Here is a 270020-nt window from a genome sequence, read left to right as displayed (position 1 = left end):
AGGCATAGTCTCGCTTAGCTTGGACTGGTTTCTATCTAACCTGGCGACACTGGTTTCCCACGCCATCAGGGCATGGGCCCAAGCTACCGGGGGTCTCTCCGTGGCTTTGGAGGGGCTGTCCATGGAAAAAAGGAACGTTTCAAAGCCTGTTATTTCCGTCCCGCGCAAGGCGACCAGGAGGTGGCAGCACAGAGCCATGCTGGGACTCCCAATGGCCCGCCGGGATCGGCCCAGAGCCCTGGTTCCACCTGTCGGCGGGTCGCTGGCCGTGGGTGTCAGTCACCCTTGCCGGCAGCCTCAGAAGACAAGACAAGGGACGCATCAGCCGCCGGGATAGAACTGCCCTGAGTCTTGCCCAGCGTCCCCAGTGGTTCCTGCCAGGCTGATTCGTAGCCCAGCCGCGCGCCGGGTGCCGTTTCTGTGGCAGCATTTCCTTGCGTTGCAACATGTCGGTGCTGCCAGATCGTCCGAGGTATCTGTCGCTGGGCTAGTGCGAGCCAAGGGCACCCATGCTGCAGCCACCCCTGAGACTTCCATGTAACCACCCCCCAGCGGCCCAGGGGGAGGGGCACTCATTGCCCACCAGAGGCTGGGAAAAGCCCATTGCCTTGAATCCATCGATTGGTTTCTGGGGATCGCCCAGCCCCAGGGGGACGGTGCTGAGCCGCTGGAGAGGCTCAATGGCTTTGCACACCTGGCTGGCGACTGCCCCCACGGGAGGGGTTCCAACTCCAAACCGATGGCTCACAGAGCGGTAGCAATCCGGGGTGCACGCACCCAGAGAGTGACCCATCGCCCCCTTTCTCCCCTGGCAGAGCCTGGGGCCTCTGCGCTGCAGAGCTGGGGCGAGCTCGGCACCTGGCTCCAAGGACGCAGCCGTCTGCATCCCCAGGCTCTGGAGCCGCAGCTGCTCGTCCCAGGGTGGCATCACGATGGGATCCCGCCGCTTGGGGCTCAGAGTGGGGACCCAGACCTGCTGGTGTGAACGCCTGCAGCAGGTGGGCCAGAGCACTCGCTGTCCCCATGGGCCCCTCACCCTCGCAGCCCGGCTGCTGGCTTCCGCAAACACGGACGAATCCCTCGCCGGAGAGCCCCGCCGGTCCGTGCAGGAGCCCCGGGTCTGGGGGCGAGAAGGCCGCAGGTTATGGGGCGGAGCGGAGGGATTTGTGGGCATTTGACCCCAACCCCCCCACCCAGTTCCCTGAAAGGGGTGGTGCTGTCCCACAATACACTGCAACAGCGGCCCACAAGGCTGCGCAGGGGACACCTACCCACAATGCATATGGCTTTTGCCGATCCGGCTTGATGCTGGCAGGACACGCTGCAGGGGGGCCGAGCCGAACGGGCCAGTTCCCCAGTGCGGGCAAGGTCTGAGCGGGGCCGTGCAGAGGGAGGTGCTGTCTGCACGCCCCTGGCAACGCAGCTCCAGGGCTAGCCCCGGTGGGAAAGGGGCCCGGGCCCTCCTGGGCATGGCTGTGCCCCTCAGTCGGGCTGACCCAGCAGAGCATCCACCAGGCGCCACCCAGCTGCCGGGCCGAGGGACAGACAGACACCCTAATTCTGGGATCCCCGGCACGGTGACCTCGCCAGACACGGAGCTCCCTGTTCATCCCATGGGCCAGCACTGAGATCCCAGGGCCAGGACCCCCCTTGCCCCACTCCCCGCGGTAGATCAGGAGCCCCCGGGTGCGACACTGCTGTCAGCTCTCGGCGCCGGCCCTGTGCAACGTCCTCTCCCCTTCCCGCACTGCGACCCGCAGCGCCTGGGTACCCTGGGGGAGCCAGGCCCCCAGCCGGCCTGGGCTGAACATAGGGACGGCTCATTAACCCGCCTTCGCCCTCCGAGGGCAGTTCCGAGGCCGGGAAGGGGCAGGTGCAGCCACCTCTGGTGTGGAGCATGGAGGGTGCCGCTGCCCCTGGGCTCGGGGGACACTGCTGGGGCTGCAAGGAGGGTGGGAAGGGGGATGGGAGGGTCCCTGCCTGTCCCAGGCTCTCCTGGGAATCCTCCGATGCTCTGGCTTTTGTCCCGTCTGACAGATGCTGCCTTCAGCAGCCCAGCACCCCCTAGCGCCACGCTGGGGCCAGCGCTCATTGAGCGGGAAGAGCGCCCCCTGCTGAGCCGCCCGCGCCCTGCAGCCCAGCACCCCCTAGCGCCACGCTGGGGCCAGCGCTCATTGAGCGGGGAGAGCGCCCCCTGCTGAGCCCCCCACGCCCTGCAGCCCGGCGCCCCCTAGCGCCTCACTGGGGCCAGCGCTCATTGAGCAGGGAGAGCGCCCCCTGCTGAGCCCCCCGTGCCCTGCAGCCCGGTGCCCCCTAGCGCCACGCTGGGGCCAGCGCTCATTGAGCGGGGAGAGCGCCCCCTGCTGAGCCCCCCGTGCCCTGCAGCCCAGCGCCCCCTAGCGCCACGCTGGGGCCAGCGCTCATTGAGCAGGGAGAGCGCCCCCTGCTGAGCCGCCCGCGCCCTGCAGCCCGGCGCCCCCTAGCGCCTCACTGGGGCCAGCGCTCATTGAGCGGGGAGAGCGCCCCCTGCTGAGCCGCCCGCGCCCTGCAGCCCAGCACCCCCTAGCGCCACGCTGGGGCCAGCGCTCATTGAGCGGGGAGAGCGCCCCCTGCTGAGCCCCCCGTGCCCTGCAGCCCGGCGCCCCCTAGCGCCTCACTGGGGCCAGCGCTCATTGAGCAGGGAGAGCGCCCCCTGCTGAGCCCCCCGTGCCCTGCAGCCCAGCGCCCCCTAGCGCCACGCTGGGGCCAGCGCTCATTGAGCGGGGAGAGCGCCCCCTGCTGAGCCGCCCGCGCCCTGCAGCCCGGCGCCCCCTAGCGCCTCACTGGGGCCAGCGCTCATTGAGCGGGGAGAGCGCCCCCTGCTGAGCCCCCCACGCCCTGCAGCCCGGCGCCCCCTAGCGCCACGCTGGGGCCAGCGCTCATTGAGCAGGGAGAGCGCCCCCTGCTGAGCCCCCCACGCCCTGCAGCCCAGCGCCCCCTAGCCCCTCACTGGGGCCAGCGCTCATTGAGCGGGGAGAGCGCCCCCTGCTGAGCCCCCTGCAGCCCAGCGCCCCCTAGTGCCACACTGGGGCCAGCGCTCATTGAGCAGGGAGAGCGCCCCCTGCTGAGCCCCCCGCACCCTGCAGCCCGGTGCCCCCTAGCCCCTCACTGGGGCCAGCACTCATTGAGTGGGGAGAGCGCCCCCTGCTGAGCCCCCCGCGCCCTGCAGCCCGGCGCCCCCTAGCGCCACGCTGGGGCCAGCGCTCATTGAGCGGGGAGAGCGCCCCCTGCTGAGCCCCCCGCGCCCTGCAGCCCAGCGCCCCCTAGCGCCACGCTGGGGCCAACGCTCATTGAGCGGGGAGAGCGCCCCCTGCTGAGCCCCCCACACCCTGCAGCCCGGCGCCCCCTAGCGCCTCACTGGGGCCCGCGCTCATTGAGCGGGGAGAGCGCCCCCTGCTGAGCCCCCCACGCCCTGCAGCTCGGCGCCCCCTAGCGCCACACTGGGGCCAGCGCTCATTGAGCGGGGAGAGCGCCCCCTGCTGAGCCCCCCACGCCCTGCAGCTCGGCGCCCCCTAGCGCCACACTGGGGCCAGCGCTCATTGAGCGGGGAGAGCGCCCCCTGCTGAGCCCCCCGTGCCCTGCAGCCCGGTGCCCCCTAGCCCCTCACTGGGGCCAGCACTCATTGAGCGGGGAGAGCGCCCCCTGCTGAGCCCCCCGCGCCCTGCAGCCCGGCGCCCCCTAGCGCCGTTCCTCCTGTCACTCCTTTGGCTTCCCCGTGCCCCTGGCAGCAGCTTAGTGGGGGGACGGGAGGGGCTGTGGGAGGCATGGTCCCGCGTGGGCATGTCTGAGTGGGCACCTGTGTGACTGTGTGCGCTTCTGGGGGCTCCCGGGGGCTATGTGCACAGGCTCGTGTGTGTAGGAGCGTCTGTGCTCGTGTGACAGGGTGTGTAGGTGTGTGCGGGGTGCGTGTGGAGATGCGTGTTCGGAGGTGCGTGGAGATGCATGCGGGATGCGTGTGTAAATGCATGCGGGGTGCGTGTACATGCATGTGGAGTGCGTGTACATGCATGTGGAGTGCGTGTGGAAGTGTGCGGCCGTGTGCGCACACTCATGACCACTCCAGCAGGGGGTGAGGCAGGTTACCAGCTCTGTGGCAGCCTGTGCTGGGTGGGGCCGGGGCGCGGGGCCTGCTCCCGAGTCCCCGAGGAGCCGCTCGCTGGCTGGGCTCGGCCATGGGGGCAGGAGGCTGGCCCGGGCCGAGGCAGCCACCCGCTGGCGCCGGCTGGATACTCAGCCCCGCTCGGTGCTGCTAATTGACGGAGCTGCCGGGCCCAGCCCTGCTCTCAATCCGCAGCTGTTGCTGTGTAGCAGAGCCCAGACCTGGGCCCTTGGGGGGCTGACGCCCCCCCAGCCCCTTCTGCAGCCGGGGGCCACCTCCCAGCGGGCAGGCCAGCAGTGCCCAGCTGAGGGCGGGGGAAGGACACCTGGCTACCCCAGCTGGGGAGCAGGAGGGACCCAAGGTGTTCGCTGGCCACTGGGCTCGCTCATGATGGTGGCACCTCGCCCACAGCACCAGCTCCTTTCTCGAAAAGCTCACACACCAAATGGACCCAGGGAGGGGAAACTGAGGCTCATCTGGCCCCAGCCTGGCATATCTGAGCAGCTCCCTCCTTTACCGCATGCAGCCTCCCCGCACTAGGGACAGGGATGGGGCTGAGGCCCGGATCCCGGGGCCTCGCACCTGCCGCTGAAATCAATGGGCCCCAGGCCCCGCAGTGAGCCCGTGCAGCGTCTTGGCCCCCACGTTGACAGGCCAGCCAGGCTCACACTCCGGTGCCCCCAGCAGCTGTGTGGCCCTGGCGGCCTGGACTGGGGCTCTGAAGGTCAGAGTGGGGAACCCGGGTTCTGGGACTCGCCGCTCGCTGGGCAGATCCACCCAGAGTCCAAGCGACGCTTCCTTCTCCAGGCCCTGGCATCCTGAGATCTCCGTGGCGCCTCCCAGACGCTGGGGAGGGGAGCAGCAGCAGCCCAGCCTATGGCCTGTTGGTGTGTACAGCCCCTGGCACAACGAGCTGGACTAGGCCCCACAGCAGTGTAAATGCTTAATAACAACGTACATCTGGGGAAACTGAGGCATAGAGAGGGGCCAGGACTTGCCAAGGTCGCACTGAGCCGTGACTAGGACCCAGGAGTCCTAATGCCTTGTCCCTTAACCACGAGCCCCGTGATGCGCAGGGCTCCTTCCCCTGCCCATCCATCGGCCCCGCAACCGCTCCGCGGAGCTGGCGCTGTGGCTGGCCCGTCCTAGGCGCTGCCACGTGCCTGCCAAGGCAATGGGGCGCTGAGCTGAGCCAGCCCTTCCCACAGCGCTGAGCGGGCAGCGATTCGGGGAGGGTTAGTCCTGCTCGGCACCTGCCGCCCCCCCGTAAGGATCAGGCCTTTTCCTGTAGCCATATTGTGAGGCCTAAAGCCTACGGCCTTCGGCTGCAGCCAGATTCAAAGAGCAGCCAAGCAGCTGCCATTAGCCGAGACGCAGGACGTCAGATCCGCACGGCCCAGCTACATGACAGTAAAACAAGGTCAGATCCGGCTGGTGAGGAGGAGACCCCGTCCCGATGGCCCCCACGACCACCAGATAAAGACCCAGCTCTTAAGATGGTTAAAGAAAACTTAGTTTGATGGCGTCTGTCTGTCAAGAACTCACTTCTCGAGGGCTGTGGTTGTGAAACCCTCATTGCTTCATTGTTTTGTCTTTATGGTCCCCACTCCCCCATTGTTTCTCTGTCTGGTCTCTGGTTCTTGAATTATTTCTGTCTGATACATAATTAATTTTGCTAGGTGTGAATTAATTAAGGTGGTGGGGTAGGATTGGCTAGAGAATTTTGTTACACTGTGTTAGGATTGGTTAGTAAAATTTCAGTGTAATGACTGGTCAAGGTGCAGCTAAAAAGGACTCAAATTTCACTATATAAACTGGGGTCCAAAAGGAAGTTTTTGGGAACCAACTCCAGGACACAGCCCCAAAGATCAGAACTGCCAGACCTCAACACCCTGCCGATGACACCGGGCAGAAACTGGAGTCCCCCGGATGGACTGATCCTGCCTGGCCAGCAGGAAAAGTTATTGGGCGTGGTGAGCACTGTATGTGGGGCGTGTGCCGTCTGGTCTGGGTGATTGTTAATCAATAGAGGTGATGTAGGGCATTGCCGCGTAAGGCTCTTTCACTGGGAAAAGGCCCTGCACACCTGCAGAGGTAGTTACACCCGGAGCCCTACGCACTGGGAAGGGGTGTGGGTCCAGGTTAGTTACACCCGGAGCCCTACGCACTGGGAAGGGGTGATCCGGAGCCCTACGCACTGGGAAGGGGTGTGGGTCCAGGTTAGTTACACCCGGAGCCCTACGCACTGGGAAGGGGTGTGGGTCCAGGTTAGTTACACCCGGAGCCCTACGCACTGGGAAGGGGTGTGGGTCCAGGTTAGTTACACCCGGAGTCCTACGCAGTGGGAAGGGGTGATCCTGAGTCCTACACACTGGGAAGGGGTGTGGGTCCAGGTTAGTTACACCCGGAGCCCTACGCACTGGGAAGGGGTGATCCGGAGCCCTACGCACTGGGAAGGGGTGATCCGGAGCCCTACGCACTGGGAAGGGGTGTGGGTCCAGGTTAGTTACACCCGGAGCCCTACGCACTGGGAAGGGGTGATCCTGAGTCCTACGCACTGGGAAGGGGTGTGGGTCCAGGTTAGTTACACCCGGAGCCCTACGCACTGGGAAGGGGTGTGGGTCCAGGTTAGTTACACCCGGAGCCCTACGCACTGGGAAGGGGTGATCCTGAGTCCTGCGCACTGGGAAGGGGTGTGGGTCCAGGTTAGTTACACCCGGAGCCCTACGCACTGGGAAGGGGTGTGGGTCCAGGTTAGTTACACCCGGAGTCCTACGCAGTGGGAAGGGGTGATCCTGAGTCCTACGCAGTGGGAAGGGGTGTGGGTCCAGGTTAGTTACACCCGGAGCCCTACGCACTGGGAAGGGGTGATCCGGAGCCCTACGCACTGGGAAGGGGTGATCCGGAGCCCTACGCACTGGGAAGGGGTGTGGGTCCAGGTTAGTTACACCTGGAGCCCTACGCAGTGGGAAGGGGTGTGGGTCCAGGTTAGTTACACCCGGAGCCCTACGCACTGGGAAAGGGTGATCCGGAGCCCTATGCATTGGGTAAGGGCAGGTGCTTTTCGCCTGGAGCCCGATGGACTGGGAAACGGTGGGGTGCCCTAATGGGTGCAGGTAACACCCCAGCCACTGTCGCGGCCGCAGGAGCGTCAGCACCGCAGCTCCAGCCCCTGCCTGGGCCTGGCATCGCCTGCATGGAGCCTGTGCGGGGTGACTGGCGCTGCCCAGGAATTGGGGCACTGCTAGAAACACTCCCTGGGGTATAACGCAGGGGCTGCCCCTGCCCTATATCTGCTAATGTCTGTCAGTCCCGCCCCCAGCCCCTTCTGCTCCAGCCCCAGGGCCTCCCTGCTCTGCTGTGGGCCTCCCCTGGACTGAGGGGGGCTGACGACTAGCCTGAACCCAGCACCCGTAGCTCCCTTGTGACTTGATCTGGATTGAACCCACTTCGTCAGCCCCGGGGCGTCTCCGGCAGGGGACAAAGGCGCCCTTGATTCCCGGTGGCAGGGGACAAACCCCCCCTTTCTGTGCCTCCCCCCTTGCTCGGGAGAGATCTGGCCTCATCCCCCCAGCCGGACAGGCAGCTCTTTGGGGAGTGGTGGTGCCCCCCGGCCGCGGGCGCTGTCGGGCCGGCAGGAACCGAGCGCGTCAATCGGCCCATTGAGAGCCCCAGGCAGGATGCAGGAGCAGGCCCAGCAGAGCCCCCCGTCCTCCTGGCTGCATCTCCCTGTGCAGGGCCTGCCTGGGACTTGTGCCTTGTGCAGAGCACGTGTGTGCGTGGGATTTGCACGGCTTGTCTGTCTTGTAGAATCACAGAATCCTAGACTATCAGGGCTGGAAGGGACCTCAGGAGGTCACCTAGTCCAACCCCCTGCTCAAAGCAGGACCGATCCCCGACTAAATCAAAACCCCACAGGACACACGAGTTGTGTATAGTTGTGGGGGGAGGGGCTGTGTGTGTGCATGTGTGATAGGCATGTGCATGCACACGTGTGTGTCAGGTGCGTGTGGTGCGTGCAGGCGTGCGTGCAAGCGAAGGAGCTCGGGGCACACACAGAAGAAGCTGGTCCTAGCGAGGGGAACAAAGAGTCTTCTCTCCTGCAAATGCCGAGCGCGCCCCGGTGGGAGTAAATGCCGCAGCTCACGGGGCCCGGGCGGGATGGGACGCAAGCCGCCTGCCCGGGGGCCCATCCGCTACCTCGCTCTGTTCGCAGCCGCCGAGCCTGGTTTGCCCTTGAAAAGCCGGTGGAAACACGGTGAGCGGCTGCTCCCAGGGCTTTGATCGTCCTCTTAATGCACCGGCACAAACCCGCCTCGCTGGGGTTTCTGCTCGTGCGGCTCGCAGAGAACTGAATGGGCTGGGGACGCTGCTGCTTTGGGCACGTTCTCCCTGACGCCCCGATCCCACGGAGCACCCCTGAAATCCACCAGTGTGATCCTGGTGGCTGGGGGTGCCCCCTGCAGCCCCTGGAGGCCACAGGAAAGTGTCCCCAAAGCCATCAGGGCCCCAGGCAGGGAGGCCCGGTCTCGGCACTGCAGGCCCACGTCCTGCGGTCCCTTGGCATTCTCCCCTCTCCCCCGCGGCTGGCAGCCAGAGCTCGGGGCTGCCCTGGGCAGGAAGAGCTGGGGCTGGAGCCAAGCCGGGAGCCTTCTCTGAGGGAGCCTCCACTCCAGAGTTCACTCCAGAATTGCCCCTCCGGTGCCAGCCTGCCACGGAGCTCTGTGCCGGGGGGAGAGGGGGTGTAGCTGGCACTGGGGGCTCTGTGCTGGGGGGGATATAGCTGGCACTGGCTGGAGGGTGGGGCGTAGCTGGCACCGGTGGCTGGGGCTCTGTGCTGGATGGGGGGTTGTGACGTTCCCCTCTGGTGTTATCCAGACCGGTGATCTGCTAGGTCCCCCAGTCCTCGACTCTGGGAGCCAGCCTGACCCTGCTCTGCTGGGAGAACCCCACTCCTGGGCTGCTCACGCTCAGCCTCTGCCATGTCAGCGGCTCCCAGCAACTTGCGAGTGAATGACACTAGCCAATATCTCCGGTCCCAGACACAACCCTGGGAACCGCCGTCTTGCCGTGTCCAGTTGTGCCTGCCGGACGCTGCAAGCATTCATGAGCGCGTCAGTTTAACAAAGAAATTGATATGTACAGCCCCAGACTGACCAAAGGAAGGGGGGTGACTCACCCCAGAGTCCAACGGATCCCTTTGTTGCTGGCTAGGCCAGTGTCCTTTGTCCCCGTGAGGCTGGGCCGGGTCTGTCTCACACCTGCCCTGATGAGGTGTGAACTGCCCCTCTGTGAGCTGTAGCTCAGGAAAGCTTACGCTCCAACAAATGTGTTAGTCTCTAAGGTGCCACAAGTCCTCCTGTTCTTTTTGCTCTTGGAGCGTTTTTGCCTGGGCTTGTTTTAAGCCATGAGGACACATTTTCAGCCTCCTGACTATATCCATGAAATCACAGACTACCAGGGTGGGAAGGGACCTCAGGAGGTCATCTAGTCCACCCCCCTGCTCAAAGCAGGACCAATCGCCAATTTTTGCCCCAGATTCCCTAGATGGCCCCCTCAGGGATTGAACTCACCACCCTGGGTTTAGCAGGCCAATGCTCAAACCTTTACTATAACATTTCTGCAACAACAATCACTGTCACATCACTAGAACACCCATGCTTAGGGCAACATGAGCCTTCCGAAGACACCCGGCATGACAAACTTTGCATTGGATCCCACACAGTCATGTTACAAGGATGAACATGGGGGGGGGGAGGTGTTCCCCCGAGGTACCGAATGTCACAGGGGTGCGTAGCTGACGCTGACGGCTGGGGGTTCTGGCCGGAGCGCTGTGCGTAGCTGGCCTGGGGGCTGGGCTCTGTGCTGGAGGAGGGTGGGGAGCTGGCACTGGCTCTGTGGCACTGGCAGGTCTGTCTGACTGGGGGGTAGTTTCTGGGCAGGGTGCTGGGAGGGCGGCCGGAGGCTTTGCAGGAAGGACCCCGAGGGCTCGCTGGGCATGTCACGGAGCTAACCTGCGTCTGACATGTGCACTCACGCCAGCTCTGCCCCGCTCTGCCCAGGCCCCCTGGTCGTGCCAGCCAGCTGGGTTATCCCCCCCGTGCCCCATGTGGATGTGGGGGGGCTCAGGGGCAGAGGGTGAGGCCAGTGGGGATGACAGTGTGCGCAGGATCAGGGTCAGACGGCCAGGCAGGGGGCAGGAGCGCCAGGCAGTCACCCCTGGCTCCGTGTGGAAGGGCCCCAAGGGTTCTCGGGAGACTCCCAAGGGGATCTCGCATCTGGCCCTCGGTGTAGTTTCCCTGGGCTCCGAATCCCACAGAGAATTTCACCAGCCTGTTGGTGTTGACCCTGCCCCCCAGTATGGCGGCAGGGGTCGCTGTGCTTTGGGGACCCGGGGGCTCAGGCGCTCTCCTTTCACGCTGAGTGCTGGCTCTAAACCCCAGTGGAGCACTAGGGGGCGCTGTGCTGGAAGGAGCCGGGGGCTCACTAGGGGCCGCTCTCCTCTCACAAAAAGAAAAGGAGGACTTGTGGCACCTTAGAGACTAACCAATTCATTTGAGCATAAGCTTTCGTGAGCTACAGCTCACTTCATCGGATGCATTCAGTGGAAAATACAGTGGGGAGATTTATATACACAGAGAACATGAAACAATGGGTGTTACCATACACATTGTAACGAGAGTAATCAGGTAAGGTGAGCTATTACCAGCAGGAGAGTGGGGTGGGGGGACCTTTTGTAGTGATAATCAAGGTGGACCATTTCCAGCAGTTGACAAGAACGTCTGAGGAACAGTGGGGGGTGGGGGGGGGGGGGCCGGGGGGGGGGAAATAAACATGGGGAAATAGTTTTACTTTGTGTAATGACCCATCCACTCCCAGTCTCTATTCAAGCCTAAGTTAATTGTATCCAGTTTGCAAATTAATTCCAATTCAGCAGTCTCTCCTTGGAGTCTGTTTTTGCAGTTTTTTTGTTGAAGAATTGCCACTTTTAGGTCTGTAATCGAGTGACCAGAGAGACTGAAGTGTTCTCCGACTGGTTTTTGAATGTTATAATTCTTGACGTCTGATTTGTGTCCATTTATTCTTTTACTTAGAGACTGTGCAGTTTGCCCAATGTACATGGCAGAGGGGCATTGCTGGCACATGATGGCATCTATCACATGGGTAGATGTGCAGGTGAACGAGCCTCTGATCGTGTGGCTGATGTGATTAGGCCCTAGGACGGGGTCCCCTGAATAGATATGTGGACACAGTTGGCAACGGGCTTTGTTGCAAGGCCAGGTTCCTGGGTCAGTGGTTCTGTGGTGTGGTGTGTGGCTCTAAACGCCCGTGGAGCACGAGGGGGCGCTGTGCTCTGGGGAGCCGGGGGCTCACTAGGGGGCGCTCTCCTCTCACAGTGAGTGCTGGCCCTGCAGCCCCAGTGCGGCACCCGGGGCCCTGCAGCCGGGCTGCCCTGTCTTTCAGAAGTGAGCCAAGCCCCGTGGCTGGCGCACTGTGGCCGTTAGAGACGTCAGGGCGTCCTGCGGCCCTGGCCAAGGCTGCTGCAATCCCGCTCTGCCCTCGAGTGCCCCTTGCAGAGCCCGCTGAATACAGGAGTCAGTGCCTCCTCCCTGCCGGCGGAGCCCCACCCCAGAGGTGGCTGCAACACCCCCCTGGGGGCGGCTTTGCCAGTGAAATCCTGGAGTCAGCAGCATAAATGCCAGGCTCCTGCCCTCCCGGGTCGGTGTTAGCTGCTGTGTCCCTTGCTCCAGGCCTGCAGGGGGAGTCCCCGGCCCCGCACACGCTGTGGGGACAGCACAGGACCCTAGAGCTGTGGGGCTGGAGGCCCCCTTGACAGCCCGTCATGTCCAGCCCCCCTCTCCCCCAGCACAGGGGGCTCCTGTGCAGTGTCTGGGGGCGGTTGGTCAGGGCTGGGGGTGGGAATTGCAGGGGAGGGGGGAGGATTCCCAACATTCTACTCGCACAAAACCGAACACCCTTGCCCTGCCCTCTGCCCACACCCTCACTCACTCATTTTCACTAACGAGCTGGCAGGGGCTCCGTGTGCCCCCCAGTGTCCCCTTTTGGCTGATTTCTCCCCGATGCCTAGGACGTGGCATTCAACAGTTATCACCCAATGGCCAGAGAAATGCCATCAGAGCCGGGGGGAGCCCAGGGCTGGGCTAGCAAGGGCTGCGGGTCGGGAGTGAGGGGCACTGGGGCAGATGCTTGCCCAGCCCCTGGCCCCAGCTGGCTCCGATCAGCCCTGCCCATGTGCGTTTCTGGTGGTGAATCCCAGGATGAGCTGGGATGTGAATCTCCCTCTGTTAACTCCACTTCCAGCTCCGAGCCTGGCAGGGAAACCACAGAGCCCAGCCCCTGGTGCTGCCCGGCCCAGCCCAGCCCCCTTGCGCTGCCCGGGGGCCAGGAACCTGGCAGGGAGCAGAGTCACGCGTCAGTCCCAGGGGAGCGATGGGGGGGACGATGACATGGCCGAGTCCCAGGGTCCCTACTGGTCACGTGGCCGCCCCCTCGCTGGGCATGGACGCTCCTGTGCCCACAGCTCGGGGGCCTTGTCCCCAAGGCCCCCCATGACGGGGCGTCTTCCCTGGGCTGTGGCCTGGCTGCAGTCCCTGGACGGTGCCGGTTGGGCCCTTCCAGCCTCAGGCCTGCCCAGGAGTCTGGACTGGGAATGACTGGGAGGGGCTGGAGCCATGCGTGGCCCCACACAGGGACTGAACCAAAGGGAGGAAAGGGAACGTTAGCCCCTGGCCTCTCTCTGGAGTCTGCTGCCCGGCCCCAGGGATCCCACGTGCTGCCCGGCCCCAGGGATCCCACGTGCTGCCCGGGCCCCAGAATCCCACATGCTGCCCGGGCCCAGGGGTCCCACGAGCTGCCCGGGCCCAGGGGTCCCACATGGTGCCTGGTCCCAGGGATCCCGCGTGGTGGCCAGGCCCAGGGGCTGTGGCCGCCTGCTCTCCTTGCTGGTGCCAGCCGCGGGATTAGCCTGTGTGTCTGCCAGCCAGGTGCAGCTCCGCATCCCACGCAGGGATTAGGAGCGGGCGTGTTCCATTCACACTCCATTGTTGGAGTCCCGGAAGGCTCCTGCCCCCCCTGCCCAATGCAGATCCCCTGCCACCCCACGCCCTGGAGCAGGACCAGACCCGCCTACTTTCATTCGCCAGACGTGCCTGGAGCGTCTCACCCAGCCCTCCTCAGCAGCCTGTGCCGGGGCCCTTCCCACGGCCCAGTCCTGGCACAGGGCTCAGCCCATGGAGAGCGGGACCCGAGGCGAGGTCCCTGCAGGCCAGGGCACAGCGGGCTGGCGGCCGTGAAGAGCCGGCCCTGGCTTGTGGGGAAGCTGTGGACTGAGCGGCAGAGGTGCCAGCTGTTCAGAGTGCGCCCCAGTGCCCACGCCCGGGCAGAGCCTCCCGAGACCCGGCGGGCCTGGGACAGAGCCACGGCGGGACGTGTGGGGTCACTTGGCCACGTGGGCCGGGAGATGCCACCTCCCCAGGTGGCCAGCTGGCAAACGGAGCTGCTTCCTGCCCCCTGCCGCCTGCAAGAGCAGCTCACACGGGCACAGAGGGGTTCCCTTGGTGCCGCAGAGCTTGCAGCGGCCTGATCCTGATCCCCCGCCACCACGCGGGATCCCTGGGACCAGGCACCATGTGGGACCCCTGGGCCCGGGCAGCTCGTGGGACCCCTGGGCCCGGGCAGCATGTGGGATTCTGGGGCCCGGGCAGCACGTGGGATCCCTGGGGCCCTGCCAATGTCACTGGAGCCCATAAATCCAGCCCCACTTGCCATCAGTCAATCAATCAAGTGGATGAAATCCCGCATACAAGAAGCATGTACCCAATGGAACCCAGGCCCCCCGCCATGCCCCACACCGCCGACCTTACGCTGGCAACCAGATCATAAAACTCTCTTCTTCGGCACGGTGCCAGCAGGACCATTCCTCCGGTGCCGTTACCGCCGGGGGTCGAGACAGCCCCAAACCCCGGAGTGCCAGTTGGCTGCTCGCGCCGGGAGCAATAGCAAAGCCCAACCGCACTACACCCGAGGGGAGGGGCTGCTCTTGCTCGGAGAGCGGCGACCCCAGGCCTGAGCGTTGCAGTCGGAGGGACAACGGGGGGCTAGCCAGCACGGGCTGCTTGGCGTTTGTGAGCAAGCAACCGTGTCGTCAGCGTCTGGCAACAGCGGGCTGGAGCGGCCCGGGATCTGTGGCCAAGAAAAACGATCTTCCCGTGAAACGGCCTCATCATTCATCGAGAATTAAAGGAGGCGCTGGACAGCCCTGGCGTACGCCCCAGCACCAGGACAATGGCAGTGCCTTCTCCCCCGACCTCAGCTCTTCCCCTCCCTGGCTGCCTGGCGCAGAGCGACCCGAATGCCCACCGTCCTCAGTCAGTACCCCTCCTGCTTCAGGGCACCCGCAGCGAGTCTCAGCTCAGAGGATCAAATGCCGTCGTGAGAGTAACCGCAGCGTCGCTAGAACTCCCAGCGGAGAAAAGGAAACACTTCTCAGTGATGGCTCTCCCGGCCCTCCAGCCACTCACGCTGCCAAATCCCAGAGCCAAGTGCAGATCGTAAAAACCTAGAATCGTTTTCCCTGCCACATCGAGCAGACCAGGAGGTGCAGGTGATTCACACCAGTCAATAGTGCAGCCAGGTCTGGCCGCCACCAGGCAAAACTCTCCTGAAAAACTTCAGCGCGGGGAAAATCTTCTGGAGCTTTTCTCCATCGCTGGCCTTCGCTGTCTGTTCCTGGAGGCCCACGTGGTAAATCACAGAGAGGACCTGGCAGCGCATCCGCTAGGGGAGAATTAGAGAAAGAAACTGGTTGGGGGGATTCATTAACGGCCTGGCCAAAACGTGCCATCCAGGGTTCACCATGACTCCAGGTCCCTCCCCTGCGGGCGTCTGCCAGAGGCCCTGGCCACCAGCCCTCCAAACATGGAAGAATTTTTAGCTGCAGCTGCTGCTTGACAAGCCTTCCACAGGGATCTAAGATATCCTGGGGGCTGATGCTTTTGTATGGTGCTCAGGCAGCTCCAAATGAGGAGAGGGGCTGGCTCTGGCCCCGTTAGCTGGCCACGCTCGGGCCGAGGGTGCTTATCTTGGCGGTAATTAAAACCAAACTCACTTCATTCAGAGACACGAGGCTGTGAGGACCCCAGCCCCTCCTGGGTTCCCCGGTGTGAGAGGAATTCTCCCGCTGATAGGGACATCTCTGAGATCTAAGGTCCAGGCTCCCAGACAGTCTGTGCCCAGTGGCTGGGGTCCGTGCTCGTCTGCCACAGCCAGGTTGTTCCAAGGGGGCTCTCAGGCTCTTCCCCCAAGGGAACGAAACCGCTCTCCGAAAAGGGCACCTGACAGAGCTCGATGGGCACTACCGGGCATGGGGCCCTGCCTGTAGCCCAGTCACTCTCCTGGCAGCCCAGTGGGTGCTGCTGGCCCTGAGAGCCACTGGCCTGGCAACGCTACCATTCCCGACACGCCCTGGCGTGGACCCAACGCCCAACCTGGACGCCTTTATCAAGCTGTGGGTCAGTCCTGACGCCCCCTAACTGAACAGCGCCTGGAGAGAGAGAAGCGAGATCCCAACCCACTTCCATGTTCTCCTCACAGGGGCCCGAGCAGATCAGCCGGGTTAAACCTCGCCTCTCTGACACGGGGAAGGGCTGGTGTCCTGCTTCGGGCCTACGTCTGTGTTGTGGGGAATCCAGACCCTCCGCCGTGTCTCAGCCAGAAAGACTCCAGGCCCCAGCCCCACTAAGGGGGTCTGGGCTTAGCCTGTCCAGAACTTACACCCCCCCTTGTCTACCAGCACTGTGGCGATGGATGGACACCGTGCCTGCACCCTCGTGCCCCCTCTGGCTACAGCTCACTGTGGCAGAGAGCCGGGGCGCTCCTCAACTCAGAGGCCTCTGACAATTAGACTTAGATATGTCCAGGTTCACAACTTTCCAGCTCAGCGCTGGAGCATCCCAGAAGTGGGGGAGTCTATTGACAGCTCCCCTTCTCCTCCAGCCCAGTTACGCACCAAACAGTTCCCAGACTCCAGGGTCACCGGGAGGTTCCACAGTTTGATCCGATCCACGTCGTCATCCTCGGCATTCCCTGGTCGTCACCCACGACACTGGCACCACTGGGACACTTCGTGTGGAGACTCACTCACCAGTTTTGCACCCAAGCCCGTGTTCTGGGCCTGAAACCTCCCGTGATCTTTGCCAGCTGCCAGAGGATTCAGAGACTAAAGGAGGTTTGCCATAGGGGACCGCTGCCACCCTGCGATCCACTCTAGGGCTTCTGGAATTCCGTGTTTTCAGTACAAAGAGAGCGGATGCCCTGCCGCCCCATCCCAGTTACGATTGTCCAACTGACTCTCCACCCAAAGCCAAGATCCCCTTTACCCATCTATACTCCCTCTGGGAACCTGAACTCCAGACGCTCTGGGAGTACCGCTGTGAGGACCTGGAAAAGGGGTTCATTCACCCTTGCACCTCTCTGGTGGGGGCTCCAATCTTCTTTGTGACAGGGGATGGCTTCTTACGCCCCTGTATTGACTGTCAAACTCTGACCAAAGCGACTGTCCAAAACCACCTATTAACAAGGTGCCGCTTGGCCAAGATTGTGAGTAGGTTGGACCTTTGTTGGGCCTACAACCTGGTCCGACTCAGGGAAGGAGACAACTGGAAAACTGCATTTCACACCCAATAAGGACATGGCTAGTTATGCCTTTTGGGTTACATAACGCTCCGGCGATGTTCCAGCATTTCGCCAGGGAGAGCTTCCGGGACATATGGGATGTTTTGTGGTGATTTAGCTGGATGATATTCCTGTTTTTTCCAAAAATCAGGAGCTTCCCAAGCAACACGTGCGCCATGTTCCCAGCAGACTCCACCAAAACCATCTCCATGCCAAACTGCAGAAATGAGAGTTTGACAAAGACACAGTCGAGTTCCTCGGTAAATCAACTCCCCCGCCGGGCTAGCAATGGACCCACCGGAGGGTGGGTTTTTGCCATCTCCGGTGGAAAAGCCCTGAAGGACGTCAGCAGTTTCTTGTCTTTGGCAATTACTACAGATGTTTTTTCAAAGGATTCTCTCACCTAGTAGCCCCAATAACTTCATCTGGTCGCCAGGGTCCCAGCTCACGTGTGAGCAGCTAACGAGCTCTTTTACCTCAGCTCCTGTTCTTGTGCACCCGGATCCTGCCGCACCCTGGACCACAGAGGCAGATGCCATTGGAGTCGTTCTGTCGCAACCTACTGGCCCTGTGACCAACTCCATCCCTCTGCCTGTTTCAGGGAAATGCCCCCTCTCCCCCGAGAATTACGATATCTGTGACGGGGGGTTATTTGCGATGGAGGCGGCATTTGAAGACTGGAGACGCCTTCTAGAAGGAGCTTGTTTCCTGGTCCAGGTCCTTACTGACCACAAGTTTCTGGACTGTCTCTGAACTGCTTGTATCCTTAACCAGGGACAGATCCTCTGGTTGCTTTTCTTGGCCAGATTCGATTTCGTTGCCACCTACTGCCCTGGATCGTGAATGGGAAGGCAGAGGCCCTGTCCCACAAGGATGAATACACTGAGTCAGACATGGCTCCCTTGGCTACTGTTTTTCGCCCGTCAAATTTTACTTGAGGGACAGCAAACAGGGACCTGAAATCCTTCATGCGGTCCCTGCTGCCTCAAGACCACCCAGATCTGTCAGACCCAGCTGCTCCCAACTCTCTGCCCAGCTCGGGTTTCATTTGAAGGATGAGCTGCTTTATCGCAGAAGGCGTCTTTACAGCTCAGACTTGAGGTGTTAATGCTCTGCCATGATACACCAATGGCCGGCCGCTTCAGATGCTTCCAAACCCAAGACTTGGTGTAATGGAGTTTCTGGTGGCCAGGGCTGAGCACTGCCGTGAAGAGGTCATTAGATCATGTGATCTGTGCCAACCCGCGCAGTCTTCTCCAACCTTTTCCTACCCCATCTCGACCCTGGTCCTTGGTGTCCTTGGACTTCATTGTAAAGCTGCCCCGCTCCCGGGTTGCACCATCATCCTCGTCACCGTCAATCTCCTCACTCTGATGGCACGTTTTATTTCCCTTCGCTCCCCCAGCGCCCAGGAAAGCCTGGGCCTTTTCCTAGGTCGTGTTTTTCTGCTGCCAACCAGACTTGTCACAGATCAAGATTCCCAGTTCACGTCCTGTTTTTGGTGCAAATTCTTAGGAATGGAGCCGCTTCCCTCCGGGGCCCATCACCTGCAGGTCAACAGGCGAGCCAGGCCCTCAAGCCTTCCTCCTCTGCTTTCTCATTGTCCGGATGACGGGGCCACCCTCCTGCCACATGGGGTTTGCGTACAACAGCTGCAGCCGGGCAGCCACCTGGCAGAGCCCATGCTATGCAGACTGCCGTTCCACCCTCACCTTCTGCGGCCGCACCCACAGCCCCCGAGTCTCCGCTGCAGCAGGTCTCCTTGCCCAGCTTCACCGGGTCTACCAAGAGCTTACCGAGTACCTGGGCCTCCAAAGAGACCCACAAACATCACTCCGACTGAAAACGGCAAGCCACCGCCCCTATCGGCAGGAGATAATGTCTGGCTGCCCTCCAGTCGCCTCAGATCCACCCGACCCTCAGCCAGCCTGGAGCCGCAGTGCCTCGGCCCAGGTGAGAGCGCAGAACAAATTAACCCTGTAGCATTCAGCCTCCAGCTGCCAGAATCCTTGAAGGGCCAGTCCCTTCCTGACCTCTGACTCCCGGCTCCAACCCTCAGCTCCACCTCCTGACTGCGGCTCCCGTTAGCCCTTCGGCTTGGGCTGTGGTCTCTGACTCCCGGCTCCAACACTCGGCTTCACTTCTGGACGTGCCCCGTCTGGATTCAGCTCTAACTGGCAGGCTGGATGCTTCCTCCAACCACTAGGCCAGACCGTCTACAACTTGGACGCTGACAGGGGGTGAGAAAGTACAGCAAAATCCCTATGGAAGGACCAATTAATTATCGGGATTATATTGTAATCACTAATATCACCACCAGTCTATGAACTATAGGTAAAATGTCCTTCTCTAGCCTCCGCATTTCCTCCATTTACAGGTAGCAAATTGAACTTGTCTAATAATGCTTTTAATTTGCCTCTGGAGATTTTAACCACCTGGGCTCTAGAGTTTCAAGGGGGAAGTTAAAAAATCTCCTCCCTAGGTTCATAGAAGGACGCTCCCACAATGACTCAGAATAAAACGGGAGGATCGGGGCCTGGGAGGAGATAAACAGTTAATACTAAAATTTGGAGACCATGAAATTTTTTTAAAACTACATCCTGAATGTCCTGACACTTTGATTCCCACGGTAAAATCTGGGCTCTCGGGAGACAGGAAAGCAGGTTAGCCAGTCCCGCTGATCTATGGCCCCTTTTACACAATCATCTTCCTCCTTGAGGAGAGGATCCAAACCCAGGCCCAAGTAGGATTGCAGGCTCAGCTAATCATGTTTCTTGTAAAAAAAAACCAAAACAAATGGAAGGTTTCCAACAATGTAAAAAACTCCATCGCGTTCATCTTACTTTGCTACCCAGATACAGTTCAGGGTATAATACCTAAATCATCCCAGGAAAGCCCCTGGGGCGGAAGGGAAGAAGTCAGACAGGCTAGTCAGAGATAAGAAGTGGACCCAAAAGCCTGATTGTAAGTGTCTGGCTCATCTCCAGCTACCACATCATTTGATGAGTAACTTGCCTGGGCGACCGTACACATGGGGCCGGGGGGGGGATCCTCCTGGAACTCTGGCTCGGGGCTCCCACAGAGAGAGCACCACCCTGGGGAGGGGGCATGGTAACAGGGGTTGGCCTAGAAGACCGGGAGGTCAAACCTGGGGGACCCGGTTCGGCTCTCAGGGGAGTGTTTGCGCCCCTGGAGATGAGAATTTCCAACTCCTGGAACGTGTTCACTGATGAGCAAATTCCCCTCCTGCCTCAGGTCTAAAGGGGCCATCTCAACTTGACAGCGCTGGCTGGTGACTAGTAACGACCTGTGTCTGCCCGGCGTTGTCGGCCTGAATATCGTCCCTTCAGCAAACTAGAAATCACCCGCCGGGACCAAGTCCCAATGGGCCAAACGTGGCAGGGCGGGGGATAAGGGTGGGGGAGGAGTGGATGGGCTGGGGGGGAGGGGAGAGGTGGCAGGGCATGGGATATGGGGGGCTGACAGGGTAAGGGGAGGGCAAACACTGGGGGGCTGGATTGTTACCCACACAACTTCTCTGTTACACACACACACTAGGGCACCGGGTACCCACCCTTTCCCAATTCCCAGGGCCCAGGGTGTGATCTGGTTACGTTCCCACCCAGACCCAGTTCCTAGGGCTCAGGACACCCGCCCTGCAGGACCCCCGTGAAAGCGCCTCACACAGCAATACCCGCATCCTCTGGTGATGAGCAATTCCCCAGCAGAATACAGGCGCTGAGCACACATTGCTGGGCTCGCCAGTGCTCATCACCCAGACGGACTTTCCCTGCCGGCCAGGCAAGGTCGGTCTCGTCTGGGTTCTGGTTGCTGCACGTCATGGTCGTGCGGAGGATTCTTAGCAGCTCTGATCTTAGGCTGAGTCTTGGGGGTGAGTTCTTCTTCTTCTTCTTCTGCTTCTTCTTCTTTCTTCTGCTTCTTCTTCTGCTTCTGTTTCTGCTTCTTCTTCCAGGCCTTTCCTTCTTATTCGTCTGTTCCTTCTGCTGGTCTCCTTCTTGAACCCCAATTTATACAGTGAAACTTGAGTCCTGCTTAGCTATTAGCATCGCCAGGCGTCCGGTTTTGGACTGGAACGCCCGGTCGAAAAGGGACCGTGGTGGCTCCGGTAAGCACAGCCGACCGGTCCGTTAAAAGTCCAGTCGGTGGTACAGCGGGAGCCCGGGGCTAAGGCAGGCTCCCTGTCTGCCCTGGCTCCACGCGGCTCCCGGAAGCAGCTGCCAGGTCCCTGTGGCCCCTAGACACATGGGTGGCCAGGGAAGCTCCACACGCTGCCCTGCTCCATGGGCCGGCTCCACAGCTGCCATTGGCCAGAAACAGTGACCAATAGGAGCTGCAGGGGCAGTGCCTGCGGGTGCAAGGGCAGTGCTTGGAGCATCTCTGGGCACCCATGAGCCTAGAGGCTGCAGGGACCTGGCAGCCACTTCCTGGGAACTACGGTAAACGCCGCCGGGAGCCTGCACCCCAAACCCCCTCCCCTGCCCCAGCCCGGAGCCCCCCCTGCACCCCAAACCCATCATCCCTCGCCCCACCCCAGAGCCTGCACCCCCAGCTGGAGTCCTCACCCCACTGCACTCCAACCCCTTGCCCCAGGCCGGAGCCCTCTTCTGCACCCTGAACCCCTCATTTCTGGCCCCACCTGAAGCCCGCACCCCCAGCCCAGAACACATACCCCCCCCCACCCTAACCTCCTGCCCCAGAGCCTTCTCCAGCACCCCAAACCCCTCATTCCTGGCCCCACTCCAGAACCCGCCCCCCGGGGCAGAGCCCTCACCCACCCCCCCGCACCCCAACCCTCTGCCCCAGTCTGGTGAAAGTGAGGGAGGGAGGGGGAGAGTGAGTGACAGAGGGAGGGGGCCTGGAGTGAGCAGGGGCGGGGCCTCGGCGAAGAGGCGGGGCAGGGATGTTCGGTTTTGTGCGATTAGAAAGTTGACAACTCTATTAGCTATCCCTGAAGCAATCATTGTACTAAACGATTCTCTAAGCAATCCTGACACAGGGTAAACCAACCCTTTAACCAGCCCTACCCCGCCACCTGACTTGATTCACACCGAGCAAAAGTACTTATGTAACAGACAGAAACAGGCAAAGAACCAGACAGAGACACAACGAGAAGTGGGGACCATAAAGACAAAACAATAAGTGGGGATTTCACAACCACAACGGTAGAGAAGTGATTTCGTGCCGGACAGACGCCATCAAACAAAGTTTTCTGTCCCCATCTGACACCGTTTCTGTACCTGGTGACGCTGGGTGCTGTTCGGACGGGCTCTCCTCCGAAACAGCCCGAGCTTGCAGCGTTTTAATGTCGTTTAGATGGGATGTGACTTCCTGCTTCTCCGCTGATGGCTGCTGGTCTCTTTTTACGCCGGCACACAAAGGCCTTACCGGATCTGGGGCGAGGGCGTGGGAGTGGAGCGAGGCCAGACCATAGTGGGCCCGGTTAACACAACCCATCTGCTCTGGGTGGTGCCCATGTGTCCGTGAGTCCCATGCGGCCGCCTCCGTGTACCTGTGTATCCACGTGTGTGCGTCAGGGCTTCAGATGCCCGTGTGCAGCGTATGTGTGTCCCACAGGCCTGTGGGGTGAGGCTGTGTGCTCGGGAGGTGGCATGTGTGTCTTTGTGCATGCTGGTGGAGTTGTGTGAGCCTGCGGGTGTGTCTGTGTCTGGGGGCGTGTGCGTCCACATGGCCGGGTGTGTCCGCGGGTCCGTGGGGGCGTGTGTGTCCGTGGGGATGTGTGTGTCCTCAAGTCTGTGCGCGTCTGTGTCTCCGTTTCTGTCCGTGGGGACGTGTGCATCCTCAAGTCTGTGGGTGTCCGTGTGGGTCCATGTGTCCGTGTGGGTCCACGGGGACGTGTGTGTCCTTGTGTCTGTGGGTGTCCGTGTGGGTCTGTGTCCATGTGGGTCCGTGTCCATGCGTGTCCATGCGGGTCCCTGTGTGTCCATGTGTCCGTGGGTGTCTGTGTGGGTCTGTGTCTGTGTGGGTCCACGGGGACGTGTGTGTCCTCATGTCTGTGGGTGTCCGTGTAGGTCCGTGGGTCCATGGGTCCATGTGGCTCTTCCCATGGATGCATGAGGGGTTCCTGCTCCCCCGAGGCAGGTCTCTGCCATTCGCCCTCTAGCTCAGACATGGCCCTTTCCCCCGATCCTGGCCCTGGCCCCGGCCGCGGCTCTGGGTGTGGTGCGAACAGAGGCACATCCTGCTTTGCCTGTAGGGATGGGGAACGAGCTCCCCCCAGCCAGTTCTCAGCCCCACGGTGCAGGCGGGGAAGCCATGGCCCAGGGAGGGGCAGGGACTGGCCCAGACCCCAGCTCCCTAAGCCCCGGCTCTACCCACCAGCACCCTGCCCACCATCTCCGCGGGGCTCACAGCCCGGCCCCGCAGCACCCCCTGGGCAGGATCCGCCCCGGCCCACCCAGCCGGCGTGTCCTATAGGGCACCCCCTGCCCGACCCCGAGCACCCTGGTTTGCAATGGGGCTCTGCTGACAAGCTGGCTGTGGGGTACTGCATTCGCCCCAGGCCTGCAGGAGACAGGGGACCCCAAAAGGCAGCTGGAGGTGGGGCGCAGCCACAGATCTGCAGCTCCTTGGCTGCCTGGCAGTCGCCCACAGGGGGCCCTGGGGCCAACCTGTCCTAGCGCCACCACCTCGAGCCCAGGAGCTGCAGGTTCCGGCTGAGCCCCTCATGCCCGCAGGCAATGCAGCCAGGCCCGTGTGGCTGCTCTGAGCCCAGGGCCCCGTCTGCCGGGGCTAGATGTGCGAGATCATGGGACCAGAATTCCCCCCAGGCCAAGCATCTGTGCATGGGGTGGCTGGCCTCCTCCCCAGAGCGACCTGCACCTCCGTGGGGCTGGGCAGGTTTGGAGCCGGCAGGCCCCTCAGACACTCAATATAATCTGGGGTCCAACAAGCACCAAGTGGGGAGCGGTTCCCCGATTCCCCCATCTCCCTCCCTGCAGCACGGTGACCCTCTGGGGCTGGGGGCCCCATCCCTGCCAGCTGGCTGGGACCCCCAGAATGGAAGCAGGGCTCCTGTGGGCTGCCGAGAGCAGCTGCCATGTGGCCCATCGTCCCGGCCGCCCCAGCTGGCTTCCAGGTCCCGGAGAGGAAATGTGTGGTTGTGAAAGTCGGATGCATTAAATAAAGCAGTGGAAGGGCCCTCTTGCCATGCCAAGTGGGTCAGGCCTGGGGAAGGGGCCCCCCCCGCCCCGCTTCCTGCCGGAGCCGTGTGAGCTGCTGCGGGGCCTGCTTGGGTCACTCCTTTCCTTCCTAGTTCCTGACATTGTCTGCCGTGGCCCGCCCACGTGGCCACCCTGCCCACCCGCCCTGCCCCGACCCGCGCGAGAGTACAGGCAACGGGCAGGCGCAGGGAGCCAGGGCCCCGGCCGTCATCGGGTGACGGAGAAGGAGGGGGCCTGAGGGACATGGCAGCACAGAGCAATCCCATGCTCCGGACACCGGGGTTCCCGTTGCTGATCCTTAAGGGTCTGGTCCAGATCTGAGCTTCCCTGCAGGCTGTGGGGTGTTGGAGCCAGGAGCGGGGTCGGCTTGTCTCTGGTTCTAATCCTCATTGGGTCACATGTGGGTTGACTTCAGCGTGTCAGCCTGGTCCCGCGGGACAGTGGCTACAGCCTGCCCGGTCACGCCCAGGCCCCAGGTCAGGCCCCAGGCCTGTAGGGTAGGGTCGCCGTACATGTGCCAGGCCGCCGAAGGTGCCAGCTGCCCCTTCGTGAATGGCTCATTTCAGCACCCCGGAGGAGCCCAGCGCCACAGGGGTTAAATCCCTTTGGCAGTGTCTCCCCCCCTCACCCCCCCGCTGCATCTCCTCTGGGAGCCCCCGCTTGTCACAACAGCCCAGTCCCTCACTCCAGGCTTGAGCCATGCAGGCAGAGCCCAGCCCCCCAACGCCTGCCCCCCAGGGACGGGGCGTGCTCCCTGTACCGCCCCCCCCATCTCCGCCCTGAGTCCTGGCAGCACTTTGGCCCCACAGCGAGCGGTGCCCGGTGCAATCACCCTCTCGGCTCAGGGCAGCTTGGGCACACGGCTGCGCTCAGCCTTGCCCGTATCGAGTGGCCTTGGCTGGGCTGCCATGACCGGCCGGCTGGGGCAGTGTTTCGGCTGCACTCGTGTCTCCCCGGCTGCGAGCTGACCTTGGGCCAGCTGCAGCCGGGAGGCAGAGCCCCCGTCGTGGTGAATGTCCCCGGCTGGTGTCACCTGCCCCACTCAGATCTCCCCCACATGGCTGCGGCACAGCCCAGACCCTGGCACCCAGGCTGCATGGTGCCCGCCCGCCACCCCATCGCCAGTCAGCTCCTCTCTGCTCCAGCTGCCGGCTGGCGTGCGCTTGCTCCTGGACCTACAGCCGGGGATGTCTGTGCCCCAGGGGCACAGCGCCATTAGCAGGCTGGCCTCCCGGGGGGGGGGGGGCGACACCTCTGGGGTGAGGCTGGCCATGGGCGATGGTGAGGCGCTGCAGACAGGTACCCCCTAGTGTGGCCCTGGGGTGAGGCCTTCGGATGAGAGCCAGGCCAATGGGGGCAGTAAGGGGGGCAGGGAAGAGACACAGGCATACGGCCCATGTTGGCATGCCAGGACCACGATAATAGAGGGTTGCCAACCCTCTGGGATTGTCCTGGAGTCTCCAGGAGTTAAAGATAAATCTTTGATTAAAAATTACGTCACATGATGAAACCTCCAGGAATACGTCATAGAATCATAGACTATCAGGTTTGGAAGGGACCTCAGGAGGTCATCTAGTCCAACCCCCTGATCAAAGCAGGACTGATCCCCGACTAAATCATCCCGGCCAGGGCTTTGTCAAGCCTGACCTTAAAAACTTCTAGGGAAGGAGATTCCACCACCTCCCTAGGCAACCCATTCCAGTGCTTCACCACCCTCCTGGTGAAATAGTGTTTCCTAATATCCAACCTAGACCTCACCCACTGCAACTTGAGACCATTGCTCCTCATTCTGTCATCTGCTACCACTGAGAACAGTCTAGATCCATCCTCTTTGGAACCCCCTTTCAGGTAGTTGAAAGCAGCTATCAAATCCCCCCTCACTCTTCTCTTCTGCAGACTAAACAATCCCAGTTCCCTCAGCCTCTACTCATAAGTCATGTGTTCCAGACCCCTCATCATTTTTGTTGCCCTCCGCTGGATGCTTTCCAGTTTTTCCACATCCTTTTTGTAGTGTGTGGCCCAAAACTGGACACAGTACTCCAGATGAGGCCTCACCAATACCGAATAGAGGGGAATGATCACGTCCCTCGATCTGCTTGCTATGCCCCTACTTATACATCCCAAAATGCTATTGGCCTTCTTGGCAACAAAGGCACACTGTTGACTCCTATCCAGCTTCTCATCCACCGTAACCCCTAGGTCCTTTTCTGCAGAACTGCTGCCGAGCCATTCGGTCCCTAGTCTGTAGCGGTGCATGGGATTCTTCCATCCTAAGTGCAGGACTCTGCACTTGTCCTTGTTGAACCTCATCAGATTTCTTTTGGTCCAATCCTCTAATTTGTCTAGGTCCCTCTGTATCCTATCCCTACCCCCCAGCATATCTACCTCTCCTCCCAGTTTAGTGTCATCTGCAAACTTGCTGAGGGTGCAATCCACACCATCCTCCAGATCATTAATGAAGATATTGAACAAAACCAGCCCCAGGACTGACCCTTGGGGCACTCCGCTAGATACCGGCTGCCAACTAGACAAGGAGCCATTGATCACTACCCGTTTGAGCCCGATGATCTAGCCAGCTTTCTATCCACCTTATAGTCCATTCATCCAGCCCATACTTCTTTAACTTGCTGGCAAGAATACCGTGGGAGACCATGTCAAAAGCTTTCCTGTGTTAATATCATGCTGGCATAATGGTGCCATATTGGCATATCGGTGTCATGCCAGTACGCGACCCCTGTGATGGTGCCGTGCCGTCATGCCAGGCCAGCGAGGGGGCGAGCGAGAGGCCCTCTCAGGTAGGGCTGCTCTCAGGAGGCCCCCTAGAGCTGGGTTTGCCCGGGGGGGGGCATCGTGCAGCCCAGGCTGGCTCAGTCCTACACTGTGCCTCCCTCCCCCCGTGCCTGGGCTCCATGGAGGGGGAAGGGAGTGGAACGGATGGGAGGCCGCTGGGCCCCTGGAACCAGGCAGGGCCTCGGCCGCTGGCTGACCCCGGGCTGCTGCACAGGGGCCGGTTTCCTCCGGCTGGAGCGGGGTGGGCCGCGGCCACAAGTCTCTGTCCCTGCGAGGGGAAGCCGAGCGCTGACAAGGGCGATGAGCTTCCTTCCTCCTGCAGCTCAGCGCCGGGCACAGCCTGCCTGGGCCTCAGCCCCCCATTGGCATCGCGGGCGCAGGTGGGTGCCAGGGCCTGCCAGCATCACGGTGTGTAATGGGCTGGGGCCAGGGGGTGGGCAGGGCCCTGGGGATTCTGGGTAATGGGCTGGGGCCAGGGGGATGGGCAGGGCCCCAGGGGATTCTGGGTAACAGGCTGGGGCCATGGGGTGGGCAGGGCCCTGGGGAATTCTGGATAACGGGCTGGGGCCAGGGGGATGCGCAGGGCCCCAGGGGATTCTAGGTAACGGGCTGGGGCCACGGGATGCGCAGGGCCCCAGGGGATTCTGGGTAATGTGCTGGGGCCAGGGGGATGGTGGGTAATGGGCTGGGGCCATCGGGTGGGCAGCTCCCTGGGGGATTCTGGGTAACAGGCTGGGGCCAGGGGGATGGGCAGGGCCCCGGGGGATTCTGGGTAACGGGCTGAGGCGATAGGAGTGGTATCCTTTAAAAACTGGAAGTTAAATCCTAATGAGAAAAATAGAAAGGAGCATACACTCTGACAAATGAAGTGTAAATATACAATTAGGAAGGCCAAAAAAGAATTTGAGGAACAGTTAGCCAAAGCCTCAGCCCTGGTCTACACTAGGAGTTGAGGTCAAATTTAGCAGCGTTAAATCAATTTAACCCTGCACCCGTCCACATGACGAAGCCCTTTTTTTCGACTTAAAGGGCTCTTAAAATCGATTTCCTTACTCCACCCCCAACAAGGGGATTAGCGCTGAAATCGGCCTTGCTGGGTCGAATTTGGGGTACTGTGGACACAATTAGACAGTATTGGCCTCCGCGAGCTATCCCAGAGTGCTCCATTGTGACCGCTCTGGACAGCACTCTCAACTCAGATGCACTGGCCAGGTAAACAGGAAAAGGCCCATGAACTTTTGAATTTAATTTCCTGTTTGGCCAGCGTGGCGAGCTGCAGGTGAGTGCAGAGCTCATCAGCAGAGGTGACCATGATGGAGCCCCAGAATCGCAAAAGAGCTCCAGCATGGACCAAACGGGAGGTACGGGATCTGATCACTGTATGGGGAGAGGAATCCGTGCTATCAGAACTCCGTTCCAGTTTTCGAAATGCCAAAACATTTGTCAAAATCTCCCAGGGCATGAAGGATGGAGGCCATAACAGGGACCCGAAGCAGTGCCGCGTGAAACTTAAGGAGCTGTGGCAAGCCTACCAGAAAACCAGAGAGGCGAACAGCCGCTCCGGGTCAGAGCCCAAAACATGCCGCTTCTATGATGAGCTGCATGCCATTTTAGGGGGTTCAGCCACCACTACCCCAGCCGTGTAGTTTGACTCCTTCAATGGAGATGGAGGCAACATGGAAGCAGGTTTTGGAGATGAGGAAGATGATGATGATGAGGTTGTAGATAGCTCACAGCAAGCAAGCAGAGAAGCCGGTTTTCCCAACAGCCAGGAACTGTTTCTCACCCTGGACCTGGAGCCAGTACCCCCCGAACCCACCCAAGGCTGCATCCTGGACCCGCCAGGCGGAGAGGGGACCTCTGGTGAGTGTACCTTTTAAAATACTATACATGGTTTAAAAGCAAGCATGTTTAATGATTAATTTGCCCTGGCATTCGTGGCTCTCCTGGATGTACTCTCAAAGCCTTTGCAAAAGGTTTCTGGGGAGGGCAGCCTTATTCCATCCACCATGGTAGGACACTTTACCACTCCAGGCCAGTAGCACGTACTCAGGAATCATTGTAGAACAAAGCATTGCAGTGTATGTTTTCTGGCTTTCAAACAACATCCGTTCTTTCTCTCTCTGTGTTATCGTCAGGAGAGTGATATCATTCATGGTCACCTGGTTGAAATAGGGTGCTTTTCTTAAGGGGACATTCAGAGGAGCCCATTCCTGCTGGGCTGTTTGCCTGTGGCTGAACAGAAATGTTCCCCGCTGTTAGCCATGGGGAGGGGAGAGGGGAGAGGTGTTAGCCACGCGCCGGGGGGGGAGGCAAAATGCGACCTTGGAACGAAAGCACATGTGCTATGTATGTAATGTTAACAGCAAGGTTTACCATGAAAGTGCACCCATTGTTCTATAAAATGTGTCTTTTTAAATACCACTGTCCCTTTTTTTTCTCCACCAGCTGCATGTGTTTCAAGGATCACAGGATCTTCTCAATCCCAGAGGCTAGCGAAGATTAGAAGGCGAAAAAAACACACGATGAAATGTTCTCTGAGCTCATGCTGTCCTCCCACACTGACAGAGCACAGACAAATGCACGGAGGCAGACAATGTCAGAGTGCAGGAAAGCACAAAATGACCGGGAGGAGAGGTGGCAGGCTGAGGAGAGTAAGTGGTGGGCTGAAGAGAGGGCTGAAGCTGAAAGGTGGTGGCAGCGTGATGAGAGGAGGCAGGATTCAATGCTGGGGCTGCTGGAGGATCAAACCAATATGCTCCAGCGTATGGCTGAGCTGCAGGAAAGGCAGCAGGAGCACAGACTGCTGCTACAGCCCCTGTGTAACCAACCGCCCTCCTCCCCAAGTTCCATAGCCTCCTCACCCAGACGCCCAAGAACGTGGAGGGGGGGCCTCCGGCCACCCAGCCACTCCACCCCAGAGGATTGCCCAAGCAACAGAAGGCTGGCATTCAATAAGTTTTAAAGTTTTAAACTTTTAAAGTGCTGTGTGGCCTTGTCCTTCCCTCCTCCACCACCCCTCCTGGTGCTTCTCTTCTCCACCACCCCTCCTGGGCTACCTTGGTAGTTATCCCCCTATTTGTGTGATGAATGAATAAAGAATGCATGAATGTGAAGCAACAATGACTTTATTGCCTCTGCAAGTGGTGATCGAAGGGAGGATGGGAGGGTGGTTAGCTTACAGGGAAGTAGAATGAACCAAGGGACGGGGGGTTTCATCAAGGAGAAACAACAGAACTTTCACACCGTAGCCTGGCCAGTCACGAAACTGGTTTTCAAAGCTTCTCTGATGCGCACCGCGCCCTCCTGTGCTCTTCTAACCACCCTGGTGTCTGGCTGTGCATAACCAGCAGCCAGCCTCAACCTCCCACCCCGCCATAAACGTCTCCCCCTTACTCTCACAGATATTGTGGCGCGCACAGCAAGCAGTAATAACAGTGGGAATATTGGTTTCGCTGAGGTCTAACCGAGTCAGTAAACTGCGCCAGCACACTTTTAAACATCCAAATGCACATTCTACCACCATTCTACACCTGCTCAGCCTGTAGTTGAACAGCTCCTGACTACTGTCCAAGCTGCCTGTGTATGGCTTCATGAGCCATGGCATTAAGGGGTAGGCTGGGTCCCCAAGGATAACTATAGGCATTTCAACATCCCCAACGGTTATTTTCTGGTCTGGGAATAAAGTCCCTTCCTGCAGCTTTTGAAACAGACCAGAGTTCCTGAAGATGCGAGCGTCATGTACCTTTCCCGGCCATCCCACGTTGATGTTGGTGAAACGTCCCTTGTGATCCACCAGTGCTTGCAGCGCTATTGAAAAGTACCCCTTGCGGTTTATGTATTCCCCGGCTTGGTGCTCCGGTGCCGAGATAGGGATATGGGTTCCGTCTATGGCCCCACCACAGTTAGGGAATCCCATTGCAGCAAAGCCATCCATTGTGACCTGCACATTTCCCAGGGATGTCAGCAGATCTTTGATTGCGTTGGCTACTTGCATCCCAGCAGCCCGCACAGTAGATTTGCCCACTCCAAATTGATTCCCGACTGACCGGTAGCTGTCTGGCGTTGCAAGCTTCCACAGGGCTATTGCCACTCTCTTCTCAACTGCGAGGGCTGCTCTCATCTTGGTATTCTTGCACCTCAGGGCAGGGGAAAGCAAGTCACAAAGTTCCATGAAAGTGTCCTTACGCATGCGAAAGTTTCGCAGCCATTGGGAATCGTCCCAGACCTGCAACACTTGTTTCCCAAGCACAGAATCGGCGTTCCACCGCATGAACCTGCCCCATTAGCACCATGATGCCCACATTGCCAGGGCCCGTGCTTTGAGAGAAGTCTGTGTCCATGTCCTCATCACTCTCGTCACTGCGCTGACGTCACCTACTCGCCTGGTTTTGCTTTGCCAGGTTCTGGTGCTGCCTATACTGCTGGATAATGCTCGTGGTGTTTAATGTGCTCCTAATTGCCAAAGTGATCTGAGCGGGCTCCATGCTTGCCGTGCTATGGCGTCTGCACAGAAAAAAAGGCGTGGAACGATTGTCTGCCGTTGCCTTGACGGAGGGAGGGGCGACTGACGACATGGCTTACAGGGTTGGCTTATAGGGAATTAAAATCAACAAAGGGGGTGGCTTTGCGAGAAACTGAATGGCCCCCTCAAGGATAGAACTCAAAACCTCAAGGATAGAACTCAAAACTGGGTTTGGCAGGCCGTTGGTTTCACGGCGGGAGGGAGGAGAAAATGAATACAAAACAAATCTGGTCTATTTCTTGTTTTCAGCCACTTCATCTATCTTTATACATCTCGCTGGCAGCAGACTGTGCAGCACGACCGCTAGCCATCGTCATCTCCTGGGTGCTCGGCAGAAGACGGTGCAGTATGACGACTAGCCGTCATCTTCTGCTGGCTGCAGATTAAAAGACAGCACGCTGCTGGTAGGACTGAATCGCCACGAGACGAAACAAGGGAAATGAGCTGGCTGAGTCACTCCCGTGTTTGCCCAGGCGCGCGGTTAAAAGAGCACCCAGGACTACGTCGACGACGGCTACCAGTCATACTGCACTGTCTGCTGCCACGAGGCAATGAACTGCTGCTGCGTAGCAATGCAGTACCACGTCGGCCAGCACCCAGAGACATACGGTGACGGTGAGCTGAGCGGGCTCCATGCTTGCCGTGGTATGGCGTCTGCACGGGTAACTCAAGAAAAAAGGCGCGAAACGATTGTCTGCTCTTGCTTTCACGGAGGGAGGGAGGGAAGGGGGGCCTGACGACATGTACCCAGAACCACCCGCGACAATGTTTTAGCCCCATCAGGCACTGGGATTTCTACCCAGAATTCCAATGGGCGGCGGAGACTGCAGGAACTGTGGGATAGCTACCCACAGTGCAACGCTCCGGAAGTCGACGGTTGCCTCGGTACTGTGGACACACTCCGCCGACTACATGCACTTAGGGCATTTGTGTGGGGACACACACAGTCGACTGTATAAAAACGCTTTCTACCAAACCGACTTCTAGAAATTCGACCTAATTTCGTAGTGTAGACATACCCTCAGAAAGTAATAGCAAATTTTTTTTTCAGTGCATCAGAGGCAGGAAGCCTGCTAAACAACCAGTGGGCGATCGAGATGCTAAAGGAGCACTCAAGGACGATAAGGCCATTGCGTAGGAACAAAATGAATTCTTTGCATCAGTCTTCACGGCTGAGGATGTGAGGGAGATTCCCAAACCTGAGACATACTTTTTAGGTGACAAATCTGAGGAACTGTCCCAAACTGAGGTGTCATTAGAAGAGGTTTTGGAATAAACTGATAAATTAAACAGCAATAAGCCACCAGGACCAGATGGTATCACCCAAGAGTTCGGAAGGAACTCAGATGTGAAATTGCAGAATTACTAACTGTGGTCTGTGACCTATCATTTAAATCAGCTTCTGTACCAGATGCCTGGAGGATAGCGAATGTGACGCCAATTTTTGAAAAGGGCTCCAGAGGCGATCCTGGCAATTACAGGCCGGTAAGCCTGACCTCAGTACTGGGCAAACTGGTTGAAACTATAGTAAAGAACAGAATTGTCAGACACATAGATGAACATAATTTGTTGAGGAAGAGTCAACATGGGTTTTGTAAAGGGAAATCATGCCTCACCAATCTACTAGAATTCTTTGAGGGGGTCAACAAGCATGTGGACAAAGGGGGAATCCAGTGGATATGGTGTACTTAGATTTTCAGAAAGCCTTTGACAAGGTCCCTCACCAAAGGCTCTTATGCAAAGTAAGCTGTCATGGGTAAGAGGGAAGGTCCTCTCATGGATTGGTAACTGGTTAAAAGATAGGAAACAAAGAGGAGGAATAAATGGTCAGTTTTCAAAATGGAGAGAGGTAAATAGTGGTGTCCCCAAGGGGTCTGTTCTGGGACCAGTCCTATTCAATATATCCATAAATGATCTGGGAAAAGGGGTAAACAGTGAGGTGGCAAAATTTGCAGATGATACAAAACTACTCAAGATAGTTAAGTCCAAAGCAGACTGCGAAGAGCTACACAAGGATCTCACAAAACTGGGTGACTGGGCAACAAAATGGCAGATGAAATATAATGTTGATAAATGCAAAGCAATGCACATTGGAAAACACAATCCCAACTATACATATAAAATGATGGGGTCTAAATTAGCTGTTACCACTCAAGAAAGAGATCTTGGAGTCAGTGTGGAGAATTCTCTGAAAACATCCACTCAATGTGCAGCGGCTGTCAAAAAGCGAACAGAATGCTGGGAATCATTAAGAAAGGGATGGATAATAGGACAGAAAATATCATGTTGCCTCTTTATAAATCCATGGTACGCCCACATCTGGAATGCTGCGTGCAGATGTGGTCGCCCCATCTCAAAAAAGATATATTGGAATGGAAAAGGTTCAGCAAAGGGCAACAAAAATGATGAGGGGGATGGAACAGCTTCCGTTTGAGGAGAGATTAGTAAGACTGGGACTTTTCAACTTGGAAAAGAGACGACTAAGGGGGGATATGATAGAGGTCTATAAAATCATGACGGGTGTAGAGAAAGTAGATAAGGAAGTGTTGTTTACTAATTCTCATAACACAAGAACTAGGAAAAAGAACAGGAGGACTTGTGGCACCTTAGAGACTAACAAATTTATTTGAGCATAAGCTTTTGTGAGCTACAGCCCACTTCATCGGATGCAACCAGAACTAGGGGTCACCAACTGTAATTAATAGGCAGCAGGTTAAAACAAACAAAAGGAAGTATTTCTTCACGCAATGCACGTCAACCTGTGGAACTCCTTGCCAGATGATGTTGTGAAGGCTAAGAACATAACAGGGTTCAAAAAAGAACTAGATAAGTTAACGGAGGACAGGTCCATCAATGGCTATTAGCCAGGATGGGCAGGGATGGTGTTTGCCAGAAGCTGGGAATGGGCGACAGGGAATGGATCACTTGATGATTCCATGTTCTGGTCATTCCCTCTGGGGCACCTGGCATTGGCCACTGTCAGCAGACAGGATCCTGGGCTAGATGGACCTTTGGTCTGATCCAGTCTGGCCGTTCTTATGAGTGGGCAGGGCCCCAGGGGATTCTGGGTAATGGGCTGGGGGCAGCGGGGTAGGCAGGGCCCTGGGGGATTCTGGGGAACAGGGGATGGGAGGATGCTCGGAGTGGTGCCATCTCTTCCTGTTCATCTCAGTGGGGTGTTAACTCTGAAACCTAGTGACCACCTGTATGACAGCCATCAGCTGTGTCTCTGCTGATCAGGTTAGTACAAACACTCAGCTGCATGGCAGTCATTGGCACAACTTGAGTAGACCCCCCACCCCCACCCTCCTGAGCCTACCACTCAACTGCTGTCCTAGCTGCACAGTGGGACAGGGAGTGTATGCTTTAATGAAGAGGCAATGTTAGCTAGAAGTCAGAGCAATGGGAAGGGAGTCAGGACGCCTGGGTTCTCTCCCCAGCTCTGGGCGAGGAGTGGGGTCTGGTAGGTTGGAGCAGGGGGCTGGGAGCCAGCACACCTGGATCTATTCCTGGCTCTAGGAGGGGGGTGGGGTTAGTGGGGGTTGGGAGCCAGGACACCTGGTTCAATTCCTGGCTCTGGGAAGGAAGTAGGATCCAGTGATTAAAGCAGGGAAACAACAATACTTCGCAGTTATCTAATGGGCTATTTGACACTGTACAGCCATTAACAGATTAACCCTCCGCATAGCCCCACGAAGCAGGGAGCTATTATTAGCCCACTGGTAGAGATGGGGAAACCGAGGCACAGAGACTTGCCCAAGCTCCCCCAGTGACAGAGCTGGGAACAGAACTCAGGAACTCAAGTCCTCCAGCCCATGCTGTCCGAGAGCCAGGACTCCTAGCTTCTGGTCCTGACCAGCTGCACCACCTGGGGCTCAGCCCTTCTCCCTCCATGCCTCAGTTTCCTGGACTGCACAGCCGGGATCATGCTGCTTCGCTGGGGGGGCACGAGGGTTAATGGGTCGCTTACAAAGCCCCGGGTAGCATCGACCTCTGTAACCCCAACCTGCTGCCTTGCTCCAGGCTGCTGACAGTTCCCCCGAGACGGCGGGGGCGGCGGGGGGGGGGGGTTTCCCAATTAGCACCTTGGGTGCTGCCAAAGGAATCTGATACTATCCAATTAAGCTCGAAGAATCCTTCTGCATAGTCCCCCTGCCAGCCCCTGCCCCGCAGCCTCTGCTGGGTCTCCCGGCCGCACCCCTTGGCTGCCGGCCCAGCTCCCTGAGTAATTAGACCTGGTGCCGAGGGGTTATTTGGAGTTTAGTGTTATTTGTCTGTGTGGGAGCTGGGCTCAGCCCCCCGGGCACGGGGCCAGGGCCGGGGGAGGGTTTGTTGTTCTTCTCACTAACTCCCTTATTCCATCAGGCTGCACACGCACAAAACGGGCAAGAGCCCCATGGCACTGTTAGCCCATCGCCTCTGGCAGCCTGGCAGAGAGCTGTGCCACTGAGCTGGGCAAAGGGGATCTTCCTAGGGGGTCTGGGCACCTTCTGCATCCAGTTGGGTGTCACGTCAATGGAGCTGGTGCAAGTTGCTGAGCAGACACATAGTGAGACACTTGCTGGCAGCCGAATGGGTAGGGGAAACTGAGGCACATATCATAGCATCATAGAATCTCAGGGTTGGAAGGGACCTCAGGAGGTCATCTAGTCCAACCCCCTGCTCAAAGCAGGACCAATCCCCAACTAAATCATCCCAGCCAGGGCTTTGTCAAGCCTGACCTTAAAAACCTCTAAGGAAGGAGATTCCACCACCTCCCTAGGTAACGCATTCCAATGCTTCACCACGCTCCTGGTGAAAAAGTTTTTCCTAATATCCAACCTAATCCTCCCCCACGGCAACTTGAGACCATTGCTCCTCGTTCTGTCATCTGCCACCACTGAGAACAGTCGAGATCCATCCTCTTTGTCTCCGCCCAGTCCCCCCAGCCCTGGGGCCACGGGGATGTTTTGCACTGGGGGGACAGGAACATGACTTGCGGTCCCGCTGAGGCCAGTCCCATGGGTTTGCTCCCTTCCCCCAGCGGGGTGGACGGCCGTGGGGAGAAAGCTTCTGCCTGGCCAGCTAGCCCGTTCCTGCCCTACCAGCCCAGGCCTATCTAGCGGGATCCCACTTCCTGCCATCCACTGCAGAGAGAGGGGCCCTGCCCTCTGCCCGCAGTCCTGCCTGGCCCCAAGGCGAAGAGGCTCTGGCCAGCCCGACCCTTGCTCAGACCCATGGGGGTCAGTGAAGCTTGTCTGAGGCCAGCCCTCTCAGGATTCGCCCCCCAAGTGGGCTGACCCCCCAGGATCCTCGGACCCAGTCTGGCCGGTCTTCTGCCCGGGGCTGGGCCTTGGACGGCTCATTCCCCCGCTGCCACCGATCCCATCGGCTTGGCTGCTGTGCTGGGACCTCTGCCAGAACCCCGTCTTCTCACTGCACCCCAGCAGACATGGAGACGCCAGGCCCCAGCTCCTCTATCTCCCTGGGGACTGGGGCAGGCCTGTTCCCCAGGGGGCGGCTCTGCAGAGGTGGGGTGACCCATGGCAGGGCTGCCCCCTGCCGTCTGCTCCCCAGCGAGCTGCCCAGCCTAGCTGCCACCGTCCCAAGCTCGAGGCTGCCAGACCTGCCCCAGGAGGTGGTCCCCAGGCCAACAGACCCCACCAGCCGAGTCGCCCGCCTCAGTGACCCCCCTTGCCATGGCTTGGGGATGGGGCGCAGCGTCCGTTCCATGTGCCAGTGGGTGGGAGTGATGCTGCGTCCCCCTGGCCTCGGGGCGGCTGTCTCCACCCCGGCATGTTGCGCTTGGCCAGGGCAGCCCGTCTGGACGGCCCCAGATGCGCTGTCGGAGGGCCCTGCCTGGCTGGCGTATCTGATCACCTGTGTGGCGCGGGGGGGGGGACGCCACTCGCAATCGGGCTCCGCCCGGACCAGCCGGGGAGGGAGAGCCCGGGTGTAATTGTGCTGCGGGTGGGGCGCAGGGGACATTGGCAGAGCCAGGGATGGAACCCAGGAGTCCTGCCTCCCCGCGGCCATGCGCAGGCTGACAGGCTGCACTGCCTGACAGCAGAGCTACCGGGGGCAGGGAGGGGACCGAGCTCAGGGCCACGGGAGTGGTTAATAAATGTGGGGTGACCAGGGGCCCAAACCACAACATCTTGGCTGGGGGGGGGCAGTAAAATCTCTGTCTCTTCCCCATCTGTACTGTGTGGATAACCAAACTGTGCCTGTCTGCAACTGCCTAGAGCTCTTGGCACCAGCACCCACCTCCTCCTGCTCCCACACCAGGGGCCTCGGCCCCCTGAGCCTGTGAGAATCCCCACAGGCACTACAGGGGCTCTGACTCATTGCATCCAGAACAGGGCCATGGGGCGTACCCCTGCCCCCACCGCTGCCCAGCAGCCAGGGGACTCTGCGATTGGCTCATGGGCTCTCTCCCCAGCACTCCTGCCCAACGCTGCACTGGCATGGCTAACCTGGCATGGATGGAAAGGGCACGTGTTCAGACACCCACCGCTCACCAGATGGGTCCAGAAGGGAGAGATGTGGCCCTAAGACAGCCCAGACAGCAGGCACCGGGCAATGGGGGAACCCCACGGCGGGGCAGAGATGGGGGGTGGGGGGAGTTTCAGGACCACATGCAATGAGCTGGTTGTAATCAGCCCCGTGACTGAACCCTGCCCAGGCTCGGGGGTATTCCTGGCTGCACCCTCTGTGCAGCCTCTGGGAGGATACTGGCCAAAGCAGCAGGCTGGCCTAGCTACCCACAACAGCTCGGATGCAGCATGTCTAATGGTTAGAGCAGGGCTGGGTGCCAGGACTCCTGGGTTCTCTCCCCAGCTGTGGGAGGGGAGTGGGGTCTAGTGGGTTAGAGCAGACAGGACTTCAAGTCAGGACTCCTGGGTTCTGTTCCTAGCTGGGCACTGGCTCACTGGGTATCCTGGGTGAGTCAAGTCGTCTCTTTGTGCCTCAGTTTCCCCCTCCGTAACCTGGGCTCGAGGTTCCTACCCTCACAGCCTCTCAGGGCATGGGTGTGAAGGGTTCTGGGCCGGAGGGTGCCCAGAGGGGAGGGGCAGGTGGGTGTCCCGGCTAGGAGCTGCGCTCCCTCTGCCACAGCACAGAGAGAATCTGTAGCCAGCTCCGTCTGCCGGAGGACGCTGGAACGGCGAGCACTGGCAGGGGCTAGACTGGGGCATCGAGCTGCAGCTGGCCAGGTAGAGACACTTTGCTGGGGTGGGTGTAATGAATCATAGAATCCTAGACTATCAGGGTTGGAAGGGACCTCAGGAGGTATCTAGTCCAACCTCCTGCTCAAAGCAGGACCAATCCCCAACTAAATCACCTTTGTCAAGCCTGACCTTAAAAACCTCTAAGGAAGGAGATTCCACCACCTTCCTAGGTAACCCATTCCAGTTTCACCACCCTCCTAGTGAAAAAGTTTTTCCTAATATCCAACCTAAACCTCCCCCACTGCAACTTGAGACCATTACTCCTTGTTCTGTCATCTGCTACCACTGAGAACAGTCTAGAGCCATCCTCTTTGGAACCCCCTTTCAGGTAGTTGAAAGCAGCTATCAAATCCCCCCTCATTCTTCTCTTCCACAGACTAAACGATCCCAGTTCCCTCAGCCTCTCCTCATAAGTCATGTGTTCCAGACCCCTAATCATTTTTGTTGCCCTTCGCTGGACTCTCTCCAATTTCTCCACATCCTTCTTGTAGTCTGGAGCCCAAAACTGGACACCGTACTCCAGATGAGGCCTCACCAGCGTCGAATAGAGGGGAACAATCACGACCCTCCATCTGCTGGCAATGCCCCTACTTATACATCCCAAAATGCCATTGGCCTTCTTGGCAACAAAGGCACACTGCTGACTCATATCCAGCTTCTCGTCCACTGTAACCCCTAAGTCCTTATCTGCAGTGGTGGTGGTCAGGGACTCTCTCCTCAGGGGGACTGAGTCATCTATCTGCCGCCCTGACCGGGAAAACCGAGAAGTCTGCTGCTTGCCAGGAACTAGGATTCACGATGTGACGGAGAGACTGCCGAGACTCATCAAGCCCTCAGATCGCTACCCCTTCCTGCTTCTCCACGTGGGCACCAATGATGCTGCCAAGAATGACCTTGAGGGGATCACTGCAGACTACGTGGCTCTGGGAAGAAGGATAAAGGAGTTTGAGGAGCGAGTGGTCTTCTCGTCCATCCTCCCCGTGGAAGGAAAAGGCCTGGGTAGAGACCATCGAATCATGGAAGTCAAAGAATGGCTACGCAGGTGGTGTCGGAGAGAAGGCTTTGGATTCTTTGATCATGGGATGGTGTTCCAAGAAGGAGGAGTGCTAGGCAGAGACGGGCTCCACCTAACGAAGACAGGGAAGAGCATCTTCGCAAGCAGGCTGGCTAATCTAGTGAGGAGGGCTTTAAACTAGGTTCACCGGGGGAAGGAGACCAAAGCCCTGAGGTAAGTGGGGAAGTGGGATACCGGGAGGAAGCACGAGCAGGAGCGCGCGAGAGGGCAGGGCTCCTGCCTCATACTGAGAAAGAGGGACGATCAGCGAGTTATCTCAAGTGCCTATACACAAATGCAAGACGCCTGGGAAACAAGCAGGGAGAACTGGAAGTCCTGGCACAGTCAAGGAATTATGATGTGACTGGAATAACAGAGACTTGGTGGGATAACTCACATGACTGGAGTACTGTCATGGATGGATATAAACTGTTCAGGAAGGACAGGCAGGGCAGAAAAGGTGGGGGAGTTGCACTGTATGTAAGGGAGCAGTATGACTGCTCAGAGCTCCGGTATGAAACTGCAGAAAAACCTGAGAGTCTCTGGATTAAGTTTAGAAGTGTGAGCACCAAGGGTGATGTCGTGGTGGGAGTCTGCTGTAGACCACCGGACCAGGGGGATGAGGTGGACGAGGCTTTCTTCCGGCAACTCACGGAAGTTACTAGATCGCAGGCCCTGGTTCTCATGGGAGACTTCAATCACCCTGATATCTGCTGGGAGAGCAATACAGCGGTGCACAGGCAATCCAGGAAGTTTTTGGAAAGTGTAGGGGACAATTTCCTGGTGCAAGTACTGGAAGAACCAACGAGGGGCAGAGCTCTTCTTGACCTGCGGGTCACAAACCGGGAAGAATTAGTAGGGGAAGCAAAAGTGGATGGGAATCTGGGAGGCAGTGACCATGGGATGGTTGAGTTCAGGATCCTGACACAAGGAAGAAAGGAGAGCAGCAGAATACGAACTCTGGACTTCAGAAAAGACTTTGACTCCGTAAGGGAACTGATGGGCAAGATCCCCTGGGAGAATAACATGAGGGGGAAAGGAGTCCAGGAGAGCTGGCTGTATTTTAAAGAATCCTTATTGAGGTTACAGGGACAAACCATCCCGATGTATAGAAAGAATAGTAAATATGGCAGGCGACCAGCTTGGCTTAACAGTGAAATCCTTGCTGATCTTAAATACAAAAAAGAAGCTTACAAGAAGTGGAAGCTTGGACAAATGACCAGCGATGAGTATAAAAATATTGCTCGGGCATGCAGGAGTGAAATCAGGAAGGTCAAATCACACCTGGAGTTGCAGCTAGCAAGAGATGTTAAGAGTAACAAGAAGAGTTTCTTCAGATATGTTGGCAACAAGAAGGTGGTCAGGGAAAGTGTGGGCCCCTTACTGAATGAGGGAGGCAGCCTAGTGACAGAGGACGTGGAAAAAGCTAATGTACTCAATGCTTTTTTTGCCTCTGTCTTCACGAACAAGGTCAGCTCCCAGACTGCTGCACTGGGCAGGACAGCGTGGGAAGGAGGTGGCCAGCCCTCTGTGGAGAAAGAAGTGGTTCGGGACTATTTAGAAAAGCTGGACGAGCACAAGTCCATGGCGCCAGATGCGTTGCATCCGAGAGTGCTAAAGGAGTTGGCGGATGTGATTGCAGAGCCATTGGTCATTATCTTTGAAAACTCATGGCGATCGGGGGAGGTCCCGGACGACTGGAAAAAGGCTAACGTAGTGCCCATCTTTAAAAAAGGGAAGGAGGAGGATCCTGGGAACTACAGGCCAGTCAGCCTCACCTCAGTCCCTGGAAAAATCCTGGAGCAGGTCCTCAAGGAATCAATTCTGAAGCACTTAGAGGAGAGGAAAGTGATCAGGAACAGTCAGCATGGATTCACCAAGGGCAAGTCATGCCTGACTAATCTAATTGCCTTCTATGACAAGATAACTGGTTCTGTGGATGAAGGGAAAGCAGTGGACGTGTTGTTCCTCGACTTTAGCAAAGCTTTTGACACGGTCTCCCACAGTATTCTTGCCAACAAGTTAAAGAAGTATGGGCTGGATGAATGGACTATAAGGTAGATAGAAAGCTGGCTAGATCGTCGGGCTCAGTGGGTAGTGATCAATGGCTCCAGGTCTAGTTGGCAGCCAGTATCAAGTGGAGTGCCCCAAGGGTCAGTCCTCAGGCTGGTTTTGTTCAATATCTTCATGAGAGTACCAGGCCTCTGCCCACCCAGGGACACAGCCTCTGAGCCCCAAGCAGCGTGTCCCGGGGGCTCCTGAGAGCAGATGGGGAGGTGCTGGGGCCAGGTCACTCCCTGCTGCTGGCACCAGGCCCCCTGCTAGCCCCCCAGGCCTCCCTCGACCCCATGTCCCCCTGAAGTGCGGGGCGCCCAAAGCACAGGGCCCGGGGCAGTTGCCCTGGTCTGTCCTATGGACAGGACGGCTCTGATTAACTAAGCCCAAACATTGGTGGAGCCGGGCCCCACGGGCCCATATCACTCGCTGCCTATGTCAGGAGTTATATTACAGGAGAGCAATCATTCTCTTTGGGTTGTGAACAGATGGGCTCTCACTGTATCTGTGCCGGTCCTGGCCCAGTGGGGCCCTGATCTCGGTCAGGGTCTGGGCAGCGCCCGCTGCGGGTCGGGAGGGAGGGGCACCGGCAGGGCTGGGAGTGCCGGGGTGGGCTAGTAGGGGCTGCAGGTCGGGAGTGAGTGGCACCGGCGGAGCTGGGGGGTGCCGGGCTTGAGCCGTGCTCTATTCCCAGCTCTATCACTGCCTGGCCTGGTGACCTCAGGCCAGCTCCCTGCCCGCTGCGCCCCCTTCACCCGCCCGGCATCTGCCCATGTCTGTGCAGCGCCCAGCGCAGGGGGGCCTAGATCTCAGCTGGCATGGGCAGGAAGCTCCGTGGTGAGGGATGCCTGAGGCAGGGGATTCTCCCATCGGCCCGCATTTTGGACCCCCAGGTCCCCCGTGATCGCAGCCCAGCAATTTCTTGGGGCCCTGGCCAGACACCCCCGTCTCGCCAGCCTGGATGGCATCTGCAGAGGGCTGGGGGCGAGGCCCGGCTGCCTCGTGGCATTTCCCGTCAATGGGGCCCTTTCAGGCAGCCCCCGCCTCGCCCAGCAGCAGGGCAGCTGGACAGACTCTCTCTGTGCCCAGGCTGGCTCCATGCCAGCCCCGCGCTCCGGGGCCTTGCAGGAGTCTCAGTGCCGGGACCTGAGCTGTTGCCTGGGGAGGGTGCAGCAGGGCCGGGCAGTCACAGCCGAGCTCCCAGGCTGGGGCCGCGGATGCTGTCCCGTGGCGGCTCCAGTGTGGCAATGGGCCGCCTGCTTCTGCTCTGCTTGCCACCAGGGCCAGCTCCCCCCGTCTGGAGGCAGCATTCGCTCAGCCCAGCCCGGCTCCCCACCCGGTTCCCCAGGGCTCCTCCCTCTGCACTGCTCAGCCCCCTCCCTGGGTCCTCCTGTCCCCCAGGGCCCTGCTGGCCCAGTCAGCAGAGCCCACCCCAGTTACCCCTCCCCGCAGGATCCAGCCCCGCTGGCAGGTGGGACGTGAACAGACACAGCCTCCCCACCCATTCCCCGCCAACTCCACCCAGCCAGGGCAGCATCCTGCTCTCCAGCGCCCGGCCTGGCTGTAAGCGCCCGAGCCCTGGGGGACAGCGCCGCAGTCGAAGGGGTCTCCCTCCCTGAGAGATGCCAAGGGATCCCCCTTACCCACCTGCCTGAGGCACTTGCAGGATGTTCCCCACCCCCCAAGTAGCAGTCACCCCGCCAGGCTGGGCCGGTCGCTCCCTCTGGCCCCTGCTCATCCGGCCTGCTGCTCCCGCCTCTCCAAGCCTCTTGGAGAGCAAGGCCCAGGGCTGGGTGCAGGGCTCTGGAGCTGGGTGCAGGGTGCTGGATGCAGGGCTCTGCGTGCTGGGTGCAGGGCTCTGGAGCTGGATGCAGGGCCCCAGGGCCGGGTGCAGGGCTCTGGGTGCTGGATGCAGGGCGTGGGGCGCTGGGCTCTGGAGCTGGGTGCAGGGTGCTTGGTGCAGGGCCCAAGGGCTGGGTGCAGGGCTCTGGAGCTGGGTGCTGGGCTCTGGGGCTCGGTGCAGGGTCCCAGGCAGGGGGGTCTCTCGGTCGGGGCTGCCAGAGCGATACGTCACCCAGTGGATAATGCTGATCTCTCTGATTTTTCTCCTCTCCCAAATAGACACATTCAGCTCGTTACTTTCATTTGTCTTTATTCGTTTCCCCCCTTTCAAGCTGGATCAGAGCCATTGACTCGCTCAAGGTCTTGCCCATTCGAACCAGACACATTTCGGGAGATGTTCTTCGTTACGGAGTGTAGGTGACCAGATGTCCCGATTTTATAGGGACAGTCCCGATATTTGGGGCTTTTTCCTATATAGGCTCCTTTTACCCCCCACCCTGTCCCGATACTTCACATTTGCTGTCTAGTCACCCTAACAGAATGAGACGCTGAACCAAACCGTCCGCAGCCCGCCTGGCTCCATTCAAAGCCTCCCCCGCCATCTTCTGCGGCTTAATTAACCTTCCCCCCTGACCTGGCCATGCTCTGTGGCTCTGGGGGTTGGGGTGCTGTCACTTTAAGAGCAGAGATCGCTGGGAAACCCCTACAGCATATAGAAAAGGGGAGTTTGGCCCAGGCAGCCGATGTGGGGATGGGAGCTGGTGTCTGCTGGGCTTGCTCTGTGCTGTGGCTAACGAGCTGAGCCCTTGTCCCTTTGCAGATGGGGAAACTGAGGCAGGGAGCGGGGCTGTGGCCAGAGGCCGGTTTGGGGTGGGGTGGGGGCTGGCTGGCTCCCTGGCCTGTGCTCGGTATCCTTTGCCCCTCCCCAGCCCCTGGAGTCGTCCTGCCCTGGGCCAAGGTGGCCGGAGACTCAGGCCCTGCCCGCCCAGGAGAGGCTGGCTGTGAGCAGGGGCTGTGGATTTGCTGCCTGCCCGGCCCTGGCCCCATAGCGCCCGGCTGCAGCCTCCTCCCACCCGGGGAACTGTCTGAACAGCTCCTCTGCCTGGCTCCTGGGTGCCAGAGCCGGCTGCTGCTGCACTGGGAACCGGGGCCCGGGCAGCCCCTGGGAAATGCTGGGCAGGACGGGCAAGTGTTCCTCGCCCAGCCCCGCCGGTGCCCCTCACTCCTGCCCCGCAGCCCCCTGCTCGCCCGGCCCCGGGCTCCCCCCAGCTCCGCCGGTGCCCCTCACTCCCGCCCCGCAGCCCCCTGCTCGCCCGGCCCCGGGCTCCCCCCAGCCCCGCCGGTGCCCCTCACTCCTGCCCCGCAGCCCCCCTGCTAGCCCAGCCCTGGGATCCCCCCAGCTCTGCCGGTGCCCCTCACTCCCGCCCCGCAGCCCCCTGCTCGCCCAGCCCTGGGATCCCCCCAGCTCTGCCGGTGCCCCTCACTCCCGCCCCGCAGCCCCCTGCTCGCCCGGCCCCGGGCTCCCCCCAGCCCCGCCGGTGCCCCTCACTCCTGCCCCGCAGCCCCCCTGCTAGCCCAGCCCTGGGATCCCCCCAGCTCTGCCGGTGCCCCTCACTCCCGCCCCGCAGCCCCCGGCTCGCCCGGCCCCGGGCTCCCCCCAGCCCCGCCGGTGCCCCTCACTCCTGCCCCGCAGCCCCCCTGCTAGCCCAGCCCTGGGATCCCCCCAGCTCTGCCGGTGCCCCTCACTCCCGCCCCGCAGCCCCCTGCTCGCCCGGCCCCGGGCTCCCCCCAGCTCCGCCGGTGCCCCTCACTCCTGCCCCGCAGCCCCCCTGCTAGCCCAGCCCCGCCGGTGTCCCTCACTCCCGCCCCGCAGCCCCCTGCCGTTCCCAGCCTGGGACACGGGGCGTTTCCCAATCCTGGAGCTTCCAGTCGAGCCAAGCACCAACAGCACCCGCCTTCCCTGCCCGCCGTGGCTCCTCTCCAGCCCCATCCTCCCGCCCAGGTGGCAGCTCCCAACCTGCTCCCGCTCCCTTGGGGTGGGGGTGGGGGGAGCTTCGGGGCGTGCGGGGCCGACACTGACTCGGCGTCACGGCGCTGGGGCTGGGATCTCAGCGTGATGGAGCATGCAGGAGCCAGGCTGCCACACGCAGGGCCTGCGGGGCTGGGGCGGTAGCTGCAGCCCCATGGATTTGCCTGGGGCACAGGAACTTAGGGGGACAGCTGCCAGGCCCCTCCCCTCAGCTACAGCTGCTCCTCCCCGCACACAGCAGGGTTCTGCGGGGGGTGGAGGGTGTGCAGGGCACAGGCAGGGGTTCAGCGACAGCCTCCTCCTGGGAGCCAGGACACCTGGGTTCTGCTCCTAGCTCCACCACTGATTCGCTGGGGCCTCAGGCAAGTCTCTCTCTTGCCCTGTGCCTCAGTTTCCCCATGTGTACAACGGGGTATATTGAATAACTCTGACACTGCTCAAGCAAGGACCACAGTCCCCTTGTATGGCTGGCGCCCGAGCCCTGGCGTGGGGCGGGTGGGGCATGTCCGGCCCCACCCCCCGGGTGATTTTCAGAGGTGCTCAAGGGAGCTGCTGCTGCAGCAGCCTGAACTGGCCCCAAGGGCGGGTGCAGGGCTGGGTCCCAGGAGGGGGGGTCCAGCTCCCACCCTGGAGCCCCCCCTTCCCCGCCTGGCTGTTCACTGCAGAGTTTCTGCCCCCTCCCCAGGGCTCAGAGTGACTCCAGCAGTGAGTGGATCCAGTCCCTGCAAGTGGCCCCAGGCCCGCCCCAAAGGGCCCATTCGGGGGGGGCAGGGAGGGGAGACACAACAGTAAACCAGCAGGTCAGCGGGAAGAGAACCCAGGTGTCCTGGCTCCCTGCTGGCTGCTCCAGCCACTAGGCCACGCTCCCTCCTGGGGTGACACCGGGTCTCTCCACTAAACCGGATCCGCTCTGAGTCCACTCGTCCAGGCAGCCCTGAGGCCTGCGGTGCAGCTGCCATGACCCCGGGGCACCCAGCAGGGGTCGCTATGTGGCTGTTCCCTTCATCCCATGCCAAGCCTGCTGGACCCCACCCCAGAGGTGGCTGCAGAGGTCCCCTGTGTCTGTGCATTTGGGGTCAATGGGCAGTGGGGGAAGCCCAGGACAGCCCATGGGGCGCTATGTGGGGGCTGTGCTGAGGCGGGGCCCAGGAGGGCTGCAGGGAGCTCAGCTGTACAGCCCAGACGGTCGCGAGTTCAGATCCTGCTGCAGGGGATTGGCAGGAGCCACCATGCCATGCGGGAGGGGAGGGTAAAACTGGCCGTGGCTGCTGGACGCCCCCCCATCAAACCAGCCCCGAGGCCAGGGAGCAGGGCACCCCAGCCGTGGCCCCGCTCTGCCCCCTATGGCGCAGCCAGCCCCGGTGGGGCAAGGGCCTGCGGTGCCAGTGGGAAGGGCGCGGCTGCAGCACCAGGACGCTGGAGGGAGAGGGCTGTGGGGTGCTGAGCTGGGCCAAAGCCCCTTTCCAGAGCTACCACCGGCTCCTCTCCCCTCACTCCCGCCCCGCAGACGCTACCAGCTGCTGGGGCTCTGTGGGGCTGAGCCCTCACTGCGCCGGTCAGTCAGCGTAACGGCTGCCCTGTCCCGCTCACCGGCTCAGTCCCCCAGAGCTGTGCTGTCCAGTGCGTGGGGCTGGGAGCCAGGCAACCTGGAGCCTATTCCCAGCTCTGCCCCAGCTGAATACCCTCCCCGCTGTGTGCCTCAGTTTCCCCATCTGTGCCAGGGGGATGCTCCCGCCCCCCCCTTCTGCGGCGTGCTCTCTGCTCTCGAAGCCCTGGGGACCCCAGCCGAGCCCTGCGCTCGCTCCGCTCCCCAGGCCTGCTGCAGCAGAGACCCTCCCCGCCGAGCAGGGGCTCCCACAGGCCGGGCTCTGGAGCACGTGGCCTGCAGGGGGCGCTGCGCTCTGGGCAGGACGCGGCACCGGGTGGAGCCAAGCGCCTGCCTGGAGCCCAGCTCTGTGGGTTGGGAAAATTACAGCTTCTGAGCAGCTGTAAAGCCGGCTCTTTGCTGAGCTACTCGCAGCCAGGCAGACACCCAGACACGCCCAGACACACATGTGCAGAACACGCGCACACAGACACGCGCGGCCCCGTGTGCTCTGTAGGGGAGCCAGAGCCATGGGCCTGCACAGATCCCGCGCTGGCAGGACCCTCCGGAGGTGGGACCAGGGGGAGTTAAGGGTTAAATGCTCCCCTTGGAAAGTCCCAGGGGCAGGGCTGGCTCCAGTGGGGAGTGGCTGGGGCCGGGGGCCAGGCTCTGAGATCGCCCCCACATCACCTGCACCAGCCCCTACTCAGCCGGGGCCACCTCCTGCCTGAGTCGGGCGGCTGCAGCCCCAGCTCTCGGCCTCGCTGCCGTGGGTCACTGTTAGGCTGACCGGATGTCCCGATTTTATAGGGACAGTCCCGATTTCGGGGTCTTTTTCTTATATAGGCTCCTATTACCCCTCACCCCCTGTCCCGATTTTTCACATTTGCTGTCTGGTCACCCGAGTCAGAGTAGATGCCCGTTGCCCTGGGCTAGGGACCCGGGTTCCTCTGGGGCAGGACCTAGGGTTGCCAACTTGGTACTATTTAAAAACCAGATACCCCAGCAGATACCCCCCCCGCCGCCATTGCTCGCCGGGTCAGGACAGATTTGCTTGCGGAGCCGGGGCTGGGGCCTGCAGGAGGCGGCCCTGGCTGAGTAGGGGCTGGTGCAGGTGATGACCCGGCACCTCCCCGCCTCCCCCGCCCACAGTAACCGGACAGAGGGTGTCCGGTCGGTGGATCTAACCGGACACTGTCGGGTCCCCTGTTCGACTGGACTTTCTGGTTGAAAACCGGCCGCCTGGCCACCCTAGCAGGATCGCCCAGCCGGAGGGCTCCCGTGTGCTGCCTTCTGGGTCCTCCCTGTGGGGGGCCCTGTGGGGGGGTCAGGCTCCCTCACGCGGATGGGTAACCCCCCAAACGCCATCCCATGCATGCGGCCCCCACCTGCCCACAGAGCCACCGGGCTGCTGGGGCCAAGCAGAGCAGGGGGCGGTGCCAGGGCTTGGTGCAGTGCCAGGCGGGGCCCTGCGTAGCAGCCCCGGGGCAGGCGGGAGAGCAAGGGGCCCCCGATGGCTGCACGGTGGGACCCAAGGGCACAGGGCAGCAGGGGAGTTGGCACAGCCCCATGAGATGCAGCATTTGGTGGGATCAAGGCTGGTGCCCATCAAGCCCATGGAGCCCTGGTGCGGGGCCAAGCAGAGCCTGGCAAATGCAGCCCCCCCAGGCTGGAGGTGCAGTCCCCACTGGGGAAACTGAGGCACAGGCCCTAGGTGGCTCCCCCAAGGCATCATGCTGAAACACCCCAACCCCCTCTGCCCACATTTCGCACACCCCCTTTCCATGGCTCCTGCCCCCCCCCCCCCCATCTCTCTAAGGCGGGAGGGCTGAGGGTGCTGGCTGGGACCGGGGCAGTGAGATGGGAGCTCGGGGGCGTGGGGCACAGAGGGACCTGGCCATAGGGGCTAGAACTACGGGGCTGCTGCCCCCCCAGCGGGACGTGGTTTCCATTCTATCCAGGGTTTGCCGTTTGGTTCAATGCCCCCCCCATACACATTGTTCCAGCCCCCTGGGCCTGGCTCTGGCTGGGCTGAGGGGTGCCAGTGTCAGGCCCAGATGTGCCTGGGGGGTGACGGTTCTGGTGCCGCAGCCCCAGCCCAGATGGAGAAACCGGGCACCAGATGGCTGACGCTCCCGGCGCTGGGGCTTGGCCTGGGGCCCGGGGCCCTCAAGCCACGTCCTGTGGGAGCCCCCGGCTAGCGCAGCCATGCAGACCCCATGTGCCCAGCAGCCTGCCAGGAGGGGGGGGCACCAGAGCCTGGGGAGCCCCAGCAGGTGCCAACACAACGCCCGTTGCCTGGCGCAGGGGCCTCCGTTGAGCCCCCCATAAGGGGATCCCCTCAGCAGCCTTCTGCGCATGGGGACAGTGGGGCCTGGCTGCCTGTGCCCCCACCCCGGGGCCGAGGGCCTGGAGTCCCTCCCTCAGCCCAGTCCACGCCGGGACCTGATCGCTGGTCGGATACCCTGGGGCAGGTCTTAACTGCAGTCCACGTGGAGGTGCTGGGCTGGGGGGGCAGTGCCAGGCCGGAGGGAGGGTCACCACCAGCCGGACATAGCTCTGAGGTAGCATCCTCCAGCCACAAGCCTGAGAGATCTTTACAGAGATTCATTTTAACCCTTCCCACTCCAGGGGGTGTCTCAGTATCAGCATTCCCCATTTCACAGGCAGGGAAACTGAGGCACTTCAGGACCAGGCCAGGGTGAGAGTCAGGCCCTGCCCCACGGAGCCCACAGCCTGAATGGACCTGACAGACACAGGAGGGGAAACCGAGGCAGGGAGTGGCAGCGTTACGTTCTGGAACCCCTTCGTTTTTCCTGAAAGGCTCCTTGCTCTAGAGCCAGCCCCTGCCCGTTGGTCCCAGCCCCCTTTCTTGTCATTACCTGTCTAGGGCCCCCCAGTGCTAGGCTCTGCACAAACACTAGCCTCTGTGCACACTGCTAGGCAGCCTCTGGGCCCCGACGCCCAGCCCCTGCCAGTCCCCGAGCTTGGGGCGCTCCGTCTGGGCACCCCCTGAAGTAAACTCTGATCTGTGAGGGGGCGCTTGCTGCGGGGGTGGGGGCTGCTCATCCCAGCTGGCTGCGGGTGGGATGGGAACAGATGGCGGGCTTTGTTCATTTCCCCTTGGAGGCAAAGCAGCCGGCGGCTGAGCTGTTTGATCTGTGCCCGTGTCCCCCCCCCCGCCTGTTGACACCGGTTTTCCGCTCAGCCGGTCGCTCCTGCCCGCGGGTGAGGGCTGCGCTGACGGGGAGGGCCGTGGTGGAGAACCGGGGCCGGAAACCATCAGAGTCCGGGCGGCCCGCGCTCGCACAACAGAGACTGGCTCCAGGTGGGGTCAGGGAGCCGGGGCTGAAACGCCACCCAGGGCCAGGGCCACGTCCTGCTTACCCCCCCGGGTGACCTGGGCCTCGGCCCGGTGCTCTGCCCCGTTGGGTGGGTGCGTGTGAGCTGCAGGATGCGGATGTGAGTTCCTGGCCCTGCTGTCCCCCGCCCCGTGGGCTCAGCCCGGGCCCCCTGGCAGAACATCGCTGCTCACGCCGGCACTGGCCTGGCGCCCGCGGGGAGGCAACGGGCAGGGGGCGGGGGAAGGACGCGCCAGGGCAAACGGGCAGGGGGGTGACCTTAAAGACGGGTCCGCAGTCGCCCACAGAGGGGCAGGCAGGGGCCAGGCTCCCCCCTCGCACCAGGGAGCAAAGCGATACCCCTTGGGATGTCAATGCCGCTGGCTCTGGGGTTTGCTCCCAGCCCCCAGCCCTGGGACGTGGGGAGACGCTGAGCTCTCCGCCCAGCTCTTCGTCCTCTAGGGGGTCGAGAAAGCTGGGAACTGTGATCCCCAATGTGAGCGCCCCAAAGTGACCCCACACGATCCCCCAAAGTGAGGCCATGTGACCCCCAGAGTGACACTCAAAGTGACCAATGCATGACCCCTACGTGACCCCAGGTGACCCCCCCCCCCCCCGTGAGCCCCAAAGGCAAATAAAAAGAACCCAAATGATGTTCAATGCCCTGCCATGAAGCCCATCTCAGTCTGGGGCGCCGGCCTCGGGCCTTTGGAGGGCTGGGGTGGGGACGCACTGACTGTCCCCGTGCGAGGTGACTTGGCCGTGGGGCTGAGTGGCCCCGTGACGCTGCAGAGCAGGGGCTGGGTGGTGCCTGGACAGGGAAGAGAGCTGGGAGCCGAGGCGGCCAGAGATCCTGTGTAAAGCAGCCCGTCGCTGTGAGGGTCACGCGCATCGTGCGTGTGGCTTGGTGAACAGAAGAGACTGTTAGTTATAAAGCACCCCAGGGAGGGGCGAGACACGCACAGAGATCGAAAGCAGGGCTTTGCCCCAGCGAGCCTGTAAGCTGGGGCTAGGGCCTGGCTCCGGGAGGGGAGTGGGGTCTAGTGGTTAGAGCAGGGGGGCCTGGGAGCCAGGACTCCTGGTTCTCTCCTCAGCTCTCGGAGGAGAGTGGGGGCTAGTGGTTAGACCAGGGGAGTCTGGGAGCCAGGACTCCTGGGTTCTCTCTCTGGCTCTGGGAGGGGAGTGGGGTCTAGTGCTTAGAGCAGGAGGTGCTGGGAGCCAGGACTCCTGGGTTCTAGTCACAGCTTGGGGAGGGAGTGGTGCCTAGTCGTTACAGATTCATGGATTCCAAGGCCAGAAGGGACCATTGTGATCATCTCGTCTGACCCCCTGTAGGGCATAGGCCAGAGACCTGCCCCATAGTCATTCCTAGAGCAGATCTGTTAGAAAACATCCAATCTTGTGTTAAAAATGGCCAGTGATGGAGAATCCACCCTGACCTGGGTAAATTGTTCCCATGGTTAATTCCCCTCCCTGGTAAAACGTGCACCTTATTGCCAGTCAATTTGTCTAGCTTCAGCTTCCAGCCATAGGATCGTGTGAGACCTTCCTCTGCGAGGCTGAAGAGCCCCGTATTAAATCTTTGTTCCCCATGTAGGTCTTGACAGACTGGGATCAGGTCACCCCTTCACCTTCTCTGTGTTAAGCTAAATAGACGGTTTGGGTCTGCATCGTTAGGAAGCAGGGTTTTTAATCCTTTAATCATTCTTGTAGCTCTTCTCTGCCCCCTCTCCAATGTATCAGCATCCCTCCTGGCTTCTGGGCACCGGAACTATGTATTCCAGCAGCCGTCGCACCAGTGCCAAACACAGAGGTAAAATCACGTCTCCTCCTAGCTGAGATTCCCGTTTATCCATCCGAAAAGCACATTGGTCCTTTTGGCCACAGCATCCCACGCGGAGCTCATGTGATTATCCACCCCCCCCGCATCTTTTTCAGGGTCCCCGCTTCCCAGGGCAGCGTCCCCCAGCCTGGAAGTGTGGCCTGCGATCTTTGTTCCTCCATGCCTACGTCTGCATTTAGCCGGACTAAAACGCAAATTGTTTGTCTGTGCCCAGCTTCCCAAACAATCCAGGTCGCTCTTTATCAGTGGCCCGGTCTCTTCATCAGTCACCGCTCCCCCAGTTTTCATGTGAGCTGGAAACTTTATCAGGGATGATTTTATCTTTACTTCCAGATCAAATGTTAAATAGCGTAGGGCCCAGAAGAGATCCCGGTAGAAAGACACCCACCCCATGATGATTCCTCGTTACAATGATATTTGGAGCTGTGTGTCAACCAGCTTTTAATCCACTAACTGTGTGCCTTGGTAGTTTCATATCATCCTCGCTTTCTAATCAGAATGCCGCGTGGCGCTCTGCACAATGCTTCACAGACGGCGAAGATCATTACATCACCACTGTCACCTTTATCAACCAAACTTGGCATCCCATCAAAAGCCATCAGGTTAGTTTGACAGGATCGCTTTCCAGAAACCCACGTTGATTGGCATTAATTACATCACCCTCCTTTAGTTCTTTATTAATCGAGTCCTGGATCAGCTGCTCCGTTATCTTGCCCAGGATCGATGTCAGACTGACAGGCCTGGGTCATCCCGTTTACCCAAGGTCAGCTTCCTCCAGGTTCCTGGAAGGTCCCCAGCTCTCCAAGAGTCCTTGTCCGAGGTGGGTGCTGAGCCCTGAAGGGAGTGAGAGCCGGGTGCTAGCATGACTCTGGGGAGGCAGGGGGCTAGGGGCCAGGACCCCTGGGTTGGAGTCCCAGCTCTAGGGGGCAGTGTGGGATGGCTGGGGTTTGGGTTTCACTGTCGGTACACGTGCACAGTGGGGTCTAGGGGTTAGAGCAGGGGTGGCTGGAAGCCAGGACTCCTGGGTTCTCTCCCCAGTCCTGGAGGGGAGTGGGGGCTGGTGGGTTTAGAGCAGGGGTGGCTGGGAGCCAGGACTCCTGGGTTCTCTCCCCAGTCCTGGAGGGGAGTGGGGGCTGGTGGGTTAGAGCAGGGGTGGCTGGGAGCCAGGACTCCTGGGTTCTCTCCCCAGTCCTGGAGGGGAGTGGGGCTGGTGGGTTAGAGCAGGGGTGGCTGGGAGCCAGGACTCCTGGGTTCTCTCCCCAGTCCTGGAGGGGAGTGGGGCTGGTGGGTTAGAGCAGTGGGGGCTGGGAGCCAGGGCTCCTGGGTTCTCTCCCCAGTTCTGGAAGGGAAGGGGGGCTGGTGGGTTAGAGCAGTGGGGGCTGGGAGCCAGGACTCCTGGGTTCTGTTTCTGACTGTTACTGATTTGCTACGCGCCATCAGGGAATTTCCTTCTTCTCCGTGTTGGGCACAGCGCTGCCCTGACGCCAATTCAGCGTGACACTGAATTAACGCTTGCAGAGCCCTGCGAGCCCGTTGATCAAAGGTGGAATAGAGGAGCAGCGCGCTGCCCGCTGCCTTTCCACGCCAGCCGCAGAGCCGAGCTGGTTCAGAAGAGGCTTGTGGCTGGTTTTTCCTACTGCTGTAATTACCAGGTTCCCCTCCAACCGGCAGGGTGACTAATGCTCAGCAGCCTGGCGGGGGCTGCGCTCCCCAGATCTGGAGAACGAGCTCTGGCGCAGGCGGGCTGAGAGCTGTGACTGTTCCCAGCTCCTTCTGTCGTGCCCAGCTCCCAGCATCGCCCTCCCCAGCCCCGCCCCCCACCTCAGACAAGGATCAAGGAGCTGCAGAGGAGCTGGAATCCAGGAGCATTTGTAGGTTTGGCTCCACTGGGACCGACCCCCATTCCCGACACGACACCGGGGCAGAGCACTGGAGTTCTCTGCAGCCCCTCCAGAGGGCCCAGCCCAGGGGCAGGGGACTTTACGCCACCTGTGGGGCCTTCCAGATCCTGGGCTGCTCCGGGGACCAAATAGCCCTTGGCGTAAATTAGAGCAGCCCCAGGATGCTCTAGCAGCAGCCCAGCTGAGCTGCCCATGGGCTGTGGTGCAGTCAAGTCACTGCAGTGCCACATACCACAGGCCTGGAATGCCCGGGGTGCCAGGGCTTGCATGGGGAGCACTCCTGGGGCCGTGCCATGCTGCCCGGGCATTACCCACCCCGCACGCTGGCGGAATGGCTCAGGGACAGGATCTCTCGCTGTGCATCGCTAGGCAAAGCCACTGTTTGCACCATTGGAGCGTCCCTGGGTGGGCATCCGGGGTGCAAATCACCGCCTGGCCCCATCTGCCCTCGTGCTTTGCACCACGGCCGTGTCAGGGGCTGGGATCGGGCCGGGCATGGGGATTGACAGCACGGACTAGACGTTCATTTCACAGTCCCTGATTTCCCCACCCTGAGCTGCATACAGGGCGAGCGGGGGCCGTTCTCCCTCCTTTGCTAGCCGGGGGTCAGGCTGGACAATCCGATGGACCCTCCAGGCCATAAGCTCTGTTCCCCCAGCCAGGGCACAGACACACCCTGCGATGGGGGTGTCTCAGGGGGCAATGGCAGGTTATTTAGATCGTCCCCGGAGTGCAACACAAACCATTTAACGCACAGCAACGCCAGGGATCAGACGTGAGGCAGGGAGGAGTTAAATCCCGCCCTGGGCAGACAGGCAGCGCCAGGCCTCTGCACCATGTTAGTCCCACTGATGCTGGTCAGCAGGGCTAAGTGGTCCCAAGGCCTTGCTGGAATAGATTTCACCCGGCCCTTGCCTAGGCCCCGAAACCAGGAGCCAGGCTTCAGAGTCGCCTGCAGCTCCCACTGCTTTCCAAGGGGGGAGGATGAGACGGGCCACACCTCTGGAGCCACCGGCTTCCCCAGGGGCCAGACAGCAATGGACGTCTGAGGTTGACACATCGGCCACCAGATCCATGCCCCTAGGGCGGCTGATGGGAACGGCCCAGAGCCCGAGTGGTTGCCCAGCGCCCACCCTGCGGCTAGAGCAATGCCAGCTGGGGGGACCCAACTCTTTGATCCCTTTCTGGCCTTCCTTGGCTCACCCCCCTCCCCTGGCTGCCGGCTGCGTTTCCAGGGGGGTTACTCAGCATAGAGGGAATTCAGGCCTGTGCACACCCGGCCCGGGGCTGCCTCTGTTACCGCCCCTCCCCCACCGTGCACACTCCTGGGAGTGGTCTGATTTTGGTCTGAGCCACTTACTGCAGCTTGGCTTAACCTTCAGCCTAATCGGCCTGACCTAAACCGGATTAAAGCCGCTCTAGAGGGGAGCAGCTGCCGGCCTGCTGCTCTGGTTTCACACCACCCTTCGAGGCTAACGGGGTACAGGCCTGCACAGACTCCCTGCAGGCAAGCACTGTCCCTGTGCCTCTTACACGGCTGCCAGGGACACCACAGATGCTCCTCTAGCTGTTAGCACTATAGGGACTATGACACACGAGCAAACAGATCTGATTCTGTCCAGCAGAGGGCTGCCTCGCACACACCCTGCCCCTCCAACAGACCCATTCCCCGATCCCTGGGGCCTCCTGTGGTAGCGTTATCTCCCTGCTTTGTTTGGCGGGGCTGGTGGAATCAGTAACCAAAGCGTGTTCCAGTTAGCACAAGAGAGCCACAAACCAGCCCCATGCCCTGCCCCCAGCCTGCCACTCCCATCCATCCCCCACCCCATCCACACCCCCTGCCCCCAGCCCCATCCACCCACCCATCCCAGCCCCCCACACCATCCATACACCCCTCATCCACACCCCTGCCCCCAGCCCCATCCACCCACACCCCAGCCCCCACACCATCCATCCACACCCCATCCGTCCCCCACCCCCTGCCGGCCATCCACACACCCTGCCTCAGCCCCATCCATCCCCCACCCCCAGCCCTCCACCCCCATCCATGCACACCTCCAGCCACAGCCACACCCCCTGCCCCCAGCCTCCCACTCCCATCCATCCCCCACCCCCATCCACACCCCCTGCCCCCAGCCCCATCCACCCACCCACCCCAGCCCCCCACACCATCCATACACCCCTCATCCACACCCCCTGCCCCCAGCCCCATCCACCCACACCCCAGCCCCCGACACCATCCATCCACACCCCATCCGTCCCCCACCCCCTGCCGGCTATCCACACACCCTGCCTCAGCCCCATCCATCCCCCACCCCCAGCCCTCCACCCCCATCCATCCACACCTCCAGCCACAGCCACACCCCCTGCCCCAGCCTCCCACTCCCATCCATCCCCCACCCCATCCACACCCCCAGCCCTCCACCCCATCCATCCCCCCCCCCCATCCATCCATCCCCCAATCCATCCACACCCCCAGCCCTCCACCCCCATCCATCCCCAGCCCCATCCAGCCCCACGGCACACATCATCCCCCCCCCCCGGGGCTGAGCCCAAGGGCTCCCCGTGGCCCCCCGGCAGCAGCGGACGCTGGGGGGGTGGGCTCCGAGGCGTCCCATTCATCTGGCGAGGGAGCCCCGCCCCCTGACGTCAGCCGGAGGAGGGGAATCGAGGCAGGCAGGCGAGCGGGCTCGGGGCGAGCGAAGAAAGGGTAGCGCCAGCGCCGTGTGCCGGGCCCCCCCGAGCGCCCCGCAGCCCCGGGCCCGTCGGTTCTCGCGCTGGGCCGGGCCCCAGAGCCCCGAAGGTGAGTGGGGGGGTGGGAGGCGAGAAGCCGCTTTTGTTCCTCTCCGGTGTTTGCGGGGGGGCTGCCGGGCTCGGCTCGCTTGCGGCTCAAAGGGAAGCGAACCCCAGCGCGTCGCCCCGGGCCCCCTTCGCCGCAGCCCCCCCGTCGGGCGGGGAGCCACCCCGTGCAGCCGGCACCCCGCTTTCCAGGGCAGGCTGCAGCCCGCGGAGCCCCCCCCGCAATTGACCCACTTTCTTTGTGCGAACGAGCGTTGGGCTGGGGGCGAGCGCGCCCCCCGGCCCCCCCCCGCTCAGCCGAGTGCGGCGGGCGGGGGCCCCCCAGACTTTGGGGGGGGGGCCTGGCTTTGCTCTCTGCGAGCACCAACTGCGCTGCAAAGTTTCCAGGCTGGGCCCCTGGGGCTGGGGCTGGGGCGTGTTGGACTCCGGTGGTGGGGGCCTTAGGGCAGATCTGCCCCCCCCCCCCGAAAAGCCCCTTTTGCGCTCCCTGCACCCAGGGCTCCTGCAGCCTCGCCTCGGGGGAGCGGGGGCCCCTCAGCCCAGGGGCTCGGGCTCCCCGCCGACGGCCGAAGTCCCCGGGGCGGGGGTCGGTGGCTGGCAGGACCCGGCGGGGGGGGGATCCCGGCTCCGCGCTGTGGGGCGCAGGACCTCGCCCCCTGTCCAGGTCGTGTCAGCAAAGCCGCGGCCCGCTGAGCTTGCAGGAGGCTCCGCCCGCTTCTCCTTTTTCTGCTCCCAGCTCCCCCGGGAAACCAGCCCAGCCCCGCTCCCCGGGGGGCGGCCGGAGGGGGGGGGGCGCAAGCAGCGCCCTCGGCGAGCCTCTTCCGCTGCCCCCTTGGGGGGTTACTGCCCCCCGTGTCTCCGGGCTCGGCTCCAGCCCCGCGGGGCCTCGGGCTCCCCCCGCTGCTCCGGCCCCGGGGCGCCCCGCGGCGCTGGCTCCCGCCTGCCCCCATCTTCGAGGGGGGAGGGACGACCCGGGAGTTGGGGGGCTGGGGTGGGGGACCGGGGAGTTGGGGGGCTGGGGTGGGGGACCCGGGCCCGCCCCCTGCAGCCCTGGGCGGCTTCCCTAGAGCCCGCGGAGCTGGCAGCGCCCCCACCCGGCTCGGTCCCTTGGGGGGGGGGCTGCCCCACCCCGCTCGGCGGGGCCGGTCCCCGAGAGCAACGGGCAGTGCCCGCGCCGGCCGGCAGGGGGCGGAGCGCGCCGGGCCCAGCCGGGCTTTTGTTCCTTCGCAGCCCGAGGGGCGGGGGGCTGCGGGGGGGGCGGCTCCGTGCTGGGCGGGGGCGGCTGCTGGGGGGGGGGGCGGTGGCTCCGTGCTCGTGGGGGGCGGCTGCTGGGGGCGGCTCCGTGCTGGCAAGGGGGGGCTGCGTGCTTGGCGGGGCCGGGGAGGGCTGCTGGGGGCGGCTCCGTGCTGGGCGGCGGGGACAGCTCTCGGCCCCACTGCACCCCAGGCAGAGTCCCCGCAGCCCACCCTGCCCCGGTTCTGGGCTGGCTCCGTGGGGCAGAGCGGGGGCTGGCCAGGCCCTGCGGGGTTGACTAGTGCTGGGCCTGCTGGCAGTGCGCTCACCCCTGTCCCCCCCTCGGGCGGGGAGCCCAATGGGGAGACCTGGGGGGTCTCTCCCCCCCCAGGCTGGGGAATGGGCGAGCCCCACGGCGGCTGGGCCGTGCCTGCCTTGGCCCCCTTCCCCCACACGGCAGCTGGGCCCCCAGGCTGGGCTAGGCTGGCATGGGCAGCTGCTCCGCTGGCCTGGCCGTGTGTGGCCGGGGGTCTTGGGCCCCCAGGGGTCCCCCCTTGGCACTGCCCCTTGCCACGCTCCGTGGGTTCGGGGTCTGGCGTCTCCCGTGGTCCCCGAGCTCGGGCTCCTCTGCCCCTGGTTGAGCCCTGTGCGTGGGGTGATGCCGTGCTCCTGGAGTTCCCCCTCCCCCACGTGGTGCCCATCGTCTCCCCCTGCCCCGGGGCAGCTGGAAGGTGGGTGTGCCAGGGGCAGGCCTTTCCTCGAGGGAGAGCACGGCGCTCTCCTGCTGCGGGTCCAGCAGCTGGTGGAGCAGGGGCAGGATCCGTCCCCTGTGCAGGAACCAACAAGGACTTGGGCTTGGTCTCCTGAGCTGCCCATCCCCTGTCCCCATGGGCCCTGACCCCTCCAGCCCCCCGAGCAGCTGCCAGACAGTGGTGGTTCTTGTGACGTGGGTGTTTGATGCACTGGTCGAAGACCCACCAACTCCGAGGGGCCGAGAGCAGGGGCTGGTCCCCACGGGCTGGATTGGGCTGGGGGGCGGGGGGGGTTCCAGATGTTCCCTTCACTCCGTTGGGAGTGGCGAGCTTGGGCAGGGGCAGGGGCTGCCCCCTTGGCCTGTCCCCAGCCGGATCTCCCATTGGTGTGGCTGGCTTCCTGGCCGGGCTGGCCAGGATTCCCATAGCCCACTGCCTCGCTTCCTGGCCGGAAATCCACTTCTCCCCTGCGTGTCCTGCGGGGTGGGAGAGGCGGCTTCCTGCTTCCCTTCATGGAAAACAGTTATGCTCCTTCCGCTGTCCGGCTGGTAACCTGTGAGCTCTTCCCACATCCATCGCCCTCCCCCAGCCCTGCCCTGTCGCCCCCCCAACCCTGCCCTGTCATCCCCCCACTCTGGCCCCTTCCCGGCTGGACACCACGGGCACCTTCTGTCCTCTGAGGCCGTGTCCCACCCATGGTCTCTGTCAGTCCCTCCCCAGGACATGCTGGGGGACTGTGGGCAGCAGTGCCCCCCTCTCTCCATGAGGCTCCAGGCATGTTTCTGCCCACTCTGCTCCAGGCTGGCAGCGGGAAGCCAGGTGTCTGGGGTGGCAAAGGCCCAGCACAGGGCAGGAGAGAGCCAACGGTCCCAAAGCCCCTCACTGGCGTGGAGGTAACTCACCACCTGCCACCTGGGCTGGTGTCATTCTACCCATGTTAGAGGGGGAAACTGAGGCACAAGGCCAGAGAGGGAGTCTGTCAGAGCTGGGAATAGAACCCAGGAGTCTCGGCTCCCTCTCGGAAGGAGCCTGTGGGGACCTGCCCTGTCGGGATTGGCTCAGAGGGGCCCCTTTGGGGCTCTGAATGGGGAAACCCCCTCACCCATCCCTGTGTTGAGTTTCCTCCTGCAGAGGATGTGATGGCTGCAAGGTGGAGTAATCCCGGGGGAGGGGGGGGTGCAGCTGTGCGTCAGCTGGGAAGAGGAAGGAGCAGCTTTGCTGGCAGCCCCCGCGGCTCTTCCCCCCCCCCCCCCCGCCCGCCCCTCTCCGCTGACTCAGCACCAGCCCCATTGATGGCAGGAAGTAGTTACCGAATGAGGTGACCACAAAAAAGGGAATCCGTGACCCAGGGGTGGCACCAGCTCCGCTTGGCAGAGTCGGGGGAAGCTCCCAGCAGGAGGGGCTGGTGCACCCCTGGCTCCTGCGGGGGACACTCGCCTAGGAAGGGGGGTGGCTGTGGAGGCGGGGGGCGCTGGCTGTGGATAAGGGAAGAGAAGTCAAGAGCTCCTGTGTGCGCCTCCCTCTCTGACACTGGGCAAATCCCCCACCAGCCTGCCCTTGGCTCTGGGGGTAGGGCTGCCCCCCATGGTCGTTTCCTAGCTGGCTGGGTCAGACCCATTTACTCTTCCATGGGGCTGGGGCTGGCTTGGCAGGGAGTGCTTTGTGGGGGGAATCTGGGGCTGGCTCAGCCCTCCCCCTCCCCCCCCCCCCCAGCTGAGTGTTCAGAGCAGACGCATCTCAATGGCTCCCTTGTCCCGGTTTCCTGCCTGCCCACGTGCTTTGGCTCCTCTGCCCTTGGCCCCCCGTAACTTGCCCGTCTCTCGCCGCCAGGCCCCCGGAGCAGCGAGTGGAGCCGGGCGCAGGGAGGCCAGACCCCAGTGTGCCACAGGGCAGCATGGACACCAGCCTCCCAGGCCTCGCCCTGCTCACCGCCGTCTGCCTGAGCGTGGGCACCACCGACAACGCCTGGTGGAACCTGGTGCCCAGGAAAACCATCCCCTACAACGGTGAGTGCACCCGTGGCCGGGCCGGGCACAGCCGGGCTGGGGGGACGTGTCGTGTCTCTGTCGGGTGGCTCCCAGCCCCGGCTGAAAGCACGGAACCAGTGCGGTGCCCTGGTCTGGGCTGGGCTTTTTGGCGTTAAACCGGCTGATAGAGGATGGGGGTGCAGCAGAGGGTCTGTGGAGGTGTGGGGCTGGGAACGCCCCATCAGACAGACCCCTGGAGCCTGTCCCCAGGAGCATCCGCCCCACGGTGCTGAGCTGGGATCCTAGCGACTCAGAGCAGAGGGGCCTGGAGGGATGACAAATTTTAACAAAGAAGTCGAGGGTCTGGCTCCGCAGTGCTGAGATTGGGGAGAGGTGGGGGGTCTGTGCGTGTCACTGTCAGGCTCGCGTTCCTGGCTCTGCAGCCATAACCATCTCTCGCTGTTTAAAGGGGAATGCAGAGACTCGCGTGATCCTGGGACTCCAGGAGCTGAGGCTTTAAGGAAACCCCCAAATCCATGTGCCTGGGGCTGGGCCAGTCCCTGGCTCGCTGTGCAGTGAGGGTGAGGGGCCAGCAGTGTCCCTGTGCTGGGGGGCAGCTGTAGAGAATCCCTGCCTTTTGGCGGGGGGAAGCTCCCAGTCCAGCCTGCACCCGCCCCAGCAGAGGAAGGCAGGCCCAGTGGTTAGGGTGCTAGCTGGGACTTGGCAGACCTGGGTACAGTTCCCTGGGCAGCCATGGCCTCCCTGTGTCCCAGGGGAGTCCCTGGAGCCTGTTCCCTGGGACGGGAGCACGTCCCCCCACCCCCCTCTGGTTTGGGGACCTCAGGCCCCAGTACCAGGCCCATTGCCCAGAGGGGGCATCTCCTGGACTGTGCGTGGGGCACAGGGCAGCACCCGTGGCCCTGGAAGCCTGGCCCCTCCATTGGGGGCAGCCCGTCCCTTTGCATAAATCTGGCTGGCACAGCCGGGCCATGGTGAGTCGTGGCGGCCGGGCGCTGCTGGCGGGCATCTCCCGCTGGTATGGGATTGGGAGCCCCCTCCCCTCCTGGGACCCCCAGGAGCAGCCTCCCTGCCCTCCCACCAGGTGGGTGGCTCCAGCTGTCTGCAGGAGTTAACACTGGCCAGACCGGGAGCTCTGTGGGGTGGGGCGGGGGCCTCCGTCCTTCTGCCGGGGTGACCCTCCCTGGCCTGGCCATGGCTGACAGGCCAAACCAGCCATGGGGGGCAGGCCGGGGCCAGCTGCTCGCCCCCTGGCTCCCCCCCCGGCTGGTGGGAAGGGGGCCTGGCTGGCCCCAGGGGGCTGCCTCTCCGGAGGTGACATCAGGTGTTTGTGCCAGCCCCGGGCAATGATCTCATCCTGTTTGCTGCTTGCTGCCCTCCCCAGGGCTCCCCTCCATCCTGCGCCCTGCTGCTCCCCCAGCGCGGGGGCTGGGCCCGGGGGGCGGCATCCTTCCCCCGTGCCCACAGCCCCTCCTTCGGCTCCTGCCATGCGGGGCGGGCGCCCGGCCCTTGTGCCCGCTCTGCTTTCAGTCTCTGCTCCCTGGGCGCTCCCCCCCTCGGTCCCGTGGCGCGGCACAAACCCGTCTTCTTTCCCCGCCTTGGCGCTCGCTCTGGGGGGCTGACGGCCCCCATTGGGGCATGGGCGGGGATGTGTCATGGGGCGGTGCCCCTCACTCCCGACCCGCAGCCCCCGCTTCTGCCAGGCTCTCTGCGCCCCGGGCTGCGCGGAAGCTGGCCCCGCTGTGCCCAGGGCAGGTTTCCTCCTGGGCCCCCTTCAGCACTCGGGCTCTGCAGCCCCCCCCGTTCCGCCCCCCGGCTCTCTGGGCACCCCAGTCCCTGCAGGAGCTGAGACGCACCAGCCAGCCTGGGGTTGCGCTGGGGCTGGGTGCTCCCCGCTGGGTCCGTTTCCCAGGCCCCGGCCTGGCTGTGGGGTGGGAAGGGGGTCGGGGGCCTTGGCTCCTCGCCAGGGGGCCCAGCGCTGGCCTCGCCCCACAGGCGCGGCTGGTGCCCGCTCTACCCGCTGCGGGGGGCTGGGCCCATCCTCTCGGGTGCAGCTGCCCGCGGCCTGTCTCCCCATATGGTGGGGGCTGAGCAGTGCTGCGGGCTCCCCTCCCCCGCCCAGCCGAACCCTGGGCTGGTGAGTGGGGGAGGGGGGCTGATTGAAGCCAGGTGCCCGCTTTGATCAGCCGCGGCGCTGTGGCGGGCTCTGCTCCCCGGGTCTAATGGGCCCCAGCTGGCGGAGCGGCCAAGCCAGCCCCCTCAGTGCCGAGGCCCCAGGTTCTCCATCTCCCCTGGGAGCCCTGATCTCCAGGGTGCCGGGGGGGTCTCCCCCACCTCCCAGTGCTCCTGGCCTGTGCCGAAGGAGTCTCTGGCTGTTCGTGTGGGGGAGCGGGTGCGACCGTCTCTGGGGAGGCTCATTCCCTGCGTCCAGTCCCGCTTTGCCTGTGTCACCTCAGGGTGCCCATGCTGCCCGTCCGCGACTCTAGGCGCTGGGGATGCCAAGTCTGGCAGGGTCTGTGCCCCAGGGCATGGGGGCAGTGCTGGGGGCAGGGGTGAGCTGGCCGCGGCGGTTCCAGCTCTGGCTTGGAGCCTGCTGTGCGGCGCCGTGTCTTGCGTTGATGTCTGCGCTCGGCTGCCCTCGCCCCTAGTTCAGGATCCAGGGAGATGCGGCCTGGTTGGACCCCCCCATGCCAGCTGGCGTGTGTGTATTTGGGAGTGTTGTACATGGCAGCGTCTAGGAATCTCTCTGTGCCCCTGGTGCCGTCGTGCCAGGCGCTGTACAGACCCGGACTGCAGAGCACAGGGGTGACGTGCTCCTGGGTTGGGGACTGGGACACAGGAGGCTTCCTGGAAGTGGGGGTGGGGGGTCCCTGTTTCTCCCAAGGCTCCAGGCCAGTGTGAAGCGATCCGTACCCTGGGCCCTCTGCGCCAGCCTGGGGGATGGGTTTATGTGGGGGGCTCACATTGCGGCTGGTAACACGACCGGGCTGGTGCTGGGTTTCCTGCCATCAGCTTGGCCCAGCTCCGCTTACGGGGCCGGAGCTGCTGGTCCCGACTTCCCTTTCCAGCCTCCCTGCACCGGTCCCTGCGGCTCCCCGGGAAGGCAGAGCGTGCGGCCCCCAGCGCTGTGTCCGGCCTGGAGCAGAGCGAATGGGGGGCTGTGTGGGCGACTGCCCCCCCCCCCAGCAGTGCCTGGCAGATCTCCCTCCCCCCAGCCCAGAGTGGCTGGAGTTAGCTCTGTATGCGCCCCCCCGGCTCCACTCTCCCCATCAATGTGCCCTTTCTCTGAACAAAGCCGGCCCTGGGGGCTGGGCTGGGCAGGGGCGGCAAAGGGCCCCTCTGCCAGGGCGCCAGGCTGAGCACTCTCCGGTTCCACCCGGCGCATCCCCGACAATGGCTCCCTTGTCCAGCCAGCGCGAGGAGCGAGCGGATCCCTGGGGGGCAAGGGGGGCTTCCGGGAAGGGGCTGGCGCCCGGCGCGGGGCTGGCTGGTCCCACGTGAGCTCCCCCGGCCCAGGACGCTCAGCGGGTCTCTGCGCCCTGTGGGGCCTGGGCCCCAAGGAAGGGGCACGTTGGAGCTGATTTTGTCTCCAGGCTCAGGGTGTCTGTGGACGAGATCACAAGCTCACGGCTGTTCCCAGCTAGGATAGCAGCTAGCGTGGGGGGCTGCGGGCTGGGAGCGAGGAGCATCGGTGGAGCTTCCGCGGGGACCCCAGGGTTGGGCTAGCAGGGGGCTGTGGGTCGGGAGTGAGGGGCACTGGCAGAGCTGGGGGGGACCCCGGGGCTGGGCTAACAGGGGGCTGCGGGTCAGGAGTGAGGGGCACTGGCAGAGCTGGGTGGGGGGCAGGGCGGGGCTGCAGGTTGGGAGCGAGGGGCTGCCAGCCATGACAGTGCAAGGGGGCAGCAGCCGCTTGCCTGGCCCTGTTGCCTGTCCGGCCCCATCTCTGCTGGGGGCTGTTGGCTCTCAGGGCAGGAAGCGGGGGGCGGCTGGGGCAGTTACACTCCTGCTGGCAGAGAGCGAGTTGTCTCCAGGACGCCCTTCTCTAGGGTTTAAGGTTCATGGAGCCTTGTCCTGGGGCCAGCCCAGACTCAGCCTCGTTCCCTGCTAGCCTTGGCCCCCGGGATCCCTCAGCACCTGCCCCCCAGTGGGTGGGATCCCCCCTTGCCCTACAGCTGCTTGGTCCAGTGCCCGGGGTGCCAGCCAAGCAGCCAGCAGGACCCCTGTGACTCCTGGATCCCCCCTGCCCCCAGGGTGCAGCCCGGGAGTGAGGGACTCGCTCGCCCTCGCTGGGGCAGGGTGTGGGGCGGGAGCCCTGGCATTACCACGCGGCTCTGGAACTTGGGGCCTTGCAGCCTCTCTCCAGGCCCCTCGGCTGGCACCGGGCAGCAGGCGGCCTGGGTAACGGTGGTGGTGCCAGGCCCTGGTCTGGCCCTGTGCCCCCAGGAGCCCGCAGGCCCTCGAGTGCCCTGACGCCCTCCTGTCCCCTCCCCGCAGAGCTGAAGGACGTGGCGAAGCGGTTCTCCAAGGCGGGCGTGTCCCACTACAAGACGCTGACGCTGGGCGAGGCCGAGAGGGTGCTGTACGTGGGTGCCCGTGAGGCCATCTTCGCCCTTGCCACTGGCACCATGGAGCTGAAGGCAGCGGTAAGAGCGGGGCAGGGTCACCACAGGGCCTGGGAGTGGCCCCCAAAGCCTGGCGGTGCCCCCCATCTAGGGGGACGGAGCCACGAGGGGTCTGGCTGGCCTGAGGGTGCTGGTTAAACAGCCCCTTGGGGAGCGGCACCCCCTGCTGGGCACCCCCTGAACGCGGGCGTGTTCTCCTGGCCGCGCCCTGGGCTGGTTGCTGGGCACCTCCTCTGCAGGGAAGGGGGGGTGGCTCTTGACCCAGCTAGGGGCCCCCCCAGGTGTCGGGGAGCGTGGAGGGCTGAGCCCTGTGTGGCTGCAGGAGATGGGGGGTGGGGCAGGACCTGGGGGGCTGGTTTGCCCCTGACCCCACTCCCTCTGGCTTGGCAGATCTCCTGGGAGGCTCCGGCAGAGAAGAAAGTGGAATGTATCCAGAAGGGCAAGAACAACCAGGTACGTCAGCTGGACGCAGGGGCCCCGGCTCCACCCGCCCGCCCCTGGCCTCGCCCCGCGGGCAGGGGCCCCCCGCCTAGCCCACGGGTCTGTCCTGCAGCCCCTGCTGCGCGCGGGGGGCAGGTCCCGGTGCGGCACGGTGATGGCACGTGCCACGTCCCTCCCCAGGCTGGGGGAGCTTGCGGGGTCCCACATCCCCAGGCAAGTTCTACTTGCTCCATGGCCAGCCCTGCCCTGGCGCCGCTGCGGGCGGGGGGAACCCGGATAGACCCCCCCCCCCCCGCCCACTAACCGGCCCCTTTCTCCCCAGACCGACTGTTTCAACTACATCCGCTTCCTCCAGAGCTACAACAGCTCCCACCTGTACGCGTGCGGCACCTTCGCCTTCCAGCCCAAGTGCACCTACATCGTGAGTACGGCCGGCAGCTCCTGCCCCGCCCCCCGCCGCGCCCCCTGCTGGGCCGGGCCGGGAGCGGCTCCAGCCCCGCCCCCTGCCGCGCCCCCTGCTGGGCCGGGCCGGGACTGGGCGCGGCTCCTGCCCTGCCCCCCGCCGCGCCCCCTGCTGGGCCGGGCCGGGTGCGGCTCCTGCCCCGCCCCCCGCCGCGCCCCCTGCTGGGCCGGGTGCGGCTCCTGCCCCGCCCCCTGCTGGGCCGGGTGCGGCTCCTGCCCCGCCCCCTGCTGGGCCGGGTGCGGCTCCTGCCCCGCCCCCTGCTGGGCCGGGTGCGGCTCCTGCCCCGCCCCCTGCTGGGCCGGGTGCGGCTCCTGCCCCGCCCCCTGCTGGGCCGGGTGCGGCTCCTGCCCCGCCCCCTGCTGGGCCGGGTGCGGCTCCTGCCCCGCCCCCTGCTGGGCTGGGCCGGGGCCGGGCGCGGCTCCGGCCCCGCCCCCCCCGCCGCGCCCCCTGCTGGGCCGGGCCGGGGCCGGGCGCGGCTCCAGCCCCGCCCCCCCGCCGCGCCCCCTGCTGGGCCGGGCCGGGGCTGGGGGAGCCGGGAGCTCCCCCTGCCCCATTTTGCCGGTAGAAGCTGGGAGTCCGAGGTGGCGAACGAAGCAGGGGATGCTGACAGGTGCTGCCCGCTGCGTGGCCGGGGTGGAGCCGAGCCGTGGGGCGTTCTCAGACCCGGCTGTGGGCCCAGCACAGCCCCATCTCTGCAGGCTGCGTCCCGCCGGGCCCCACTGACCCTGTGTGGGGGGCGTCTCTTCCAGGAGCTGTCCAGTTTCTCCCTCAACAGGCAGGCCTTCGAGGACGGGAAGGGGAAGTGCCCCTACGACCCGGCCAAGGGCCACACGGGCCTCATCGTGGGTAGGTGGCGCCCTTGGGGGGGGCTCTGCTGGGGGCCCGCGGGCTGGGCCGGGGGGTGTCCGCCTGGGCTGGGGGCTGGGATGTGGCCTAGGGTGCCCGGGCTGGGGCTGGCGGTGGGGTGGTATTTCTGCCCCCTGCACCCAGTTAACCCCTTCTTGGCGGTGCCGTCTAGATGGCGAGTTGTACTCGGCGACACTCAACAACTTCCTGGGGACGGAGCCGGTGATCCTGCGTAACCGGGGCCCCCACTACTCCATGAAGACGGAGTACCTAGCCTCCTGGCTGAATGGTGAGGGGGGGCGCAGGCCTGGGGGGCTGGCTGAATGGGCGGGGAGAAGGGCCCCGGGGCCACAGGTCGCACAGTTGGTCCTGCAGCCCCCTTTCTGTCGGGGGAGGGATTCTCACTGCGGGGGGCTCTGAGAGGAGCTCGTTTGGGCCCCCCAGTACCAGCCCATCCCACTGTGGGTCTGGCTAGCTGTAAGGCCCCCGCCTGGGCTCCCGCTGCCCAAGTCTGGGTCTCTCCCCATGTGGCCTCCTGCCGGCGGGGAGGCTGCATCACTGAGCTGGGGGCTCTGGGGGAGCGGGTCCTGCAGCAGCCCGGGGGGGCCGTTGGAGGGGGCACAGCAGGGCGTCTGGCACCAAGCGTGACGGCTGGGGGACCCAAGCGGGGAGCTGGAGGGATGTGGGGCCCACGAGCCCTGGTCTCACGTGCACCCCGCCCCCCCCATTACAGAGCCCCACTTCGTGGGCTCAGCCTACGTGCAGGAGAGCGTGGGCAGCGGCAGCGGGGACGACGACAAGGTCTACTTCTTCTTCAGCGAGCGGGCCGTGGAGTACGACTGCTACGCCGAGCAGGTGGTGGCCCGCGTGGCCCGGGTCTGCAAGGTACGGCCGGGAGCTGCGGCAACCAGCCCTCGGGGAGGGGCCCCCAGAGACGCTGCGGCGTGGCCGGAGCCCGGGGGCCAGGCCCTGTGGGGGGACCCTGGTGGTGGCTCGATGTCGAGGGGGGCAGGAGAGCTCCCGGGGCTGGTGCCAGGCAGGCTGGGCCAGGGCATGGGGCTCTCCGGGTCTGGCCTGTCCCGGCCCCTCACGCGGTGCCTCCCTCTGCCCAGGGGGACGTGGGCGGCGCCAGGACCCTGCAGAAGAAGTGGACGACGTTCCTCAAGGCCCGGCTGGTCTGCTCCATCCCGGAGCAGCAGCTGCATTTCAACCGGCTGCAGGCCGTGTACACGCTGGGCGGGGCCGGCTGGCGCGACACCACCTTCTTCGGCCTCTTCCAGGCTCGCTGGTGAGCATGGCGGGCGAAAGGGGAGCCCCGGGCCACTGGGCGTCCCCCCAGGCCCTGCTGCCTCCCTCCCACCTCCACAGACCCCCGCCCCTCCGCAGCCGGTGCCAACCCTGCCATTGGGCCCGTCTCCCCAGGGCTGCCCCCCAACTCTCATACGCCCCCCCGGGCCAGGGAAGAAGCTTTCCCCTGGCTCCCTCCCACCCCCCAGGCTCTGCCCCGGCCATCCCCCCCAATCCTCCCAGCACCCCCAGCCCCAGCTCCACGCTGGGTCTCACCCTCCCTCCCCACAGGGGGGACGTGGACGTCTCTGCCGTCTGCCAGTACCACATCGAGGACGTGCGCAAGGCCTTCGAGGGGCCCTACAAGGAGTACCGGGAGCAGGCCCAGAAGTGGGGCAGGTACTCGGACCAGGTGCCCAGCCCCCGGCCTGGGGCGGTAAGTGCCATGGGGACTGGGGGGACCCAGCCATCACAGCGGGGAACACCAGCTGCTCTCATCTCTGCCAGGGACCACCCCCCAGAGCAGTGCCCCTTTGCGGGCTGGGTGGGCACTCGCCAATCCCCACCCCAGGGCTAAATGGGGTCCCCCTCCCAGCACGGGCACTTCAGCTGCCTCTACCCCCCAGGCTGCCAGCTAAGCTGTGCCCTGCCCCCCAGGTTGGTGGCGTCCTCTGCCCTCACTTGGTGCCTGGCCCCTCTGGGCTGAGGGCTGGGTGCTGCCCGGCCCCGCACTGACGCAGCCCCTCTCCCCGCAGTGCATCACGGACTGGCACCGGCAGAACGGTGTCGCCAGCTCGCTGGAGCTGCCGGACAACACCCTGAACTTCGCCAAGAAGCACCCGCTGATGGACGAGCCGGTGCTGCCATGCCACAACCGGCCCCTGCTGCTCAAGAAGGACGCCAACTTCACCCGGCTGGTGGTGGACCGAGTGCGCGGGCTGGATGGGGCCTCCTACAACGTGCTCTTCATTGGGACAGGTACCCACCAGGGCTCTGCTCCCCCTTCCCCTTCCCTCAAGAGGCTCAGCTCCCCCCGCCCCCAGCCTGGGCCCAGCCATGCCCAGCGGGGGGTGCAATGGGGGAAGGGGCACCTCTCAGCTGCATGGCGCACCGCTGCTGGGGGGGTCGCTTTGGGAGCTGGTGAGCATGTCATGGGGGGGCAACCTGGGAGGTGCATCTCCCAGCTTGGGGTGGCCGAAGCGTTACTGGGGGCACCGTGGGGGTGCTGCAGGATTGATGAGGGCTGCCCGAGGCCCCTCCCCTGCGCACGGCTCCCTGCAACCCTGCCCTGCGGCTCTTCCAGGTGATGGGTGGCTCCACAAGGCCCTAGTCCTGCCCTCCCGCGTCCATCTCGTGGAGGAGCTGCAGGTCTTCGAGCCGGCGCAGCCCATCGAGAGCCTCGTGCTGGCCCACCAGAAGGTAGGGGGCGGGGCACCTTGGTGACAACCAGAGGGCGGTGGGGGGCGGGGTAGAGCACAGGGAGTGTGTGTGGGATGGGGGATGTCCTGGGCTGTTGTGGGTGCAGGGATAACAGGGGGTGCCGTGGGGGAGGGGGCCAGGTGTGGGGGGGATAACCAGGGGGCTGCTGGGGGGGGGGGGCACAGGGTATGGGCAGTGATGGCTCTAGGCTGCTCCATCAGCAGTGATGTGTGTGTCCCTGCCCCCCCCAGAAGCTGCTCTTTGCCGGATCTCGCTCCCAGGTGGTGCGGCTGTCCCTGGCCGACTGCGCCAAGTACCGCTCCTGCGCCGACTGCGTCCTGGCCAAGGACCCCTACTGCGCCTGGAGCCGCAACGCCAGCCGCTGCCTCCGGGCTGACGGCGCTGACGGGTGAGGGGGCCGGGGGCAGAGGGAGGGGTCATGGCCTGCGGGCCGGACACTTCCCACGTGCGGGGCAGGAAAGGGCTGCCCCCTCCCAGAGGGCCCTGATTAGCATCTCCCTGCCCTGTCCTGCCCCACTGGAAGGTCTCCTCCCCTCCCCGCCCGGGCTCTGGCCCCCATCTGGAGCAGTGACTGCCAAGGGGCAGTGACTGGCTTGGCGCCCCACGGGGACAGCTGGGGCTGTGCTGACTCCGGGTCTCTCTCAGGTCCCTGCTGGTCCAGGACGTGGTGAACGCGGACACGGCTCTCTGCAACCTCCTCCGAGCAGCCCCCTCAGGTGAGAGGACACCGGCGCCCCTCCCCAGGCTGGGAGCTCCCTGGGAGCCAAAGGGGCTGGGGGAGGACGTGCACTCTGTTAGCTTGGGGGTCCCCCTCCCAGTGCAGGCTTGGGAGCCAGGACTCCTCTCTGTGCCTTAGTTTCCCCAGCTGGACAGCCAGGCTGACGGGTGCTGCCCAGAGCAGTGGGGCGCAGGGCTGAAGCTGCCCTGTGCTGCAGGGTTTGGGTTCCCGTCCCAGGGCCTCTCCTGGGTCATCCCCAGGACCTGGGTGAAGGGTACTTGGCCCCTGGGCTGTCAGGCCAGTCCATGACTCGGCCGAACATCTCCCGTGTACCCATCCTACAGGCCACAGCCACCCCCCATGCCCTGCCGGTCGTGCACAGCCCCGGTGCGTCCGTGTGCCCAGCTCCTGCCGCGGCCTTTGTGAAACCCGCAGCAGCGTCAACGCCCGCGGGGCACGCGCTGTCTCCAGGCTGGTCCCTGCAGCCTCAGCAGAGAGGCCTAGGCCAAGCCCTGGGGCTGGCGTCGCCCGCGGGGCATCCCTCTGGGGCAGGGCTGTGGGATGGGCAGAGGGCTGGTGGGGAGGGGGTCCAGCCCCCACCTCAGCCTGACCCCTTCTCCCCTCTGTCCCGCAGTTAACGTCACTCCCAAGAACGTCACGGTGGTGGCCGGCGCAGACCTGGTCCTGCCCTGCCGCCTCACCTCCAACCTGGCCCGGGCACGCTGGACCTTCGACGGGCGGGAGCTGGCCGAGGACCAGGCCTCGCTGCTGTACGACGCCCGCCTGCAGGCCCTGGTCCTCCTGGCCGCGGGCCCCCAGCACGGTGGCGCCTACCGGTGCTTCTCGGAGGAGCAGGGCACGCGCCTGGCGGCCGAGGGCTACGTGGTGTCGGTGGTGGCCGGCCCGGCTGCCACGCTGGAGGCGCGGGCCCCGCTGGAGAGCCTGGGGCTGGTGTGGATGGTGGCGATCGCCCTGGGCGCCCTGTGCCTGGTGCTGCTGCTGGTCGTGCTGTCCCTGCGGCGCCGGCTGCGGGAGGAGCTGGCCAAGGGCGCCAAAGCCGCGGAGAGCACCCTGGTGTACCCCATCGAGCTGCCCAAGGAGCCCTCCAGCCCCAAGTTCGTCCCCAGCGCCGACTCGGACGAGAAGCTCTGGGACCCGGCCAGCTACTACTACTCGGACGGCTCCCTCAAGATCGTGCCGGGCCACGCCGTGTGCCAGAACGGCTCGGCCACGCCCTCGCCCCCGGCCAACGGCATCCCCGGGCAGCCCCTGGCCTCCCCGCCCCCGCACTCGCCCAGCCGCATCCACCTGGGCAGCATCCGCGGCTCCTCCTCCAACGGCTACATCCGCCTGCAGCTGGGGGCCGAGGAGCGGCCCGGCTACGGCGACCTGGCCGAGGAGCTGCGGCGCAAGCTCCAGCAGCGGCAGGCGCTGCCCGACTCCAACCCCGAGGAGTCCTCGGTGTGAGCCCGGGGCTGCGGGCCTCTGGCACAAGGCGCGGCTACCTCAGACCCGGCCGGGGGCCCCGGGCTCCCCCGCCCCGCCCCACCGGGACGCTTCTGCATTTCAGGACACGCGTGGGACCCTTTCTCGAACGACCCCTGTGGATTTCCATACCCCGGGGCGGGTGTTTCAGTGGATCGGGCCCATTCCGGAGTCCGCCCCGGCCCTGGACTCTGCCCCCCGGCTGGGCCCTGGGAGCGGCTGGTTGAGAGGCACGGGCAGGTCCTGGACGGACGGAGGGGGCGCACGAGTCTGCCCCGGATCCTGGGTGGACGGAGCCTACTTCGGACCTGGTGCCTGGAGTGGATGCTGGCTGGATTTTGGAGGCCGGCTCGCCCGAGAGGCACGGCCTGGTGCTGTTGGCTGCTTGTGACTGCCCATCCTGGCTGGCACGGCACTGGCCGGTGGGCGCTGGCATGTGGGAGCGAGGGCAGACCCTGAGCTGACACAAGACGCCCTCCCAGTAACGTTGGGCGGGACTGCATTGCATGCTGGGAACAGGGCACCCGTCCCCATTACCTGTGGGCGGCAGTCCCTGGAGAGGGGGGGGGGGAGTCGGTTCTGGCCCCCCGAAGCGGGTGATCTCCCACGCCCCACGGCCTGCATGCTGGCGATGGGCCAATGGTGTCCTTGTGCCCAGGTGGGGGCAGGGCTGGTGGAATGGGGGGCTGCGTTCCTGTGCCCCCCAGGCCAGCTCAAACTGCAGAGATGGATTTGGTGACTTGGCAGAGGAGTGGAGGAGGTGGGGTGGGGGTCACCAGTGTAAATACCCCCCCCACGCACCCCGCCTGGGTCCCTGCCTCTTGACCAAGCCAGTTCCTGCCCCACCTAACCCCCATCCTGCACGCCAGCTGCCCCCCCACCCCCCATCCATGTAAATAAGCAACAAGGGCCCACCCCACCCCTGTGTAATTTATTTGTTACGGAAATATATTTATTGGCTGTAAATATTGGAGTATTTTTATATTAATAATAAAAGGGAGAGAAACCCCAGCCGGTGCCTGTTGCCGTGTGTGGGGGGGGCTGGTAGGTGCCGGCAGGTGCTGTGGTCTGCTCCCGGCTCTGCTGGGGTTGGGATGGGTTTGAGAGAGACATGGGGGTGGGCAGTTGGGCTGAGTTCGGGGTGGGGGGGGACAGCACTGTGCATTTTGTAGCTAGTGCGTGCACCCTCCCCACGCACCCCCCGGGGCTTGGCCTCGCTGTCTGTGCCCGACCTGGGCCCTGCACCCCCTGCCCAAGGCGCCCGGGCCAAAGTGCGGGAGCCCTGCCCGGGCTGGGGGAGGGCTGTTCCCGGCCCCCGGCCTGTGAGCTCATGGAAAAAGGAGCGGGCGGCCTATAAAAGGGCATTGAGTCTTCCCAGAGTGGAAAAAGCCAGCGCTCCCCTGGGAGCTGGCCTCCCTGCCAAGGGGGAGGGCTGGGCCCCCGCCGGGCCTGGAGCGCTCTTAAAGCAGCAGCCGCAGGGTCTCTGCCTAATCCGTGTGGCGGGGTGGGAGGTTTCTGTGGGTTGGGGGGAGCCTCTTGCAGCTTTGCCTCCCCTCCCCAGCCCCCTCTGTTCCCACCCCTCTTGGGATCAGTGCATGGGCTGGCTGGGATCCCCCCTCCCCCACCCCCAACACAAGCTAGGACCCCTGGGTTCCATGCCCTGCTCTGGCACTGCCCCCATGGGCGCAGGCTCACGGCCCCATGGAGAGGGGCCTGATCCTGCTGCAGCCCCATGGGGACAGGCATGTGTGGATCTGTGCTGTGCTCTGCCTGCCCTGGGGCATCAGGCTAGGGTGGTTCAGGGCACCCCACTGATCATCTCGCTCGCTGGCCTTTGAACCCTACCCCTCCTGCCGGCTTTGCAGCCCAATCCCAGGGTCTCTGCCTGCAGGCGCCTCTCAGAACTGTGCCCCCCCTCTCCCGCCCCAGCATGTGACAAGCTCTGCCTTGAAAGCCCTAGTCCTTCCCTTTCCCCAAACCACAGAGACTGAAAGATCCTGCCAGGCTCCCTCCTCTAAAGCACAGGTGCAGCTTAGAACAGTCATTGCAACCTTGCCACTCTCCAGATGAGCTGCAGCCAAAGCAAGTGCTAACCTGCTTAACCCTTTAGGGGCAGAGCCAGTCTATAGCTGAGGCTTTCTGGGCAGGGCCAGCGCCCTGCTCACTGGGGCGTGATGTGAAAGTGGGGGGTGGGGGTTGCCAGCTGCCCAGGGTCCCCCAGGAGCAGCCCTGTGGGGTAGCTCTCGGGAGTCTGGCCAGGTGCTCGGTCCCTGCTGACAGCTGTCCGCTTTGCAGCGCCACCCCAGGGCTGGTGGCTCTCAGGGCTGGCTGGCCCGAGCCCCAGTCGATCCCAGTTAAATCCACACGAACGGCCGGGCTCTGACTCCCCCAAGTCCAGAGTGTGCAGCGGCCAGGGGGACCGGCGCCATCCTGCTGGGGGCGCTGTGCGCTCAGGGCCCTTCCCTGCCCCTGCAGGGCCTGGGGATGGGTGGGGCTGTCCTGGCCCCCTGCAGTCCAGTGCGATAGCTCCCCCTAGTGGTGGGTGGAGGAGCTGGTACTATTGAGCCCCATACAGACCCTCCCAGCCTTTGCTGGAGGGGCAGTGGACCCTGGCCAGCCCCTTTGCCAGGGCGGGGGGAGGCCGTGTGCCATGCTGGGCCCAGGCAAAGGATCTGCTTTCGCTGGCCCTTTGGCACTGGGGCAGGGGTGCTCCGTGGGGAGGGTGGAACAAAGCAGGAAGGTGGGAGGGGAGAGGGTCCATCCCCTCCTGTGGTGCAGGGAGGCCTTCCCCTCCCTTCCTGGCTGGGCGGCTCCTTCCCATGGCCATGCAGCACCAGGACACGCTCTCCAGGCCTGGCGCCACGTCCTTGCTAATTAATTACCGGAAACAGCTGGAGAAAGCGGAGCCAGCAAAGGGGGGTGTGCATGGGCCATCACCCCCTCCCTCCATAGCTGGAGAGCTGCCCAAACCGCTTCCCTCATAACTGATCCTCCTGGGAGCGTAGCATTGCTCCTTCCGCCCACCCCTTACAGCTGGGGAAACCGAGGCAAAGCCAGCTCAGGCCACCCAGCCTGTGAGCAACCAAACGAAGAGGAGAACCCAGGAGCCCTGACTCCTAGTCCTGCCTCCGAGCAGGTGGCTGGGGTAGGTCCCTGCCTCGGGCATGCGAGGGGCTACACCCTGCTCCAGGCGTGCAGCACAGCGGATGTGGCCATGCTGGGCCCTTGCCAGCTGCACAGTGGCTGGGGGATGTCAAGGAGGAGTGGGAGGGAGGCAGGAGCTGCCAGGAAGCCCGGGCTGTGGGACAGAAGGGTGTATGCTGGGGGCGGAGCTGTGTCCTGATGCCAGGTCACCCCTCACCCTCCCAATGAGGGGCCCCCCAGCGTGGCTGTCTGTGTACACTGGGCCCTGCCAGTGGGGTTTTGCTGGGCCTGCTCTCAGAGCCCCCAGCTGGTGGTGGCCATGCCAGGGGCCCGCGGCAGGCTCCCACGGGCCGCTCCCTGAACCCGAGGGGGGCTTTGTGCCGTGCTGTGGTGGCTCTGCCTTTGCACGTCCTCACTGGCCCTTTATCTTCCTGCCCTGACGAGAACTTCTGGGAAGCAGGTTGTGTAACAGCGGCATGTCCTGGGGCTGGGCCGCTCCCCACCAGCCCTCCAAGGGGCGACCTTCCCACGGGGCTGCCCCAGGGTGGGCGGAGCCCCTCGGCAGGCAGATCACCCCTCTGCCTGCTGGGGTTCTGGGGCGGGTGGGACAACAGGCAGAGGGGTGTTTCTAGGGAGACCCCAGCCCAGGTCGAGCCATCGGGTGCTGGGGAGGGGCAGGGGCACCTGGTGCCATCTGGGGGCACCCTCCCCCCTTGCAAAGGTTAATGAATTCAGCCCCCCCCCCCCCCCCCCCCAATATTGCACTCCTGGGGACACTGGGGTTCTGGCCAGGGGCTGCAGCGCCCTCTGCTGCCTCAGTGTGTGGTTTCCATTCCAGTCTCCTGCCCCTCTCTGCCATGGGGCCTGCGGCCAGCGGGACCCCGGCACTGCTCTGTGGGGGGGAGGGGGGAACGTGACGGAGCCCCGGGCCCCGAGCGAGCAGAGACGCACGAGCGTGCGTCAGACCCAGCCCAGGGCCGCCCGCTAAGGAAAACAAACACGAGCTAGGCTGGGAAAATAAGTGTCCCATGAGAGCGCCGGGTGCGTTCCCAGCCTTGCCCAGCTGGCCCCGCCGAGCGCAGGGGGCAGCGCTGGGAATCCTGGCGGCCAGGCCCTCCCTGGAGCGCAGCTTGGCCGCTGTCCAGCTGGCAGGGCTGGGGGAGGGAGATGGGGTCAGGCCCGGGGAGAGGGTCACAGGTTTTCCCAGCACTGGTGACTGGCTCAGTGGGGCTGGGCCCAGTCCCCGATGGAGACGCAGGGATTATGCTTGATTATGGGAAATGGGGCTGCAGAGCCCCCCTGGCCTCACAGGAAAGCGCCAAGCGTCCGTGTTCTCTCCACGGCTTCTCTGGCCAGCCTGCTCCTCCCACCCTGCTGCCCTAGACCTTGGCCCCACGCAGAGATGGACGTTGCTGGGCCATTCAACTGTGCTGACGGGGCAGGTCCCCTGGACCCACACAGGCCTGGGGCGCTTGTTCCTTCACGCCCACCCCCCACGCAGGAAGAAGCTTCATAAGGAGGAAAGATACAGCAGCAATCGTGTCTAATGGTTAGAGCATGGGGCTGGGCATCAGGACGCCTGGGTTCTGTTCCCTGTGCTGGGAGGGGTGTGCGCTGTCGTGGTTAGCACAGGAGAGACAGTCAGGACTCCTGGGCTTTATCCCCAGCTCCATCACTGACTTTGGCAAGTCCCTTCCCCTTGCTGTGCCTCAGTTTCCCCAGCTGTGACCCAGGACTAACAATACTGACTCAGCTTTGCAAAGTGCTTTGAGTCCCCCCTGCCCGGAGGAGTTGGCGCAATCATGGCTAGGGGTTGGAACAGGGCTAGGAGTCAGGACTCCTGGGTTCTATGCCAGGCTCCAGGAAGAAGCACAGACTAGTGGTTAGGGCAGAGTGTCAGGACTCCTGGGTTCTAGTCTCAGTTCTTCCACTCAGTGGCAATCTTGTGTGTCCCAGGTGAATCAGTGACTCCGTGGCAGGGGCAGGCTCCATCTGGCCTCTCCTTCCTGGTGCTGCCCTGTAGGGTCGTTTCCCCTGGAGGAATTAGGCTCAAGGGAGAGGCAGCTCCTGGGGGGAGCCCAGCTCCGCTCACATGGCTCCGGCTTCCCAGCCTGGGAAAGGGCAGCTCCTCGGGGCAGGGTTATGCAGCCCTGCAATTAATGGGAAGCTGACGCAGGGCCTGGCTGCTGGCACGTCACCGTCAGGCTACGGCAGGGCAAGCGCTGGGGCTCGCTGTGGGAAAGGCCAGATCCCCCTGCACCAGCCAGCCGCTCCCCCGCCAAGCCCCAATGGGAACCTGGGTGGCGATGCCAGCACAGCCAGCCCCAGGGAAGAACAACCTCCTCCTGTGGCCCCGGGACAGGTGCAATCTCTCCAGGCTGGCCCTTTCCTGGCGGGGGGAATGGCTTGTCTCCCTTTCCTCACGGCCCCGCAATGCCAGGGCTCCCCGGAAGGCTGAGAGCTGCCGGGGGCGGCTGGGGACCTGTGCTGGGCCAGCAAGAAACGGCTGGAATGTGCCCAGTGAAGATCCTTCCCCTCTGGGCTCTTCCCAGCCCACCCCAGAGCTGCTGGTGGCCCACGGGGGAGCGTCACCCTGGCGATTCAGGCCTATGGGTGCAGCTGGGTCTCAGCCAGGGGCCTGGGCCCTCAGGGGGGGACCATAGAATCATAGACTATCAGGGTTGGAAGGGACCTCAGGAGGCCATCTAGTCCAACCCCTGCTCAAAGCAGGACCAAGCCCCAATTTTTGCCCCAGATCCCTAAATGGCCCCCTCAAGGATTGAACTCACAACCCTGGGTTTAGCAGGCCAATGCTCAAACCACTGAGCGATCCCTCCCCCCCTGAAAGATCCCCCCCCCCCACCTCTTTACAGCCACCTCCTGAGAAGCGTCTCTTGTTTACAATGGGCTGGAACTGCCTGCAAAGTACCCCCAATGCGTCGCTCGGCCCTCCTGTCCCGGCTGGCACGGTGCTGGCCCCGTGGGAAATCGCTAGTCAACAAGCTGCACTGGCCTCTTGCCATGTGGAGCAGCTGGCACCTGCATGCAGCACCTGGGGGGCCAAGTTCCCTGCCCCTCCCGGGCACCGTGAGAGGGGCCTGGCAGGCTCCAGCAGGGGGGATAAGCAGGTACCGGTAACGCCGCTGACCGGAGAAGGGCCCAGCCCAGTTCCAGAGCCTGCGGCGCTCTGACCCAGCCAGCTTCCAGCAGACCAGCCTGCAGTGCGCCATGGACCAGACACGGCTGGCGTATACCTGGCACCCCCGCCAAGGCCATCCGCTGGGATCCGTCGCAATCCAGCCTGCACCCAGGACACAGAGCTCCCGGGCTGGCCTTCCTCCCTCTCCAGCATTAGCTCAACCCCAAGGTGAAGTCCCCGCAAAGCTGAATTACAGCTGCACCTCGCGGTCCCGGGGGAGATCAGGGGCCGGCTGAGCCAGGCCCTGCACAAACACAGAGCGAGAGACAGAGCCTGCCCAAAGCCATGTAGACCAGAGAGACGGGGAAGGTTCATTAGCCCTATTCTAGAGGGGGAAACTGAGGCAGGGGGGCAGTGACTGGCCCAGGGTCACCCAGCAAGTCTACGGACGAGCTGAGAATTGAACCTGTGCCCCAATCCACCTCTGCAACCACCACACCTTCCCCCAGGGCTCCATGTCAGGGGGACCCGCTCCGAACAAGCGGCTGCCTGGCCTCCCGCTCACCCCGGGCTGCAATCAGAGGGCCTGGCTGGGCCACGCCAGCGCCGGATGTGAGCAGCAGCCCACGGCTCTGAACAGAGGCTGTAATTAAGCCAAGGAGCTCCAAAATGACAGGCACCCGGGCTGCATCTGGCCAGGGCTGCCTGTCATTTGGGGTCAGGGCTCTCCCCTGATGGGAAGGCTAGTGGGTTAATTTCAGGGTGCACTTGGGCAGTGTGCGGGGAACACTGGGCGACGGCTGCAGAGGGTGCCAGCCGGGACGCTGGGAGGGACTGCCCTGCCTGGGAACCCCACCTCACGTGGGGTTACCAAAGCACGCCAATGGCTGCTGACCCTGCACAGGACAAGCCACTCCCTGCGTGCCCCAGAGGTCACTGGCCAGATGGGATAAGGCCCATGTGACAAGAACCATGGGGCCTGGGCCTTGTCCCACTGGGGAGAAGCCTGGGGGGGATCTGAGCTGCCCCACCGTGTTTGACTCAGGCCCATCTGGTGGTGGTGTGCATTCGGTGAGCTGGGCCATCCCAACCCTCCCCCTGGTAATTTACACGGATCGGCAGGGCTGCCACAGCTGGGAGGCCAAGGGCTGCGGGGCTGGAGCTCCCCCTTCAGCCAGGGCTGGCTGGTGGGGCATTTGCATGGCTCTCTAGCACGTCTCTCCGTGAGCTGGGAGCGCTGCTGGCAGGGTTGGGATCCTGCTCTGGAGGGAGGCCAAGGACAGGCTGTAATGCAGCCACCTGGATGGGTCAGGTGTATGGGCATGGCCTGCTCTGGCGGGTGGGGGGAAACAGGACTGGGAGCTGCAGAGTGACCTCCCAAAGGAAAGGGGCTGGGCGTGGGGCTTGTGCCATGGGTCTGCAGGGCAGGAGAGCAGAGGGAGGTGGGGGGAAGCTGTAAATTAGAGGGACCTCCCCTGCTCCCCTTGGAGCTCTGGGGCCCACTTGTCTCCAGGCCCCTAAGCTGGGCTCTGCGTGATGCTGACCCCAAGGCTGGCTTTGGCCCAAGCAGTGTGAATGCCTGGTGCTTTGGGGTGGGGGGCTAGTGAGAGGGGCTTGCCCAAATCCTAGCACTGTCCTTTGGCATGGTGGGGAGGAGTCTCCTCCATCCCCATCGAGACCTGCTGGGACCTGAGTGTCTGGAGCGAAGGTGGGGGTGCGGGGTTCCAACCCGATCAAAGCCCCTGCCTGGGTTACTGTGCAGCCCCCGCACCCCGGTGCCACCGTGTTTCCTGGGTGCCCCTCACAGGCAGCGGGGAGATCGGCTGCCACCTGCCAGGCTCTGCAGCATCGGCCCCTTTCCGAGGTTGCTGACCCGGAAACCGGCCAGGTGCCCAGGGCACACGGCGACGGGCTCAGGAGGGTCCTGCAGCTCCCGGTTTTGTACCTCAGCCGTGGCAGCGCTGTGGGAGAGTGGCCGTGGGGGGAGGACGTGCGGGGCAGGACACCCCCCGCGCCAGCAGGAACCCCGGGGCCAGGAGCAGCGGCGGGGCTGCAGGTCTCAGACCCCCAGCCTGGCACCACAGTGGCTCTTTGCATCCCGCGCTGCCCGGGGCCAGCGTCCTGCGGGTCAGGCCCCGGTCCAGCCGCGGGCGAGGCCGGCCCCTGCCGAACTCAGGCCCCGGGCAGCGCGGCCGGCCTGGCACCGCCGGGCTGCCCCCGGGCCCGTGGAGGGGGAGCCGGGCTCGGGGCCCCCCGGGCCCGTGGAGGGGGAGCCGGGCCCCGCTGCGCCCCTCGCCCGCGCCCCCGCCCGGACCCTGCGCTTCGGGCGCCCCCTGGCGGCTCCGCGCTGCCAGCGCGCCCGGGGAACCGGCCCGGGCGGGGCGGGGCGGGGGGGGGATCTCGGCGCCCGCGGGTCGATCGGCGCCAACCGGAACCGGAACCGGAACCGGGGGACTGGAAACGGGGCTGCGCCCAGCCCAGGCCGGCGAGGGGCCGAGGCTGGTTCCCGCTGCCCGGACCCGACCCTCCCCCGCAGGCGGCGGCGGCCCGGGGCCCCGGGATCGGGGCCCCCATGGCCTCCTCGGGGCCCCCCGGCTCCTGCTGCCCCCACGGGCCGGCCGTGCCCGGCGCGCACCAGACCGCGGCGGAGATGGACTTCGAGCGAGGTACCGGGGGGGGGGAGCAGGGACCGGTCCCGCCCCCCCGGCCCCGGGCAGCGGGTGAAGATCGGCCCCGCGGGGCGGCCCGGGTGCCGGAGCCCGGCTGGGGGGCAGGGCGGGGGCTGTGGCTGGCGGGGCGGATGGGGTGGGGGGGACCGGGGGGGCTGGCCCCTCCCCCACGCCCGGGCCCCAGATCTCGCCTCTCTCTCTAGGGGTCTGGTCGGCCGCCCTGGACGGGGACCTGGGGCGGGTCCGGAGGCTCCTGGTGGAGAAGCGGGTGGACCCCAGCCAGCCCGACCTGGCCGGCTACACCGCCCTGGTACGTGCCTCGGCCGGGCCCCCAGGCCCTTCGGGGGGGCGGGGCTGGTGCGGACTCCCTGGGGCAGGGTAAGGGTGACACGAGCGCTGGGCCCCGGCTCCTGGGACCGGCCGGCCTGGGGCAGGGGGCGATGGGGGGGGGGGGGTTCAGGGGCGAGGGCCCCCGTGGGGCCAGGGCTAGACTCGGTGGAAAGCTCCAGCCCCCAGGAAGACATAACCGCCCCGTGGCTCAGCCCCACGCCGGTGGCCACGGAAAGGGCAGGAGGGCACGGAGCCTGTGGGGTTCCCGGCAGCCGGTGCCCGGGGTTCCCGGCAGCCGGTGGCCAGGGTGCCAGCCAGCTGGGCTCAAAGGGGAGGCAGGGATGGGATCCAGCCTTGTGACCTCGTCGCCCGGCCCCCACCCCCTGGTGCCAGCTTAGCTAGAGAGGGGGTTGACCCCAGACAGCTAACCTGGCGCACTCTGTGTGTGTGGACGCTCTTCAATCCATGGCCACCTGCCTGAGCGCAGGTCCAAGGGGAGCCCCCGGGGCTGGGCCCACGCAGGCCACACGGCTCGCACCCACTAGGCTCCTCTCTCACCAGTGTGACGTCTGCGTGTAGACAAGGCCTGGGATTTAACGAGGGCTTGGCTGGGAGGTCTCGTGGTGGAGGGCTGGTGGGATTCCCTCGGGGATGCCGTTCCCCTGGGGGAGAGCGGGCGAGCGTTACTTACCCAAGGCCGCAGGGCTGGGCCCAGAGTTTGAACTCGGGACGAGAGCTGTGTGCCCGTGCCCTGCCTGGTGCTAAAATGCCATGGCTTGGGTGGGGGATTAAATGGAGATTCTTAAATAGTCAGATCCCCTGGAAGCTTGTCTTGCGAGCTGGGCTGTGATCATGGTGTCCCTCCCCAGAGCCAGCTGCACTTCAGGGCAGACCGAGGCGTCCCGGGGCTGGGTGGGCAGAGCACTTTGAGGAGTGGGGGGCGGAAGGAGCTGAGCGCGCAGAGGCGGCTCCTGAGGTGCCCTCTTCCCTGTGTTTCAAAGCACTACGCCAGCCGCAACGGGCACGGAGCCGTCTGCCAGTTCCTGCTGCAGAGTGGGGCCCGGTGCAACGCCCAGACCCACGGTGGGGCCACCGCCCTGCACCGAGCCAGCTACTGCGGCCACGTGGACGTGGCCAGGCTGCTGCTGGCCCACGGAGCCGACCCCGGCATCGTGGATGACGACGGCATGACAAGTTTGCATAAGGTGCGGGGCTGGGGCCCCTCCCCCCCAGCTGTCCCCTTGTGGTTCCCTGTTGCGGGCGGGGGTCTCAGTGCACAGCACTGCCCCCTGCAGGCAGACCTGCCCCAGCAGGTGTGTCGCTCGCCCTCTGCTGGCTGGAGCGGACAACGCCACTCCATGCCTGGAGCCGGGAAGGTCCTGTTTGCGCAGCCGCGGGCTGCGGGTTCTGTTCCCGGGCCCCAGGGCCGAGGTGGTTCGATGGGAGGCTGTGGGCTGCAGAGTCAGCGCCCTGTCCTGCGCCCCAGCTGGGCCCTGGTTCTCTCCCCTTTGCTGACAAGAGACGTCTCCTTCCTCCACGGGCATCCTGGTCGAGCGAATACTCCCTTAGGGTCCGTGCCGTACCCTGCCCCCCGCCCCACGGGAGCGCGCGCCCTGCCTCACTCCTGCTCTCCTTTCGCAGGCCGCCGAGCGAGGCCACCGTGAGCTCTGTGAGCTCTTGCTGCGGCACAGCCCGGGGCTGAAGGGCGTCCGGGACAGGAGGGCCAGGAGTGCACGTGACCTGGTCCCCGGCAGCGGTGCCTTGCGGGACCTCCTGGAGCCCTGAGGGCAGCGCGTGGCGGGGTGGCGCCGCCCCAGGGCGCTCTGTGCTTTGTCTCCCCCTCTTGGCCCGCTGCGGGATTGCGGCCGGTGCTGCCATTGGGCCCTCCGGCCGCAGGCCTCTCCCGAGCTGTCCCTGTGCGTGCAGCCCTGGGGTGATCTGGGCGCGCGCCCCACTGGGCGACTGCTCTGGGGAGCCTGCGGCGGGAGAGGGGAACGGGCACAGCTGGGCAGGGAAAAGGAGGGAACCGCTATAAACCCTGTACGTGTCACTGGCTGCGGGGAGCCATGTTCGGGGGCTGAGATCAAGGGGAGTCCAGCGAGACGGCAGGACACCCGGAGCCAGGGGGCTCCCGACGAGCTGACCTGGTCTCCGCAGGCAGGGAAGAGGCTGCCAGCTCCGCTCTCAGGCAGCTGCAGTGGCTGGCGGCGGGGTGGGCCTCTGGGGGGCAGGGGCCTGTGTCCAGCCCTCTGCGTGAGCCAGGCACCACTGCCCAGGCCTGAGCCAGGCTCCCAGGGCCACACGGCTGGCGGGAAGCTGAGGCAGCCATGTTGGTTGTGGGCATTGAGAGACAGGCGTGGGCTGGTCCCCTGTGCTGGGCACCACGGACCCCGTCCGGCAGGGGCTGCAGGCTCACATCCCCTGGGAGGAGGAGTCTGGCTGGGGTGAAGGCCGGTGGCCTGCTCCGTGCCCAGAGCAGATGGCAGCACGGTGCCAGGCCAGAAATCCCAGCAGACACTGCCTGGCACCGTGGCTAGGGCTGCCGTGGGCTCCTCTCTGTGTCTGCAACCCTGAGCTGCGGGAGATGGGGGGCTCAGATAGGTTGTCCCCCTTCGCGGAGCTATTTCAGTCCTTGGTACTGGGCTGGGGAACCGGAGCCCCCCAAGGATCTGGTGCCAGGATGTCGGGCTTCCCCACCATTAACTCTTCCCCACCTAGTCCCCTGCCATGTCCATGTGTCCCGAGGGGCTGGTCTCTGGGGTCCTGCCCTCTGCTGAGGAAGATAGGTTAGTGCCCACCCCTGCCTTGTGTTGCCCGCTCCTCTATCCCCTTGCTGTTCTGCCCCGCTCCACCCCCTCACCGCCTCAGCAGGAAGCAGGCTGGGGGTGGGGTCCTGCAAACATATCTTCCCCACTTGCTCACAGCTGGACTGGAGGGGACCAAAGGGGAAAAAGGGGGAGGGAAGCCCAGACCCCTCCCCATCTATTGCACAGTGATCTGACTGGGGGCAGGGTGGCTTCTTCTACGCCCCCCTCCCCATGCTAAAGGAACCCCCCCAACCGTAGGCCCACAGAGAGCCACCCCTCCCACCCATCCCCAGTGCTAAGCGGAAGTGGAACAGGGGGGCTGCCCTGTCTCCCAGGGAGGGTCCAGCGGAGCCCCCCAAGCTGTGGTCAGTGGAAGCTGCATGGAGGGCAGGCCCAGGGGCTGGGAGGTGGACGCTGATCCTCAGGCAGCAGGGCCAGCCCCGACCTACAGGGGAGAGCACCCCCTGCTGAGCGCCCACTGTACTCCCTGCAGCCCAGCGCCCCCTAGTGCCAGCCCGACCTACAGGGGAGAGCGCCCCCTGCTGAGCGCCCACTGTACTCCCTGCAGCACAGCGCCCCCTAGTGCCAGCCCTGACCTAAAGGGGAGAGCGCCCCCTGCTGAGCGCCCACTGTACTCCCTGCAGCCCAGCGCCCCCTAGTGCCAGCCCCGACCTACAGGGGAGAGCGCCCCCTGCTGAGCGCCCACTGTACTCCCTGCAGCACAGCGCCCCCTAGTGCCAGCCCCGACCTACAGGGGAGAGCGCCCCCTGCTGAGCGCCCACTGTACTCCCTGCAGCACAGCGCCCCCTAGTGCCAGCCCTGACCTACAGGGGAGAGCGCCCCCTGCTGAGCGCCCACTGTACTCCCTGCAGCACAGCGCCCCCTAGTGCCAGCCCGACCTACAGGGGAGAGCGCCCGCTGCTGAGCGCCCACTGTACTCCCTGCAGCACAGCGCCCCCTAGTGCCAGCCCGACCTACAGGGGAGAGCGCCCCCTGCTGAGCGCCCACTGTACTCCCTGCAGCCCAGCGCCCCCTAGTGCCAGCCCCGACCTACAGGGGAGAGCGCCCCCTGCTGAGCGCCCACTGTACTCCCTGCAGCACAGCGCCCCCTAGTGCCAGCCCGACCTACAGGGGAGAGCGCCCGCTGCTGAGCGCCCGCCCTGCTCCCTGCAGCCCAGCGCCCCCTAGTGCCAGCCCTGACCTACAGGGGAGAGTGCCCCCTGCTGAGCGCCCACTGTACTCCCTGCAGCACAGCGCCCCCTAGTGCCAGCCCTGACCTACAGGGGAGAGCGCCCCCTGCTGAGCGCCCAATGTACTCCCTGCAGCACAGCGCCCCCTAGTGCCAGCCCCGACCTACAGGGGAGAGCGCCCCCTGCTGAGCGCCCACTGTACTCCCTGCAGCACAGCGCCCCCTAGTGCCACACTAGGGCCAGCCCCCTGCTGAGCCCCCACTCCCTGCAGTGTGCAGTGTCTTTGGGAGGTGCCCTGTTTCTGGGGGGTGGGGGACATGCTGGCAGGGCAGGGCAGAAATTCATAATAAATCCCTCACCAACTGCACCGTCCCTTTTTTGTACAAACTCACCCTGACGAGCCTATGCGGAGATGGGAGCAGTGTGGGGCAGGGACCCTCTCTGTTCCGTGCCTGTGCGGCGCCTGGCACGGGGGGCTGGGCCAAGGCGGGCTCCTGGGGGCTGGGCTGGGCACATCGTCCCGCTAGCTGCTGGTGGGGCAGACGCCTGCTCCCTGCCCCGGGTCCTGCGCTGGTCCCCGGGCCGGGCTCCCTGGTGCTGAGGCGCGGGGGAGGCCGAGGGGCAGCGTGGCTGGGGGGTTCCCTGCCAGCCTAGCACGGCAGGAGAGCTGGGTTCTAGTCCTGCCTCGGCCAGGCCTTTGCCCCAGCTCTGTGCCTCAGTGTCCCCGCTGGGGACGGGGGGGGATGGCTGCTGGCAGCGGGCTCTGGGGGGGGTGGGGGCGCTAGGAGGGCCCAGGGCTGTTCCCGGGGCTCTCCGGGGAGCGTTGCCCGGCCAGGGCACCCCATGGCAGGGCCCTGTGGGCCCCGCCCCGCTCCCTTCGCTCTGGGGCCGGGCCGGCGCTGCCCGTGGCCCGTCGGCGGGGAGCCCGAGGCGGAGCCGGGCGGGTCACCGGGGCCGGCGCAGGGGGTGGGGGGCGGACCCGCCGCTGGGATAAAAGCAGCGGGGTGGGGCGAGCCGGGCGCGGGCGGACCATGGAGCTCATCAGCGTCCAGCAGCTGGTGAGCGGGGGGTGGCCAAGCCCGGGGAGCCGTGCGGGACGCGGGGGCGCCGCGCTGCTGGGCCCGGCCGGAGCCCTTGGGTCGTCCAGGGCGGCGGGTTCGCTTCACCCCAGAGGTGGCTGCATTGGCCCAAGCCCCGTCCGCGGGGCGTGCGCAGCGCCCCCTGGTCTGCGGGCCAAGGCTGGGGGCGGGGCGGTCCCAGCTGGACTCGCCTTAGGTGGGGGGAGGGGGCCTCTGGATTGACCCCGTGTCCGGGGGGCGGGGGGGCTGGTTCTGGGGCAAATGTCTGCTCCCGGCGGCAGCGTCGTGTGTCAACCCGGAGGTCTCCAGGGCGCTGGGCTGTGGCTTTGCTGGGGCCAGACCCGGCTGGGGGCCCCACTGGGCTGCCGCCCCCCATTGCGGTGACGTGGCAGGTGTGGGGTGGGTTTGTGGAGTTGTAGCTGAGCCCTTGGGGGGGGGATGCAGGGGATTGTGCCAGGGAGCTTGCCCCTCCCACCCCCCCAGAACGGGGCACTGCCCCCGGGTCACCCCCTGCCCTTGTGATCTCCTCAGTCCCTACACGGCGGGTCTGGTGGGATCCCCTTTGCGCCGCCCCACTCGCCTGGGTCTGGCGCCTGGCTAAAGCCCCAGGGACGAGGGGGTGGGGGGAGCTGGTGCTCGGTGCCGCGGGGGCTGTTTGGGCGGCCCCTGCGCTGGCCCTTCCGGGCTGGGCCAAGGCCACTGTGGGACTGGGCTGTTGCTTTGTGGGTTGCTGGCTTGGTCTCCCCAGGGTGGGCTGGATACCCCCTGCTGCCCCTTGGCCCCCGGCCCTGCAGGCTTGTTGGCACTTGTTTGCCCTTGGGCAGCATCCACCACACATGCTGTTTATTTCAGGCGGGCCCCAGCCCCTGGAGGGGGTATAAATAGGGGCTGACGCTGCCCAGGGCCCGGACAGGTGCACGGCCGGAATGCCAGCCGCAGCCAGCGGGGCGCCCGGGCAGCCGTGACGGGAGATGGCAGAGCAGGGACTGGCCACCCCCTTCCCCTGGGCGAGCAGGGCCCAGCCAGCCAGGGAGTGAGTGATCCGGGGAGAGCCGTGCGCAGCCCGGAGCCAGGCCTGCCAAGGGCCCAACGACCTGGGAATGTCCCGTTCCCACCCCCGCACTTGGCACCAGCTGGGGAGCGCGGAGCTAGTCATGGGGAGCCGGGCTTAGCACTTCCAGCCTCCTCTCCCAGCGTCCTTCTGTGAGCCAGGCTCCCGCTCTGCCGTGAGCCGCCCCTGCTCTGTCACTCTTTCCCAGCTGTAGGGAAGGCCTGGCCTCACTAAACCCCCTGAGTTTTAATTCATGTTTGAAAGTGCATCCCATTCCCTGCCCCCTGAGCCAGCCAGTCTCCGTCCTGGGGCTGGATGGGAGCCAGCACCCCCCAGAGGGGAAAGGCCCCGTGTCCCATTTCCTGCCCCCCTGAGACAGCCAGTCCAAGCCCTGGGGCTGGAACCAGTGTCCCTGGAGGGGAAAGGCCCCGTGTCCCATTCTCTGCCGCCCTGAGCCAGCCAGTCCCTGCCCACCCTGGGGTCAGATGGCAGCCGGTGCCCCCTAGAGGGGAAAGGCCCCATGTCCCATGGGGATGCCCCATCTCCTACATTTCATGCCCTGGCTCTGCCCTCTACCTCTCCTGCCCCCCCTTCTCCCCAGGTAAGTGGCGACAGGTATGAGGGGACGGTGCGGGCCTTCGAGGTGCTGGCGAGGGGAGCAGCGCAGGAGCCCGAGGGCTGGCGGCGCGGCGTGGCCGGGGTGCGGGATGCCGTCAGCAAGGAGAAGCAGAAGGTGAAGGAAGAGAGGAGGAAGAAGGTGAGCAGCTGGCCCCTGGCAGGGTGGGGTGGGTGCATCTGCTGTGTGGCCACAAGGGGACTCCGGGGACAGGATCCTATAGGATCCATAGGGTCTTTCCCCAGTCCCGGTGTCTAGCTCTGTGAACTCTGTGCTTGCTTGTCCTGCTCTGTGAAGGCCAGAATGGCATTTGGTGCCCCTCACTCGCAACCCACAGCCCCTGCCGTCCCAGCCCTGGACTTCCCTCCAGCTCTGCTGGAGCCCCTCAATCCTGACCCCCAGCCCTGGGCTCCCCCACCCCTTTCTCTGGTGGTGCCCCTCACTCCCGACCCGCGGCCCCTGCCGTCCCAGCGCTGGGCTCCCGCTCAGCGCAGAGCACTGAAGAATTCAGCGGTGGTCTCCCTAGGCTGGTGGAACCAGGTGTCTGGGGGACTCTAGCTCTCCCCCCTCATCTTAGAATCTGACCCCCTTGAACTGGCTTTGTGCCAGGAGCTCAGACGGGCCCAGATGTCCCTGGGGGGACCGAGTGCCCAGTTCCTGTCCCGTGCTCAGGACAACCCCAGCTGGGTGTGGCATGGCCCCAGGTCCTGTCCACTCTCCTGGGCGGCTGGTGCCGGCACCAGGCGCTGCTGGCTCTGCCCTAACCTGCTCTCTGACCTGCCCCGGCCAGCTTGAGACGCTCAACAGCTCCCGGGTGCGGCTGGAGAGTCTCCAAGACCTGGAGGACATTGTGAGGCTGCGGAAGCACAAGAAGAGCCGGACGCGGGTGGTCCGCCCCAAGGAGCCAGAGCCGGCCGCGACGGTGAGCGACGCCCCTGCCGCCCGGCCCGGGATGGGAGCGAGGCCACCGGGGGCTCAGATCACTCGGTCCCAGCCAGCTGCGCTAGTCCGGAGCCAGTGACCCCTCCTCAGGGGCTGCTCTGCCCCCCGCAGCGGTGGCTGGAGCCCTCAGGGGGAACGGGGGGGATGCTGGCAAGATGCTCTGAGCCCGCTGGGCAGTGCCCCGGGGGGTGGGGGGGCACGGCACTGCCCGGGCACTCACCCCTCCCTGTCCGCCCTAGGCGGAGCCTGTGGATGCTGCGGGGTTCCTGCAGGCGGTGCTGGAGAACCAGGTTCCCACGATTGACAAGTACCTGGCGGACGGCGGGGACCCCAATGCTCACGACCAGGTGTGACGGCCGGGGGAAGGGCGGGTCCTGGGGCTTTAACCCAGGATGTGCCTTGAGCGAGGCTGGTTCTCGTCACAAGCCCAGCCTGCGGCTGAGCCCCTCCGGGTGCCACGGGACGTCCCCTGCTCGGGCTGACGCCCCGTGGCCGGGGGGATCCGGCTGGGGCCTTTGATTGGCTGGGCTCCCCCAGCAGAATGCGCCTTGGGGAGGGTGTGCCCAGCCTTGGTGGGGGGGCGGGGGGGGGGTCAGTGATCTAGCAGCTGGAGCACGCACGGGTGTGTGTGTGTGGGGGGGGGGATCCAGGGCCTCGGGATGGCGGGGGTGTCATAGAGCTTAAGGGCGGAAGGGACCAGCTCACCCAGTCTGACCCCCCTGTATATCCCAGACCACCCGCACCCACGCACCCAACAACCACAGATCCCAGCCCTTGGGAGCCCGGGCTGACATGTGCCCCAGGCGGAGAACAGGAGGGACGGAGGTGCCCGGTGCCCCGCAGTGGCAGGGAACGATGACGTGAGATACACCCTGGCAAGGGACCCACCCCCCACGCTGCAGGGGAAGGTGACAAGCCCCCAAGGTCCCTGCATCTGACCTGGGGGAAATTTCTTCCTGACCCGTCCCAGGCCACCAGGGAGACCTGGGGGTCTGAGCCAGAGCCGGCCAGCCACGGGCCTGAGACAGAGAGAGCCCGGTGCCCCCGCAGAGCCCGGCACTTCCCGCTGGCCCATCTCCAGCTGGGGCTGCCCCTTGTTTAACCTCCCAGAATACACTGGGGGGAGGGGGGATCTCTTCCTGACCCTGGCGGGGGCCAGCTCGAACCTGAAGCATGAGCTTTAGGCACATGGGAGTTCAACCCGCCCAGCCCGCCATGGTCCCAAACGCCCCGGACAACCGACGGCCCCTCTCGTCCGTTTGTCCTGCGCGCGCTTCAAACCCGTGATGGTGTTTGGCCAGCCATGCCCATGGGGGGCTGTTCCAGAGCCCGAGCCCTCCGGCGGTTCGAACCTGCTGGCTCCCTCGTGCCCGGAGCGTGTGTGTGTGTGTGTGTGGGGGGATCTGGTGCCTGGCTCCTGGGGCGCTGGGGCTGCGCTGCCCAGGGCAGGAGGGCAGCGGGGACCCAGCGCTGAGAGCAGCTGGGGTCGCCTGGCGCCGGGTGACACGGGTCTCTGCTGCAGTTCAGATGCACAGCGCTGCACTGGGCCTGCCTCCGGGGCCACACAGAGCTCGTGGACAAGCTGCTGGCGGCTGGAGCCAAGCTGGAGCCCAGGGATATGGTGAGCGAGCGTCTGGTGCCCACTGAGCCGTCCCCCTGCCGGGTCCCATGGCCAGGGCGCTTGGTGGGGTCAGAGCCCCCCGGGTCCTGCTCTGTGAGTCATTCCCAAGGGCTGGCAAAAGTAGAGACCCTCAGAACCAGGCATGAGCGCTGGTCACCCGCAGCCCCCCGGGGCGCTGTGACCTGGGGCCCAGGGTCCGTGTCCCCGAGCAGCCCGGTGCCCTGGCCCCCCGGCGCCTGACTCTGCCTTCGCTCTGCCCAGCTGGAGGCCACGCCCGTGCTCTGGGCCTGCCGCGGGGGGCACCTGGAGATTCTCAAACGCCTGCTGGACAGAGGAGCCAAGATCTCCACGCGGGACAAGGTGAGGGGCTGGGGCTGGCAGCCGAGAGGGGGCAGCACCGGGGCCCGCTGCCACAGCCGTGAGTACTGCTCGCCGGGCTGCGTGGCTGATGGCTCCCTGTGGAAAGGCACAGGGGTCCCTCTGGGGGCTCTGCTGCGGGGGGGTGGTTCCCAGCACCGGTGGGGCAGGCTCCTTCCCTGCTCTCGGTCCCGTTTTGATGCCAGCCTTTCCTTGGCTCTCACTCTGCGTCCAGCCACCTTCCCTACATCACTCCATCCCACCTCTATTTCCCTTCACTTCCTGTCCTAAACTGGGGTGCGATGCAGGGGTGACCCGGATCAGTGGAGACAGGGGTGGGCACCAAGCTGTCCAGGCCAGCCGGCAGCCCCCTCCCCGCTCTGGGCCTGGCCCGGCTCTCATGGCCGGACAGGCCCAGCACCCTGTCCAGCGGGGTGTGCGCCCCCCAGGGAACAGGGACGCTGGAACGGACAGGGCCCCCAGCTGCCCCTCCAGGTTAAAGGCGAGGGTGGCCGTGGCGCTGGTTGGGGCCTGGTCCGAGCTCCCTGCCCAAACGTGCTGTGGAGGGGGGAGGGATAGCTCAGTGGTTTGAGAATTGACCTGCTAAACCCAGGGTTGTGAGTTCAATCCTTGAGGGGGCCATTTAGGGATCTGGGGCAAAAACTGGGGATTGGCCCTGCTTGGAGCAGGGGGTTGGTCTAGATGACCTCCCAAGGTCCCTTCCCACCCTGATAGTCTGTGCTTCTATGACCCCGGGGAGGGGGCAGCGCTAGAAGTGGGGCATTGGGAGCTGTGGGGAGGGGTTTGCGCCCCAGGGGTGTGTTGCCATGGTAACGGACCCTTGTTTCCCTGCAGCTGAGGAGCACGGCGCTGCACGTGGCCATCCGGACGGGGCACTGTGAGTGCGCCGAGCACCTGATCGCCTGTGGGGCCGAGATTGACGCCCAGGACAAGGTAGCGGCCCGGGGCCTGAGCCCCCAGCCTCGCTCCACGGGGCACGGCCCAGAGCCATGGGCGGGGGCCCTGGCTGATGTTGCAGGGTCCAGGGAGCAGTGGCTTGTACCCTGGGCTGGCTGGGCGCCGCACAGGGCCCCAGAGGCAGCTGCATGGGGGCAGGGCTGTGCGTGGGCAGGGGAGGGGGCAGTGCCAGGCATGTGCCCTTGTCCGCTGAGCTGCCCGTGCCTTTGGCTGGCAGGAGGGGGACACGCCCATTCATGACGCCATCCGGCTGGGCCGCTTCAAGGCTGTGAAGACCCTGCTCATGTACGGTGCCAATCTCAGCGTCCGGAACCAGGTGAGCACCGTGTGGGGCTCCCCCGGGGACAGCCTGGGAGGGCAGGGACGGCTCCCTCTGCCCAGCCTGGGGGGCAGCAGCCAATGGTAGAAACCAGCCACCCCCGGAGCGAGGCTCCCTCAGCCGGGAGCCCAGGCAGTGCCCTCCCAATGACACCCTGAAGAGGGGGCTCGGACTCCTGGGTTCTATCCCAGCTTTGGGGGGGGGGCTAGTCGGTCACAGCAGCGGGGGCAGGGCCCCAGGACTCCTGGGTTCTAGCCCAGCTCTGGGATCGTGGCCAGGAGCTAGTGCTCAGACATGGGATGAGTGTTGTGAGCCCTGCTCAAGCCCCTCAGCCCGGTTGTTCCTGCTCCCATGGGAGTCTTGGCTGATTGCAGGATCCCCTGGGGAGAGCTCCCCCCATGCTGCCCCCGGGCCTGCCCCATGCTGTCTGCACTGCCCAGCAGGCTCTGCCCCCTCCCCGGACTGCTCGTGTAGCGTGCGCCGGGTCTGCGGTGTCCCAGTCCTTGCCTAGTGCCGGGGAAGGGGCTCGTGCCCATCAGCAGCCTAACAATGTCGGCTCCCCGCAGGAGGCCCTGCGACCCGTGGACCTGGTGAAGGACTGGCAGAGGGGCATCCGGCAAACCTTGCAGGCGTGTGCCAACCGGCAGCGCCCCCCTCGGCAGCACTGACGTAGCAGAACCAGCGTTCATTCCCCCCCCGCCCCCGTGACCACCAAAGGGGGCGGGGGGGACCAGGGCGCTGCCCTGAGCTACCCCATACCCCCTGCAGGCTGTGCTCATCCTCACACGGCTCCCACACCTAGCCAGGGGACGCCAACCTGGGGACAGTGCCACCCATCCTAGCACTGCCCTTGGGATGGGGTGAGGTTGGTCCTAGGCAGAGGATTGACCCTGATGCTCCCCCATTCCTGGTCCCCTGGGGATGCTTCCCTTTGCCCAGGTGAGTCACTTGCCGTCCCTGAGGGAAACTGAGGCATGGAGGGGCTAAGCCTTGCCCATGGCTGGTTAGTGGAAGAGCTGATGATGAAGCCAGGAGTCCTGCTGTTTCTCCCAGCCCCACTCATCTCTCTGTGGCCAGCAGCAAAAGGAGAGGTACTGCCCTGGGGTTTGAGCTGACCCCCCACCTGTCCCCTCTTCTGGGCAGGCGAGCCCTGCGGCCTTCCCAAGGCTGTGTGCTGTAGGGAACACGGCTGCCCCCGGGGCCTAAGCACACAGCCCCCACTGCACCCCAGTCAGCTGGAGGCATGGGGCTGGGCTGGGGTGCCCCCTAACTGCGGGGAGAGGCTGACCTGGCCCTGGGGGTAGAGCATGGTGCAGTGAGACGAGGCTGCAGGGCCCAGTCCCAGCCCAGGTTCCTGGCTGATGGAGGCAGGCGGCTTTCCCGGCTGGGGGGAAACGGGGGGGAATCTCCTGCCCTCGGCCGCTTCCACTGTCAGTCTGTGCCCTGGGCCAGCTTCTGGCCATGGCTGCCCCCGAAGGGTGTGCAGGCCCCCGCCCCCGCCATGGGCTGGCAGGGCCTGGCCCCGGCCCCTCCTTGTACTAGTGCCTGAGGGCTCCTGCTGCTGCTCCCCCCGCCCCCATGGCCAAGGGGACAGGCTGCACCCAGCCTTGCCCTTGTCCCCCAGCAGCCAGCCCGCAGCAATGAGCGTCCCCTGGGCTCAGGCTCCAGCCAGCGGGGAACAGCAGCAGGATAGGACATGGCTGATGGCTCGCGTGGCGGGGGGTGCCCCCTTCACAGCCTGGCACAGGACAGGTACGGCCCCCTCTGGCCTGCCTGGAGGCCGTTCCCAGAGCGCGGCTGTCCCAGGAGGAGCCGAGCTGGTTGAGATGCCCGGGGGGGGAAGGCAGATAGGGAGGATGGGGGCCAAGGAACCCATGACTCTCCAGCCAGTTAACCTGGAGCTGGGCAGGACCCACACCCTGTCTGTGCCCCACGCTGCCCAGCGTGGTCCTTGCCCTTCTCCCAGCACTAGGGGAAAAGTGCCCAGGCCAAGAGGCAGATGGTCCTGCTTCTCTGCTGCTGGCTTTGGGTGAGTCCTGCCCCTTGCCTCAGTTTCCCTCTGTGTAAAATGGGGCTAACAGTGAGTGGAGGCAGCTTCCAGGACCCCCTAGCAGTGCAGCAGGTGGGCTGCAGCGTGCCCCGGGTTCATACCCAGCCCACGGGCAGCTCTGAGCCGCGGGCTGCCGTCTCAGCGCTGCAGGTCAGGCTGAGAGCGTGTGGGTCGCCCTGGATGGATTTCACGTGCCCAGGAAGCTGCTGGAGCACGGCCCCTGTGCCCCATCTCACCCCCGCTGGCACAGGCAGCCCGGCCAGAACCGGTACCCAGGTGCCAACGGAGCTGTTCACGCTCGGGGAGGCAGGGCCTGCAACGTGGGCTTGCTACAGGGCTGCCCCCCCCTTGCACAGTGCTCCGAGCAGGGCCCGCTGGCCGGTAGAGGCTCCAGCGAGGGCAAGGAACCTGCGCCAGGGCCGGGGGGGGTAAGGCTCGAGGAAACGGTCCCTGCACCCCTGCCCTGGGTCACTGCCCGGAGTGGCCCCACCTGGGCCCCAGGCCTGCCAGGACAGGCCCAAGGAGGCAGCAGGTGCAGGCTGGTGCAGCCGGGATCTGCTCTGGCCGCAGCCCCCAGGCGGGGGCTCCAGGCTTGCGGGTGCCCGGCCCCGCCCCAGAGGCGAGTGAATAAAGCTCCGTGGCAAGCAGCAGCAGTGGCGTGGTCTGTGCCCGCCCTCGCTACGCAGGCGCCATGCCAGGGCAGCGGAGGGGCGCGGGCTGCGCTAGGTGGGGCAGACGGGGGGCTGGATCTCAGCTTGGTTGGGTCACGCCAGGTATTTTAGGAAGAAGGCAGCTTAGCATGGGGAGGGGCACCCGGCGCTTGGCTCACAGCCCCCTCCCTTCCCCCCCACCACAGGGCAGCACTGCATGAACTGTGCCAGCAAGCGGCCCCCCCACCCCCAGGAGAACACCCGGCCCAGGCACCTTTCACTCCCGCAAGGCGCAGAGTGGGGCGGGAAAGTGACTCGCCTGGGCCCTGGGATGGGCGTTTCCTGCCCTGTGCCAGGTGGGTCACCCCCTGGAGGGGATGGGTCTGCTCTTGGGGGTTAACGCAGGGCAGTATGGGGGCAGGCGCCCTCGCGGGGAGCCCCTGCGGGAGCCTTCATAAAAAGCCTGCTCCTCTCGCCAAGAGGAGCCGTGACAGCTCAGGCCACTCCGGCTCCGGCCGAGAAAGATGGAAGCCCCCCGGCCCCCCATTTCCACCCCCCACCCCACTTAACTGCAGCACCTACCTTGTGCCTCAAGATCCAGCCAGGGCCTGCCCCGCTCCACGGCCTGTCAGCCCCCCCCACACAGCGCGCAGTCCCTGGGAACGGCACAGACACGACAGGGCAGATTACAACTCCTTTACCTGCGTGGCCCCAGCTCTTCGCCAGGCTCTGCCGCTCCGGAGACACTCGGCTCCTGGCGCCCAGCTTCACACGGACTGAACGCACTGGTGGTGGAGATGAGCACACAAGGCAGGTGTCCAGCCCTGCGCCCGGACGAGGGGCGGGCCCGGCTGCAGGCGGACTGCGTCCATGGCGGACCTTTAGCCCCCTGGCGGCTGTGAGCTCTCCGGGGCTGGCGGCCAAGCAATGTCCCTGCGCCCGCGTGTGGGGATCTCCGGTCCATGGGGCTGCTCAGGAGACCATCTGACGCTGTCTGCAATCAAGGCATCAGGTGCCTAGGGCCCCTGTGATCGCTCATCCTTGGGGGGGAGGGGAGGACAGGGCTGCAAGGACTGTGCCCCCCAGCAATCAGCCCAGGTGACGGATGGGCAGCCCCACCGGGGCCCACTTGTGAAGACTGGCAAGGCCAGAGAGCCCAGCCTGCCGTGTGGGCTCTCTGCTGGCAGCCGCTGGAAGGGGCTGGCGGCGATGGGCCCCAGCTCAGGAGGGCAGGGTGCTTCGCACTGAGTGGCCGGGGTGGGGTGGCACCCAGCGCCCCATGGGGAGGGAAGCCTAGACAGGTAGCTGATCACACGGCTCTGCCCTGGGGCAGGCCAAGGAATCCCAGCAGGACCCCTGGAGCAGAGCTGGCTTGGCGGGCACAGGGGAGTGGCCCAGGCTGATGTGGCAGAAGAGGGACAGCCCAGGGCAGCCTGGCAGAGAACACACCAAGGAGAGGAACGCCCAGTCCAGGGACACTCACAGGGCACCCCATGGAGGAACCAGCCCACAACCTGCCACCTGCATCTCTCCTGTGGCCCCCACCCAGCTCGCCAGGTGCCCCCAGCAGGTCTGGTTCGGTCTGGGCGCGCTGCTCCCTGGAGGTTTGTTGGCACAGACGCTGCCCAGGGCTCCGGCCACTGAGGGGGGACTGGGGCGATCTCCCGTGGACTGGAATCCAGCTCTGGCTGCCCTGGCAGTTGGTCCTGATGCAGCGAGATCCTCTGGAGCAGAGTCCAAGTGGCTGGCATCCTTCAGGGCAGCAGGGGGGTGCGGAGGGCGTCTGGGGCATCCCGCCCCATGAGATTACTGCTGCTGTCAGGAGAGTCCCCGGGGACCGACTCCCAGCCAAGGGGCGGCTAGGGCAGCCGGGAGGATGCTAGGCTAGAGCTCCCGCGCTGACATCAGCGGGTCCTGCGGGGGGGAGGGGCTCCATGCCCGTGCTCTCGTCTTCCCCAAGGGGCTGGCTGCTTTTTCCTGGTACCAGAGCAGAGAGAGCAGCCATTACACGCCCATTGGGCCCCAGATCTCTAGGACCCACAGATCCCAAAAGCCCTTGCACAGATGGAGAAACTGAGGCAGGGGGAAGGGCAGGGACTTGCCCAAGGTCACGCCCAGGCCAGTGGCAGAGCTGGGACTAGATCCAGGTCTCAGCCCAGTAGGCCACGCTGCCTGCTGCCCGGCTGGGCCCAGGAGCTCCCGCCAGCAGTCAGTGCAACCAGGGAGACGGCTCCAGCTCAACCCCCTGCCCCCCCGCCCCCCCCACGGCCGTGTCCTGGAGCTCGGGCTGTGCTGCAGTGCCGTGACCCGGACTGGACCACGGGAGCCAGGGCTAATTCCCCTCTTGACCCACCACCCAGGGCATGGGGCCCCGTTCACCAGCCTGAGCAGGGAACAAGGCCTGTGCTGGGGGCCATGGCTCCCTGGCTGAGCAGAAGGGAAGGCCGAGCGCGCTGGCCACGCTGGGCCGCCAGCACCCTGCCTGAGGGAACGGCTCTGCACCCCGGCTGCAGGGGGCGTCACTGGGACGGTGCATGAGCATCCGGCAGCGAGCCTGGCTCCTTACCAGGGAGGCCAAGCCAGCTCTGGTCTCCCTCCGAGCTGCCCTCCATGGTCGTCCGTGGGCCTTCTTCCCAACCACACGCTGGGGTGGTACTGGCAGGCTCCCACGGCCCCTCTCCCGAGAGAGGGCAGCACCAATCTCCGCCCTACCCCATCCTGCCAGGCTGCCGCTCACGGGGACCAAGAGCTCCAGAAACGAGACGGTGACGGTCGGGCAGGCCTGGAGCCCAGCAGCCTGAGCTGTAGCCAGTGACGGGTTTCAGGGCCTCCCAAAAGGCCTCGGGGGAGAGACATGGCTACGGGGGTGGGGCGGGCACCCAGACAGGACTAGGACGGAGACAGCCAGCCCTTGGGGACGGGCCAGGCCCCTGCACCGGCCACAGCTCCCAGGCCTGGGAGTCAGAGCAGATCGAAGGGAACCCGCCCCACCCCGAGCCCCACGGGCGGAGCAGGGGGAGAACCCTGCTGTACCAAGCGGACAAAGGTTCAGATATTTACCTCCTGCCCATCAGTAACCCCAGGGATCCCGCAGAACCCGCCATCAACTGCAGAGCTCCGGGGTGCCCAAGAGAGAGCGCGTGGCTGGACGGAGCGCAAGAGAGAGATGGTCAGCCGCTGAAAACAAGGGAAGAGAGAGTGAAAGACACGACACGCGGGCGGGGTTATCGGCCGAGCTGGGGGGTGCCCGCCAGTGCATGCTCCCCAGCAGCTACCAAGCAACCCTCAGCTGCTTCCTGTGGAGAACAGCAGAGATGGGGAGCACCTGCTGAGGGGGCTGGGAGAGGCCGGGGTCCCCAGGTTACTGCAGGGGTGCTGGGCAGGGAGAGGCGAGATGGGGCACACAAGACTGGGCAGCACTGGGCCATTCCAGGGGACACTGGAGACGGGCGCTGACTCCAGACATCCCCGTCCTCAGCCCTACAGACCCTCCATCCCTGGGAGCGCAGCGTGCTGCCTTCCAGCTGGGTCAGAGAATGAGCCCAGCCAGCCCGGACCAGGCCTCCCTGTGAGCAATTCTGGAGTTGCCTGCCCCGGGGAAGTTCCTTCCTGACCCCTTCCGTCACGCCCTGCAGCATGAGGGTTCATAGCTGGGGGAGGAGCCCAGGGCACAGGCTGCCTTGTCTTCCAACACGGAGACACGCAGCCGGTCAGCGAGCAAAAGGAAACCTGGCTGAGACACCAGGCGCAGCCATTGCTGTGGAGAGCCCCGCCTGCGTGGCCAGCAGCGAAGCGGTTAAACGCAGACCTGCATGCAGCAGTGGGGAGAGCAGGAAGGGGTGGGTGCAGGCAGCCCGCTGGGCTCGGATCCTGAGTCCTCACGCAGCAGCCAGGACGGGGTCTGGGAGCTCTGGAGCTGGCCGCAGCCTGCCCAGCCCATCTGCACTGGGCACATGGAGGCCTGGCGTGTGCCCCCCCGAGCAGCCCCCAGGGTGCTGTGCTTTGGGCCACTCCAGCGAACGCCGGCTAAGCGGACCTTCAGTGGCGCATGGCAGCCTCGGAGAGTGTGTTTGCACCGCGTCCCCTGGGCGCCGACCACGGTACCTGGCACAGTGTTCCTGTCGTCCAGGAGCTTCGTCTGGCTGTTGGGGACGATCTTCAGCTCCACGCTGTCGGGCGACTGGGGGGGACGGCTGTATCCTGGAGGCCATCAGGGCATTGAGGTACTGCAGCCGGGTCACCTGGGGGAGGTGAGCCAGAGCCCTGAGCGCGCAAGCCCACCCTGGGCACAGGGGCCTGGGTGCTCCCCTTTCCTGGCAGGGGCCCAGGTTCCAGCCCCAGGGCTGGGTGCTGTCGGGGCTCCAGCCAGCCATCCCTGGAGGGATGGTGCTCACCTGGGGCCAGGCTGGGTGGGTGCAGCGGCTCCAGAAAGGCTGCTGTGTGGGAAAGCGAGAGAGACCCAGAGGGACGCATGATCCCTGAGAAAAGGGGACCAGAGCAGGGATGGGGCAAAGCACCCCATAGGCGTCCCCAGAGGTGGGGTCTCCCAGCCAGGGAGGAGGCAGAGGTGCGCAATCACGAGGGGACAGAGGCTGCCCCAAAGCACAGTGCCACCAGGGACACCTCAGGATTCGGGATGCTGTGTACCTCCCACAGGTCCTGGCTCTCCTTCAAGCACAGGGGACGTGGCCAGAGACCCAGGGAACGGCTGAGCACCAGCAGAGTCGTTTCACTTGTGGCATGCTCCGAATCTGAACTCAGATGGTCCTAGGGGAGAGCCAGCGCTGGAACCCTAGCAGGAGGTAGCAGTCCCTCCCGGCTGCCGGCTTGCTGCTCCTTCCCGAGGGCAGGGTGGGGCTGCACACCCATTCACCCAAGTGAGGGGGCAGTGTGGCTGTGGCGAGGATCACACCGTGCAGTGGCTTATCTCCTTGGCAAGCCCGGCACCGAGAGCACAATGGTGCGCGACTGTAGGGCCCTAAAAACCCGGCTCTTTTCCGCCCAGGGTTAGGGCTGGCAGCTCCCAGCCCAGCTGAAGCTGTGGAGGTTTCAACGCCAGCGGGCGGCCCTTACCTTGATGAACTGCAGGTCGGTGAGTGCCCGGACGGTGTAGTCGGGGCAGTACGGGGGGTAGGCGGTGCTCTCGCTGCAGTCGAGCGGCTGCTCACACCGGTTCGGCCGCAGGGTGGACGCTGGCGACTGGTGAACTGTTGGCAGGCAGAAATCAGGGGCCAGAGGGACGGGAAGCCAGCGGGGAGCCCAACACCCCAACGGCTGGTTGGGAAGGAACCTGGTCTCCAGGTCTCCCCGCCCGTGGCCTATGGCTCACCACCCCTTCTGCTACCAGCCAGCCAGCGACACCCCAGCCAGGCCAGGAGCCATGCAGAACTCGGGGCCTGGACTCCCCCCAGCACCGGGCTCTCGGGGGCGGCGCACACCCGTGGCCCCGCAGCGGCTCTGCAGAGAGCTGACGCCAGGCCCCGGGGCCAAGCCCTGCTGCTGGTGGCAGGAGGCGGGTGCTCACCCGAGGAGGGCGCCGTCAGTGCCGAAACGCCGTAGTAGGTGAACGCGCCGTTCTCGAATTTCAGCCCCTCCTTCCCGATCTCCACTTCCAGCCTGCCCTGCGGAGGAGAGGGCCACAGGTCAGGGGCAGCACTGGCCAGCTGCTCGCCAGAGGCTCCTGCCCCAGCCCAGCGGGGCAGAGGCTCCACCGTCACAGGGTGGGCAGTCAGTGCCCGCCTGGCTCTCTGCCCATACCTGCTGCCAAGCTGGCACTGCCCCCCAGCCGGCCTCCCAAGATCCAACACACTTGCGAACCCTGCGCCAACCCACAGCCTGGCTCCCCGCACTCCCAGGCATGTGTAGCAGAGCAGCGAGATAGGGGCTCGGTTGTGCAGGGTGCTGCCCGGTCCGGTGAAAATGGAGCGCTCAGAGAGCGCGGGAGGGGAAGAGAGGCGTGGAGGAGGACAGGGACGTGCCCAAGGCCACAGCCAGGGCCAGAATCCAGCCCAGTGCCCTGCCGGCTGGCGGACCAGACCCCAGCGCTGCGCTGATCTCGGGGGGTAGCGGGGGCAGGCCGGTACCTGCAGGACCAGGACGAAGTAGTCGACCGGCTGGCTGCGCTGGTACAGGTAATGCTCGGGCGCCAGGCGGTCGCGCTCGTTGAATTTCACTTCCTGGCTGACGCTGGGGTGCCTCAGTAGGTGCAGCAGGACCTTCTCGGAGATGCGGGCCGGGCTGAACAGATCCACCTCTGGTGGGGAGCGAGGGGCAGAGAACCCAGCCTGAGCCGCCGGCTCCAGGGACAGGCCACGCCCCTGCAGGGAGTTTGAGGGACAGGCCCCAGTTGCTCCCCCTGCCCCGAGCCCAGGGGACGGACTGCGCTGTGCGTAACGGGGTCGGACTGGCAGCAGTCTGCCGGGGAGGTAGGCCAGGGGGAGCCCAGAGCCCTCTCCTGCCAGTGATCAGCCTGGAGATGCCCCTGGGCCTTTCCCCCCGAGCCTGCCGGGCAGGAGCTGTGGAGCCAGGCGGGGGGCACAGGGAGGGATGGGCGGCGGGCTCCCTGCCCTGACTCACCTCGGGATAGGAAGCGCTGCGTGGCCAGCAAGAGCTGCGGGGAGATCTTCACCTTGTGCTCATTGTCACAGCCCTTGAACAAGGAGAAATCTTCCTTCCTGTGCTCCAGCAGGGTACCCATGGGGGCCGGCCTCTTCCGCACCTTGTTCTCCTCTAGGGCACGAGAGAAGGGGACAGGGCAGGCCGAGCCAGTGTCACACCAGCCGGCAGCATAAACCTGGTCCCCGGACCCCAGAGCAGCTGCAGGCTGACGATCCCAAAGCACAGTGCAAGGGCACCTCAGTACCCCCCACCTTACACAGGGAAACCGAGGCACAGACAGGGAAGGGACTTGCTTTAAGTCATGCAGGAAACAGCGACAGCTGGGAATACAGCACTGCAGTGAGGCTCCCCATGCTCCCACTAACTGCTCAAGCCCACAGCTGGGAACGGACTGTGAGCGACCCGGGTTCCCCGCCCTCCTGAGGAAGAGCTTGGAGGCGGTCCAGGGGGAATTCGCATTCTGCTGTCAGCCTGGCTTGGGCCGGGGGGAGGAGAAGGGGCTGGGGGATAGGCAGGCACGGAGCCGCCTGCACAGAACAATGCACCCAGAGCACTGCCCGCCTGCCACTGCTGTCCCCGGGGTTGACTCTGCAGCCCCCCAGACCCGAGCCAAGCTGCTGGGCGCGCTGGACGGGGCTCACTCACTGTAGTCGTCCGACTCGTCCAGGATCTCCGACCTGATGATCTCCTCGATGACGTCCTCCAGTGTCACCAGCCCCATGGCCTCGTAGAAGGGGTCGCCCTCGCCCTCGCTGTTCACCTTCTGCACGATGGCCAGGTGCGATTTGCCTGGGGGGCGGGTTACACGGCTTGCTACAGGCGTCAGGGAGGCCTCAGAGGTTCAAGGCTACCCAGCAAGTCAGGAAGAGAACCCAGGAGTCCAGCTCCCAGCCTCATGCTCTGACCACTAGAGAACTCTGCCTCTCCATCCTGACGCAGCTTTTTATAAATAACTACGGGGAGCAGCAGAGCAAGAGCGGGGCAGAGCAAGGGGCTAGGCAGCAGCCTCCTTCTCCTGCCCCCCAGCACTATCTGTCCCCCCACTCCCAGGCCGGACATTGCAGCAGCGAAGATGGCCAAGGGAGAGATTTTCCTCAAGGGCCCTGTTCGGAGCAGGGCCTTCCCTCACCCGGCTGGGGCTCAGCAGCGCCGCGCACAGGCCAGGGACCACAGTACACTCCAGGGAGCCGAGAGGGATGCGTGGGGTGCTTGTTCTTGGGGAGCCCTCAGGTGGCTGGTATCCAGCCCTGCCTTCTTCCCATTCTCTGACTACGGGACTCACAGATTCCAACGGAAGGGACACGGGGGTCTAACTGGCAACCTGCGGGCCAGATCCAGCCCTCAGGACCATTCCGTCCGGCTGCGCACCATTTTGCTCTGCCAAACGGCACCCTCCATGCGGGGGGAGTTTGTGTGCACCGTACGGGTGAGGTCATGCACATGGAGGACACCTTTTGGGTTGTGTATGTTGCCTGCACGCCTCAGCATACTGCCCACATCACTGAACAGGGTGGTCCTTCTGTACAGCACCGGCCAGAGAACTGCCCCACAATACCTCCTAGAGCAGCGCGCCTGGAAATACAGCCAGCCTTGATTTCAAACTGGACAGTGACGGAGAATCCACCATGATCCATGGTGAATTGTTCCACTGGGTAATTACCCTCCCCGTTACAAATGTGCACCTTATTTCCAGTCTGAATTTGTCTCGCTTCAACTTCCAGCCATTGGATGGTGTCAGATCTTCCTCTGCTAGACTGAAGAGCCCAGTATGAAATCTTTGTTCCCTACGCAGGTACTGATAGGCTGGGATCAAGTCTCTTTGTTAAACTAAATCAATTAAGATCCCTGAATCTCTCACTCTCAGGCAGGATTTCTAATCCTTTGATCATTCTCGTGGCTCTTCTCTGCCCCCTCTCCAATTTATCAACATCCTTCCTGAACTATGGGCACCAGAACTGGACACCGGATCCCAGCAGCTGATGCACCAGTGCCAAATACAGAGGGAAAATCGCCTCTCTGCTGGAGATTCCTCCGTCTGCACATCCCAGGATTGCATTAGCCCTTTGGCCACAGCATTGCATGGCTTGCTCATGCTGAGCTGATTAACCCCCGTATCTTCTCCAGAGTTATTTTTTCCCAAGAAAGTCCCCCATCCTGAAAACACGGCCTGCAGTCATTGCTCCCAGATGTGTACATTTACATTTAGCTGTATTAAAACACATTCTGTTTGCTTAAGCCCAGTTTACCAAGCAAACCAGGTCTCTCTCTATCAGTGACCTGTCCACTTCATTATTTATCACTCTCCCAATTTCTGGGTCATCTGCAAACTTGATCAGGGATGATTTTATGTTTTCTCCCAGGTCACTGATAAAAATATTAAATCGCATAGGGCCAAGAACCGATCCCTGCAGGCCCCCACTAGAAACACACCCATCCAATGAGTATTCCCTGTTTACAGTTACCTTTCGAGACCCCCACTGACCGCACACCCCTAGTTGTCACCTACCACCCCACCTTGAAACCCAAATGGGATATCATCAAACAATTACAACCCATACTCGACAGACACCTCATCCTGAAACAAATCTTTCCCAAACCCTCCTCTTCTGGCCTTCAAACAACCGGCTAATCTCATCAAGCTCACCATCAGAAGCCAGCTCCCCACAGACCAGGACCTCTAAGCGGCACCAGAGCCTGTCATAGACCATCAGGGTTGGAAGGGACCTCAGGAGGTATCTAGTCCAACCCGCCAATCCCCAATTTTTGCCCCAGATCCCTAAATGGCCCCCTCAGGGATTGAACTCACAACCCTGGGTTTAGCAGGCCAATGCTCAAACCACTGAGCTATCCCTCCCCCCACAGAACAACTGCTGCAAAACCCGCAGACACATCTCCACTGCTACGATGATCAACACCCCTGACCACACACCTGTCAAGGTCCGTGGATCCTACGCAGGCCTGTCACAGCACTAAACGCCCCAACAACTGTGTGGGTGAAACCAGCCAATCACTGCACTCTCCAATTAACTCACCCAGGAACATGCTAAAATACAAACACACCCTGTGGGTGAACACTCTTCACAAAGCGATCAGCCTGCCTCCGACCCGTCAGTCCTTGTCCTCAAGGGAAGCCTGCACAACACCTTCAAAAGACAAGCCTGGGACCTTCAATTCCTAACTCTGCTAGACACTAGAAACCATGCACTCAGTAGAGACACCGAGTGCCTGTCTCATTCCAATAATCTGTAACCCACTAGCCCTCTGTCTGCTGTCCCATGACTGCAGAGGTGTTAACTGCCCACTTCATCCTGAATGGTCTCTTCCAACATGACAGGTGTAACTCCTTCCACACACCAACCCCTTCCGCACACCAACCCCTTCCGCCTGGTGTGAGCTGGGACAGCCTGAGTACCTTTGCAAGCCCTGAAGAGCTCCTCTCTCTCACCCACAGAAGTGGGTCCAGTGAAAGAGATTACCTCACCCACTTTGTCTCTCTCATTTTGAGACCTATCAGCTTTTAATCCATTTAACATGTGCCAGGTTAATTGTATGACCTTCCAGTTTTTGATCAGCAATGCTGTGCTGTACTAAATCAAATGCCTGACAGAAGCACTGTTACCTCTACCAACCAACCTTGTAATTTCATCCAAAAAGACATCAGATTTGTTTGACAGGATGGATTTTCCATAAACCCATGTTAATTGGCATTAATTATATCACCCTCCTTTAATTATTATTCCAGTCTTGGATCAGCCACTCCATTACCCTGCGCAGGATCAGTGTGAGTGACAGGCCTGTGATTGCCTCGGTCATCCCGTTTACCCTATTTAAATACTGGCACAACATTAGCTTCTCTCAGGGCTCCAGGAGTTAATGAAAATCAATGTTAAAGTTCCAGTGAGCTCCTAGGCCAGCTCTTTTCAAACTCTTGGATGCAAGTTATCTGGACCCCACTTCCCCAAGGGCATCTCAGCTGCTTCAGGCTGGTGACACCATCCAGGCTGCACATGCAGCAGAGTTGGGCTCTGGCCAGAGAGTGCTCAGCAGGTAGGCTGAGAAGACTGGTCTCTTGCTGCCGATCCCACGTCTCTGGCCTGGGAGAGCTGGTTTTACTGCAGTACAGTGGCGTAACAAATGCTCTGAGCTCCTATCACACTTCTAAGGCGCTCAGAGCACTTAGTGACATGCATCCCTATTGTCACCTGCACTCTACGGAGGGGGAACAGAGGCAGAGAAGGGGGGGGAAGTGACTTGACCAACGCCACAATGTAAGTCAGTAGCAGAGCTGGGAACAGAACCCAGGAGGGCTGACTGCCAGCCTCATCCCCACTTCCCTCCCAGAGCTCACAGCAGAACCCAGGAGTGCTGACTGCCAGTGCTCTGGAAACAGCAGAAATCAGTGGTGATTGGGCAAAGGAGCACGTTTCGTTCACACCTGCTGCCAGCCAGCCAGGACGTACCTGAGGATGGGGGAAGAGGAGTGGCACACTGGAAGCAGCATGGCAGGAAAAGCCACCCAGATGCCCTGCCCCCAGTGAGGTGCTCCAGCAAAGGAGTGGGCCTTTGGGCACACCAGGCAATGTTAATAGGCCTGGCATCGCCCCCAGCCCTGCCCACGTGGGTTTGTCTCAGCTGAAGCCTGAGTCACGGGGCTCCTTGCGCTGATCTCAGTGCCCCCGCAGCATGGGCAGTACACGTGGGTGCAGGTCGTGCTCTGCTCTGTGGGGTCTCCCCGAGCTGTTCTCACACACACCGGGTTTCAGCTCGGGCTGTCTGAGCTCAGCAAACAGAATGTTCCCCTCCCCTGCCAGCGCCCTCCAGGGCTCAGGTGAGCGGCTTTGACCCGCTGCAGCCTTGTGTCCTCTCTCTAGCCCCTTGGCCAGGTGTTCCCAGATATCCAGCCATGCACGTTTGCTGGGGAGGCCACCCGCTCCTGGAAGACTTTGCAGGGACTGGCCCTGGATTAACGCCGCACGGACACCGTGGGTGGGCTGCTACTTCAGAGCTCGCATGTCCTTAGACTCAGACATGACGCAAGCTGCCGGGGCTGGGGGCACGGCCTATAAAAGGCACAACGAGAGGCCTTCTGATAGAGGTGAGGGGCCAAGCAGAGCCGGTTTGCTTTGTGCTCGGACCCCAGCAGTCCGGAAGGGCCCCCGCTGTGCCAGGCACTGCACAGACCCTGTTTGAGACAGGCCGCGCCCCAAGAGAGACAACAGAGTTCTCTCTCTTACAGGCCTGGGGAGGTGAAGGGACTTGCCCAGGGTCACAGGAGGTCCGTGGCAGAGCCTGGCTTGAATTCAGGCCTCCTACAGCCCAGTCCAGTGCCTTAGCCAGGCCAGCCACCCATCGCCCTGCCCCCAGCATTAGAGCGAGGTCTCCCTGCCCTGACTTCTCTTTAGCCAGGGGGCCCCAGGAGCTGGCTGGAGGCCCCCTGGTTCAGTGCTGGCTTTGACACGTGAGAGCTGCAGAGCGTTCAGACGGAGAGGCTCCTCCCTCATACAGCTGGGGCAGGAGTTGGGGCTCGACACCAGACCCACGGATCCCCCCCTCCCCTGCCTCCAGCCAGGAGTGAAGCAGCCTGCTCCGAGGGCCTTGGGGAGCGCGGACACGCACTCAGCCGTGGGAGCGGCCAGATCCCTGCAGTGACGCCGAGGTCACGGAGGCAACGAGCTGGCCCTGCCAGATGTTTCCATGGCAGCCGTGGGCCCTGGCTCATGCAAAACGCTCTCCCCACAGAGACCAAAGCCAGGCCTGCCTGCCCGTGCCCTGGAGCCCAGCAGGCCTGGGGACGTACAGCCTATCCCCACCCTGCGGGAGGGAAGAGCCTGGCTTTGAAGGTGACCTTCCCTAGGACCCACGGGGAGGGCGGGCTTTTCCTGACTGTACTGAAATTGGCACTACTTTGGGGGAGGTCAGGACAAAAGGGCTTTTCTGCTGGTTGTTGTCCACCAGGCTCTGCAGCCGGGCAAGGAGAGCACCATGCCCACGAAGCAGCCATGACGGGGAAGGGTTTGCAATCAGGCTGTTTAAAACACTGTTTGGTTCGCTTAGTTTTTGCCAACCACATGCAACTCAGACACCCACTAACCACTTGGGAGCAAAGCTCTCTCTGTTAAAGATTTTACAGTCCTTCAGCTCAGTCCACTGCCCAGCTGTACCCTCCCAGGAGGCCAAGAGAAACCCCACCGGGAACATCTGATGTTCCCAAGAGGCACCCGCAGGTACCAGAGGAACGTCTGCAATTCCCACCAGTCTGAGCGTGGGCTCCGAGGGGGTCCGGCCGATGGGGGTGGCGGGGATAGCTAGGGCAGAACTTCCACAAGGGTGGGGACTATGACCTGCTCCGCAGCCCCCAGGATTCCCCCGACCAGGCGAGCTTCCAGAGCTGGTCTGGCAGCCCTGGCGCAGGTGGCTGGCGTGTGGCATGGCTGGAGAGGTTGCAATCCTGCACACGGAGATACTTCCCAGGGCTTTGTTACCATGGGGAGGAGACGATAAAGCACCAGAAGTGCCAGATTGGAGCAGAGCCCAGGCCCACGTAGCCCAGTGTCCCATCTCCAGCAGGGGCCAGCCCCAGCTGCTTCAGAGGGCGGTGCAGAAAACCCCGCAGCAGCAGACGAGGCATGAGCTGCCCTGTGGTGGTTGCACCTTAACTCCCAGCAGTCAGAGCCCAGCTAAGCCCCTGAGCTGGGGGGAGTTTGCACTGGCTGCCCAGGAACGATCTCACGGTTTCTCACTCGGATCATGCAGACACTGCTTGCCCGGGGCAGGTGGCTATCTGCAGGGATTTACGAGACAGGTGCTTTCGGATGTTCTTGTGCCAGAGCAGACAGCATAAACATCCCCCAGAGCATCAGCTGGGCCTGGTGTCTCAGGCCTCCTTGGCACAGGAAAGCTCAGCCTGCCACTGCATCCCTGGCACTCTGCTGACCATGGGCCCCAGGTACGATACGCAGGGTTTACTCCCCAGGGGAAGTTGATGGGCAGGCACCAGCATGCCGCAGATCAGTGCCGTGGCAGGGTTACTCACGGGGCACCATCATGCACCGCCGGACACCGTGCTCTGCTCTGCCCCAAGAGCGCCTCTTGCTGGCTGGCTAATGGAATCAGTGCTGCAAGCTTAGGAAGAGTCTCAGCAGTGCAGAGGGGCCAGGGGATAAAGCACTCTAGCATCAGACAGCATGGTCCAGTGGTCCAGGGTCACGAGGTAACAACTGAGCAACTGAGGTCTATGCTGCATGGCCACTGGGACATCACAACCCCTCTGTGTCCCCACCCCCAGGCAACGAGCCTGACCCAGCACCCGGACGGTGGGGCCCCTCAGCACTGTTCCCAGACCCGTCGTTCAGAAGGCATCTCTCCTTAGCCAATACTTTGAACACAGTAGCAGTCACAGCATCCTGAGGCCCCTGTATTCTCTGCTTGCTGGCCCTGCGCTTGGGGAAGTTTCAAGCCCTGTAAGCATTTGTTCTAGCCAGCTCAGAGTCCTGCTTCCAGCCCCCACAGACCATGGGGCCTTGAGACGTAGGAACTTAGAAATCCCAGCAGTCCGATTACCCCTGCACGCCTCCCCTCAATCTGCATATAATTTCAGCAGCAGAGTTCAGCTCGTGAGTTAGAGATTTGTGCTCACAGGCCCTCAGAACAGTTGGAAGTGGGCTAAGATGCGGGTGTCTCAAAACCATTTCTGCTAGAATCAAGTCGGGTGGAAGAAACTCAACAGAAAGTGACCAAAGAGTCCAGTATCCTGTGAGTTGCCAAGTATTGAACAACTGGGCTCCCCACCTACCCAGCATCTGTTTAGGACCCTTGCTTCGTGAGGTCTCTGGCCATAAAACAGAGGCTGATCTCAGGCTTAGTCTGCAGGACTATAGGAAGACACTCCACTCTACATGGAAGATCTGCAGAGCGTCTGGTACAAACCAATCTACAGGCTATGCTCCCAGAGCGTGGCACTCTCTGGGGCGGGAGAGGGCAGTGTACGTTACCACCACGCTAGGGCAGGGACAGGAGACTGCCACCTACAGCTGAAGCTGGAAGGCTGAAGTTTGGCCAGGGTGCTGGCACTCACTGGAGTGCCCAGCAGGGCCTCTAGCGGCATGCTCGGGCATTGGGGGCAGCACTGACCCAGAGGGAAAAGCGGCCCTAGCCAACCCACTCCAGGCAGTGCAATATCCCCTAATGCTGCGCTGTGGCAGGAGGTCAGTGCGGGCTGAGCGGGGACCGATTCTCCTAAGGCACCCCCAGCCTGGCCCCCGCACAGCACCAGAGCATCGGGTCAGCACCAAGGGGAGAGCACCTTGTCCAGAGCTCCCGTCGCCCCACTCCCTGCAGCACAGCACCCCCCCAGCACGGAGCTGGAGCACTGGGGCCAGCACTGACCGCAAGGGGAGAGCACCCGTGCGTCTGCCCAAGCCCCGAGCAACCCAAGGGCGGGGCGGCTACCTCGTTTAAACTCCTCCAGGACGGCGTCCAGCTTGGTGTCGTTGAAGACGAAGTGCAGGGGGTGGTTGTAGAACTTGCTGATGGTGCTGAGTGGCACGCAGTCGTCCGGGTCCACGAGCGCCAGGTCCTTGAGGTAGAGCATGTCCACCAGGTTGGTGCGCTCCTCCTCGTAGATGGGGATGCGGGTGTAGCCGCTCTGCATGATCATGGACATGCTGCGGAAGTCCAGCACGGAGTTGGCGTTGAGCATGAAGCACTGGTCCAGCGGGGTCAGCACGTCCTCCACCGTCTTGCTGCGCAGGGCGCCCTTGCTGAACTCCTCGCGCACGAGCTCGTCGTACGGGTCGCTGCCGCGCACCGTGCCCGCGAGCTTCTCCCGCAGGAGGCAGGGGCTGGCGTCGCGCCGCAGGGCCAGCTCCAGCAGCTTGCTGAGCGGCAGCGAGACGGGGCAGGTGAGCAGCATGCAGAGCCGGGTCAGCCAGCGCCCGCGGGGGGCCAGCGCCTGCCCCCAGCGCGCCCAGACGGCGAAGGGCAGCAGCTCGGCCAGCAGGAAGACCAAGCCGGCCGCGGCCAGGATGGCAGGGGCCAGGGCCCGCAGGGCCCAGCAGGCGAGCACGGCCAGGGCGGCGTTGGCCAGCGAGCTCAGCAGCAGCAGGGAGCAGAGGGCGAAGGGGCCCCGGGGCCTCGCCAGCGCCTGGCCGGCCTCCGAGCCGCGGCCCCGCAGCGGGCCCAGCTCCGCGGGCTGCGGCCAGAGCGAGCCGAGCTGCAGGGCCCGCAGCAGCGCGGAGAGGGCCAGCAGCAGGGCCAGCAGCGGGGGCAGCAGCCAGGGGGCCGGGGGCGGGGGCAGCAGCCGGGGGGGCCGGCGAGGGCGGGGCCGGGGGCGGGGCCAGCAGCCGGGAGGGCGGGGCAGGGGGCGGGGCCGCCCGCTCGCCCCGCCCCGCGACCCACCGGGAGGGCGGGGCCCGGCGCGGCGGGGGCCCAGGGCCAGCGGCGGTCGGCCAGGCCGGGGCCGTAGAGGCGCAGGCGCGGCCGGAAGCCCGGGGCGCGGGGGGGGGCTCGCGGGCCGCGCCCCCCCCGGCCGCCGGCCCCCCCCGCGCGGCGGCGCAGCCCAGGCACAGCGCGGCCACGGCCCAGCGCAGCCCCCCGCCCCCCGCCATGGCCGGCCGCGAGTGGCGTGCGCGCCCCCGGGGCGGTCAGCTGACTCGCCGCGCGCGCCCCCGGGCCCGCCCGGCCAATCGGAGCGCGCGGCTGACGGGCCGCGGCCAATGGGCGCAGGGGGCGGGGCCGGCGGCCCGGGGAGCGCAAGCTCGGCTGCGCCGCGCGGTAAACAAGCGCGAGGCGGGGGCGGGGCGCTGGATTTAAAGGGCCAGAGCCGCCCCCCCCCCCCCCCTCCTCCGAGCCGGGCATGGCGGCGGGGACATTTATCCGCCGGGCCCCGCGCGGGGCAGCTACTGCGGAGGGGAGACGGGGGACGAGTGGCCCATGCGGGGGGCTCCTCGGCCCGAACCCCTGGACACGGGCCGCGGGTACCGAGCCCCCCCGCTCGGGCCGCACCCCGCGTGCTGAGCCCCCCCCCGCGGGTACTGAGCCCCCCCCCCAGCTCGGGCCGCACCCCACACACAGGGCCGTGGGTATTGACCCCCCCCACACACAGGGCAGCTGACCCCCCCCACACACAGGGCCGCGGGTATTGAGACCCCCCCACCCCAGCCGCGGGGCCGCGGGTAGCCTGCTGACCGGAGCCACCGGTGCCCGGCACCCCTACCCCTGCCCACCCGCCAGCGCGGTGCGGGGGGAACTTCCCCTTCCCCAAGGCCGGGGTTGAGCAAACTGGGGCGGGCTCAGAGGGGCAGGATTCCCCCTCCTCTGCCTCTGCAGCGCGCTGGACCGTGCGGGCAGCCCAGCTCAGTGACCTGCCAGCCCTGGGTGCTTTAAAAGGGCTGAAAACACTGATGAGCCAAACGGGCTGGGAGGAAGCCTTCACTCAGTAAAAGGTGAATGATCATTGGGAGCTGGTTAAGACTGTACTCGACGCCAAGAAAGCCACAATCCCCCCATCAACGAAGAAGGCCGTCTTGGGTAAAATAGCAAGCTGGTTTAGAGGGGAAGTAAAGGCAGCTATTAAAAAAAAGGGGAAGGAAGAAAGGGGATGTTGATCATCATGCCTATAATCAGAAGCTAGGCAGTGTCAAAACTTGATGAGAAGCCACGGGACACAGAAAGACACCCATGGTGCGCCCGCACCTTGAATGCCGTGTGCAGGCCTGGTTGCCTCATCTCAAAAAAGACCTATTAGAATTTGAAAAAGTGCAGAGAAGGGCAACAAAAAAGATGAGGGGTCTGGAACAGCTTCCACATGAGGAGAGATGAATAAGACTGGGACTGTTCACCTTAGAAAAGAGACGCCTAAGGAGGGATATGATAAAATCATGACTGGTGTGGAGAAAGTGAACAGGGGAGTGTTATTTACCCCTTCACATAACACAAGAACCAGGGGTCACCCAATGACATTAATAGGCAGCAAGTTTAAAAAAAAACATAAGGAAGGGGATGTTGTGAAGGAAGAATAAGTGGGTTCAAAAAAAGAACTCCATAAGTTCCTGGAGGATAGGTCCATCAATGGCTATTAGCCAAGATGGTCAGGTGTCGCCCTAGCTGGAGGTGCTCAGTACCCACTGCCCGTGTCCATGCTCTGGGTGTTGCTTCCTAGCTTCTGACTGCCAGAAGCTGGGACTGGACAACAGGATGGATCACTTAAAATTTCCCTGTTCTGTTCATTCCCTCTGAAGCATCTGGCACCAGGTACGGTCAGAAAAGAGGACACTGGGCTAGATGGACCATTGGTCTGACCCAGTATGGCCGTTATTATGTTCTTATTAACTCTATGGCCAGCAAAAGTTAAGGCCAATAAGATGGAGTTTTTTAAGTATATTAGAAACAAAAAAACCCTGACCATGGTATTGGTTCATTACTAGACAGAAATGGTAGAATTATCAATAATAATGCAGAAAAGGCAGAAGTGTTCAATAAATATTTCTTGTCTGTATTTTGAAAAAAACAGATGATGCAGTTATAGTATATGATAACACTCTTTCCATTTCACTAGTATCTTAGGATGATGTTAAACAGAAGCTACTAAAGTTAGACATTTTTAAATTGGCAGGTCCAAATAACTTGCATCCAAGAGCTTTAAAAGAGCTGGCTGAGGAGGTCATTAGAACATTAATGTTGTTTTTCAATAAGTATTGGAACAACAGGGAAGTTCCAGAAGACTAGAAGAAAGCTGATGTTGTGCCATTATTCAAAAAGTGTAACCGAGATGACCTGAGTAATTACAGGCCTATCAATCTGATATTGATCCCAGCCAAGATAGAGCAGCTGATATGGGACTCGCTTAATGAAGAACTAAAGGAGGGTAATATGAATAATCATCAATGCCAATCAACATGGGTTTGTGGAAAACAGATCCTGCCAAACTACCCTGATATCCCTTTTATTTGGTTGATAAAGGTAATAGTGCCCGTGTCATGTACTTACTCTTCTGTAAGGCGTTTGACCTGGTACCTTATGACATTTTGATTAAAAAAACTAGAAGACTATAAAATGAACACAGCACACAGTAAATGGATTAAAATCTGGCTAACTAATATGTCTCAAAATGTAAATGGGGACTCATCACTGAGCAGATCTGTGTCCAGTGGGGCCCTGCAGGGATCGGTTCTTGGCCCTATGCTATTTAGCATTTTTATCAATAACCTGGAAGAAAACAAAGTCATGCCTGAAGAAGTTTGCAGATGACACGAACGTTGAGGGAGAGGTAAATAATGGCGAGGATGAGCACTGATCCAGAGCAATCGCTCACTTGGGGAGCTGGGTTCAAGCGAACGAGACGTGTTTTAATATGGCGAAATGTAACTGTAAATAAAGATGGGCTGTTTGTCTGACAGATCTGCACTAGGGATTATTGTGGGCAGGCCTCTGGCCTGTGCGCTACAGGGGGTCACACTAGATGATCAGAATGGTCCCTTCTGGCCTTGAATAAACAGCCTTGCCCCACCTCTGCGTCCCCATCGCAGCATTGTGTGCCAAGGTGCTGACCATTTTATAGTGTTCTAGTGTTTTAATCAAAATATCGTGCTTCCCACCTGAGACCACCATCGGGAACATCGCAGGAGTGCTGCCAGTGGGGTGCACCCGCTTCTTCAGTCCCAGCCTCTCCCAGCAGGGGGTGCTGTCAGGAGCGGGACAAGAGCTACTTCGATCCTGGCCTCTCCCCCAGCTGACAGTGCTGGAAGGAGCAGGGTGGGAACACTGGCTCTTGGGGGCGGTCCCAGCTGAAGGGGTTGTAGGGAGTGGGGCAGGAGCAATTCTAGGGAGTTGTAGTCTGCACCCCGTCCTCCCCAAAGAACGAGCCCAGCCTAGCCCTAGCCCGCCCCGTTCTGCCGTTCCAAGGCTTAGCAATCAGATTCGAACCGGCCACTGTAGCAGTCAGTGGAAATGGACCTGCACCCCAATAGACAGGCCCTGTCCCTAAGAGCCTACAGTGTAAATAAACCAAGCGTGGGAGGGGAAACTGAGGCATGGAGGGTGCAGTGATGTGTCCAAAGTCACCAGCAGGGTGGAGGAAGAACTAGGAATATAAGCCAGGTCTCCTGAGCTCTGGGGAAATGCCCGACCCACTCGGCCTCTGAATGAGTGTGAGCTCATTTTGTTGATTGGGGGAGGCTCAGATGCCGCTGAGACACTGGAAAACTCGGCTCAGGACCGAGCTCCAGCCTCGTCCTCTCTGCTGTACTACAGCAGGGGAGCGAGTGGAAGGGGGAGCAGGGGCACACGCCCGATCCTGTGCGTTTCTTGGGCTTTGGTTCAGCCCAGAACAGCCTGCCCAGCTTGGACACGGTTCTGAGGTGCAGCACGGAGCTGGGAAATCTCGGGGCGTTCCGTACTATCACCCGTGTTCACGGAGGTGTAAAGCCCCAGTCTTTCAGCTGTCACAGCCCAGGGCAATGCTGCCACCTACCCACCAGCCACAGGCTGGGGCCCGGCTGGATTTGGAGCCTCAGCTCCTCAACAAGGGCCTGGTCTTGGATCCGCTTTCTCATGCGGTGGCATTACATATGGGGTATTACAGTAGTGTCCAAAGGCCCCACCGTGCAGGGCGCTGCACACACAGCCCCCAGCCCAGTGAAAACGGACTGGTCAGTTTCACGTTTGTATAGAAGTCAGTTTCACTCTCGGGCTCTCCAGGCCTAGCAGACCCCTGCCCTGGCGTTGCAAAGCCCTGGCATCATTCTGCAAACCCCAGGGACAGAGCGGTCAATGGGGACACACTACCACTGCCACCATGATTCTTGTTTAAAACAAAATCAGGAAAATTAGGGGGTTTTTTTGTTTTAAAGTAAGTTTAGGACCCAAACTCTGCCCCGTCCATTTAAATTCTCAGCTGCTCATGGAGTCAAAAGCAGTGCTGATGAGTGGGTGGGGGGCACGTTAGCTTTGGAGGTGGCTGCTGTCGCCCAGCCAGAGCAGGGAAGCACTAACAGCTTTGAATTGGTGAATGGAAAATGAAGAAGCAAATATAAGAAACTCATGCTCAAATAAATTGGTTAGTCTCTAAGGTGCCACAAGTACTCCTTTTCTTTTTGCGAATACAGACTAACATGGCTGCTACTCTGAAATAAGAAACTCTGTTTTCAGTGCTGCCCCAGTTCCCATTTCATCTCTTTACTAAACTCGAAGGGCCAGATCCTCAGACAGTGTAAAGCAGCATAGGCCATTGATGTGACTGGAGCTATGCTGATTTACCCCAGCTGGGATCTGGCCCATTCACTCCCACGGAGCAATGGCCCATTGACCCCAGCTGGGATCTGGCCCATTCACTCCCACGGAGCAATGGCCCATTGACCCCAGTTGGGATCTGGCCCATTGACTCCCACGGAGCAATGTCCATTTACAGCAGCTGGCAACCTGGCCCTTAGAGCTGAATAAAGAAATGAAAATAGGATCAACAACCCAGGGCAGATCCTCATTTGCTGTGAATCCGCAGAACTCCGCTGACTTCAAGGGAGCTACAGCAACTTACATCAGCTGAGGATCTGGCTGAAACGTGAGCATTTGTGAGATCATGTAATTTGCTCCCCACCAAACACGTGAACAGAGAAACGATTCAACAGAAACAGACACTCCACTGCCCATGACATTAGACATACGCAAATTCGGTCTCCCGGCTTCCACCTGCGCGGCTGGGAATGAACCTTCAGGGGCCACAAAGCGCAGAAGGAAGGGAATATAGAGAGATATTTTATTACCCAATCAAAAAAATAAATTCCATATTTCGTTTAGCAAATATCATAATTTCTTAGTGACAAGAGACGCAGACTCAAAAATGAAACACAACCAAATCCCCTCCCAAAAGGGCACAACTCAGAACAATGAAAAAAATATACAAGAAACGACGATCCCCCCAAATAATCACAAACATATACAAATTAAATCTGGTGCAAAATAAATATTAGTCATTTGCTACCTGGCATGGCCCGTCTACAGTATTTGGATCTCCCTGCCTTGGCCCCATCAGCGATGCAAAGCCAGAGGAGTCCAGTGTGGGGGTTATTGCTGATTGGCTAGGGAGGAGGAAAGCCAGCAGAATTGGGATTGCTCAGGAGAGAGGAGACAACCGGCACGGAGGAGCTAAAATTCCCTGCAGAGGATGTGTGTGTGATTCTCTCCTGCCCTGCCCCTTGTGCAGTCACTCACACTGTGCACAAGAGAGTATAAAACGCAGCCAAATCCGAACGCAATGCTTTGTACCTACTCTGCAGTGGTGTAACTGCCTGTATGCAGGGCAGGGCAGAATCAGGCCCACAGACTATGGAACAGCTACAACATTCGAGGGCATTTGGAGCCAAGTGTTGGGTTCCACCCAGAGATCCCAGTGGGGACAAGGTCTGATCTGGATCGACACATGCCCTCGCTCTGTTCTGCACTTTGGTGCCAGCAGCGCAGTTTGCAAACCCAGTCCCCTGTGCTAGGTGGAGGCATTGTTTCATGGAGACGGTAGTATCCTGGATAAAAGCTGAACACGACTCATGACAGCTACTGAGAACATCAATTGGGCCTTTAAACGGAATCGATTTGCTCCTCATAACAGGTCGAGTCTCTGATAACCGAGGGCCCGAGTGACTCGATTCTACTCTCACACCAGCACAGATTAGGAGTCAGTCCTCTGAAGTCAGTGGAGAGAACAGTTACCAAGCGAATCAACCCACTGAAGTCAAAGGAGTTACAGATGTGCATGGAGCTCCGATTCAGGAAAACCTGAACATATGTGCTTAACGTTAACCATGTGCTTTACTCCCAGCGACTCCAAAGGGGTTTAAGCACCTGCTTAGGTGCTGTCCTGAATGTAGGGGATGCTTTCCTGGATTGGAGCCAGACTGATGAGAAACATGACCATGGGTGAAGCATCATCCCTTCTGAGGTCACTTCCTGGTCTCCAACAGAACAGGAAATGACACGTACCGAAAAAGGAGCCGTCTGTTTTATTTAATTTAATCGGCACATAACTAACTCCCTGCTCAAAGAGCCACTGCCAACAGACCTCCGAGGAGACAGGTGGCATGAACACGGGCGTCTCCATGCACACGCTCACGCATGCTCGGAGAAAGGGGCTTCAGGAGAAAACCTCCGCTTTTTTCCAATCCAACGTTGCAGAGAAATATTTCTGCCTTAAAAAAAAACGAACTGTTTTTTTTTTTTTTAAATCTCTAGAGTCTCTCCTGACAGGAACGGATTTTAAAAACTTAATTTAAAAAATAACCCCCACACAATAAATTACATAAAGTCACCCCCAGTGGGCAGCATTTGGAAACCACGGTGCTTTTGTCTGGAATAAAAAAAAACTTCACACACAGTCAGAACATGAAAAATCACACAAAAGCGACGGCAAGCGAAAGACTTGTACACAGGAAAGGAAGAAATTGCAAAGGACAGCAATGCACTCCAAAAATCCCAGTGCAAGCTGTGGCAATTCTATGGCAATGGATGGCTCAGACTCTGACAAGGAGGGAGCCATACTTCTCAGGAAGGGTGCCTGGAGAGGCATAGTGTCTATCTGCCACTGAATTTCAATGGGAAACACACTGTTAGAATTAAATGCAATACATGGAAATTAAAAAGCCCATTCTGCAGATGGGAGAATTGGGAAATCCTGGCAAAAAGGCCCATCACTGGAGTTTTCCTTTCAGAAGGCTGAGCGGCGAGCTAGGTCGGCCCCAATCCTGCAACCCAGTCCAGGAAGGTGGCTCATTCAGCCCATATGGTACCTCTGTTACTTTACAAGGGTCTGCCCTCACTGGATCCAATTGCCTAAGGATGTCTTAACATCCTTTCCCTTCCCAGCTTCTTCTCTAACCTGGCCAGATTCATTTCCCCTCGGATCTCCCCTCCGCACCCCCATCCCATTTGTCTGCAATAAAGTCTGCCCCACAGGGCTCAGGCCTGTGGCTCTGGATGAGTCAACGGGACCAGCCTCTCAGTGAAACCTGAGGAGCCGCCTGCGAGCTTTGGTCACTAGCTCCGCTCACAGACTGTGAGCACGTTCACGCACCAAAGGGCCCCCTCCCTTTTGGGAGGGTGCAATCAAAATACTGGCACCAGCGTCCGAACCAGCTGAGAAATGGTATGGATCGGACAGGGGTTGAGAACGCCCTGTATTAAAACCCAACAGTTCCTGCAGCGCTGTGTAGTGCTGGAGTGAGAAGAAGTGCTCCATGATCTGGTGCCGCTTTGCTATGTATCCCCATATAACTTAGGAGAGTTTCGTCAGTTCCAAAGATGGGGAAACTGAGGCACAGGAAGGGGAAGGGCTTTGCCCAAGGTCACACAGCTGGTCAGTAGCAGAGCTGGAATTAACACCTACGTCTACAGAGCCCCAGTCCTGTGCCCCAGACATGCAGCCACTCTGACAGCTGCAGGACCTTTTCTACACAAGGGGTCCCACCCCCAGAATACGGCGCTGAGAAGAGACACAGCAAATCAGTCAGCGGCAGAATTTGGCGAGTCAATCCATGGAGCATGCTCGGGAAGGACCCAGCTTCCCACTGCTGCTTGGCGCCTTGGCTGCAGGGAGTCAAACGAAAACTTCATCAAGACGGTACAGTACTTAAAGGGAACCATGGTCCACTGCCTACGGATCTCCCCAGCCCTGGGCCCACGTGAGAGGCGTGTTCCAACAGCTGTCGCCAACAGCCTGGGCTAGAGTGATGGCAAATTCCCCTGGAGAGCCAGTGACTGAGCAGAGCCAGAGTGCAGTTAAACCCATCTGCTCCAAATCCACACACAGCACAGCGCCTGGGCCTGATCCTTCGCCTCTCTGCACCTCCTGGCGTCACCTGCTGAGAGGGCGGAAAACGACCAACCCCCAATTCTCCGCCCGTGCTGTCGGTGACTTCCCGCACCCCTCACTCCCAGGCATATGTGGTCACACAAGGAGCAAAGAAAGGGAAGGCCAGACTCTCCCTGTCTAACCATACTGCAGCAAACCTGGTTTGAACAGCAGCCTAGAGGACACCAACGAGAACGTCTCTTTTGGGGCTGCCGTCGTAATGACACGGGAGGCGATCTCCCGGCTGCAGGCGGAGCACCAAGAGGCAGACCAAGACTGAGAAAATTCAGGCTGCCTTGGAAACCAGTGGAAACCAAGACCAGTTGAACCACTGTTTTACAGTGTGCGTCTACACTGAAGAGTGACTACGTAAAAATGGCTTGTTTTCCCTCAAAAGACCAGCTCCCTGCGCCAATCCATTATCACAGTGCTCATCTTATTGTCCCAATCACCCTTCATCCTGGGGCGCCCTAAGGGGGGGAGTTTGGGGGAACTCTGGAGCTGCGTCTATGTACTGAAGGGCTTTCCTTCACATTTTGATGGTGGTTATCATGAATGGGGATGAGAGACTTTTGGGGGACCAAAGGTCTCTCTGTAATTAGCCCAGAAAACTGGAAGAGGTGGACCAGGAAGCTGAGCCGGCTCCGTTTACAATTCAAAGGAAGATTTTTCCGCCTGCCAGAGCTGGACACTGCCTGGGATTGGAGAGTCGAACTGGAGTTCATCTGCCCCCCAGCTAGAAGATTCTACACCAACAGAATGGTGACTAGACACTTCCCAGGAGTGCTCGGCTCTGGTGGGACTGAAGGGAGAATTTTTTCCAGGTCCAGATGACTCCAACTTTAAAGGTTAGGAGCAGGAGAGCCATTTTTTCCCCAAGAAAACAACTTCAGAAACTTCACAGAAAATTGAACCGTCTCTCTAGAGATGTCTCTGACCATCTGCAAAGGGGACTTTTCTGACATCCCTCCATCTCGCCAAGAAGAAGGATTGCTATGGAACAGACTCTCTAGTTCTGCTTAGCCCCCGAGGAGCTTCCCTCACCAACAAAACATACCCAGCACTATTCCCAGATCCCAAACGAGGGCTCCAGATCCAAACTCGACCGTGGAGGCCAGCCAGCATACGCTGTGCAGTACCCACTTAAAACATCAGCATGCGATACGTCAGTGTGCGATATTTGTTCTATGGGCACCGTTAACTCCCAAGAGAATAAATCCAACAGTATGAAGAGTTGCTTCCCTATCGCAACGTCATGGTCGCGTGCGGCACTCAGCCCGAGGAGACTGCTAAGGTCCCCGCGGTACGTTTTGGGGTAAGGTACAACTGCCCTACGAAGAGCTCAGAAGCAGGAGTCTTGTATCACTGACGGCGGGGGCAACAGACCTGATTCTTCTAACCCTGAGCAGGTGGTGTCAGAACACCCACATCAATTTTACAAGGTTTCGACTCACCCAGGTAACCAAGGACACCAGGAGAAAAGTTCTCTGGGGCCTATAAGCAGCAGTCCTTGTTGGCGCTAACATCTAGAGTCCGTTTAAAGCCTCAGTGTGGGTCAGGTGAGGTCCCCCTGCGAGGTGAACAATTCCATAAACACGTCAATGGCTGGGGCGTTTCTTTGATCAAATACCACAGCACTGACAACCAGGGCACCAGCTCTCGTGTCCCATGTGTTAACTCTGCCGTCCACCCTGGCGTGGCCTAAACGCAGATCTGACCTGGAGACTGAGCCAAAGCAGGAGTTACCGAATACCGCTCAGACAAAGTCACTCTGAGGTGCGGAACAGCAGGTTTAGTTACACCCTGGAACTCGTTCCATAGCCATACGTTTACGGGTAATTTAAGCACCTGGAAATACACGAACCCACCCATTTCTTTAAAAGTTGCCTTAAAACCACACAGATCTGTCCAACTTCCGCCCCCAGCTCCGTGAGGCTGCCGAGGAGCATTACAAATGAACAATTACATTTAATTTCTGCTGACGTAGTGATTGGCCCCGCCAGATGTAGTGATTGGCCCCGCCAGAGCACCTTGCTCTTCCCCTTTCAGCCAGAGCCAAGAGCGGGGCGGGAGGAGCTGAGCGTCTCTGCAGTCTCCCAAGGGGGCCGCCTGAACTGTCCTAGTCTCTGATCTTTGGTTGAAAAGGGAGAGTGGGTTGGAGTTCAAACAGGAGGCCCTGGCCAGAAAGGCCGCCCTGGCACCAGGCTGCGGGCAGGGACAGAGGGACCCCAGGGCTCTGGCATTGTTGACCCACCCTGAAGGTCCAGTCCCCCCAGCGGAGCGGTTATGCCCTGGTGGGAAGACCCGGATCCACTGAGGAGAGGCTGTGCCCCCTGGGCCAGCTTGTGCCCACAGACACCCTGCCCCTTGGTCTGTCAATGGGGAGTGTGAACCAGCCAGCTAGAGCAGCTCCCTCACAACCCCCGAAACCCAGAGAGGCCAGATGCCAGCAAGGGCTAGGTCAGCCCCCCAGCTCCAGGCAGGGCTCTGCCCTCCTCCCCCCCACGCCACGGCCCCCTCAGCCACAGCCCCCCTCGGCCAACTGCCCGTCCCCCCCCACGCCACGGCCCCCTCAGCCACAGCCCCCCTCAGCCAACTGCCCGTCCCCCCCACGCCACAGCCCCCATCAGTCAACCTGCAGGACACTGGCCAGGCGGGTGCCAGCTACACCCCCTCACAAGCTTCCTGAGTGCCCGCTACAAAGGGCTCCCTTGGCTGGTGAGCCAACAAACCTGCTTGAGCAGCATCCCCAGCCAGAGGGTCCAGGAGCCCACGGCAGAGCGAACCTGATCCAGCCCCAACGCTGCAGCACGGCCGGGGGGCCAAGGAGCCCCGCAGCACTGAGGTCTCTGCACCTCCAAGAAACAGCTGGGGTGCAGGACAAATGGGCATCTCTCGCTGTCCACAGGGGCTTCTGAGCACGGGGGCTGCCCTGCCAAGGCCCTGCCTCTTCCAGCCCCTCCACGGTCACGCAACAGCCCCATTACACCTGTCCACCTGCCTGGGGAGTCAGGGGCACCCAGGGGAGCCTGCCCTGCCCTGCCCTGCCGAGGAGCATCCCCGGAGCGATTATTGCTCAGAAGCCAGGTTGGTTTGGAGGAGAAACTGGCTCTCCAGGGCAGCACTCCCAGATGGCATTCTCTGCCCAGCCCTCTCTCCCCGGGGGTGCCCCCGGCCAGGGCTCCCAGCTAGCCCAGACAGCAGCCACGGGGACACAGACAGGTGGGGGCACCACAGGACCCTGAGCCTGTGGGAGGGGACAAGCGACACTGCTTTGGTCTCTGCTGTCTCACGAGGACACAGGCTGCCCCACTGCTCTCAGTTACTCCGGTGTCAATCGGGCTCAGCTAGTGGGTCAACAGGGTAAATCTGGACTGACACTGGCGCCAAGGAGAGCCAAATGAGGTCCCTTGGTCTCTCTGGCCAGGTGGGTGGAGAAGCCCAGGCGTCTGTCCCAACCGAGCCAGACCTCAGGCGGGTGCGCACAGAGTACCCCACTGAAGCAGCAAACCCCACGCAGGCGAGAGCAGAATCCGGCCAAGCAGGGACAAAACCAACGTCCCCTCACAAGCCATGTTGGCCGGAGGGGGCGGTTCACTGACCCCCCCCCAGGGCCTGGTCCCTCCACTCCCACCCAGCCCCATTCACACCCGCGCTCACAACACTACCCGCACCATGTCCGTTGAAGCGATGCAGAATCCCGGCCAGCGCTTGGAGCGAGAAGTACCCCTCGAGCCTGGCCCACCACCCCCAGCTGAATCCTGGACACGTGCTGGGCTCCACCTCTGAGACGCGCCAAATGACACGGATGCACGAAGAGCTCTGCAAGGCCAGTGCCCGGCTAGGATGGGTTCCCACCACCCTGACTGTGGCCGACTCCAGTGCTGGCTGCTCCGAACTCCCAACCACCCGGCAACAACAACAAGAAAAAGAAACCTACGAGACACCAAGGCTCCCTGAGCTGGGCCAGCGACTTCCACAACCGGCAGCTGCTGCCCGGGCCGATCGCTGTCCCCTCCCCAGGCGGGATGGCCAGGGACTGATCGGCTGCTGGACCAGGGGTGGGGAGGGTGTGACATGAACCAGGGCCATGCTGCGGGGGGAGTGCAACGGGCCATGCTGAGGTGCCAAGCGGGTGAGCGTAGCTGCTCTCGGCGGGGGCACTCCAGGCACGGCCTGGGGTTTGAGAGCTCGTCCCTTTGTTTCCATCTTTATTCATTTAAATAAAACCCAGTTTAGAAACAGCAGCCAATGAGCTCCCTTTATAAATCCTCTGCGGAGTCACCCTCCCTGCTCCCAGTCCACGCCTGGCCCAGGCCGAGGTAAAGTCGGTCCCTGGGATCCAACAGCTCCAGGGCCCATTTCGGGGAAGGGGTGGGGGATCCCCTTTTGCATCCCAGCGTGGCCACGGCGCCACGAACCCACATCCTCACCAACGCTGGCAGCGGGGGCTGCCCCGGGCGATCAAAGTGTCTCGCAGAGGGAGGGATCTCTAGACAGAGCTATTTGGACGCGGGGAAAGGCTCCCCACCCCGAAGGGTGTGAAGTGTCCTGGCGGGGGCGCCGGCGGGGGCCCTGGTGCCAGGCTCAGATGGAGTTCTCCTGGGGGCTGTGGCTGCTCCTGCGGTCCAGGCAGTTCCTCTCATTCAGCAGGCTGGTGGTCTCGTCGGCCCGCAAGGGCTCCGCCTTGTCTGTCAAGCTGATGTCCATTTTGAGGGCGCTGCTGTCCGGAGACTGAGGGCAGCTGTCCAGGCGCGAGGCCATCAGGCCATTCTGGTACTGCTGTCGCGTAATCTGCAGCGGGGGGGAGAGGGGCAGACGTGGTCAGCCAGCGAGACGAGCCCGGCTGGCCTAGCAGAGCTCCAGAGCGTGGCCCGTGGCTACCGCCCTCTTGAGTATAGAAGAGCAGCATCAAACTACAGATCCCAGCATGCCACGCTCCATACTGAGCTCCCACCCCAACCAGAAACTACAGATCCCAGCATGCCACGCGCCATCATGACCTCCCACCCCAACTGGAAACTACAGATCCCAGCATGCCACGCTCCATACTGAGCTCCCACCCCAACCAGAAACTACAGATCCCAGCATGCCACGCGCCATCCTGACCTCCCACCCCAACTGGAAACTACAGATCCCAGCATGCCACGTGCCATCCTGACCTCCCACCCCAACCAGAAACTACAGATCCCAGCATGCCACGCTCCATCCTGAGCTCCCACCCCAACTGGAAACTACAGATCCCAGCATGCCACGCTCCATCCTGACCTCCCACCCCAACCGGAAACTACAGGTCCCAGCATACCATGCTCCATCCTGACCTCCCACCCCAACCGGAAACTACAGGTCCCAGCATACCATGCTCCATCCTGACCTCCCACCCCAACCGGAAACTACAGATCCCAGCATGCCATGCTCCATCCTGACCTCCCACCCCAACTGGAAACTACAGATCCCAGCATGCAATGCTCCCCTCCCCCTCCCCCACCGGAAACTACAGACCCCAGCATGCCATGGCCATCCCCCCGCCCCCAAGTATGATAATACAGTGCACTCCCTTCATAAGAATCACATCGGTCCTGGACAATTCGATTCTTATAAGCACTTGACTCTTACAAGTGGAATTGCAAATAATGGATGAAATCGGCCGTTACATTTTAAACAACTGGCTTCCCCCTCCCACCCCCCACTGAGAAACGTCTCATTTACTGTCACTGAATTCTTTAGACTTTAAACATATTCACCGTGGAACAAAACCAAACCAACTTTCTAACTGCGCCACAGGTCGTTATCACCCACTCACTCCGCGGGTGCGTTTGTTGGAGGCAATTACTGCCTTGCGACTGCAGCAGGTGTGAGCTAGTGGAGGGATACGCCTCTTAAGGAGCCAAAGACGCATTTTAAAAATCTCTCCAACTGCAGCCAACCGAACACATGTAAGCGCAGTACCCGGCGTGTGACAGCACAGCGACCCGTGTACAAGACCCGACCGGACTGGTTCACAGTATTGGCTCACGTTCACCAATACGCAGCGTCACCGTCTGTCATCGGCGTGGAGTGTCTGGCTGTGAATGCTCAATGCCGTGGCACAGTCCCCGTTGGATTATAAACTTGTCCAGTGTTTCCTGGATCACGGCACGATCCACGCCACTGTTAACCTCCTTTTCAGAGCAAGGCAGGAGGTTAAAATCACTGCAGCCCCTGTACCGCAGGTCATTTGTCTGAGTTTTTGTCGCATTCAGAGTCTGCCTCTGCATCATTTTCGGGTTTCACACTTCCAATCGGTCTCTGATCTCGGTCACAACATCAGAGACCAGCTGCGTAACACTCACCGATGGCTAGCCACTCTTCAAATTTGGGCGCATTAAGATCTCTCAGCGGCTCAACAACTGCTTCTGCCATGGGCATTACGACCAGACCTCCTTTGTCGCAGCAATTCCGGGTTGCTGAAGCATCGACGTCAGACCAGGCCTTTGTGAGCACAAGAATGGCACCTAAAGTCGGCACTTCCTGGCTATTTCCACAGCAGCAGCTTTCTTCTTCTCATCACCAATGTGGTGCAACACCGGGCGAGCCATTTGCTTGCAATACACCTTGGCCGTTCTGGTCATTCCCAGGTCACATGGCTGAAGGATAGAAGTTGTGTTCCTTGGGAGGAATTCACGTCGGATATTCCTCAGCGCTACACCTTTCCTCACCTGGGTTGGGCAGATGTCCACAAGTAGCAAAATCTTTCTCCTTTCCTAGCCCAACTTTCGATCCCACTCATGCATTATCCAGGCAGGTCACTGGCAGCAGAGCGGACTGGAATACGTCTCACACCTGGGTTTTGACTTTTCCCCAAGGACGAAAAGGTCCTTTTTCTTACCAGTCACAGAACAGGTGAACCGAGCAGCAATCTTGTCTTTAGAGGAGTTTTCTCCTCTTTTACTGTCTGATTTAAAGGTGAAAGTGCCACCAGGCAGGGCTCAAAAGTCAATTCCACTTTCCAAATGTTTTCTTCCATGAGGTCACGTCTCATTTTGAGCCACTCGTTTTCTAACCATTCTTCGCAAGATCTAATGTCTGCAGCTTTGACTTCTCCACACATTGTCTGAAACCAATCCCCTCGTTTCTTAAAGTGCTCACACCAGCCAGTGCTGGCCTTCAAGGTGATAACGCCCAGGGTGACCGCCAGTTCTGCTTTCTACATCACCAACAGCCCACTTAGGGGGGCATTTCTCTCTCTGGCATCTTTATAAGCACCACCTGGACCATAAGTGCCTTGCCTGACCACAGTCCTTCTGTCTCCTTCGTTTTGTAGGATGCTCTGCCCATCGCTGAGAAGCTTAGACAATGTAGGTTGCGGAATGCCCAATTTCTGAGCTGCATCTCTCTGGCCGGTCTTGGGAAGACGAGGGTAGGACTCGGGAAGGTGGCGTTTTTCATCTGCAGAAAGCGTCTCTCTTTTTCCTGCCATCTTGACTCTCTCATAAATGGCACAACTGGTTTATTCTCTGCAGGGATTTTCCTTTACATGGGCTACGTGCCCAGTAACGCGAGATCTGATCCAATTCCACCAGCTTTGCTGGCTCATTACATGTCGGTGCACTTGAGTATGGGAGTCAGTCTGCCCGAAATGAGTCTCACCAGCAGCTCGCTGGAGCCTTACAAGTGGAGTACTTGCCCCAGTGGTTCTGATCACTTTATGCGGTTGGTTCTTGTATTGGTAATTCTTAGAAAGGGAGTGCACTGTAACTGCCCCGCACAAAACATGTTTCATCTGGGGGACCCAATTGCTTTCCAGAACACCTCATCTATGGCCACAAGCCAGCCCTGCGCTGCAGCCACCTCTGGGGTGGGCTGGGAAGCTGCTGACCGGCACACAGCAATGCTCCCCAAGACGAAGGAGACACCAGTGTCCAGCAGACGCTAGAGGGGGGTTCAAAGAGGCTCAGTGTAGAAAACCCAAACTGGAATTGGGCCATGCCCTGAGATCTCCACCCCGGCAAACGCTCAGGGCCTTGGGTTTATGTCTCCTCTGACAGCAGCACAGCGCCCCCTAGCGCTGCACCGAGGCCAGTGCTCCCTGCTGCTGCTTGCCAGGCTGCCGGCCGACCCGAGGCCCCCCCGCCCCGCAGCCCAACACACCCGGCCTCACCTTGACGAACTGCAGGTCCGTGAGGGCGCGGACGCTGAAGTCGGAGACGTACTGGGCGCCGGTGCACACGTTGAGCTGGTTGCTGCTGCCGCTGATGGGGGAGGCGATGGAGTCCGAGCGCTCGTGGTAGCTGAGCGACGCCGAGCGGTTCAGGCTGCTCATGTGGGACAGGGAGCGCAGCTCTGCGGAGAGACACGGGCAGGGTTAGCTGGGGACCCCCTCCTGCCTCGCCCCGCTCCCCGTTCCTGGGCCCGGCTCTAACGGCAGCACCCGCCATCCAGAGAGGTGAGCTGGCCCCGGCTGGGCCCGAAGGGCCCCCCACCGCGCCGTCCCTGGCACGCGGATGCCTCGCTGGGTGGGGTCAGCTCTCGGGAGGGGGCGGCCCCCCTGCCCTCACTCGGACCCCCCAGCTCGCTGCACACGGACCACCAGAGGCCAGGATTGGGGTCAGCCAAGCCCCAGGCATGTGACCGAGGCTCTGATCGAAACATCCACCGCTGCCCCAGAGCCACGCTGAGCCCCCCTGCTCCTCCCAGGCAGCCCTGCCCAGCTCAGGGCATTGCCCCCAAGGGCTCCCTCTGCCCAGGGCCCAGTGCACCTGTGCATTTGTTCACATGTAGGACCTACAGGAACCAAAAGTCACCTGGCTTTGCTGTGTTCCTCAGCCCTGGGTCTAGGTTAAACCCTGGGCGAGGCTGGAGGGAGCAGCCCATTCCCAGGGCAGGGAGGGGCCATTTCTGGCCTAGCCTGGGGACTGACACTGGAACCCCCTGGAATTCAAGCACAAATCTGACCCGGGGTCCAGCCACCCTGGAGAGATGCCCAGCTGGCCCCTGCACTAGCTCCCCCAGTGGGGCTGAGGAGGAAGGGCCCCAAAAGGGTGAAAGCTTCAGAGCTCTCCCCGTCCCCAGCTCCCTCCAGCCGTGCCCAAATCCCATTCATTGGGAACCAGCCCCTGCCGGAGCCCCAGCCTCCCCCTCCCCATTGCCCGAGGTGGGGGACCCTGGTTGCAGGTGCTGGGGGAACACGGGGAGGGAATCCCCGGCATGGGAAGGCTCTAGGGTATCTGCTTCTCTCAGGGACCCCAAGGGAGGAGACAGGAAGGGGCAGAGGCATGGTGACATGCCAGCCCCTGGCCCATGTTCCCTTTTGGGTGGCCCCAGACAGGTCTGGGTACACGAGACCCACCATGCCCATAGCGTGCTTGGCAGCCGCACTCAGCTGTGTGCCTGGGAGGGTTCAAGGGCATCGTGCTTCCTCGCCGGGCAGCCCCGAGGGGGAACAGGGTGTGGGCACCATACACAAACCAGGGGTGGAACGTGGGTCCCCACGCCAGGCCCAGGCAGGACTTTGGGAGTCTCCCTGCCGGGCCCAAGCTGGCAGACGCTCCAGCACCTCCCCCACACACTTGCCCCCTTTCAGCCCCATGCTGGAGAGCCCGGCAGGGGCAGAGTCAAAGTGGGGCTAGAGCAGCAGTTCCGGGTGCCCTCTTGGCGTTCACGGGGTGGCTGGAGAATGGCCCAGGAGCTGGCCCAGGGGTGGAAGCTCTGCGGAGGAGAACTCCAGCCCCTCCATCCCAGGGCCGGCGGGCAGGGGCCGAGATAGGACAAAGGGCTCTCCCCGGCCCCAGCACTCCCAGCCCCGAACACTCCACTGCTGGCTGACATGGGAAAGGCTCCGGAGCCGACTGTTTAACCCCTTCCCTCCCCGAGCCAGCAGCTGGGTAACTAGGAGACAGTTCAAAGTACCTGGGCAAACCCAATTCTCTGCAGGGGGCTTGAGACGGAGCTGGGGGTTACGAGCGACAGAACCATGCGGTGCCCCAGCAGCACGAGGCAGAGACGTTAGGGAGGTCTCCCTGGCACCAGTCAGAGCAACGGGGGAGGGTGGGCATGCACGGTCCCCTTCCGCAGGGCAAGGCTTTCACCTCCTGGCAGGCTCTTCACAGACTGACACCCGCTCGAAGCTCTAACACCCCCCGTGCACTCACCCCCAGAGCACGTGCAAGGACAGAGCGAAGGCAGGCGATCGGGGGAGGCTACGGGGCCACAGACCGGCCACATGCTGCCTGCAAGGCGTGAGCCGCAGTCTCCTACCAGGCTGGAGGTCAGAGGTGCTCACCTGTGCCCCGCGTCGCCCCCTAGCAGCTGCAGCTGGCAGTGCAGGTGTCACAAGGCAGGTGTGGCAGCCGCACGGTGCAGGGAAGGCTCCCGAGTTCTGCCCTACTGTTCACTTCCACGCCCACGAGGCCAGGGAGAGCCGGGGCGGCTGGCTCCAGCCATGCGTGTGACCATGTGTCTACACGAGGGGGCAGTGCAGAGCGGATACCTGGAGATGCTCACAAACCCGACTGCAGAGGGAGGGAAATGATGGTGCGCATTGGGACGGGCTTCCCCCACATGGCCCCTGGTGCCAAAGAGGGACAGCCAGGTGCCCGCAGCGCGCCTCAGCCCTGCTCCCCACGGACGTGCTGCGAGGTGGGATGAGGTCCCTTTAAGGACCAGGGTTCAAATCTGGCTGTGGCTTGTCACCCAGAGTCAAAGCAGCAAGGCCAGTGCTGCCCTGCCCGCCCCGTGCCTCACCCGGGGCAGTGCTGGATTAATACGGCCAGTCTGTCGCGGGAAGGCCAGCCCGGGTTAATCCCATCACAGACGGGTCTAGCACTCCATGCATTGGCTTCGGTTACCTGTCAGCCTGGAAACCAACAGCCCTTCTCTAGGACCGGGCGGCTGGGCTGGGCGGGCTAGGCAGAAACACACAGAGGACAGAACAGAGACATGCAGGAGGAGAACGTCATAAGAGACCCTCAGGAGAGAGACCAAAGCTTGGCTCTGCCAGCTCCAGGGGGACGGGATTCGCCGCAGACACCCCCAAACAGCCCCCACCTGGCCCCTCCTATGCTTGGCAGCTGGACCGACCGCCTGGCTCAGGTCCGGCTGTGGGTGGAGGGGGATCGCGCGTGGCTGCAGGAGTGAAGCGCGACGCCCCCGGCGGGGCTGAGGCGAGGCCCTGCCATGTCTCGTCTCAAGTCCTGGGTGCGGCCAGCGGGGCAGGACTTCCTGCCGAAAAGGACGGAACTGAGAGTTTCCCTCTGCGATTGCTTCTTCGGAGCGGACACGCCTGGCGGGCAGCTTCTGCCATAGTAACGCAAGCCCCGTTCGGTGGCCCCCGGGGCCCTGAGTGCCGGGGGCAGCGGGAACGGGGTGCAGGCCGGCCAGTGCAGGGCAGGAAATCACCTTGGTTCTCCATCTCCCCGGCTCCCACCGCAGGGCCAACGCGCGACCAGCAGCTCATCGCACCCCGGCCCCTTCGGAAGCCAGGCGACCAGGCAACCGGGGAGACCAACGGCTGCAGGAGGAACCCGGCGGCCGAACCCAAGCCTGGGGCACGGCCCCCCGCAGGCCTAGGCTGCTCCCTCCCTGCGGCTCTCAGCCCGGCCCGTCTGGCCCGCAGCTCTCCGGGGAGGGGCCGTGCTGCCCCGGGGGCACACGGGCAGGAACTCCAGCCGCACAGGCCGGGCGTAGCTCCCAGGCCTGCCTTACCCCCAGGACGGAGGTGTGGGGTCAGGGCTCTCTGATCACTGCTGCCTGAGCCTCAAGGAGCCTGAGGGCGGCCGCAGGAGCATCACCACGGAGCCGCCGCACCAGCCCCCCGAAGCTCCTGCAGCAGCTGCAGAGTCCTTGTCACTGGCACCCACGGCGGGGGGCAGGGGGGCCTGGGCTGGAGCTGGCAGTGTCACGGGGTGACACTGGCCCTTTAAGAAGGGGCAAGACCACCACGCCTCAGCCCCTCACGCCTACTGTGGGCCCTCCCCGGGCGAGAGCCAGGGCTGCCTGGGAGCAGAGGGGAGCAGCGAGAGGGGTGCTGGCTCGTGGCCCCAGGCCAGAGGGCTGGAGGCAGGGGGGCAGCCGGGGGGGGGGGGGGGGGGGGGAGGAGCGGGAGCTGTGCCTGGGAGCCAGGACTGGAGGCGGGGGGGGGGGGGGGGGGGTCTGCCCGGGCGCCAGGGCTGGAAGCAGGGGGCAGCGGGGGGGCCGTGCGGGGGGGGCGGGAGCCAGGGCTGGAAGTCAGGACTGGAGGCAGGAGACGGGAGGGGGGCCTGTGCCCAGGAGCCAGGGCTGGAAGCAGGGGGCAGCGGGAGGGGAGGGGGGGCGGGAGCGGGGGCTGTGCCCGGGAGCCAGGACTGGAGGCAGGGGGGCAGCGGGGGAGCAGCAGGGGGACAGGCCCGGGAGCCAGGGCTGGAGGCAGGGGGACAGGGGGGCCCGTGCCCAGGAGCCAGGGCTGGAAGCAGGGGGCAGCGGGGGGGCCATGCCCAGGAGCCAGGGCTGGAAGCAGGAGGGCAGCGGGGGGCCGTTTCCACTGACAGCTCAGGCTGGCGAGCTGGGCCCAGGGAGCCCCAGCAGAGAGGCTGCAGGGATCCCAGCTGGGGAGGGCGGGTTTCCTGCCAGCGGGCTGGCCTGGCCCAGGGACCGAGGAGACGGACAGAGTGGGCAGGGCGGAGTGGGTGAGATGATGCGGGACTGTAAAGACTCTGGGCCCTGGGGCGATACACGGACGACCCTTTGGACTATTTGCCCAGGGCTTGTGTAACACACGAGGCCCTAGGACTGGTACAATAGGTCCGTTCTCCGGGGCAGGACACAGAACACAGGCAGCCTGCGAGCTTGGCACAGGGCAGCACCCCCGAGACATCGCTCAAAGGGGCAGAACCCCCCAGCCCATCGATGAGCGTGCGGAGAGCGCACAGGAAGCTGATGGACAGGGAGCCGCTCGAGCCTGGCGGCCGATACTCACCTCACAGCATCAGGCTTCACAGGGATTGACAAGGTAGGTCGGGAAAGCAGAAGACTGAAGGTCAACGTGGAAAAGACACAGATTATGGCAAGTGGAGGAGACCAGGAAGACAAAGACCTGGGAGGCCCATCAAGGAGAGGGAATTGCCAAGATTAAAATAAAGTGGTAAGAAGCCAGGACATAACGCACTTACAGGAGGGGCTTGGCCCCGGATTGCTCACCATACGTGGGGCCCCGGAGCAGAATCCCTAGGACTAGGAACAGAGGAAGGCCGAGGATGTGCTGATACACAGGGGCTGGAACTAGGGGGCTGCAGCACCCCCGGCTTGAAGTGGTTTCCATTATACCCAGGGTTTCGTTTGGTTCAATGGCTCCCAGCCCCCCCCACTGTACACGTCTCCAGCCCCCTGCAGGACGGCACCGAAGAGGTAAGTTTAAAGATGGACAAAGCCGGTACAAGGCAGAGAGTGGTGGGAAGACTTCCATCGGCCCCATTGGGGCTGCTGTGCTGATGGACAGGAATCAAAGACAAATAAACCACAAGGGGAAGAGAGCCTGGCCTGGTGTCCCGGCGGGTATCTGACCAGGGAAACTGAGGCAGGCACGCCTGCCATGCCATGACCTTCCACAAGAGGGCACCCAAGGTGGGGCTGCCTTATTACAGGGGCTAATCCCAGCTTTCGGCTTGTAAGCAAGTGCCCTGCTGGTGTGTCTGTAAGGGGGAGAAGAAACGGACACAAAGGTGAAATCAGACCGACGCAAAGCAGCAGATAAAGATGTCCATGTAACCACTTCGGGACCAGGACTCCTGGGTTCAAGTCCCAGCTCTGCTACGGACTCCGTGCAAGTCCCTTCCACACTCAGGGCCCCAGTTTCCCCAGCTGTAAAATGAGGATAAAGACACCGACCCCCCGGCGTGAGGCGCTTTGAGATCCTCGGGGGAGAGGCACAAGGAGAGGTTACTTGCCCTGGGCAGTTGAGGGTGGTGAGCTATGTCCCCCTGCGGGTGCTCCAATCTAGCGCCCCCAGCGCCTTCGATCGGAGATCGCTCATAGCAGCGTCCAGCCGGCCCGGGTGCTAGTCAGCCTCCTATCTGTTATACAGCACTGTGCGGACCGCCCCCGGGTCCTTCCCTACCGCCGAGCTCCACCGCGGACAGCTGCGAAGCAGGGGTAGCAGAGACATCGCCGAGAACTGCAGTTACCGCACAGGGCGAGTAACCATTCCTGCTCCCTCCAGTCGCGTCCCCACGGGCGCTCGGCTCTAAGGGACTGCCAAGAGGTTCCCTCAGTGCGGGAAGGGTTTGGAGTTGGGGCCAGCGAGCTGAACGCAGAACGTATGTGCACAGGGATTTGAATAATGCACGATTCGCAGCGAGAATGAATGCAGCCGGGTACCTCCTTGGGAGGTCTGATTCCAGACTGCAGACCTCTAGCAAGACAAAACTCCGGGGTCTTCGTCCTGGCCGGGCTCTCCTGCCAGGGAGGGGGGGCAGCAGTGCCCCCAGTGATCTAGCTGGGGCGGGCAGGAGACAGGCAGGTGAATGGTTGGTTCATTTCAAACTCGGAAGAAACTTTAGGTAGAAGTTTGTGTGTGGTGGGGGGCGGTGCAGTGTGACCTTGTCCTTAACAAATACTGTGAAGGGGGGGCTGCCGCCGCGGCTGAGGGATGCTGTCGTCGTGGACACGTGGAGCAGAGAGTGGGTAGCCATCGGGCCCAAGGGTGGCCTTGTGAGGCAGGAAAGGACCAGGCCGAGGTGCCAAACAGGAGCAGGGTGGGAGACTGGCGGACAGAGGTTTCCAGGTCGCGGGGGGAATCGCACTGGCACTGCGTGGGCAGACTGGGAAGTGCCTAGAATAAAACCCCCTCGCTCCACGCTGCAGGGAGCTGGTTCTTGCGCTCCCAAGTGGGAGCACGTCTGCTTCTCTACGAAGCACGCTCGGGTGAGGGGTCCTGAAGGGGAACGGGAAAGGCGGCTTTGCCGGCGAAAGTGGATGGTGTATCCTGGAGAGATGATCTCCAAACCCCACCTGTCTCTAGGGATCGACTCCCAAGCCTGCCTGTGCTGGTAAAGGTGGTCGCCGAAGGGAGCAAGGCAGGATGGGTATTCAGGCCCTTGACCAGGCCGTCCAAATTGCTGGATGGAGCCCAGTCTCTTTTGGTGCGGTTCCTGTGACCGTTGGGGGGTGAAGAATCGGGCAGGTTGGGATCTCTGAGCCACCTGGGGCTTGCTGGGCTCTCTCGTGGGTGGTGTATGAATGCAGAGAGAACGTCAGGTAGCTCTAGAGACCTTTGACGTTCGCAGCGATTCGGCCGTGCTGGCTGCGAATAACAGAGACCCATGGAAAGGAAGGTCTGCTGGACCTCTTCCGGAGATCTGGCGCACTGGAGCCACAAGGCCCGTCTCGTAACGTCTGTGTAGCGACCGACCGGTGGCCGTATCCGCGATGTTGAGGGGGGCTTGCGCAGATGGTCTGGCGAGGAGCTGGCCCTCTGCAATGACCGCCTGGACTTGCTCCCTCGGCTCTGCTGGCAAGCGGTCAGCACAAGAGTTCAGGTTGGCACGGTTCATGGGAGTGTATTTTGCCATCGGCGCCTGGTAACTGGTGATTCTAAGTTGTAAGGAGGCCGGGGAATAAGATTCCCTCCCCTGTAGGTCTAGACCCTCGTGGCCTTTCTCACGCAGCTGGTCTGAGCGTGGCGCTGCCTTCTGCATTCGTTAACTGCACTGACTGCCGAGGGATGAGAAAAGAAAAACTCAAGAGTCCTTTGCTGGGACGTAACAGGTCTTAGCTGCTCTCCTGCATGCAATAGAAGTGGGGGCGTGCCGGGCGCTCTCCCGCCTGGAGGCAGAGCGGTAGCCGGGGGGGGGTGCCGGCCGCTCTCCCACCTGGAGGCGGAGGGGTAGCCGGTGGGGGCGGGGGGGTGTTTGCCGGTCACTCTCCCGCCTGGAGGCGGAGGGGTAGCCGGGGGCGGGGGTGCCGGGCGCTCTCCCGCCCGGAGGTGGAGGGGTAGCCGGGGGGGGGGGGGGGGGGGGTGCTGGGTGCTCTCCTGCCTGGAGGGGTAGTCGGGGGGTGCCGGGCGCTCTCCCGCCCGGAGGCAGAGGGGTAGCTGGGGGGTGCCAGGCGCTCTCCCGCCCAGAGGCGGAGGGGTAGCTGGGGGATGCCGGGCGCTCGTCCCCGAGTCCAGAAGGGGCTCGTTGACAGGCAAGGCACACGGCCAGTGGGGGAGAGTGGAGGGTAGCAAGCGGCTCCTGAGGAGGCTCGTCCACCTCCTTGCAAGGAATCTGCAACTCTCCTGACCAAACCCTGGAACAGCTTGAAATCATCCACCACGATGGGCAAGGGGCATGACAGCGTCACCCAGAGATGGGGGGAGACGTCAGCCGGAGGAGAGACCTCTTCACCAGGTCTAGTGTCCCAGGTCCCTGGGCGAGCAGGTAATGCAGGTTGTTTCTCTGCGATGGGTGGTGCTTGAAGCCCTGGAGACCTCTTGGCACTTGGCCCAGCACGGCCAGGGAGGAGGTGCATAAGGCACAGGACGCGGAGGCACCCATGGGTGCTCATACCAGCCAGACATTGGTTGCAATCTTAGCATCACCAGAGGCTTCTGAGAAGGGGTGAGGGGAGAACCCTGAATTGATATTTGGGAAGTTGAGGCAAGGTTTTCACCAGGCTCTTCTCCGTGAAGCTCACTCTGGAACGGCGCCGCACCTGGAGAGCTCTGCGGTGAAACCGTCGGTACCGGGCAAACTTCAGGCCATCTCAGCGTTCTCAGTACCAACCGCACGTCGGAGAATTGGGCACTTCAGATACAGCCAGGTCCCGGGGAAACGTCCTGCGATACCAAGCATGTGACTGGCACCAAGTCTGTGCTCTGCACTGAGGTGATGGGGGGAGAGGTGCTGACAGCGCTGTGGGGTTCGGGTGCTCTGAGGGAAGCGCGGTCGGAGCCCATGCAGGCTCCTTTGGTACCAAGGAAGCAGAGGAACAAGCTCTTCTTGCCACCTTGGTCCGCTGACAGTACCAATGAGCTCCCTGGGCCCGAGGCTTTGCTATGGTTCAGTCAGGCCGTGCCACGGGTATCTTAGGAACCAGCCACCTCATGGGCACCCGACTGGAGGGCGGAAGACACCAACAACCTTGGCTTTTTAGAGAGAGATTCTCTACCTGGCAAGCCTGGTTCATGTCCTGGGAGGACGACTTACAAGAGGAGTCTGGTGTCTTGTCTGAGGCCCGGGAGGAGTGGGGCTGCGGTAGTGGGGAGGCAGCAGATTTGCTCGCCCGGTGCCTGGGAGGGGCCTTGGCCTAGCTCAGAGGCTCTCCTTCAGGAGGAGATACAGCTTCACCTCCCTGGTTCTTGGTTTTAGTGCCAGAGAGAAGTTGCTTTTGTGGGCTATGCGCGATCCCCCGAGGCAGTGGATGTAGCGGGAGCGCCCGGCGTGGCCGGGATCGCACAACAGGCAAGGTTTGGAGCCGGGAGAACCAGGCGCAACCTCCCAGGGAAAGAGAACAACTCTCTAGTGTCTATCGGAATAGAAAGGGAAAGACGTCTGGTTTTAAAAAAAATATTTCAACGAGGAAGCTCACATTGCTGCTCCGGATGCTGAGAGCTCCCACGGCCGGCCATCAGAGTCCGAAATGAGGACAGAGCTGGGGACATCTCCAGGGGGACAACTCGGGCGCGGCGGCTGAGAAGGAGCTGCGGGCGTTCGCCAGCACAGTGCCAGCAGGTGGGCGTGGGTGGAACGGGCACTGCCAGGAGAAATCGCTGATCAAAGCTGCGGGGGGGCGCTAACGCCCTTCAAGTGCAGCACCCCAGGGCACGACTCCCAGCACGTCACTATTAATGGATGTTTGTCGTACTACAGGATATCCGCAAAAAGAACAGGAGGACTTGTGGCACCTTAGAGACTCACATTTATTTGAGCATAAGCTTTCGTGGGCTACAGCTCACTTCATCGGACGCACTGAACCATTTGCGATAGGCTGCGATACCCAAATGTAACCACTAGATGGAGCCAGTTGCACGAGGGGCCGATGTCCTGCCCCGTGCTGCGGGACCCGGTGGTGGCCCAGCACGCTCGGAAAAGGCCCTGGGCTGGGCTAGCAGGGAGGGGAGGAGGGCGGCACGTCAGGACTGAGGGGTGTCAGCAGAGCTGGGCTAGCAGGGGGCTGTGGGTCGGGGTTGAGGGGCACCGGCGGAGCTGGGGGGAGCCCAGGCTTAGGACAACAGGGGCTGTGGGTCGGGAGTGAGGGGCACCGGCAGAGCTGGGGGGCACCCAGGGCTGGGCTAGCAGGGGCTGCGGGTTGGGGTTGAGGGGCACTGGCGGAGATGGGGGGAGCCCAGGCTTAGGACAACAGGGGCTGTGGGTCGGGAGTGAGGGGCACCGGCGGAGCTGGGGGGAGCCCAGGGCTGGGCTAGCAGGGGGCTGTGGGTCGGGGTTGAGGGGCACTGGCAGAGATGGGGGGAGCCCAGGCTTAGGACAGCAGGGGCTGTGGGTCGGGAGTGAGGGGCACCGGAGGAGATGGGGAGAGCCCAGGCTTAGGACAGCAGGGGCTGCGGGTTGGGGTTGAGGGGCACCGGCAGAGCAGGGGGGGAGCTGGCATGTCTGCTTGTCACTAGCTGATGCCATGCACTGGTATCACCTCTGCAAGCCCCTAGCCATGCCCGGTTGGGGAGGGGGGTGTCCTGGGGGTCACTCCCTAGGGCAGGAACTGCAGCTCCCTGGAGACACAGATTTCCATCCTTCCCAACCGGGCTCCGGGCCCCACGACAGGTGACGGCGCCCAGGCCCTGGCCCAGTCTGTCCTGCCCGTGCCTGCCAGTGACTCGTGAGTGTGGGAGTGGCTCTGGCCCCACAGGTTGTGGGGGCAACTTACCCAGCGGCTGGGGCAAGCTCAGCGCCATCACACCGTAATAGGAGAAGGCTCCCGTCTCAAACTTCATGTTCTCCTTGCCGGCTTCCACCTCCACCTTCCCCTGCAGGGCACAGACACTGTCAGACCCCAGGCTTGCCCGCAGGCTGCACCCAGCCCCCCACACTCCCCACAGCTGCCCAGCCCCCCTCCTCTCCCATGGGCTGCACCCAGCCGTCCCCCCACGGCAGGCGGACACACTGGGCTCCCCCCAATGCCCCCTCCCCGCAACAGGTGACACACTGGGCTCCCTGCCCCCGCGCTCCCCCTCCTGTAGCAGATGACAGGCTCTCCCCCTGTGACACGCTGGGCCCCCCCACGGCAGGTGACAGGCTGGCCCCGCCCGCCCGGGCACACCTGCAGGATGAGGATGAAGTAGTCGGCCGGCTTGTTCCTGTGGTACAGGAAATGCCGGGGCGATTTTTTGTTCTCCTCGTCGAACTTGAGCTCATGGATGACGTCGGGGTGTCTGAGAAGCCGCAAAAGAATCTTCTCCGAGATGAGGGTGGGCATGAAGAGCGTCACCTCTGTGGGGGAGGGCGGATGGGTCAGATGCCCCCCTAAGGGCCATGTTCTCGCCCCTGGTCCTGGCACAAACCCCCTGCCCCAGGAGCTTCCACAGAACCAGGGGACCGAGCCAAGCCCCTTGCATCCGATCCCAAGCTAGCTCCACGCAGCCACCTCTGGTGTGGAGCGCCTGGCCAGGGGAAGAGGGAGGGAAACGCTGGCAGCCTTGGGACGAGCGCCGGGGCAGGGGGAAGGAGCCGCGGGCCTGCGTGGAAGCAGTACCGTGGCAAAGAAGTACCGGACAGGCCCAGTGGGTTCCGCTGGCTCCGATTCCCAGATGCCCTGGGACGGAAAGGCCCCGTGCCAGCTACCACGCCCGGGCATGGGGCTCCCCCCCACGCCACAGGACATTTCCCCTGGCCCTGCTCAGCTGGGCGTGTGTGTGTGTGTCTGTGTGTGTGTGAGTGTGAGTGTGTGTGCGCACACATCTCCATCCCCCTGGAGCCAGGGCCTGTGCCAGTGTCTGCTGCTTAGCGGGCACAGGGCACGTGTGTGCCAAAGTCATGAACACAACGGGTATGCGAGGGGCTGACACGTCCTTACCCCCCTAAGGGAAACCTACAGGCTGGTGTGTGTGACGGGCAAGGCACGGCCCAGCCACGCCGGGCGCACCCACCAGCAGCCCCAAACGAGCACGCCCTGGAGAGGCCGTGGGTGGATCCCCGGGCACCAGGAGCCGGGGGGTGCCCTGTGCTTCCCCCCACAACCCCACCCTTAGCCCTCGCTGTGCTCCACCGCGACACGGCCTGGGGCCTGGTGCCGCCACCGCCCAGAGAGTCTCAGGGCAATGCCGGGAGACCAGGCCCCTCGCCCTGGATGGGCACTGGGAACTGGGGGCTTAAAGCCCTTGGAGCTGCCAGACATGCAGAGCACCAGCAGCTCGCTGCACCCGCCGGAGCCTGCTCAGCCCATGCCCGGATCTCCCCAGCCACCTGCTCTCAACCCCTGCTCCCCCGGTGCCCCCCTTCTGCCAGCCAGGGCTTGGGCCTCTGCCCCCACTCGGGACAGTGTTCAGCCAGGATCGCCCCGTCAACCTGACCCCTCCCCCCCCCGCCCTCCGACAGCCCCTTGTCCTTCCTGACCCCCCATCCCCCCCGCTGCCCGCCCGTGAGCCCTGCCGGCTGGCCGGTCCCGGCGCGGCCCAGAGGCTCACCCGTGGCAAGGAAGCGGTGTGCGGCCAGGAGCAGCTGGGGCGAGATCTTCACCTTGAGCTCGCCCTCGGAGTCCTTGAAGGCGGAGAAATCCCTCTTGTTCTTCTGGTTGGTCACACGCTTCCGCGTGCGGTTGTCAGCTGGGGGAAAGGAGGTGTCAAGGTGGGAGAAGTCCCAGCTCCCACCCAGGGCCCCCAACACTCGAGTCCGAGCACGCGCCCCTGGGCTCCCCCCTGCCCTACCTGCGCCGGCTGCCTCAGCCAGGGCCTGGGGGCGCTGGTGCCAAGAAGGGCCGTGTCCCCCCAGGGGGCGGGGATAATGGGGGCTGCGAGGTGAGAGCCGGGTGCTCAATGCGTCCCCTCTCCACCCCCCCAGCACGACACCGGCGGCTGCTCTGCCTGCCAGCGGGGCCTGCTGCTCGGGGCCAGATCAGCAGTGCTGCACCGGGGGGGCGGCCGGCTGGGGGCACCAGGCCAGCAGCTCTGCGCCCAAGGGGGGGGGACCAGTGGGGGAGGGGGCCAGGCCAGTGGCGCTGCACCCGGGGCAGGGGGAGAGGGCACCTAACTGTACATGTCCGACTCGTCCAGGATCTCCGACTTGATGATCTCCTCGATGACGTCCTCCAGCGTCACCAGCCCGAGCACCTCGTAGAAGGGGTCGCCCTCGCCCTCGCTGTTCACCTTCTGCACGATGGCCAGGTGCGATTTGCCTGGGGACACAGACACCGTCACCCTGGGCTGCGGGCCGAGTGCAGGGGCGTGACGGGCCCCCGGCCAGCCTGCTCCGGGGCCGCACGGCACACGCTGGGCCGGGCTGCTGCGGACGGGCGGGCGCCGGCCTGGCCACCGCGCTGCACTTCCAACCCCAGGGGCACCAAGCGAGCAATGAAGGCACCAGATCCGGGCCCCGACGGGCTGGGCCAGGAGCCGGAGTCCGCCGGAGCCCTGGGCTGATCCAGATGCATAAATCCCAGCGGCACCTGACCCTGGCGCAGCCCCCTGGGCTCCAGCGGGCACCGGCCATGCCAGGGCCATGCCCCAGCTTGTTGTGTCAATGCTCCCAGACCAGCTGTGGATCGGCGCCCGGCAGGGCCAGCCTGCCCACGGCTGTGACCCCACCCAGGGCTCTCAGCCCTGCCGTAGGGACGGATCCGTGCCAGGGCCATGCCCCGGCTGCCCACCAGCCCTTGCGGGAGCTCCCACACCCCGAAGGGCTCCGCAGGTACAGCAGCGGGCAGGCGGGGATGGGGCAGCACCTGCCCCCTCCCCAGAAGCCCTGCCCCACGGCTGTCACGCCCTGGCTAACACTGGGACATCGGGAAGAGAAACATCGACATTAACTACCTCAGCTCTGCCCCATGCACCAGACGGGGCAGTGACCCCTCCGCCCCCGGGGCGAAGACCCCATGGCAGCCAACAGAGACAGAGCCGGCGAGTCCGTCTGGACCCGAAAACCCCCCGCTCCCTGAGCCAGCGTCAGACACAGACTCCCCATGACAATCCCTCACCCCCCCACTCACACCTGTGCCCTGTCTCCCACACACCCCGCCCCCTTGGTCTCCCCCCCACCCCCCAATCCTTCCCCCCGCACTCACACCTGTGCCCTGTCTCCCACACACCCCCACTTGGTCTCTCCCCCACCCCCCAATCCTTCCCCCCGCACTCACACCTGTGCCCTGTCTCCCACACACCCCCACTTGGTCTCCCCCCCACCCCCCAATCCTTCCCCCCGCACTCACACCTGTGCCCTGTCTCCCACACATCCCGCCCCCCTGGTCTCTCCCCCACCCTCCAATCCTTCCCCCCACACTCACACCTGTGCCCTGTGTCCCACACACCCCCACTTGGTCTCCCCCCCACCCCCCAATCCTTCCCCCCGCACTCACACCTGTGCTCTGTCTCCCACACACCCCCACTTGGTCTCTCCCCCACCCCCCAATCCTTCCCCCCACACTCACACCTGTGCCCTGTCTCCCACACACCCCCACTTGGTCTCTCCCCCACCCCCTCACACCCACACCCCATCACCCACACACACCCTCCCCCCCCCCGTCACAATCCCTCTCACCCCCCACTCCCACCTGCACCCCATCTCCCCCACCCCCACGATCTCTGCCCCACCCCCACTCCCTGCTCTCGGTCTCTCCCCCGCCCCCGGGATTCGTGCCGCGCCATGAGGCTCGTTTAGCGCTATTCTGCGATCACCGCATTACCGGGGGATGCCCCTTCCCGCAGGTGGCTCCGAGCGCCGCGAGCTCCTGGGCCCGCTGGTGCCATGCTGGGCTGGGCGCTGACGAGGGGAGGGGAGCCACCAGCTCCCCTGCCTGGGCCCCGGCAGCAGCCTCAGCACCACGCTGCTGACCCCCAACTGTGGCGGGGGGGCAGGGGGGGGATGAGCAGCGTAAGGGGTACTGGGGACTCCTATCAGAGACCCCTGTGCGTGCAGGCAGCCCTGAGAGCAACCGGGGGGCACTGACTGGGACAGAGAGAGAGATGGCAATAGAACCCAGGAGTCCTGGTCCCAGCCCCCCTGCTCTAACCACAGACTCCCTCCCAGAGCCAGGGGCAGAACCCAGGTGTCCTGGCTCTCAATTGCCCCCGCCCCCGCAATCTGACCACTAGACCCCACTCCCCTCCCAGAGCCCGGGCTAGAACTGGGGGACAGCACTCAGGAGTCCTGCCCCCGATAACATCTTCTCCCTGCATAAAGTTGAAATAAAGCACTGCCGTTCCCACAGCGTCCCCCACCCCTTCCCCCCGCTGGGACATTCGGGGGGGCAGCTCCCTGGGGGTCTTGGGGCTGGATCGCCCATGTGGATACCTGCTCAGCCAGCTCAGCGCCCCCGAGTGGCACAGGGGCCACCTATGCCCACTCCCTGACTAGCTGATATCCCAGCACCCAGGACAGGACAAGGGTGCCCACACCTGCCCCCAGGCCGGGGACCCAGGCCTAGCTGCAGCTGGTGCTGTCGGGGAAGGGAAGACGTGCCAGCCGCAGGGAACGTGAACACTGAGCTCACAGCCAGGCGGGCGGCCCCTGCTCGCCCTGGTCTCAGGCCAGCGGGTACCGCTCAGCGGGTACATGGTCATTGGCTAGCCAGGCACCATGCCTAAGCGACCCCCACGCTGCCTGTTCCCAGCTGCCCCCCATCCTGACCCAGGACGCTGCGCCCGCTCCCACGCTGCCAGCAGGAGGGCCCCATGGCACCGGACGGGCAGGCCCTTTAAGCCACGGTCTGGCCCACCCACAAGCTGCTTCCATATGGGGGGCACATGGGACTGAGGCGAGGAAAGAGAGACCCTCCCCCCCTCTCAGAGCCAGGCACACGGCGGGCACTAATGCAGTGTCCAGACACGCCCTCCCCACTGCCCGCAGCATCGCTGCGCAGCCTGACACGCGAGGCCAGAGCCTGGCGTCCATGCCTTTCGCAGCGGGGAGAACTGGCTTTTCCCCTCGGCCTGCAGACCCTGTGGGGAGCCGGGCCAAGGCAAAGCGACCTGCAGGTTCATCTCACAGGCGGGACATGGGACGGGTCTTATCCAGCACGGCGGGGGGGCTCCTGGGACATGGGGGCTCGGGGACCAGGGAGTGTGTGTGTGTGTGTGGGGGGGGTTCCCTTCACTGCTAGCCTCCTCCTGGCTCCCTGCACCAGGCAAAGGGATTTGGAGCCTGTGTCTGGGCATGCAGGGTAGCGCCCGCCCCCTTGCCCCCTTCCCCGAGCCCCCTGCTCCTTCCCCGCAGGCCTCAGGGAAAGAAACCAAACAAGTAAAAGTCTGAGCGGTGCCTCCTGGCTGAGGCTGTAACTGAAGAGGACGATAGGCGTTACGCCCCCGCAACAGACATGACGTTAGCCCAGGCTACACGTAGGCAGGCTGCTCTCCCTCCCTCGCACACACGGGTAGCACTTGCTCTGGGCCCCCATCAGCCCACTGGGGACACGCTGCGCTGGACCTAGCCTGGCTTCCAGCACAGGCAGAGCAAAGGGGAGCCCTGAATCCCTGGGAAATCTGAGCTGCCCCCACCATCCACCACTCACATGCAGCCACCTCTGGGAAGAGCCCAGGCAGCTGGGCCATAGTGCTCAGCTACCCCATCGGATTCAATCCACAGGGGAATTGAGGGAGGTGGGATGCAGGGCCCAGCCCTGGGAGCCACGGCACCTGCTGGGAAAGGGCAGCGCAGGGCTGGGTGGGGAAGGAAAGAATGGGGCCGGGGGAGAGGAAGAAGCTGCTTGGCACAACCTGGGGCCACCCAGCGCAGAAGCACCAGGGAAGCGCAGGGAGGCAGCGAGCAGCCTTTGATTGGCCCATGCCTGGAGCCAGCCCGGGGGCCCCCCACCCACCTCTCCAAGGGCAGAGTGCGGGAGCCGGTGAGATTAGCACACCAGCCAGGGCGCTGCACCCATCCCTGCCACCCCTTGTCCGTGCCTTGTAAAGCCAGGATTACGGCTCTCGGAGAGAAGGAAATCCACGAGTAAACAGCCCGGGGGTGTAACGCCGAGGGCTTGGGCCAGCGCCCAGAACCGTCTGGGAAGAGCGGGGGTCCTGCTGCCATTTCAAAGGAGGCAAGTTTGGGCATCTCAGCCTCGTCCCCACTGCATGGCTGTGCCTCTCAAAAGGCGAGGTACGCACACGCTAGAATAGCGGAGGGGGGCTGCGGGTCGGGAGAGCAGGGCACCGGCGGAGCTGGGGCAGGGGACCCCAGGGCTTGGACAGCAGGGGCTGCGGGTCGCCCATGGGACCCGGGGAGCCCATGTCAGCCCGTGTCCTGGATTCCTGTGCGGCACCAAGCGTCTCCTGCCAGGAGCCCGGCCAGGCGGACAGGGCCGCACCCTCAAGCCCTAGGGCTCAGCACACACAGACACAGCCAGGGTGGGAAGCTCCCCGGCCTCGAGACTTCTCGCTGTGGCACCAAGGCCATTGGAAAGGGGGAGCCGAGATCCCTGCCCAGCGGCCCAGAACTCCCCGGGGCAGCACTTTGGCTGTCCAAGCTGCATCCCGCCAGGCGCACTCCAACGGAGAGGAGTCTCACCCCCGGCCTGGATCCGGCCTGACGTGGCCTGAGGCCACTCGGACTCTGCAGAATTGCAGCTCCCAGTGAAAACACAAACAAGTGACTCCAGCTGTTCGGCTCTGAAGACACATGCCCCAAGCACGCCTGCTGCAGTGACCTCTGCCAGAGTCTGCAGAGAGCCTGAAACAATTACTCGGAGAGGAGTGAACCCAGCAGCCAGGCATGGATCGCACTGGGGCGTCCCCAGCGAAGGTCAGCGATGACAGAATTGCTGAGTGTTTTAGTGAATGGTTGGGGTCAGGGCAAAGGAGGGAGCAAGAGAGACTCAGAAACTGGGGAGAGAATTGGGAAGGAAGAGGAACAAAGGGCAGAGGGAGTGACACCTGGATGGGGGGGGCGGGGAAGGCTCCCTGAGCAAGGGGCTGGATGCGAAAAGTCCCGAACAAAACCCTATAGACACCACTGTGCGCTGACGGCAAATGGGCCCTCGGTTACCCCAGCCTGGCCCCTGCACACGTGCCAGTTCTGCCCCCACCAGTAAAGAGAGGAGAGAAGCCACCAGGCTCGTCTTATCGAGAGCCCCAGGCCGCAGGGGCAGGGAGGGGAACCCCACTGGCCGCTGTCCTGGGGGCTGCGTTGGACTCCCGGGCCCCGGAGTCACTGGGTGGGGATGGGACGTCTCTTCCGACAGGCTCCGCTCTGCGTCAGCCCGGGCGGTGGGGGAGAGGCTCTCTGGCCTGGTAACACGGGAGCTCAGCCTGGGTGGGCTGTGGGATCATCGAGGGCCCTGGCGCTCCCAGCGCTGGAGCCTGCAGACCTCAGGGATCCCCCCGAGGCCTAGCCCCAGCCCGGGGGCCAGGGCAGGAGCGCCCACCGCTGGCTATGCCCAAGGGCAGGCGTCCCTAGGGGCGCTGACTGCACAGCCCGGTGGCTCCCCTGCCTCAACTCTCCCCTGCTCGGTCCCCCCCGCTGCACCTGCCGAGCTCTCTGCGCCCGCAAGATGTGCACTGGCCCCTCCCTGGGGTCTGAGCCTCGCGCCCCGCAGGGCACATCCCCAGGGACATGGAGCCGAGGCAGGGGGCAGAGCGAGCGCCTCGGCCGAGCACACGCAGGGAGTCGAGACTCGAACCTGGATCTCCCGAGTCTCAGCCCAGTGCCCTGTCCACTGGACCCTCCTTCCTGCCGCCCCCTTGGGTTCCCGTAGATAACCCCCAAAGCGCAGCGTTCACACTCAGCAGATCTCAGCCAGCACACAACCGCATTCCGATCAGTGGCCTTAGACCCGACTGCCCCCACCCCAGACACGGCTCTGCCTTCCACAGGCAGGCCCCAGGCCAAATCCATCCCTGGTGGAATTCCACCCCCCAGCGCACCCATAACCCAGCCTCCCACTCCCCTGTCCTTAATGCCCCTCTGAGACACGCCGCCCATGGGAGCTGGGGGCTTGGGGTGAGACGCGGGCATGCCTCTTCAGAGAGGGGCACCCCAGGGCCTGGGCCGAGGTGCCGAGAGGGGGCAGAAGGGCGGGGGAAGAGCCCAAGGAGGAGAGCAGAGAAGTGCGGGGAGTCCCTTTGTATTTCAGTACTGGAGGAGCCAGAGTTCTCCGGGGCCCCCTGCGTCAGTAGCTCCCCTCTACATCCAGGGGCGATGCCCATCCTCAGTGCACCAAATCGCCCTGTTCCAACAGCCTCGCCCCCCTGAGCTGCCGGCCCCCGCCCCATCGCTTCCAAGGCCGGCGGAGCATGGCTTGCTGGCGGCCTGCCTTTCCCGGAGACATTAACCCCCTTTGCTGGAGGGCCAGACCAGTGGGGCAGGCCAGCCCAGCCAGCAGCCCGAGCGGTACGGAGCATGCCGTGCGGGGGAGCCTATTAACGATGGGGTCACGGACACCTCGGCCCAGGCCAGACGCCTCCCTAACCCAGGCCTGGGTCAAACAGCAGTGCAGGCAGGGACGGAGGCTGGGTCCTGGCAGCAGCCACCCAAACGCAAACCTCGCTCCACTGGGGAGGAACTTCCTCCTTTGCCTTTTTCTTCTCGTTTCTAAGCTCTCTGCCTGGAGCCGAGGTCAGAGCAACAGGAGCTCCAGCGACACCATTCGAGACAATACCCAGGGCCCCGCGGGGTTCTCAAACTTCACTGCACCACGACCCCTTTCTGACAACAGCCATTGCTGCCCAGCCCCAGGAGAGGGGACCAAAGCCTGAGAGGGACCAAAGCCAGGCCGGGGGGGAACCAAAGCCCAAGGGCTTCAGCCCCAGGCCAGAGGCCTGTAATCGGAGTCCCGATGCCGTCCGGCTTCAGCTTCAGCCCCAGGCCCCAGCAAGTCTAACGCCAGCCCTGGCGACCCCTTTCAAATGGGATTGCGACCCACTTTGAGGTCCCGACCCACAGTTTAAGAACCACTGGCCTGAGGCCTCATTTATTACTAGAGAAAAGTGATCTTCCTCGGCTTCTCACGGACACCTAGGGCTGCTCACGGCCTGGCCCAGCGGGGTGCAGAGCTGGTCTGTATGGATGGAGGGTGGATGAGTTGTTCGCGCCGAGGGATGCGTCAATGACCATAGCAGGCTGCTGAATGACACTACCCAGCAAGGACAGAGCCGTCCACGAGCGCGAGGAGACTTGCTATAAAGCCCTTGTTCTAACGTCTCTGTGGCCACGTCTGCACCAGAGAAGCGCTGATGGAAGGGACACTCCCTCCTGCTGCAGGCAAATACTTTAACCTGAGCTACATGGAAAAAATCATTCCCCAGGAGCAGGTCGACTAGGAGGTGTTCTATTACCCCCCCAGTCAGAACACTTTCCAAACCTTCCCAAACCACATGGATTTTAGCTAGTGGCACAAGGAATCTGCTTTCACCCTCCCCCACAATCTCGGCCATTTGGCCAGGTAACATACTGGCCTTTGGGACCACACTCTGCTTAACCAGAGAGATCAGGGCCCCTGCATCCCTCTGCCCCAAGTGTTCCCTGCCATCAATTTGGGCAGCCGTTACATGCTCCATGTCTGGTTCTGGGGAGGCTAACCTCACAAAACCAACGTGATCGGTTTCAGTGTTGAGGGCAGCAGAACTAACAGGAGCTATTGGTTGCCTGCTTCCGCCCAGCACAGGGCGTTTATTCCTCAGGGGATCAGTGGAATCACACCGATAGCACCTTCTGGGCTCGTCTGCTTTTACAGGAGGTTTGGGATGAGGGTTAGAGGAATGGTTTTGGGGAGGTGAGTGCCCAGTCTCCCAGCCACCCTCCCTCTTGCTAGGAATCTCCTCTTCCCACCAGCTTCAAACACCTCTTTCAGGGTTTGTTTTCAAGAGATGCCTGGGTGTGTTCGATGGCCTCCCGAGGTCCCTTCCAACCCTGATGTTCTATGAGTCTATGAAGGCATCAGCAAGAGATACCATCTCATCCACAGACGTTACCTCTTTGTCCCATAGACACTGGGTCGGTCTCCTCTGTTGGAGTCTTGTCTTCTTCTCAGTGTCTTGGTTGCTTGCAGCCTAGGTGGGGCCAGGAGAAGGCCCAGTGTGTGTCCACTCTGTCTGTTTTATACACTCAGTCCATGTGCTTGGGGAGCACAAGTCCAGGCATGTCTTGGGGGCATTGCTGAGTCTCTCCAAGCAAGGCTGAGCAATTCCCCTAGGGGGGCCTCATGCAGATGAGTCATTGCATTGTCGCTCCCTTGCTGGACAATGGCTGTCGATGGGTTGTTTCGCACCCCACCCGGGTGTTGGTTACTTTCCCTGCTGTTGCCTCTGGGGAGCTAAGATCTTGCTGATTCCCCAAACTTACAGCATGTTTGAGTGATCACCATACAACACAATTCTCACAACTTCATATGCGTTAATGATACACATGTATGGACAGAGAAATGACTTTCAGCAGATCATTACCTTTCCCCGGATACCTTACAAGGCCTGCTTTATATGTAAGGTCACATTTATAGGAAAATGAGGAATATGGGGGTTCCAGGACACGCCCCCAAGGTACAGAATGTGACAGCTACATTTCTCGATTCGACTTTAGACTTGCTTGGTTGAAGTGACACAAGCAGACCTCGAATTCCAATGGCCAGTAAACGGGAGATCACCAAGATCACCAAGGGTCTATGTTCAAGGATCCACAGTTCCACCTTGAAACCAACCCCACCCAGCCAAGCCTCGCACAGCACTCAGGTGTCTGCCTTTTAGCCGGACTGTGATAAGACCTTGAATGAACTGAACTGATCTGGTCTCTCTGGATAATTGTGACTGTGTGCTGAGCACATTTTGTGACATTGTAACCCACTAACCAGCTGTATTTTGTTTTCTGTAATTTTTTATGCGCTTTAAAAGACAAGGTGGGTGAGGAAATATCTTTTATTGGACCGACTTCTGTTGATGAGAGACGAGCTTTTGAGCTACACAGAGCTGTTGCACAGGTCTGAAGAAGATGTACGTTTGCTAACCTCTCTTTGTCCCGGCGAGCTTCGGACCCGAGGAAGAGCTCCATGTAGCTCGAAAGCTGGTGTCTCTCACCAACATAAGCTGGTCCAATAACAGATATGATCTCACCCACCTTGTTTCTCTAAAATCCTGGGATCAACACGGCTACAACACCCCTGCATCCTACACTTACAGTGATTCTCCAGTCTGCACTTTCTAAGGAACCCAGATCCAAAGAACAGAGAGGAATCTGTCCAAAGGGTAGGACTAAATGGCCAGCTTTCAAAATGGAGAGAGGTAAATAGTGGTGTCCCCCACGGGTCTGTATAGGGCCCAGTCCTATTCAACATATTAATAAATGATCTGGAAAAAGGGGTAAACAGTGAGGTGGCAAAATTTGCAGATGGTACAAAACTACTCAAGATAGTTGAATCCCACACAGACTGAGAAGAGCTACACAAGGATCTCTCAAAACTGGGTGACCGGGCAACAAAATGGCAGATGAAATTCAATGTTGATAAATGCAAAGTAATGCACATTGGAAAACATCCCAACTCTACATACAAAATGATGGGGTCTAAATTAGCTGTTACCACTCAAGAAAGAGATCTTAGAGTCACTGTGGACAGTTCTCTGAAAACATCCACTCAATGTGCAGCGGCCATCAAAAAAGTGAACAGGTTAGGAACCATTAGGAAAAGGATAGATAATGAGACAGAAAATATCATATTGCCTCTCTATAAATCCATGGTACACCCACATCTGTGCAGTTCTGGTCACCTCGTCTCAAAAAAGATATACCGGAACTAGAAAAGGTACAAAGGGCAACAAAAATGATTAAGGGGATGGAACAGCTTCTGTATGAGGAGAAATGAAAAAGACAGGGACTTTTAGAAGAGATGGCTAAGTGGGGATATGATAGAGGTCTATAAAATCATGACTGGTGTGGAGAAAGTAAATAAGGAAGTGTTATTTACTCCTTCACTAAACACAAGAACCAGGGATCACCTAGTTAAATTCAGGGCTGGATTAACTTTTTGTGGGCCCAGCGCCAAAGCTATTTGTGGGCCCCCATTGGGGAAACAGGGCATGTGATGGGGGGCGGGCCGCAGAGCGAGGGGCCGGTTGGGGGCAATGAGGCGCAGCGCAGCGGAAGTGGCCCCACTCAGCCCAGCACAAAGGCACTGTTTACAAACCCAGAAACTTTACAAACGGCTAGACACACACTGGCTCGCCCAGCCTTGCGCTGCCAGCGTGCCCCTTCCGCACTGCCCCCCTGCCCAGCACCCCCTCACCCAGAGCCCTCCCCCACAGATCCCTATGCTCAATGCCCCCGGACCTGCTATACCCTGAGACGCCTCCTGGTGACCTCCCACCACAACTGCCCAGCTCCCCCACCCACAGATCCCTACTGTCCAGCACACCCTTCACAGTCCCACCATCACAGCTGTACAGTGCCCCACATTCCCGAGGGAATTCTGCATCAAATTCTGTGATAATATTTTAAAATTCTGCAATATTTTTTTCAATTAATAAATACGGAAGTTCCACCATGGCAGTGGGGAGCACAGGCCACTGAGGTGGGAGAATACCCTGCAGCCTCCCCTGCCCCCCTGGGACAGGGACTTGGCAGTGAGGCTGAACCTGACCCTGACACAGCACAAGGGCCATGCCTGCCACAGAAACACCCTGGGGCCCTGCCCCTTTTGTGCCAGGCACACCAGATGTGGGCAGGGAGGCTCAGCCTGGCAGCAGGATCCAAGTGCAGAGGGACTTGGTGTGGGGGGATTCAGATGGGGGTAAGAGGGTTCTGTGTGGGGCAGTCTGGGTGCAGGCAGCTCAGTGGGGGATCTGGATGCACAGGGAGGTTCCAGGTGCAGGGGCCATGGGAGTCTGCAGGGGGGACCAAGTCAAAGTGGTTGGAGCTCAGCGGGGGTGGGGAGGGTGTGTGGGTGCAGGGCAGGTGGGGTTCATTTGGGTGGGGGTGTAGGTGGTTGGGGCTCAGTGGGGAGGGTGTCTGGAGGGGCTCATCGGGGTGGTACAGATGCAGGGGAGGTGGGGCTTGTCAGGGTGAAGGTTTGATGGGCCTGCTTAACTGGGGAGCCCCAGTTGCTGCCAAGGGGATCTGCATGCTGAGCCCCCGCTTCCCCTATCCCCTTCTCTTCCCCATCCAATGCCCCTTAACCACCACTCCATCTCCTCCCCAGGCTTGGGGGGCAGGGGGAAAACTGCCCTGCAGCACAAGCCAGCGGAGCGGAGAGGGTTGGGGCTGGGTCACTCCACTGCCTGCTGCCCGGTGATTGCAAGGTGGGCCTGACCCCGCACTCACGGGGCGGTGGGAAGTGCAGTGACCTGGCTCAAACCCGCTCCGCTCTGCTCCCCTGGCTCCCAGCCTTGGGACTGCAGGGCAGGGGGGAAACCGCCCCACAGCACTCACCAGCGGCGCGGCTGGGAGCCGGCGGAGCGGGCTGGGGCCGCGTTGCTCCACTTCCCGCCGCCCGGTGAATGCAGCGCGTGCCCGACCCCTGCTGCCGTCCCCCAGCCAGGACATAGCTCAGGGGAAGGGGTGGAGTGGGGGCGGGGCTGGGGCAGAGCAGGGGCGGGAAGAGGCAGGGTGGAGGTGGGGCAGGGGCGGGGACAGCTTTCCTGACCAGCTCAGCCGGCCGGGGGATCAGGCTGGCCAGGGCCCCTTCTGATTCTGGGCCCGGTGCCACTGGCACCATGGTAAACCCAGTACCGGTTAAATTAAGAGGCAGCAGGTTTAAAACAAACAAAAAGGAAGTATTTCTCCACACAAGGCACAGTCAACTTGTGGAACTCCTTGCCAGAGGATGTTGTGAAGCCCAAAACTACACCGGGGTTCAAAAAAGCATTAGATAAGTTCATGGAGGATTGGTCCATCAATGGCTGTTACCCAAGATGGTCAGGGATGCAAACCCATGCTCTGAGTGTCCCTAGCCTCTGTTTGCCAGAAGCTGGGAATGGGCGACAGGGGATGGATCACTTGATGATTCCCTGCTCTGGTCATTCCCTCTGGGGCACCTGGCAGTGGCCACTGTCGGCAGACAGGACACTGGGCTGGATGGACCTTTGGTCTGACCCCGTCTGGCCAGTCTTGTGTTCTAGATCTGGCACATTCGTTCTGAAAGGCAGCGAGGTTGAGTTAACTAGACGCGGCCTGTCAGATCCGGGTGCTCTTTCCAGATCTGGCTAGCGTGACCATGTGCAGCCTCACGTGGGTGACAGTTGTTTGCCTCTACGTTAGAAATGGGCTAACAAGCCGGGTTGTGCAGTGCACAAAGCGACATTAGCTGGAGGCGGTGGGTGCCTTATCCTTCCAGGTCACACGGACACAGAGGCACAGCAAGGAAAGGTCTCCCCCAAGGTCACTCAGCGAGTCTCCGTCTGGCTCTCTTCTCAAGCTCCCCTATTCGCTTCCTGACCTTCCCCCAGCCCTGGTGTCCCTCCCTCGGCCCCCTCCCCACGAGGAAGCAGGGAACCTGCTTGCTCGCCCTGCCAGCCACGCCAGCTGAGCCTGCCATACTGGAAAGGCTGCTGCCGGGCAGAGAGAAGATCAAAAGGAACCACCCTGGGGCAGGCAGGAAGGTCCATCCCCCTGCGGCGGGGCGGCCTCGGCAGGGAGTTTGCACAGATAAGGCAACGCCCCCCTCACCTGCCTGGGTCCGCACGCCCTTCTCCACCGGCATTAGCTCCTTCCCCTTCCCCTGCCGAACTGCTCAGTTCACCCCTTGGGCTGCCCCCCAGGAGGCGAGGCTCCCCGTCTGCCTGGCCAGCCGCTGCCCCCGCACCCTGCTCCCGCACTGGCAATGAGTGACACACGGGGACCAGCTCAGCACGGAGCCAGGACAGAAGAGGGGGAAAGAGATGGATCTTCCCGACACATAGCCTCGGCGCTGCAGGCCCGACAGGCCCGCTCATTCAGAGAGCGCTGAATTCCCAGGGACAACCCCAGCTTTTCGCCAGCACCGGCCAGGCCGAGATCCCAACGCGCATCAGCATCACTCTCCCCACTGCCCAGATGGGAAACCGAGGCACGGTTCCAGCCGGCCAGTGGCAGAGCCAGGAACACAACCCAGGTCCCGGAGTTCAGTCCAGGGCTCTAGCCACGCAGCCATATAAAGACAGACCTGCCGTGGTCCATACACTGGCCTCCCCCGTCCCCCTGACTCAACTGCAGCAGCTCGCACACATGTATCCAGGCACTGACGGGGACCCGCCTCTCAATAGTTCAGACGCCGACTTTTTGCCTCTGGGCACATCTGCCCCACTGCCTGCTGTCACCCCCATCCGCTTCTCTGTGCCCCCATCCGCCTCTCTCCATCACCCTCCACCTCAGGCCAAACCGCGGCCTCATTCACCCGCACAGCGTCTGTAGGGCTGCCCCAGCCAGTCCAACACCCTGCAGGGCCAGTACGTGATTCTTGGGAGAGCTGGACAACACCCATCACCTGGGGTGATGGCGCCACTGGGGGATGTTGCCTATGGGCACAGTTCAGCACAGCTGCAACTGGGGCGGGGGCTGGGAGTCCATGTGGTGCCTGATCCCGACGGACTCCAGGAGTGGCACAAGAGGTGCTCACATTAGCACTGGGTGCCTCACCCCAGGGAGAAACCCAGGCGCCCCCAAACACAGCGGAGAGGGGTGTCAAATGCGACGGCCCGCACGGCTCCCCTCCTGGCTGGGAGCACAGCTGCAGCCTGCTTGGGATCGCTGCTCCTGCTGCTGAAGCAGGGCCCCAGGCTCCCTGCATGGGGTCGGGGGGGAAGCCATGGGCCCCGGCAGCGACACCGGGATCTGTCTGTAACACGACTACTGGATGCCACATCAGATCGATGCCACAATTTCAGGGCATGTCCTAGGGGGAAATCAGCAAGTCAAAAGGGGGTGCTGGGGGGGCACACGGAGCCCCTGTCAGCTCATTAGCACAGCCCCAGGCCCGAGCACCTCTGCAATTGTCTATGGTCAAACAAGGGCTGACCCCAGCCGCTGACACCTCCCAGCACAACAGCCGAACTCCTCTGCCCATCCCACGCTGGGTTTCACAGGCCAGCACCCTGGGACTTAACTCCGAGATTGGGAGGGGAGAGGGTGTGGGGAGGCATGAGGTGGCCCAGGTTTGGGGGAAGGGGGCACAGGGCCCCTGGCATGGGGGGAATCAGGCAGAATTGCAGGGAGACCCTGAACTGAATGGGGTAGGAGGGCGGCACCTAGAGTGTTTGTGTAAGTGGACTGGACGCTTGGCTGACATGAGCGACAAGGGGACCCCCGGGATTTAACACACATGACAAACCAGGGATTTGGGGCCCAGGCTGCCTTTACCGCCAGGCCCCCCTCGGCCACAGGCTCCCTGGCGCAGCCAATCAACACCAGGACGAAGGGGCCCCTCCCATTTCCGCTTTGGGAAGGGAGGAGTTACAGCGAGGGATGGATCTGAGCCCCGACCCGGCACCTGGGCGCACACAGCATGGCTGAGGTGATGAGAGGACCCACGGCTGCCCTCAGGCCCCACCGAGCGCCCGAGAACCGGGGCTGAACCTCAGCTGGTGTCCACCGGCACAGGCCCAGTGACTGCAGAGGCTAGGACAGCTCTCGCCAGCTGGGCGCTGCCCTGCCGCCCCTGTCCCTGGGATGCCGAACGCTCCATACAGAATTCCTGCAGCTCTGATGCAGCCACAGTGTTGTCTAGTGGTTAGAGCAGGAGGCTGCTGGTCAGGACCCCTGCACCCCATCCCCAGCTTCAGCACCGACTCACGCTGGGACTTCATAAGAACGGCCCTACTGGGTCAGACCAAAGGTCCATCTAGTCCAGGATCCTGTCTGCTGACAGTGGCCAATGCCAGGTGCCCCAGAGGGAGTGAACAGAACAGGTCATCATCAGGTGATCCATCCCCTGTCGCCCATTCCCATCTTCTGGCAAACAGGCTCAGGACACCATCCCTGCCCATCCTGGCTAATAGCCACCAATGGACCTGTCCCCCATGAACTTATCTAGTTCTTTTTTGAACCCTGTTATGTTCTTGGCCTTCACAACATCTGCTGGCAGGGGGTTCCACAGACTGACTGAGCGTTGTGTGAAAAAAATACTTCCTTTTGTTTGTTTTAAACCTGCTGCCTATTAATTTCCTTTGGTGACCCCCTAGTTCCTGTGTTATGAGAAAGAGTAACCCTCTGGTTGCTGCGCACTCTGGCCTGTCTCACCTGCACTCTGCCCACTTGGCCAGGCCCCCTCTCTCCTTCTCACCACGTGCGGCGCACTCTGAGACAGATCGTCGGGTGGGCGCCTCCCACCTCCCCTCCTCGCACAACAGCCCCGGGGGCCCCCTCCCCTCCCCTCCTCGCACAACAGCCCCGGGGGCCCCCTCCCCTCCCCTCCTCGCACAACAGCCCCGGGGGCCCCCTCCCCTCCCCTCCTCGCACAACAGCCCCGGGGGCCCCCTCCCCTCCCCTCCTCGCACAACAGCCCCGGGGGCAACCTCCCCTCCCCTCCTCGCACAACAGCCCCGGGGGCAACCTCCCCTCCTCGCACAACAGCCCCGGGGCAGCAGCTGCAACTGCTCACATGGAAGCATCACTCAGGAAGCCGCACGTGGCTGTGTCTCCATGCAACTCCGCAGCTGGAAAGGGGGGCCCAATCCAAAGCCCCCTGAGGCCAGTGGAAAGACTCCCAGGGACCCAATGGGCTTTGCAACAGGCCCGAGGAGAGGAGCCAGGCCTGTGGTTACTACTGTCGCTACGTGGTCAGCCAGTTCTCTGCAGATCGTCGGCCCTCCGCAGCACCAGACCCTGCCCAGCCAATGGCTCCGGCCACCACCCACCCAGCAACTCGCAGCAAGGGTCAGACGAGATGATCAGTGATCCCTTCTGGCCATCCAGTCTGCAAAGCCAGAGCCCCCGCCTACCCCCCCCGCATCCAGCCCACACTTCTGCTGGAGCCCACTCAAACATCTGTGTGTCAGAACGTGCCCACCCAAAAGGACGCTCAGCGGGGCAATACTCCATCCCAGATTGGGGGCAGATCCAATATTTTCTGACCCCACAAGCTCACAGATTGGTGTTTGGTAAAGGACCTGGGGCTTACAGTGGATGAGAAGCTGGATGAGAGTCAGCAGTGTGCCCTTGTTGCCAAGAAGGCTAACGGCACATTGGGCTGCATTAGTAGGAGCATTGCCAGCAGATCGAGGGAAGTGATCATTCCCCTCTATTCGGCTCTGGCGAGGCCACATCTGGAGTATTGTGTCCAGTTTTGGGCCCCCCGCTACAGAAAGGATTGGACAAACTGGAGAGTCCAGCAGAGGGCAACGAAAATGATTAGGAGGCTGGGGCACATGACTCATGAGGAGAGGCTGAGGGAACTGGGGTTATTTTAGTCTGCGGAAGAGAAGAATGAGGGGGGATTTGATAGCAGCCTTCAGCTACCTGAAAGGGGGTTCCAAAGAGGATGGATCTAGACTCTTCTCACTGGTGGCAGATGACAGAACGAGGAGTAATGGTCTCAGGTTGCAGTGGGGGAGGTCTAGGATGGATATTAGGAAACACTATTTCACTAGGAGGGTGGTGAAGCACTGGAATGGGTCACCTAGGGAGGTGGTGGAATCTCCTTCCTTAGAGGTTTTTAAAGCCCGGCTTGACAAAGCCCTGGCTGGGATGATTTAGTTGGGGTTGGTCCTGCTTTGAGCAGGGGGTTGGACTAGCTGACCTCCTGAGGTTCCTTCCAACCCTGATCATCTGTGATTCTATGATAAAGCTAAGAACTCTCCTTACCAGTAGCACATGGGGTTTAGCTTTAGTGCTGGCAGCCTGCTAGGCCGTAAAAATCACAACGTCATGATGCAGGGAAAGCTACTTGTACAAGTTTCAGAATCGTACCAGCTCCAATTTCTCCCTCCCATGGAGGCTGGTCAGTTGAGCTCCTGCTATTCAGGGACCCCAGCTTTACACGTGAAGGCGATGGAGAGCACGACCAATGGAGTACGGAAGAATACTACAACAGAGATTTTGGCCGGTAAAGTACGTGGTGGCACAAACAGAACACTCCTGGGGCTGGCCCAGCTTCCCCACTCGGGAGTAACGGGACCACCCCAGAGACAGTAAATCCTTTGACCGACGGCCCCCATCACACACACTAGTGCTGTTAAATAGGACCATGGTAGGCCCAGATCGACAGCCCGTGCATTCGTTAATAAGATACCATGGGGCAAATTGCAATGACATCACTGTCTTTAAAACACTCCTTGGACCAGCCCAGATAGGCCACAGACGCCTGTCTCTGTGTGATCACAGCTGCCTCCAACCGCTACGCGTCAGTGAGTCAGGAGGGAGCTTCCCTGGAAATTGCTCCAGGACTGGGATCTCGCCCTGGACGAAATCAGCACAAGCATGAGCAGCAGGAGCTGCCGAGCGTGAAGGAGAGGGGGAGAAACAGATCCCTTATTGTGAGCCCAGCTCCTCCCTTGGGGAGGTGGCCAGAGAGCACAGTGATGGGCACCACGTAAGAACCTAGAGACAGCACAGGGCGGAGCTCCTGCCACCTCACCTAGAAAGGGACACGGCAGCAGATGTTCAGAGACGGACCCAGCAAGCCCCGGGCTCCAGGCCCAGATTCTGCGGCGCGCTCAGCCACGTGCTTAGACCCAACTGACCGCCCCAGGGCGGATGTGGGTTACATGCTTTGGGGACCCAGGAGGGGCAGAGAGACATATCTGTGAAGGGAGATTCTACTGTGGGCAGTTATGCCGAGTGGAAAAGGGAACCCCACTGCTCCCCTCCCTTCGGGGCCCAGTTTTCAAGGACTTCTAAGCCACAGCCGGGGCCAGACTGAACTTCACTATTGCACTGATATGACGTGACAGGTGAGACAGCAATGGGCAGCCGTATAAAATGACAGACTAGCAGATAGATCGGGCGGGGGGTTGGGGGGGCACAGACAGCCAGACGGGCTCTCAAGGTAGCACGTCAGGGCAGATTTTCAAAGGCAACATTGAAAACTTGGTGATTTATTTCGGTGCCTAAAAAGGAGGAGTGGAGCCCTTGTGAAAATCTGGCCCCTTGTTCGTCCATTCTTGGCTCTCCCCAGCTGGGCAAGCCCCCTGCCCTCATGCCGCTGGCTCCCCGCTCTGAATGAGGAGGACAGTAACCTTTCGGGCTTGGGACCATGGAGACAGGATGGAAGATGCCATCGTGCTGTTAGCCCCCGGAGGGGAGAGCAGGGGGACAGCTGTGAACTGGGACGTCAAGAAGTTTAACAGTGATCTATTGTGCCCTTCCCCATGCCAGTGCCGATTCAGCCTGTGGAACTCACTGCCACATGAGGGAAAAGAAATGCTCCTGCACGACTTTAGAATGGTGTTAGAAGAGTAAATACTATTTACAGATGCTCTGTGAGTTTCCACTTTCCTGCCTGACCCAGGACAAGGACAGGTAAGGAGTGATTTGCAATGTTATTACAAATATTTACTAGTGCACGCTGGGTTTTGCCCCTGGGCTGCGGCTGATTTTGCAAGGCTGATTTACAGCGATATGAGCTACATCTGAAGGTGCAAGAAAAAAGAAGTCTCATTCTTCAGGGCACAGCTGAAAGTGGCCCAGGACGAGCCGGAAAAGGACACCAGCACCCATCCTTGGCTTTGCTGCTCTGCTCCAGGAGCCAGCAGCAAAATGAAATTCACCAGATCTCTTTTCTGAAGGCACACAGAGTGGTGTGGGAAGGGGAGAAGGACAGGCTGGACTGGGAAACGGCACAGAATAGAGGAGAGACTGGAGAAGAGAGAACTGAATGTGCAAAGAACCAAGACTTTGGCTAGATAGGCCAGAGATCAGGAAGCCAGGCTGGAGTTTGGGAGACCCAGCTCAATCCCCTGCTCTGCCACAGACTCCCTGTGTGACCTTGGCAAGTCATTTAGTCTCTCTGGGCCCCTGCTCTGTGTCTGTAAAGCAGGAGAACAGCACTGCCCTGCCTCATGGCGCTGCAAAGATCAGTGTAGGGAGGATTGTGAGACATCCAGATACCACCACCACGGGGGCCAGATAAGCATTGTGGTGACGAGCGGCGGATGGGGCGGATGCTCCGAGACCGATGGCAAGAGATGTAATCGATACGGGGACGGAGCAGGGCAAGGAGATCTAATGGGGGCATGGATCAGTGTCCAGAGAAAAATGCGGGGGTAACAAAGAAGGCAGGCAGTGGTGGGATGCCAGATGCGATACTGGCGGAGGATTTTAATGTGAACTGAAAAGCTTTCACCCACTGAGATCTGTTCCTTCGGCAGGAGTCGCCACTGGAACGTGGACCCGTCAACGGGGCCGGGGCAGAGGGGAGGAGGAACCGGCGTTCACAGACTGTGGCTTGCAGGCTGCGTGCTCTCTGCGGCAAGGGGAAAAGCCAAAGGCAAGAGACTATTTATTTTTAAAGGCCTTTTATCTCCCCTTGAGGCCCAAGCTCGGCGAACGTCAGCCAGCCCAGCAGTCGATTGGCAGAGTGACAGGCTGCATCATGGGAGAGCAGCGCCAGGCTCCGGAGACCCTCAGCCCACCAGGGACTGGCTGCACCCTGGAGCAGCCCCGGGGGGCAGAGGGACAGGAGTGCTTTGTGCTGCTCTGAAGGTGCAGGGTATGGGGGCAAGAGAGCGTCAGCCACAGCTGGAGCGAGGAGCCCCTGCCCCACAAGGCCCCAGGGATAGAGGGAGAGAAATCCTGCAAGAGCTTCCACAGCCCCCTACAAATTGAGTGCGTTCTCCTACGTGGGCATGTGTCCCACACCGCACAGCAGGGACCTCAGGCTCTGCCCAGATTGCCTCGCCCTGCAACTCCACCCCCGCAGCTGGCCCGGGCTGCGGGGCTGTTAGACACCCAGGCTCAGACCCGAGCTCTGGGACCCTCCTGCCTTGTAGGGGCCTAGCATGGAACAGCTACACTGCAACTGAACAGCCCTTTGGCCCCAACGCCCCACAAGCCTGAGTCAGCTGGCCCAGGCCAGCCCCGGGTGTGGACACACCCTCAATCACGGACTTTAACCCAGGCCCCTTCTCTAGCCCCGCCCATCCGAGGATCTCAGAGCACATACTCAGCATAGGATGCTTCTGCACACGTTCCCTGAGAGCGGGGTCTGGGTCACTGGCCCCAGTTACAAAGGGCACAGAGTGGGTGGGAACTTGCCCAGGGACCCCAGCGAGTCAGCAGAAGAGCTGGGCACAGAACCCAGCAGGCCTGACTTCGCCAGGGGCCTCAGCCCGCCCTTGCGGGACCAACTTTGGGGGGGTGCGGGAGAAAGGGGCTTGATCTTCACACGGGCTCAACCCTGGGTCAATTTTGTCCCCAAAATGATTTAAAAAAGCAGTAAGAGGCTCCAGTGGGAGGTTAGGTCCGTGCCCAGCCCTGTCCAGCAGGCGGGGTTGAGTGAATCTGCAGCTTAGCCACTAATTCCTTGATTTAGGTTTTTTAAGTGTGTGTGTTGGGGGGGTGGATTGGGGGTACTGATATTCGGGGGCTCATAACCCCTCTCCTCCCCCATCAGGGAAGTCTGTGGGCAGAGCTGCAGCTCAGCGAGGTTACCAACTTTGACTCAGTTTTCGGCTGGCTGGACTGAGGCCCTGTCTGTTGTCACAGGGGTAGCGTGGCCGGGGTGTGACCTGCCCTGTGCCCGCAACCCCAGAACATACACACCAGTGCCTCAGGGGCGCATGCCTGCAAAGGCTCTTGCAGACGGGGCTTTTGGGGTGTGGGGACGCCAGAGATCCTTGTGACCATTCCCCCAAGTGCTCTCACGGCACAAACTCCTGCCAGCCTCTACCCGCGGCCAGGCAGGGCGGGAACCAGGTTTATTAGGTCCAACGTACAGCGCGAACCACACCTGGACCAGCTGAGCAGAAAAGCTGCGGCCAGCCCAGACCGGAGGGTGCGTCTGGATTTCAGGCGATTGAGCCAGAACCGCACCCAACGGGGACGAGGGATCAGATTAAAGTGACCTGAGCTCCTGTCCCAACCCCAGACCAGACCCAAGTCACGTGTGTAAAGCCGGCCAGCCATGTCCGTGGTGCCCACGCGTGGGTGAACGGGGCAGGCACCGGGGCTCTGGCGCAGTGGCAGCTTCCAGATTTTCAGGTGCTAACTGGCAGTGCCCCAGCGATGGTTCTAGCAAACAAGTCTCTCCCCACCCCCATTGCTGCCTGGGCTGGGGAGGAAGGGGACTGGCAAGGGTCCCAGTCCTGCTCCCTTCAAAGCCACAGGGAAAACTCCCTTTCAGTGCAATGGGAGTGAGCTGGGCCCGTGGTTGGGGAGGAAGGTGGGTAACGGGGAGAATGGATTCCTGTTCGGCTGGGTGGGGGGACGCGTGTAATGCATTCCTGCCAGGTTCCCCAGCAGGCTCAGGTGATCCCTGCAGAGCTCGCAGCCCCGTGGGGCTGAACCAGAAGCAGTAAACATCGTCCCAGTGTTTCGCCCTGCCTGAGGTGGGACCTTTGGAGCCCAGGGCCCACAGGGCTGCAGGTGTGTCAGTATCACCTGCCCCAGCCCTGCCAGCCTGGGACAAAGGCTGCACAGCGCAGAACAAACACAGATCAAGCCCCAAGCAGACTGGTGATGCCCATGCACTGGTGATGCCCGTGCCGGCTACTCCCAGGAACGGCCCAAAAGACACAAACAAAGCGCTCAGACCTGGGCCCACACACCCAGCTGGGAGCCGGCCCAACAGCCAGCCCTGGGCCTCGCTGTTGCCATTCTGTGAAATGACCCATTGTCTCCTGATCCCCAACACAAGTATTGCAGGCAACTCCCCCAGCTGCTGGAGTGGAGGAACGGCCTCTGGGCGAGAGGGGACTTCTGTCTCCATGGCCTGCTCAGATCTTGAGCTCTCTGCTCCGACTGTCCCCAAGTGCTGGGGCCAGTGGGGTGGACCCCTGTCCATCAGGAACTGGAGTGCGACACCTCTCCCCTCTGCACACAGGCCACAAACCAGTCATCGCATTGCCAGGACTTTGGGCCACAGCTGACTCGGTTCCAAAGCGTGTCTCTGCAGCCCACTGCCAGAGCCCTGAGTCTGCCGAATGTAACCACTGGGCCCATCGGGTAAAGCCGAAGCCAGCGCAGTGACCCTGGTGCCAAATCAGTGTAAGAGGAGAGTCAGGCCCGGGGCACCCAGCAAGTGTGGTTATACTGGAAAGAGAGCAGCACTTCCTGGCTTGTTTGCCTCTCTTCCCGTTAAGCTGGAGAGCCAAGCTAGTAACTGTCCCGGTCACTGCACCGCTGGTGGGGTCAAGTCCTGCCCCATATATACCAGGGCTAGAGAGTGACCCACATTTAGAAGCTATGAGCACTGCCATGGCTGGGTGGGGGTGGGGGAGGGAAGGCAGGGTGGCGTACAAGCAATTTGTTGCTTTGACTTCCTAGTTTACACAGTAACACGAGCTGCAGATTGAAGGTCCTCAACCACATGGGGACCCCTGCCCCCAGCACATTACACAGAACTGCCATCTAAGGGACAGCATGAGGGGGGACACTTCTGCCTTGGACACACACACCCCCCGCCTGGCTGAACCCTGAGTCTCTGACGTGCACTGGGCTCACCCGGCACCAGGAATGCTCGAACACAAATGAGAAAATCACCCACAGTCTGAATTAAAGAGACATCACCAAGTTAAAAACCCCGTATTTGAGTAAAGACATTTCTTCCCTGGGCTAAGGACATCCGAAATGATAAAAAAACACTAAACTGACCCCCCGCACCGAGCCACAATTCCCCCCCCCCACACACACACACACTTTGTTTGCTTTCTGCATTTCATTCCAGGGGGACAACAGATTCCTCAATTTCACTGACACTCCTACATCAGTTTCACTTTCAGGTTCTCTGCTGTAGCAGGTCCTGCAATGTTTGAGTTGCAAACACATGGGGAAGTGGTTAGCTCCAGATATAAATAAAACCCCAAACAAAGGCTGTGTGCATGTAGAATATTTTCTGTAAATATTAGCTTTTGGAAACTTTTTAGACCAAAACCTCCATCTGAGGCCTAAGGAATCCATCAGTGCCCATTAATGGGTCTCTGGGGCTGCTGATCAGAGAATAAACAAGCCTTTTTTGCAGACAAAGTATTTCTAAATTTTTGCGTTGAACTGAGTTTGCCTCCTCGCAATATAAATAGAAGTCTCTCCCTCCCCCGCAATGCTCAGTTTTAAATATCCTCGCTGCCAAACAGTCGGTAGGAGTGCATCCCTTCCCCTGCGAGCTGCAGCCGGAGCACGAGGTGCCATCTAGTTCACCTCCCCAGGGGCCCCGCTCAGGATTGGTCCTTGCAGCATAGTTGCAAATGTTTGGTCTAGTCTAGTTTTAAACATCCCGAGTGCCTGGGATTCTAGCACTTCCCATTGGGAGGAGAAGCCTCTGGCAGATGTCATTCAGCTCCCCTGATCTAACTTTACTGAGGTTAGCAGAGATGCCTCTGGATTTGCACTGGTGTAACTGAGCCCAGTGGTGCAGAGACTCCAGTGATGGTCAGTCTAGAGTTTCCTTTCTCACTTTCCCTCTAGTCACAGCCCCTTGGCATTCCTCCATCTGCCCACTAAAGCCGCACGGCTACTGACCTAGCGCTCCAGCCCAGCCCCAACACAACAGAGGAGCAAGCAGAACCCAACCTGGGCGGGCTCACCTTTTTTGAACTCCTCCAGCATAGCATCCAGCTTGGTGTCGTGGAAGACGAAATGGACGGGGTGGTTGTAGAACTTGGTGATGGTCTTGAGGGGGGTGCAATCGTCAGGGTCCACAAAGGCCAGGTCCTTGACGTAGAGGATGTCCACGATGTTGGAGCGCTCCTCCTCATAGACCGGGATGCGGGTGTAGCCGCTCTCCATGATCTCCGACATTGTGTTGAAGTCCAGGATGGCGTCGCTGTTGATCATGAAGCAATCGTGGAGCGGAGTCATGACATCCTCCACTGTCTTAGTCCGGAGCTCCAGCGCTCCCTGGATCATGTTGAGCTCCTCCTTGACCAGATCGTTGTAGGGCTCCGTCACCTTCAGCATCTCGACCAGCTTCTCACGGTTGTAGACGGTGCCGATCTCCTGGCCCAAGATGCAGTCCAGGAGCCTGCTGATGGGGTAGGAGAGGGGGAACGTCACCAGCATGAAGAACTTGGTGATGGTGATGGTGTTGGCGCCCACGGCCAGGCCGTGCCGGGAGCAGAGGGCCTGCGGCACGATCTCGCCGAAGATGACGATGCCGATGGTGGAGGCGATGACGGCGCCTAAGCCGGAGCCGATCAGGTCGTCCAGGAGGATGGTGAGGGTGGTGTTCACCAGCACGTTGCCCAGCAGCAAGGAGCAGAGCAGGTAGTTGCCCTTCCTGCGGATGGGCTCGATCTTGCGGGCGTAGCGCTTCTCCTTGTTGGTGCCGCAGTTCTGCACGATGCGCAGCTCCATGGGGTCCAGCGCCATGAGGCCCAGGTTGAGGCCGCTGAACATGCCGGAGAGCACCAGCAGGCAGAGGATGAGGATGATCTGGAACCAGAGGGGCAGCAGCGACTTCTTCTCCTCCACCACCATGAGGCGGCCGTCGCTGCCCTGGTGCTGCAGCCAGGGCTGGCCGGGGCCGCGCTTGGTGCACAGCACGTAGACCTTGGCCCGCTCGTGCTTCCGCAGGGGCTGCACCCGCACGAGCAGCACCCCCGAGGTGTCGCGGGTCTCGGCCATGCGGGGCTGCACCACCAGGTCCTGGGTGGGCTCGGGGCAGCCGCCCTCGGCCCGGGCCGGGGCGCTGGCGTTGCCCGCCGCGCTGGCGTTGGCCCAGGCGCCCAGGGCGGCGAAGGCCACCAGCTCCCCGGTGCCCGGCCGGATGCCCAGCCCGAAGAGCCGCAGCCGCACCTGGCTGCCCTCGGTCACCTGGATGACGCCCCCCTCGGCCGCCGCGGCCGCCGGCTTGCTGGTGCCCTCCAGCCGCATGCCCAGGATCACGCTGCCGCCGTCGCTGCCGGGCGGGCCCGGCCCCGCCGCCAGGGGGAGCGCGAGCGCCAGCCCCAGCAGCGCCCGCAGCGCCCCCGCCGCGCCCCCGCTGCCGCCGCCGCCGCCGCCCGGCGCCATGTTCCGCTCGCCCCGCGCCTCGCCCGTCACAACCGCCCGCTGCTGGGCCGGCGGCGGCGCGCACGTCGCCCGCCGCGCGGCCCCGCCCCCTCGCCCCGGCCCCGCCCCCGAGGCGCCTTAAGGAGGCGCCGGGCTGGGGGAGCGTTAAGGAGGCGGGAGTTCGCGGCTGCGGGGGGCCGTGTTATGGGGCGGGGGGGTGATTTTGTGGGGGAGGGTGTTATGGGGCGCGGGGGTTGATTTGGGGTGTTATGGGGCGCGGGGGTTGATTTTTGGGGGGTGTTGGGGGAGGGTGTTATGGGGTGGGGCGTTGGGGGAGGGTGTTATGGGGCGCGGGGGTTGATTTGGGGTGTTATGGGGCGGGAGGGTTGATTTTTGGGGGGGCATTGCGGGAGGGTGTTATGGGGCGGGAGGGTTGATTTTTCGGGGGTGTTGGGGGAGGGTGTTATGGGGTTGGGCATTGGGGGAGGGTGTTATGGGGCGGGAGGGTGTTATGGGGTGGGGTGTTGGGGGAGGGTGTTATGGGGCGGGAGGGTTGATTTTTGGGGGGTGTTGGGGGAGGGTGTTATGGGGCGGGAGGGTGTTATGGGGTGGGGTGTTGGGGGAGGGTGTTATGGGGCGCGGGGGTTGATTTGGGGTGTTATGGGGCGGGAGGGTTGATTTTTGGGGGGGCATTGCGGGAGGGTGTTATGGGGCGGGAGGGTTGATTTTTCAGGGGTGTTGGGGGAGGGTGTTATGGGGTTGGGCATTGGGGGAGGGTGTTATGGGGCGGGAGGGTGTTATGGGGTGGGGTGTTGGGGGAGGGTGTTATGGGGCGGGAGGGTTGATTTTTGGGGGGTGTTGGGGGAGGGTGTTATGGGGCGGGAGGGTGTTATGGGGTTGGGCGTTGGGGGAGGGTGTTATGGGGCGGGAGGGTGTTATGGGGTGGGGTGTTGGGGAGGGTGTTATGGGGCGGGAGGGTTGACTTTTGGGTGTTATGGGGCGGGGGGGTGATTTTGGGGGCACGGTGGGGGAGGGCGTTATGGGGTTGGGGATGATTTTCAGAATGGTGGGGGAGGGGGTGCATGGGGCAGGGGGTGATTCTTGGGGGGGGGGGGTACAGAAAGGGGATGTAGGGAACTGTGGGGCAGGGGTGTCCTTTGGGGCAGCCCTGCCATGCCTAGGCCTCTCTGCCCTGCCCTGCCCCGCCCCCGGTGTAAGACATTATCCCATAGTTAACATGGGGGCTAGGCCCCTACAGAGGGACATGATGATACTCTCTAGGGCGCGGCTGGGGAGTCACGCCCCTGAGCTTCCCCCAGCTCGCACGCTGACCCTCCCACCTGGTGGAATTTTCCACTCCTTGCCCCTTGTTTATTGATTCATGACTTTGCCATAAAACGCAGGAGTCAGTAACCACAGGAAGGGGACCGACACCTTGGCGGCTTGCCCAGCGCCATCCTGCAGCCTTCGATCCCTCTTGTGTTATGAGAAGGAGTAAATCACGCTCCCTTATTTACTTTCTCCACACCCGTCATGATTTTATAGACCTCTATCATATCCCCCCTTAGTCGTCCCTTTTCCAAGCTGAAAAGTCCCAGTCTTATTCATCTCTCCTCATACGGAAGCTGTTCCATCCCCGTAATCATTTTTGTTGCCCTTTTCTGAACCTTTTCCAATTCCAATATATCTTTTTAGAGATGGGGCGACCACATCTGCACACAGTATTCCAGATGTGGGCGTACCATGGATTTATGTAGACGCAATATGATATTTTCTGTCTTATCTCTATCCCTTTCTTAATGATTCCCAACATTGTTTGATTTTTTTTGACGGCCGCTGCACATTGAGTGGATGTTTTCAGAGAACTGTCCACAATGACTCCAGGATCTCTCTTGAGTGGTAACAGCTAATTTAGACCCCATCATTTGATATGTGTAGTTGGCATTGTGTTTTCCGAGGTGCATTACTTTGTATTCCTTGTGGTGGGTTTTGTAACAGACACATTACAGCAGCGGTGATTGTCCTCCAAAAAGCATGCAGAAAGAGCTCCCTATTGTGGCATCAGAGAAAACCTGCATTGTGCACCTGGCACCCTGCCGCTGGGTAATGCTGGCATGTGAGGAGGTCTATAAATATCTTGCATTTCTAGAGTGTACTCCATCCCTGGAGGATCCCAGACTGCTTTGCAAACTGTTATACAAAGCACACAGGTCATTCCCCCCAGGCCTGACATGCAGCTACCCCTGGGGTGGGATGTCTGAGCTGTTTAACGACTCATAGTAACACTAGGAACAGTTCAGGGGCCCAAGCTTGTGCAGTATTGACCATCCTCAACTCCCTTTAAAGAGGATTTGAAGACTCAGCCTGGCTCGAATCAGGCTGTAGGACGGGAGCTGAAGGAAATTCTGTACCCAAATAAACTGCAGGAGGGATGTAAAGAGGCGGAATGTGATTACTGACTTTGGAACGGGGCTACAGCATGCTGACTTCTGCCAGGAGGCCGCACCTCCACCCCTGGAGAACAAACAGCCCTGGCTAGATAACATGCCTTGTACCTTCACCCTGGGAGCAGAGGGCGGCGATAGGTCTGGAGTCAGTGGTAGGACAGGTGTACAAGAAGTCACTAATAAAAGCATCTTGGCAGAGGGCCCAAAGGCACTCAGACAGCGCCAGCCAACCCTTCTGGATCATTTGCCCAAGTACCTGCAGTTCCCATCTCGGACTGAATATTGAGCGACGGAAGCTGGTTCTGCTCAGAGCACTTTCATAAATAAAGAGTTTAGCTAGCTCAGCACGGAGCACACTTCTCCTTGAACAGCTTTGATGCTGCCTCGTTGAGCAAAGTCCCTCTTCGGTGCTGGCCCCAAGTAGCTGGTAGAAAGGGGCAACAGCCCTGCCAGGTGCATCAGATCAGCTCAACCTGACCCTGCCTGATTAGAGAGGAAACAACCTGGTTGGTCCCTTGAGAGAAAAGTTCCCTGGTATTTTTAATGGCCCATGGCCCTTAACTGCTCTGACCAGTCACTGTGCAGCCATGGGAGCCCACCAGCTGAATAAGGTTGAGTTGCAGGTCTGTGTGGGGACGTGATGGGATGTTTGGATGAAGACAATTCTGCGGGGCTAGTGAGTAGTGGGCTGGTTCACCAAACCCCAGAGTGTCAGTGCTCAGTTACCAGGTGAGCTCGGGGTTGTAGCACTCCAGGAGAGTCATGTCAGTGTATGATGCAAGCAGACGAAACCTAGTGTGTCAGACTTTCAAAGACAGGACAGTGTGCGGGAATGGCCCCGCTGGGCAGCCTGCATAGCTCACAAACAATGTCAGGACCCAGGGCAGGCCCTGTAATCCAGCCCCAGTTCTTCACCCCCAGCAAGGGGTTTCACGCAGCCTTTCCAGGGGACAAGGACCAGGTCTGACTCCTCGCTCCCGCCAGAGACTGCACCCGGGGTTTGTTCTGGGCCCTGCAACAGTGACGGACTCACAGAAAGGTCACAAGGCAGAGGCAGGTGTAGAACCCAGGAGTCCTGACACCCAGCATTAGGACTTTGCTCTACTTAGCCAGGGCTGTCGTCTCCTCCTCTCGTAGCAAATGGCTGCTGTGGTGCCTTACATTGCTAACCTACTGCAACCCGATTGTAACAGCCCAGTGCGTGTTAACAACGGAGGAATATCCCTTTTTAAGACTGGTAATGGATTTTGGGTTTAAAGTTTCCAACAGGGCTCTAACTGCCAGCCAGAAAAAGTCCCCTATGACTTTAATGATCTAGCGTGACGGGCTTCTATAAACCCAGGCTCTGCGATGGCTATATTTGGACCCATTGCCACAAGGAGCTCCGTCAGGCTCTCCAGGCGGACGTAAAGAACTGCCAGCATTGCCTGGTGTGCTATCCTAGAGCACCTGGGCTTGAGTTTCCTCTCGCGCAGGCTGGTGTCGCTCTCACTTTCGCTGGTGATTTCACCGGAGTCACCACGGATGACACCAGGAAGAGGAGATCGCTCGCTGGGCAGCTCTGACCTGTCCACAGACGCCCTGACACTGCTCCTCTCCTTCCGTTCCCTAGCCTCTGACTTTACTGTGGCCCATACACAGGAAACAGAAAGTGCCAGGCCTCATGCCTGCTCTTCCCCAGTGGAAAGCAAGCGGTAATTAATGCATTGCCTTTGGGAGCCGTAACCTCAAATTCACCATCAGAAATCAATGGTCCACTGGAATGTGTTTCTATAGCAACAAGGACCAGAGAGATAACTCCCTGTAAGGGAGCTTCTGGGCTCAGACAGAAAGAGCAAGAAGATGCACAAGGGGCGAATGCAGCCCCTGACTACCATTGCTGAAGAGCTGGGCTCCTGGGTTAAGTCACATGTGGAGATGAGACTGGCTGGCTGTGCTCCTGGGTGGAGATCTGTCTGGCTCCGCTTAGGACTGGGCCGAGGTGAGACCAGGAAGGGATGCCATGAGTCAGGCTTGAAGTGGACAGGCAGACTACGGGAGGCTGCAGGACCAGAGTAACCGCATCAGGATTCTGAAGGGCATCAGCAGAGCTGGGTGGGTGGGGAGCCCGGGACTGGAACAGCCAGGTGGTGCTGGAGGTCAGGCTTGAAAGGCATTGGCCGAGCTGCGTAAGCAACGTGGTTTGCACAACCCCTGAGTGAGTGCTGGACAAAGGGGGAGTTAAGTGTCATCATTCGCGGTACCATGCCACAGTAAAGCAACACGTTCCAGTCCCTTTCCCCATCCAGCCTGATCAATGCCAACAGCCAGGCTATGACAGCCTGTCCGCTGACCCTGGCGGAGGTTGGGGCTGAGCCAGACTGGCAGTCCCTGGTCAGAGCTGCTCTCTACATCCAAGGGGAGCGTCCTTTAGCTTCTCATAGGAGCTGGCCTTCAAAGAAACAGCTGGCACTTTTGTTCAGAGAAACCTCGGGGCACCCCGCGAGGAAAGTGCCACGTCAGCTGATTTCTATTCCCCTTCTTGACACAAACGCCACAGGGATGGTGCCTGGTTCCTCTTCGGCCTCCCCGTCCCCAGCCCAAGCCACAGCTCTGCGGGTGCGTTGGAGTCTCTCGCAGCACGGACGCCCTGTGCTCCAGCAGGCCTAGGGGGCAGGAGAGTTGGCTCTAGCTCCAGCACTGATCTCAGGGCAAGGCCCTTGCCCCTCCCTGTGACTCAGTTTCCCCACACACAGTGGCGTCAGCGACACTGACCCAGCACTCAGGGAGCCGTCGGTCTGTGCTGCAGGGGGAGACCCGGCGATGGAGGGTGTAAAAGGGCCTGTTAGTGCAGCGCGGCTGCTGAGATGGGCGCAGGCCCCACGAGGCGGGGGGGGGCTGGGCAATGTCTGGTGCCACGGAAGTAACCGGGGCATTTCGATGGGGAAACTGAGGCAGGGAGGCAGTCAGGGGCCCCCTCCGGCCCCTAGCACCACGCCCAGTCCCGTCACCGCGTCACTGTCGCCAGGCCACCGTCACCATGGCACCGTTGTCCCCATGTCGCTAGGCAACTGTGGCCGTGTCCCGCTGGGGACCGAGAGCCCGCAGCCGCTGCCCCGAGAAATGGGGACCGGGTCCCTTTAAGCAGCCCCGTGCCCGGAAGCGGAGAGGGCACTACATTTCCCAGAGCCCCTCGCGCGGAGCCGACGGGTCGGGCACCAACGCACGCGGCCGGCCGCGTTCCTCCCAGTGACGGATGCGCTCCTCAGCCAACCAGTATCACGATCTGCATCAGTGGGCGGTGCGTGGAGAGAGCCAATGGCGGAGCTGGGCGGGGGCGCCCTGCGGCCAATGAGAGGCGCGGGGGCGGGCGCCGGGGCCGCGGGCCGGGCTGGGGGAAGATGGCGGCGGCGGTCGCGCGGTGGTGGCGGGCCGGGCTCCCGGGGCTGCTCGTGCTGCTGGTGCTGCGCGGGGCGCGCGCCGAGCAGACCGAGGAGCACCTGAAACGGGAGCACTCGCTCAGCAAGCCCTACCAGGGTGAGGGGCCCGGCTGGGGGGGCCCTGCCGGGGGTGTGTGTGTGTGTGTGTGTGGGCGTGGGCTAGGCGTGGGGACCCCCGCGGGGGGTGGGTGTGGGGGGCACCCCGCGGGGGGTGGGAGGTGTGGGGGGGCTAGGCGTGGGGGGACCCCTGCGGGGGGGTGTGGGGCGTGGGGGGACCCCTGTGGGGGGGTGTGGGGTATGTGGGGGGTGTGGGGACCCCTGTGGGGGGGTGTGGGGTATGTGGGGGGTGTGGGGACCCCTGTGGGGGGGTGTGGGGCACCTGCCATATGGGGGTGATGGGCGCCTGGGGCGAAGGGGGAGCTCGTGGGTGGAAGGGGGTGCAGGCGGACCTGGGCTGGGACATTTGGGGCGCGGGGTGGTGGGATCAGGGGAAGCAGTAACTGGGGCGGGGAGGACGGGGGGAGGAGGGGGAAGGAGTCAGAGTGGGGGAAAGGGGAGTAGGGAGGGGGCAGGCAAAGAACCAGAGGTAGCGAGCTGAGTGGGCGGCTGGTGTTGGGAGGACAGGGAACGGCAGGGTGGGGTGCAGGGGGAGCTGCGGGGAGTGGCTAGAGTGTGGCAGTGTTGGGGGGCGGGGAAGATGCAGAGGGAGAAAGGCCGGGGGATGAGGTGTGTAGGTGGGGTGGGAGGAAGCAAGTGTACCTGGTGCTTTGTGCAGCTCTGGAGAGGGAAAGAGGAGGTGGCCGGGGCGGGGGGGGGGTCTGGGAGGAGAAACAAGGCAGAGAAGGAAGCAGAGGGGTGGGTGGGAAGATGGATTGAAGGGGGGTTGGGTGAGGAGTGGCAGAGCACAGGGCGATCAGTGCACTTTACCATTGTAGGGCTGGTGCAAATGTTTCCCTTCTGCCCGCCAGGTGTTGGATCTTCCAGTTCCTCTCTCTGGGACCTTATGGGCAATGCCATGGTCACGACTCAGTACGTCCGCCTCACACCGGACATGCAGAGCAAACAGGGGGCCGTGTGGAACAGAGTGGTAAGAATAATGTTCTCTAGCAATCTGTGAGGAGCGCTGGCACTCCAGGGTTTTGTATCTTGTGCAGAAGTGATTTCTATCTTTGGGCTGCAGCCAGTATGTCTGAATTCAAGGTGGTGAGGGGTAACAAGATGGTAATCGGGATGACTTCATTTATGGAGTCAAGATTCTGATGGGGAATCTGCTGCTGCAGGTTACAGGAAGTGGTGCATTGATGTTGAAGAGCCTTTGCTCAAGCGCGGAATGAAGGGTGGATGGGCCTCGGGCAGATTGGCCAATAGTTTTCGTGAGAGAACACAGATTTGTGGAATCGTTGTGCAAAACAAACTCCAGCTACAGTTAATCTGAAACAAGCCTGTTGCTAAATCAGTGTCTTGGCAATGTCTCTGCTCTCGGTGTATCTACAGGAGGTCACTAACCCGGTGACGATGTTCCATTTCACTGAGCTTTTCCTTTGACTAAAAGCACAAAAAGGCAGTGCTTCTAACTGGCTAGCTCCCGGGCAATAGCCCTGCTAATTCTGTTGTGGGATTTGATTCTAAATCCCTCTATTATTATAGCTCAGATGTCCCATTCAGGATCACCACTCCCTGTGCTCCCTGTACATGGCACATTCTTTAGATCCTAAGTGGATGAAGATCCATGTCCCCCAAATACAATGATTTATGAAAGAGGCTTTTTGTTCTGGGGTAATGTGAACTGTGTAGACGTGCACAAGAACACTGGACCAAAGGCAGATCTGGTATAAGCAGTTGCAACTCAGATAAGTCAGTGGACTTGTACCTGCTTATACCAGTATGAGTTGGGCTCACTGAGTTTATCCTGTAAACTTGATTTGACGTTCCCCTGCTCCCAGGTGCCAAGGTTCCACCAGAATCTGAAAACGACTAACCTCACCTCTACCTTTAATGCTTGGCCACAGCAGCACAAGTACCTGGGTTCTCTACCTTTCTTTGGTGGCTGTCAGTTTGAGTCACACATTCATCTCTCATCGAATGTGTATCTAACTTCAGGTTTCAGAGTAGCAGCTGTGTTAGTCTGTATCCGCAAGAAGAACAGGAGTACTTGTGGCACCTTAAAGTCTAATAAATTTGTTAGTCTCTAAGGTGCCACAAGTACTCCTGTTCTTTTTATCTAACTTAAGTCTTGCCTGAGGAGTGGATATAATTTGCTTATGACGTGAAAAGCTGGAATTTGAGCCAGAAAGTGTCTTATGGTCAGTATATCCTCCTGTGCTGTTCAGTGCAGGCCTTCTCCACTTAAATCTGCTTGGGCCCTCTAACCAACTCCCATGGTCTTCCCTTGCTGCGCGATAGCTGGTCTTGTAATGGATCCTCCTTTTTAAAAAAATCAGTGTCATGTCCTAGCTCCAATCACTCAAACCTGAAGCTTTGATAGGATGTTTCTCTGGATTATAGCAGTAATCACACACTTTCCAAAGCTGAAAAATGCCTATTCTTGGTGAGTGCAATTGCAAGGCAAAGGGAAGTGTGGTCTCTTAGCTATGATGTGGACACAGAAGGGCTTGCTACAGGGGCTTTCTTTTAGGCCCATCATCTTGTCGTGCCTATAGTCACATGGTGCAGGATCGTGACGTAGTTTGCAAGTGTGTGCGCTGGATTTCAGTGTTTGGCAGCAGAACACGAGAGCAGTGATTCCCAGTCTTTTCCAGATTAAGACCCCCTCCCATCTCTCAGTGGTCTAGCGAGAAGCCCCCTCCCATTTAGTAGTATGGAAAGGCCAGCGTGATCACAACTCCCTCACACTTGCATCTGCTGGCCCAGGTTGAGCTCATACACTGCCGATCACTCCCTATAACGTCTGGCTGTGCAGTTGTAGTTTTCGTCTGCATTTTGTGCAGGCAGTGAATTTCCTTGCCTAAGGTCCGTGATAGGATATACAGTCGGAGCCACTCGAAGACATGACAGTTTGGGATGGAATTTACCGTGGGGTAGATAGCGATGCTCTTCCATGTACTGTAGTTCCATAGTAAGCTTCCTGTAGAACGATGATGATTTCTGCTCTCTCCATACAAGTACCTGTCTGATTCTGCCTGCCGTCTGAGTCCAGAATAGTTGACTGTGTGTTGGAGAAAGATAGCTTGTTCCAAGAGCAAAGACACTGTAGCTGTACCAAGCCTTTCCAGGTCAGTACTCCTCTTGCAGCCCACTGCGTCAGGGATACTCTGCTTAGGAGGACAGAGTCCTGTCAGTTAATAGCCATGTCCTTTTAGTCCATGGAATGAGACAGTTTTAAATCGGACATCGCTAAGCCTTCAGAGTGTGTTGGACAGCTGCCTTCTTATATTAAAGAGCTGTGTAAATTGTCTCCATGGAGCTCAGAGGCCTCCCACGTCTCTGTACAATTGTTTGTATGATGTAGGTGCGTCTCTCTGACCTGAACATGTTCTAATTGTCTGTTGTGAGTCTGCCTTCCACAGTGAGTTGCCACGTACCTCTGGTACATATCTGTGGTGCAGGGAAGGCTTGATGCTGCTGCGTTTGGCAATCAATCCCCAGCTATGGGCACTCTTGCGAGATGTGTCTGACTGTGGATCTTCCTGTTCTTTCATATGGAAATTCAATAGAATACTGACTACAGCCCTTTTTAAGCATTTTATTTGTAACGCGTTTTCAGATGTGACTTTGAAATGGGCAGTTTCCCTTTACATTTGACTGTGGTCATATGGTACGAGTCCAGGAGTCGAAGTACCTATCTAGCCGCTGACTCGTATCCAGGCTGGATGACTCGATTATAAAACTATTTACATTCTTTGCCCCTGATTGGTTCTACGCTTCATCTGATGTTCATAAAGGGGTGTAATTTGTTCATCTATAGTGATGAAATCCAAGCCGCTCTGGGCCTGATTCTGATCTCTTTCCCTGATTTCACTGGCGTTACTCCTGGCTTCGAACCGTGCAAGATCAGAATCAAGCTCTTTGTTTTTATATCCATGGTTCCCTAATCTTCCCTAATCCCCCTGTGATTAATTACTCTTGCTGAAATACAAAAGGTGAGGCCGTGCAGCCTATTGGCAAGGGACATGAAGGACGAAGACATCTCTGCAGTGTGGCTCCATTTAGCAGATGTATTTGTGCTAAGGAAGGCCAGTGCTTTTCCATGAGGCGGGAGATGTGTTGGTGCCATGGCTTGCTGTCTGTGCAGAAAAGCAGCTGTACTGTCTGGCTGGGGACACTGCAACCAGCTGTGACTCTCCCTCCCCATCCAGATGGAACAGATCCCAGCTGACATGGGGTCCCTTAGTAATGTTCTCTGCCTGCAAGCCAATAGCCAGAAGGGCTGTGAATTGCAAGGGGTGTGTAGGCTATTGTCAACGTCCCCCTGACTGCTGCACACGCTCTCCCCCTTTCTCTCTTGCAGCCTTGTTACCTCAGAGACTGGGAGATGCAGGTCCACTTTAAAATCCATGGGCAAGGCAAGAAGAACCTGAATGGGGACGGCTTTGCCATCTGGTACACCAAGGATCGCATGCAGCCAGGTAAAATGCTCTCACGGAGGTGTCGTCTGCAAGGGGAAGTGCTGCACAGAGCCTCCGCTGCTGGCTTTCTCCTGCCCCAGCGGAAACACGCTAGCCAGAGAGTGCCACCCTTGGCTGGGGATGTAGATTGCATCTACAGCTGCTGCCATCCTGCTCCTATTTGCAGGGACCGACAAGGAGGGAGCCAGGAGTGACTGTGACCCCACTATAGCTAATACTGACTTTGCTCTGCAAAAGCTCGGGGTGACCATTGATGGGGGCTCTGAGGAGTCCAGAGTGGCTATGAATTCAGCTGTGCAGTAGCAAACTGCTTGCCCTGATTTTCAGAGGTGCAAAGCAAGCCCCATTCCTACTGCAGGAATGGAGGCTGCAGTGGCTCCAAAGCTCTGGAAATCAGACTTGTGCTGCGAAGGGCAGTGTCCTAGTGGGCTAAGCATGGGCCTGGGGCCAGGAACACCTGTACTCCGAAACTCTGCTCCCGTTTCCCCATCTGTCAAACGGGGATGCCTCCTACCTCATGAGTTGTCTGTAAAGAGCTCTGATATCTAGCACTCCTTCTATGTAGATTGCAAAGTGATTCATCAGGTGAGAGTATCGCTGTCTCCATGTGACAGATGGGGGAAGAGAGGTGCAGAGGGGGAGTGGCAGACCCGGGGATTGAACTCGGGACTGCGGGGTATTGGTCCTGTGACATGGGCACTGGGTTCTGCTGCTCAGCAAGTGCTAAATGCTGCTACGTGGAGGGGTCTTCAGGCCCCCTAAGCACGGATCCAGGAATGGGCTCCCCTATGGGGAGAGGGTGAAGGTAAAGGGTGACTTATCCAATGCCACTTGCTAACATTCCTTCCAAGCTGCTACTGGTGTCAAGCCAAGGCTACCTTCGGAGGCATCTCTGGCCTAGATCATTGGGGGCAAACTCCTTCAAATGGGCATTTGCATGAAGTTGGAGGCCGCCCCACTGGCTCTCTCAAGGAGGCAAATGTCTGTCTGACACTACCAAATATTACTGCATCCTCTTCAAGCTACTCTTGTGGTTCTGCTCCAAGGTGGGGCCCATCGATGGCTTGGGGAGTAAATTTACCCACGCACAGGGTGGAAAGCACTCACCCCACTGTCTCCGCTAGAGCGTGACAGCACGCAAGCTGTGTTGCCCACTGTTCACACTCTGCCATCTGTTCTAGGGCCTGTGTTTGGGAGCAAGGATCACTTTCTGGGGCTGGGGGTGTTTGTAGACACCTACCCCAATGAGGAGAAGCAGCAGGAGGTAAGACGGCCTTGTGGCAGTTCGGAGGGAGGTGGGAGCTGAATGTGAAGTTGTATTACCGTGGCTATGCCTCCAGAGCTTGAGGGCAGAGTTGGCGTATTAGCTTGTTCAAAAGGGGACTGGAACACATGACTTATGAGGAGAGGCTGAGAGAACTGGGATTGTTTAGTCTGCAGAAGAGAAGAGTGAGGGGGGATTTGATAGCTGCTTTCAACTACCTGAAAGGGGGTTCCAAAGAAGATGGATCTAGACTGTTCTCAGTGGTAGCTGATGACAGAACAAGGAGCAATGGTCTCAAGTTGCAGTGGGGGAGGTTTAGGTTGGATATTAGGAAAAACTTTTTCACTAGGAGGGTGGTGAAACACTGGAATACGTTACCTAGGGAGGTGGCGGAATCTCCTTCCTTAGAAGTTTTTAAGGTCAGGCTTGACAAAGCCCTGGCTGGGATGATTTAGTTGGGGATTGGTCCTGCTTTGAGCAGGGGGTTGGACTAGATGACCTCCTGAGGTCCCTTCCAACCTTGATATTCTATGAAAAGGCTTTGGCCATATTTCTAGCCACAATGCAGCTGTATGTTCGAGATCCCAATCGCAGAACAGTCTAAACGTAGCTTCTTCTCCGGCTCCTCCTGGCTGCAGCTTTTGGTCACTTGCTATTGATGCTGCTCTCTCTCCCCTCTCCTGTCTCTCTTCCCTTCGGGTTTTGAGTTTGCTGTCTTCCTTGTCCCTTTCCAGGGGACTAGCAGGAGGCAAGTAGCCCTTCATACATGGAGAGGGCTGCAGGCCAGACCAGTGAGCTTCCCTCTGCAGCCCCTTCTGTGTGTCATGGCATCTGGTGTAGAGGAGCACTCGCGAAGACTGAGCGATCCTGGTTAGCTTCTCCTCACTGCCGACTCCCCGTATGAAGCATCACTGCTCTGCAGGGCAAGTCCTGACGGTGGTGGGCATTGTCTGGCTGCCCAAGGCCGGTGTGTGCAGGCCAGACACCGATTAAGACGAGCTGTAGGCCTACAGCGGCCTTCAGCAGTGGCTGCGAACGCTTTGCAGGGGAAATGGGAAAAGGAAAAATGGGAAGCAGTTGTACTCGTTTCCCTTGGGGATTTGGGGACTCCCCAGAAGCTGTCTGAAGTGTGTGGACACTAGCTAGTGTGGACCTGTAGTGTGGTGATCCTCAGCTCTGCATAGCAGTGGCCCAAATGCTAACATAAGAACAGCCCTACTGGGTCAGACCAAGGGTCCATCTAGCCCAGTATCCTGACTGCCAACAGTGGCCAGTGCCACGTGCCCCAAAGGGAATGAACAGAACAGAGAATCATCAAGTGATCCACCCCCTGTCGCCCATTCCCAGCTTCTGGCAAACGGAGGCTAGGGACACCATCCCTGCCCATCCTGGCTAATAGCCATTGATGGACCTGTCCTCCGTTAACTTATCTAGTTTTTTTTTCAACCTGTTATAGGCTTGGCCTTCACTACATCCTTTGGCAAGGAGTTCCACAGGTTGACTGCATTGCATGGAAAAACTAGTTCCTTTTGTTTGTTTTAAACCCGCTGCCTATTAATTTCATTGGGTGAACCCTAGTTCTTGTGTTGTTCACGCCTTCTCACAACACTTCCTTATTTACTTTCTCCAAACACGATTTTATAGACCTCCATCATATCCCCCCTTAGTCTCTTTTCCAAGCTGAAAAGTTCCAGTTTTACTAATCTCTCCTCATATGGAAGCTGTTCCATCCCCCGAATCCTTTTTGTTGCCGTTTTCTGAACCCTTTCCAATTCCAATATATTTTTTTTGAGATGGGGCGACCACATCTGCACGCAGCATTCCAGATGTGGGCGTAGCATGGATTTATAGAGAGGCAACATGATATTTTCTGTCTTATAATCTATCCTTTTCTTAATGAGTCCCAGCATTCTGTTTGCTTTTTTGACGGCCGCTGCACAGTGAGTGGATGTTTTCAGAGAACTCTCCACAATGATGCTAAGATCTCTCTTGAGTGGTAACAGCTAATTTAGACCTCATCATTTTATATGAATAGCCGGGATTATGTTTTCCAATGTGTATTACTTTGTATTTATCAACATTGAATTTCATCTACCATTTTGTTGCCCAGTCACCCAGTTTTGAGAGATCCTTGTGTAACTCTTCGCAGTCTGCTTTGGACTTAACTATCTTGAGTAGTTTTGTATCATCTGCAAATTTTGCCACCTCACCGTTTACTCCTTTTTCCAGATCATTTACAAATATGTTGAGTAGGACTGGTCCCAGTACAGACCCCTGGGGGACACCACTATTTCCCTCTCTCCATTCTGAAAACTGACCATTTATTCCTACTCTTTGTTTCCTATCTTTTAACCAGTTACCAATCCATGAGAGAACCTTCCCTCTTATCCCATGGCAGCTTACTTTGCTTAAGAGCCTTTGGTGAGGGACCTTGTCAAAGGCTTTCTGAAAATCTAAGTACACCGTATCCACTGGATCCCCTTTGTCCACATGCCTGTTGACCCCCTCAAAGAATTCTAGTAGACATTTGAGGCATGATTTCCCTTTACAAAACCCATGTTAACTCTTCCCCAACAAATTATGTTCATCTCTGTGTCTGACAATTCTGTTCTTTACGATAGTTTCACCCAGTTTGCCCATTACTGAAGGCAGGCTTACCAGCCTGTAATTGCCAGGATCAGCCCAGTACTTGCTGGTCAGGGCTTCCTGCACAGTTCTTCTGTTAAGCTGTTCTGGAGAACATCTCCTGTGCTCTAGAGCTGTACAGCCAGGCAGTGCTGTTACTTATTATTGAGACAAATGTGGACTAAACCAATGAGTGTGTGTTAGAGCTGGGCCCAAACACGCTTTCACTGAAGAATTGCTTTGCAAAGGAAGCCAGCATTTTTGACACACTTTCACTTTATCAGAAAATTTCCAGGGACATTGACCAAGGTTTTGTTTCAGGCGTTTGGATTTTTCTAAAGTGAGTGGGGAGGAACCCCATGGCTCTCCTTTAGACTCCAATGTCTGACCAAGTCAGCTGTGCAGCTGGCTTCAGACCTTGAAACTGATTGAACAGATCTGCAGGTCTTGAATCAGCGTCCAGTTTGGTTGGAACATTAACAATGGTCTGCCCTTGCTCTCTGAAGGGCCATTGTACCCTTAAGTTGGATCCTAGATAATGCTGGGCAGCTGAAGAAGCCACACTGATGCTATTCCGGGGCTTGGAGTTTAATGGAGGATAAAGATCAGAATCCGAGCCACAATGCAGGGAGAAATGACAGCATCTCATAGAATCGTAGACTTTAAGGTCAGGAGGGACCATTATGATCATCTAGTCTGACCCCCTGCACAACGCAGGCCACAGAATCTCACCCACCCACTCCTGTAACAAACCTCTAACCTATGTCTGATCTATTGAAGTCCTCAAATCGTGGTTTAAAGAGTTTGAGGTGCAGAGAATCCTCCAGCAAGTGACCCATGCCCCATGCTGCAGAGAATGGCAGAGGCCCTGGGGGTTTTTCACCTATCTGCCCTGGAGGAAAATTCCTTCCCGACTCCAAATATAGCGATCAGCTAAACCCTGAATATGTGGGCAAGACTCACCAGACAGACACCCAGTAAAGAATTCTCTGTAGTAACTCAGATCCCACCTCATCTAACATCCCATCACAGGCCATTGGGCATATGTACCCCTAATAGTTGAAGATCAATTAATTGCCAAAATGAGGCTATCCCATCATACCATCCCTTCCATAAACTTATCAAGCTTAGTCTTGAAGCCAGATAGGTCTTTTGCCCCCGTTGCTCCCCTTGGAAGGCTGTTCCAGAACTTCACTCCTCTGATGGTTAGAAAGCTTTGTCTGATTTCGAGTCTAAACTTCCTGATGGCCAATTTATATCCATTTGTTCTTGTGTTCACATTGGTAGTGAGCTTAAATAATTCTTCTCCCTCTGTGATATTTATCCCTCAGCCTTCTTTTGGTTAGGCTAAACAAGCCAAGCTCTTTGAGTCCCCTTTCATAAGACAGGTTTTCCATTCCTCAGAACATCCTAGTAGCCCTTCTCTGTACTTGTTCCAGTTTGAGTTCATCCTTAAACATGGGAGACCAGAACTGCGCACTCTATTCCAGATGAGGTCTCGCCAGTGCCTTGTATACCGGTACTAACACCTCCTTATCTCTACTGGAAGTACCTCGCCTGATGCATCCCAAGACCGCATTAGCTTTTTTCACGGCCATATCACATTGGCGGCTCATAGTCATCCTGTGATCAACCAATACTCCAAGGTCCTTCTCCTCCTCTGATACTTCCAAGTGATGCATCCCCAATTTACAACAGAAATTCTTGTTATTAATCCCTAAATGCATGACCTTGCACTTTTCACTATTAAATTTCATCCTATTACTATTACTCCAGTTTACAAGGTCATCCAGATCTTCCTGCATGATATCCCGGTCCTTCTCTGAATTGGCAATACCTCCCAGCGTTGTCATCCGCAAACTTTATTAGCACACTCCCACTTTTTGTGCCAAGGTCAGTAATAAAAAGATTAAATAAGATTTGGTCCCAAAACCGATCCCTGAGGAACTCCACTAGTAACCTCCTTCCAGCCTGACAGGTCACCTTGCAGTGTGACCTGCTGTAGTTTCCCCTTTAACCAGTTCCTTATCCACCTTTCAGTTTTCATACTGATCCCCATCTTTTCCAGTTTAGCTAATAATTCTCCATGTGGCACCGTATCAAATGCCTTACTGAAATCAAGGTAAATTAGATCCCCTGCATTTTCTTTGTCTAAAAAAATCTTAAAGAAGGAGATCTGCAGCCTTTCTCCTGCCACAGATTTGTGCTGGTGTCCGGTTACGGTCCGAACCAGACAGTCAAACACACACAGGAGGCTTTTATTTCTGTTCAGATTGGGCCCAGGGCCCAGTTCTGATCTCTGCCACTGTGATCTCCGTTGACATCTGTGGTGCTGCCTGGGATTCTCGGGGAACAGGTGCAGAACTCGGTCCCACATGAAGTGGGAGTTCGTGCCTTGGACTCATGTGCCCAGCTCCCCAAGACATTGGTGTCCACGTGGCTCTGGGACTGTCCCTAGCACAGCGACACTTACCTCAGAGAAGCCAAGAGCCACTTCCTGAACTGTGAACACTTCCCTTCTACAGCAAGAGGGAGCAGAAACGCTGGACAAGACAGCGTCAAATCGCTCTAATAGCGCCTGCAATCACAGCTGCACCCTCTTTCCTTACGTAGCTCTTCATTTCCTACGTGTAACGTGGGAGCACCCTGCTGTAATTTGTGTGTGTGTGTGATGGACACAGTTAAGGGTGCTGGAGGAATTGCAGATATGGGTGGTGGTGATTCCGGCCAAGCAGTCCTTTGTTGGCGTGTTCTTAGCTCTGGGTTAATGTGCTTTTGTGCTGTGGGATGGGGAAGGGAAATACAGGGTATAAACTGGGCAGGATTACAGTGTGGGGTTTCTTGGGCCAGTTGCCTTTTTAAGCCATGTATTCAGTGGTTTGGTACATGACTTGCAAAATGTAAGGTACCCTCAAGTCTTGGCAAGGGGACAATGCTGGTGGTTTCCTAGGGTGCATTTCCTTCCCAGTTTGTAGGTTCATACTAAACTATCTGGTCGGTGACTGTCTTGTTCTGTACCCTTTCTTGCTCTCAATAATCCTTCTGGACTCAGGCTCAGAAGAGGAGGTATACCCCTGGAAATCAGGTATTTGCTCTTAGCTCATTTCCAGCCTCAGAGTCCCCTCCCCTCTCTCTGTCATGGGCACTTCCAGGGTGTTTGTGACCTTGCTGGGTGAGAGAAGGGCATTGCCAGAGTTACAGAAATCTTTGACTGACTGCGGCCAGTATGCCTGGTTCAGAGCCAGTCTCTCCATCTGCCACCAGGTCCCCCGGCCAGCGTGCTTGTGACAGAGTGCGCTGGGCTGCTGATTACTTTCTTGTGACCTGAAGGAAGTCTAACGTTTGTCGCCTCCCCAAGCCCCTCACTCAGGGCCTTGCTGCTCGGGTGGTTTTGATGCAGCTGTCTCTTCCTGTGGCATCTCCTCGTGGCTGCACAGATCCTACATGCGGAGGAGACGCTGCAGCTCTCGAGCTTGTCTGTTCTCATGGATCCCTGCTGTTTTGAAGTGTTCCCGTTTCATTTTAGAATAAACAAACCTCTGTTCCCACACCTTGTGCATCTCCCTGCTACGCAGCATTACGCCGGGGTCTGGCCTTGGTGCAGTGCTTGCCTTAGCTCGTCTTCTCATCCTCTACTAGACAGAGGAGGGTCCATCAGAAACGAACTAAGCTACACGTACCAGTGGCTCAGCTGTGGCGTGTTTAGCCCGTCTGCTACTGCAGACCTGGGAAAGGACTCTGCCATTGGGCCTCTGGGCAGCATTGCCCATCGAGAGGCGTGGGACTGCTGGGCCCAGTCTGACGCACAATGCGCATGTCTCGGTGGAATGGATTTTAATAAAAGAAGAACCCAACGCAGAGGGGGAGAGGAGGCGCGTGATCCCCGTGAACAGTGTCCTGGCTGGCTGGGGCACCTGGGCTGTGGTAGCCGGACGTCACTATCCCAGATCCAGCCCAGCACAGGGGCACTATCACCGCTTGGCTGCCTGGCCTGTGTGACAGGCGTGCAGTGGCGCAGGGGTCCATGCCACACAATCCACCAGCCCAGGGGTGGCAATGGGAAGTTGTGGGCGGTCTCTGTAGAGAGAACAGAGGCAGAGCCCATGTCCCTCTCTAGACCTGGGTCTCTCGGAGTCAGGTTGAGGCCTGGTGGTAGAGGAATCAGTCAGTCCAGTGCCTCCTGCCAGCACCTTGCAGACCCAGTCATGCTGGGCTGCGTGAGAATTTCGAGCGCTGGCCGAGGCTCTTGTCTGTCTCTCGGCCCTGATGTCGTGCTCCGTGCTGTCAGTGTCCTGTGCAAAGCTGTGTTCTCTGCTGCCTGCCTGCATTTGCCCTGTTGCCCATGGTTCGTATTGCCAGGCCTCCACAGAGCAGTGTGAGGAGACCACTAACCTGCGGCCTTGTCCCGTGTTCCCTAGCATGTGTTCCCCTACATCTCCGCCATGGTGAACAATGGCTCTCTCACCTACGACCATGACCGGGATGGACGGCCCACTGAGCTCGGAGGCTGCACGGCCACGGTGCGCAACCTGAACCACGACACCTTCCTGGTGATCCGCTACGTCAAAAGGAGGCTGACGGTGAGTGGTGACTCCTTGAGCTCTCCAGGCCCAGGTCGGCTTCATGTTGGGAGGGCTGGGCTGGGTTGCTCTGGGTTGAGTGAAGTCTCGTGTGTTTCAGATCATGATTGACATTGATGGCAAGCACGAGTGGCGGGACTGTATTGACATGCCGGGGGTCCACCTGCCAAGGGGATACTTCTTTGGGACCTCTTCCGTCACTGGAGACCTCTCAGGTACCGCGCTGTGACCCTGGCCAGTGCTCCACAAGCACTAAGGGTGGGCCTATGCTGTGCCTGCGAGCCTCTGAGCCGGGGTCTTCAGAGCCTGAGCTGCACGGCTGCTTTCAGCACCGGCGCGTGAGCCTGAGTCTGTGGACCTGGCTCTGAGGCTTGCTGCTGTGGGTTTTAAACACACGGTAGCCGCACCTGAAGTGACTGGGGAGCGAAGGCCCTGCCTAAGAAGTGCCTCCGGCCAGACCTACCACGGTATTGAGGTGCCTGAGGTGTGTTTGAAAATTGCAGGGAGCACCTTCGGGCACCGAACTCCCCAAGTCATGTCCTTGGAAGAGTCCTTGGCATTAACCGCAGTCTGAAAGGCTGATGTTTGGTCCGAAAGGGACACCGCAGCCTTCTGTTTTCAGTGGCACCCCAGGAGCTCACAGGTGACACTTCTAGGCTTGGGGCACCTGAATTCTGCCAGGTGCCGGGGGGCTCCTCTGAGTTGACATAAACAGTCCGAGGATTTCAAATACAAAGGTGCCCACTCTGACTCCTTCACCCTGAACCGCCTCAGCCACTCCCTGGCTCTGGGGATACCTGCAGCTGAACCTCTGGTGTGCGCAGCCTGCAGTTCAACGGGGGCCTTGGCACATACTTTGGGGGTTTAGAGCAAGCATCCCTCTTACACAGCTTTGCAGGGCAGTTCTTGAGCTTTCTGGCCCAAGAGCCATGTACTCCTCTTCCAATATAGGCGAGGGGACCAGTCTCGTGGACACTGATGCACAGCTGTCTGGCCCACTGAGGCTCTTGGTGAAACGAAAGCCTTGCCTTTTTCAGTCTGTAACGTCTGTGTGAATTCCGTTCAGCTTATGCCATAATACCCGAAAGTACCGACCCTGTCTGCTTCAGTCATTCTTAAGCCAGTTTAGAACAGGTTTGAATCAAGCCTCTTCAAAAGCATGTTGATCACCAATGCCTGGATTCATTGTTTGCTCCAAGTAAAGTTCCTTTTATTTCCAAAATCTCTGCAGGTGCTCGGGGAATTGGAGAAGCTGGCTGGGGCAGTTGAGTTGTCCTGCTAATATGTGTGACAGAAAGACAAAGGCAATGAATGCCTGTGAGGATGATTCTAATTTGCTGCCTTCAGGTTGCTGAGTGGGCTTTAAATCAGAGGTGCTCCCTGGCTGAACTCCTCATTTCTCAGTCTGAATTTCAGTGGCTTAAAGGCCCCTCGTGGCAAAGCGTGTTGTGCTGGGCACAGTCCAACCACAGAAGATGGCAGGCGCTGCCCCGGAGAGCGGAGTTCTGTTTGCTCCGTGCATGGGTGCTTGGCTCCGTTTGAGCAGATGTTCAGGGTTTCCCTCTCCCAGCCCCTCTGCCATCCCTGGCCAATGTTCCTCTTCCTGCATACTGTCTAAGGCCATGTTTCTCTCGTGCCCCTAGATAACCATGACATCATTTCTCTGAAACTCTACCAGCTGACGGTTGAGCGGAGTCCAGAGGAGGAGAAGCGGGATAAAGAGGTGTTTCTGCCCATTGTGGACAACCTGAAACTGCCCGGAGGTGAGTAGCGCACAGGTTGGTGAGGTGCAAGGCCGGAACCCACCAAGTACCTGCTTTCCCCAGTAGATGGGCTATTCCATTCATCAGGCGGGGTCCTCACACCATCTGCTGAAGCTCCTGCCTGTGAGCCCCTCTGCTTGAATGGCTCTATTAGCTAACGTTCAGCGTTCCTAGAAGGTGGGAATGATGTGACCAAATGCTGAGCACTGATGTCCCCACATCTGTGCCAGTGCTCACTGCAGTGTCGGCTTCTCCAGTACCCCGGAGAGAGGAGCAGCCACGGCCTCAAGCGGGGATTAGGTGTGCCGGGGGCACAGCCTGCCCTGGGTCTCACGGCTCCCAAGCACTGGAGACAGGGTGGAGGAGCTCTGCTGAATGGAGGTAGCCAAAACCCTGGGTGTGCTTTGAGATCCTCTGCAGGCTAGTGACCACGTAGCGTGCAGTCTCTGGGCCAGGCTTTCTCACTTCTCTGAAATCTCCCCAGAGACCAAACCCAAATTCCATAGTTCAGGACAAACGCAAGCGCCTCCCCTTGGATGAAGCGCTGGGAAAGGTGGGCGGGTGGATGGCTGTCTCCCCTGGACACTGCAGAGATGGGCAATGCAAGTAAAACCCAACTAAGCTTGTATGCAACCCCCATTACCATAGTCTCTGAGCGTGTGGGCTCTGTGGTGGCTAACCCGGGCTTGTGCCCCTCTGCCTTTGCCCCACAGTGGAGGCCCCACTGGAACCCATGAGCAGCCTGGCCCTGTTCTTAATTGTCTTCTTCTCGCTGGTCGCCCTGGTGTTTGCCATCGTCATCGGAGTCATAGTCTACAACAAATGGCAGGAACAGAGCCGGAAACGCTTCTACTGACCTAGACGCCTGCCCAGCCCCTTCCCTCGGCACACGAGCAGCTCTGCTGGAGTGGATTGGCACGTGCCAGAGGCTAGCTGAAGAGAAGCCCTTGCCTGCTCAGCTCAGACTTTCCAGAGCCCCTTCGGATGACTGCTTCTTTGCTGGCCCCCATGGGGACCGCTGTTGTCTCTCTTCGAGCTCTGGGGTTCCCAGCGGGAATGGACGTCCTGGATCACATGGGGAGCAGACTTCGTGTGACACGTAGCGCATCAGGAGACTCTGGAGGCTGGTGCAGTGACAGATGGGCCGTCCCCCAGGAGCTCTTGCTTGGCAAGATGTTTAGAAGATGCTTGGGGCGGGTGTAGCCGAATGCTGTATCGTTTCTGTGTTGGTGAGCCTTACGTGTGCTATCTGGGGATGTTCCACAGCCCAGCTAGGAGGCCAGGCAGTGAAGACTGTAAAATCCTAGAAAAGCCCCTCTGGCTTAAGGGTGAAACTTGGCCAAACCAAACGTTTCTTGCTGATAAGAGTAGTGCTGTCCCGGCTCCCTGGCCCTGCCCCACGGCCCTGCCGCTGCTCACGGCCTACGTTGCCATCCAGATGGCTTTGCTGCCGTAGGCTGGTTGGGAAGGCCGAGCTCATCTGCCCCAGGCAGTTTGAAATTTTTAATCCTGGTTTTGCCATAGCACAGCTGAATCCTGCACCCTGAACGAAATATTCCACGTCTCGCTGCTGCTCCTCGTTTGGAAGTGGGGGAACTGGCAGCTGTGCTAAAGGAAAACCCCTCGTTTTACAGTCACCCCAGTACGGTCTGGGCATGAACACAGATATTGGCTACTGGCCTCCCAGTGCCAGCCTGATCCTGCCTGATCTCCCAGCACGATGGCAGGGAAAGCAACGGCTCTTCCAGGCTGGCCTTGATGCTGCAGGGTCTTCTCAGCCTCTGATGGAAATTGACCTGAGCTGCTTCCATTCAGTGCCTCCATGATGCCACTACTAGCCTGTGCTCACCTCCTCTTTCTCCCCGACAACCGGGCTTTCCAGCCAGGGCTAAGGGGGTTTGCGCTGGTGAAATATGCACTGAAAAGTCTCAATGCAGCCGGGTGAGACCAGGCCAGTCTGAGAAACCGTCCGGATCGCGGGCTCATTGCACAAGGGTCGGTACGTCCGTCATGGAGACCCGGCACACACTTGTTGCTGAGCATGGGAATGTGGTGGGCAAGGGACAGCTGGTCCCGACCCACTTCCCGTTCGTTCACACGAAGCCAGGTCACGTTGCTGGGGTGGGGTTCACGTGATCATGTTGCTGTCCACATGCATGGACTCTGCCCGTTTTAACACTGGGTTCCGTGGTAATAACCACTTGCTGCTGTCGGGGGGCCTGTCCCTCCACCGCTGGGTCAGTCTGCGTGCACTGCTGCCTTCCTCCCTTCTGTACACCCCGGCTTGGAGCGCAGGGGCTATTTGCATGTCACCAGGTCCTGTTAGTGGTGTAGGTGTGATGTGAAAAGGGTCCGTTCTTTCTTCCTCACCCAAAAACCTGATGCCAGCATTTGTACGTGGTCCCTTTGTGTTTCTGAAGGATCTAGACCTGGTTGCTGTAACCAGGAGTCTGGAAGCGTGCTGGCAAAGGAAGGTCGGAGGGTTTATTGGCCTGGCGGAGACCTCGGCCATGCTTGGGAACGAAAGTTCTGATCTCTACGAAAGCTTTGCTGCCTTTCAGGGAGGGTTAGTTATTTCCTACCTCAGTGACTGCTGTGTTCTAATGAGTTCCTGCTTTCTGTAGGTCTGCTGAGGGTGCTGAGTCGCTCCTAATACCAATGCAGAGGGGGGAGAAGGGTCCCCTGGAAATTCTGGGTATAACACTTTGTCCCTGACACTGTTCCGTTCTGTAGTGTCAACAGGCCTGTAGCTGTGAGCTCAACGTGGACAAGGCTTGGCTGGCTCGACACAACACACCAGAGCCATGTTCTCACCTTATCCTAGCCAACCACGTCTAGCTGGATCTCGTGCCCTTGTTACAGTGACAGTAAAACCAGCCCCTGACGGCTCCTCCTGCCTGTCAAGCCATCTCTGGGGCCCAGTAATGAGGGCTGGGATGGGGAGAAGGTCTGAGCTGAGGAAATGCCAGGACTCCTCAGAGGAACCTGCCCTTTGAAGGAGGAAGGTTTAGATTCAGAAAGTCCTCTCCCTTCCAATTCCTGTCACGGCAGCAGAGCCTGGATTCCTGGTGTCTCTACACGCAAGGGTGGCCATGGCCCAGCTAAGTAAAGAACATGGTTATTAGCTAAGATTTTCAAAAGACTTGTGATTTTTTTTTTCTTTTTAAGTGCCTCAGTTTTTGGGCACCTAACTGGAGACATCTTAAAGAGCCTCCCTCTTTGGAGCAGGGCTCCCAGCCCCTTGTGAAAACCAGGCCCCTTTCAGGGGTCTCCGGCTGGGCACCCAAAATCCCCAATTGCTTTTGAAAGTCTTGTATGTAAACCCTGCCCTGCTCCGGGAGTGGCCAGCCAGGGGCACTGGGACAGGTGCGGTCACCAGCATTGGTCCTGGAGCTGTGCTAACATGGCCCAGCCAGGAAGCAGCTGTTGTAGCCGGTGCTCCGCGGGGAGCAGAGGCGTTGTTAACCGAAGGGGTCCCGAGATCTGCTGGTGTTGTGCCCTGTTGGGCAGGCGCCGCCAGTACCGGTGTCCAGCTAGACGCTGCAATCTGCAGCCTTAATTCGATGGACTTTACAGGGGCATGAGACCTGATCAGCAGAGGTGCAGGTGAGAAGCCGTGCGCTCTTTACCCAGACCCCAGGTACCTCATGGACTGGGTGTGAGGGTGAAATAGGGCAGGGGGAAGCCGAGTGACTTACTGCAGCTCCCGGTATGGTAAAACCTGCAGCTCTTGCATTGCAGGCCCTGTGCTAATAGGAGGACGTGGGCTTTCGGAGGTGCGGAGTGACTGCAGGCCACAGCTTGGGGCCTCTGCTCTGGACACTGAAATGTGATCCCTGCTTGCGTATCTTTGAGTTCCGCACTATTTCCCTCCCCACCACAGTTCAGAGCCGTGGCCTCTGTAGGAAAATCAGTGACGAGGCTTCAGGAGGTGCTTCCCTCTGCAGAAAGGATCCGACTAAGACGTTTGCTCCCGTGACTGCATATCTAAGCCCCCTGCCCTGAGGGTGGCAACCTGGCATTTGCTGTAGCAGGGTGGCTTGGTCTGGTAGGATGCCGCGGGGGAGATTTTACATGTGGCAAAGCACGAGGGCAGCCTGAAAGCATTGGTTCTGCTTTTGCCTCTTTTAAAACATTTTACCTGATCAACAGAACTGTCTGTGTGCGCACCTGTTTCTGCAAGTGTAATTTGTGTCCTGGAAAAACACCCACACACACACACCCCCCCCCCCATGCAGGGCTGCACTGCACTGAATCCTGGGGCGCTGCTCTTGTCTGCCTGCCCCGGGATGCAGGGTTTGTGGCTGGGTATTGATGGACCTTGTAGTTCTACAAAGACCCCGCCAGGTGCGTACGTGTCCATCTTGGCTCCTCACAGGAGTTCCCTGGGCACCGCGGGGTAAGAGCTGCACTTTCCCCTGCCCCTGCTGCAGCGGCTGGTAGGTACAGAACCACCTCAGTGTAACGTGTCTAATTCCTTCCCCGTGCAGGGCCAGCCCTGGGCTGCTGGCGGAATGCTGGGCACGACCCTGGGCTTGGGGGGCCCTTATCTGAGCCAGCCACCCACCCTGGCTAGAGGCACAAGTGCTAGCAGGAAGATAAAAGCCCCTGCCGCTGGGCCAGCAGGTGCATAAATAACCTCAACCAACCAGGGCCTTGTTTTGATCATTACAAAGAAAACGTGACCCCCTGGCAGAGCTGTGCCTGAGGATACTGGCGTAGGGGGGTCTCTAGCAGCCTGGCTCTGCTGCACTCAGTCCCTCCCCAGCGATCAGTCACTGGTATTTCGTGCTGCCTCCCCGCGGGGAGCAGTGCTCCCTGCTGGTGGCAGTGAGGAAATACAGCTGCCTCCTGGGGCGGCTGAAAGGGCCAAGGAGGCAGCTTTGCTCCTGCTGGGACTTGCCTCTCCCAGCCAATGCAGCGCTGGCCCTAACGTGACTTCGTGCCGAGGGCAAAAAGAGCCCAGAGCAAGCCTGGCCAGGACCTGCTGCAGGAGGCGAGGTGTGAAGTCGAGGGCTTTCCCAGCAGGCTGGGTGGGGAATGGTCCCCGGGCAGGGGCTGGCGCTCGGGGTTTCATCGCTGTGGCCCCATAATGGACGCAGCTCCTGCGCTTGAGCGAGGCACCGTGAAGAAGGTCTCTCAGGCGCTCGAGCCAAGGGGAAGGGCGTCCTTTCCGTGCCTTTATTGGGGAACGCTGGCCCTGGATGCTTTCGGCCCAGAGAACGACCTTCCTGGGGGCAGGGCCGCTTCTGTGCTCACGCCGCTTTCTAGCTGCTGAGCTCCAGTGCTGTAGTCACGGCCCTGGGCTCAGGGGCCCTTGGCCCCGGGAGCGGAGCAGGAGCGCAGGCCAGCAGAGCGGGTGCTGGGAGCGAGCAATAAGACCCACGGCTGCTCCCTGGGGGCAGGGAAGATCCAGGTGATGGTAGGGCAGGGGCTGGTGCCCACATCCACAGGCTGGGGGAGGGACGGGTCCCTCGGCGCTGTCTGTCTTCGGGGCCTGTAGCAGGCTGTCATCCCAGGAGCTGGGCTGGCCTGGGGCCTACGGGCTCCTGCCGCTCCCCGCCAGCGGATTGAGGCTCCCGAAGGAATGGAGACTGCGGAAGGGGTTTATCAGCTTCATGGCCAAGTAGCGCTGGGGAGAGGAAGGGAGGGAGTCAGGCCCTGCAGCATCTCTAGCCAGCAAACCAGGCTGGGGGCTGGGGCTCCATGGGCCAGCGCCCTCCCTTAAACGGGGCTGGATTAACCTATTGTGGGCCCCCCTGGGGGCAATGGAGCATGGCATGGGGGGCAGCCCCACTCCACCCTGCCCAGTGCAAGGCACTCTACAACCCAGGAGGTGCTAGACCCACTGTGGGCCTGTGCTACACACAGCCCCCCATGCCCAACTCCCTATGCCCAGAGCCCCCCTGGATCCCCTGCAAATGCACAGCACCCTGCCCAGTGCCCCCCCACTCCCTAGTGCCCCAACACATCTGCCCCACCCCCTCACAGCCCAGCCCCCCCGAGAGACCCCTCCCGGCCATACTCAACGGCCTTGCAGGGAGTGACTGTGTCCCGGGGCAGGGGATCGCTCCGGCCCCCTCAGGCATGGTGGCTCAGCTCCGGGGAGACAGGTGGGCCCAACAGGTGATGGGAAGCAGGGATGCCCGGAGCTGGAGGGGCACCAGGGTCCGGCCAGCGGGCAGAGAGGAGCCCTTGGCTGGGCAGGGGGAGCCAGCGGGGTCCTGGGGCGCAGGGCAAGTGGAGCAGGCTGGGGCCCCTTCTGAGCCGGGGCCCGGCTCCACAGTGCCACTGGCACCGTCGTAAACCCAGCCCGGGCGAAGCCAGGCCTGGCGTAGTGGGGGCACAGGCTGGAGGGCAGCAGGCCCTGGGGCCCTGTGCTGCAAGGCTCCCCCCGCCCCCCGTGCCTGCGTGACCCCTACAGGGAGCGTTGGATCCCCCCCCAGAACTCGGCCCCGGGGAGCAGGGCTCGGGCTGCGGCCCGTCCAGCGTGGCACCGCTGCCCCGGGCAGGCTCGGTTGCTCCCTCCTTTGCCTGCACCCGGACCCAGGGCTCTGGTGGCCCCCGTGGCTGCAGGCCCCGCACCGGGGAGGCGTAGATGAAGGTGGCGAGCAGCAGCAGCAGCAGGAGCAGCGCGGCCCCCAGGATGATCTTGCACTTGTGCGGCTGCCAGAGGACGTAGCGCAGGCTCTTGACGGGGGCCGCGAACCACAGGAACGAGGCTTCTGGGCGCCTGCCGGGAGGAGACGGTGTCGGGCAGCCGTGCCCTGGGGTTGGGCAGGGGGGTGGGTTCTTCCTGGGGCCTTCAGCCCCCCGTCTAGGCAGTGCCCTAGCAGTGGGGAGGGGGCTACCCCAGGTGACCCCTGTGCTCCCTGGGTCAGGGCAAGTGGGGGGTCCCTCCCCACCCCTTCTGCCGGCCGTCCTGCCCCTTCGTCATGTGGCCCCGCCCACAGCTCCGCCCCTTTCTGCCTCTCCCACCCAGGGTCCCTCCCCTCCTGCCTCTCCCACTGCAGCCCCCCCCCGCAGCCCCAAGAGCAGGGGAGCTCTGTCCCTGTGCCAAGGCCGGGGGTCACAGCAGGTGGTGAGCACTCCCCCAGTCCCAGGGCCAAAGCAGGGGGCCGGGTGCTGGGGCTTCCCCCGCCCCCCATCCCCCCCTTCCGTGGGGGACCAGGGTCGGGCGTGGGGGCTTCCCCCCCCCAGAGTCTTCTGGCGGGGTCAGGAGCCACTGGGGGCTTCCCCCACCCGCCTGGAGGCCGGGGCTCTGGACTTACACCGCCCGGCGGCAGATCTTTCCTGGGGCCCCCTGGGCGCAGGCCTGGTGGCCCAGGGCTGATCCACCCCGGCTCCTGTGGCAGGGACGGGCATGGGGATGCGGGGGAGCAGGGCTGCTCGCCGCCCCGTGGCTGGACCGGGCACCAGGGGGCAGGGGAGCCTTGGCGCCGGTTAGTGCGCTGGGAAGGGGGCGTTTGGGAGCAGTAAGTGGTTGGGCATGTGCTCGGTTATTGATCCTCCTGGCACGATTCGGGGGGTTTCCCTTGTAACGCTCCCCCCTCTTGCCTCCGCCTCACCCCCCCCCCCCCAGCACAGCCGAGCCGGCTCCCCCCACTTACACGGGGGGCTGCAGGGTGGGGTTCATGTTCGGCTCCTCCCGTCCCTTCCCAGCTGGCCGCTCTTCCGCCTCCTTGGCCGTCAGCATCTCCAGCGTCATCTCGATCTTCCCCTGGAGAAGCGAGGCGGCATTGGGCCATGGCGGCAGAAGGCAGGCGCCCCCCCCCCCCCGCCAGAGGTGCTGGGCGCTCCCCGGCACCTGCCCGCAGCTGGAGGAGGATCGTGCCCCTGACCACGCACACAAACCTCTGGTTTTCCGACCCCCGGGGACACCCTAGCCCGAGGTGGAAGTAAGCCGGTACGCCCCGGTACAGCGTAGCGGTAAGAGCTGGTGCACCGTACTGGGGCAGCCCGGCTTCCCCAAGGGGCAATTTAAAGGGCTGGGGGCTCCCAGCAGTGGCTGGAGCCGCAGGCCCTTTAAATAGCCCCCGGAGCCCCGAGCTGCTGCTGCTACCCCGGTGGGGGGGCACTTACCTTACAGGGTGGGCTGGGGCTGGCTCTGACCCCCCTCAACTCCGCCCCTTCTGCCCTAGGCCCCGCCCCTTCCAGGGGCCAGAGCTGGCCCCAGAGTACCGGTAAGTCACTCGACTTACTGTCACCCCTGCCCAGCCCCCGCCTCCCGCTCTGGGCCCCCGTGTCCTTGCGGCTGGCCCCCAGCTGGCTCATACCGACAGCCGCTGCCTGCCCTCCTCCTGCACCACGCACGGCCACCAGCCTCGGGCGAGCCTTTGCTTGAAGAGGGAGGTTCTCCTGGGGCAGCGGGCTCGGGCCGGGGAGTCGCTCTCGTCCTGCAGCATTTTCAGGGTGCAGTCCCGGGGGCGCCTGGCTGGGCAGGGCATGCTGAGCAGTTTGATTTCCAGAACCCCTGCAAGCAGCACAAGAAAGCTGCAGGGAACAGCCCGGGGACAGGGCGATGGAGCCCTTCACGTCGCCCAAGGGCGCTCCCAGAGCGGACCTGACAGAGGCCCTGCCTGCCCTAGAGGGATGGGGCCGATCCCAGGGTGCTGCGCCTCACAGCAGGGGATCCATTCAGAGCCCCCCAACAGGGCTGCTCTTCCCGCTTTGTGCAGGGACCGGGGCCCCAGAAGTGGCTGCCTTTCCTTGGCCCTGCAGCATCTGGGCTGCTCTTGGGGACAGAAACGTACACGATCGTTAGCGAGGAGGGGACGGCCCTACGGCAACCTGTGGGAAGGGCAAACGTAACACGCTGCAGGGTAAACGCCCGGGGAAAGGCCTCACCGAGAAAATCGTCAGCCGAGAACTTGTCGTTGTCCCACACCTGGAGGATGAGCTTGGGGGGCACCTTCAGCACGGTCTCATCCAGGCTCCAGAGATATTCCTGTGAGCAGAGTGGGCGCGAGCTGAGTGGGTCCTCCCAGGCTGCGGGCAGGGCAGCTGCGGAGAGTCTGTGGCCAGCTGGCGTCTGTGGCCAGCACGTACCAGCTGGGGGCCGGGTGACCCAGCTGGGTGGGGAAAGGGCAGCCCCGGCACTCGGCCTGCCAAGGGGATGCAGCGTGGGAGGAAGCGCCAGGTTGCTGGGGCACTTACCAAGTTGCCAGCCAAATGAATGGCTGTTTATAGGTCTGCAGCCTTTGAAGGGTTAATGCCCCAGCAGAGGCTCAGGGTGCTGCTCAGAGGTGGGCTTGCAAATGGAAACCCCCCCTCCCTCCCCCCCCGTTAGTGGATAGCTGCAGCCTTCCAGCCTAATGCAGGGACTGGGGCTCCCAGGGACGCCCAGGGGAGGTCATTATGGGAGGTGGCAGGTCAGGCTGCATGATGCTGGCAGTCAGGGTAGGGCCAACTGCTGCGATGCCCTCCCCACACACAAGGTGGCAGCACTGACAATCCCTTTCCCCCGGCATGGCCAGCGCTCTGCCCAGCAGCCCAGCCCCAAAGACGGTCAGCAGGGTCACAGTTCCGGCCAGGGTGGGTGAGGACAGACCCGGAGCAGGAGACAGGCTGGAGGAAGCTGGCCACAGAGGGGCAGATTTAGGGCAGGAGCCCGCGCCCCAGGCAGGCAGCGGAGCACACTGGGACTCCGGCCAGGGGCACTACAGGCATCGGGTTCAAACTGCTGGGGGGACTGGCCCGCCTGAAACACAGCCTGTGCCCTACCTGCCCCTCGGAACAGCAGCGATGGGTGTGGGGCCATAGCAGGGCAGAGCAGGCCGTGCTGGCGCAGGGAAGCGGATGCCCAAGGCGAGCAGCACCCACCTTCCTGGGCAGGACGCAGACCTGCTCCATGGGCAGGAACTCGAAGGGGAAGATGAACCTCCAGTTGAAGTTGCCCTCTCCTCCCAGGGACCTGTAGTGCACATCGGTTCTCTGCCTCTCCTCCTCCAGGCCATCCAGCCACCTGCAACCAGGAGCCCGAGGCCGGCGTGTGAATGGAGGGCATGCGGGTCCCACAGCACCCTGCCCCGCTGTGTGACACGGCACCCGCCCTGCCCCACTGCAGCCGCCCTGCCTCGCTGCACCCGCCCTGCCTCACTCAGCGACACGGCACCCTGCCCCGCCCTGCCCCGCTGCACCCGCCCTGCCTCGCTGCACCCGCCCTGCCCCGCCGTGCAACGCGGGACGGAGGACGTGGAGCTCTCGGGCAGCGGGGGGAATGCCCTGGAGCTTCTGGGTGGCAGACACCTCAGAGCTCGGAGCCGCTGCTGGGGGTCCCCTGGAGCTGTCAGCCACAACGGTGGCAGGTGCTGGACCCCTCTCCCCCACACAACGGGGCTGGGGCTCTCTCCCCTCCCCGTGGGCTTGAGTCATTCGCCCCCTCAGCCCCCCCCCCCCCATTCTTAGCAACAGTCACGGACAGGTCAAGGCTTCTGTGAAGTTTGTTTGCTGCCCGCGACCTGTCCCTGTCACTGTCAATAGCCATGACAGCATCGGAAGTGGGTTTATGACAAAGCTCAGACTCCGAGCCCCAGAACAAAGCGTCCCAGCAAAACAGAAGGGTTCTGGCTCCCAGGCTGCCTCTGACGCCGGCCCCCTCAGCCCTGTGGCCAGGGCCCTCCGGGGTCCCGCTCCGTCTCCGAATCTCCATACAGCAGGAGCCCCAGCCCTGCCCCCAAAGCTGGGGAGCTCAAGCACTTGTCACCCCCCAGCTGGCCTGGCCCCACTCAGTCCTCAGGCTCCCGGGGCTTGGCAGGCGGCTCTGGCTGGAGTCGGCCCCCGGCTAACGCAGACCCTGCCGGAGCCTCCTGGCACCCCCAGCGACTGCAAACCTCTGCCCTGCCCGGGGAGGCAGCATTTATACCGGCCCCTTCTCCCAGCTCACCCCCCATTGGCTGGGAGAGAGGGAAGCCTGGCCCCGCCCACGCTGCGAGGCTCCTGGGCCCAGGCCCTTAAAGAAACAGTACCAGGTTCCCGCCGTACTTCCCATCTCCCCACATCGCCCAGGTCCTTGTGTCCATAATCAGGCCTTTCGGCTCTGAAAGAGCCGTGCCAGGGCTGGGGTGGACTGACCAGTGGGCAGCACTGCCCCTAAGGGGCAGACTACCCCATCACACATGCCCGTCCTCCATTCCCTTCCCAGCTAGCCCATGCATGGTGGGGCGTGCAGAGCCGATGGGAAGGGCCATGTGCAGGACCTGGGGGTTGGGAGGAGCTGGGGGGGTTGGAACAAGGCAGAATCCTCCACCGCTCCTGGGTCAGGCCTCTCGGGTCGGGGCCTCCTGCCTTTCCCCTTTCTAGCTCTGTGCTAGACGGGCCGGCTCTGCTCAGGAGGGGCCCAGAGCGGCTGGAGCTTGGGAGAAATCCAGAGACATCCTGCTCCCATAGGCACCGACTTCTGGTGTTCCTGGGGGAGTGCTTGAGCCCCCGCTCTGCCCTGGGCCCCACTCCCACGCCACCCCCTTCCCCCAAACCCCCACCTCCCTCAGGCAGCATCTGGCCAGGGGCTGGGATGTCCCAGTCTCTCTACCAGTGCAGTCCCAGGAACGGCCGGCTGTCGACAACCAGCACAGACCTTGGGGGCTTGCTCTTATGCAGGTGGTTGTTGGCTCAGGGCCCTTGATAGCATCTCCGCCACTGCCTGCCCGCCAGGCGCCGGGAGCAGAAGCAGCCAGCTAATGACAGACCCAAGAGCACATTGGCTGGGCCCCAGAGCACTCAGCTAAAGTCCCGAGTCAACACCCTCAGAGCAAGACAAGTCTCAGAGAAAGGAACCAAGATCCATATTGATACTCAGCAGCCAGCGATTCCCGCACCTGCCAGCAGCAACCCACTGGAGACCCACTGAGCTATGTAGAGAGACTTACCTTCAATGCTACCGGGGGTCAGCACTGGGGACACCGGCAGAGCCATGTGTTTGGGCAGCCCAGGGCTGGGACAGCAGGGGGCTGTGGGTCAGGAGTGAGGGGCACCGGCAAGGAGGGTGTGGGGATGGGGAGCCGCAGGGACAGCCGGGAGCTGTGGGTCGGGAACGAGGGGCACTGGCAAGGAGGGTGTGGGGATGGGGAGCCGCAGGGACAGCCGGGGGCTGTGGGTCGGGAGCGAGGGGCACCGGCAAGGAGGGTGTGGGGATGGGGAGTTGCAGAGTCAGCCGGGAGCTGTGGGTCGGGAGCGAGGGGCACCGGCAAGGGGGGTGTGGGGATGGGGAGCCGCAGGGTCAGCCGGGGGCTGCGGGTCGGGAACGAGGGGCACTGGCAAGGAGGGTGTGGGGATGGGGAGCCGCAGGGACAGCCGGGGGCTGTGGGTCAAGAGCAAGGGGCACCAGCAAGGGGGGTGTGGGGATGGGGAGCCGCAGGGACAGCCGGGGGCTGTGGGTCAAGAGCAAGGGGCACCGGCAAGGGGGGTGTGGGGATGGGGAGTTGCAGGGACAGCAGGGGGCTGTGGGTCGGGAGTGAGGGGCACCGGCAAGGAGGGTGTGGGGATGGGGAGCTGCAGGGTCAGCCGGGAGCTGTGGGTCAGGAGCGAGGGGCACCGGCAAGGAGGGTGTGGGGATGGGGAGCCGCAGGGACAACCGGGGGCTGTGGGTCGGGAGCGAGGGGCACCAGCAAGGGGGGTGTGGGGATGGGGAGTTGCAGGGACAGCCGGGGGCTGCGGGTCGGGAGCGAGGGGCACCGGCAAGGGGGGTGTGGGGATGGGGAGCCGCAGGGACAGCCGGGGGCTGCGGGTCATGAGCGAGGGGCACCGGCAAGGGGGGTGTGGGGATGGGGAGCCGCAGGGACAGCCGGGAGCTGTGGGTCGGGAGCGAGGGGCACCGGCAAGGAGGGTGTGGGGATGGGGAGCCGCAGGGACAGCCGGGGGCTGTGGGTCGGGAGCGAGGGGCACCGGCAAGGAGGGTGTGGGGATGGGGAGCCGCAGGGACAGCCGGGGGCTGCGGGTCGGGAGCGAGGGGCACCGGCAAGGGGGGTGTGGGGATGGGGAGCCGCAGGGACAGCCGGGGGCTGTGGGTCGGGAGCGAGGGGCACCAGCAAGGGGGGTGTGGGGATGGGGAGCCGCAGGGACAGCCGGGGGCTGTGGGTCGGGAGCGAGGGGCACCGGCAAGGAGAGTGTGGGGATGGGCAGCCGCAGGGACAGCCGGGGGCTGTGGGTCGGGAGCGAGGGGCACCGGCAGGGTGGGGAGGGGGTGGGCAGCCCCAGGGGCTGCAGGCTGGAATTGAGGGGCCAGGCACCAGCGGGGCTGTGTGGGAAGAGTGTAGAACAGGAGCCCCTGCTCTCAGCCTGTCCGTTTTCTCAGCCTCCATGTCACTGGCTCCAGCCCCGTTTCATCCGCACCGGGCGTCGGCTGCTTCCCAGGCGTGCCTGGCCGAGGGCCCGTGGCTTGGGCTCCCTGGGGCCCGAGGGTGCAGGCGGCAGGCCCTCACCCTTTCACGTAGATGTCGCTCATCCTCTGCCCCGTGATGCTGGTGTCCTGCAGATCCACGTCCCGCGTGTTCCAGACGATGCAGCGCAGCTCGTACCTAGGGAGGGGCAGCGCGGGCAGCTTTGGCTGGTTGGAGGCTGGACACAGCCTGGGGGGGCTGGGGGCTGGTGTGCTCAGGCTGCCTATGGGCCTGGGCTCTGGAGGGCTGGCTGGGGCCGCAGGAACATGGAGAACACAGAGGACCTGGGAGCCCCCGGGCAATGGGAGACTCCACTGACCTCTCCCGAACCTGCGGGACTGAAGGGGAGAGTGTGCCCAGAGCAGGGGTCACACTTCAGGGAAGGAGCTGCAGATGGGCATGGCCAGGGCTGGGGCGTGGCCCCGGTGCTCACCGTGCCAGGCTGGGGAGCTGGGGCGTGGCCAGGCTCTGTGGGGCTGCACACTGCCCCAGAGATCCCAGCTCTCTCCTGGGCGTGCTGGGTTTGTGGTGTGCCAGGGTTCGCCTGCCCAGGGCAGCGAGGGATTTGTCCCACTCACCGTTTGGGCTTCCGTGGGGTGATGTCGAAGGCAGGGCCTGGGGGGCCAAAGCTCTCTGGGAAAATGTCCACCCACATCTGCAGCTTCCCCTGCCGAGCAGACAGGAGCAGGCAACTTGTCGACACGAGCCCAAGCCCAGGCCGGCTCCTCGCCCTGCGCCGAGCCCCCCTGCCAGTGTCACCCCTGAGCGCTCGCTGGCCGTCTCGCTCCCCCACTGGCCAGGCCAGGGATGTCACAGGGCTCCTCTGGGGCCTGGGGGCTGAGCTCCCACCCGGGCCAGCAGGAGCTGCCGTTCCTGGGGAGGGATCCTCCCGCTCCAGCGCCTGGGGGAGGATGCAGCCTCCTCAAACAACAACGAACCTCCCGTCCTCCCCCCGCGGCTCCATCAGCCCCCTGCACGGCTCTCGGCCAGCTGGTGTGTGGGGCCATGTGTCCCCCCGCCAAAATAACCCCCACCCCGCACGTACACACACGCACGCAGTCCCACTGCCCAGCTCTCTCACACCCACACACGTTTCCGGGCGTACACACGCGGCGCGAACACATCACGCAGGGAGGGGCAGCCTAGACCCGCACCCACAGAGCCGGGGCAGCCGGGATCCCGGGGCGCCCTGCTCACGCAGCCGTTTCATGGCACAGGTCTCTGAGCTGCCTGCACCCTTCCCACTGGCCCCGTCGGCTGTAACCGTCAGCCCTGGCTCCGCGCTCCGTGCCCGTGCTGGGCAGCCCACCAAGGACATGGGGCCTCATCCCATGTGACAGACCCGGTTTTCTGGGTTTGTCCCAGGAAAGCTGCTTCCCCACATCCGGTTGCAGTGGCTTTGGGGGCGCTGGTGTGGGGCCAGGCTCACCGCTCTGGTGCCCTACCTGGTCGATGCCGGGCTGGATGCTGTGGTGCAACGTCCTGGTCTCCAGGTGCTCGGGGACCAGCCCGCAGGTGCGGAGCAGGTGCAGGGCCAGGCGCTCTCTCGGGGGGCCCAGGTGACCATGCGCAGGGACCTTGCTCTCTGAGACAGGGAAGCCAAGCACAGCAGAGGGACGTGGGGCACAGGGGGGGTTCCCGTCGCTCCCTTCTGCTAACATCATCTCCCAGCTGCCCCGATTCCCTTAGCATCCTCCCCCACCCCCCATTTCCCAGTGGACCCCTGGGCCTCGCCCTCTCAGTGCAGCCCATTCAGGCTGCTCCTTGCTCAGCGTCCCCAGGGCCATGCCCAGCTCGCACTCCCTGCAGCAGCCAGGCCTCCAAATCCCAATCCCTGGGCCTGGGTCCTGGCCCCCGCCGCATGGGCTGGCTGCTGGGAAACAGCTATAGAGAAACCCTGCAGTCCTTTGATGGCAGGGATTGCAGTGCCCCGGGAACCCTGTGTCCCGCCCAGAGGCTCGCAGTGCCCTGGGAACCCGTGTCCTGCCAAGGGGCCCACAGAGCCCTGTATCCCAGCCCCAGGAACCCGTGTCCTGCCAAGGGGCCCACAGAGCCCTGTATCCCAGCCCCGGGAACCCGTGTCCTGCCAAGGGGCCCCCAGCACCCAGGGACAGGGTCTGACTTGTCTCTCCTGGGGACTCTGGGCACTCACCAAACTGCGCCAGCAGGAAGGCCCTGCCCATGAAGGTGGCTTTGCCTCCGTCTGTGCTGAACTCGGGCAGGGCCAGGTTCTTCATCTTAGCAAAGTTCTCCAGTAACTGGGTGGGGAGGAGCTGGTCTCGCCACTGACAGGGGCCAGAACTGGGGGTGGGGGAAGGGAGGCAGCAGGGATCAGTGTGAGGCCAGGGAGATGGGTGCATTTTAACCGGCTACTCCGAAGCTTGCGCTCAGCTCTCTGACCCCACGGGGCCCGCTGTGCCAGGATTAGGGCACACTCTATGGGCAGCAATGTGTGTGCATTTCATCCCTGGAGCTCATGTCAGGGCTGGGCAGTATTGTCCCCAGAGGGGAAACTGAGGCACAGAGTAGGGCTGGGATCGCCCAAGGGTGCCCAGCAGGGCAGTGACATTGCTGGGAGCAGATCCCAACTCCTGGCTGGTTGTCCTGTGCTCTAACCATGGGCGGGGACTCCCGAGTGACCCCCAGTGCAAGTGAGGCTGGGACTGGTCTGTCCCTGAGCCCTCCTCCATGCTCCTCATCCGATTCTCACCCCTGCACCTCCTTACTGGCACCCCCATGCTGCGTTCCCCAGTGCTCTCCCCATCCCTAACCTCTGCCCCCCTCGTCCGGCACAGCAGCCCCCTGCAGCTCCCTGGGGAGCGAGGAGATTTGTGTGCACACAGGCCAGACCCCTGCTGTGGGCTGACCTGCGTATTGCTGGGAGAGGCCAAGGGACCCCATCACTTCTGCAGCAGGGCCAGATAAGTACCGGGGTGCATCTAGCCCTGGTGCCCCGATCACACTGGGCCCAACGCCCACTGTGCAGACCCAGGAGCCTGCCTCTGCCCGGGTCACGGTGGCTGGCTCCCGAGGGCCTGGGCACCGACGCAGGTTGAAATCCTCTGGGTGGGGAGGCTCTGCCCCAGCTCCACAGCCCAGATGGCAGGGAAAGACTCCGGCCTTGCCCTGGCTCAGCTGGGGGGAGGCGGGGGAGGGTGCTGGCCACTCACATGCAGTAGGACTGGGGCAGCCCGCAGCTGGCCCGGAAGCGGGACAGGACTCGGTTCTCCAGGTCGATGCTGGTGGCCCCTATCTTCTGGTCGGGGAGGACGAGGTCGTAGTCAAAGAGCGAGATCTGCAAGTCCTTCTCCCGTGGGAGGGTGCACGGGAGCTCAAACATCCTGACGGGACGGTGGGCGGGGGCAAAGAAAGGGACGGGAGCTCGCTCTGCGGTCCGAGGGCTCTTGGCCTCAGCTCCGCCTTCCCTCCTGCCCTTCCACCTGCCCGGGCCAGAGCCCTGGGGGACTGGGGAGGCCCAGAGCCCGGGGAAAGGTCACACCGCACAGCGAGTCCCTGGCAGGAGGAGATGGTCTTGGGCTTTACTGCCACCAGACACTCCAGCTCTGTAGCTCCGGGCCGGGCCTGGCACGGGCCCAGCCATCCCACCTCTGCCCCCTCTGCACGCAAGCCAGCTGCACACTGCAAGGGAAACGCTTCTCGGCACATTCAGAGCACGGCTCAGCAGGGCCAAGCTCCAGGCCGAATGTGGGTTTATGTGCCCTCAGTTTCCCTCTGGGCTCTGCACTGATTGTAAAGAGGTGGGACCGGCGTTTGGCTCCCACAGCAGCCTGGTTAGAGCCCAGAGCCATCACAAACTGACCGGAGCCTGCGCCTGTGAATGGCAGATGCGGCCTGGACATTCGCTGCTCCTGAGCACAGCCATGAGGAAGGAGATTCCCCCCTCTCTGCAGGGAAGCGAAGCCCAGCTGGAGGAGACAGGAGGCAGGTGGCTGGGGGAAGAGCTGAGCTCACACTGTATGTCTACACTGTAAAAACCCACGAGCGGCAGTGAGTCGCAGAGCCTGGCTCGACGCACTCGGGATCACAGGGGTCGTGCTGTGGAGCTAACCGGCCCCGCAGACGTTCCCACGTGGGCTGGAGCTCGGGCTGGGACGCCCCCCCCCAAGCCAGACTTGCTGCTGCTGTGGGGATTATTTTGCAGTGTAGACACACCCAGCGACACGGGCTCTGACCTAGACAGAGGCCAGGTCCACACTACACAGCTGAGGTGACCTGTGTGAGACCTGTGTTGACCTGTGTTACAGCACTGCAGGAATTACTGTGGTTTTTCATGTTCACACTGCCCTGCCCCGTCTGTTGGTGGGGCACGTCCTCACCTGGAGCACTTGCACCAACTTAACAGGGGCAGGAGGGCCGGGTGCGGGGGCTGAGAGCCCAGGCTCTCGGTTTGGTGCCAAGCTCCCAGCTGGAGCCCGGCTGCGGCCTGGGCAGGGGAGCTCTGTGGGCAGTGGGGAGCTGAGAGCCCGGGCAGCACCTGGCTCCGGCTGGGAGCGCTGCTGGGGCTCACAGCTGGAACCCCCACCCTCAGTTTCAAAACAGGGACCCTACCAGCGGTGGAATTGACCCCCTTGTCAATTCCACGGCTCCCCCTCTCAGCCACCCTCTGCTAACCTAAGGGGGCTCAGATTCTGTAGCCAGATGACTAATACATTGCTGCCTTGTTTTGAAAAGGCGGCCTGGTGTCTCTGCCAACGCAGTGAGAGCATGCACCCTGGAGGGAAGGGGTGTGCCCACCTGTCCTTTTGCCCACTACCGGGTGTGACGTTCGGAGTGTAATATACTATCTCATTGAAAGGTGACAGGGCCAGAAAGAGTTAATGAACTCCCAGATTGCCCTGACCCAGGGCCGAGCTTTAGAGACGGGCTAGGAAGAGATGGAAATGAACCGAGCTGTGAACTGCAGCCGGCCTTGTCAGAGAGAGAAGGGGAGCTGTTTGCTCAGGGCTTGTGATGAAGCAAACGAGTCTTGTCTACGGGTGTGGCTTTGAGTCAAAGATCGAAAGAGGGGTAATAACGTTTAGGGAGCCACTTGAGTGCAATAGTATCTTTGTCTCTCTGGCTCTTGGAAGGTTGTGGTAACCGGTGTCTGAACTAACACGGGGGAGGCCAACCTGGGCCCCCGGAGCCATGTGCGGTTCTTCAGGAGTTAAGAGGCGGCTCCTTGTCTAGGCACCGACTCCGGGGCTGGAGCGACAGGTGCCACCTTTCCAATGGGCCAGGGGGGCTCCCTGCTCAACCCCTGGCCCTGCTCCCACTCCACCCCTTCCCCTGAGCCTGCCGTGCCCTCGCTCCCCCTCCCTCCCAGAGCCTCCTGCACCCCACGGAACAGCTGGTCAGTTGGTGCGGGGAGGGAGGGGGAGGCGCTGCGCGGTGGGGCTGCCGGTGGGCGGGAGACGCTGGGAGCGGGTGGGGTGGAGCTGATGGGGGGCTGCTGACGTATCAGTGGGGCTCTTTGGCAAGGCACATGGGTAAATTCTGGCTCCTTCGCAGGCTCAGGTTGGCCACCCCTGGTTTACTGGATAAATGACCCTGGGCTAATTGCCGTGATGTCTGGGAGAAGGGAAGTTGAGCCTCTTGTCTTCTCAGGCCAAAAGGCTGCTGGAAATGTATAAAAACCCTGGGACACGATCCTTCTTCATCTCTGATCTGCTCTGGGTTTCAAGAAGGGGAAACCCTGAGCCATAAGGATTGAGATCCCCAGTCACTGACTGGAGTCACCCTGAATATGGACATTGGACTATAACAGATGAACTATTTCTAAAAGAAGAGGAGGACTTGTGGCACCTTAGAGACTAACCAATTTATTTGAGCATAAGCTTTTGTGAGCTACAGCTCACTTCATCGGATGCAATATGTCTTCTGCAGTTTCCACAGTATGTATCCGATGAAGTGAGCTGTAGCTCACGAAAGCTTATGCTCAGATAAATTGGTTAGTCTCTAAGGTGCCACAAGTCCTCCTTTTCTTTTTGCGAATACAGACTAACACGGCTGTTACTCTGAAACCTGTTTCTAAAAGGACTTTTGTCAACTACAAGCTCATCTCTGCTCTGTATCTGAACCTCAAGAATTGAACTCAAGTCTGTCTGGATATTGATCTTTTAACCAACACTCTCTCTCTTTTCTTTTTTAATAAATTTTAGTTTAGTTAACAAGGATTGGCTATAAGCGTGTATTTTGGGTAAGATCTAAGTTATAATTGGACCTGGGTGGCTGATCCTCTGCGATTGGAAGACCCTTTTCTTTTATATGATGAGACAAGATTTTCAGTAATCACTATCATACCTGACAGGTGTGTCTGGATGGAGGCCTGAGGCTGGCTACTTTAAGGGAACTGTGTAGTTTGGACGTCTGGGTGACCAGGGAGGTGATACAGAGGCTGTTTTGGGCTGGCTGGGTAAATCTATGTATTGGAATATCCACCAGCGTTTGCGGTTTGTCTGCCCCGTTCTGTTTGCAGTTCACCCTAATTGAGTGACCTCAGCTGGCTCTTACAGACACCATCCTCACAGGCACTGAGAGCATGCACCCTGGAGGGACGGGGTGTGCCCCCCATCTTTTGCCCACTACCAGGCCATGTTCCCTCCTCTCTGACCTGTTCCCGCCAGGCTGCTCGGTGATCCGCAGAGCTCAGGGCGGGGTGGGCAGGGTTTAGACCCTGAGCTGCCCTGGGGCTCTGGAGAGCTGCCGACTGGACTTACCTGCCGAAGACAGGTTCCAGGGTGTTGGGCAGATACTGGTCTCTGTCCCCCAGCTTCTTCTTGCCCAGGGTGACCCTCACGTAGGGGTCGCACTGCAAGGGGCACAGCCAAGAAGGGGCAGTTAATAAACATCCCCTTAGTGCCACGCCCTGTTCTTGTCACATCCAGGAATTGGGGTGTGGAAGCGGAGCCGGAAAGGGGCTCCCGGGCTGTGTCAGATGGGCCTAGGCACTGGACTGAAGCTTGAGGAGCACAAGCTGATCTCTCCCCGACAGGACCCGGGAACAGGGCCGGCTGGGACACGGCTGCGGCATCAGTCAGAGCTGGACTACTGGGGTAGCAATTAACCCCTTGGGACTGGCCAAGTGCCTCCAGGAGCGGGACTCTGGATTGTCAGGTCCCTTAGGGTACAGCCACACGGCAAACCACCACGCTGCAGGGCTGGGTCTACAGGCTCAGGCGACAGCGGGGCTGGAGCCCAGGCTCTGAGACCCTTCCCTTCGTCAGGTGTCAGAGCCAAGCAGGCATGTCTACGTGGCCACTCAGGGGGGCTGGAACTATTTTTAGAGTGGGGTGCTGAAAGCGGAACCCATGTATTTGGTTGTTATTATTACTTCAAGCCGGGGGGAGCTGCCGCACCCTCAGCACCCCTAGTTCCAGCACCCCTGCGGCTGCTTTTAGCACAGTAGTGACCCTGGATCTGAAACTCCCGGACGTGGCTTTATTAGGGCACTCTCAATACTCTTCCAGGGCCATGCACCAGCCCAAGGAGCTTTGTCCCAGTGCCACAGGGAGTGGGTGCGGGGTGGGGGGGAAGCAGTGTGCAAAGCGGGTGAGAAGACCTGGGAATTGGGCAATTACCAGGCCGTTCCTATCCTTTGGCGGGAGGTTAAAGGCCCGGATGATGTAAACCCGGACCAGACACTTCTGGGGTTGGCTTTTGGGCAGCTCCTGGAACTGGCGCGGCGGTGGTGGGGAGCTGGGGTCCTCCGGCAGTGGGTAGATCTGGAAGAGTCCCTGCAAACAAGCCAATCCACATGACTTCTAGCTGCTCAGATACTGGATTGACGGAGTCTTGATCCCTGAGCAGCTGGGGCCCATTCCCTGTTGGGAACGGTGCTACTCGTACTGTTGTGCTCAGAGACCGGAGCAGGCAGGGGCTGGGTACGGGGCCAGCGGCTGTGCTCAGAGATCAGGGCCAATGGAGGAGGGTCATGGTGCCGGCTGGCATGCCTGGCCCTGGATGGCGGGTGCGACGGGTTTCCCCCAGGGTGCCACTTGGAACTGGCGTACCACTGAGCCTGCCTGACCTACCAGCCTGGGCTTCCTTTCACACTGTACTGCTGAGACAAGCCCTCAAGCCCCCTCCAGCACATATTGTGACGGTACCCTATGGAAATATGCTTATGAATGTATATACGGAATAACTAGAATATGTTTTATGCTACATATACCATGTAACATATCTCTGTAAAGGTTCTGATCTACTGAATCTATTCATCCTATTTGTATGCATGTATCATTTTTTTATTCAAAGTTATGAATATTGGCTGTTGTCAGGGTTCCCTCCCGCTCTGAACTCTAGGGTACAGATGTGGGGACCTGCATGAAAGACCCCCTAAGCTTATTTCTACCAGCTTAGGTCACAAACTTCTCCAAGGCACAAATCCTTCCTTGTCCTTGGATGAGTACTGCTGCCACCACCAAGTGAGTTCGACAAAGATTCAGGAAAAGGACCACTTGGAGTTCCTGTTTCCCCAAAATATCCCCCCAAGCTCCTTCATCCCCTTTCCTGGGGAGGCTTGAGAATAATCTACCAATCAAATAGGTAAACCAGGTGAGCACAGACCAGACCCTTGGGTTTTTAGGACACTAAAAATCAATCAGATTCTTAAAAAACAGAACTTTATTATAAAGAAAAAAAAGTAAAAGAAACACCTCTGTAAAATCAGGATGGAAGGTAATTTTACAGGGTAATAATATTTAAAACATAGAGGATTCCCCTCTAGGCAAAACTTCAAAGTTACAAAAAACAGGGATAAACCTCCCTCTTAGCACAGGGAAAATTCACAAGCTAAAACAAAAGATACTCTAACGCATTTCGTTGCTATTACTTACTATTTCTGTATGTTTAGATGTATCATTCATTAGGAGCTAGATTACTTGCTTGGTCTCTCTCTTTGTCTCCGGAGAGAACACCCAAGCCCAAAACAAAAACCTTCCCCCACAGATTTGAAAGTATCTTGTCCCTTTATTGGTCCTTTTGGTCTGGTGCCAACCAGGTTATCTGAGCTTCTTAACCCTTTACAGTCAAAGGAAGGATTTTATGCTACCCTTAGCTGTAGGTTTATGACAGCTGTGTACTTGCTTGATTTTTAAGTAGCCTTTGTAAAGCATTTGGTCAGCTTCTTGAGAAAGGCATGTGCAAATTAAGTGCCCAATCAAGAAGCACTTAAGGGACAATGGATCTTGGAAGGCTCCAATCCACATAAGAAGTCTACATGAGGACGTTCAAGGTAGCAGGTAAGCAATGGCTGCTGCCTGTAAAAACTGAGTCATGCATGGACATGTGACTTGCCCATGTGACTCCAAAACTCCATCTTAGAGCTGGACATTGCATAGGAGAGAGAGGGGTGGGTCTCCACCCACAAGAGAAAGGACCCAGCAGATCGAGGGCCGTGATCGTTCCCCTCTATTCGATACTGGTGAGGCCTCATCTGGAGTACTGTGTCCAGTTTTGGTCCCCACACTACAAGAAGGATGTGGAAAAATTGATAAGAGTTCAGCAGAGGGCAACAAAAATGATTAGGGGACTGGAACACATGACTTATGAGGAGAGGCTGAGGGAACTGGGATTGTTTAGTCTGCGGAAGAGAAGAATGATGGGGGATTTGATAGCTGCTTTCAACTACCTGAAAGGGGGTTCCAGAGAGGATGGATCTGGACTGTTCTCAGTGGTAGCTGATAACAGAACAAGGAGTAATGGTCTCAAGTTGCAGCGGGGGAGGTTTAGGTTGGATATTAGGAAAAACTTTTTCACTAGGAGGGTGGTGAAGCACTGGAATGCGTTACCTAGGGAGGTGGTGGAATCGCCTTCCTTAGAAGTTTTTAAGGTCAGGCTTGACAAAGCTCTGGCTGGGATGATTTAGTTGGGGATTGGTCCTGCTTTGAGCAGGGGGTTGGACTAGATGACCTCCTGAGGTCCCTTCCAACCCTGATAGTCTATGATTCTATGAAAGTCTATTTAAGTCTGTGGGAGACCCCTCCATTTTGTCTTCAGCTTGCTCAAGAGATAGCCTCTCCACCCCCAAGGATACCTGACAGAAACTGGAACAAAGGACAGCAGCTACAGGGGGTGTGAGTGATTGCTGGACCCAGACGTAAAAGGAAGCTTACTGGGTGAGGTTTTTATCTGTATTTGGTTTTCTTACAGTATTAGACATAGACTTCCGTGTTCTATTTTATTTTGCTTGGTAATTCACTTTGTTCTGTCTGTTACTACTTGAACCATTTAAATCCTACTTTCTGTATTTATTAAAATCACTTTTTACTTATTAATTAACCGAGAGTATGTATTAATACTTGGGGGGGGGGGCAAACAGCTGTGCATATCTCTCTATCAGTGTTATAGAGGGCAAACAATTTATGAGTTTACCCTGTATAAGATTTATACAAGGTAAAACGGATTTATTTAGGTTTGGACCCCATTGGGAGTTGAACATCTGAGTGTTAAAGACAGGAACACCTCTTCAGCTGCTTTCAGTTTAAGCCTACAGCTGTTAGGGGACGTGGTTCAGACCTTGGTCTGGGTTTGCAGCAGGCTAGTGGGTCTGGCTCAAACCAGGCAGGGGCTGAAGTCCCCAGCTGGGAGGGCAGGGAAAGCAGGGGCAGACGTAGTCTTGGCACATCAGTTGGCAGCCCCCAGGGGGTTTGTGTGATCCAACCCATCACACATATACACCCAACTGCAGCTTCACACACAGATGCTGAGTTCAGTTCTGCATGGGAATGCTCAGCTAAGGAACTGCCCAGGACTCAAGTGTCCATCCCCCTCTGGAGTGCAAACCCAAAATTGTACCATCTTACGTTGCACAGAGAATTGCACAGCATAAGCTCATGAAACTCACTCCCTCCCTCAATGTGGAGAGAGATTTGCAACAGCTTTTTGCCCCCCAATTAGGAATTCCACACACTGGGCTTTTGACAAAACAAAATCAAGTTGATTAACTACAAAAGATAGATTTTAAGTGATTCTGAGGGATAGCAAACAGATCAAAGCAGACTACCTAGCAAATAAAAGCAAACAGACAATCTAAGCTTATTATACTATAGAAACTAGTTATAAGCAGCAAATTCTCACCCTAAATTTTGTTTGAGGCAGATTGCAGAGACTTGCTTGCAGCTTAAAACTCCAGATATTCCTTTCACAGGCCAGATACCCTCTGGTCTGGGCTCAGCCCTCCCCCCCAGCTCATTCTCTTTCTTTCTCAGGTGTTGCCAGCAGCCTTCTTCCTTGGGTGGGGAGTTAGTGAAGAACAAACCAAGATGATGTCACTCCCCTGCCTGAAATAGCTTTTGCCCATGGCGGGAACCGTTTGTCTCCAAATTTAGTACCCATGCCAGACAGTGAAAAAACACTGGTATTCCAGGATGGATTCCAGTATCAGGTGACTTGGTCACATGTCTCTGTAGGGCCATAGCAGCCATGAGTCAGAGGCTGATTGTAACATCCTCGGAAGCCTCCCCAGGGGGAGATTAGCATCTTCTAAGACCTATTGTACTTGCTAATGGCTCCTCCTGACAGCCAGCCATCTAGACTGATTGCATTCTGTCTGGTGGGCGCTCCCCAGGTGTAAAGACACTTGTGATAGATGCATAGACAATATTCCTAACCTCAGATACAGCAATGATACCGGCATACAAATAGGATAATCATGTCCAGTAAATCATCACCTTTCCAATGATCTCTCACAGGTCTTATTACATCGTGGTTATGCCATAATCATATCATAACAATCTCTCTATGATGAGTATGGGGGCGTAATGCCACAGCGGGGTCTGGGAGCTTTGTACTCTGAAGATGGCACACACCGCATTGGGTGAAGTTTGAGTATTTGTCACTAGACCTCTGCTGACCAGCCCCTTTGCTCCCCCGTGTCCAGCTCCTCTGGTGACTGGACACAGAGACACTGGGCTGCGGCGGGGCAGCTGCTCCTGTGGGTAGGACCTTGTTGATATGCCCTGGTAGCTTCGCAATGAAACCCCCCAAAAAGCCAAACACCTGGCGCCTGGTTCTCACCTTGAATTCCCCAACTACCAGGGGGTCTTCGCTGGCCGCCTCCCGCCCCCGCCCGCGGTACAGCCTGAAGGTCTGGCAGAAATCCTGCAGGCCCTGGAACTCCGGCACGGCCTCCAACTCACAGTGATAGACCTGCCAAGGAACCACAGGCTCAGGCTTTGGACACTAACAGCTTGGTCGTGCAGAGTCTGTGCCATGGGGTCAGCGAGGGCTGGTACTGAGCCAGGGAGGAACAGGATCCCCCAGAGGCAGATTTCTACAGCAGGAGCCTGGACTGTCCTCCACTGGCACCATTGTGAGTGACCAGGCTAGCAGGGTGTGCCTGATTGTCCTTGTTGGATGCAATCAGAACTGGCCAGCTGTGAATGCGTCATACGCCCCATCCCGCCGACAAGAGACCCACTGTTAGCTGTGCGTGTAGGGCAGGGCTCTGAGCTCTCTCCAGGAGGCTGCTGAGAAGCCCGGAGAGCAGCACAGTCACGAGGCCATGTATTTGTTACAATAGCTTAGAGTCTTATGGAGCCCAACCGACTGGTCTGGGAATTACTGATCCCTAAACCACTTCACCTGCCACAGAAATGCAGCCACTTCTGGGGTGGAGCGTGGCAGCTGTATGACTGCAATGTACAGTTCTGGACAGGGAATGAGGAAGGACTTGGCATCCTGTTTGTGTGCCAAGGCCTATCTGGCTGCGAGCATCACAGCCTCTCCGCTGTGACTACTGTGGAATCTAGCTACTGAGGGAAACCTCTTGTGGCCAGCCAGGAAAAGACCAGCTCTGATTCCCCACAGAACTCTCGGGGCAAGGGGAGAAAAACCCCCTTGCCCAGCTGTCTGAGGGCCAGACTGGCTGGCTGTGGGGACCCCACTGGCCTGCAAAAGGCAGGTTCCACCTGGGTCAGGGCAGTCATCATCCCCAGAGCAGAGGGGAAACACCTCTCTGCAACCCCCGGTCCAGGTTCTACCACATGCGACTGCCAGCCAGGCGCACACCTTCAGGCTGTCCAGCCCTGTCTGCAGGTAGTCTCCGCTCTTTGCCAGATCCCCCGTGGCAGCATAGAACTTGCTCCACCAGTCGACACACTCCTCCTCCTCCTGGGGAAGAACAGAAGGGAAAGCAGCATGAGCCTTGCTAGACAGTGGGAGATGCAGGCGTCTCTGTTGCACTGCTGCTGAGAGCTGCTACCCCGCTGGGCATGGGGGGCTGCTGCTCCAAGTTCCTTCCGACCCCTCTGTGAAACCCACCTTCTCTGCTCTTGGTGTGGTTCGAAGCCACGACTCAGCAGCCATCCTGCCCAGCATCTGCAGAGATGAGGAGAGACTGTGTCACGCCCAAGGAGCTTAATACACCTTATGACACGGCACCCCGTGTTCTTCACAGTGATGTTATTATGATATGATTATGACATAATGATGATGCATTTTGTACAAGATGGGAAAAGTTTTCATTGGTTTTCATTCATTGCTGAATATGATTATCCTATTTGTATGCATCTGTATCTGAAAGTATGAATATTGACTGTGTATCTGTATTTCAAATGTGCTTACTCTGGGTGACACCCACAACTAGCCTTTCAGGTACAACAAGGAAGAAGCCAGACAGTGCTGATGGCCCATCAGCAAAGACAATGGACCATGGAAGAGCTGAGCCTTCCTGTGAACGCTCCAGACAGCCTGTAAGTAATGGCTGCTGTGACTCACAAACTATGCAAGGCCATGTGACCAGATCACATGACTCTGGACTCCATTTTGGGGTGTCTGTATTTTTCCACAAACTGGTCTGGGAACCAAGTTTAAAACAAAGGGTTCCCGCCATATGCAAATGCTATATAAGACAGGTAGTGACATCATCTGTTCTTCTTCACTTCCCACACAAGAGGACTCCTGGAAACACCTGAGGAACAAAGACTGAACTGGGGGAAGTGCTGGACCCAGGCACAAAATGGGAAGTGACCGCCTAGGAAGGAGTACTGTGGAAAGGGATCTGGGGGTCATAGTGGACCACATATGAGTCAACAGTGCAACACTGGTGCCAAAAAAGCGAACATCATTCTGGGCTGTATTAGCAGGAGTGTTGTAAGCAAGAAACAAAAAGTAATTCTTTCACTCCATTCCATGCTGATTAGGCCTCAACTGGTGTATTGTGTCCAGTTCTGGGTGCCACATTTCAGGAAAGATGTGGAAAAATCGGAGAAAGTCCAAAGATCAAGAAAAATTATTAAAGGTCTAGAAAACATGACCTACGAGGGAAGAATGAAAAAATGGGTTTGTTTAGTCTGAAGAAGAGAAGACTGAGAGGGGACATGATAACAGTTTTCAGTTACATAAAAGTTTGGTACAAGGAGGAGGGAGAAAAATTGATCTCTGAGGATCGGACAAGAAGCAATGGGCTTAAATTGCAGCAAAGGAGGTTTAGGTTGGACATTAGGAAAAACTTACTGTCAGGGTGGTTAAGCCCTGGAATAAATTGCCTAGGGAGGTTGTGGAATCTCCATCACTGGAGATTTTTAAGAGCAGGTTAGACAAACATCCATCAGGAATGGTCTAGATAATACTTAGTCCTGCCATGAGTGCAGGGGACTGGACTAGACGACCTCTCCAGGTCCCTTCCAGTTCTACGATTCTATCTTCTCTTACCTTCTAAAGGAATTTTTAGCCTGTGTATGAAAACCTGGGGAACCCAAACTGCAAAGCAAATACAGCTTGTGCCTTAAGAATCTGCCAGCCTGCTTGTACCATCACTCAGGGTGAGAAACTGCTAATTCACATTCAATCTATCTAGTATGTTACGCTCAGTTTGCATTTTTGTTTTATTTCTTATGGTAATCTACTTTGATCTGTTTGCTATCACTTATAATCACTTAAAATCTATCTTTTAGTAGCTAATAAACTTGTTTTATGTTTTAATCTAAGCCAGTGTGCCTTGGGGAAAATCTCAGCTTGGTTAACACAAGTGTGCATTGTTCTCTTCACATTGAGGGAGAGGCAGACCGGCTATTAAACCCATATACTGGCCAAAATGTGAACAGGGCAGGATGGTACAGCTCTGGGGTCCTCGGCTGGGGAGATGGGCATAGGCGCCGACTCCGTGGGTGCTCCGGGGCTGGAGCCCCACGGGGAAAAATTAGTGGGTGCTCTGCACCCACCAGCAGCCAAGCTCCCCGCCCTGCCTCACCTCACCTCCTCCTCCGCCTCCCACCGAGTGAGCCATGTCCCCGCTCCTCTGCCTACCTCCCAGCGTTTCCCACCCGGCCACCGCCAAATAGCTGTTTGGCTGCTCCGGGAGAGGGGGGAGGAGCGCGAACATGGCACGCTCAGGGGAGGAGGTGAGGACGAGGTGGGGCTGGGGCAGGGACTTTGGGGAAGGAGTTGGAATAGGGGCAGGGAGGGGGCAGAGTTGGGGCAGGGATTTGGGGAAAGAGTTGGAATAGGGGCAGGGAGGGGGCAGAGTTGGGGCAGGGGCTTTGGGGAAGGGGTTGGAATGGGGGCATGGAAGGGGTGGAGTGGGCGCGGGGCCGGGGGCAGGTCGAGCACCCATGGAAAAGAGGGGAAGTTGGCGCCTATGGAGATGGGGGGGTTTGGGGCTGCAGTCTCTCCACTGTTGGTTCATGCAGTGGCCGGCCAAAGCCTGCATGTAATTGCAGCTGGGTGTGTCCCTGCCTGTGCGAATGCTGGCGGGAGTGTGGGATCGGCAGCGGTCTGCAGCTTGTCACAGCAGCACAGTGCAAGAGGGAGCCCAGGCTGGACAGACAGACGGCTTAGTGGCACCCCAGTTCCAGGTTGCACCCCGTGGGGACCCGTCACACACCTGATCAGCTCCTGCCTGGCCCACCAGATGCTGCCCTGCTGCTGGGCTCCTGATGGCTCAGGACGTGACCCCCCGAGTCTCCTTCGGAGACATTCTAGGAGCCATCTCACATCTCTCAGGTAAGTGGAAGACTGGCCAGGCCAGCTGGAGGGTCTGCAGGGCCCTTGTGAGGAGTGGTAACCCAAGGATCGAGCATGGGAATAGGGTACCTTTTCCTTCAGCTGGCATTTTGATCGTTAGCTTTGGCAGGGCTTTAACAGCATCTGTGTTAGTGATCCAGGCCCAGCAATGTTCATATGAACGGCCCGGTGTTATTGTAGGGGAGAGCTCTGTGGATAGGTCACTGCAGCAGGGTCCCACATGGCTCAGGGAGCCAACATGGATGGGCAGGAGTGTCCTGCTGCTGGCTGTCTTTTCAGCTTCCTGGAGGAGGGGCATCTGAGGTGGGGAAACTGAGGCACCGTGAGTGCATAGCACTGGTCCAAGTTTACAGCAAGTCTGCGGCAGAGCTGGGTATAGACCCCAGATCTCCTGACTTCTGTCCCCCCTGCTCTAACCCCTAGATGATACTGCACTGGGGCTTCCTGTTAGAAGTGAAGTGAGGGGAGCCCTAAGGGTTAAAGCAGAGCTGAGGCCCGGGTCACCCCTCGCTGTATCTGTCAGTGGTGCTAGACCAGGAATGCCTATGGCACCAGGTGCCATTCCCCATGAGCGCTGCAGAGAGAGGGGACCCAGCAAGCAGGTGGCTCTGGGCTGCTGGAGAGTAGCACTCACCTTCGCGATCTTCCCCTTGGAAGCTACTGTGTGGGGCAGGGAAGGGAGGGGGAGAAAAGAGACACGGAATTAATGGCAACATCGAAATAGCCCCAGGAGTCTCCCAGCTCCTACAGCAGGAATGGCTAGGCCACACCAGCGCTGCATGACCACACGGGGCCCATCTGGCCTGAACGTCTATGAATTAGCCCTTTAATGCCACAAATGAGGAACAGAAACTAGGACTCCTTACGCTTACTGTGGGGCCTGGACTAAGCCATTGGTTACCACATAATTTTGCCACCGCTGGAGGTCAGGTGTCCAACTGGACTCCCGTGATGGGTCAGTGTGGTTATTCAGAGCCCAGCCCCTAGATCGCATTTCTTTACATTGCAAAAGTAACCCAGCATTTAGCAACTGACCGGCACAACTCATGGGAAGCCAAGGCTTCTCGCAGGCAGGCTGTTCAAGGCGAGGACTGATTGGCATGGGCACCGCTATGTGTGGGGAGCTCAGGGCTGGGCTAGCAGGGGGCTGCGGCTTGGGAGGGCCACTGGCAGAGCTGTGGGGCGGTGGGTGGGCACCCCACGACTGGAATAGCAGGCGACTGCGGATCCCAGGTATGTGCTCAAGGGGAATACATCTTCCTTTAGTTTTAATGTTGGGGGATGTGCAGTCCTGGCACCGCAGGGTTAAAAGATTCTGTGGGGCGATGGCGGGGGGTGGGGGGGCTGCGTTTCTGAGTTAGAGCACACTGGCACCATGCTGGAGCCCGGCCTGGCAGAGCCGATGGCGCCAGACGGTTGGCTCTAGGGGAACACGTGGGGTTTGGCAAATAGTCCCACAGGAGGGCGACTGGCCGTGACAGACCGCGAGGTCCCTGCCAGCAGTGGGAGAAAGCCAGTGTTCCCCAGAGGTCCTGGGAGCTGGGCTGGATGTGGGGGATGGTGAGTGGGACTCATTGGTTGGCCTGTACCTGGGGGTGGCAGGCTGGGATGGTGCCCCTCTGCTGACGGCTCACACATGTACTGGCGCAGGGATCTCACGCTGGCCTGGCCCACCACTGGCTTGTACCCAAACTCCCGGTTGTCCACGACCTTCAGCTCGATGGGGGGCGTTAAATCTTCTTCCATGGGTAAGTGCTGCGGGGCAAGTAGGTCCATGAGCTCCATGGGGAGGCAACAGAAGGCGCAGGCAACTGGGCCAGCACCTAGACACACAGCCATGGAGCACTGTATAGACAGACAGACAACGCCAGCCACAGGGCTAGCGGGGGTGTGGGCCGGTGGGATCGAGTGGTCCCTGGAACTCTCCAATCATCTCTGACTCCCAGCCAGCCACGTAGGCAGGCGGGAAGGGAAGTGGCTGAGCAGCGGTGGGTGGAGCCGCCCTGCCCCATGCTCCTGCCCTGCTCACCACTCTCATGAGGAAGACATTGATTGGGAAGTTGGGGTTCTCGCGGAGGTCTCTGATGGGAGCCGTCTGGATGGCCTCTCCTGCACACTCCACCACCAGGCTCGGCGACATGATGCTCAGCAGGTTGTGGCTCTGCAGGCCCCGCAGGCCCCAGGCCAGGATCTGGAGGGGAGGAAGAGGCGAACGGCGTGGTTATACCATGGATGGACGTCACAAAGGAGGCCTGCGCTGAGCCCAGCTGGGCCAAGTCTGTGCTCAGTGATTCAGCACCAGTCCCACTGGCAAAGACACCAGGGGTGAAGCTGCTGATGTGGCTCTGGTGTGAAATCTGGACCTTTCAGAATCAGAACAGAGCTTAGAAGCCAGCCGGGCCAGAAACTCACTGGCCGAGAGCCCTGGCCATCCCCTGAGTGCATTGGACGCCCAGCAGGGAGAGGAATGGGCTGGACTGCTCTGGGGCCCAGGGAGCGATGGAGGGGCTGGTGACAGAGGCTCTCCGGCACAAACTCCCACCGATGTCCTGCCTGGCCAGGCAAGGTGGTGGGTGGAAAAAGGGAGACACTGCAGCCTGTGTTTGTGCCAGGCGGAAGGGATGGTTCTGGGTGACAGGAGAGTTACAGTCAGGAATGAGGGGCTGGGGTTAACCAAAGGGAGAAGCAGGGTCTGGAGGGAAGTGACATGGTCCCATTGCTCGAGACGCTCACTTCTTTGTGACTAGACTGGAGGGGCAACCTCGCCCTGGTCCCCCCGGCGATGAGCGGGCGAGACTTCCTGGGCATCTCCATCCCCATCCTGATGAGGAGGAGCAGCAGCCTGCCCTCTCGGGAGGGGAGGCACCTGCAGGTCATTCGGGGCCATGGACCTCTGCCCAAAGTGCTAGTTTGATCTTTGTAGCTCTGCCTGCAGCAGTCCCCATGCGGGGGGCCTCCCAGCTCCAACCCCGCTGTCCCCCAGACCCTGCTGGCTGGAGGCAGTCAGGCCCTCCTGTGGGGTAGAGATAGTGGCTGACGCCCAATAGCTTGGCAGGGTCTGTGGCAGTAACAGGCATCACCTTTGGCAACGCAACGTGCCCTCCGCAGCAGGGGCTTGTTTCCTCCTCCCACCAAACAAGCTGCTTCTGCCTTGGAGTCCACGTGAGCAGAGGGGCCCTGGCTGTCACACTCACCTCAATGGCCATCAGTCTCAGTGTGGGCCGGATGCCGCTAGGGATGACGTAGACCCCGTTCTTCCAGGAGGGGGTGGGAAGGTGGCCTGGTGCACCATCCTGGGCGGGGAAGGACAAGGCTGTTGTGTGATGCTCGGCTCTTTCTTTGTACAAAACGGACGGAGGACTTTTGTGCCGGGGAAGGACCAGGACTGGCAGCCAAGAGCAATTCCTCTGGCTTCCACATTGTGCCCCATGCCAAAGTGACCCCTCCAGCCCTCGGGGACCTGCTACATGGGCCAGGGGGCTCAGTCTCTGTTGCTCACCATTCTTGGGAATGCCAGCAAGGAGCCTGAGGAAGAGCGTAGCTTTTGTGTTGGAGACACTTGTTCGGTGGAAACTCTCCTGAGATTCTCCACCAGGATGAGTGATGTGATGTCTGCCAGTCCCAGGGACATCTCATCTGTCCCCCGTGCTCGGGCAGGACCAAGTAAACCTAGACCAGCCCTGACAGTGTTTGCTCACTTGTTCTTCAAAACCTCCAGTGATAGGGATTTCACAAAGTCCCTTGGAAGCCTGTTCCAGAGCTCAACTATCCTTAGAGTTAGAAAGTTTTTCCTAATATCAAACCTAAATCTCGCTTGCTGCAAACTAAGCCAATTCCTTCTTGTCCTACCCTCGGTGGCCATGTCAAACAATTGTATACAGTGTCGTTTTAGCTGTGTCGGTCCCATGATATTAGAGAGACAAGGTGGGTGAGGTCATATCTTGTATTGTACCCACTCCTGTTGGTGAGATAGACAAGCTTTCAAGCCCAGAGCTTCAGGTCTGGGAAAGGTTCTCCGAGTGTCACAGCTAAAGACAAGATCCAACAGATAGTTTAGCATAAATAGCACATATTCTAAGGAACTCCTGTAGTCACAGGACAAGGCGGGGGTAAGTGGGTTACAGATTGTTATAGAATTGTAGAGTTAGAAGGGACCTCAAGGGTCATCTAGTGTAACCCCCAACAAACCATTAATCCAGCATTTTATTAAGTCTTAATAAAGACATGGAATTTATAGTTTATTACAACAATTTGTAACCCACTGATCCCCCTATTTGTCCTGTGACTTCAGGGGTGTTAACAGGCCACTTCACCTTGGATGGTCCATTCCAACGTGTGCTAACTACTTACGCTAAACGATCTGTTCAATCTTGTGTTTAGCTGGGACACGTGGGGAGCCTTTCCCAGACCCGAGGATGAGCATTGTGTGGCTCAACTGCTTGGCGCTCTTGCCAACAGAAGTTGGTCCAATAAAAGATATCACCTCCCCCACCTTGTCTCTCTAATGGAAGACAGTTAATCACCATCTTCCTTATAACAACTTTTTACATATTTCAAGACTGTTATCAGGTCTGGAGTACTGTCCAGTTCTGGGCGCCACACTTAAGGAAGGACGTGGACAAATTGGAGAGCATCCGGAGGAGAGCAACCAAAATGATACAAGATTCAGAAACCCTTACCTAGGAGGAAAGGTTAAAGAAAATGAGCATGTTAACATTGAGAAAAGCAGACTGAGGGCACCTGATAACAGCCTTCAAATATGTTAAGGGCTGTAATAAAGATTCATGGATTCCAAGGCCAGAAGGGACCATTGTGATCATCTAGTCTGACCCCCGGTTTCTCAGAGGCCAGAGACCTGCCCACTATAATTCCTAGAGCAGATCTGTTAGAAAACATCCAACCTTGATTTTAAAATGGTCAGGGATGGAGAATCCACCACAACGCTCGGTAATTTGTTCCAATGGTGAATTACTCTCGCTGTTAAAAATTTACACCTTATTTCATAGAATCATAGAAGATCAGGGTTGGAAGAGACCTCAGGAGGTCATCTAGTCCAACCCCCTGCTCAAAGCAGGACCAACCCCAACTAAATCATCCCAGCCAGGGCTTTGTCAAGCCAGGCCTTAAAAACCACTAAGGAAGGAGATTCCACCACCTCCCTAGGTAACGCATTCCAGTGCTTCACCATCCTCCTAGTGAAATAGTGTTTCCTAATAGCCAGCCTAGACCTCCCCCATGGCAACTTGAAACCATTGCTCCTCGTTGTCATCTGCCACCACTGAGAACAGCCAAGCTCCATCTTCTTTGGAACCTCCCTTCAGGTAGCTGAAGGCTGCTATCAAATCCCCCCTCACTCTTCTCTTCTGCAGACTAAATAACCCCAGTTCCCTCAGCCTCTCCTCATAAGTCATGGGCCCCAGTCCTCTAACCATTTTTGTTGCCCTCCGCGGGACTCTCTCCAATTTGTCCATATCCTTTCTGTAGTGGGGGGCCCAAAACTGGACACAGTACTCCAGATGTGGCCTCACCAGTGCCAAATAGAGGGGAATGATCACTTCCCTCGATCTGCTGGCAATGCTCCTACTAATGCAGCCCAATATGCCATTAGCCTTCTTGGCAACAAGGGCACACTGCTGACTCATATCCAGCTTCTCATCCACTGTAACCCCTAGGTCCTTTTCTGCAGAACTGCCGCTTAGTCAGTTGGTCCCTAGTCTGTAGCGGTGCATGGGATTCTTCTGTCCTAAGTGGAGGACTCTGCACTTGTCCTTGTTGAACCTCATCAGATTTCTTTTGATCCAATCTTCCAATTTGTCTAGGTCACTCTGGACCCTATCCCTACCCTCCATCGTATCTACCTCTCCTCACAGTTTAGTGTCATCTGTGAACTTGCTGAGGGTGCAATCCATCCCATCATCCAGATCATTAATAAAGATGTTGAACAATACCGGCCCCAGGACTGATCCCTGGGGCACTCCGCCAACTAGACATTGAGCTGTTGATCACTACCCATTAAGCCCGACAATCTAGCCAGCTTTCTATCCACCTTCTAGTCCATTCATCCAATCCATACTTCTTTAACTTGCTGGCAAGAATACTGTGGGAGACCATATCAAAAACTTTGCTAAAGTCAAGGTATATCATGTCCACCACTTTCCCCATATCCACAGAGCCAGTTATCTCATCATAGAAGGCAATCAGGTTGGTCAGGCATTCCAAGTTCTGGCAGCATGAGACCTTCAGCATGTGTCATTCAGATTGAAGTCCCCCATGATAATGTATTTTTTCCCCTACACAGTGTGGATGGGTGCGTAAGGAAGCAGTTATCCTGTTCATTTGTGGGATTTGGTGGTTGGTTGCAGACTCCAACTAATACCCCATCTTGCACTTTAGCCATTAGAACATTGATCCATAAGCATTCAAGAATGTTCTCTTCCAAATGATCAGCGACTCAGAAACAGATAATGCCATTTCTGACATACATCTTTTGTCCACTTGCTCCTTCCTAAATAGGTTATAACCATTGATTTTAACATTCCAGTCATGGGAATCATCCCACTGCGTTTCAGTAATAAAGAGGACGATGACCAATTGTTTGCCATGTCCACTGAAGGCAGGACATGAAGTAATGGGCTTAATCTACTGCAAGGGAGACCCTTTTTTGCACCATCACACTGTTCACTCATATTCAACGTGTGAGCCACTATAACCCCCAGATCCCTTTCACCTAGCCAGTTATTCCCATTTGTATCTGTGCATTTGAGTTTTCCTTTCTACGAGCAGTATTTTGCCCTTGTTCCTATTGAATTTCATCTTGTTGATTTCAGACCAGCTCTCCAATTTGTCAAGGTCATTTTGAACTCTCGTCCTGCCTCCAAAGTGCTTGTGACCCCTCCCCTCAGTTTGTACAAACACCTTCCCCCCAAATAAAACACGCACCCCTTTTTCCTTGGGATTCAATAGGAGCTCAAAGACAGCTAAGAGCTCGCCCGCTTCCTTCTGCTGCCTTGTGATTGGATACCACTGGAGGTGGGGGAGGTGTCGGGATCCGAGATCCAGACATACTAGTGGGGAACACATGCTCCTCCCCAGGAAGTCATCCTTGTCCTAATATAAAGAGGAGACGTGATCAGATCATGTGAGTCATGGGCCTGCAGATCCCCTTCACCTGCTCCTCCTTTACCCCCTTCCCTGGGATCTCGCACTTACAATGATATCCCGGTCAAACAGCTCCAAAACCACCAGTGGCGGGTCCTGCCGGGTGGCCTGGGGGTCTCCGTAAATCAGCACGTGGTCAAAGATTAGGGTCTGGTCCCAGCTGGGGCTCAGGGTGGCAGCCAAGGTCTGTGTGCGCTGGCTCATGTGCAGGAAGGACACGTGGGCATAGGGATCTGGGGGAAGGAGACGGGAGAGACGGGTGGTTCAGTCCTGTCAGAGCGGGCAGAGTGTCCCGTCCGGACACAGCGCCATGGGAGAGATGTAGAACTGGCCTATCTGAGCAGCACCTGTGCACCCCTTGGACACAGTGTACGCCCAGCAGCCGGGAACCCGTAGGGCCACTGTTTGTACAGAGTAGGTCATTCATGCCCAACAGAAGGGACCTGTCTGGCCTCGGTGGGTCAAAGCAGGGGTGGCACCAAGAATATTTGCGTTATGATCTGGGGGTGCCAGGAGAGGGGTGGGGTAGAGCAGGGAAGTCAGAAGCTACATGTGTTGAGGGTCATGGGCTTTGCCTCATGTCACCTACCGGAGGAGCTCTTGCCCTCGCTTGGTGTCAGATCCCTGGCTTGGTAGATGTAGCAGCGTAGCTGGTAGTAATTGGGCTCTGGAATATGAAGAGTTCACAGGTCTCACCCACACTCCTCCTTACCTGTTACGCAGAGGTGCCCTGCGGTGTCCCCCCACTCCTGCCACCAACCAGGGCCCAGCTGCAGAGGCTTCCATCCCTCACTCTGGCCATGGAGCGGGGCCCAGGAGGAGCCAATAAATCGCAGGGGCCCTGAAACAATCAGTGGATGGAGGGACAGATTTGGGGGGCCACCTTCCTGCTGGGGCTCTGCGGCCGGGTGCGATCCCCTCCATGCCAGTAACTCACTCTGGAAGACACAGGTGATCAGAGGAGTGTTCAGCTGCAGGATGTTCTGGGCTGGGGACCTCTTTTCTCTCTCTCCTTCCTCCAGGAGTTTTTTCTCTTGCTCCTCCTCTCCTTCCTCCTTCTCTTGATCTTCCAGCTCCACACCCTGAGCAGAGAGCAGCCCTCAGCCCCTGGGCACCCTCAGCTGCAGGATCTCCAGCTGGAAGTGCTGGGCCCCGGGTGGAGCTCTCACCGACCAGGATGCCCTCGCACCTCCTTCCGGCTGTAGGTTTCCAACTCCACTGGGGTCTATAACCCCCCACCCCCGGCTATACATCCTCACAAACACAACAACCACTTCCTCCCACCTCTGTTATAACTATCCCCATCATCCCTCTCCGCTCCTCTCTACGGCTGAGTCTCCCTGGGGCTCAGGAGCAGCCTGCCTTGGGGCTGTGAGCTGCCTCGGGGCAAGTTGACCCTTGTGTGTCAATCAGCCCCCTCTGGCCTATGGGGACCCTGCTTTGTCCCAGGGGTTTGTGCTAGTGGCTGGACAGGTGCTTTCTGGGAGAGGAAAGAAGAGAGGCTCCAAGTGGAGACAATGGGCCAGAGGCTGCACCCCTCCCTTTCCAGCCTGGGACCACCCATGGGCATAAGGCTGCACGATCAGGTCTAAGGAGCGGCCAGGGGTTTCCAGCTGAGATCTGCCTGCCTCAGGGAAGCCTCCTGTTGGCTCACTCTGCAAGACTGCTGCCTATGAGCCTCCCCGTTCCCGTCTGGCTGTGGTAACAGGCACAGTGCAGATACAGTGGGTCTGGCCAGCCGTTGTGGGGAGGTTCCAGCCATTCTAGCGTTTAGCCAGCTGGGGACAGGATCTTACCATGTGGGCTAGAACAGCGGCCAAACGAACAGTCAAGAGCGATGCCCCTTTGCTGCCCAGCCTCTTACCAGGGAGCCCTCCAAGAGGAAAATGGGAGCCACCCTGGTGGGCTGCACGGGCACGAGCTTCCTGCGCCAGCAGCGCCGCCGGTAAGTGTCGTGCGGCCGGGGCTGCAGGTGGAACTTCCAGCCAAAGAAGGAGGCGTATTCCCAGGTGTCCTCTTCCGCCGGCTTCCCTGCAGAGTGCTGAAAAAACGGGGGAAGAGCTGCACAGCAAGGATCCAGCTCAGATTGAACCCTGACCCTCCGTAAGATTCCCCCGAAGCAATTCCCCTCCCCGGCCACCAGCTTTCACCCCAAGACATTCTGGAGCTTCTCAGCTCCACTCTGCAGACTCCAGAGGCTCAGGTACAATCCGTGAACCTGGAGGGGCGTCTCCAGACAGCTCTGTTGACTTTGGTGGAGCCCCGGAGATTTGCAGAGGAGCCAGGCCGCCTTACACCAGCTGAGGGTTTGTCCTCGCAGTGCTGTGCTCCTCTTTGTCACAAAGGCTCTCCAGAGCGTGTGCGTCTGAAGTTCCCTCACCCCGGGGTGCTGGGAGCAGCCCCTTCCGAGCCAGCCCCACAACAGGGACCATGAGCACAGCCCCTGACCTCAGCCGCTCCCACCACTTACCAGCTGGAGAAAGGAGGCGATTTCCTGCTCCTGGCTCTGAGCGCTCAGGTCCCGACAGCGTCTCCGCAGCCAGCGCCGACGCCGGTGCGTGTGGTACGTCTTCTCTGCAGCATTCCAGGCCTGGGGGGTTCCGGTGGGGGGGATGCCAATGCCGTACTCCCAGCCTGAGAGAGGAGCCCTGCTGCCATCAGGACCGGGGAGGAGGCCCCAGGCAGGCATGCTCACACCTGGCGAGCAGACCCTCCCTCATGAAACCAAGCAACCTCCTGCCTGGCCTCTCCTGCTGCCCGGGCTCGCTCCCCAACCACCTGGGCTGGACAAGGTGCTGATCCTGTGACAGAGGCTGGCAGGGAGAAGCTGCACCCAGTACAGGTGTTCATGCACCAGCCCTCTCTGTCCTACAGCAGGGACAGCCTAGGAAACTCTCCTCCCCCCCCGCCACCATGTGCCCAGCAGCCCAGCTCTGGAGCAGGCTCCTCCAAGGGCGAGAGGGGGACTCAGTCTCCATGGCCTGTCTGCTGAGGCTGCCAGCAAGATGGGCAGCTTGTGCCAGCGGTGGTGATCCTGTGATGAGGACGCTTGTCTGCTGGAAACCCGCTAAACTCATTACTCTGGGCTGCTCAATGGCCCCACAGACCCTTCAGGATGTGCCCAGGGGAACACAGTCAGCACTAAGCCCCACAAATCTGGGTGGGCAACAGCTTGGTCCTGGCTCTCTGACCACTCCACATTGCAACCCCAGCAGCCACACTGATTCCCCTGGAAACAAGCACAGAAAGGCCACTTACCGGCCTCATCCACAGCTCGGTTCACCTCCACCCTCCAGCCTTCCTCGAAGTGCCAGCCCTTAGGGCATACGATCCCTTCCCTTGGGGAGACAGCGGCTCCACCCTGGAAGCGAGACAACAGGGGAAATGCGGAGCTGAGCACGTTCACTGGAGGTGCCCCAGAGCTTTCAGAAGGGTCCAGCAGCCACGGTGGGGGCCAGACGCTCTGGAGAGCCCAGCCCGTCGGGGACCGAGCCCGTTGACACACCCAGCCCTGAGTGTAACAGAGGGAGCTGCTGGGAGCTGAGCCCCTTTGCAAATCATGTCCTCAGAGACCAGGGCCCAGGGAAAGTGTCAGCACCACGGAGACCAAAGCCTCTGGGCATCCCCTGGAAGGCAGGATGCAAACCAGGGTGGGCAGGAAAGCAAGGTCAGGCTGCAGGCTGGAGCTGGCATGTATCCTGGACAGGGGCTGAGGTTCTGGTTTGACGGCACAGATCAACGAAAAACCACCTCCAAGATGACCCCTCCCACCAGCCAGTGCTGCCCAGGGCTCCCTCCTTTCCTCACCGCATCGGTGTTGGGAGAAGGGGCTGGGGCCCACTCTTCCCCTGGCTGCCGGCTCTCATTCTCGTACACCTCCTCCAGCACCTCACTGTGGTTGGTTTCAGTATCCAGCAGCAGCCTGTGCGGGAGGCCGGGGCAGAGTTAGGAACGCAGGAGTCTCATCTCATGGCTTTTCCAAAGGCTCTGCGTGGATCCTCCTGTCATCTCCTGTTCTCTCCCATCAAACCTCAGGGAGCTGAGTGCCTAGAGGTCCCTCTAGTCCAGTACCCGGCACCTCCCTCTGGAACCCTCCACCAGTGAGGGAGGACGTTCCTCCTGACCCCAGCTGGTGATCCTCTTACAACTTGAGGCCTGATACAAGGTCTGAGAGCCCTGGGGCAACAGTCCTCGCTAACGTGACTGCAGACACGATCCTGACTGGGACATGCCTAATCTCTCCTGGAAAGAGACTCATCTATTTGCTTCAATAGTATCCTGCAGCAGCGAGTTCCACAGTTTACTTGTGCAATCAGCTCTCCAGGCCCTTCACTAGCTCAGCTCTCCCCATCCTACTCAAGCACTGATGTGGGGGACTCAGCTGGAGTCACATTTAACCCTTTAACCACCTTCCCACTAGCCAGTGTCACAGGTTAACTATCTGTTGCATAGCAGGATGTTTCCCAGACCCCATCTAGGGCCGTTTCCTCCTTTTGCCATGTCAGGCGTGTCAGAAAAAGGTGTAACCACACCTCCTAGCACCCCTCATGGTACCGTACTACACACATGGGAGATTTCTCTCAGAGCCCCTGGAACTCCTCCCCCTCAAATGGTTTTTGGGCTTCTTCCTGGCCTGGTTGTCATCGTCAGGGAGGAGACGGCCCCTGTGAGGTGCTTTCAGCAGGACAGCATGTTACACGACTCACCTCCTCTGTGGCTCCACTGCCCAGTCGCCATCCCACTGCCAGCCCTTGGGCAGCTGGAACTTGTCCCTCGGGACACCAATCTTCCCGGTTATGTCCGAGAAGCTGGGGTGCTGCATCAGCCCTTTGGACCCCCACTTCCCAAAGATCTTCACCTGGTTCTCATACTGAGCAGGGCACAGGGGAGCGACAGACACAGACAGAAGCAGGTCAGAGCAGGGGCAATTCCACGGACACAAGGCGGAGTCCAGGGGCGGGGTGAGCGCTGGGCAGCTCCAGCAAGTTTGGGGTGGCAGAGGGGCTGAGCGGAGCTGCTGTGGAAGGTGGGCGTGATGTGCGTGAGCTCTTTTGGGCTGGGCTTTGGGGTCACAATCGATTGGCCTGCTGGGGGGTGCGCCCAGTGTACGCAGCATTCCCTGTCTGCGCCAGCACTGCCCTTGTCCAGCAAGGGAATCACGCATACCTCCCTCCCCACAGGGAAGCCATGGCAGATTATCCCTGCCCCAGGAACCAGAGGCCTCTCGCCCCAAAGCTGCCCTGCTCCTGCTCACCGTCTCTGCATAGACCCCGATCTGCCCCTCAAAGTGCCTCGTGAACTCCTGGCTGTCGGACACCAGACTGAGCCACATCCGCATACGCAGCTGGCCATGGACGGTGTCCTTCCCGTCACTCTGGGGGCTCTGCAAGAGAAAGGCAAAGGGGCCGCGCTGCACCCGCTCCAAACGCAGCCACCAGGCGTGGGCAGGGCCAGCTCCGCAGCTGCTTGGCTCTCCGGCTCCCCACAGCCCGAGGCGAGCGAGAGGGGCAGAGATCCTGGCACGTCTCCTACCTTCAGGAAGAGGGTGTGGGTTTTCCCGCACAGCTTGCCACAGGCGCAGGGACCGGCCTTGGAGAACATGATGGTGTGAGCCTTCACCCGGGCGTAGGCCACCCGCTTCTCCTTGCACAGCATCCAGATCACCACGTCGGGCATGCTGGCTTGGGCCTGGGGGTGGCAGCACGTCAGGAGAGAGAAGAAATTGCACAGATGCTATTGTAGGATACTCCTGGGCTGCTCTCCTTCCCATGGCAGGGGCTGTGCCAACTCAGTCCCTTAGGGTCCCCCCCATGCCAGCCTGGCCCCCCTGCTAGGCCTGTCTGCAGGTGCAGCCCCCAGGGTGACCAAAGAGCCATTCTGCCCCTCTGCGAGCTCTGCAGCACTGACTCAGCATCACGCCTAGCTCCCAGTGACCAGGGAACGAACAGCGAGGTCAGAGACCGCAGAATGTGGGCCCCGTGGCTAAGCATGCCTCCCTTCTCCTCCGGAACTGGTCTGGAAGATGCTCAGCCCGGGAGAGCTACAGAACTGCAGCTATGGGGCTGCCACTGCAGAACTGCACAAGTTTCAGGAGGCAGCAGACACTAGGGGAGAGGCTGGTGGGCACAGCGGCTTGCGGATGGTGTCTGGGGGAGGGGTGCAAGGCCTTGGCATACCTCCGGAGTGACCGAGTCGATCCTCTGCAGCCAGTCCTCTACCTTGAGGATCAGGGTCTTTGGGTTAGTCCCAGTGCTCAGCCTCTCTGCAGACCTGGCTACTTGGTGGAGGAGCCGACCACGCAGGTCCCTCAGCTGTTGATCCAGGACTGTGGCTGTCATCCGACCTTCCAAACTGGGCAGCAGCCTTCTGTAAGGAGCATCAACAGGGAAAGGTCAGAATTCCCTCACTGCCACCAGCTACCCAGGGCAGAGAGAAGGGGGGTCTGAGAACTGACCTGCCCCTCGGCTCACAGGTGGAGAGATGAGAAACGTGGAACTGACCTATGGCATCATGTAGGTCAGAACTGGAAAAGACGTGGCCAGCCCCTCTCCTGGCCAGGCAGGATTGCTCCCTGCAGCACTTTTGCCAGTGCTTTGTCCAGTCCAGTTTTACATGTCCCAAGCGATGGAGATCCCACCCCGGTCCCACATCCTCATAGATCTCACTGGCAGGAAGCTTTCCCTGACAGTCAGCCTTCGGTTTCCATTTCTCAGTTCTGTCCCATCGCTCCTACTTACCCCGCATTCCCACCCTAAACAACCCCCCTTCCTCCTTGGGGTTCACACCCCTCAGACTTTTCCAGACTATTATCACCTTCCCCACGCCCCAGACACTGCTTAGCTAAGACGTAACCCTGTTAGCTCTCCAGCCCCATTTCTCCTAACTCCTCCCAGCTGGAAAATACCCTTCTGGAGATGAAGACATGTCATGAGGGCAGAGCCTGAGCTCCACGCTCGGCTAGGAAGCCAATAGATGGTGCGGACATGGACAGACACTGGAGATCCAGCATGGGAGAAAGGCACTGAGAGAGCTGGCACCATAGTCTGGCAATCAAAAGCCCAGAGTTGCCAACCTCTGGAGACAGGATTGTACGATACATCCTTCTCGTACAGTTCTGTAGCTCCTTTGGTAATAAATGATACTTTGCCCTTCTATGGCACCTTCCCCGGGAAGATCTCAAGGCCAGGTGCTCGCAGATTGCGATCTCAGTCCCACTGGTGAAAATCTGGAGTGACTCCACTGAGGTCAATGTTGTTACTAGGGAAACTGAGATCTGAGTCTGGTCCTTTAGGTTTAATAACACGAGGTGTTATTCCCATTCAACACAGTGAGGATCTAAATCACAGAGATTAAGGGCCAGGTTTCCAAAGGCGCTCAGCACATTGGGGGCGTGTAGGGTGCTGCACACTTGGAAATCTGGCTCTGAGGTCTGGTGTAAAGCTGGCCCATGCTGTGTTCAGGGTCACCCAGAGCCAGTGACAGCGTGGGGAATGGAACCCAGGAGTCCTGACTCACAGTCTGGGTTCCATCGGCAGAGCACAGAGAGATCCTGGAGAGCTACAGGAGTGCAAAGCAATTTATTACTTTATTACACATCCTCAGAGATAAAAGCTGTTCACGCTCCTGACCTGCCCACACGGGGGTGTCTATACTGCAATTAAAAGCCCGCGACTGGCCTTTGCCAGCTGACCTGGGCTTGCGGGGCTCAGGCTTGTGGGGCTGTTTAACTGCGGTATAGACGGTCGGCTCAGGTTGCTGCTGGAGCTCTGGGACAGTCCCATCTCACAGGGTCCTAGAGCCTGGGCTCCAGCCCGAGCCTGAATGTCTACACTGCGACTGAACAGCCCCTTAGCTGGAGCCCCGCGAGCCCGAGTCAGCTGGCCCGGGCCAGCCATGGGGGTCTAATTATAGTGTAGACATACCCAGGGAGACCAACACTTAGCGCCCTGGCTCACTTGCAGTCCTCCAGCAGCTCTTCCAGCAGCTTCTTCCAGATGTTACCCAAAGATGGATCCTCGGCGTTTCGGACGGATCTCAGAGCATCCAGATTCAATTTCTGATGGAGAAGGAAATTAAGTCAGACTTTATCTGTGGCTCATCCTCCAACCGGTGGGCCAGGGGACGGAGCTACAGTGCAACTAGGGCTTGATTCAGCTTCCAGTCAAGTCTACAGGGAGTCGGTCCATTGACTTTAATGGACATTCTTCCCTCAGGACAGATCCAGTATGTGGGTCCATCTCGAGCTGTGAAGGGGAGGAGCTTAAAGAGGAGCCACAGGGAGAAAGGAGCGAGGAGAGCCTGTGTACGAGGGGTTTGGGTGTGGCTGGCTTGGGAGCTACACGAAAGTTATAATAGTCATTAGAGGTACAGTTTGGTTCACTGGCTCCCAGCCCCCCTGCTTCCATCCCTCTCCTTGGGAGACAGACGATTCTACAGTCTAATACAGCCTGCTGTTTAATTCTACCCCTCACTCCCCCTCCTTGTGCCCCTAACCAGCCCTTCTCCTTCCTTGGCATTTTACCCCGTAACACACTTGCAGACTGTTATATTCCTGCCCGTAGTCACCACTTAGCCAAGCGAGGGCCAGTTAATCAGTTGAATCGTCCCCTGCAGGCTCACCCCTCCAGCCCCTTGACGGTTTTTGTTGCTCCTCTCTGAGCTCTCTCCAGCCTGCCAATATCTCTCTGGCGTTGAGCTGTCCACAGCGTTCCAGATGTGCTCGCAACAGAGCTGTCCCCTGCAGGCTCTGTGACAGGGTGCCCCTCTGCATGCAGCCCCAGAACTGCACAACCCCTTTCTGCTGCTGTCCCTCATCCCAGATTCATGCCTAGCTTTGCAGCCTGTTCTCGGTGATTTGCCCGCTCCCTGCAGAGCCAGGACCTGCACTCACCAGCCTGTCCCGTGTGGAGTGCATGATGTTCAGGGTGTCCATGTAGTAGCTAGCGTCCTCCCAGAAAGAGGGGATGGCCACCATTGGCTTGGTGTCGTACCACGGCAGATAGTGATAATGGTTTCCTGGACAGCAGGAAGGAAGGTGGATGAACCACTTGGCTCAGGGGAGCTCAGGCATGTTCCTTAGGAAGATGACGGGTAGAAGCAGGCTGGGTGAGATAATATTAGCAGTGTGCACCCTATGGAGCTTCTCTCCCCTGCTGCTGGCCCTGGGTTTGTAGGGCCTGCATGTGTCACTCTGTGAGGGCCCCATGACAGCTTGAGGAATAGGTCTGTGTCCAGTTATGAATTCCAGCTGGTTGTATGAACATGGTTTGTAACTGTAACCATCACTGGGGATTAGGTCCCATGAACTGGACAGGGAGAGAGGGCTTGTCTGCACATGTAGTTATTCCAGAATAGCCTCTGAACTGTCAATTTACAGCCTGCCTTAAGTATAGACAAGCCCTGAGGAAGCTCTGTTGGGAAAGGCATGATAAGGCCAGCAGGAGCTATCACCACTGCATGGCTCTCGCCTAGTGAACCATTGCTTTTGCGTGGACTCTCTACACAGAAACCTGTCTGGGGCAGGAGGCTGGAATCCCTGCAGTCTGGGATGGGGGAGAGCAGCAGCGTCTCCACTTGATTCCCTGCCCCAGAGGGGCTGAGACCGCTTTAAAAAGGAGTGCCTCTCCAAGCCAAAGGAGCAACTGGGGAGTGTAGGTGAGGGGTGGGGCTGGGACACTGGTGTCAGGGTCTGGGTGGCTGGACGGTGGGTTCCTACTGCCAAGGTGGATGTCAGACACAGGGTCTGCACCTGGGACTATGCCTGAGGGACCCAGAGCAGGGACACTGACCACTCACCACTCAGACGACCCAGGGGGTTAGCAACACATGGGATGCAATGGTTGGATCTCCTCACAACATAGAATCATAGAATATCAGGGTTGGAAGGGACCTCAGGAGGTCATCTAGTCCAACCCCCTGCTCAAAGCAGGACCAACCCCAACTAAATCATCCCAGACAGGGCTTTGTCAAGCCTGACCTTAAAAACCTCTAAGTACATAAGAATGGCCATACTGCATCAGACCAAAGGTCCATCAGGCCCAGTATCCTGTCCTCTGACAGTGGCCAATGGCAGGTGCCTCAAAGGGAATGAACAGACAGGTTATCATCAAGTGATCCATGCCCCATCACCCAGTCCCAGCTTCTGGCAAACAGAGGCTAGGGACACCATCCCTGCTCATCCTGGCTAATAGCCATTGATGGACTTGTCCTCCATGAATTTATCTAGCTCCCTTTTGAACCCCATTATAGTACTGGCCTTCACAACACCCTCTGGCAAGGAGGTCCAGAGGCTGACAGTACGTTGCATGAAAAAATACTTTCTTGTGTTTGTTTTAAACCTGCTACCTATTAATTTCATTTGGTGGCCCCTTGTTCTTGTATTATGAGAAGGAGTAAATAACACTTCCTTATTTACTTTCTCCACACCCGTCATGATTTTATAGACCTCTATCATACCCCCCTTAGTCGCCTCTTTTCCAAGCTGAAAAGTCCCAGTCTTATTCATCTCTCCTCATATGGAAGCTGTTCCATGCCCCTAATAATTTTTGTTGCCCTTTTCTGAACCTTTACCAATTCTAATATAACCATTTTGAGATGGGGCGACCACATCTACAGGCAGTATTCCAGATGTGGGCGTAGCATGGATTTATAGAGAGGCAATATGATATTTTCTGTCTTATTATCTGTCCTTTTCTTGATGATTCCCAACATTCTGTTCACTTCTTTGACTGCTGCTGCACATTGAGTGGATGATTTCAGAGAACTATCCATGACTCCAAGATCTCCTTCTTGAGTGGTAACAGCTAATTTAGATCCCATTTTTGTACGTGTATAGGAAGGAGATTCCATCACCTCCCTAGGTAACGCATTCCAGTGCTTCACCATCCTCCTAGTGAAAAAGTTTTTCCTAATATCCAACCTAATCCTCCCCCACTGCAACTTGAGACCATTGCTCCTTGTTCTCTCATCTGCTACCACTGAGAACAGTCTAGATCCATCCTCTTTGGAACCCCCTTTCAGGTAGTTGAAAGCAGCTATCAAATCCCCCCTCATTCTTCTCTTCCGCAGACTAAACAATCCCAGTTCCCTCAGCCTCTCCTCGTAAGTCATGTGCTCCAGCCCCCTAATCATTTTTGTTGCCCTCCGCTGGACTCTTTCCAATTTGTCCACATCCTTCTTGTAGTGTGGGGCCCAAAACTGGACACAGTACTCCAGATGAGGCCTCACCAATGTCGAATAGAGGGGAACAATCACGTCCCTCGATCTGCTGGCAATGCTCCTACTTATACAGCCCAAAATGCTGTTAGCCTTCTTGGTAACAAGGGCCCACTGTTGACTCCTATCCAGCTTCTCATCCACTGTAATCCCTAGGTCCTTTTCTGCAGAACTGCTGCCCAGCCACGCGGTCCCTAGTCTGTAGCGGTGCATGGGATTCTTCCGTCCTAAGTGCAGGACTCTGCACTTGTCCTTGTTGAACCTCATCAGATTTCTTTTGGCCTAATCCTCTAATTTGTCTTGGTCCCTCTGTATCCTATCCCTACCCTCCAGCATATCTACCACTTCTCTGGCTGGTGTGTGTCCAGAGACTGGGACCGGCCCCAGCCCAGATAGAAGGGGATCATGGCAATCTGCCCCCCAGGAAGAGAGCTCGTCAAACATTTTCCAATAAACATTTTTCTATTGGAAAATGCCACTTTGTCAAAACTGAACCTTTCTGTGAGAATGGGGTGATTTTGACATCATTTCGTTTCGGAAAAAAATTGAAGCTCAAACCAGAACATGCTGACCTTATGGGAGCAGAATGTTTGGTTTCAAAATTGATATTTTTGTAATATAAAATTAAAGCAGTCGAAATCGGAAGGGAATGTTTCCGTTTGATCAAACCGGAACACTTCAACTGACCCCAGTGACATTTTCTGGACAATTTCACTTCACAGAAAAGTTTGGAATTTTTTTGTTTTCATTCTGACTTGGAAGAGGAACAACCACTGAAATGTCTGGATTTCCTGCAGAACGGAAATTCTGCTCTCTCTGAATCTGGCTCTTCAATCCCTCCATCTCAACAGAGCTCTTCCTTCTCCTGACTTCCTCCCTGCTTTCCCACCCCATCTTGCGCTTCCTGGCCAGCCTTTCTCGCCTCCCCTTTCCTCGCCTTGCTCCTACCGTCAAACACAGCTTGGCTGTACTGGGTGGTTGAGGCACAGGGCTTGCATGTCACGTCAAACTTGTTGCCATAGTTCCCGATGCTGACCTCAAATTGGATTAGCTCCTTGATAGCGGGCAGCATGGTGGCTGAATAGAAGATGGCACACAGGCCATACTTGCGCCGGGACAAGTATCGCTGGCAAAGGAAAGACCCAACAGGCAGGGTTAGGATGGGGAGGGAGCAGGTGATGGTGTCTTGGTCACTATCACCTGTCCCTGCTGGTCATCAGCAAGGACCCAACCTGAGACCCGCTGCAGCAAAAGCACCAGCCTCTGCTGTTTGAGCTGAAGGAGTGACAGCCCTAGCTGATGGCAGTAGCGGGCTTTTATCCTCTGTGTGGGCCAGTCACCAGCAGGAGATGTGATCATACTGTGACATTCTACACCTTGGGGGAGCATCCTGGAACCCCCATATTCCTCATTTTCATATAATTGTGATCTTACAGATAAAGCAGGCCTTGTAAGGTATCAGGGGAAAGGTTATGATCTGCTGAAAGTCATTTCTCTGTCCATACATGTGTATCACTAACGCATATGAAGTTGTGAGAATTGTGTTGTATGGTGGTCACTCAAACATGCTGTAAGTTGGGGAATCAGCGAGATATTAGCTCTCCAGAGGCAACATCAAGGAAAGAATCAACGCCCGGGCGGGCTGTCAAACAACCCATCAACAGCCATTGTCCAGCAAGGGAGTGACAATGCAATGACTCACCTGCATGAGGCCACACCAGGGGAATTGCTCAACCTTGCATAGTTGCCAACTTCCACGCAGTAAATAAGCACCCCGACTTTCACAATAAGCCAAAAATCAAGCAAATCCCATTTCAAAACAAGGCCAAAACAAGCCAATCCCTAGGAACCCCAACACTCTACGTCACTAGATTCCCCCGGCATACAGTCTGGGACTGTGGTGGGCCCACTGTGCACCCCTGACTCTCTCCGCTCCTTGCCCCTGTTTGCCAGGAGCTAATAAAACAAAAGAAGCAACAAGCTACAACAAGCAACAAGCCAAAAACTAGCCAACAAGCAACTCACAAGCCAATTAAGCCAAAAACAAGCCCAATTTCTGCATTTTTTTCGCAGGTTTGGCATGTCTGCAACCTTGCTGGGTGACTCAGCAATGCCCCCAGACATGCCTGGACTTGTGTTCTCCAAGCACATGGAGGAGGGTGTAAAACAGACAGAGTGGATACACACTGGGCCTTCTCCTGGACCCACCTACGCTGCAAGCAACCAAGACACTGAGAAGAAGACAAGACTCCAACAGAGGAGACCGGCCCAGGTTTAAGGAATAAACCTGTATATTGAGGACTGCAATATCCAGGGGGGTGAGAAAAACTGCTTCATCTAGATATTGCTCACTCTAATCGGGTTGAGAGTTCAGACTGCCTGCTGATATTTTACTTCTTTTGGTAACTAACTCTGACTTTTTGCCTGTCACTTAAAATCTACCTTTTATCATCAATACATTTGTTTAATTGTTTATCTTTATCAGTGAGTTTGTATGAAGTGTGGGGCAAATCTGCTCAGGTTTGACAAAGGCTGGTGTCTGTCCACTTTCCATTGATGAAGTGGTGACAGTATATTCCTGGGGTACAGTGCTGGGAGCTGGGGGGATTTGGCTGGTGCCTTTCTCTGTGTGATTCGTGAGTGGCTGTGGGAGCATTCATGCAATTTAGCTGGGGGTGGGGGCTCCACATGCGGCTGTGCTGAGTGATCACAGCGCCTGGAGGGGTTTGCTGCTGGTCACTAGCCAGGCATTGTGAGAGAGAGCCCAGGCTGGAGAGAGTTCAGGGGGCACAGTGGTCCCACGCTGCACCCGGGGATATCCTGTCACAGCGGCGCAGCGAGCAGCGAGAAATACACAGCTGGTTGTACTGAGCAAGATTTGCACTTCATACACTGGTGTAAAGGCTTTAAGTGTGGTGGCTAAGGACAGTCAGGAGGAGGCTACCGGTTTGTTATTTTCTGTTTGCTTGTTTCAGGAAAGGGAAGTAGGGACAGAAAAGCAGGAAAATGAGTGAAAGCAGAGAAGTGATTGTGAAGGTGGAGCTTTTTAGGCTGCAGGTTGCAGAAAAAGAAAGAGAACACCAGAGAATATTGCTACTAAAGAAACTGGCCATGGAGGAGAAGGAAAGAGAGAGAGAGAGAAAACAGAAACTGGACTTGCTAGAGAAGCAGAACCAGAAACCACTGACCCCAACCATTCCCATCACTCCAAAAATCCGCAATTGGGGCCACCGATGGCCTGCATACAATAAGACCAGCTCCTGCACTGCAGCTGGAGGCAACACCACCTCAGGAAGGGATGGGGGTGTGATGCCTGCCAGGGAGAGAACTGCCCAGGTTGTTAGCTGCCAGCAAATGTCAGCTGAACCAGAGACAGACCCAGCTCTAGGGAGCAGAGAGAAATGGGTCCCAGAGGAGAGCCCAGAGAAGGGGCAGGGAATCTCAGAAACCACTGAGGTGGGTGAGGGTTCCTGTGATTCTGTAACCCAGGGAAGCAGGGTGCTTCCAAGTATGGGAGGGGCTGAGACTAGCTCCTTTCCAGCAGAAGGCAACATGCCCTCAGGCGCAGGGGCAGGAGAGGGGTTGTCAGTGATTAAGGAAACTGTCCCAGTTGTTAGCTGGCAGGGTTCTGCAGCTGAACAAGGGACACACCCATTTCTAGGGAGCACAGAGAAATGTGTCTTAGGAGGAGGCCCAGAGGAGGAAACGGTGGAAGGAATAGTGGGGGTACAGGAACGTCTCCACACTGGTCACTTGGGGCAGGATGCCCAGGACACTAGCAGGATGGCTGGGTCAGCATCTGTCACCCAGGCACTCAGCCCATGACCCAGGTTTTGAGAGGGATTTGTGTAACTGACCTCCTGGAGGGGAGCAGTCACACAGCTGACTTCCCAGGGACAGAGACAGGGGTGGCGGAGGGCACCCCAATCCAGGTTCCAGTTTTTCAGGATGCTATTCCTGATAACTGTTTGGAAAGTAACTGTGTCTCTTTACATCAAGATGCAGCTCCAACGCCTGTGACAGCAGAGGAGTTGGGACCAGGAAATTGCCAGGTGGTCGTTTGTGAGAATGCAAATGACCCAATGGGCGGTGGCGGTGGGAGGGGGGTTCCTCCAGGCCGGTGAGAGACAGGGAGAAGTTATGGAAAAGCTGCTGAGAAAAGGTGAATCTGATCGAAGGTTAAACACCCCTAGCCCAGAGAGCAGGGATCACAGCCCTCTAGGGGGCAGGGAAGGACTCAGTGCGGGGAGGGGAAACACAGGGTAACCCCCAAAAGGGAGCTGGATTTTCTGCATATGTACAGTTCAGGGGTTGGGAGACCGCTCCGCAAAGGGCCAGCCAATGTGCAGGATCCCCCTGAACACCTATCTTGCCAGACCCTGAGGCACCAACAGTCCAGAAACATGATTAAATTAAGAACCCAGGCAGAGGGGAACACTGGAGGGAAAGAAAAGCCAGTGACTGATGACACGGGAAAGAGTCAAATGACACCCTGGGGTTCCTGTTCTCTAAGTCACATACCCACCAGGAACACACACGGCCTCTGATCCCGGTGGGGAAAGAACCAGACTCATGGGATCACCAGTGATGGGACCTTTGGAGGGAGGCTTTGCCGAACCTCAGGCTGCAGTCCTTCTGTACTTTCCTAGGCACACGGGGATTGCCAGACGGGATCAGGTCCCATCTAGCCCCATGTCCCACAAGGGCCACCACCACCTGCTTCAGCAGAAGGTGCAAAAACCTCACAGTCACAGATGTGGGATAATCTGCCCCCACGATGGTCTCATTCTCACCCTGGAAAGTTAGTAGCTACACCCTGAAGCTTGGGAGGTTTTATCTCCCTTCCAAAAAGGGATTACAGTGCTTTATTTTGTCATTCCCCATCTACATTTCCTCTGAACAAGGAGGCCAAATGTTCTGTCTCAGATGTCCCTGGTAGCGGAGGCTACAGAGCTGCTGAGAGGTGCGTTGGTGGGGAGGGACCAGGGATGGTTGTGGCGTGATCAGCGTAACTGGGTGAGATGTGCTCCAACCTCTTTCCGATATTCTCCCAGCACCAAGAGGACAGATTCTGGGGCCCTGCCTTTCTCACGGATACAAGACATGTTTTGTTGTCAAGTTCAAGTCTGCTCTGAGACGTGGCAGTAAGAACCGCACGGTGAGTTTATTATGGTTCCTATCTCAAATAGGCTTAGGGGCCAAGTGAACATGTGTTTCTGTCTAACTGCTGTGGGCTCCTGGAAGAGCCATTGGGAAGCTCCCAGGGCAATCACTGCTCATACAGGGCTGGCTGGGATGCTCACACAGCATTACAATTCATAGATGACGTGCAGCTTCCCTTCTGCTGGAACTGTTTCCTGAGAAGCTTTGTCCCCCTGCTCCCCTTCCCAGCCCCGTTCGCTGTTAGGCCATGGCTGGCTGGGGTGTTGGGGTCACACACTCAGTCAGGGCTAGTTACCTCCACCCTGGCAACAGCCTCTGCAGGGATCTCCTCTATTTCCTGTTCGGGGGTCCTATCCATGCTGGTGTTTAATTCCACTAGAATCCGACCTCGATAGGCCACCCCTTCCTCCTGGAAGACAAATGGGTCCTCAGAAGAGGGGCAGGAAGGGGATAGAAGAGCGAGGGAATGGGAGACCCTGTAAGAGGGGTAAGAGAAGAGAGGGAGAAGCACCGGGAAACCTTTCTCACTCTTTTTCCAGGCCTGACATCAAGCGCAAGCAGCACAAACAACTGTCTGAGCCCCTTGCTGAGATGTTTACGGGGGCTCCATGCAGGCCAGGCTCTGCAGCTCATGGGACAACTCAGGGCAGCAAGAGGCAAATTATGGGCCGAGCAGGAGGAGAAAGGTCTCTGGCAGATTTCTTCCTGTTGCAGATTGCCCCCCTCCCAGGTCTGCCCCTGCTCCTCCAGACCTCTTCGCCGCCCCTCCTAACTTCCCCTTCAACAACAGCCAGAGGTAGCTCAAGCTGACCATGCAGGCTGGGAGCACTAGTAGGCTGGAAGTGGCCTGCTGTCCCAGGAGCGACCATGCCTCTGTGCCTTGTGCTCAGAGGGGAAGGCAGAGGACAGACACTGTGTGTCTGGGGAGATGGGCTGTCACCTACTGGTCACCTTCTCATTCCCCCGGTACAATTCACCGGTCTCTGGAGCAACTTGGGGAACTGTAGGGTGCTCCCGTCAGTGAGGGGCCAGGGTCAACCCTGTGCTGTGGTGGGTATGCCAGATGCCATGCTATGACCCACTGGCATGGACTCATGGCAACCCCAGGGCTTGGGAGTCATGAGGACCCTGCCCCCAGGCCACGGTCTTCCTGGGATCCAGGCCATGAACGGAAGGGAGACACTTACGCTCCCAGAGTTGAGTTTCTCATTCGGGTCGTGGAGGCTGGTGAATTCCCTGGGGCTCCCGTAGAGGGTCAGGAAGCTGGGTCCAAAGCATGGCAGGAACCCGGAGAAATCCCCTGGAACCAAGAGAAGAACCTGAGAGGAGAGAGCCCAGAATGAAGCCAGCTCTCGATGTGCAGTCAGAGCCCCTTACCTTCTATCTCAGCCCCCGTGGAGGACACCTGGGACAGGCTGATGTACGTGGTCCCAAGGATGTCCGGTTTTCTTGCTCGGTCCCTGGAAGTGCAGAGCAGACAGCAAAGAGCCTTTCTGTGGCATTGAGCGGGCTGGGGGTGCTGCTGAACAAAAGGCCCACCAAGCTCTGTGCGCCCCTACCAAACCCTGGGGTCTACAAACACTGTCTTCTGCCTACCCAGGCCTTGTCGTCAAGGGGCTCCAAAGCCCGGGACCAGGGAATTTAAAACTTGGCCAAGGCTCTGGGATGAGACTGCGGTCAACACCGGCACCGCTGTGGCCCAAGGGAACTGTCTGCTGTAAGGATCGTCAGGGCAGGAGACAGAGCTTCCTTTGGGGCCAGTCGCAGAATGAACTTCCCCAGAACTAAGGGCCATCCAGACCTCCCCCTTCCCGCTGCAAGGACCAGGCACACTTCCCTGACCTGCCTTCTCTAACATAACATGTCTGTGTATTTATGAACCCCACGTGGGTCCCTTCCCTTCCACCCACCACAGTGTCCCTGCTGGCTCTTCCCTCACCAGACTGGCCAGCCTCACCCCGTCCTGCTCTCCTCAGTTACTCCCCTTCCTCTGGGGGTAACGCCAGGATCGCCTGCTCCAGGCGGGGACTATCCAAAGTGCTGCTTACCCGTTCAGAACGGTTAGCTTGATCTTATCATGCACGGACGGTAACTGCAATGGGAAGGTGGCAGGTTAGAAGGGCATAAGTCCCTGGGGCCAGGCCCAGTGTGCCATTTGACACAGCAAGGCTCTTCCTTCCCACAGTTTATATGGCAGGGCTGCCCTGCTTTTGTTGGCATACTAGGAAGGATGTTGCCGTGTGGACTGGTGCCAAAGCCATTGGATGCCCTATCTGGCTCTTCAGCTGTGGGAGCTGGGGATGGTCAGTGGACGGAGAAGCTGAAGCACTGTCTAGGGGGAGCAGAGGGAGGCACCCGTTATGGGGAACTCCCCCTCTTGAAGGGCTACTAGCTCCACAGAGCAGGTGCCTTCCTTCCTTCCCCTCCCTGCAGACAGGGCTTCCAGCCTCTCCCACTGCCGCTTCACTACATCAATCCCTAGTTCCCAGTGTCAGGAACGTGTGCAGGGGAGAGACCCAGCCCCCACAAGAGGGAAAGGACATGACCCTCCACAAGCTCTGTGTGTCACTTCTCCTGCCCCCCTGTCAATACTCCTTGGACTCTGGGCTGCAAATGCTGGCCCCCCCCCACAGGGAGAGACACTATTAGGGTGTCTATGGCAAGAACTCCCTTAATCCTCTTTCAGGAAATGAGAATTTGGGTAACCCAGGGGGAAAGAAGGGATGCGGGGGAGATATTCAATGCAGATTGTCAGGGCTCTGACAACATCCCCTTCCTGCCGAGTCATCCATCTCACCTGGGCAGGAAAGAACAGCACCTGGTTCCACTCTGGGTTGGCATTTCTTGGCATCACTCTGGTGCAGTGCTGAGAACATTAAAGGACACTATTAGCAACCAGAAATCAACACCTCTCCTTCCAGCTATACCCTCTGCAGGTCAATCCCTTCCTTCACCCATCTCAGTTCCCTGGGTCATATTTCCCCCCAGCAAACAAGAGTTTGCTCTCCAGGCAGCACTGCAGAGCCTTAGCAGCAATGGGGTTTGGTTCTGTCTCATGCACCGTCAGCTCCATCACCAGTTGCACTCCCATCATGGGATCATCAGGACTGGCGTTGACTTGGGGAGGCTTAGAGAAGTCACAGGAATGAGGCATCCTTATGTGAGGAGCCCTGCCTGGCATTTCTCAGTGTCAGAATCCCACCATCGCTTTGCTCCCCACAAGGTCATTGGGAGAAGGGCAAGGAAAAGCAACCCCGCTCTCTCCATCTCAGCACATCAGACTGTCCTAATGGTAGGACGTATCTGCCGACACAGCAGAGGCAGCTCCTCCGTGACTGTTAACACACAGAGTCAGGGTGTCACAGGGCCTGTCGATCAATCCTGACACGCAGGGGCTGTTGTGATAATTGGGCGGACGCATTTACCCTTACTGTGAGTTTAACTGTAAAGGTGAGCGTACATTCATAAGATCTTACAATGAACTATAACAACAAGCACTGATGGGAATAAATACAAGAATAGTGGACAGAAAATCTATTAATCTAAACCAAGAAGGCCACATTGATATAATCCAAGGACAGGAAATTCTACTTGTTAAAAAAAGATGATGTGAAGCTGGATGTTAATGAACTAGAATTGGTGTTTCAGAGTAGCAGCCGTGTTAGTCTGTATCCGCAAAAAGAAAAGGAGTACTTGTGGCACCTTAGAGTGTGTTGGATATTTGGCCTAATTAGCGGACAAAATAATGAGGGAATGGGCTATTGCACCCAGCACTCCCTTTCTGAAAACCAAAAGGACAGAGGTTACTGGAGCAAGCTTCACCTTCTTGGCTACGACCCCCGCCCTGGGACCCTGGGCCTTCATCATCCTCCTAGGCGCAAACTCCGTGGGTGCTCCAGCCCGGAGCACCCATGGAGAAAAATTAGCAGGTGCTTAGCACCCACTGGCAGCCAAGCTTCCCTCCCTCCCCCCAAGTCCCTCCCGCCCGCCGCAGGCCCCTGCCGATCAACTCCTCCCCCTCCCTCCCAGTGCCTCCTGCATGCCGCGGAACAGCTGTTCAGTGGCGTGCAGGAGGCGCTGGGGCGGGGGGAGGAGCGGGGATGGTGCGTGCTTGCGGGAGGGGACGGAAAAGGCAAGGTGGGGGTGGAGCGGGGGCGGGAAGAGGAGGGGTGGGGCGTTGGGGGAAGGGGTGGAGTGGGGGACGGGTACTGGGGCGGAATGGGGGAGGCTTGGGGGAAGGGTGGAGTGGGAGCAGGGCCTGGGGCTGTGTGGGTTTGAGCACGCCCGGGGAAAATTAGAAGCTAGTGCCTGTGATCATCCTGATCCTGAGAAGTGTGCTGATCAGACCAATCCCGAAAGAGGGACCCAGATGACATCGCCACCCCTGCCGGCTTCAGGAGAATCTCAAACACCACCTGGGATGTAAGACTGTCTCTCTCTCTCCACTTTGTGTGTCCTTTTCCTTTCCTGCCTTAGTTCTTCTCTTTCCTATCTCTGTCCTTTTACCTTCTGCTTAACAAGAGACTGGCTTAGCCAGCCAAGCCTGGATATTTTTAGCACTGCTATAAACCTTGTGACCAGAAAGAGGCAGCTAAAAGCAACGGCCTAACCATCGCAAAGCTGGTACGAGTTTGCCAGGCCTCAGAGTGCCTTGTGCCTGTGTTTCTCCAGCAAGGAGGCTGCAAGTGAGAATCAACACCAGAGAGAGAAGCTGCATTTTCTACCTTTCCTGTTCTTTCCTCTCCCCTTTTGTGTGTGTTTTTCTTGGTGTGTCTTCTTAAGAAACAGGATCAGACTTTAACAACAACAGCAGCAAGAACAGCTCCAACCCTTCTCAGCTTGCTTCTTCTCTTTTCCCCCAAAAGGACAGTTATTACCATCTGAGAGACTGTCAAACAACGGTGCTTTTCCTTCAAAAACTGACTTCAGCAACAACAGTGACATCTCCAGCCTATCTCAACTAACTCTGGGCTTGTCTTCAAGCATAGCACGGTAGCTGCGCCCTGTTGTGGTGTAGTGAAGACGCTACTATGCGGATGGGAGAGCTTCTCCCGAGGTCATAGTTAATCTCCTCCCCGAGAGGCATAGCACTGTCTACACAAGGGGCGAGGTCGGTGTAACTACGTTGCTCAGGGGTGTGGATTTTTCACACCCTTGCGCGACGTTGTTATACCGATACAGACCTGTAGTATAGCCCAGGCCTTCTCTTTTACTCAAAGAGACAATTTCAGACTTTAACCAACTGCAGCAACCACAACTCCAGCTCATTTCAACTACTTTCTTCTCTTTTACCCCTCCCACTACAAAACCCCCAAACCAGTTATTACCGTCTTTAAAACCATCTAAGAGACTGTTTGCAGTGATGTTATAACTGTGTTGGTCCCAGGATATTAGAGAAACAAGGTGGGTGAGGTCATATCTTTCCTTGGCCCAACTTCCGTTGGTGAAAGAGACAAGCTTTCGAGCTACAAGGAGCTCCTCTTCAGTACAGAAGAGCTCTATGTAGCTTGAAAGCTTGTCTCTTTCGCCAGTGGAAGTTGGGCCAATAAAAGATATCAACTCCCCCACCTTGATTCTTTAAGAGACTCTCAGACAAGATGGATTTTCCTTCTAAAAACTTTCTCCAGTTAAAGGGAAAGGGAACGAGGATTGTTGTTAAAATTAAAGCCTTACTTAATACTTTATATTTCAGATGCTTTACTTGTGTTTCCTTCTCTTCTGTATCGTCAATAAAAAGTTAAAAGAATTTGTAATAGTGTGTTTGCCACGCTGCTGAGCAGGCTGAGGTCTCTGTGTACCAAACCTTGGACCTTGTTTAACATGCTTAATGTTGGACGGTGACTGGCTCATATTAACACCTTTGGCCCACGTATTCCATCCGAACTAATACAGCAGGGCCCAGTTTGGCTCTCAGCCCGCAGGGATGGAAGTTGTTTGGCTGTGCAGCTGCAAACAAATCTTGCTTGGACTCCAATAGAGCAAGTTCGCTATGGAAACTGCCGCAGGATAATAACTACCAGCCCGGCCGTGGTACCAGGAGTGCACTGGGCGACTCGAGCACTCATGTGTTACTATATGAATGGGATAGGGATTCAATCTGTGGTGTTGTGTAGAAATTCCTACTGCGAGGTTTCCTTTACAGGTGTATCCACACGTCTGCCGGACGGCCCGACGGCATCTGTAACGAACGGGCCCGCGTGTGTCTGCCGCCTACGGGTGCAATCAGTCCTGCTCAGCCGTGTGTAACAGGCTCTTTACTGTACCCCCAACAGCTCATGGGGATTCTCCTTTAGCTCAAGGGGGGAAGCTGAATTCTATCACCTCCGTTGCCATGGCACTTCTAGGGGCCACACATTTGTTACTGCACTGATGTGTTAGTGTTTAGAGTACAAGACTGGCTGTTGGTGAGGAGACTGAAGTTGCCAGATGCTCTCCCAAGAGGTCACTTTTCTGACCAGAGCAAGCCGTCAAAAACACTATCCCCGATAATGTCATGGCTAACCTGGTGGCTGAACTTTGTGACTTTGTCCTTACCCACAACTATTTTACATTTGGGGACAATGTATACCTTCAGATCAGCGGCACTGCTATGAGTACCCGCATGGCCCCACAGTATGACAACGTTTTTATGGCTGACTTAGAACAACGCTTCCTCAGCTCTCGTCCCCTAACGCCCCTACTCTACTTGCGCTATATTGATGACATCTTCATCATCTGGACCCATGGAAAAGAAGCCCTTGAGGAATTCCACCATGATTTCAACAATTTCCATCCCACCATCAACCTCAGCCTGGACCAGTCCACACAAGAGATCCACTTCCTGGACACTACAGTGCTAATAAAAGATGGTCACATAAACACCACCCTATACCGGAAACCTACTGACCGCTATTCCTACCTACATGCCTCCAGCTTTCACCCAGACCACATCACACGATCCATTGTCTAGAGCCAAGCTCTGCGATGCAACCGCATTTGCTCCAACCCCTCAGACAGAGACAAACACCTACAAGATCTCTATCAAGCATTCTTACAACTACAATACCCACCTGCGGAAGTGAAGAAACAGATTGATAGAGCCAGAAGAGTTCCCAGAAGTCACCTACTACAGGACAGGCCCAACAAAGAAAATAACAGAAAGCCACTAGCCATCACCTTCAGCCCCAACTAAAACCTCTCCAGCGCATTATCAAGGATCTACAACCTATCCTGAAGGACGACCCAACACTCTCACAAATCTTGGGAGACAGGCCAGTCCTTGCCTACAGACAGCCCCCCAACCTGAAGCAAATACTCACCAGCAACCACACACCACACAACAGAACCACTAACCCAGGAACCTATCCTTGCAACAAAGCCCGTTGCCAACTGTGTCCACATATCTATTCAGGGGACACCATCACAGGGCCTAATAACATCAGCCACACTGTCAGAGGCTCGTTCACCTGCACATCCACCAATGTGATATATGCCATCATGTGCCAGCAATGCCCCTCTGCCATGTACATTGGGCAAACTGGACAGTCTCTACGTAAAAGAATAAATGGACACAAATCAGATGTCAAGAATTATAACATTCATAAACCAGTCGGACAACACTTCAATCTCTCTGGTCACTCGATTTCTGATCTCAAAGTGACTATCCTTCAATAAAAAAACTTCGAAAACAGACTTCAAGGAGAGACTGCTGAATTGGAATTAATTTGCAAATTGGATACAATTAACTTAGGCTTGAATAGAGACTGGGAATGGTTGATTCATTATAAAAAGTAACCTATTTCCCCTTGTTTATTCCTTTCCCCCCCACTGTTCCTCAGACGTTCTTGTTAAACCCTGGATTTGTGCTGGAAATGGCCCACCTTGATTATCATACACATTGTAAGGAAAGTGATCACTTTAGATAAGCTATTACCAGCAGGAGAGTGGGGTGGGGGGAGAGAAAACCTTTTGTAGTGATAAACACCCATTTTTTCATGGTCTGTGTGTATAAAAACATCTTCTGTATTTTCCACAGTATGCATCCGATGAAGTGAGCTGTAGCTCATGAAAGCTTATGCTCAAATAAATTGGTTAGTCTCTAAGGTGCCACAAGTCCTCCTTTTCTTTTTGCGAATACAGACTAACATGGCTGTTACTCTGAAACATGTTACCTACCGTTTTCCCTGCAAAACTAACTTCCACGGAAGGGTCAACGCAGATCCTTTTGTCGACATGTATCTGGAACATGGACCTAAAGTAATGCAGAAAGGAGTCCTCCACTGGAGAGGGAAGAGAGACGCATTCGTGTCAGATAGCTTTCGGCTGGCACAATTAGCTCCTGCTGACCGTCTGTGCTTGAGTGGGAGACCCAAAACCTCCCCTCGGCTGAGGGACGGGATTCGAGGGTAACAAGGGTCTACAAGGGCAGAGGAAGCTGATGACATTGGAAAGCAGGTAGGCAAAGTGGGGGGCAGGCCACCCTACAATAGTGGGCAAAGATCCTAATGCATTTGCCTCCAGCCCCTCTAGGAGCTGTCACTGCAGAGGGGTGAGCCACAGGGACTGTCAAACCCTTGTGCTTCCTGTGTTGTGGTAGCAAACATCACAAGGCCCAGACCCTGCCCAAGGAGCTGAAACGACCGAGGAATAGTCCCTGGAGTCCTGGCTCCCATCCACCAGCTCTGACTCCCAGGCCATGGAGAGGTATCCCCTGCGCTATATGACACATACTTTGGGGTATATCCTCAGCTCTGTATATGCGGAGCTGAAAGGTGGCCATGCATACAGGCATCGCTGCAGGCTTGAGAAGGTTGGACTCGACATCCTCGCTCTCCACAGGCTTGTCCAGCTCCTGAGAGGAGAGAAGAGTGCTGGGAATGTAGACAGGCCCAGAACACAACCGCAAGACAGTCCCACCAGCAGAGCAATGGAAGAAGCAGAGGAGGGGATGTGGTGTGTCTGAGACCAGGCGTCTCACTGCTCCAGAGAGAGCCAAAGGCATGTGGTGAGCAGGTTACTTTGCAGCCTGTGCGGTGTTAGGGTCAGATCCTGATGCCCCTGGAGCAATGAGGTTCTGCCAGGGGCTCCAATGGGAGGAAGACTGGGCCCTTGTGCTGCGGCCGGGAGCCATCTTAGGGCACTTGTGTATGAATGGCGGCCTGCAGGGGCCAGAGAGCACGGCCTGGGGTGGGCAGAGCACGAAGCCAGGTATGGAAGGGTGAGAGTGCAGACGCGAACAGTGTCCTGATCTGCAGAGACGCTGAGCACCCACAGCTGCCTCGACGTGCCGCGGGAGCTCAGCGCTTCCGACAACGCAGGCCTCCTCTGCTGCATCACCCTCGACTCAGGCTAATCACTGCTGAGCCTTGCTGGTCGGTGGCTCAGTGAGTTCCAACAAGGGCCCGAAGCATGGGCGGCTGGTGACCCGGCCATTGGGGGAGGCTAGCCCCCGGCCCCTCCCCTTGTGCCCAAGGCCCTCCCCATCTGACCCCCCTTCTGCTCCCCCTCCCCCGCAGGAGCCCAGGGCACCCCCATCGCAGCCCCCAACCCCAGTGCCGGGCCGCCAGGGGGCGAGGCCCCAGCCCTGGTGCTCCGGGTGGCGCGGCCCCAGCACCGGCTGCCCTGACTCCCTGCGGGAGGCAGGCCAGCCAGCCCGGGCCAGCCAAGGCGGAGTGCTCTGGGATCCGCAGGAGGGGGCCTGGCCTGGGGGCGGGGTGTGGGTGGGGCCACGCTAGGCGGTTCGGGAAGGCACAGCCTACCCCTGCCCACGATACCCGCTGATATCAGTAGACCCAAGACCGTGGGAGGGAACTGTGGTGGTTTGGGCACGGACTCAGGACGGGGCAGGAACTCAGCGGGATCACTGCCGGTGTCATGTCCCTTTCACAGCTGGTGTTTACCGGTGCCTGGTCCCCGGCTCCTAGCACACAAAGGCTGACTTTCAAGTAGCCTCTCAAGCCCGCATTCAGATGAGTAGGGTGGTAAAGGCTGAGCCATTTCCAGCTGAGAGCATGGCCTGGGAGAGAAGGACAGCAGCGTCTGCTATTTGTGCAACTCATCATATTCTTCCCACCCCACGCTCAGCTTCTTTCCAGTCACAGCTTCCAGGGCCACAAGGGACCACTGTGATCCAGAGAAGCTGGCTAGGAGCCAACAGCGTGCCCTCGTTGCCAACAAGGCCAATGGCATATTGGGCTGCGTTAGTAGGAGCGTTGCCAGCCGATCAAGGGACGTGATTATTCCCCTCTCTTCAGCACTGGTGAGGCCACACCTGGAGTATTGCGTCCAGTTTTGGGCCCCCCCACTACAGAAGGGATGTGGACAAATTGGAGAGAGTCCAGCAGAGGGCAATGAAAATGGTCAGGGGGCTGGAGCACATGACAGACGAGGAGAGGCTGAGGGAACTGGGCTTGTTTAGTCTGCAGAAGAGAAGAGTGATGAGGGGATTTGATAGCAGCCTTCAGCTACCTGAAGGGGTGTGTGATCTTTCACTCCATATTCTTTATGAAAATATGCTTATGCTATGAACAAGTCATAACTGAGATGTACTTTATGCAAGATGGGTCTTGTAAGGTATAATTGGAAAGGTCGTAATTTACTGAATGTGATTATCCTATTTGTATGCCTGTATCATTTCTGTATCTGGAGTTAGTAATAGTGACTAGGTATCTGTATTTCAAACAGCCTTCACCTACCGGGAGAGTCGTACACATGGCCAACCTCAAGCTGTGGAGAGGGAAATGGAGCGTGTTAGGGGATAACAATAACAACACCACCCGGCATTCCTCTAACACTCTCCCTCTCAGGATCTCCATACAGGTGGGGAAAGTGAGGCACAGAGCGGCAGAACGATGTGCCCAAACTTAACGGCAGAGCCTGGAATAGAACCTGGACCACTTGACTCCTTGTTCTGTACTTAAAAGCACGGCACAAGGCCACGCTGACGCTAAGGGCTGGTCTATACTTACCACGCTGCTGCATTTCCCTGGTAGCCGTTCTGCTGTAGCACTTCATGAAGACGCTACTACGCTGACGGGAGATCGTCTCCCTTTCACGGAGGCGCTCCGCCTCCCCAAGGGGCGGTAGCTATAGCGACAGGAGAAGCCCGACATAGCGCTGTCTACACCGGGGGTGAGGTTAGTATAACTGCCTCGCTCAGGGGTGTGTTATACCCACATCGGTTGGTCGTGTAGATCCAGGCTATGGCTACGCTACAGAGCTTACAGAGCTTACGGCTGTACCAATGCAGACGCTCCAAGCCCAGAGGGGAGAGCTCTCCCCTTGACTTAATGACTCCAGCCCCACGTGCGGCAGTAGCTATGTCCCCACCGGCGCTGAGGTCGCTGTAACTTATGTCACTCACGGGGTGACTCATTCACACCGCTGAGGGACATCACTTACACCGACGTGAGTGATAGCGTGTACGTAGCTCAAGCCTAAGAGACACGAAATCAAAGGCAAAGTAGAGCTAAGCTAGCCGCTGTTGTTCCGGTTCTGCTCATTCCTATTGTGACGTGATGCTCCATATTCTGTACAGAAATATGCTTATGATATGAATATGGCATAACTAAGATATACTTTATGCAAGATGGCTCCTGTGAGATCTCATTGGAAAGGTTCTGATTTACTGAATGTGATTACCCTATTTGTATGCCTGTCTCATCTCTGTATCTGAAGTTAGGAATGCTGACTATGTAACAATTACAACTGTGTGTGTACTTGGGGAAACACCCACCGGACAGCAGGCAATCTTCCTGAATGAGCCATTTAAGAAGGACAATACAACTCTGAAAACACTAATCTCCCACCTCCCTGAGGAGCTTCCTGGGATGCTGCATTGACACTACAAGGTCCGGTGGTAATGTCACCTGATGAAAAATACCCCCTTAGACACGGCTGGTACTTTTCCACTGGAAGCAAAGGCTTCCCGCCTTATGTCAATTCTATTCAAGGCTGGGAGGCAAGGCCAATGGGATTCTCCTCCATTGCCTACCCAGGAAGAAAGACTGCTGAAAGTACCTGAAGAGACAAAGGAACTAAGCTGAGGGAAAGGCAAGGGCTGAGTCCAGACTGAGACAGTCTAAAGAGTCTAAAGAGAAATAACTGGAACTCTGAGCTACAGAAATTCTGCATCCTGCCCAAGTCAACATTTAGGGTGAGAAATTACATGTTTAACCTGTTTCCTTAGTGAATCAAGCTTAGTTTGCGTGTTTTGTTTTATTTGCTAAGTAATCTGGGTGTGTGCTGGAAAGGGGTTAGAGAGCCTGGCACAGCAACCCAGTGCAAGGGAAACCCCAGGCTGGCAGGGCTGAGTGGGATCCCAGCACATCAGGTGGCATCCCGGATTGGGGGAGAGGTCTAAGCCACCACACCTGTCATGCGTGGTACTGGGAAATGGTGTGGGGGAATTGGGCTGGCTCCAAAACAAGATTTAATGAAAAATCTTGATGTTTCAACATTTGCTTCCATTCCAATGCAGAACAAAACTAAGACCTTTTAAATTGGGGAGAAGGATTGACCAGTCCTTCCCAGAATGGCGAATAGCTGGCCGTCTAAGGCATTCCCTTCATTCAGGCTAGGGACTTGAACCTTAGGGCAGGTCTACACTATGGGGCAAAGTCGACCTAAGTTACACAACTCCAGATATGTGAATAACATAGCTGAAGTTGACATACCTTAGATTGACTTATTGCGGTGTCTACACCGCGCTGGGTCGACGGGAGAAACTCTCCCGTTGACTTACCTTATGCTTCTCACTCCAGTGGTGTACCAGAGTCGATGGGAGAGCGATCAGCAGTCGATTTAGCAGGTCTTCGCTAGACCCGCTAAATCGACCCCTGGTGGGTCAATCACCACGTGTCGATCCCCCGGTAAGTGGAGACAAGCCCTTAGACGCCTACATCCCAGGTGTGCTCTAGACAAGTAGCTATTCTGGCAGTCTCTTGCTCTGGTTTTGATCAGAAATCCCATCCTGGACCTGAGAAACCTTTCTGGCAAAATTTCAGTCAAAATAGATGTGTTTCTGTGAAAATGTCCAGTTTCAGAAAACCAAGATTTTGTTAAAAAGTGCCTGACCAGCTTCAGTCAGCAGTAGATGAAGTCACGGTTCAGGGACAGCTGTTCACACCCAATTCCTGGCTGCCTAGAAAAGTGGTGACTGACTAGGAGAGAGACAGGGACAAAAATCTAGGAACATACGTTACAGTGGACAAGACAGACAATTTCATCCACACGTTACCACAGTGTGCCAGAGGCAGGAGCAAGGTAAGGGGGAGAGTGTTCATAGGTAAAATTTTAATGAATGACTGGAGTAAGGATAAGTTATTGACCCACTTGAGAACTGTAACCAATTGTGGAGATCGCTACTTGGAGACAACGGATGATTCCTAAAGAGTGCTCCTTGGGAGCAGGGCTGGCCAGAAAACAAGAATCCCATTTCACACATTTTCACAGTTTTGGCCTTTGTTTTGTTTTGCACTGGGACAAGCAGAGCCCTTTGAAACCTTTCACCAAAACCAGAGCATGAGTGCGCATCACTAGAACAGCCCACTGGTTAGGGCACTCAGCTGTGATGGAGGAGGAAGGAGCTCAGGTCCCTGCTCTGATTCAGAGGAAGGACATGAAGGTGGGTCTCCCATACCCTAGGTAAGTACCCTAACCACCTGGCTATTGGCTATTCTGGGATGGGCTGGTCTCTCTCTCTCCCTTGCTCCCTCCCTTCCAGGAAATTCTCAACCAGCTCTACTTGGGAGTGAGCATTGCCTGTACGCTGGTTGCCACACCCATGCATGCAACATCACCAGGGAAATATCACCAGGGAAATATCTGCTGGCATGGTCCAGTCAGCGGGCTCTGCCAAGATTATTACGTCAGCTGTCACTCACCTTGAACACTCCAATGATGGAATCCGCTCGCGCTGCCCTTGAGTTCAGCACCTAGCAAACAAACCCAAGACTTCGGTTCACCATTCTTGTGCTAGGAGGTGAAGCCCCCTTCTTCACCCCCACCCACCTGAGGGACAGCATGATGGATCTATTACCCACAATTCCCAGCTCTGAGGCACTGACATGAAGGGTCTGTAGGCCTGATTCTTCCATGCTTTGCACCCTGTCTCATCACTTACACCTGCGTAAAATTCTACAAAATCAGAATTCTCCACGCAGCTTGCATAGGAGAAATGACTGCATAAAGTGCAAAGCAGAGAAGAATTGGACTTCAAGTCTTGAAAGCTCTAAATGGCAACTAGGCTCTGTGAATATAAAGTCCATAGATTCATAAATCTAAAGGCCAGAAGGAACCATTGTGATCATTTGGTCCTGCATAACAGAGGCCATCAGACTTCCCTGCATTAATTCCTTCTTTGAGTCCAATAGCTGTGGATGAACTAGAGCAGATGTTTTAGAAAAATATCCAATCTCGATTTAAAAATTGTTAGTGATGGAGAATCCACCATGACCTTTGATAAGTTGTTCCAATGGTTAATTACAGTCAGGGGTAAAAATTTGCTCCTGTATTTGCCTGGCTTCAACTTTCATTTATTGGATTTTGTTATACCTTTGGCTGCTACACTGAAGAGCTCTCTATTCTCGAATTTCATTTCCTCATGCAGGAATATATATACTGTGATCAAGTCACCAGATATGTCACACGCCCCTTAACCTACCCTTTCGATAAGCTAAATAGATTAAGGTCCTTGAGTAGGGTGACCAGATGGCCCGTTTTTATAGGGACAGTCCTGTTTTTTGGGACTTTTTCTTATATAGGTGCCTATTACCCCCCCCACTCCCTGTCTCGTTTTTTCACAGTTGCTATCTGGTCACTCTATCCTTGAGTCTCTCACTATAAGGCATGTTTTCTACTCCTTAAACATTCTCATGGCTCTTCTCTGAACCTTCTCCAATTTATCAACATCTATTTTAAAATGCAGGCACAAAGCTGGACACAGTATTCTAGTATTGGTCTCACTAGTGGCCATACTGGAACGAGAGATTTTGAGCTGCTCTATTTTCCTAAGCACAGCACTGAAAATATTGCTTTGACACCATTAACTGAAAATAGGGGAAGAACTAAAAATTTTTTGAGTGACCAGGGAGATTGAAGTGTTCTCCTACTGGTTTTTGAATGTTATAATTCCTGATGTTAGATTTGTCCTGACATCCTGGAATTATAATGTTCAGATTAGAACACTTTAATCTCCCTGGTCACTCAATAACAGACTTAAAAGTGGCAATTCTTCAACAAAAAAAACTTCAGAAACAGTCTCCAATGAGAAACTGCAGAACTGGAATTAATTTGTAAACTGGTTTCAGAGTAGCAGCCGTGTTAGTCTGTATTCGCAAAAAGAAAAGGAGTACTTGTGGCACCTTAGAGTGCTGGTAATATCTGACCTTAAGTGATCACTCTCGTTACAGTGTGTATGGTAACACCCATTGTTTCATGTTCTCTATGTATATAAATCTCCCCACTGTATTTTCCACTGAATGCATCCGATGAAGTGAGCTGTAGCTCACGAAAGCTTATGCTCAAATAAATTTGTTAGTCTCTAAGGTGCCACAAGTCCTCCTTTTCAATTTATAAACTGGACACCATCAAATTAGGCCTGAATAAAGACTGGGAGTGGCTGGGTCATTACAAAAACTAATTTCCCTCTGCTGATACTCATACCTTCTTGTCAACTGTTTGAAATGGGCCACCCTCATTACCACTACAAAAGTGATTTTTCCTCACTTGGTATTCTACTGTTAATTGAATTGTCTCGTTAGGACTGACCCCCCACTTGGTAAGGCAACTCCCATCTTTTCATGTACTATGTATAAATATACCTGCTACTGTATTTTCCACTCCATGCATCTGATGAAGTGGGTTCTAGCCCACCAAAGCTTATGCCCAAATGAATTTGTTAGTCTCTCAGGTGCCACAAGGATTCCTCATTGTTTTTGCTGATACAAACTAGCACGGCTACCACTCTGAAACTTGTTAATCTATAATTGCTTTGACCTACTCCACCCTTGTACCAAGACTCAGGTTACAGTGTCCCATGATAGCCATGTATGGACCATGATTAATTCTTATGCAGTCAGAAGACACCACTGAGCATGCTCAGGGAATGCACAGTAATGGCCCATTAACGCTGAATGACATCAAGATTGGTGCATCAGCAAACAGACTCAACATCCAACTGTTAGAAGAAAAGACTTAGAGGGCAGGGCGCTTCAAGGTTCTCCAGCGCCAGGAGAGCAAAAGTGGGGACTCGGGTCAACCAGGTAGAAGAGACGTGATGCGAGGTGTGTCCTGCCCTTCATCTGGCCTATACCTGGAGTAGCAGGGAGGGTCCTGCCAGTGAGCTGTGAGATGCAGGAAGCCAGCTCCAGAGGTAGAGGGGTTCTGGTCTCACTATTGTACCTGTATGTTTATGGTCTCGTCAAAGACCTGAGTAGGCGTCTCATGGAAGTTCCGGAAAAATATCTGAGGAAAATGAGGAGAGGTAAATTTAGTGCAGTCCCAAACCTGCCTGCGCTCTCTGGGGAGCTCAGGGTCCCACTCCCATGCAGCGAGGGGTTGCCAGGTTTGGCTGGACATATTCCTGGAGGTTCCATCATGGGACATAATCTTTAATGAAAGATTAACCTTTAATTCCTGGAGACTCCTGGACAATCCTGGAGGGTTGGCACCCTACATGCACCACCAAGGAGTGCAGTCCAGACACTGCCCTGGGAAGGAAGACTGTAACTCACAGGAACGTCCACATCCCTCCTCAATCACGCCTCCAACTCCCTCAATAACTGGTGCCCTGGGACCATCCTACATTGACTTTGGGATTGGCTCACAGACTAGAGAGCCCTCTCCAGCATAGGTTTGGTAAGTCCCCAAAAGCAGGCGTGGAACCACAGGATGCTCACCCACCTCATTAAAATAGGGGTTGTTCCCCATTTTGATTCTCGTTCTGTACACGTGGTCTCCAATGAAGACCTTCACCACGGGCTTGATGTTGTTTCCCTGGAGTTGACGGCCTTCAATGATCCTCACACGCACCTGCAGTGAGAAATACAGTGGTATGATTTAAAGGGTCCCAGGGCAGGGATGTTCTCTTAGCCCAGCTGGGCTCCGCTGCTGGAACTGGTCCCAATGCCACGCTGACCTGAGGCACCATTGGAGGCGGGACGTGCCAATGACAAAGCAACCCCAGAATAATAATATCCATTTCTGTTATTTCCCAAGGCATCCGCTCCATCCAAGGTAGCAGGATGAAGCCCATGGATGAAGGAACATAGAGCTGGGATCCTCGTATCCTACGATGGAGAGGGAACTAATCCTGGTGCACTAGGTCTATCGCTGTGGGGAAAGGACTGACTTGGCCATTGAGACCCATGTACTGACCACCTTTACTGTTGGGCCTGGGCTATATCGGGGGGGGAATCTCTCTTTGACAGATCTCATCTTGGCATGGTTCGCAATACCTGGAAGTCCTGTTTTTTGTCTGCGAGTTCTCTTCTGGGATTTATTCGGCTGCTGATTCCTTCCCTCTGATGATCCTTTCCTGTAATACTCCGGATGGCTGTGGTGACCCCGCCCTGTGCCCCTGGGGATGGTCAGAAAGAGAATGGATTGGTCTGGGGTGGATGACTGGAAGAATCCTCCTTTCCCACAGACCAAGTCAGAAGAAACATTCTCTGCTCCTTCTTTGGCAGTTTTGTCAAGGAAGGTGTCAGACATAGGAGCTTTAATTCCACTTGTTTGACACATTGTGCCTGTGATTGCAAAGTGTTCAGGGTCAAAGCAGTTAAGTGAGAATCTGTGACACAGACAACTGGACGTGAGGAGGCTAAAAGCATGTCCCATTATAAATGCCCCATTACATGCAGTGTGCATGATCTCCTGAATACACACGTGTCACATTGTGCCAATGCGGGGGTGAGCTCTGATCTTCACAGGGATCAGTTGTGAGCCCTGCTGCACACCTGCACAGATGGGTAAGGGGTAAAAGGAGATCCCGTAAATCCCTGAGCAGGCTCCCCATGTTGCTGGAGGCTGTGCCAGGGGTCAGGGGCTGCATGTGGGCTAGGCGGGGAGAAGACTGAATGAGTCTGGTCACTGCCCCTCACAATTCGTCGGTTCCAAGGCCAGAAGGGACCACTGTGATCATCTCATCTGCCCTCCTGTATAACACAGGCCAGAGACCTGCCCCACAATAATCCCTAGCGCAGATCTGTTAGAAAACCACCCAGTCTTCATTTGAAAATTGCCAGTGATGGAAAATCCACCATGACCTTTGGTAGTTTTTCCAATGGTGAATTTAATTACTATTGCTGTTAAAAATGTATGTCTTATTTCCAGTCTGAATTTGTCTAGCTCCAGCTCCTAGCCATTGGACTGTGTTATGCCTTTCTCCACTAGACTGAAGAGCCCATTATAAAATATTTGTTCCCCATGTAGATACCGACAGACTGTGATAGCTCAGTGGTTTGAGCATTGGCCTGCTACACCCAGGGTCGTGAGCTCAACCCTTGAGGGATCTGGGGCAAAAATTGGGGATTGGTCCTGCTGTGAGCAGGGGGTGGGACTAGATACCTCCTGAGGTCCCTTCCGACCCTGATAGTCTATGATATGTCACCTCTTAACCTTCTTTTTGTTAAACGAAATAGATTGAGCTCCTTGCGTCTATCACTATAAGGCAGTTTTTCTAATCCTTTGATCATTCTTATGGCTCTTCTATGAATCCTCTCTAATTTATCAACTTCTTTCCCGAATTGGGGACACCAGAACTGGACAAAGTGTTCCAGCAGTGGTCGCACCAGTGCCAAATACAGAGATAAAATAAGCTCTTGACTCCCTCTCAAGATTCTACTTGTTACGCGTCCGATGATCACATTAGCCATTTTGGCCACAACATTTTCCAGGGACCTTATGCATAGCCCCCCAGTTATTTTTAGTCACTGTTTCCCAGGATAGAGTCCCCCCCGTGCTGAAAGTATGGCCTATATTTTTTGTTTTATATTTAGCCATATTAAAACACATATTGTTTGCTTGTGCCCAGTTTACCAAGTGTATCCAGATCACTCTGTATCAGTGACCAGTCCTCTTCATTAGTTATCACTCCCCCAACTCCTGTGCCATCTGTTAACTTTATCAGGGATGATTTTATGTTTTCTCCCAGATCATTGATAAAAATGTTAAATAACGTAGGGCCAAGAACAGATCCCTGCAGAACCCCACTAGAAACACACTTGCTTGATGATGATTCCTTTTGTACAATTATATCTTGAGACCTATCAGTTAGCAAGCTTTATATCCATTTAACGTGTACCATGTTAATTTTATATCATTCTCATCATAAAGTTAGTTTGACAGGATCTATTTTCCATAAACCCATGTTGATTGGCACTAATTATATTACCCTCCTTGAATTCTTTATTAATTGAGTCCCATATCAGCTGCTCTATTACCTTGCCTAGGATCGATGTCATACTGACAGGTCCATAATTACCCAGGTCATCCCATTCGCTGTTTTTAAAAATTGGCACAATATTAGCCTTTCTCCAGACTTCTGGAACTTCCCCAGTATTGCAAGACTCATTGACAAATCAACATTAACAGTCCAGTGAGCTCCTAAGACAGCTCTTTAAAAACTCTTGGATGCAAGTTATCCGGAGTTGCTGATTTAAAAATTTCTAATTTAGTCACTTCTGTTTAACATCCTCATGGCATACTATAGAATGGAAAGAGTATTATCATCACCATATGAAGAAATTACATCCCAAATATGTTTTTATTTGTCCCTAATTCACACCAGAAATATTTATTGAACACTTCTGCCTTTTCTGCTTTATTACTTATAATTGTACCATTTCCACTGAATAATGCACCAATACCATTGTCAGGATTCTTTTTGTTCCTAATATTCTTAAAAATCTCCTTTTTATTGTCCTTAACTCTTCTGCCCATAGATTTCTCCTTCTTTCCCTTTGCTTCCCTTTACAATTTTCTACAATTAATAGCTTCTGATTTATATTCATGACTATCAACTTCCCATGTCTTCCATTTGTTATGTATATTTTTTTATTTTTCATATCCGCCTTCACTTCCCTGCTAAATCAGGTTGGTTTTTTTAAACTGGTATGGCTTTCTTTCCTGGTTGTGGGATTGTGGCTTTTGGGACATCTGTTACAGTGTTCTTAAACAATTTCCAATGATCTTTCATATTTTCCTAATTAAATTCTTCCTCCCAGATTATTTGGATCATAATTGTTTTCAGTTTTGTGAATTTGGCTCTTTTAAAGCACCAAGTCTATCTATCTATCTATCTATCCCCATCCACCCCACCTATCTATCTATCTATCTATGTATCTATCTATTTCACTTGTCAGGAATTTATTCTGTTTGCACATTATATAGATGATCAAATCATGATCCTCTCTACCAAAGCTACCATTAATTTTTAGTCCTGTAATAAGTTCCTCTTCATCTGTTAAGATGAGGTCTAATATAGATTTCCTCCATGTCGGATGCAGCACTTTTAGATTTAGGAAACTGCCGTCTATAATATTGAGAAATTCCAGGGATGTTCTGGTACTGGCAGCATGAGACATTTAACAGGTATCACTCAAATTGAATTCCTGGCCACTGTGTCAGCCATGTCCAAGTGTTGGTGCAGAGAGGGAAGCAAGCTATGTTAGCCAAAAGGGGGCTACTTCACTTCCCCATGGGAGCAAGGGGGAAGTAGGGACTAGACCGTGACTCCCAAAGTCACAGTGTGGCCCAGCCCACAGAGATTACAGTTGGCAAAGGACCTATCAGATCATCTTGCCCATCCTCTCCTGAGCCAGGTGGTGCTGTCCCACGTGCCCCATTCTCCAGGGCGTTGTCCAGTTCAGTTTTACATGACCTAAGTGATGGCGCCTCTACCACTTCTCTTAGGAGATGATTCCTCAGGGCACAGGGAGGAAATGGGCATCATAACGGTCTCGGGAACTGGTAGGAACGGTTACGTACTCATCATGGGGTGGGGATGTGTGAGATGAAGTCAGGTTGGGGGTACTTTTCCCCTCCCCCCCATGCTTTTCCCCCAAACTCAAGAAAACTCCCCTCACAAGAAACCAAGGCCAAGTTGGTTTGGAAAATATAAACAGGATAAACTACATTTACAGCACAGGACTGACCCGCCAACAGATGCTCACTTACCTTCACCACTGGCTTTTTGTTTTCCTGACTCCCCTATTGCCTTGAGTCCTGGAGGGGTGTAGGAGGCACTTAAATTGATGGTACACTGAAATTCAGCAACAAATAGAATTAAAGCACCTCTATGGGTTTGAGAGTAGCAGCCGTGTTAGTCTGTATCCACAAAAAGAACAGGAGGACTTGTGGCACCTCAGAGACTAACCCATTTATTTGAGCATAAGCTTTCGTGAGCTACAGCTCACTTCTTGTTAGCCTCTAAGGTGCCACAAGTACTCCTTTTCTTTTCATGTTGGAGTCTGTTTTTGAAGTTTTTTTTGTTGAAGAATTGCCACTTTTAGGTCTATTACTGAGTGACCAGAGAGATTGAAGTGTTCTCCTACTGGTTTTTGAATGTTATGATTCCTGATGTCAGATTTGTGTCCATTTATTCTTTTGCGTAGAGACTGTCCGGTTTGGCCAATGTACATGGCAGAGGGGCATTGCTGGCACATGATGGCATATATCACATTGGTAGATGTGCAGGTGAACAAGCCCTTGATGGTGTGGCTGATGTGGTTAGGTCCTATGATGGTGTCCCTTGAATAGATACGTGGACAGAGCTGGCACTGGGGTTTTTTGCAGGGTTTGGTTCCTGGGTTGGTGTTTCTGTTGTGTGGTGTGTGGTTGCTGGTGAGTATTTGCTTCAGGTTGGGGGGCTGTCTGCAAGCGAGGACTGGCCTGTCCCGCAAGGTCTGTGAGAGTGAGGGATCGTCCTTCAGGATAGGTTGTAGATCTTTGATGATGCGCTGGAGAGGTTTTAGTTGGGGGCTGTAGGTGACGGCTAGTGGCGTTCTGTTACTTTCTTTGTTGGGCCTGCCCTGTAGTAGGTGACTTCTCAGTACCCTTCTGGCTCTGTCAGTCTGCTCCTGTATTTTCCACTCCGTGCATCTGATGACGTGGGTTCTAGCCCACGAAACCTTATGCCCAAATAAATTGGTTAGTCTCTAAGGTGCCACAAGGACTCCTCGTTGTTTCTATTGAACTTGAGAGTGTAGCCACCAGAGCCGAACTCACAGTGGTGCAAAACAACATCGCTAAATTCACGTTAAATAAAAATAGGCTACACTATTGTGATAATTAACCCTACAAATTTACCCTAATTTCGAATTCAACTGTAAAAAGCGAGAGTGAGTTTATAAGATCACAATTACTTATAAGAACAAACATCGCTGGGCAAAAGTAGGAAAGGGAGACAGACAGACGGAATTAGTCCCAACAAAGAGGCCTCCTGATATAACTCAAGGACTGTTTTAAGATCATGCCTGGTAACAAGAGGGATGGGTTATTCTGCCCACCCATCCCTTTGTGGGTCTGTCATGGGGTGTATGTACCCCATGCTAGCCCAGCAACCAAAGGGTTAATATAGGCACTGCCGGCCACTGCTGATTGGCAGTCTCTCAGCAGCTGGGAAGCAGGGGAGCAGGGTGGCTACCAGAGGAGCGAGCAGGCTGCAGAAGGGAGCTCCTGCCAGCAAGCTACCAAAGACCCACCCAGAGACAACAGCTCAGAGATCCAGGGGAGGGGAGGAAGGAGCTCAGGGCATTGTCAAAGTTGAAGAATCCTGATTCTGCTGATCTAGCTTAAGGGCCCGAGGTGGACTGGTCAGGCCTGGGTTCCCCTACTCACCCCCTGATGGAATTGGGCGTGGAGAAAAGGTAGCCCCCAGTCACCGGGAATAGACTGTCAGTCCCACTAGGCTGTGAGCCCAGAGGCTGTGCCATGCTTGGCCAGAGGGGGCACTGTTACACTGACGCCCCGTCTCACAGGGTCCTTAAAAAAAGAGACTTTGGGGAGAAAAATTGGCTACTGGAGTGAGCTTATTGTTATGGCTGCCACCCCGCCCATCTCCTGGGACCCTGGGACGCCACCATCATGATGCCAAGCGATGTCTTAACCAGACTGGGCCAGAGAGAGGGACCCAGATGACATCACCACTCCGCCGGCTCCAGGTAAATCCCAACCTGGGATGAAATGGGATCGGGCTAACCGCAACTCCAGACAGCTCAGCTAACTTCTTTTCCACCCAAGGACAGTTATTACCATCTTCGATGCTATCTAACAGACTGTCAAACACCGGGGAAGCGGGAGGTTTCCCTTCTGAAAACTCTCTCCAGCGAACGGGACAGGGGAACAAGGGATGTAGTTCAAAGGAACACCTTACTTAATGTTTTGCATTTCAAAGGCTTTCACTGTTCCCCCTTCTTTTCTGTACCTTTAGTAAAAGGCTAAAATGTTGTTTCCTTGTGGGCTTGCCATGGTACAAAGCAGGCCAAGGTCTCTGCACACCAAACCCCGGACGTTTTTGGACACTGTTTGACTTTGGATAATGACCGGTTTACGTTAGCACCTTTGGCTCATTTATTGCATCTAAATTAAGACAACAGGATGCCCCTTCTCTAAATCCTTCTTACTTACGCCTGTCGGCTGGTGGCCACTATCCAGGAGGGGCAGGTCCTTCAGGGTGAGTACGCTGCTTGGTTTTGCAGCAAGAGATGTTAGAAATACAGTAGCGGAGCCCAGATCGCTGGAGGATAGAAACACCTGCTTGTCAGTAGCACTAACATTCCCCCGGCCCCAATGCCAGGAAGGGAGTCTCACCTTGATAGACTCAGTGAGGGTCACAAGATGTGAGAAAGGCAGCCAGTGCTTTGCTTTGAAAGGATGGAGGAGCCCTGTGGCCCAGCAATTAATGCCATACAAAAGACTTGGTTAGATTCCTCAGTGCCAGACTCCCCTCTTTGCAGAGAGAGGGTCCTGGGCAGGGGCAGGGGCTGGTACATTCTGATTTTGAGGGGGGTATTTGGGGGTAGAGCAGAATTGTTACTGCTTGGAAATGACCATTTAGTCTTTGTCTTGCCCAGGAAAGGCAGCAAAGCTTAGGTCAGGGGTAGCTGGCATGTGTTAAATCCAAGCTACATGTGACCATATTCCTAGTTGAGACCAAGCTTTAGAAGAAGGAGCAACAAGAGAACCTCATCTGGTCTCCTTGGCTGGAAGGCAAATACTGTATTATGTGTGGGACTGTGTGCGTGTGGATACGAAAGGCTGCAAAAGGATCAAGAAGGGCCCTCCCCCAAAGAGCCCAAGAGGCTCCGTCTTTACTTGCTGTTCGCAATTCACCTTTTTGTAGCCAAGTGACCCCACTCCCGGAGTTGTACGTCCACAAAGGAAGCGCTGTCCAGGGGCCGATCACCCAGGAACCACACCAGCGTCTGCAGGGGAAGCAGTACAATATACACTTCACTGTACACTGTGGGTCTGATCCTGATTTCACTGACACTGGAGTTACTCCCGATTTATACTGGAGTGACATCTGAATCGATCCCCGGAGAGGGGCAAGGAGACAAAGATGAGCAGGTCTAGAATTGTTGCTCAGGTTAAACATATATAGCGCCCACGGCATTGCAACCAATGGGAGATACTCATGAGTCTGAAGAGGGAAGTCGGGGCTGGCGGCCAGGAAAACCCCAGGCGTTGTGAGAGGGCCTCCAAATCAGTTGTGCTGCCCCTTGCAATTGCGTGATGAAAAACAGCTAGAAAACCAGCCCCTTGGGGGCTGTTGATTGGCGTCTGTTGCATATCTGCTCTCTCTGGGTCACTGGTTCCCTGTGGGCTCAATTTTTACCTCTTCTCTTACTAACCCATGTTGCTCAGTCGTCTGCTACTCTGGGTATGTCTACACTGCAAAGAAACACCAGCAGCAGTGAGTCTATAGACCCAGGCTCACCGGGCTCAGGCTACAGGGCTAAAAATAGCCAGGGACATGTCCCCACTCTGGCTGGAGCACGGGCTCTGAAACCCAGTGAAGGGGCGGGTCTCAGAGCCTGAGTGTCAATGTCTACACTACTATATGTAGCCCTGTAGCCCGAGCCCTGTGAGCCTGCATGTGTAGACTCAGGCTCCGTGACTCACTGCGGTGGGATTTTTTTTTTTTTTTTTTTTGCAGTGCAGATGCACAGTGGCCTGGAGGACTTGGACTCATAGACTTTAAGGCCAGAAGGGACCATTGTGATGATCTGTTCTGACCTCCTGGGGGGGGAGGGATAGCTCAGTGGTTTGAGCATTGGCCTGCTAAACCCAGGGTTGTGAGTTCATAGAATCATAGACTATCAGGGTTGGAAGGGACCTCAGGAGGTCATCTAGTTCAACCCCCTGCTCAATCCTTGAGGGGGCCATTTGGGATCTGGGGCAAAAATTGGGGATTGGTCCTGCTTTGAGCAGGGGGTTGGACTAGATGACCTCCTGAGGTCCCTTCCAACCTTGATATTCTATGATTCTCCTGCACATTACAGGACACAGAACCTCACCTACCTGCTCCTGGAACAAACCCCTAACCTCTGGCTGAGTTACTGAAGTCCTCAAATCATAGTTTAAAAACCCCAAGCTACAGAGTATTCATCATTTACTCTAGTTCAAAGCAGCAAGTGACCCGTGCCCCATGCTGCAAGGAAGGCGACCACCCCCACCGCGCCCCGGGTCTCTGCCAATCTGACCAGGGACAATTCCTTCCCGATCCCAAATATGGCGATAAGTTAGATCCTGAGCATGTGGGCTAGGCCCTCCAGGCAGATACCCGGGAAATAATTCTCTGTAGTAGCTCAGAGCCCTCCCCATCTAGTGTCCCATCACTGGCCATGGGAGATATTTGCTGCTAGCAGTCACAGATCGGCTACATGCCATTGTGGGCTGTCCCATCATACCATCCCCTCCATAAACTTCTCAAGCTCAGTCTTGAAGCCATTTAGGTTTTTGCCCCCCCACTGCTCCCCTTGGGAGGCTGTTCCAGAACTTCACTCCTCTGATGGTTAAAAACCCTTGTCTAATTTTGAGCCTAAACTTGACAAATGTGCTAGCAGCATGGAGTCTGCCAGGCTGAAACAGAGGCCTGAGGGGGCTGCACCCATGTATTCACACCCTACACACTAGTGTAATAATCCTTGTACAAGGCATGCTTGGAGGTATCACCTGAAAACTCATAATTTGCTGGTCAGTATCATCATGGTAAAGTGCATATAGTAACATTATATGTAAAGTTATGAACATAAGCTGAAATCATGATTGCAGTATGTTTCCCAGATAAATCTGGAGAGTGGTTAAACCAAAGACAAAAGGGCAAGCTGACAGGCCAGCCAGGTATCAGCAAAGCTAATGGGCCTTTACCTACCAAGTGGCTGGTCTTTGGCAAGAAAGGGGGGCAGGGACAAAGAGATCTGCATCTTAGCAAAGAAACAGCATGAAGTCTCCTTCTTCCTGCAGACTGCCTGTCTCCTGGTTTTTAGCTGGAAATGCTTTTCAAAGAGGGACTAAAAACTATAAAAAGGAGGGGGCAAACACCCCAAGTCACCCCCCTCTCTCTCCCTACCTATCTCATTCTCTGCACCTGAGAAAACAAAAGAAGCAGCCACTGGACCCTGGGGGAGGGGAACTGACATGAAGAGTTTGGTCAGTAATGCTGCTGGAAGCATGTGGTGAGAAACTTTGCTTTGGAACCAATATAGTTTGTTACATTAGACACTAGAAAGTGTTTTATCTGTATTTTTCTTGTAAGCCTTTCTGACTTTTATGCCTCATTGCTTGTACTCTCTTAAAATCTCACCCTTTGTAGTTAATACACTTGTTCTATTGTTTTATCTAATATAGTGTGTTTAAAGTGCCTAGATAACTCCATTGAGGGTGGGGAGTTGTGTGTATATTATTCCCTTGAAGGAATAATGGACTTAATAGATTTGGACTGTCCAGGAGAGGGCTGGGCAGTACAAGACATACATTTCTGGGGGAAAATCCAGGACTGGGGGTGTGCTGGAGTCACCCTGCAGTATAACCACGGCTGGTAAAAGACAAGAGTATAACCCAAGTGTGGCTGGCAGGCTGCAGTACACACAATCTGGGAGTGACTTGCATGCTGGTGGCTGTGTGAGAGCAGTCCACGTTGGAGGCTACAGCAGCAAGGCACTGCAGAGGCATCCCAAGTTACAGGACAGGGGTGACACAGCTGCTCATTGGTCTGGATTGTACCCTGGTAGGTCCCACCTATTCCAAGCTTTTCTTTGACCATCCTGTACTTGTAGTACATATTCATATATGGTTCAGTCATGGATTGCAAAGGTTTCAGGGACCTATATGATAAGGTCATGTTCTAGGACCCTGTAGAGAGCCGTAGGGCTGGTGGCAGGTGCTAGGAATAATTTCTGCTGACTCCCCTGACAACCAGATGGGAGAAAGCTTGGGCTGAGTTTTCTGTTTTGTTATAAAAACCATAATACATGCAAACCCCAGGGAGATGGTAAATTCAGAGCAGTGTATATGTGTGCGCTCGCATGCACATGCTGTGTTAGGAGCAGAGTGGGAACACCACCTGCTTACAGGGTCTTACCTCATTCCAAGTAGGATTCTGTTCCTTCTGTATGACTCTTGTACTTCTTGTGACATCTAAGAGAAATTAGACATACCATGGATTCCCCCAGCTTGCAGCTCCATGGAAGTGGTGGTGTCTGAAAGTGTGTGAGGAGGGAACACAGCCCATGTTTACTGTGTTCTCTGGGTCAGGTCTCTTTTTCTTATGATATCCAGTGTTGACCCCAGCCTGCTTTTGCAGGGAACAATCTTGCACTGGGAGGGAGACGGACTGGATGAGTGAATTGGTCTTTTCCATCTCCAGGCTATTATAAATTCAGAGATTCCAAGGCCAGAATGGACCACTGTGCTCATCTAGTCTGACCACCTGGATACCACAAGCTAGAGCACAGCCCTGAAGGCCAAATGCCATACAGAAGTCTAAACTTCCAAAAGTTTCTAAGGGATATTGATGGCCAGTTGCCATTAATTTTAATGAAATCTCGGCATCCAAATCTCCCAGGGGGCTTTGAAATCTCAGCCTTCATGTCTATGAATCTACGCTTTCTTCTCTTGTTTTCATTTTGACCTGCTCTGTGCTTTGGGCAGACCCCTTAAAAATGCTGCTCTGAGCCCCTTTAACTCCTGAAGGCACTCCCCTTGGGAAATCCTTGAGACACTCCTCTCCCCAGCCCGTCACTACCCCAAAGTCTGTGGATCCTGTCACAGGGGTGAGATTGGCCCTTTCAGAGAGAGCAGGGCCAGTGCACTTGTGTCACATCAGCTGACCCAGATTCAACTTTAAAAGAGGACACCTGGGTCTGGGGAAAGAGAGGCCAGGTGAGTGAGAACTCGGAGGCTGCCGGAGGGCTGTCAGGGTCCCCTGGGAGGGGAGGCAGTGAGCGCCTGAGAGGAACTGTTCTAAAAGGGGGCCTCCAGGGAGAAAAGCCCTGGGGGGTGGTGCTCTTGAAAGAGAGCACAGAAGCAGGAGTCAGGAGCTGCAGGACTTCCTGGGGAGGGGAGGCCATGAGAGTCTGAGAGGGAAAGGGGAGAAATCCCTTGGGAATTGTAGCCAGGGTGAGATTTTGTTTAAGTTTGGAGAATAAACCTGCCGAAAAGAGACGTGGGTGTGGCGGAGTCGTTACCAAGATGGGGAGAAGCCCTGCCTTGTTACAATCCCCACCTGCACAGTTCATGCACGGAGGGGCTTCTTGTCTTGTCCTTCTATACTTAGTAGATTCATTTCCTCTGTGCCACTCAGCCAGGAAGAGGAGGAGGCCCTTAATGTCCAGAGACCACTTTGTGATCCTCAAACAAAATGCACCCGAGAAAGGCAGAGGAGGATCAGTTATCTCCTGGAAAATGCTAAACAAACTGCTGTTACCTCTGAAGCTGGCAGACACGTGTGAGTCGGGTGTGGTGAATTTTGCAGTTGGGATGTTAGCAGACAGAATGACGAGGTGTAGCATTTCTGCTCCCTTCTTCACGGCAAATGGCTTTATTCTGCAACGATGCAAGCCCTTCAGTCCTTTCTTATTTCCCCTTCACTCTGCCCCATCCCTGGTTTTGTCCCGCTGGGGGGCTGTTAGTAGTAATAGCTCCTGTGTTTACAGCTTACCTCCTAATGCCACTTGCTGGTTTTGTCTCAGAAGTCCTGTCTGGATGGAATGCGATTTCCGTTTCCAGGAAGTAGATCAGAACAAGGAGTGACATCATATAGAGGAAAGGGTCAAATAGCGCATCCAGGAAGTGATGCCATAATAGGAAGGAAAGAGGCTTCCATTCACAGACCAGCTATGTTCAGCTGTTTAATCATGTGATATGGTTTTTGAGATAAAACCTGACGTGCTGACCACTTTGGGTATTGGTAATACCTGGACACTTTCTGGAATCTTGAACAAATTCCCACTCTGGTACCTGCATTCAGCCTGCCGTTTCAATTGGATGCAATGCTTTTTTCACTGTCTGACCTAAGACGTTCTGTAGTGTTGATATGAGTTTTTAAACAATGGCCAAGCTACTCTCCAGAGTTGGCTACATTTAATTGGTGGGCAAATAAACCATAAGCACCCTCTTTGTTAAAATGAAGCTTTGCTCTGTATTTTGAGTCACTTATAACATTTTGAAGACTTGATATAATAATAAGTAATCATTTTCAGACAATGTCCTTTCCTTCCCTGAAAATGTACCTAGTTACCAAGGGTGTGAGGCTTAACTAATGTTCAAGTGCTTTGAGATTCCTGGAGCTAGAGAACAGCAATTAGTCAACAGAAGATCTAATTATTTATTACTGCTTATTTCAGCAGCTTGTGGAAACTTCCTAAGCAGAGTTATAGGCTGCTGGGGATCCATGCAAACCCTGAGGGAGAAATTCTGCCACCTTGAAGTGGAGGGGTATTTTGCCACTGACTTCCATAAGGTCTGGGTTTTCAACCTGACCATCTAAGTTCCACTGTTTCTCCGTATCATGGGACATGTCTTGCTTCAGGTAGCCAGTTATGTGGCTGAAACAAGATATGTGCTGGTATTTAAAAGCATAAGAATGGCCATACTTGGTCAGACCAAAGGTCCATCTATCTCAGTGTCCTGTCTACCGACACTGGCCAATGCCAGGTGCTTCAGAGGGAATGAACAGAACAGGTAATCATCACGTGATCCATTCTCTGTCACTCATTCCCAGCTTCTGGCAAACAGAGACTCGGGACACCATCCCTGCTCATCCTGGCTAATAGCCATTGATGGACCTGTCCTCCATGAATGTAACTAATTCTTTTTTGAACCCTGTTATAGTCTTGGCCTTCACAACCTCCTCTGGCAAACAGTTCCATGGGTTGACTGTGTGTTGTGTGGAAAAAATACTTCCTTTTGTTTGTTATAAGCCTTCTGCCTATTAATCTCATTTGGTAACCCTTAGTTCTTGTGTTATGCGGAGTAAATAACACTTCCTTATTTACTTTTTCCACACCAATCATGATTTTATAGACCTCTATCATATCCCCCCTTAGTCGCCTCTTTTCCAAGATGAAAAGTCCCAGACTTATTAATCTTTCCTCATACGGAAGCTGTTCTATACCCCCAAACATTTTTGTTGCCCTTTTCTGAACCTTTTCCATTCCAATACATTTTTTCTGAGATGGGGCGACCACATCTGCACACAGTATTCCAGATGTGGGCGTAGCATGGATTTATAAAGAGGCAAC

The 270020-nt window shown here is 59.0% G+C and overlaps 7 protein-coding genes across 9 annotated transcripts; 4 read left to right on the top strand and 3 right to left on the bottom strand.

Moving 5' to 3' along the window:
- Nucleotides 1–56787: 56787 nt before the first annotated feature.
- On the top strand, nt 56788–73288 carry SEMA4C (semaphorin 4C). The gene is made up of 15 exons (XM_037886469.2): nt 56788–57009; nt 60821–60996; nt 65470–65618; nt 65988–66050; nt 66361–66459; nt 67251–67347; nt 67520–67636; nt 68081–68232; nt 68460–68635; nt 68926–69070; nt 69390–69612; nt 69938–70053; nt 70305–70462; nt 70720–70790; nt 71427–73288. Exons 2-15 carry the CDS (start codon nt 60885–60887, stop codon nt 72257–72259), a joined length of 2511 nt encoding a protein of 836 aa, XP_037742397.1. The 5' UTR covers nt 56788–57009; nt 60821–60884; the 3' UTR covers nt 72260–73288.
- Nucleotides 73289–80989: 7701 nt separating this feature from the next.
- ANKRD39 (ankyrin repeat domain 39) lies at nt 80990–84659 on the top strand. Its single transcript, XM_037886390.2, has 4 exons — nt 80990–81226; nt 81433–81539; nt 82561–82764; nt 83201–84659. The coding sequence occupies exons 1-4, from the start codon at nt 81133–81135 to the stop codon at nt 83342–83344; spliced, it is 549 nt and encodes a 182-aa protein (XP_037742318.1). The 5' UTR covers nt 80990–81132; the 3' UTR covers nt 83345–84659.
- Nucleotides 84660–86554: 1895 nt separating this feature from the next.
- On the top strand, nt 86555–94440 carry ANKRD23 (ankyrin repeat domain 23). Of its 2 annotated transcripts, XM_037886389.2 has the most exons (9): nt 86555–86614; nt 88288–88443; nt 89093–89224; nt 89484–89591; nt 90767–90865; nt 91127–91225; nt 92078–92176; nt 92418–92516; nt 93086–94440. In XM_037886389.2, exons 1-9 carry the CDS (start codon nt 86588–86590, stop codon nt 93185–93187), a joined length of 921 nt encoding a protein of 306 aa, XP_037742317.1. In that variant the 5' UTR covers nt 86555–86587; the 3' UTR covers nt 93188–94440. The 2 variants fall into 2 exon arrangements, with proteins under 2 accessions (XP_037742317.1, XP_037742316.1); XM_037886388.2 differs by lacking the exon at nt 86555–86614 and having other exon boundaries at nt 86880–88443.
- Nucleotides 94441–95901: 1461 nt separating this feature from the next.
- CNNM3 (cyclin and CBS domain divalent metal cation transport mediator 3) lies at nt 95902–117924 on the bottom strand. The gene is given in 11 exon segments (XM_037886600.2): nt 95902–97196; nt 98280–98396; nt 99324–99405; nt 99407–99460; nt 100293–100426; nt 100744–100840; nt 101303–101472; nt 101796–101948; nt 102483–102626; nt 110286–111596; nt 117807–117924. Coding segments are annotated over 10 exon segments (2337 nt in total). The 3' UTR covers nt 95902–97196; nt 98280–98322.
- A 5940-nt stretch (nt 117925–123864) lies between these two features.
- CNNM4 (cyclin and CBS domain divalent metal cation transport mediator 4) lies at nt 123865–165755 on the bottom strand. Its single transcript, XM_037886125.1, has 7 exons — nt 164330–165755; nt 140803–140946; nt 140240–140377; nt 138877–139046; nt 138484–138583; nt 127811–127992; nt 123865–124464 (listed from the first exon to the last, which is right to left on the bottom strand). The coding sequence occupies exons 1-7, from the start codon at nt 165753–165755 to the stop codon at nt 124258–124260; spliced, it is 2367 nt and encodes a 788-aa protein (XP_037742053.1). The 3' UTR covers nt 123865–124257.
- A 5780-nt stretch (nt 165756–171535) lies between these two features.
- Nucleotides 171536–190587, top strand: LMAN2L (lectin, mannose binding 2 like). 2 transcript variants are annotated; one of them, XM_037886273.2, is made up of 9 exons: nt 171536–171697; nt 172569–172687; nt 176069–176186; nt 177368–177450; nt 183128–183160; nt 184494–184655; nt 184756–184870; nt 186299–186418; nt 187132–190587. In XM_037886273.2, exons 1-9 carry the CDS (start codon nt 171562–171564, stop codon nt 187272–187274), a joined length of 1029 nt encoding a protein of 342 aa, XP_037742201.1. In that variant the 5' UTR covers nt 171536–171561; the 3' UTR covers nt 187275–190587. The 2 variants fall into 2 exon arrangements, with proteins under 2 accessions (XP_037742201.1, XP_037742199.1); XM_037886271.2 differs by lacking the exon at nt 183128–183160 and having other exon boundaries at nt 171537–171697.
- Nucleotides 190588–191585: 998 nt separating this feature from the next.
- FER1L5 (fer-1 like family member 5) lies at nt 191586–268289 on the bottom strand. The gene is given in 54 exon segments (XM_043536275.1): nt 191586–192050; nt 193004–193151; nt 194029–194138; nt 194695–194891; nt 195266–195365; nt 196241–196382; nt 199837–199932; nt 200373–200461; nt 201240–201379; nt 201947–202095; nt 202965–203135; nt 206514–206605; nt 207375–207530; nt 211813–211944; nt 212806–212907; nt 213058–213114; nt 216395–216420; nt 217350–217515; nt 217790–217951; nt 218955–219053; nt 222700–222867; nt 222970–223151; nt 223508–223585; nt 223856–224000; nt 224783–224959; nt 225389–225585; nt 226180–226279; nt 226726–226840; nt 227625–227788; nt 228173–228400; nt 228402–228423; nt 228425–228606; nt 229095–229284; nt 230874–230974; nt 231809–231933; nt 235081–235258; nt 239591–239704; nt 240483–240595; nt 240673–240755; nt 241344–241387; nt 242093–242161; nt 247450–247553; nt 248005–248125; nt 249174–249289; nt 249969–249999; nt 253158–253208; nt 255676–255738; nt 256177–256305; nt 256731–256852; nt 260452–260536; nt 262903–263011; nt 263608–263699; nt 266861–266916; nt 268205–268289. Coding segments are annotated over 54 exon segments (6366 nt in total). The 3' UTR covers nt 191586–191957.
- Between the last annotated feature and the right edge of the window lie 1731 nt (nt 268290–270020).

The sequence above is a fragment of the Chelonia mydas genome, chromosome 26 (assembly GCF_015237465.2).
Source record: "Chelonia mydas isolate rCheMyd1 chromosome 26, rCheMyd1.pri.v2, whole genome shotgun sequence".
Taxonomy (NCBI): domain Eukaryota; kingdom Metazoa; phylum Chordata; order Testudines; family Cheloniidae; genus Chelonia; species Chelonia mydas.
This window is presented reverse-complemented; position numbering and strand designations above follow the sequence as displayed.

Bases quoted from the DNA above. Each gene is read 5' to 3' on its own strand.
- ANKRD23 (XM_037886388.2), top strand. From the start codon at position 88,207: ATGTCCCATGGGGATGCCCCATCTCCTACATTTCATGCCCTGGCTCTG. The intron at 89,592-90,766 runs GTGTGACGGCCG...TCTCTGCTGCAG, and splicing joins ACCCCAATGCTCACGACCAG to TTCAGATGCACAGCGCTGCA. The intron at 92,177-92,417 runs GTAGCGGCCCGG...TTTGGCTGGCAG, and splicing joins AGATTGACGCCCAGGACAAG to GAGGGGGACACGCCCATTCA.
- CNNM4 (XM_037886125.1), bottom strand. From the start codon at position 165,755: ATGGCGCCGGGCGGCGGCGGCGGCGGCAGCGGGGGCGCGGCGGGGGCG. The intron at 140,378-140,802 runs GTTAGGTGCCCT...CCTTTCCCCCAG, and splicing joins GGACGAGTCGGACATGTACA to CTGACAACCGCACGCGGAAG. The intron at 124,465-127,810 runs GTGAGGCCGGGT...CCCCCGCTGCAG, and splicing joins CGGACCTGCAGTTCGTCAAG to ATTACGCGACAGCAGTACCA.
- SEMA4C (XM_037886469.2), top strand. From the start codon at position 60,885: ATGGACACCAGCCTCCCAGGCCTCGCCCTGCTCACCGCCGTCTGCCTG. The intron at 67,637-68,080 runs GTGAGGGGGGGC...CCCCCATTACAG, and splicing joins CCTAGCCTCCTGGCTGAATG to AGCCCCACTTCGTGGGCTCA. The intron at 70,463-70,719 runs GTGAGGGGGCCG...GGTCTCTCTCAG, and splicing joins CGGGCTGACGGCGCTGACGG to GTCCCTGCTGGTCCAGGACG.
- LMAN2L (XM_037886273.2), top strand. From the start codon at position 171,562: ATGGCGGCGGCGGTCGCGCGGTGGTGGCGGGCCGGGCTCCCGGGGCTG. The intron at 172,688-176,068 runs GTAAGAATAATG...TCTCTCTTGCAG, and splicing joins GGGCCGTGTGGAACAGAGTG to CCTTGTTACCTCAGAGACTG. The intron at 177,451-183,127 runs GTAAGACGGCCT...TTCTGGACTCAG, and splicing joins ATGAGGAGAAGCAGCAGGAG to GCTCAGAAGAGGAGGTATAC.
- ANKRD39 (XM_037886390.2), top strand. From the start codon at position 81,133: ATGGCCTCCTCGGGGCCCCCCGGCTCCTGCTGCCCCCACGGGCCGGCC. The intron at 81,227-81,432 runs GTACCGGGGGGG...CTCTCTCTCTAG, and splicing joins GGAGATGGACTTCGAGCGAG to GGGTCTGGTCGGCCGCCCTG. The intron at 82,765-83,200 runs GTGCGGGGCTGG...CTCCTTTCGCAG, and splicing joins GCATGACAAGTTTGCATAAG to GCCGCCGAGCGAGGCCACCG.